Below are 257,819 nucleotides of genomic sequence, written 5' to 3'. Positions count from 1 at the left end.
TAACATAGCCCCTACATAGCCTCTCCATCGCCCCTTACCTTAATTTATATAACATAGCCCCTACATAGCCTCTCCATCGCCCCTTACCTTAATTTATATAACATAGCCCCTACATCGCCCCTCCATCGCTCCTACATCGCCCCTTCATCACTCCTTCTTCAAATTTATATTAAATTGTACTGTGATGGCCCCTACATCGCTCCTACATCGCTCCTTCATTGCTCCTACATCGCCCCTTCATCGCTCCTTCTCCAAATTTATATTACATTGCAACTTGATGGCCCCTACATCGCTCCTACATAGCTCCTCCATCGCTCCTCCATCGCTCCTTCATCGCTCCTACATCGCCCCTTCATCGCTCCTTCTCCAAATTTATATTACATTGCAACTTGATGGCCCCTACATCGCTCCTCCATCGCCCCTTAATAGCCCCTTACCTTAATTTATATAACAAAGCTCCTATATGGCCTCTCTATCGCCCCTTAATAGCCACTTAATTTAATTATATAACATTGCCCCTACATAGCCTCTCCATCGCCCCTTAATAGCCCCTTACCTAAATTTATATAACAAAGCTCCTATATAGCCTCTCCATCGCCCCTTAATAGCCCCTTACCTTAATTATGTAACATAGCCCCTACATAGCCTCTCAATCGCCCCTTAATAGCCTCTTACCTTAATTTATATAACATAGCCCCTATATAGCCTCTCCATCGCCCCTTAATAGCCCCTTACCCTAATCTATATAACATAGCCCCTACAAAGCCTCTCCATCGCCCCTTAATAGCCCCTTACCTTAATCTATATAACAAAGCTCCTACATAGCCTCTCCATCGCCCCATAATAGCCTCTTACCTTAATTATGTAACATAGCCCCTACATAGCCTCTCCATCGCCCCTAAATAGCCCCTTACCCTAATTTATATAACATAGCCCCTACATAGCCTCTCCATCGCCCCTTAATAGCTCCTTACCTTAATTTATATAACATAGCCCCTACATAGCCTCTCCATCGCCCCTTAATAGCCCCTTACCTTAATTTATATAACATAGCCCTACATAGCCTCTCCATCGCCCCTTAATAGCCCCTTACCTTAATTTATATAGCATAGCCCCTACATAGCCTCTCCATCGCCCCTTAATAGCCTCTTACCTTAATTTATATAATCCTTACCTTAATATATATAACATAGCCCCTACATAGCCTCTCCATCGCCCCTGAATAGCCCCTTACCCTAATTTATATAACATAGCCCCTACATAGCCTCTCCATCGCCCCTTACCTTAATTTATATAACATAGCCCCTACATCGCCCCTCCATCGCTCCTACATCGCCCCTTCATCGCTCCTTCTTCAAATTTATATTAAATTGTACTGTGATGGCCCCTACATCGCTCCTACATCGCTCCTTCATTGCTCCTACATCGCCCCTTCATCGCTCCTTCTCCAAATTTATATTACATTGCAACTTGATGGCCCCTACATCGCTCCTACATAGCTCCTCCATCGCTCCTCCATCGCTCCTTCATCGCTCCTTCTCCAAATTTATATTACATTGCAACTTGATGGCCCCTACATCGCTCCTCCATCGCCCCTTAATAGCCCCTTACCTTAATTTATATAACAAAGCTCCTATATGGCCTCTCTATCGCCCCTTAATAGCCACTTAATTTAATTATATAACATTGCCCCTACATAGCCTCTCCATCGCCCCTTAATAGCCCCTTACCTAAATTTATATAACAAAGCTCCTATATAGCCTCTCCATCGCCCCTTAATAGCCCCTTACCTTAATTATGTAACATCGCCCCTACATAGCCTCTCAATCGCCCCTTAATAGCCTCTTACCTTAATTTATATAACATAGCCCCTATATAGCCTCTCCATCGCCCCTTAATAGCCCCTTACCCTAATCTATATAACATAGCCCCTACAAAGCCTCTCCATCGCCCCTTAATAGCCCCTTACCTTAATCTATATAACAAAGCTCCTACATAGCCTCTCCATCGCCCCATAATAGCCTCTTACCTTAATTATGTAACATAGCCCCTACATAGCCTCTCCATCGCCCCTAAATAGCCCCTTACCCTAATTTATATAACATAGCCCCTACATAGCCTCTCCATCGCCCCTTAATAGCTCCTTACCTTAATTTATATAACATAGCCCCTACATAGCCTCTCCATCGCCCCTTAATAGCCCCTTACCTTAATTTATATAACATAGCCCTACATAGCCTCTCCATCGCCCCTTAATAGCAGCTTACCTTAATTTATATAGCATAGCCCCTACATAGCCTCTCCATCGCCCCTTAATAGCCTCTTACCTTAATTTATATAATCCTTACCTTAATATATATAACATAGCCCCTACATAGCCTCTCCATCGCCCCTAAATAGCCCCTTACCCTAATTTATATAACATAGCCCCTACATAGCCTCTCCATCGCCCCTTAATAGCCCCTTACCTTAATTTATATAACATAGCCTCTACATAGCCTCTCCATCGCCCCTTAATAGCCCCTTACCTTAATTTATATAACATAGCCCTACATAGCCTCTCCATCGCCCCTTAATAGCCCCTTACCTTAATTTATATAGCATAGCCCCTACATAGCCTCTCCATCGCCCCTTAATAGCCTCTTACCTTAATTTATATAATCCTTACCTTAATATATATAACATAGCCCCTACATAGCCTCTCCATCGCCCCTGAATAGCCCCTTACCCTAATTTATATAACAAAGCCCCTACATAGCCTCTCCATCGCCCCTTAATAGCTCCTTACCTTAATTTATATAACATAGCCCCTACATAGCCTCTCCATCGCCCCTTAATAGCCCCTTACCTTAATTTATATAACATAGCCTCTACATAGCCTCTCCATCGCCCCTTAATAGCCCCTTACCTTAATTATGTAACATAGCCCCTACATAGCCTCTCAATCGCCCCTTAATAGCCCCTTACCTTAATTTATATAGCATAGCCCCTACATAGCCTCTCCATCGCCCCTTAATAGCCTCTTACCTTAATTTATATAATCCTTACCTTAATATATATAACATAGCCCCTACATAGCCTCTCCATCGCCCCTAAATAGCCCCTTACCCTAATTTATATAACATAGCCCCTACATAGCCTCTCCATCGCCCCTTAATAGCCTCTTACCTTAATTTATATAACATAGGCCCTACAAAGCATCTCCATCGCCCCTTAATAGCCCCTTACCTTAATTATATAACATAGCCCCTACATAGCCTCTCCATCGCCCCTTAATAGCCTCTTACCTTAATTTATATAACATAGCCCCTTCATAGCCTCTTCATCGCCCCTTACCTTAATTTATATAACATAGGCCCTTTATGGCTCCTGTACAGCCTCTGTAATTGTATTGCCCCTTCATTATAGAAGGTAGGGCATTAAGGTAAGGAAGGAATGTGACCCTCTACAGTTTTAAATTTAAGTTTTAAAAGGATGACAAGGATGACAACATTTATAAAAGCAAAGCTCTGAAAAGGTAGAAAAAAGTTTAAAGGAAGCCTGCAAGAAATACCACGCTTTAACTGCTGAAAGACTGCCACAAGTAGACCAAATACCCCAAATTTGAAGCCTTCAGCTTCTATAACAAAAAAGTTCTAGGCATTTTAAAATGACATTTTATGTACAATGGAAATTTTGAAAGAATTGCAATGCTCATGTTGAAAACTTTAAAATTAAACTACGTGGCCTAGAAACAAAATTATAAGCTTATTTTTGTCATAAATTTAGGTTTCCAGTAACTAATTATATTTTTACAATAAAAATACCCATTTTTATAGTCAAAATCATTAAAAAAAAATAAGTTTTACTTGCGTTGTACCGAATGTACTGTAGCCAATCAGAAGGCTGAATCAGCTTAACAACCAATCACAGCTAAGCTTGTATTAGTTTACCCCTTTGTTTCCGCTATGATTTTCGTTTAAAAATGCAATTTAAATCGATTTTTTTTCATAGATTTTGACTATGAAATGTGGTGTTTTTATTGTAAAAATGTAATCAGTTACAGGCAATCTAAGTTTCTGACAAAGATAAGGTTATAATTTTATGTCTAGGCAACGTAATTTAATATTGTTTTTTCTTTTATGAGCATTGGAAATCTTTCAAAAATTCCATTGTACATAAAATGCTATTTTGAAATGCCTAGAACTTTTTTGTTATTGAAGCTGAAGGCTTATAATTTGGGGTATTGGGTCTTCTTGTGGCAGTCTTTTAGCAGTTAAAGCGTGTTATTTCTTGCAGGCGTCCTTTAATGAACATTAATAATGTAGAGTGTCAGAACTGAATAGTCAGAACATAAATTTAAAATTCGAAACAAAATTGTAAGTAAATTTATTGAGAAATTGCTAACATGCAGGAAAATGCTTAAGGACGTACTCACATTTTTTGGACTTGATTATAGATATGATTCGCTTATAACATTCTATTTTGTTGTCCTAGGAATCAGTATCCCAGAAATCAGATTAATCGGATAATTTTGATACATAAAAATTTGTTGTAAGTTAATAATTAGTATGCTTAAAATGGACGTATGGATATTCTGATAATGATTATAGACTTTCTAAATCGTACCTTTCTACTACAGGAATCACATGCCTAAATTAACGAAAATAGCTAACCGTTACGGACGTACGGACTGATCCTTAATATAGAAAAGCTTTGCTTTTAAAAAGTTAAAAAGATTTTTTGAGGGGATGGGGTAATATTTTTCTTGGGGTGAATTTTCTGGGAGGGTGGAGATACCCTCCCTCGAAATAATTATAAACCCTCTATGAACTTAAAAGAAGCTTCACTGTAAAGGAGAACCATATAGGTTCAGCGGTTAGCTTTTCTACAGACAAAAAAAAGATTACTACTTTATATAATAGGTTATGAAAAAGGAAAAAAAAGCAAGATAACAAGGATAACAACATTCACAAAAGCAAAGCTCTAAAATCAGGAGGTCAAACATAAATTTTGTTAAAATTAGCGTAAATCTATAATACAAAGTAGAATGATGTCTGTCCATCCGTCTGTCTGTCTGTCCGTCTGTCTGTCCGTCTGTCTGTCCGTCTGTCAGTCCCTTAAGATCTCGGTAACCACTGGACCGATTATATTCTACTATTCAGGGAATATACCTACTGGTCCTGTGGTGGTTTTAGGCTATTTTCTTGGGGGGTGGGATACCCCCAACCCCCCCAAAAACAAAAAAATCCCCCCCCATTTTTTTTTTTGCTGAAGATTTTCTTGGTCCTATTACGAATTTCGCCAAAAAAAAATTTTATCACCTCTTGGGGCAAAGCCCCTGAGGCTAGGGGCGAATCTGCTAGTATAGAATATAGTAAAAGGGCATAATTTTATTTTTAGTATTTGATTATAATACTAAACCTTGTTGTCCTAAGAAACATTACTCCAAAACCCAGATGAATGGGACAATGATATTATACAAAAAAATGGACGTACATACTTTCTAGTAATGAATATAGTATTGTACCCAACTGTTATAGAAATCATTCTGCAAAGTTTGAAATCGATAGGATATTTATAACATGTCTAAATTAAAGAAAATGTCGTCTAACCGTTTGGACGTACGGACAAACCAATCCTTACTATAGAAAAGTTTCGCATTTAAAAAGGAAAATTATAATGAAAATATAATGAATTAATAAAATAAATATAAATAATATAATAACATAATGAAATAAAGAAAAAAAATAAACTAAGAGAATGAAATTTTTTAGTTAAATAGAATATTGAATAAGGATCATATAATGGACAAACAGACAAAGTAAGTTATAGAGCAGACTTTAAGAGAATATGCTATTACTCAAAGATTATCATGAAACCTAAGTCTTTTGAAGCATAATTGAGAGACAGACAAAATAATTTATAGACTGGATATACATATGTCATGGGAATATTCACTAAAAATCTCAACAGTCTATCTTTAACAATAGCAGAGAAAACCACATGCTTAACTTAATGAGAAGAGCAATGACGAAAGGACTAGCCCTAATTGTAGAAAAGTCTCTCTTTTAACAAAAAAAGTATTTTTTTTGGTCTGAAGCTTAAAAATTTCATAAACTGACTAAATTCTCCATTTAAGGGAAGCTTCACATAGGTCATGGGATGGTTTTTTGCTTTTTCATTTTCAGATTTAAGCCCCTAATTGGTTTAGGCTATTTTTCTGCCTCCTTACATTAAAAAGAGCGCAGCTGCAAGTGAATAAGAAAAGAGAAATATAAAAGAAGAATACATATTATCCTATTATATAAAGTAGTAAAACATAAACAAACGTTGGAGTGGACAAACCTAGGAATGGGACAATCGTCGGAGTGGACATTGCTTATGTAAAACGCAGGAGTGTCTTTTATTTTATTTATAAGATAAAAATCTTTCAAAACAAAAAAAAATCTTGAATATCTTTTCTCACAGACTGAAATTTTAAAATCAGTCTAACAGTTTTCCAAAGTAGGTAAGTTCTATCGAAAGGCAAAGGTTTGAAACAGATAGAACATTTCATTAAACTAAAACATATTTTTTTCTCACATTGTTTACAACTGTCAAATAGGTTTTTTTATATGCCTAACCCCTGCAGGGGGCTTATTTGTATATTTATATCTTAACCTAACCTAACCTGTGTAGAAATAACTAAACAAATGTTGTTGAAACCTAATTTTTAAGATATTATAGACACTTCTGCGTTTTACTTATATAATGTCCACCATAGGCGTCCAAGGGGGGGGGTAATGGGCCATTTGGCACCCCCAAAATTTTGTGAACAATACCCCCCCAAAAAAAAATTACCCCTACCTTGGGGGTGCCGTAGGCACCCCCAACGATTTTGGGGGGGGTATTTACCCCCCCCAAACCATTTTGGGGGGGTAAATACTCCCCCCAAAATAGAAAATCTTTAACAAAAAAAATTTTTGCACGCTTCGCGCGCATTCTTAATACTAAATTGTTTATAAAATCTAAATTACCCCCCCAAAAATTTTACCCCAGGGGTAAATTTTGGGGGGGGTAAACAAATTTTACCCCTGCCAACAGATTTCAGGGGGGGTAATTACCCCCCCCAAGCAAATTTTACCCCCGGGGTAAAAATTTTGGGGGGGGTAAAAAAAATTTGCGGCGCGCTTCGCGCGCCATTTTACCCCCCCCCAAAACCAAATTACCCCCCCCTTAAAAAAATTTTACCCCCCCCAAAATAAAAAGCTTGGACGCCCCTGATGTCCACTCCGACATTTGTCCGAAATATCCTGTGTTTGTCCACGTTAGTAAGGCTTTCTGTTCTGAAACTTAAGATCTCAATAACTACTAAACAGATTGGGCTTTCTATTTCAGGTAAGCTTAATATTTGTCTTGTAATGGCTTTAGGCTATTTTATTTTAAGTCGAGGGATGGTTTTAGGCTATTCTATTTTAAGTCCTGGGAAGGCTTTAGGCTTTTATTCATTCCCCTTTGAATACAGAGCCAATAGATGCTGGGGGCGTAGCCGCTAGTCGATATACAAAGTTTTTTTTTGTCTGTAGCAAAGGATCTCGTTTGCTGCTAAACCGATATGATGTATGTCTGTCTGTCTATACCGTAGGATCTTGCTAACCGCTGAGTACTGAGATGATTTTAAGATAGTTTATTTTTTTTCCTTATAATAAAATAACAGGATATTTGTCCATAAAAAGCGAAGCAATATCTTAATTTTTGTTGTTGGAACTGTTATTCAGTTGATTATACCAAGGATCTAAAGGAATAAGACAATGGCCGATAAATTTTTATCCATCCCTAATAACGATACACAAAATTGCAACACTACAACCAAAATATGACAAAAGTCCCCAAAGTTTTGAGCCAACGAATAAGAAAACTTCATTATAAAACTTTGGAGACTATTGTAAAAATTGCCTAATGTTTCCTTTATCCCTGAGATTATACAGACTATCCTTAAACTAATATTTACATTAAAGTAACAGGATGTTTATCAGTATCAACTGAACCGATATGCTTCTCCTTTACATTGAAGCTTATTTTACTCGCAGGAAAAGTTTTCATTTTGGGGAGGGGACTAACACTTTCAGCCCCCGGAAGGTATCACTTCCCTTAAATTCTTAACCTTCCCCCTCCCCCCCCTCTCCACCACATCTATTCATTAAAGTACTCCTAGGGTCATCTATGGGATTAGCCGTTAGTGACTTAAAAATAATTCAAGTGCAATGATATATTTACCAAATTAATACGATAATTTTGTATACATTTTTTATGAAAAAAAATTATTTTGCCAAAGGCAGCCAAAAAATAAGCAGCAAATATTTCAAAAATGCTCTGATAATCAGAGATCTACAGGGATAAGACGATTGTCGATAAAATGATATATATACATATATACAGTGTGTTTTTTTATGAGAACTTTTTTGAAAGCAATTTTACCTTACTTATAGTTATTAGAATTTAATGATTAATGGCTTATTCTCTTCTTTTTTATAACCTTTAATAGAAAAGCAAAAAATATTTCAGTTTTTATTCAAAAAGTACAGTAAATTAAAAAATTTAAAACTTAGGTGTCAACATCTAAAAATGGTTTTAGTGCATTTTTCTTATAATCTACCTTTGCAAGAATGGCTGCAAAACGCTTCAAAGTTGAGATATTGAGCTAAAAATTTATATAGATACTACTTGTGACATGTACTAGAACATTTTGAAATTTGAAGGCCATATCTCAACCAGGGAGGGAATACTGGCCCCCCAATGTACTCCCTCCATTCTTGGAAAGGGTAGAAGATTTGAGCATAAGAAAAATGCGCTAAAACCATTTCTCGTATTCATTTGAATCCGGTGGATAGGAACCGGTTCTCATCCATACGAAAAAACTATGTCTAGCATCGTATTATATCCAGCTTTCTACGAATATAGATATGTACAATCATAAGATTAAACCCATTTTTTTAGCCGGTGCCTTCTGCACCTCGGGGCTAAAAAAACTAGTTTTAATCTCATAATTGTACTTTCTATATCCGCGGAAAGCCGTTTATAATACGATGCGAGAAATAACTATTTTAGATGTTGACACCCATGTTTTGAAATTTTGAATTTACTGTACTTTTTAAATAAAAACTGAAATATTTTTTTGCTTTTCTGTTAATGGTTATAAAAAACGAAGAGAATAAGCCATTAATCATTAAATTCTGATAACTATAAGTAGGGTAAAATTGCTTTCAAAAATGCTCTCATAAAAAAAAACACTGTATATATATGTATGTTTATATATTAATTATTCCCATTGATGATTCACAAAATTACCCCTTCTTTAGTTTAGAATTAGTGGTTGAAACATTTAGACACTCAACTTAATGAACTAAACAATCACAAAACAATAAAAAGTCCCCAAGGTTGTTAATCTAACGAATAAGAAAACGGTATTATAAAACTTTGGAGACTAGACAGCACTCTTGGATAAGCCAACTTATAACACTTTGGGAACTATCCTAATCCTCCCTGGCGAAATGACAATGAGATTTTTTGGTAAATTTGTGGCAAACTTTATTCTTAATAAATTAGCACTTGGCAAAATTATACTGGAGAGATATTTCATTGAAGAATAAATTTTTTTTTTGCCCAAACTTTTCGTCAGCCAATAATAACAGATAAGTTAAACATTGTAAAAATAATATAGTAACTTAACTCGAGTTGTCAACGGCAGAAATTAGGTCCTGAGATGGTTTTAGGCCTGGAAAGGTTTATAACAATTTTATCTGTATTTCTTAAAATAAATTAACAGAATCTTTGTCTGTATGTATGAATGTCTGTCTGTACCGAAGGATCTTGCTAACCGATGAACCAATATGGTTCTCCTTTACAGTGAAGATTCCTATAGGTCCTGAGATCGTTCACCTTAATAGGGTAGCTTCTCATAGGTCCTGGGGAGGTTAATAACTATTTTATTTTAATCCTTATAATAAAGTAACAGGATCTTTGTCTGTATGTATGTCTGTCTGTACCTTGCTAACCACTAAACCGACATGGTTCTCCTTTACAGTGAAGCTTCCTATGGGTAATGAGATGGCTTTAGGCCATTTTATTTTTAATCCTTATAAAAAGTAACAGGATCATTGTCTGTATGTATCAAAGAAGATCGCTAACTGCAGAACCAATATGGTTCTCCTTTATAGGGTAGCTTCCAATAGATCCTGGGAAGGTGTATAACTGTTTTGAAGGAGGATATAAGGGGCTATTAAGGGGCGATGGAGAGGCTATGTAGAGGCTATGTTATATAAATTAAGGTAAGGGGCTTTTAAGTGGCGATGGAGGGCTATTAAGGGGCGATGGAGAGGCTATGTTATATAAATTAAGGTAAGGAGCTATTAAGGGGCGATGGAGAGGCTATGTAGCGGCTATGTTATATAAATTGGCTATTAAGGGGCGATAGAGAGGCTATATAGGGGCTATTTTATATAAATTAAGGTAAAGGACTATTAAGGGGCGATGGAGAGGCTATGTAGGGGCTATGTTATATAAATTAAGGTAAGGGGCTATTAAGGGGCGATGAAGAGGCTATTTAGGGGCTATGTTATATAAAATCGGGTAAGGGGCTATTAAGGGGCGATGGGGAGGCTATGTAGGAGCTATGTTATATAATTAAGGTAAGGGGATATTAAGGGGCGATGGAGAGGCTATGTAGGGGCTATGTTACATAATTAAGGTAAGGGGCTATTAAGGGGCGATGGAGAGGCTATGTAGAGGCTATGTTATATAAATTAAGGTAAGGGGCTATTAAGGGGCGATGGAGAGGCTATGTAGGGGCTATGTTATATAAATTAAGGTAAGGAGCTATTAAGGGGCGATGGAGAGGCTATGTAGGGGCTATGTTACATAATTAAGGTAAGGGGCTATTAAGGGGCGATGGAGAGGCTATGTAGAGGCTATGTTATATAAATTAAGGTAAGGGGCTATTAAGGGGCGATGGAGAGGCTATGTAGGGGCTATGTTATATAAATTAAGGTAAGGAGCTATTAAGGGGCGATGGAGAGGCTATGTAGGGGCTATGTTATATAAATTAGGGTAAGGGGCTATTCAGGGGCGATGGAGAGGCTATGTAGGGGCTATGTTATATATATTAAGGTAAGGATTATATAAATTAAGGTAAGAGGCTATTAAGGGGCGATGGAGAGGCTATGTAGGGGCTATGCTATATAAATTAAGGTAAGGGGCTATTAAGGGGCGATGGAGAGGCTATGTAGGGCTATGTTATATAAATTAAGGTAAGGGGCTATTAAGGGGCGATGGAGAGGCTATGTAGAGGCTATGTTATATAAATTAAGGTAAGGGGCTATTAAGGGGCGATGGAGAGGCTATGTAGGGGCTATGTTATATAAATTAGGGTAAGGGGCTATTTAGGGGCGATGGAGAGGCTATGTAGGGGCTATGTTATATATATTAAGGTAAGGATTATATAAATTAAGGTAAGAGGCTATTAAGGGGCGATGGAGAGGCTATGTAGGGGCTATGCTATATAAATTAAGGTAAGGGGCTATAAAGGGGCGATGGAGAGGCTATGTAGGGCTATGTTATATAAATTAAGGTAAGGGGCTATTAAGGGGCGATGGAGAGGCTATGTAGGGGCTATGTTATATAAATTAAGGTAAGGAGCTATTAAGGGGCGATGGAGAGGCTATGTAGGGGCTATGTTATATAAATTAGGGTAAGGGGCTATTTAGGGGCGATGGAGAGGCTATGTAGGGGCTATGTTACATAATTAAGGTAAGAGGCTATTATGGGGCGATGGAGAGGCTATGTAGGAGCTTTGTTATATAGATTAAGGTAAGGGGCTATTAAGGGGCGATGGAGAGGCTTTGTAGGGGCTATGTTATATAGATTAGGGTAAGGGGCTATTAAGGGGCGATGGAGAGGCTATATAGGGGCTATGTTATATAAATTAAGGTAAGAGGCTATTAAGGGGCGATTGAGAGGCTATGTAGGGGCTATGTTACATAATTAAGGTAAGGGGCTATTAAGGGGCGATGGAGAGGCTATATAGGAGCTTTGTTATATAAATTTAGGTAAGGGGCTATTAAGGGGCGATGGAGAGGCTATGTAGGGGCAATGTTATATAATTAAGGTAAGGGGCGATGGAGAGGCTATGTAGGGGCTATGTTATATAAATTAGGGTAAGGGGCTATTCAGGGGCGATGGAGAGGCTATGTAGGGGCTATGTTATATATATTAAGGTAAGGATTATATAAATTAAGGTAAGAGGCTATTAAGGGGCGATGGAGAGGCTATGTAGGGGCTATGCTATATAAATTAAGGTAAGGGGCTATTAAGGGGCGATGGAGAGGCTATGTAGGGCTATGTTATATAAATTAAGGTAAGGGGCTATTAAGGGGCGATGGAGAGGCTATGTAGGGGCTATGTTATATAAATTAAGGTAAGGAGCTATTAAGGGGCGATGGAGAGGCTATGTAGGGGCTATGTTATATAAATTAGGGTAAGGGGCTATTTAGGGGCGATGGAGAGGCTATGTAGGGGCTATGTTACATAATTAAGGTAAGAGGCTATTATGGGGCGATGGAGAGGCTATGTAGGAGCTTTGTTATATAGATTAAGGTAAGGGGCTATTAAGGGGCGATGGAGAGGCTTTGTAGGGGCTATGTTATATAGATTAGGGTAAGGGGCTATTAAGGGGCGATGGAGAGGCTATATAGGGGCTATGTTATATAAATTAAGGTAAGAGGCTATTAAGGGGCGATTGAGAGGCTATGTAGGGGCTATGTTACATAATTAAGGTAAGGGGCTATTAAGGGGCGATGGAGAGGCTATATAGGAGCTTTGTTATATAAATTTAGGTAAGGGGCTATTAAGGGGCGATGGAGAGGCTATGTAGGGGCAATGTTATATAATTAAATTAAGTGGCTATTAAGGGGCGATAGAGAGGCCATATAGGAGCTTTGTTATATAAATTAAGGTAAGGGGCTATTAAGGGGCGATGGAGGAGCGATGTAGGGGCCATCAAGTTGCAATGTAATATAAATTTGGAGAAGGAGCGATGAAGGGGCGATGTAGGAGCGATGAAGGAGCGATGGAGGAGCGATGGAGGAGCTATGTAGGAGCGATGTAGGGGCCATCAAGTTGCAATGTAATATAAATTTGGAGAAGGAGCGATGAAGGGGCGATGTAGGAGCAATGAAGGAGCGATGTAGGAGCGATGTAGGGGCCATCACAGTACAATTTAATATAAATTTGGAGAAGGAGCGATGTAGGAGCGATGGAGGGGCGATGTAGGAGCGATGGAGGGGCGATGTAGGAGCCATCAAAGTACAATGTAATATAAATTTGGAGAAGGAGCGATGAAGGAGCAATGGAGGGGCGATGTAGGAGCGATGGAGGGGCAATGGAGGGGCGATGTAGGGGCCATCAAAGTACAATGTAATATAAATTTGGAGAAGGAGCGATGAAGGGGCGATGTAGGAGCGATGAAGGAGCGATGTAGGAGCGATGTAGGGGCCATCACAGTACAATTTAATATAAATTTGGAGAAGGAGCGATGTAGGAGCGATGGAGGGGCGATGTAGGAGCGATGAAGGAGCGATGTAGCAGCGATGTAGGGGCCATCAAGTTGCAATGTAATATAAATTTGGAGAAGGAGCGATGAAGGGGCGATGTAGGAGCGATGAAGGAGCGATGTAGGAGCGATGTAGGGGCCATCACAGTACAATTTAATATAAATTTGGAGAAGGAGCGATGTAGGAGCGATGTAGGGGCCATCACAGTACAATTTAATATAAATTTGGAGAAGGAGCGATGAAGGAGCGATGTAGGAGCGATGTAGGGGCGATGTAGGAGCGATGTAGGGGCCATCAAAGTACAATGTAATATAAATTTGGAGAAGGGGCGATGGAGGAGCGATGTAGGGGCCATCAAGTGGGTTGTTATATAAATTAAGGTAAGGGACTACGGAGGGGCGATGGAGAGGCTATGAAGGAGCCATCATGGGGCTATAGCATAGCCTCTTATCATAAGAGGCGATATTAACGCCCCTTCAAAGGAGCTATTAAGAGGCCATGAAGGAGCTATAGCATAGCCTCTTATCATAAGAGGCGATATGAACGCTCCTTAAAAGGGGCTATCACATCGCTCCATATGATAAGAGGCTATGCTATAGCTCCTTGAAGGAGCTATAGAAAATCATCGCCCCATATGGAGCGATGTCATGGAAAGGACTATACCCCACAAATTTAATGAAAACATTTTAGATTCATCAAAAACATTATTAAATTTTCAACAACTAGCGGCTTCGCCCCTAGCCTCTAGGGGCTATGTCCCAAGAGGTTTGATCAACCTAATTTTTTGTATTTTAGATTTAAAAAGAAAAAGTAAAAAAAATTTTTTTGGGGGGAGGGGGTATTTTTCATTTTTTGGGGGGGTTAAGGGTTTCCCACCCCCCAAGAAAATAGCTTAAAACCATCACAGGACCAGTAGGTATATTCCCTGAAGAGTAGAGCCCAATCGGTTCAGTGGTTACTGAGATCTTAAGCTTCAGACGGACAGACAGACGGACAGACGGACAGACAGACAGACAGACATCGTTCTACTTTGTATTATAGATAACATTTTCATATGTACACACGTAAATCTAATTCCATGAATTTTGTAATTTATATTTATCGTACGTTCAGAATTTTTTAATACATGACATTGGTTTCCAATGAAAGTGTCTGGAGTTAAACATGTTTGCTAGTATTCAAAATTAGGAGATTAGGAAATTAAATGTAGAATGTAGATTAAAATATCCTTAATTTTCATAATAAAACGTATATTTACTCTGGTCATGAGAAACAGCAAGAATATATTTGTAATATAATAAATTTGACATAATCACACTCCACACAAGAAATCATATTTATTACTCGATATTTACTTTGCTAACAATGAGAGCCTAACATAAAAACTTTTCATAAATGGTGCTATAAAAAATTATTGAATGGACATCCAAGCGAGGAGAGCGGGGAGGGGATAATAATAATACCAACCAATCCTTATACTAAAGTAACAGGATGTTTGTCTGTCTGTGTGTCTGTCTGTGTGTCGGTGTGTCTGTACCGAAGGATCTCGCTAACCGCTGAACCGATCGGGTTCTCATAAGTCCCGGGAAGGTTTATAACTATTTTGGGGGAGGGTACCACCACCCTCCCAAGAGAAATGACAAAAAAATCGAAATTTTTTAAAATTTAGGGGAGACTTCAACGTAAAATAAGGTGGTATCGTACATAAAAAATTAACTTTAACAAACAAAAACATTTAAAGTGCCACTAGAGGCCTCTAGGGGCGTAGCCGCTAGTAAAATATAAAACAACAATAAATTATTGCCAAAAGCCACAAAGCTAGCTTATAGGGTATTTAACAGGATTTATGTCTGTATGTAATGACGGAATTCGCTAAACTTTGAACCTATGTATATGTTTTCTTTTCCAGTGTAGCTTCTCATAGGTCCTGGAAAACTTTACAACTATTTTGGAGGAGGGTTCCACAAATATCTCAAGAGAAATTGCTCCCTGAAAAAATGCCACCCTCCCCCTCCCCAAAAAACCGCTAGCATTAAAATAATATAACATTGAAGGAACGGAAAAGCTGTGCCATAGAAATAATTTGTGTTTCTGATTTTTTGGTATTGTGTTACATTATATAACAGACAAAAGGCTATATGGAGGACGGGAGATATCAGGAAAATGGCCTAAAACAATCCCAAGACATTTAAAAGTCTTCCCTAAAGAATACAATCCAGAAATTTCCAAGATCATTAGATTCAGTCAAAAAAAAACCTTACTACTTTATATTATTGGATGTATTGTATACATAAATAGGAATTGATTTTTTTCCTTTTAAATACATAAAAAATCAAATTAAATCTTTTTTTCTGACTATCCCCTGATCTATAAGAAGCATCAATGAAAAGTTATGCAATACTTTTAGAGCTGTTAGCAAGGTCGGTCAGTACAAACACACATCCTGTTAGGATTTTTTTTATAAAACGTTCTGGACCTTATATGATTAAAAATCCTCTAACAGCAAAGACGACATTTACTTTTTAGATTGACGTTTGGAAAGGTGACGTGTACGTTTACTCGAGAAAAAACAGCAGACAAAAATTATATTGAACATAATCACCACTCTCCAAACAAACTCATACAATTTTGGTACATTTTAAAAACAAATGAATATTTTTTAGGACTTTTTAGTGTTTTTAAGATAATTATAATGTATATTAAATGTTGCGTGAACAAAGTTCATTAAATTAAGTATATAAATGTGACTTTATTATTGTTAATTTTTGTAACTTAAGTACGTGGCTAACACTAAAATTATGAAAGTACAATTTTGCTTATTTTATTAAAAATATGCTACTGTTGATTGAAATTTTAATTAAATCTTAATATATTTAGCAATTTATAATATTTTTGATGAAGATTTAAGAAATTGTCCTACTTTTAAATTATTATGCTGTTTTTTACGCGGCTAGAGCTATATATTTCCCCAAATTAAATATTTTATTCACATTTATATATGGTATCCTATATTCGAACACCTTTTACTAAAACTATTTCAAAGCTCCTAAAAATAAGATTCTATTTTTGTACTTCGAATATTTATGGCTTTCGCGATCTTGGTAACGGCCTTAAACTTGGAAATGATCATATATAATATCTGTGTATTTTTGCAAAATTAAATTTATCACATTACCCGCAATTTTTCATATCTAAAGTAACATGGCCATACCTAACTATTTGGTATGCAAAATAATTTTCATTTTTTTTCAGATTTAGATAAATCTTTATTTTGTTTAACTAACAAGAAAGAAAATCGTCATGACTGACGGGCCATCTAAGTCAGATATCCACGCAATCTTCAAACGCCTGAGGGCTGCTGCCCCAAATAAGGTACATAATTTTCATTAAAAGTGGAGATTTTCTTTTATTAAGGTCAGTCCGTATGCCTTTTTATAAAGCATGTTAAAATTTGTCCCAACTTGCCTGAAGATTACTGTAACAGTTTGGTACAATTAAGAAATCATATAGCAATATAAATTTTACGTGACTTAATCATTACTTCTAAATCTGTAATAAGATGAAAATATTTTTTGTTTACACTATAAGATTTCGAGAATTAATAAAAGGATTAAGTTTTCCATTTTAGGAAATCTTTAACGAGATCCAAGTCTTGAGATCGTATTAGGCTATTTTTCTGCTTATCCCTAGTAAAGTAATACAAATACAATTATACCCCAGTAACTTATGAATAAACCAGCCGCTACGCCTCTAGAGGCCTCTAGGGGTACTTCAGGAGAGGGGATAACCTAGTTTTTATTTTAGATTTAAATAATTGTTTTATGTGGGGGGGGGGGTTACAACTCTTTTTTTTAAAACTTAAATTAAAAAAGGGGGGTGGACTCTCCCCTCCCTTGATGTAGTTATAAACCTTCAGTCCCTATGAGAAGCTTCCCTGTAAAGGTCAGCGAGATCCTTCAGAACACACAGACAAACGTCCTTTTTTATAAGGATTTGGTAGGTAAGATTTAAAATAATAATTTTTTAAAAATTCTTACCAACCTAGGTCTGTTTTGATTGTGGTTCCAAGAACCCGACATGGGCGAGTATCACATATGGAATCTTTATTTGCATTGATTGCTCTGGAATTCATAGGTAACTTACAATAAAATCTAATCTAGTTCACGGTAGGTAACTATTCCTGGGATCGATTATCTATAAAAATTACACATCGGCTATACTAGCTACCAAACGGCTGAACGTACATTTTATTACCATATATCGATCGTTAAAAGTTGCTTATTAGATGGCTTATAAATAATCTAGAATTGCTAAGATCCAGTGATGCACAGGGAGAGCTCGAAAGCACGCGTGTAATTGGCCTTATTTCGCGCATTTATGTGCACTGGGAGATAACTGCATTATTAAGGATTGGCTATTCTAGATTATTTTAGTCTTTTTTTGTCAGTCTAAATGATGTGCAAACATAATTAATACAAGTTTCAGCCGTTTAGATTTAAAGTTCGTAATTTTGTTCGTCTAAAATCTGATGCCTTTAGGTATATAATCTATTAATACTTAAATAGGGCAATTTTGGCTTTTTATAAATTTACCTAAATTTTGTTTTTCTTAGATCCATGTGAATTTAACCACTTAATTTGATTATACTTGTTATACATATTATTGTTTATTAAAAAAATGCGGGTAGGTATAGTATGCATCAATAAAAATATGATTTATATTTACACAAAGTAAAGATAGGGTAAAGCGGGGCGAACTCGGTGTTTTTTTCGGTTTTTTGAACCTGCAAATCGTAAAAATTATTTTTTTTAAATGGGACCAAGACCAGCAGAAAGATCTCGGAAAAGTCGATCAGGTCCTAAAAGGACGTAAACCTAGGACTTTGGGAAGTTTGTCAAAATTGATCTCTAAAACGGCACCGACTTCGCCCCGCCTTGAGGCGAAGTCGGTAGGGCATTTTCAAGCTTCGAAAAATCGATGACGTATTGATTTTATTACAGCATGCCCGAAAGGTAAAAGTTGCTAAATGTAAAAAAGAGTATGCACAAAAATTTTTATTAAGATAGGTAAATTTTTTCTACAAAAAAAAAATAATTTTTCCGAAGTACGCGAAATTTGACTTTTTTTTCGAAATTTTTTTTGATAAAAAACATAAAAATACTACTAGAAAAAATAACTTTTTATGACTTTAAAGGCCTGATCCTTAAAATTCAGGCAATTTTGAATAGATTTGGCCAAAAAAAAATTAGTTCTATTAGCAAAATTTTCTAAAAAAATCAAGTTGAAAAAAAGAGAAAAGTTTGGCAAAATCTGTGGTCGATTTTCCAGCTTAAAAAAACCTATGACATAATGATTTAATTACAGCATGCCCTAAAGGTTAAAGTTGCTAAATGTAATAAAGAGCATTCACAAAAAAAATTATGAAGATCGGACAATTTTTTCTACAAAAAAAAATATATTTTTTCTAATTACGAGAAATTTGACTTTTTTCTCTCGAAAATTTAACTTTTTTATATAAAATTGAAAAAGTTAGTATAAAAAGTGAAAAAACCGAATTCGCCCCGCTTCACTTTTAGTCGATTTAAGAAAAAACTATACAAGCTTTTTTAAAGTTTTAAACGGAAATGGATAGCCTATTAGATTCTTAATAAGTCCCCTGAAGACGTCTAAGCTCTAGCTCTTACCAATTTTTGTCCAACTTACCGTTTTTCCGACCGAAGCAAAAAAATCGAAAAAAATTTTTTTTGTCGTCCGACTTTAAGACCCAATAAGTACCCTAAAAATTCATCTCACAAAAATTTCATTTTATACTTTTTTGTAGGCAATTTAATAAGGAACAAATTTGATATTATGTTTTTTTCTGTCAGTCGATTAGAACATGGAGAAAAATGTCATTTAATGAAGGTGGTCAAAAAAATACCGACTTCACCTCAAAACCGAGATCGCCCCGCTTTACCCTAGTCATTTTAAACAAAAAAAAATTAATGGCAGACATTAATTAAGTTTGGAAAAACAAGAAATTATTATTTTATCATTTCATATTTTAGGTCGCTAGGTGTCCACCTGACTTTCATAAGGTCTACCAACCTGGACACCAACTGGAGCTGGCAGCAGTTGAGACAGATGCAGCTGGGTGGAAACGCCAAGGCCCTCACATTCTTCCGCTCTCACAACTGTGCTACATCTGATACTCAGGTATTATCATGGACCTAAAGGGAAAAGACAATAGCCGATAAATTGAAGTCCTCCAATTTGTTATGGTGACGAATAAGAAAACGTTATAAATTAATAAAACTTTGGGGACTAGTGTAATAAACAGCCCATTGTTCCCTCTCTCAATGGATATTATACACATAAAGGAATCACACATGTAAGATAATGAGAGTGCAACAATATTTCTCATGGATTCTCCTTCGATTTTAAGTGATAATCTAGAGAACCCAAGGTCCCAAGTTCATCCGCTTGTAATGGGATTCAAAACTTGAAGTATTTCTCATAGTCTAGATTGTAAATATTGAAGTAAAGTAAGGATTGTTTATAAAGCTAACAGACATTGAATTCCCCACTTGATATTTACAGCAATACCTATAGAGTTAAAATATTCAGCATGAAATATGATTGCCATAAGTTTAAATAGTCCATCTAATGATTACATCTCTAAACCAGTTTTACCCCGACAAAAACTGCATCACGGCCCCTGTGTACCTAGGTAGGTATTTTATTTTCAATTTGTAAGGTACTTATTTTTTCTTAAATCCAGATAATAGGAGAGTTTTTATATTTCAGGTGAAATATAACAGCCGTGCCGCTCAGCTGTACAGAGAGAAGCTTCATCAGTCAGCTGCACAAGCTATGCGTCTTCATGGTACAAAGGTGAGACAATCTACTATTATTCAATGGAATAGTTGTATGAAATGAAAGATTGTTCCTTTTTGAGACAAAATGCTGCTCTGGATGCACGAGTTAGCAGTCAATAGCATAATGTCAAATTGGCTCATATCAGAAAGCAACCAATATCATAAGAAATAGTTGCTTCGGCTCTGACCTCTAGGGGCTTCATCATATGAGTGAAGTCGAGGGTACCCATCAATTTATTTTTCATGAGGAGGGGGTCGATATGATTATTTTTTTTAATGAAAGTTTAAGAACAGATAAATACCTAGGTATATATCTAAAGAACAGTTTAGTTTACTTATCTTGTCTTTTGCATATTTCTCTATTATTTTCAGTTTCAAAGTTACTGTTCTTTTTTTACAGAGGAATACTTTATGATTTTACCCTAAACCTCTAAAACACACAAAATACCAAGATTTTTTTTACTATGAATTGATTCATGATCTTAATTTAGCTATGGCCAGATGAAATAGAGAAAAGGATAGAACAAAGTGTAAGTTTGGTTTGGATAGAGTTGCTTTAATTTTAATTAGTTTTGAACCCTTACAACTTTTAAACTTTTTGTATTTATCTCTTACTTACTTACTTAACTAACTAAAAATTAATAAAATACCTATTTGATTTTAAGTAGGTAATTTATAGTTAGATAAGTATTAAAATTTAAGGTAAAATAAAACACTTTCTTTGTTTTGTTTGTTTTATTTTAAACAATTTCTTATACCTAATACAAAAAAATTATTATAGGTCTAATTGATATTTTATCTAAACACGGAATTTTATACTAGTACCTAATCTACTTCAAAAATAATATTTCTATCAATTTTTAAAGCAATATCAAAAGGGTAATTTATAATAGTTTGAGAAAAAACTCCCCCCCCCCCCCCCCCCCCCCAACACACACACATAAACAAAGCATATGTTGGAGTATATAAAGTACAAAAAGTTTATTTAGATATTCAATTTTGCAATACTAGTTTATTTCTTTTGTACTTGTATTTTGTTAATTGCTTATTGTTTCACTAAATCCTCCACATTTAGAGCAAGATTCCCAGAATTATTATTTTTTTTCTCTCTTATAGCCAGGGTTCCGGAGCCGGAGCCGGGAGCCGGGAGCAGCAACATTTTTTGTGGAGCCAGAGCCGTATTTTTCGTTAGAAACGGCTCCGGCTCCGGACTAGCTAAAAATGATTTTTTAAAGTAATATTATAATTTGGCAACGGTCTATTTCCATATAATAAACTGAAAAACTATTGTTACTTAACACATAGACACACATCCTTCTACTTTTATATAGCTTTAATCAAATAAAAGCAAAATATTTTATATTATTTATTTTATTTTATCAAATTCAATAATGAAAAAAAATTTATATATTAATTTTAAGGTAGGAGCCGGAGCCGGAGCCGCATCAAAATCATACGGCTACGACACCCTGCTTATAGCAGTCACTAATGAAATAAATAGGTATCTGAAAATAGCAATAAAAATGCACAATTAAAATATTTTTTTTTGTTTTGATTTGTTTTTGTCTGTTGTGTTTTATTTTTTAATTTTCTAGTGTTTTTTTTCTATCTTTTTACACTTAATGGCTACATTAAAAAATAAAACTGTGAAGAAATTTAAAAAAGGGAGGAGGCGGATGTGCCACTTTTTGAACCGAAAGGTAAAACGTGCATGATCTCAGCCCATAAAAGAGTTATAACTCTAAAATTCAGCACAGCAGTTGCTTTTGTGGAGAACAATATGGAACTGTGAATAAATGGCGGCGGAACCGCCGCTTCCGCCGAAAACCGCCTTTTCCGCCGAATTTTTTTACCTCTTTACGCCAAATTAGACAGTTCTCAATTATCCAGGGTTGGCAGGAAAAGTCTAGGGCAGTTAAAACCACATGGTTTTGACCGGTTTTAACCACCAATAAAAGTCAACAAAAATCCTTAACAAAAGTCCACCTTGAAAAAAATGCTGCTTTCGCCTCCAAAAAAACCCTAAATCACAACTATTTCTCATGAAACTTCTTATTTTTTTTTTTTAATGCCTGTACGTACACACAGCATTAAAATATTGGAATTTACAACAAAAAAGACTTATTTTCAGAAAGCAACATTTTTAATTCAAAAATGTATTTAGGTATGAGAGAGGCAATAGTGAGATGATTTCTTGGTAGTACAGATACTCTACAATTCTCTTGAATGAATGAACGATAGTACCTAAAAAATTTATGCTTGCCTCTTAAACTATATATAAACTATATAAACAGATATAATTTTTTTTACCTATTAAATGTGCTACAAAATTAAGCTATGAAACATAGAATAAGAATTCAGAAACTAACAAATACTTTTAGCTTAAAATAGGAACAGTGATCTTTTGACTTAATAATTTTACATTTTTGTCGATAAGTTAATTTTATAATTTAAGAGGCAATCATAAATTTTATACTAACGTTCATACAGAAATGTAGAGTATCTGTACTACCAAGAAGTCCTCTCAGCTCACTATTGCCTCTCTCATACCTAAATACAAAAGATTAGGTCAATAAGTTGACATTTACGGAGATTATTTTTTAAAAATTTACTTTTTGCTTGTGGATACCCAATTTAAAGAAAAAATTTGAAACAATAAAGAAAATGAGGCACTGTTTTCCAAAATTCCAAATTTTACTAGGTACTTGAATACAACTTGCTAACAGAATCTCAGTTTTTTTTAGAATTCCTTTTTGTTGATTTCAACTAGTGGAACTGACACAATCACCCTCCCCCGCTTTGTCCAGAACTGAACTAAACACTTTAATTTCAGAACAGGATCTGGAACGAGAATTCTCCTATGTTAACCCTTTTCTTTACTTTCAGTTGCACATAGACACTGGAGATTCCGCCGCGGACACTTCTGAAGAAAAGCCGAAGGAAGATGACTTCTTTAGCACTCACGAGCAGTCAGCTGCTCTCTCAGCTGTTCAGGATGACGTCATACCAACTGCAGCTGTGGCGGTTAAACCTGCACAGAACGGAAATAAGGTAGGTTGCGAATCTTTGTTTTATCCTTCCAAGTTAAAGGTATATAGATGTTGCAGGAAGGATGTTAGAGCATTTAATATTGGTATATTTTCAGTCCATATGCCTTTCTTCTCCTCTTTAATTAAAGGCAACGAAAACAAGTTTTTAACACTATAATTATGAATTTAACGTCCATTGTTCTTTCCCTGTTTCCCTGATGTTAACCTTTATACAAATTTAACACACACACCCGTACTTTACTTTTTCAATCATTTTAATAGTTGTTTCTCGCATCGTATTATAAACAGCTTTCCGCGGATATAGAATGAACAATTATTCGATTAAAACCAGTTTTTTTAGCCCCGAGGTGCCGAAGGCATGGGCTAAAAAAGCTGGTTTTAATCTTATGATTGTACATTTTTATATTCGTATAAAGCTGGATATAATACAATGCTAGACATAGTTTTTTCGTATGGATGAGAACCGGTTCCTATCCACCGGATTCGAATGAATACGAGAAAGCTTGTTACTTAATCATCATTTCTATAGGTACCTAGAATAAATAGATTAGCTATGATTATTAAAACTATGTAACTGTTGTGGTGCATTTTGGTTTTGTTGCGGCTCTGAAAATAACGGTTCAGGCTCCTACCTAAAATCAAATTTTTTTTTCCCTAAGTCTGTTACATAGGTATTGACTTTTGAAGGTTTTAAAAGTTAAGTTTTTGAGAAAAAAGACTTGAAACACTTAAAAGGGTTTTTGATGGAGAGGGCAGAAAATAGCTGTAAATCATTTAAAGGCATGAAATTTATAAAATAAAATAGCTTCAAACTATCCAAGGAACTAGATAAAAAAAATTCGTTAAAACGGAGAATTTAATCTGTTCAGAGGTTAGCGAGATCTTAAATCACCAACAATTTATTATATTTAGAATGTTGATTGTGACGGAGCCCCCAATGTCGAGTTGGCCCTATCAACCTCACCACCAGAGGATGCTAAACCTGCCCCTGCAGCTGTCAAAAAGTCAACTATTGGTATATATTTCTTTTTTATTGTATACATTTATATGTACATATGTAAGTCGCAGATATAAACCGGTTCTGACCCTAGAAGAAAAAACTCCTTGTTATGTACATTTAGAATTCAACAATTCTTAGGTAATTTTTTTTGGGACCTGAATCTAAATAGATTTAAGAATTTTACTTTTTACCATATGTTGGATTAGTTTATAGCCATTTGTTAACAGTTTACCATCTAAATGCTTTAAGTAATCAAAAAAAGGCGACGAAAATAAAGGACAAAAATACACGAATTTAGTGGGTACCTACGCATTAATCCTTTCTTACTGTACTATTCTTGAAATTACAATTACTTTTTTGTAGGAGGAAGGAAGCCAGCCCCCAAGAAGGGTGGTCTGGGTGCTAAGAAGGGCCTGGGAGCCACCAAGGCCACCAAGAACTTTGCAGAGATTGAGGCGGAGGCAGAAATGGCTGACAAGATTGCTAGCTCCAGAATGGAAGTTAAGGTAAATTAAGATATATTAATACTATATACGCTCCTCGAAGCCTTAAGGAAAACTTAAGGTGGGAGGTAGAAAAACGACCCTCCCCATTTTTAATTTGAGTTTGAAATGGAAAGTAAAAAAGAAATATTCTTTTTTTTTTGGGGGGGGGGGGGCATTTTTAATTGGGAGGGTGGAGATAAACTCCCAAAAAATAGTTAATAATCTTCCCTGGACCTGAGAAGCTTCACTGTAAAGGAGAACTATATCAGTTCAGCGGTTAGCGAGATCCTTTGCTACAGACCAAAAGCCTACTACTTTATATAAAGGGTAGGTATATGATATTTTATCTAAAACTAGCGGTTACTGCCCCCAGATACCTGAAGTCACACTTGATGATATTGGGGGAGGGAAATCGAAAGAAAAAAGTAAGAAAAAATGTGGGGGAATTACCTACCTACCTACTTAATTTTGTAGAATATTACTTCAAAAGGGATTGAAAATTGTTGCTTTATCAGCTAGTACTTTTGTGTAATGGTTGAGTTACAATGCTAGGATAAATTTTATGTCCAGCTTTAAGATAATTTTAAAATTACACATCAGACACAATATCTAACTTATGCTTATTCGATAAAAGTAAACCCTTGCTTGATTTTGACAGGTGTCTCATCTTTGACCTACCCTAAGAGGGAGATAGGTTGTGCTAAAGTTCCGTAAAGGTGTTAGTTTTAAGGCTTAATAATTGAATAGAACCATAGACAAATATTATCGTTCTACCACCTACTGTTTTTAAGCCTTAAAACTCACACCGGTACGGAATTTTAGCACAACCTACCTCCCCTTTTATCAAACCTTATGTATTGCCGGTTTTACCCTCTGTTTCTGTGAGTACATTCGAACTATCAATCATTTTAGCTACCTAACCTAATTTAAACAAGAAATGCTAATACTTGCAAATATTAAAGGTTGCGCAGCCAGCAACTAATCCAGAGGAAGAGGCTAAGACAGTTGCCAACATGAGACTTGCATACCAGGTACATCAATTATAAAAAACAATGGGGAGCATCCCTCTCCATTGTTATGATTCAGCTCATTCATTGATTACTTATGATGATGAAAATTATTCGTTTTTTATTATTTACTTAACCGAACCTATCACAAAATAATCTCCAAATAAAGGTATTTTTGAAAGTTAGTTTGGCTTGTTTTCCACTACTAAATATAAATAAATTGGCAATATTTTACACATATATTTATTTTTAATGAAGGATCTATCACTAAACCAGCAGAGAGAAGCAGAGAAGTTGAAGAAAACAGATCCTGTAAAAGCTGCCCAACTTGAACGCCTTGGCATGGGATTCGGAGGTAATCACAACTTTTCTTATGGTCTCTAATCAGTATTTATCTGAAAAAAACTACCTGGGCAGGCATTGCAAAAGTTCTATTTTATAGTTATGAACCCGTGTATTTAGCATGTTGTGTAGGATTTGAAGAGGAAGAAAAGTATAAAATAGCATAAAACTATCCCTAGACTCAAATTTGAAATATCTTGATCCATCTCGACACCTATATGAAGCTTCCGTAAAATAGAGAACACAATACGTTCTGGAGAACAAATAAACCTATTTCTCGTATATATTCGAATCCGGCGGATAGGAACCGGTTCTCATCCATACGAAAAAACTATATCTAGCATCGTATTATATCCAGCTTTCTACGAATATAAAAATGTACAATCATAAGATTAAAACCAGTTTTCTAGCCGGTGCCTTCGGCACCTCGGGGCTAAAAAAAATAGTTTTAATCTCATAATTGTACATTCTATATCCACGGAAAGCCGTTTATAATACGATGCGAGAAATAACTATTATTTTAATAACCGAGTTAAAACATAATTTAGAAAACAAAATTGATTTGACAAACTTTGAGTATTGTATCTAATCTTAATTGCGAAATGAGTTTTTAGATATTTGATTCCGTAGGTACCTACCTAACTATTTTTGTTTTTATAGGTTTTGGAGGTGGTTCTAATTCACACAGCTTGTTGTCCAATATGGGAGAAATAGTACAGGTGACTTTTTGACTAATAATTTTTGTTAAAAATTATCCATGAAAAAGCATTGAAATTTTAATGCATGATGTTTTTGAATTCAGATTCTTTCTGGTTCAATCTAATATGCAAATACAGTACACATTCAATTATGAAGATATCTTGCTCTCAAATTAATTCTAAAACTTCCCCTTTAGATTAGAAAAACTACTTGTGGCTTCGCCCCTTGCATCCAGGGACTCGGTATTCTAAATTTTTGAGGGAGAAGCTATAGCCTAAAACCAATCTAAGACTGTAATTACAGAATGAAATAGACAAAGGCCATTTTGGTAACTGACTCAAGTTTCCCTAAAATAAGATAAACTAAACCTTAATTTTTGAATAATAGGATTGCAGTTTTGATATTATTTGTATCTGCTCTATTTTATTCAACTTATCTATAAAGTTATAAACTTAAATTAAAATGTTTTATTCCTAAAAAATCGATAGAATCATAGGTAGGTATTATCTAAATTAATTTTTAACTTATAGACAAATGTGGCTTAAATTGACTGATTATATTCCAGGAGGAGCCGACCAACAGCATCAGCTCAAAGGCCAGCAGTGCAAAGGATGAATTCTTTGATGATTTCGAAATTGTTGATGCTGAAAAAGAGGTAAAAGATTATTCATGGTTGAAAGAGCATTTTGAGGGGTTGGGGAGTCGATCACCTAACCATTTATTGGAAGTTTTCCACCTCCTACCGCCCAATCTCCCTCCTCTGTCCTGCAGCAAAAGTCCTTGAACGCCTACTCCTCCCCTACCTTAAACAATCCCTCTCCACCCACCCCTCACAACACGGCTTTAAACCCCTCCACTCCACCACCTCCTCCCTCCTCAACCTTTCCACCACCATTGCCAATGGCTTCAATCAAAACCTCCCCCCCAGCCGCACAACTGTTGCCTCCATCGACCTTTCCAAAGCATTTGACTGCATTCCCATCCACCTCCTTCTCCAAAAAATCTCCTCCTCCAACCTTCATCCCAACATCATTAGATGGCTATCCTGCTACTTGCGTGGCAGGATGGCTTTCTGTTCCTATCAAAACACCAATGCCTCTCCTAAAATTGTCCACACTGGCGTCCCCCAAGGCTCTGTTATCTCCCCAGTCCTCTTCAACTTCTACATAGCAGATGCCCCCCACATTCCCCCTGCCCACACCTCCTCCTATGCCGACGACCTTAACTCCTTCCACTCCTCCCCTAACATCCCCCAGTCAGTTGAATCCATCAACTCCCACCTCTCCTCAATCGCTGACTGGGCCTCCACCAACGGCCTCTCCATAGCTCCCAACAAATCCACTGTCACCCTCTTCACTTCTGACCGCAAGCACCAATCCAACCTCCATCCTCAAGTCCAAATCAACGGCTCCACCCTTCCCCTTGAGAAAACCCCTAAAATCCTTGGAGTAACCTTTGACACCTTTTTCAATTTCAGTTCCCATGTCTCCACCATTTCCTCAAAAATTTCCTCCCGCCTTAGAATCCTCAAATGTCTAGCTGGCACCAAATGGGGCCACCAGAAGGAGACTCTCCTCACCACCTACAACACCCTCCTCCGCCCCATCACCACCTATGCCTGTCCTGTTTGGTTCCCTTACACCTCCTAAAACAACATTGACAAACTCCAAATCCTCCAAAACCAAGCCCTCCGCATCTGTACTGGTTCCACTAAAAAATCTCCCATCAGCCACCTCCACCAAGAAACCAAAATCCTACCAGTACGGAACCACCTTTCCCTTCTTTGTTCCCAATACCTGGCCTCCTCCCTCCGCCCCTCCCACCCATCCTTCCACAACGTCACAACCCCCCCTGGCCCTAGATCCAAAAAATCCACCCTTCAATCCATGTTCCTTCCTACTCTCCAACCTTTTCTTTCCCCCGACAACACCCTCCTTCCCACAAACTACAAATCCACAATCTCCAGACTCCACACCTCAGCTGTCACCCAAGCCATAAATTCTTACCCCCCTAATCCTGTCCTTAATCAAGCTCCCCCTGACATCAACCCCTCCGAAATCCAACTCCCCAGGCACTACAGAACCATCCTCTCCCAATTAAGATCCAACTATTGTCCTAAACTCCAAAGCTACCTCCATTCCATCAACGCTTCTCTTACCCCCAACTGCCCATCCTGTCCTGTTAATCCTACCCCAGAAACAGTCCAGCACCTCTTTTCATGCCCAAATAATCCTACAAATCTTACTCCTATGGACCTCTGGCAAAATCCCACCCATGTAGCTGCCTTCCTCTCCTCCCATCCAAGTTTCACCAGCCTTCCTCCCCTCCAACGCCCCCCTCCAGAGCCCCCACCATAAGCCCACGCCCCCCCCTCACCCCACTGATGACTACCCGGACCGGAAACTGACTATGAGCAGCCAAAACAACAACAACATAAGAAAATGAAGAGCGAAAAAAATTTTCTCTTGGGAGGGTGGTGATACTTTCCCCCAAAATAGTTTTTAAGCATTTGTGTATATCCTGCACAAGAATATTTTTTTCCCCGGCTGCAAAATATTGTATTACAATCCCCCCCCCCCTTCCCCACCCCGCCCCACCCCCAGTTTTTTCCCAAAGGAGGGGAAAATATTGAAATGTTTTCAGTGCTCTACATTTTATTCATTGTTTACCCCCCTCCCACATACATATTTTCTAGGTTTTCTACCTTCCACATCTTTATTCGAGATATACACCCCTGCATTTAAGATATGCTAATCATAATGTAATGAAACAATTTTCAGGATCTTGGATCATGGCGTACCTCCCGTGTAGACGAGGTGTGTCCACCAGCTTCCAGAAACCAGAACAAATCCTCCTGGGAACAGGGACCTTATCCATATTTAGTATTACCATTAATAAGTGATATGTACCTCTATATGAGTCCTACATCAAGAATGTTGACAAGCGCTCTTTCAAATTTTGTAACTGATTGAATTTCTAAATATGATATAAACCTAAGATGGAGGTGTTTTTCCTTTACCTGAAATAGCCTAAAACCGTCCATCCAAGCACATGAAATTCTCTAAGAAGCACAACTTTGCCACTTTAATTTTGATAGAACTAGTTGTTGATCCCCCCTATTATTACGTTTTAATAATATGGATATTGAGTGAACAGGATTTAAACGAGAACATAAGAAAATCTACCACAAGTAGCAATTCTAACTGGGGAAATGAAAACACGTAAGTTTTCTAGTATTTTTATACATAATAGCGCAGCTACTCTATAACTTGGTTGTGTCTGTACAGTACATTGCAGTCTAAATTTAAAGCAAGTTAGGTATCTACTAATCTAATGTATTTAAACTAGAAAATAATATAAAATTTCACCCTCTAGTGATAAAAAAAATAGAGGCGTAGAGACTAATTATTTTTTTGATTTTTTGCGAATATTACACTTCAAACATGTTTAAATCTTCTCTTCATCAATGAACTGAAATATAGACCGACTGTAAATTTTTGTATTTTATAATAACAAGTTGATATTTTCAGAAGGCGTGCTGCGCCTGTAACATCAAGTGTATCATCAAGTATGGAGGCGAGCAAAAAATTCGCAAATGCCAAAGCCATCTCTTCTGACATGTTCTTTGGAGACCAGGACGGAGTAAGTTTTCTTTTTTAGGAATAGATATATTACCCTAGATGGTCTTTGTAGATGAGGCACAATAAGACGTTCAATCTAAAATATAATTTCTAGCAAATGATTTTTTTTGTTTATCTATGATTGTTTTAAAAATAGTTATTTAAAAGTTTATTGCTGACCTATTTAATACCTAGGTAGATGAAATATAAATTCAACTGCCATTTCGTACAAAAATGTGTGTATTTTCTAACCAATAATGTGGTCAAATTGTTTCTCATTGGTTCCTATTGGTCCAATTAGGAAATTGTTTATCTAGACGTCATATTCTTATTTTGTGTCCTGTGCAGGACAAAGTAATTTGAGTTAGGGGAATGCCTTGGCGCATTTTATTTCTTTTATTTATTACCTAATTCAATTCAATTGTTTACTTCTTTTGTAGGATAGTAAAGATGCTAACCTGAGTAGATTCCAAGGTTCTACCGCCATCAGTTCAGATATGTACTTTAATAGGTAAGGTTAATTTCTGCAGTTTTATCTACAATTAGGATATGTTTGTCCTTGCATGTAAGATTCATAAAAATAGTATTGTTTATTGATTATTTGAAAAGAGTGATTACATAATCAATTTATAATCACAAGTAAAGTTGTTTGTGTTTATAACGGGAATAGAAATCTGAAATAGTAGTTACTTGAATGAGATACGATGTGGAACTCTAAGGAAACTCTAAACTTCTTTTTCTGCACTTGACAATTGATTATTTTTGTTCTTAAGAAAGTTAACAAAAAATCCGTAAAGTTTTACATTTGTAATGGAAAAAATGTTTTCAGTTTTCTTAATTTTTACATTTTTTCCCCTCCAACTACTTATTTTTTATTCCCCCCCCCCCCCCCCCTGAGCCGGGGATCCCATGTAGAATATACACCCCTGTACAAATAATTAAATAAAAGAGAAATATTATATCATTTTACCATTGAAAATTTTCATCTATTGTATCCGTGCCTAAATTTAGTTTAAAATGATATTCAGGGATACAGGGAGTGGTGGTATGTCAAGATCTTCTAGTACATATTCATACAACAGCATCCAGGCCCCGGATATGGAGGATGTCAGGGAGAGTGTCAAGCAGGTATTGTCAGTCATACAACCTACATAATTTTGTTCCAAAAGTAGCGCAGCAATCATTATATACCAATAAAAAAAGTACATGTATATTATAATTATAAAAACCTTGTCCTTGCTTACAATTCAACTCTGAAGCAATGATACCCCACCCTCTTCTACCCTTAATTTCAATTTTGTTCAAAATTAGGGAGGGAGTGGGGCATCAGTGCTTCAGAATTGAGTTGTTAGCTAGCACCGAAATCTTTCTAATGGAAGCTTGTTTTTCCTTGTTGTATTTATAAAGGTCTGTAAAGGCAGAATTAGCTGCTATTAGAAAAGTTATGCGGTGATTGTAGATCTCCTAGATACCCTAGACTGCGTAGAGCCTTTAGACCTTATGTATGCCCACTTATAGACGGAAGTACGGACATTCCCAAGTTATAGGATAGTTTCGCTACTTAAAAAAAAACTTTTTCTCGTTTATATACCTATCTATCATTTTTTACTTCTTTATCTTATTTTTTTTAACAAACTTGAAATTGTCGAAAATTTGACTATTTTGGTATGTAATCAAAGGGAAGTAGGTATTAGGAAATAAAGAAAGTGGGTTGAAAGAAAAGAATCCTAGTCCCTTTGTTCCCGATACCATAGCATATTTGATTATAGAATAGAAATATTGTAATTACACAAATACAAAGGTGATTGGATAAACAAATAGCAATATTTTATGTTCATATTATTTCTCCAGTTAAACATTGCTTGATATAAATTAAACTAATAAGACAAATTATTGGATAGAATAAGGTATGAACTAAAGCATGTATATATGTATGATGACAGAAGGGACGATGCAGGATCACGCAGTTATACGCAATACGAAAAGGGTGAAGCATTTTTCAGGTCTTAATTTTCGCCTTTTATAAGAAGGGAATTTTACAGGGTGGGGGGGGGGGGGGGTGTTGGACCCTTCCCTGAATTTTATATGAGGGTTGGACAAATGTCATAAAACGCTATAATTAATATATAAAAATTGCAGCACCCCTATCGTATCGTGTATGAACGCGAGATCCTGCATTTTATCTGAGGCCATCTATATGTGTAATATATCAATAACACTAATTTTAGGGCGTTAATAAAGTAGCAGGTCGCCTTTCTAACATGGCTTCGGGTGTTATGAATCAAATTCAGGTATAAAAACTTTTATTACTTTACAGGGAAGCATTGCATTAGGCAATCCATTAAAAAAATAGTAAGAGGGTAGGTCCATATATACTGAATAGCGTTTAATTAAAAAAGGAATTTCAATTTCTTTGGATGTTTGATATTATATTTCCCAAGTTTATCACACTAGGTTAGGTAGTATGAGTGAGCATATAATTAAGTTATTAACATAATATTGCATACTTATCATCTTTGTTTATTAGAGGATTTTTGATATAATGAATTTTTTGCATAACCTATACCTACCTATTTTTAAAACATGAACATTTTTTTAATCTCTTAAATGTGCTTTTTAATGCTTAAATTGCACAGATACATGGAAAGCTTTATTAAGGTAAAAAATATAAATATATTAAAAAGTAGCATGGAATATATTAATGTTTGGAGATAAATCAGCTACTTGTTTTATGTAAAAGTTTAATCTTCTTTATTTTAATAAATTTTTTTGCTTATGAAATTAGAAAGTAAAGGGAAAGTCAAGCTACCCACCTCCATAGTAAGTTTACAGAGTGTTATGGCTTAGGTTATTTTTAATATACAATTTTGAAACAGAAATAATAAGTAGAGGTATGTTTATTGTAGAGATCTCGACATTAAGGTATGAAGGACATTCACATCATATTTAGCTTCTCATAAAAAGATATCAAGTGGAAATTTATTTTATCAACTGTTTCTAGATAGCTATTACATAAAGTATATTTCATACCTCTAATACGAGATCTCTATAATAATGATACTTTTCTAATGAAAACCATATATTTTGTAAAGCCGATTTCTGCTTTAAAATTGTGATAAACTGTTAAAGTTTGACTTTTGAAGTTTGAAGTTGATGATTTTCAATGCTTTTTTTATTTAAAAGGGTACATTTACGGGGAGTTGATTGTTTTCATTTCTTTATTTAATACAAAGAAGGGCTATTATAAGATCATGAATATGCATAATTAAATTAACAGTTTTATGAAATAGGACCAAAATATTATTTTTTCCGGATTGTTTTAAATTGCTTCACTTTTTATGAGTTTTAATTGCACTGTATAGTTTGAAAAGTTATAAAAGCACTAAAGTTTGGTTATGGATTTAATTTAAAGTTTTCAGGATTTAATAAAGTGTTGGGCTTTATGGTGTGTGTTATTTCTTTTTGTTTATCTGTCTTTTTTTGCCTTGTATTCATTATGATAATTGGAGGAGCTTTATATAATATTTTGAAGGGGATGGGCATTTGTTCTGTTTCAGCAGGGGTGTTATTCAATCTCCTTGAGGGGGTTTGAAAAGATATTAATTAAGAATTAAGTCGGCCCCCAACATTTTTTTTTAAATTTCCACATGAAGGTTTTCTTCTAAGTTTCATTCTAATTGCCTTAAAAGAGTTGTTGAGTAACCTGCTCCCTGCAAAAGCTGGAAGACTGCGCGCCCGTCCCCATTTTTAAAGGCTAAATATTCAGAAAAACAATCAAGGATAACCACACTATAAAGTTTAATTAATTAAAAGTTTAAAAGTTTGAATTTTAAATATTTCAGGACCGCTATGGCTACTAGAACAGCAAAGCTTAAATCTATTATCTCTGCTCTACTGCTGCTGCGTTGGTTCATGCATAAACTTCATCCTTGTCACCTAGATACCCCCCAACATATAGTTTTTTTTATGATCAATTCCAGTGGTAAAAAAAATTTAAGTGATTTTAAAACATCAAAATTTAACAGCTTTTGCTGTAGTTTAGTAGTTTGGGCTTATGCAAAATTAAAATTTTCATTTTAAGCATATATTATTTTTTTTTATTTACTATTTATAAAATAAAAGTTAGAAATATTTGTTAATAAAATGCTACCTTATAAATTGTTGCCAACTAGTTTAGATTAAGATTAATATGTTTTATTTATCATGTACAGCAAGGTACAAAAATAATATTTTTTTTATTCTTATCAGGAAAAAAAGGGGGGGGGGTATTTTTTCCTTTTGTCCAAACATTTTCAAATAAGTTGGCTATTTTTGATTTTTGAAACAAAAATTAGCATATTACCGCTCCCACCCCCTCCTGTAATCTCATTCTAATCTTAAATCTAGGGGAAAAAATAGTTTAATGAAATTTAAATAAACACACTTTCTTAATAAAATACCTATAAAAATATTTTAGTGCTCTTTTTCTAAATACAACACTTGTTAATACATAAAATGATAAAATAATTACATAAGAAACATTATATATATCTATTTATCCTATGTATTGTTTATTTATTTTATGTTTTTTTTCTGTGGTAATATTATAGTTTATGTTTTATTTTTAAAATTTTATATTTTTTGTCTGCAGTTGTTTGATATTTATTATGTTATATATCGTATTATGCATTTTTAATTTACTGTAATTATTGTTTGAATTTAGGGTCTCTATGTATAAATTAGTTAAACACTGATAACTAAAAATATATAAGAAATACAAAAAGTCTTTAAAAAACTGAGACCCAATAATGAAAAGTGTGGCTAGAGTAAACGCGCTAAAAATCGTTCTTTTTGCACTTTTCTGTAATCTGTGTGCTTGAATGGGACTTGGTTATTCTAGATTATTTGTTTTTTTGTCTTTAACCAAAAGCCTTAAAAGTTATCAAGGACTTTCCCTTCTGACATAATTCCAATTTTAATTCTATAAAATCGATGAAATATTAAAGAATTTTGATGTAACTGTAAGAAAATTTATTTTATTTTTAATCTGTGGACCCTATGGTTTTAGTTCTATTTATTATGTAATCTAATCCTGCGTTTGAATAAAGATTTTACCTTTCATTATTCTTATGTTTTTATAAACATACCTTTTCTTTAATTAGGTTAGGTCCGTATGTAACCTGTAATAAGCAAATAAGCTCTTTGACAAAGTCTCTCTAGATTTGTTGAACATGTATAGGTAATGCTTTGTCACTTCACATTTAGCTACGCTTTTATGCATTTTGTCATTCTTTTACTATTTTGTTTCTAAGGAATTTAACGTGCGGAATAGCCTAGTTGAAGAGTAGCGCGCTGCGAAAAATATTGAATTACACAATCTTCCTTTTTTTGCATAAAATTCTCTTGTGCCAAATTCTAGAAGCGTGATTCTACATAAATAATAATACCATGGGTGGAATAATTGTCAATTAATTTTAATCGTACCTACACTTTTTATGCATAAACTTCTCCCTTATATAAAAGATAAAAAGGGTTGTAAGTAAACGGCATTATCCACTCCCTCCCTCCCTGCCAAATATCAAATTATCAAGTTATTAAATTATGCTTTAGCAAAGCTAATAATTTAACTTGCAGAAAAATTGGACCTAATTTTAAAACGAAAGCTTCCCTTACAGAAAAAAATACCGTGAAGTCATTTATAGTTTTAAGTAACTAAACGTGAACTTCAGCTGTCGATGGGGGGCAACACATAGTAAAATTGACGACCCTTTTATCTGCAATCATTATTTTAGATTTATTTCGCTTTTTGGCTATACCTTTTTCTTGTAAAATAGGGTAATCAGATAGAATTAATTTTCGATCTCTACGCAGTTTCTCTCCTCACACAGAATCCACAATACATTCAACAATAGAATTATATCTACTCATTCAACAGACCACATAAGTAAGTAGAATTCCTAAAAAGCATTTAACCGAATTAGGTCCAGCGGTTATTGAGATCTTGAGGGACAAAAATTGCTATACTTCGTATTTAGATAATATTAGTTTAAAAAGTAACAGGATGTTTGTCTGTACCGAAGGATCTCGTTAACCACTGACCCGACATGGTTCTCCTTTACAGGTTAGCTTCTCATAGGTCCCGGGAAGGTTTATAACTATTTTGGGTGAGAGTACCACATCCTCACAAGAGAAATCGCCCCTAGAAAAATATTCCCCCACAAAAAAAGTTATGTACATATATTGTATATAATACAGGTAAAAACTTAAGTCACTTTTCACGCAAATGTTGCATGCTTGTCTTAATTTTCTAGGTATAAGTCTAACAAGGATGACATCAATATAGGAAAAACTCAAATAATATAAAAAAGTGGATTAAAAATACATGAGTTCCGATGCTTTTATACAAACAAAATATTTTATGGTCATAACATTCTTTGAGGATTTTCCTAATTTCAAAAAGAAGACCTAAAGGGTAGTTCTGTCATGTACAGCATGAAAAAAAAACACCTTTAAGTTATATTTCCTACTCTTTAATACATATAACAAGAGGTGTATTTATTTGTTGTCCTGGGGTGGAAACACCCTCCTCAGTATCCAATATCTACATACTCAGAAGTCAAGCAAGCATCCTTTGAATGGTAAATTGACGCAGGCGCAATTTTTTACATTCCTCTTAATTTTAAGGGGGTGTTACTTTGTGACTTGACAACCTCATTGGCTGTTAGTCAGGTGTAGACTCTTCTCAAGGGGGTGTATCCACTCCCCTAAACATATATGGGGTGCATACACACCTCTTCTGCATGCCTCTAGAATAATTGTTTTCCGTTTAGGAGGATGACCGGCTACACTAATCTATAAAAAGTGTTGTTTTTTCAGATTGTCTATTTCATTTTCAAATTACATTATGTGTGAAGTTCACGTTTTAAAAACAGGCCAAAATGTGGGTTGACATTCAACTCTGATAAATACCTGATTTTTCAGGTTATGATAATAGAAAATAAGCCCCTCCCTCAACCCTTAAATAAATTGGGTGTTAAATCCTGCCTTTTGTCGATTATAACTGACAAGGAAAAGAAAACGGTGTAGAGTTTGTAAAGCATTAATGCTCTCCTCCTCAACGTAGAAGCTATAGGGACCGCTATGGGACCAGAAGCGTACAAAAGAGGGGGTATCCACCCCCTAGTCGAAATTAAGCAGGGTGGAAACACCCCCCCCCCCCTCCCCTTAGGTTTTTAGAGATATTAAGCAACATAAACAAACATTAAGCAACGTTCGAAAGTTAGAAAAAAGCAAAAATTTGCTATTGCCAAAATTTCTTGTAATGTGATAATACTTCCGTGAGTAATGTTCACTCAGTGGTGTCCGATCTCTTCCGATAAAATGTCAAAGTTTTTCATTTTTGTAATATATTAGAATTTGTAACTAAGGTTGTGGGGATATTAAATAAATTTGTTTCTGTTTTCTTTAAAACTTTGAATCTTGATTGAGTTGTAAATATGCACATAAAAGGGGTGTTTACCTCTTATTTTGAAACCACTTAAAATTTTGGAAATTACATTAGACTACTACTCTTAAACATTTAAAACCCCTTATTTTGCCCCTCTAAAAGAGCTTTGACGTCCTTGATCATTTGGGGTTCATTTATCACTCATTATGTCTGTCCATTACTATCCAATCTATTTTCTGTTCTCTAATTAAAAAAAAAACAGATTATAAACTTATAGCAGAAGCAAGGGCGCACCTTGTTCAGAATCAAGAGGGGGGGAGGAAGACAGGAAATTTGAGATTTCTCGTTACCTATGTGTTTCAACAATGTAATCATTTTTCAGAAAGCTTTCAAGCAACCTAAAATATAAACAAGTGAATCATAAATAATTAACAAATAACCTATAATTATAATGATCCTCAACATTTAAAAACCATACATGATTTCTAAATTCTTGGAAATTTTTCCTCTGACATTTAATCTATTTATAACTAGCGAGTGCGACTACGCCTTTAAAAGACTCAAGGGACACTGTGGTAGATGGGCTAGATAAAACGACTCTCCCCCCCCCCCCCAATTTCCATTTCAAGATTAAAAAGTTAATAAAGAAATAATATATTTTTGGGGAGCGGAGATACCCTCCATCAAATTATTAAAAAACCTTCCCTGGACCAATGAGAAGCTTCACTGGATAAGATAATCATAATTGTATAAGCTTTAAGTTAAAATCTAAAGTTTATCTTTATCAAAAACTGATGGAGCCTATGATTTAATTAAAAGCTTTCCTGAAAAGCACTTAAGACAAAAACATTATCTATTCAATGAAACAAAATAGCAACGGTCCTACTGCTAGATGCTTTTCAACTGAGATTTGTTTAATCGCCCACAAATAGCATGAAGATCCAAGTAAGAAGATGAAGCTTTTCTAAAAATAAAAAAACATAATCAAATTATATTACAAACTAGCGGTTGCGCCCCTACCATTAAGGTTGCTATGTTTTTTAAGGGTAAAAAGCGGTAGAAATTAGCCTAAAACCATCCTAAAAGTTTAATCTAAAATTAAAATAGCATAAAGTCATCCATGGACCTGTATAAAGCTTCCGTGAAAAGGAGAACTCATTAGTTTAAGTAGTTATTGAAATTTTAAGCTTAAGCTTTACTTTTATACATCAACAAAAATTCTTCAGAAATCTATTTCTTTTGATTTAGTAAATTTTGAAACTCATTAAATTAAAAATCAAAGGATTGATTCATTCTTTTATTTTCTTTTTTGATGTATATAAGTTTAAAAACGAAGCTTTTTACATTAAAGTGTCCGTGTGTCTTTTCTGGATTGTTATAATCATTCAATAAGGCATGTTAAAAGAGTCCTATTGTTTTCAAATCTTACATGATGATACCTGTAACAATAAGAAAGCGCAGCTACTCGGACTATTACCAAAAAGGAAGTAAGTTAATTTTAAGCATTTTTTTACTTTTGCTGATGATTTTTGCTATATTTAAAAAGATTCTTGATATGCCCAATGATTCCTAGAACAATTAGAGGTAGAATGTTTAGATTTTTTTAAATTCAAGCCTTAATAAAAATAATAATATATTATAATTTCATATTAGGCATCCTTTATTTTAAGTAATTTTGAGACAGATTTATATAAAATTTTTGTTATAGCTTCTTAACTATTACTGTTAACACTATTTTGTTATTTATGTTTGTCTGTCCTATTTATATTTTATGTATGTTGTCATCCTTGTTAAATCCTGACGTTTAGATATGTTTTTTAAAGTCTCGGCTAAATATTTTGTGTCTGAGTATTTCCTTTGCGCGACATACACAGAGAGATAGGGCCGGCTTACCGCGCCGGAAAGGAAGGAAGGAAAAAGGTGTAGTAAGAGGTGAGCGCGGCGCACTGTCATGCACAGTCACACACACACACACACACACACACAAATATTGACAATTCGAATATGTCAGTTAGTTTAGTTAGTGAAGAGATACTAACGCGCGCAGAATGCGCGAATTTTTTTTTCAATTTTGTGCTTTTAATTGACTTAATAAGTGATGTTTGTAATAATAAAAAGTGCTTTTATAAAATAATTATGATCTAGATTAAGGTGAGTTTTTATTGTTATTCTTGACTTTTTTAGTTTAGCAACTTTTAAAAATTCAATAATAAGTTAATTTTCTTACTTTTTCTCAAGAATTTCCCATGCTTTCAGTGGAAGTAAATATTGCTGTAAATGCTGTTATCATATCAACATAAGACTAAAGTCTTAATGTCATTATAAGAATATTGTTATATTGTTGATATAGAATTCTAGTAGTATTCCCAGGGTATTAATTACACTGGTATCCAATTTTTTATAACAAAGTTATCTTATTTGTTGGCAAAAAACTTTGGGTACTTTTATTGAAATTTGAATGGTTTTAATGAGTAGCTTTTCAATAAACAATTTAAATCTCCAGCAGGGGTAATTTGTTTATCATCACTGAGGATTCATATCTATTTATCATCCGAAAATTGGTTACAATGTCAATTTTAATATGGTGCAAAAAGACCCCTCAGTCTTTCCCAGTAGTCTCAGAGATCTTACTATACAAACACAAACACACAGACAACTTACTATTCTAGTTCGTATAGAAGGCTTCAAATTGAATATATGCATTAATGAAAATGCCTGAAATTGACCATATACAAGTTTTACATATATGTAACTCTATCTATAGTTATTATTAATTTCGTGGCTACACTATAAAAGTGTATGTCCAAACGTCCATCTGTGTAAAAACTACTTTAACTTCCTTGTTTATTGACAATTAAAGTCGTAAAATTAAGACAACGAACATAAAATGTATTGATTTATGATCAGTATGATATATATATTTACTCGTTCTCTCATTCATTAGCTTATAAAACTTTGAGAAGAAAATTAATTGAATATTTGGTTGTTTAAAATGTAAACTTTTCAGACATTAATCACAATTTTTTTTTAAATTTAGGTGTACATTAATCTCTTTTGGCATTTGGCCTATTGTTCTTATGATCCCTGCTTGTCAAAGCTGCGCTACTTTTGTTAGTAATGTCCTTGTTATTGATATTTATGCCCAGGGCGGACAGTTGCATTATGGGCCTAGTTCAAGTACAGCCATATCCTATAATTATTAAGAGCAAAGCAATTCTACATTTATTGACTGACCTTCCATCCGTTCGTAAATACGAACAAACCCTGTATAACGGAAAGCCTTCACGTGTGTTCCTAATAACATAATCTAGAAAATATTCAAGGCGATTTATATAATGATAAGGTACAATGTGATAAATATTTAATCTGAAAACCTTTCTGGACCCTGTATAAGCCGTATTGCAAAGGAGAGCCATATAAATCCTGCGGGTAGCGAGATCTTTCGGTTCAGACACAAATGCATCCTGTTTCTTTTATATAAATGTTACTGTTTGTATGTCCCTAAGTATCATCTATTGAGCTAGGCTATTAAGAATGTTGTTATCCTTGTTGCATTGCGGCTCAATAACATACCAAACAATTTAGACTCAGATTAGTTTTCAATACATATGGCTTTGCTTTTTATATACAATACTTTTCAATAATATGGGTTTTTACGTCAGAGTTAGGGCATGTAAATTTAGGTATAAAAATAAGAAATCAGGGAAAAAAATTACCTTATTAATTAAATTCTTTTTACACTGGTCTCTCAACTTGGATGTAAAATATCAATTGAAAAAAAGAATCGCTATTCTTGCAATGGGAATACTCTGTAGTTTCCTAATACCTGAATATTTCATAAGGTTAGATTTTTCATCACTTTATTATGGGTAGAAGATACGTAAAGTGTCATGTATGACGTCATAAAAATACGTCTAAAGAGGAAGGATGAGAAGAAAAGGAAACCCCCCAAAAAAGAGATAGATAATAGACGTATTTTTATGACGGAAAACATGACACTTTTCTCTTTCCCAAAATCGCTATTTTTCCATATTTTTCTCAATAACTAATAACAAAATTTAACAACTAATAATATAAACATAGTATATAAAATTTAAATTTGACACACCAACCCACAATACATGGCTAAACTGTGGATTATTAAATTAATTTTATGAGTTTCTTTGTAACATGAAGAAACCTAAAACCCAAGGACAATTGAATATAGGCTGCGACATATGTTCACTTTTGGTCTGTCACAATTACATAAACTACATACCAGGGACGGAGCGGACAATGGGCTGTTTATTACACTAGTCCCCAAAGTTTTATGATAACATTTTCTTATTAGTTGGCTTAACAACTTTGGGGACTTTTAGAAAATTTTGATTGGTTGTAAAATTAAGTTGAGTGTTTAAATGTTTCAACCAATAATTTTAATTTGCAGAAGGGGGTAATTTTGAGTAACATTATTTGGGATGTACATCAAATTAATCGGGCATTGTCTTATCCCCCTTGATCCCTCTATAATATTACATTTTTTTAGTAATGTAGCTACTCTTTATCTAAGTTTGATCTCTGACCCGAAATGACTATAGAAAACCACGTCACAAACATTATTGATAGCTTTTTATTGCTGAGCTTCTTAAACACATACAATTGTCCTTGTAGGCTATCATTTTGATAAGAATAGCCGGTCATAAACCAAGTGTGTAGGGGGTCCTATTTGTACAAACATTACAAGATTCCAATAGTTATTTTACTTCGTAATATCACTTTAATATATCACCAATAGATGACTTTTTTGTACTGTTTGGTTGGTTAAAAATATTGACTTTGAAAATGTCCACTTGTCGAAATACAAAACACTATAATAAGTACTTTTAGGATTCTTTTAAAAGCTATTCTACATTTAAAGTCTGTACGTCCGCTTCTCAAATTAAAATATTTTCATGCTGACATTGTTCTATTAATACAAAAATCTGTCATACATAAAAAAAAGCTTAGCAACTCTATTAATAATACATTTATTGGCGTGCACAGAAATTCACCAAGGGGATGTGAAGCCATTAGGGAATAAAAAGGGGGAAAGCAAAGGCAGGCATTCCTAATTTCAATGACGTTGTTGAGACCCCCCACCCCCATTTAACGAATTTAAGAGGGAAATCATTTTTGAGACAGCGCAAAATGGCATCAAAAAATGACGTCATAAATAAAGTTGTCTAATGTAATTGACCAATGGTAAAATTTGTACACGCCATTCATTCATTATTTATTTTATCGTATGACGTCATTTTTTGGTGCGATTTTGCGCTGTCTCATCATTTTTTATTCAACTTTGTTAATTCTTTTGTTTACACCTGTTGACTTAATGGATGTCGTTATCCTTGTTTATACTTTGTTATTGTCTTCATTATGATAAGGAAATAAACAGACATTGCAATCATGGAGGGAGGGGACATCATGATATTTATTACACTAGTCCCCAAAATTTTATAATAACGTTTTCTTAGTCGTACGCTTAACAACTTTGGGAACTTTCATTGAATTTCGGATTGGTTGGTTCACTAAGAAGAGTGTCCAAATGTTTCAACCACTAAGGGTAAATTTATGTATCGTCATGTGCCATTGTCTTATTCGGATTCCTGTAGATCCCTGCTTTGCAATGTCAATAGCAAATACCATTTATAACAATGTAGTTTTAAATGCTTTGATGTTTTGATGATAACATGTGTAAATGGAAGAATAAAAATCAAATAATGGTACCTTCCTTTTAAGAAATAAGACGGAAGCTAACGGCCAAACAGCTTGCCCCAAAGCTAGTTTCTCAATGGTGGATGATGATGGCACACAAAATTACTCCTTCTGTAGATTACAATAAGTGCTTGAAATGTATGGACACTCAACTTCATGAATCCACTAATAAAAATTCTAGAAAGTCCCCAAAGTTGTTCAGTCAACGAATAAGAAAACATTATTATAAAACTTTGAGGACTATTGTAATAAACAGCCCATTGTCCCCTCTCTCTCTGAGTTTTTTTCTGATTTTCATTCGTTTTACTATTTAGTCTAAAAAAAACTATAACCTCGTCATAGAAAGTATAAGTAATACCCAAAATTTTGCTTAAAATCTTTTAAAATTCCTGATTCTAATTTATTGATTCAGATGTATGTAATTTCAATGCAATATAAAACGCAGATTTCAAAAATATGCATCGTCATAAGTTTTAGTTTTTTTTATTTAGACCCGTTTAGGCAAAGTGACAAGTTAGGAACACATCCAGCCGTGTTTAAGATTTAATAAGTTCATTTAATTGCCTTCAGGTGACTGACGAGCTCCTGCTGAGCCCTAATTGTGGCCTACAGGCTTATAATTGTACATTCTATATCCGCGGAAAGCTGTTTATAATACGATACGAGAAATAACTATTATAATCTTCTTTCTATCTGTAAGGTACTTAATGTTCTTAATTTGATTTTTATAGCTGCGCTACTTAAGACCTAAATGGCTCTTTTTTTTTAAAATGTGTGTGTGTGAGTGTGTGTAGGCGGACAAATTAACTAATTGAAAGCCTAGTTCAATTAAACTTAAACCACGCGAATAAAGTTTCTTGTCAAATTGCACCAGGACATAAATTTATAGGCCATCAACTATGCGCAAAAAGATGCAATAGCATATAAATTTTGTTCAGTAATTGATAAAGATATTTTGAATGAAAAGGGAAAAGGCAGTTTTTACTGTTGTGATAATTTGCAGTTCTGATGACTTACCCAACTGTAAACATCAACTGAATTAAATCGAAATTTTTTTTTGGTAATTTAGCTTGCCAGGCAACGCTTCGCAAAAAAAGACGACATTTCAAATTAGATTTATTTCGCTTATTGGCTATACCTTAGTCCTGTGATTTACCAATTTGATACAATATGGAATTGATATGACACCTATATATATTATATTCTGTTTGTTATTGCTGCACTGCTTTTAGAAATATTTTCCATATTTAACAAAATATTGATTCAAATATTTGAATAAAATATTTATTTAATAACATGTCTACATAAAGGACAAGGTCACGTGCAGTAAATAATTAATTCATCAAATTAGGGATAAATCTAGTTTCAAATTTCGGTAGTAATTGATGTAATTCCTCAATGATGATAAACAAAATTACCCTTGCTTAGATTAAAATTATTGTTTGAAAGTTTAAAGACGCTACTATTCCCCCCCCCCCCTCCCTGAAATTCTTCCTTTTTAAAGAAAATTTAAATTTGTAATTGTAATTTAGAATATATTAAATTCCTATTTCTGTAAAACATTAAAATTGCAGTTAGAATGATTAATTTCTACGACAACATATATTTCACATGCATGTAAGTAAAAATTAAACAAGGATGACAAGAAACATATAAAACTAAAAAAAGAGGACAAAATAACATTAGCAATGAAAGCATAGCATCTCGTTTTATATCATAAAAGAATAAATTAGTCTATAAGTTCTATGTTCATTTGCCTAATCGGGTAGGAATCATTATTTAGAATTAAGTTAGTAAAATACTTTATTAGGATATCTTAATTGAAGCTTCTTAAAATTGAGATCTCAATAGCTAAAGTGGTTAGCCAGCAATAAAACTTTGAACTTTATATTATTGGATAAACTGCAGTTTTAAATCAATAGAAATATTTTAAATATTTTATCATTTCTTATTTCTATAGTAAACGAGTTTTAGAGAAGCTAGGAACGCTAAAAACAATGAAAAGTGTTGGATAAAATTGATTTTGATTGAATGTTTTTTGAGTGCAGGGGTGTACATTCTTGTATTTCATCAAAGAAAACACTTCCTCTCAGTATTTAGATTTTTATTCATCTTGTTTTTTAAAGTTTTCACAAACAAAATGCTAGATTGAACCAACCAACCAAGATTAGCAAAAGTACCCAAAGTCAACGAATGAGAGAAAGGGTTTATCAAACTTTGGGTACAATACATTAGGGATCTAAATGGATAAGACAATAGCTAATAAATTGATGTATATCCCTAATGATGATACTTAAAATTACCCCTTATGTAGATTACAATTAGTGGTTGAACGTTGGACATTTAACTAAATGAACCGTTCAAACACAATTCAATTAAGTCCCCAAAGTGGTTCAGCCAACGAATAAGAAATAAAGCTTTAGGGACTAGTGTAATAAACAGATCAATGTCCCCTCCCTCCCTGACAATATATAGCCAAATAAACGGACCACTGCTTATAGAGATATTTCAATTCTTATAGAATCTTGTTTTTTTCTTCAATTATTCTAAACCTGCAATGCACTTCCCCTTGAAGTGAGGGTCAATCTTTTGTTTTGAAGCTTATTTTTTTGCATTCTTATAAACAATAGATAATAACAATACTTATTTTCTTACACTTAAAATGTCGGTTCAATCATTTTGCCTTTGGACCACCATTTTCCCCATCACCTTTTGCATTATTTTAGACAGTTCTAACCCTGCGGGACACTTTATTCCGTTAGGTTTTTACTCACAGAAACCTCGGAGACATGGTAAGAGTCTAACCCCCACTCGACGTTATCCTAACTTAAATGTGAAAGATGTCATATAACCCAACCTAAATATAACCCAGCCTATCTTAATATTTTCATTTTGTAAGAAGCCCCATTTGAGTACGCTTTATTTGAACCCTAACTTGCAGAAATAAAGGAGAAATTTTTATGAGTAATGATGCCCATCAAAGTTTATTGACTCGTTCTGCTATTTGTTAGATTAGAAACTTTGAGAGGAAATATTGAATCTTGATTGGGTTGTGCAAAGTAACAGTATCCAGACTTTTCCACGAATAATTTCAAGTTTATCTATCTCATTTTATCATCCATTCCCCTATCCTTTTAGATCCCTAATAAATTTAGTAATCATTATTGTGTTGCTATAATAAGATAAAATTATAAATTTTTCTTGCTGGGCTTCTTGTGCACATTATTGTCCTTGATGTTGAATATTTGCAATATTTGATCCGCGAATAAAAAGCTTGCAAAGTTTATCTATCCTTGCAGTTTATTTATCTTATACGGAAGAGATTCGAAGAATATTTACAAGTTTAAAAGAGGTATATAACAAGGATGACAACATACATAAGTAAAAACTTATTTTAGTCAATTATCGAGAAATACTATAAAGTTATTTAAGTAGTGAGCGACCCTTTTGGAAAAAATTGGGAGGGAGGGTTCTAGGGGCGATTACCCTTGAGAGGGGGGCAGTACTCTCCCCCAAAATAGTTTTAAAAATTTACTGGACCTATAAGAAGCTTAACAGTTAAGGAGAACCATATCGCTTCGGTGCACACAGGCAGACACACACTGTTACTTTATTGGATGTAGAATATATTATGAATGGAGAAAAATTGTCGTCCCTTTATCCTAGAACATGAAAATCTGGTGTTAGATCCAAGTAATGATAAATCCATTGTTTTTTCTATATTAGAATAGATTAACTATCACATGGGTCTTCTTGAATGTAATCCCATATCAAAGACGGACAGACAAAGTTGGTCACAGTATAGCTGCGCTATATAAAAGAGGTATAAAAGTTGAACAAAAGTGCACCCTGAGCTTACCTTTTTAACCTTTTATATATTCAAGCAAGTGTTATTACAAAAATGCATATAAAAAAGCAGCCAAATGAGGATTGTATCAAGAAGTTTTTTAGGACTATATATGGATTCTATTTTGCCTACATTTACTTGGATCAATTTCATTGTCTAATCTAATTTTTTATAGCATTTTTACTTTTTACATTTTTGTGAAAACGTTTAAATTTTACGGCGCGATGCAAAAAATTTGTTTTGTCGGTTTGATGATCATAGATAATAATATTTGTTTTTGTATAGATCAGAAGTATGGAGATAGGTTTTATAATCAAAGATGTTAATATTTATATAGATCAAAAATATAGAGATAGGTTTTATAATTATATATATTAATATTTATACAGATCAGAAATATAGAGATAGGTTTTATGATTATAGATATTAATATTTTTATAGATCAGAAATATAGAGATAGTTCTTATAATCATAGATATTAATAATATATAGGTTTTATAATCATAGATATTAATATTTATATAGATCATAAATATAGATATAGGTTTTATAATCATAGATATTAATATTTAATAGATCATAAATATAGATATAGGTTTTATAATCATAGATATTAATATTTAATAGATCATAAATATAGATATAGGTTTGATATTCATAGATAATGATATTTATATAGATCAGAAATATAGAGATAGGTTTTATAATCATAGATATTAATATTTATATAGATCAAAAATGTAGAGATAGTTTTTATAATCATAGATATTAATATTTATATAGATCAGAAATAGAAGAAATAGGTTTGATAATCATAGAAATTAATATTTAAATAGATCATAAATATAGAGATATATAGGGGGTTGATTTCGACAACCAAATTTTTTAATTTTAGCTTTTTTTGGAGGGGGAGTATTATTCTTTTCGGAAGGGTGGTGGTGGGGGGGGGGGTGGGGAGTCCCATCACTGGACCAGTTTTTATATTCTCTGAAGAGTAGAGCCCAAGCGATTTAGTGGTTACTGAGATCTTAAGCTTCAGACAGAGAGACATACAGACACCGTTTTACTTGAAAATTATAGATGATTGACAACAAAACTGAAAAATCAAATATTTCGTGTTATAATTTTATTCTTCACAACCCCAAAATCATTAATAAAAATCTGTAAACATTTTTGTAAACTTCCTTAGCATAAATTGAGCATATCGTGATAAAAATAATAACGTTAGTATGTCTCAATGACTATGAACTTTTTTTCAGTGAATAAAGGAATAAATAAAACAAAAATTAGACATATGAAAAATATTTGAATATCTCAGCGGTTATCAAGATCTGAACTAACAAACGAAAAATCTGAATACTTCATCAAATAGCTTTACCAAATACATATATTTTAGAGATATTAAAGAACACTAAAATATAAACTTGATTGAAAAGTAAAACTCAAAATCCATATAACCATCCCTTCCTCTTTAAACTGTTCTGAGACGACAACTCTTTGGTTACCCCGCCCATTATTGAAATATCATCACAATGTATTTTTATTTGTCATTGGTCGCATAATCATCACTTTGAGGGTAAAGGGTTAGTTAAAAATTGAATCAGAAATAGAAGGCTGTTTTAAAAAGTTGTTTTGACCTTTTAAGTCCCTAAAATACTTTGATGATAACATTTAATTTTAAATGGTTAAAAGCAAAGTGACTCTATACTTTCAAATGTAAGTTAGTAGAGGCTGTATGAGAATTCTCTTAGCTGATGTTATTATCTGAATAATCTATAAACATATTTTGTTGCGATTCCCATTATACTCCACATTTCAACTTTTGATTTCAAATTTTGAGTGCGCTTCACGCACATTCCCTCAAAAAATTTACCGTGCACGCGCTTCAACTTGTCTCAACTTACATCTATTCAAGGATAAGACAATAGACGATAATTGTTTTGCATCCCCAATGGTTATAAACCTGGATGAATAGTTTAAACACAACCATCCAATCAAGATTTAATCAAAGTACCCAAGTTGTTTATAAAACTTTGGGTACCAGTATATTTAACAATTCAATGTCCCCGTCCTCCACAAGTTATTCACGCACACACACACAGACACATGAAATGACAAACAAACACCCCACAGATAATTATCGCATATTATTTGTACGCCAAAAACATGCAAGTATTTTGTTGGTTCGGCCAGGCTGCCAACATGACAATGACAGTGCCATATTATACCATAGCAGGGATGTAGGGGACATCGGGCTGTTAATTACACTAGTCCCCAAGGGGTTATAACATGTTCTTATTCTTATTCGTTGTCTCAACAACTTAATTTAAATTTGATTGGTTGGTTCATTGAGTTGAATGTCCAAATGTTTCAATCACTAATTATATTCTACAAAAGGGGTAATTTGTGTATCATCACAAAGGACATACATCAATTTATCGGCCATTGTATTATACCTTTAGATCCCTGATACCAAATCGTAGCGTTTACATGATTATATGAAAGTAATAGTATGTCTGTCTGTCTTTCTATGTGTAGCATAGGATATTAATATCTTCCATACAATTCTTTTTAGGGTTCTAATGTTTTGCTTTTTATGGTAATTTGCAAAGTTTTTTTAAAACCATTAAATGTCAAACGTACGTTTAAAATTTTGCAATAATTTTGCATATTTGTAAGTGTTGGATACACCGTTAAAGATTTTGATATTTGGGCATCATTTGCTCACTTCCCGTCTTTTTAAAGCGGGTTTTAGCGTAGTCTTTATATCAGTATTACAACAATATTAGATTGTAATTTATAGGTATCAACTTTACTGTTATGGAAGTAGAAGTTATTTACCTTAGCGACCGCTTTTAGATAATAAACATTATTCCTTAACACTTTTTTCTTAACACTATAAGATTTTGAATATATACTTAAGAGTAGATTTTTTTGGATTTTATTTTACCTTTTTTAGGTGGCATATTGAAGTTTTTGCTATATACGCCATACATCTATTTTATTCTAATATTTTTACAAATATTTTTTCAGTGTAACATATATTTTTCATATCGATATTTTCTCTCAAAGTATCTTGTTGAGCACAAAAGCCCCCTCCATCCCCTTATTTAAAAAGAAATAAAAAAGGGAGATGGAGGATGGAATTATTTGTTTATTACTTTATTTCAGGTTAGGTTAGGTTATATTGAGTACATGGTAGCAACTGAGGTATCAGCTCCGCAGGGGTCACGCATAGAAAAAATACCCATCTTAATTTTTAAATTTATTTTGAAAATGAGGGGCAGGGGCAAGGTACAGTGCACCACAAGCACTTTAAGAGAAAGCACCTTTTTTTCTTTCCCCTTCCATCAAAATTTTACATGCTAGTGCATAGATTTAAAAATGTTTGTATAATAATTCAGGGTAAATGGAAAGAACGATCGACGATATACTACTCTAGTGTTTCATTATTTTGCCTTTGGTAGCAATGGATATATTGACATTATTTTATCCAGCTGCGAGCAGCATTTTGTCATAGTACATGAAAATCCAAGTCATAATTTATAGATTTTCGTAGCTTGTCCATTATTTGTAGACGAAAGGGTAATAGTTTGTTTAATTTTGTCAAAAAATAACGAAAGAATTTCGAAAATTAAACAAAAACCACCATTTTCTCATCCTTTAAGTTTATTTAGTTGGTGCAGTAGCTGTAGATGTTTTAGAATATTTTTGTCTTCTATGCATCCAGACTTTAGAAAAATCCGCAGCCGGCCGCACTAAAATAGCTGTACTGTGGCTCCATGTCTAGATCTCAAAGAAAGGAAGTAAGAAGAAATGAAATAAGAGTTGCTCTTTAGGAAAAAATGTTGTTGCAAGTTTGCAACATTCATTACTGTCAATCAAACTATTTTTAGTTACGAAGCTTCTCTACAAAACATAATTTTATATGATTGATCTGTTAGTTACAGTGCTCTGTAATAAAGATACAAGAGTTTATAATATATTTTTATATTTTACAGCTGTTAAAAATTTGAAAATTATTAATGAAATATAAAAAAAAGTAGTACGGATATAAAATTGAAAACTAGTTTTGTTAGGCCCGAGGGACCGAAGGCCAGTGCTATAAAAACTGATAATAATCTTATGATTTTTATTTTAATATTTGTGGAAAATTGTCTGTAATATGTCAATTCTATACATGATTTCTAAGTATGACTAAGAACCGATCCTAAACCACCGGATATTAATAGGTTTCGAAGCCATACTGAAAAAAGTTATTGGGAGACCTATAAAGTATAGCCAACAACATGGGTGAACTTTAGTTTAGTATAGCGTCTCTATCAAAACAAAATATGATAGTTATCCTTGTTACATGTTTGACAAGAAAAAAAGTTTTAAATTCATGTTTATTATTCAATATTCATAACTAAACTTTTATAACATCTATAATAACATGAACTCATCTAAATATCAACGTTGATTGTTCATTTTTAAACAAGAACTTGTTTATTCATAAAAAGCATAGCGATAACATTCTGACAAGGAATGAATTTCATGTAACTACTTTGATATTAAACAACAAATTGACATAAAAGTTAGCATTACCTCGTGATTTTTGATTTTTTTTGTAAAACATGCCTAAAAATGCACAGTCTCTGACTTTATTAAACCTTGTAAAAAAAATATTGCTTTAAATAAATGAAGAACAAAGAAGTAAAAATGAATAAAGAATCATCGTAATGAGTATTAAAATAACTGTATGGCATTATCACACAAAAACTGTTTAAGAATATTTCTAAAAATGTTGTTGAAAGGGCAGGTTTTTATACTTCGTTACGGTGGGCGAGAAAGAGTAAAAAGAAAAAAGCTTTTTATGTTTTTTTCAAAGAGCAGCAACTCCTTAACTTGATATTTACATTTATTAGATTAGATATGTCTGGCAAGCTAGGAGAAAAAGTTTTGCGTAGCCCGTTCTCAACGTAGCGAAGCTACTCTAATAATCAATTTGTCTTGTGGTCAAAACATAAATAGGCAGGGAGCTAGGGATGGGACAATGGCTTCAATATTCATTATTTTAGTAGTTTTTGACTTTGGGGAATGACTCAAGGTGTTTGTGAATGATTCCGCAGGTTTTGCCAGATTTTGGGGACCAATTGTGAATGATCATGCGAAAATCATTAGAATATTAACAAACAGAATTAATTTGTATTTTGAAAATCTCGGTATCTACTATAAAATTAATTAGAAGTAGACCTCTTCCAGATATTTTCAAAAGGTCCCAAGGCAATTGCAACCCAATATTGCAGACAACACATCCTTTCCTTCACAACCTTTATCTGGGGTGTTCTGTGGATTGTGCCTGTTTTTGGGCCAAGACATTTCACCTACTCTTTCTATTAATTTTGTGCATTTGGCATAGAAGCAATTATGGCCAGATAGAAATGTCTTATTTGCTTGAAACTCTTTTAAATTTCTTGATATTACTAAGGCTTTCATTATAAATTTTTCAATTGCTTTTTAATCCCCAGCAATGTTAAGGATGGTACAATGGACGATAAATTATAATAAATTCAATTCCTCTTACAGATTAAATGTTTGTAGATTAAAGTTATGGTGAAAAGGGTTCGACACTATTTCTTTTTACAACCCAATCAAGATTTTAGCATAGTCACCCCAATTTTTAAAGCTAATGAATGCCAGAACAGGTTTATGAACTTCAGAGGGCAGTTGGAGTGGCAAAACCGTCCTTATTAATAGTTTTAATAGTTTGCTTAAGTTTTTGCTGGGCTTCTAATAAACTTAATTTTTCTTGCAAAGTAGATAAATATTTTAATACAGAAAATTTTGAAAGAAAAAATTAATGAAAAGAAAAATCTTCAAAGCACGTTTGAATGGTAGAACACAGGGAGAGAGGGAGGGGACAATCAAATATAAATTATACTTCACCCTAAATTGGATAAACTTATGTCATGTCATTCGATAGCTTTCAAATTTTGGGGAACCAATATTGAATTTTGATTGAGCTCTACAAAGATCCAGTGTTCAAAGTTTTCCACCAATAATTTTTAAATGTAATTGGGTAATTTCTATTACTAATAATTCAATTAATGTTAAATCATCGCCATTGCCCAATCCCTCAAGATTCCTGAGTAGCACTAGAGTCTTATTTAATTAATGTAACAAATTATATTAACGTTGCCCCAATGGACAATATTATTGCTCATTATAATTAAGTCCTTAAAAACATTGTATTTCTTCATTGACAAAAATATTATCTTATTAACTATGTAGTGGCTGCTAGATCCCAATGTTCGTTGCTTATTATAGGTTTGGTTAAAATAGGTTTAATTGAAAGCACCAAAACATTTCAATATTACTTATAAAAAACTCTTGAGAATTTTAGTGATACATTTAATTAAGAAAGTATCTGATTTTGTTCACACATTCATTGTCCGAGCTAAATTAAAAAGCAGCTATTATTAGTAGCGAAGCTACTCTATAATTCACTTTGTCCGTCAGTCAGTCCGTCAGTCAGTCAGTCCGTAACGCTATGGGGGAAATGGGATTTGCTCAGCTCCTATAAAAGATAGAATGCTGAAATTTTTTGACAACATTCCTATTATTAAGGAGCACAATTAACTATAAAACATCAATGGCGGTCGGACCGCTTTTTTAGCAGGTTTTAGGCTATTTTTGTATTTTTCACATTTTTCTCCATATCTTTGGTGTTTATGGTCCGATTTCCAAAACTTTTTCAGTTATAGAAATCAAAATTAAGTTTCCTGTCTTTTAAAGAAAACAACTATGACGGTCAGACTACCTTTAAACAGGTTTTAGGCTATTTTTGTATTTTCACATTTTTCTCCATATCTTTGGTGTTTATGGTCCGATGGTCATTTAAAGAAAACAACCATGACAGTCAGACTGCCTTTTTGCAGGTTTTTGACTATTTTTAATTTTTTCCTTATTTTTCCATTTCTCTTATGTATATAGTCCGATTTTCCAATTTTTTTATGTTAAGGATTTAAAAATTAAATTTTCTGTCGTTTTAAGAAAACAACCGTATTCCCATCCATGAATTTTTGGGCTTCGCTACTTATGGATGTTGTCATCCTTGTTACTTTACTAATGAACCGAACAAATTGTTACTGTAGTATATTCTATCCCACTAAAGTCAATAGCATAGGATAGTATGTAAAATTGTAGCAAAAAAGGATCTAACAGATAAGGAATTGTTTTGTTTTGAAGCTTGCGGATGGGGTTTAAAATTTAATTTGGAGATATCTGCCTTCCCTTTTTTCAGCCTCTCTAGAAATACAGGCAAAAACCCTGTACACGCCACTGTTTTAGATCAAGTTTTGAGTCTTTGTATTGGTCAAAGGCCTTTGCAATAATTAGATCCTATGTTTTTAGTAGCGAAGCTACTCTATAATTCACTTTGTCCGTCCGTCAGTCCGTCAGTCCGTCCGTCAGTCCGTAACGCTATGGGGGAAATGGGATTTACTCAGCTCTTTGGTGTTTATGGTCCGATTTTCAAAAATTTTTCAGTTAGATATATCAAAATTAAATTTTCCGTCGTTTGAAGAAAACAACAATGACGGTCAGACTGCCTTTTTGCAGGTTTTTGGCTATTTTTATAATTTTTATATTTTCCCCCATATCTTTGGTGTTTATGGTCCGATTTTCAATCTTTTTTCAGTTAAAGATATCAAAATTAAATTTCCCTTCGTTTGAAGAAAACAACAATGACGGTCAGACTGCCTTTTTGCAGGTTTTTGGCTATTTTTATATTTTTTTTACATTTTCCCCCATATCTTTGGTGTTTATGGACCGATTTTCCAAATTTTTTCAGTTGAAGATATCAAAATTAAATTTCCGCTCATTTGAAGAAATCAACAATGACAATCAGACTGGCTTTTTGCAGGTTTTTGGCTATTTTTATATTTTTTACATTTTCCCCCATATCTTTGGTGTTTATTAATCGATTTTCAACATTTTTTCAGTTAAAGATATCAAAAATAAATTTCCCGTCGTTTGAAGAAAACAACAATGACCGTCAGTCCCATCCACGAAATTTTGTGCTTCGCTACTTATGGATGTTGTCATCCTTGTTTGTAGAATATTTGATAAAGGGGCTTCAATTCTAAACTATAGCTTTGTAAATTATTCTCCTATTTATTTTTTTCTGCTCAATTTTAGGCAATAGTGAAAATTAAAGTCATTTAGAGATAGTTGTTTATTTTCTTATGTATTTATATGTATTGAGAAATATTGATGAAGGGACCGAAAAGTTATTTATTGACTTTGGCAAAGAGGGTATAATACTACTTTATACACTTTCTTATTCCTTTTTAAACAGCATATGCTATAGCGTAACAGACTTGTATACATACTTAGTTAGGACAGTAACAAACAAACCATATTTTGATTAATAGAAGAAAAAGAAATAATTGAAAATGAAAAATTGTTAGCTTATATTTTGCGCTATGATTGTAAACAATTGTACTTGTTTATTAATATAAACACAAATAAAATCATTGAAATTTGATCATAAATAAAAAAAAACTGTAAAATATTTTTGTGTCGCGATAGTAAAGTTAATCCTAGACTAATTTAGATAAAAAGTTAAGTATAAAATCGTATGGGGAATGTTTTAGCCCATACGAAGAGCTACCTCTCATTATTATCTCTTGAAATTTTTACCACATTTTAGTCATCTTGCTAGAGTGTTGTTCAGGATCACTCTAAATAGCCTAAAACATGCTGAGGGCTTACCTTAAAATAGCCTAATCGTTTTAGAGATCCTAATGGACGAACATACAAACGAATAGACACACAAACATCCAGCTACTTTAGAGTACATGATTATTGCATAATGTAGTTGGTAATATTCTATGGATAAAAGTATCAAATGAAAAGTTGCAAAGGAAAAAAGTATCAAATTTAAATCTAAATCCCTTCCAGCTTAAGAAGTTAAGATTTTATAATTCTACAGAGAGCAAGGGTAAAATAAAATATCTTTAGGGGGGTTTTAAAAATCGTAAAAATAGTAATAAAATAGGAATTATCCTCTTAGGATTTTTTTTCAATTTTGAAAATTTTAGCCGTGTATCTTGAACAGGAGCCTAAAAAATCCCTTTTCCCTTTCCGTGTCTTACGGACAGACGGCCGAATATTTGGAATTATAGAGTAGCCTCACTACTAAAAATAGATAAATAAATATAATATATATTCCAATCAATGTTAAACTATATTTTATAGATAAAAGAATTGGTTGAAAGGTTTAAACACAACCAATAAAACTTTAATAAAAAAGTACCCAAAATTTTTGAGCTAACGAATAAGATAATGTACTTTGGGTACCAATACTGTAATTTGCAATACAATATCCCCTCCCTCCCTGGTTTCTGCTTATTACCTAATAAGGAGACAAAACATTTTCTCTACTCATTCAATAAATATCCAGTCATCTCTCTCTGGGACTAATTACCTTATAAAGGCTAAATTTAGTTTTTTTTCTTTATTTTGATAACTGCGAGACCTATTTTAGGTTTTATGCTATTTTTTTGCTTTCCCTTCGAAAACAGAGCTCCTAAATGCTAAGGGCAAATCCGCTAGTATGTATAAAAAAGTTATTGAAACATTTTTTAAAAGCTTTTTCCTTTTTTCCTTTTTATCTCGATAATCTTAGAACAATTTGTTGAAGCAGTTAAAATGATAAGAAAATTACAAAATTTTAGATGTATTGCATCTCTATAACTGTTAGCCACCCTTATTGATTCAGTTCTAAGTTCTTAAGTTTCTTTAGGTTTACCCTTTAAATCAAGAATAAAGTTTAAGTATTATTACCTTTTTACTGAATTGTTTACAAGAAGGGAGTAGACATTTGACTGTAAAATACACTAGTAGCCAAAGGTTGTTTGAGTTAAATACTTTGGTACTTTTATTGAATTTTGATGGGTTTGAAACTAGTAGTATCAAAAATATCCACCATAAATTATAATCTACAGAAGGGGAAATTTATTTTATCTACATTAGGGACGTCAATATGAATATCAATTTCTCGTCCATTGTGTTATCCCTTAAGATCCAATAATTGTTTATACTGGTAAAAATGTTTGCATCTACACAACTACAACCGTGCACGCTCTTGTTTTTTAAATAAATTTTCAAATGAAATCTTTGTCATGACATCTTGAAACCACTTCTCTTTTATTTTGGGCTTGAGTACACTTCTCAAAATATTATTTTCAAACAAACTGAAAATTAAGCAATATCTGTATTTAATAGTCATGCCTTCTATTTCTAGCACTGAAGCTGCTCTTGTATGTTGGTCTGTAACTTTGCCAAAGTAATTTAAGTAAATATAAGGATTATATTTAAAAAGATTGTTTTATATGATGCATTCACCTAACAGCAATTCATATATTTAGTATTTTATAAAGAACTAGTAGCTGCGCTCCTAGTCTCTAGTGGGTTATGTTTTGGAAGAGGCAGGAATGGGACAGAAATAGGTTAAAACATTTCAAAATCTTTGTGAAGTTTCCTTGAAATAGAGGACTCGAAATGACAACTATCTTCTTTTTTTCGACGGCAAAGTATAAGTTAAAACTTCTCTGTTTTCTACTTGCTTTTTGTTTTAATTAATTACTTAATAAAATTATTATTAATTGTCTTATTTTATCAATTTAATGCTTAGAGTTGTTTTATTATTAATGGAACTTTTTCCCTTTCCCAAATAATTGAACACAATGTTATTATGTTATGTTACCCAAATGTCCAATTTTGGAAGCCTAAAAAAAATGACACCATACAATACAAATGCATACTGGTCTATCATTGGTCATTTGTATAGTATGCCGTCATTTTTATGCCGGCACTATAAGCAGCTTCCCAATTTTGATACAAACTCATATGACTTTGTTTCTAAAAGCATAACATTGATAATAACCAGAAACTTACTTATATTTTTTTCAGATTTCTGAGAAAAGCAGAATATTTGTTTATGTTAAGTTGTTGTAGCACATACATATACAATTTCCTCTGGTTGGACGCATGGATGCCTGCACCACAAACAGACACATTCCTCGGCTGCTAAACGAGTTATAAAGCCAAACATTGTCGGCTTACTGTTGCTTTATTGTCAAAAACATAATTTCCGCTGCACTGAGTTTTCATTGCAATAATATAATAATGCTAACAGAAATGACGCCAGTAAAACCAACCACACGTGACAATAAATAAACAGCATACAAATAGTTTGTTGTTTGTGTTGCGATTTTGCCGCGCATTTTTGTGTAATTTTTCGCGCCAATAATGTGTCAAAAAGCAATCAAATGCTGCAAAGTATGACATATGTTGCCATAAATGATTGATTATTAAAAAAGCATTGTTGTTTTAAAACTTATTAGTGTACAAATAAAATTTAAAAGACCATATTGAAAAAATGTAAATAATCTGAACTTGAAAAAATCTTTCTCGAAGCAAAGTTACCTCTTGGCTGCTCAAGCATGCAATAATTTAGAAGAAAAAATATCAAAATTCAATTTAAAACAACAACAGTGAGAAAATGAATGGTAAGACGTTTGACTATCCTTAATTTTCAAACCACAATTATTTACTATTAAAATCACATTATTGTCAGTGATTCTAAAGAATTTAATAACTTAAATATACAGTGACAAAATAAAATGTGAATAAAAAAATAAAAATGGCGCTGATAGGAACCTGTTTTTGCTGTTCCCTGTTGACAGCAGCGATCCTGGCGGGCATGATATCAACCTTCCTATACAGTGTTGCCTTCGCTCTGGAGATCTGGTCCATCATTGAGGTCAAAGGTAAGTCTTCTCTTAATGATAAACAATGCAATTTATGTAAAAAAAAAGAGTCGGCCTGTTAGTGATGGATAAACACACAGACATTCTGTAATTATAGAGTAGGTGCATTATTTGCCAAATGTACCACTTTTCTGCACTACCTCTCCGATTTTGTTAATACTCTATATTTTGGTCCGTTGGGTCATTCAAGGATGCTGGATGGCCAAAAAAAAGTTTCAGAGTCCCTGGATGTCTAGATATCTAGCTATCTATGAAGGTAGGTAACAAAAATGTAAAAAACACCCATTTTTTCACAATTTTAAAAATTAATTTTTTCATCAATCTTACATCCAATCTATACATTTTATACACCAAAATGATCGTTTATTCATGTAAAAAGCGCACATAATGCTATTTTGGCCCAAACTCTAATTTTACAGGGTGTCCAACAAAAAGTGTATTTTGGATATCTAGCGTAATACCCAAAATACCTGTCTGAAAAAAATCATTTTTTTTGGCTTAAATCCTGTGTTTTATCTGTGTGCATATGTGGTATATAACGGTACGGACCACCCGGGACTATAAGGTTGTCAAATTTCACTTTGGGACACCCTGTAAATGTGATTTTTGCGTCTGTAAAGCTAAAACTTGGTCCAAATTGGCTATTTTTTTCAAATTACTCTAATATGTGTCTTAGTATGTTTGGCCATAGTGTTTTCTGACCAGATCAATATTTTCATATTTTTTGGACACCCTGTATTTTCAAAAAAAGAGAAAAAAATTTTTTGTTTTTCTTAAATTTTTTTTTCTATTTTAAGTTACTTAAAACTGTCATATAGATACAGATTTTGACTAATAACAATAATATTTGCCTATTTTACAATTTTACACACTTTTGGGACACCCTGTGCATGTTTTTGAAAAATGATGGTTTTTGCCCATTTTTGGGGGGAAGGAGTCGTTTTAGGGCCATAGACTATTTCTTCATTTTTGTAGAACTTTCAAGACACATCATTTGTTATTTATGCAAAAACCGCAAAAACTGAACCGTTTTGCCGTTATTCACCGCCAAAGGCGGAATTTTTTACGATTTTGCCGTTCCGGAGGTTGTAATGGGCATTTGTGTTAAGACAACGTTGATTTATCAAGATCCCTCTTAAATACTTTTATTTAGGTAATTTAATTTACTAAATTTCATATTAAGTAAAATTTAATGTGCAGCTAACCGTTTTTTGTCGAGATGGATTTCAATTGTTAAAACAAGAAAATGAAGTGAATATAACATAAATAATTGCTATAACATAAGTGATAAAAGAAACATAAATCATGTGCATTTGAAATTACTTTTGACAAAAATCGGTTGGATATACAAAAAAATTTACTTCACATGAAATTTAGTAAATTAAAATGCCTAAATAAAAATATTTCACAGTTATCTTGATAAATCAACGTTTTCTTACCACAAATGCCCATTACAACCTCCGGAACGGCAAAATCGTAAAAAATTCCGCCTTTGGCGGTGAATAACGGCAAAACGGTTCGGTTTTTGCGGTTTTTGCATAAATAACAAATGATGTGTCTTGAAAAGTTCTACAAAAATGAAGAAATAGTCTATGGCCCTAAAACGACTCCTTCCCCCCAAAAATGGGCAAAAACCATCATTTTTCAAAAACATGCACAGGGTGTCCCAAAAGTGTGTAAAATTGTAAAATAGGCAAATATTATTGTTATTAGTCAAAATCTGTATCTATATGACAGTTTTAAGTAACTTAAAAATAGAAAAAAAATTTAAAAAAAAACAAAATTTTTTTTTCTCTTTTTTTGAAAATACAGGGTGTCCAAAAAATATGAAAATATTGATCTGGTCAGAAAACACTATGGCCAAACATACTAAGACACATATTAGAGTAATTTGAAAAAAAAAATAGCCAATTTGGACCAAGTTTTAGCTCTACAGGCGCAAAAATCACATTTACAGGGTGTCCCAAAGTGAAATTTGACAACCTTATAGTCCCGGGTGGTCCGAACCGTTATATACCACATATGCACACAGATAAAACACAGGATTTAAGCCAAAAAAAATGATTTTTTTCGGACAGGTATTTTGGGTATTACGCTAGATATCCAAAATACACTTTTTGTTGGACACCCTGTAAAATTAGAGTTTGGGCCAAAATAGCATTATGTGCGCTTTTTACATGAATAAACGATCATTTTGGTGTATAAAATGTATAGATTGGATGTAAGATTGATGAAAAAATTAATTTTTAAAATTGTGAAAAAATGGGTGTTTTTTACATTTTTGTTACCTACCTTCATAGATAGCTAGATATCTAGACATCCAGGGACTCTGAAACTTTTTTTTGGCCATCCAGCATCCTTGAATGACCCAACGGACCAAAATATAGAGTATTAACAAAATCGGAGAGGTAGTGCAGAAAAGTAGTACATTTGGCAAATACATTTGACAAGTGTATAAATGACAAAAATTGCTGAGCCCAGACATACTATTGCTTCTTAAGTGTAAAGGAATTTGGAATTAGAAGAATGACTTACTGAACCATTAGTACTATTCTTCCTAAAGGCAACAGGATTAATGTAAGGATCACCATAAAACCCCGTGTTTAGTACGTTTACAGCTAATAATTCACAGGGTTAGGACCGATAAATTGATGTACATCTCTAATGATTATACGCAAAATTACCCATTCTGTAGATTAATATTAGTAGTTAGAACATTTGCATACTCAACTCAAGTTCCAAAGTTATTAAGCCAACCAATAAGAAAACGTTATTATAAAACATTGGGAACTAGTGTAATAAACAGCCCATTGCCTTCTCTATCTCTGGATTATTCAAATAAAGCTTCCTAGGAAGCCCAAATAGAAAAGATAAAAAAAAATCTAATTTTAAACACTTTTTGTTAATATTTTTTCCCCGTATTAACAAATTTACACTTTTAACGTACGGAAATCCTTGTTTATAGGAAGCTATATTGAATTCTTAGCTTTCTGAGATATTTTTATATGTACTGAAACTCTATTCTCCCTCTTTGTATTAATGTTACATGAATTAACACTATAAGTTTTCATAACATAGTTAAAATATGTGGTATTTTTTATGCATCTCCAGTTGAGGAAAGGCAGTCATAGAGAGAACATGTCTCTCTGTGCAAACATTAAAATAATTAAAAATGTGATACTAGTGAGTGACTAAATCAAACACATTTCAAAATGAAACTAAATTTTTTTTTTTTTGCTAACAATTGTAGCAAGTTTTTTTTCAAAAGTACTCAGATCAACTCATATCTGGTCAACATATAAACACAATATGCCCAATCCGCTGCTAATCAGACTATACTCTTACTCTTACAAAATAAAACTTTTTAAAATTAGAACAATCCCAAAAAAGAATGTTAAAATTGTTAGGGATGCACATTACTTGTCTGCAGGACAAGCCTTGATTAGAAGCTCCAAGTAATCCTTACTTAAACATCGAGAGAAATGGATGCACACAGAAAATAAAGATATTTATGTTAAGTACCTTCCTTAATAAAAATGTTAAATATTTCTTTATTTTCATATATAATAATTCATTTTAAATAAAATAACAACTATTTCTTTTTTACGCAACAAGAATTTGCTTAATAAGCATATCAAATATAACATTCATAAATAAAACAAGAATTTGCTTAATAAGCATATCAAATATAACATTCATAAATAAAAGTTTAACACTTTAAATTTTTTAAAATCATCTAATTTATTTCAGGAAAAAAGACTTGTTATCATAAAATAAATTACTTTAAAAGACAAATTACTAAAAATACTAAAATTACTAAAATACACTAAAAAAAAAAAAACTAAACAAATACCTAAACTACAAAAAATGACAAACATAAAAATAAACACTAAAAAACAAAATACTTTACAAAAAAAAATTACACTTTGAAAATACACTATAAAATAATACACTTTTAAAGTAAAAAATATGCAAAAATATAGACCTACATCAAAAAAACTTGACTTAATTAAAAAATACTCTCAACACAATAAAAAAATGAAATTATCAGCAAAAGTAGGTTTATATCAGCCTTCCTTTTCTCATCTCATTGGAAGCCTGCTGGTTTTCTTAAGCTTGGTGTAGCTTTAAAGCACTTTAAACTGTAACCCTGTAAATTTAACCTGGTCAACTGTAAGACTCCACTGATTGAAGCATATCATAGGAGGGTGTTGACCATGGTCTGCATGTTATATAAATTATAAATTTTTTATAAAATTGTAATCTTATCAAATGTAGATTCGAAAATATATATTCATTCATGTCATCTTAATTTTGTGGTAGTGAAATTTAGAAGAAAACAAGGATGACAACACCCATAAAAGCGAATCTCTGAAACGGTAGGACAGACGAACATTAACCCTGGTAGAGAGTCAGAACTTAATATGCAAAATACAAATCTAAAAGTTTTGACAAAATTAAATGTAAATTTGTTGCAAAACTTCCTAAATACAGAATATTGTTTAAGGACATACTTACATTTTTAAGTAAGTATACAACTACTTGTAAAGTAGCTGCGCTACTTACAAAAAGACATATTGCACTTTTATCTTGCTTAACAAGCTTACTCATTTTGTGATGTGTTTTTTTTAGTTGCAAATCTACTCTTTATTGACTTTGCCCTTTTTAATTAAATTTCTGGGTTCCAACTCAGTGATATAATAACGTATTAAAATACTCTCTATAAAGTTTCATTTTCTTTATTACTCATGTATTTAGATAAACATTGGGTTGCTTAAAAGCACTTTAGATTCTCTTCTTGTGAATGTTATTATCTTTGTATTAAATGTAACTTTGCGATTACGACAAGAAACAAAAATTTGACAAACTTTTTTTAAATATTTTTTTTCATGATTGTCTTATTCGAATTGTTTTCCGTGTGTTTAGCTGTTTTTTTCTACCGCGTGATAAGTGTTTTACTGTATAACAAAAGGAAGACAAATATAATGCTCTCCTAAAAATTTATTTTATATGGAAAACATGCTGTTTGTTGATTATATGTTATATACAGCAAAAAGTTGTTTATTTTGATTCTAAAATGCTTTAAAAATGATGATGTCATGAGTTCTAAATATGTAAGCAGAATAATAAGCTACTACCCAACCCCATCCCACAACATTTTTTTCTTTTCTTTTGCTATTTGGAACCCTTCCCTCTTTTTCTCTACAATACTTTAACGACCAATTTGTTTAAATTTTCAAATGCTTTCTTTACCTATTCATTAACTTATATTTATTTTTATAAATTGTAGTTTTAAAAAAAAAATATTTTTGTGAGGGCCAAATTTTTCTAGAGACGATTTCTCTTGGGGTAGTGTTGGTGAACTCTTCCCCAAAATAGTTATAAACCTTCCTAGCACTAATGAGAAGATACCCTGAAAAGGAGAACTATATATGGGTTCAGTGGTTAGCTTAATCCTTCAGTACACACAGATACTGTTGCTTTTTTACAAGGATACTAAAAGCTCCATTACTATTGAATGTTATCATCCTTGTTTACTTTCTTAGTAATCAAAATACGAGTAAAAATAAACCTTTGCACAATTACCAAGAAATCATTTTTTAATAGAGATAAAATCATCATATTTAAACATTCAATTTTCTACATGCATTATTAAATCATAGACAAAAATGCAGGGATCTAAAGGGACAAGACAATGGCCGATAAATTGATGTACATCCTCAATGATAATACACAAAATTACCCCATCTGTAGATTAAAATTAGTGGTTGAAACGTTTAAACACTCAACTTAATGAACGAACCAATAAAAATTCACTGCAGTCCCTAAAGTTGTTAAGCAAACTGTAAGAAAACATTATTATAAACTTTGGGTACTAGTGTAATAAACAGCCCATTGTCTCCTCTCTCTGCTCTCTCTCTCTCTGACAATAATGACAATTTGATGATATTTTTTAATTTGGAAAAGAATATTAAGTTGTAATTCAGTAAAAGTAAATAAAGTATCATGGACAGCTTTACTAAAAATTAAATTTATATTTTTTAAATTAGTTTTGTTTAAATTTTTATTTGTTTGTATTAATTTTATGATTTTTTCTCTAATATTCGGAGAAAATTGTCTGTAATACGATGATAATCATTTTCTCAGTATGGCTGAGAACCGCTTCTAATCCAGCGGATATTATTCGGTTGCGGAGCCATACTAGAAAATCTTTTATCTGAAACCAGCGATTTGCCTCAGACCAAAGAAACTTTTCTTTTTTTGTGGGGGAGGGGGAGGCGAGTTGGATGATGAAGCCACGTTTGCTCTTTAACCTTAAGCCATAGGGACGAACAGATGGACGGATGGTCATCGGAATTATAGAGTAGCTTTGGTATGAAAAATGAATTAAATTGCAATTCATGATTTGTTTATTATTGTGTGTTGAAAATGTTTGCATTTTTCTAAAGGTTAGGAATTTGTAAACATGATTCATGTTTCAAAAGATTTTTAGTACCATAGCTACTTTATAACTAACTTTGTACGTCAGTCTGTATCTTCCTTTGGTTGAATAGAAATTACTCGGTTGCGTTTTGTGGTTTCTGAAATTATTTGTGAAGTTTCTTGTCCTAAACTCACTTTATTTTTTTATCCACCTATTAAGCTGTAACTATGGGAATTTGTGTGTGAAAAATAAGATTTATTTTGATGATTCTGTATCACTTTTGCCCATGGATTTAAAAGGATAAGTTAATGACCGATAAATTTGTGTTCAACCCCAATGATGATACTCAAAATTATCCCTTCTATATTAAACCAATCAATCAAAATTTAGTAAAGTCCCCAAAGTTGTTAAGCTAAAGAATAGGAAAATTTTTGGGACAATTTTAATAAACAGCCCATTGTCCCTTCCTACCTGCTCATGCCTGATATTTCTTGTAAAGATATACCAAACCCACCTCACCCATAAAGATCTCACAACTTTAATGTAGTTTGCTTCGCTACTTATGAATATTATATTGTCATTCTTGTTAAAATTGCATTTGCAATTTTTTTAAAAATAGAAAATTCTCTTATTAAATTGAATAAAACAGGCAAGCTATGTTTATTGAACATTTTTTCGTATTTTTCATTTGCCTGAATTGCGTCACGATTTTCATTTTGGTTTTACCGTTTAGTAAAATTGAAATTTCAATTGTTTTTATAAAGCTGATGTTTCCACTACTAACAACAAAAAAACATAATTAATTCAATTCATAAATTAAAACAAAAATATTTTCTTAAATTAGCGCAGCAATAACTTATGGTTAACAAATATCTTTTTTTAAAATTTTTTGTACCTGCCTATACTCTATCTGTTTATTATTATATGTTGGCTTTCTATTTTACTTATCTACTATTCTATTTTAGTTCCCTTAGCAGTACCTGCCTATATTCTATCTGTTTATAATCATTATATGATTAATTTCTATTTCACTTATCTATGATTCTTTTTTAGTTCCCTTAGCAGTACCAGCCAATATTCTATCTGTTTATCAATATTATATGTTTGCTTTCTATTTTACTTACCTAAGATTATATTTTAGTTCCCCTAGCTGTACCTGCCTATATTCTATCTGTTTATTATTATTACATGTTTTCTTTCTATTTTACTTAACTATGATTCTATTTTAGTTCCCCTAGCAGTACCTGCCTATATTCTATCCGCTGGTTATCTAATTATGGTGTTCCTTTCACTTCTACTTCTCCTTGGTCTTAGGTAAGGTTATTCTTTACTTTAGAAAATAATGATTACATATAGCCCACTATATTGCCTGTGAAAAAATGAGTCATCATATTACAATAGTCCATTATTCTAATATGACTTAATTGGGAGTTTTTCGGCCAAAAGGTTATATATTTTAAGCCTAAAAAAAGGAAATAAATTTAAAAACTTATGGACGTCATTTTTTATACGCACTATAATGAGCTTCATTACATATAATTCGATATTAATTCGGGAGAAAATCACGAAACCTATACTTGTTTTTCAGCTGTCGTTGGGGGGCAACACAACGTAAAATTGACGACCTCTTTATTTGCCAAATATTATTTTAGATTTATTTCGCTTGTTGGTTATACATTGTTAATGCATATAATTACTACTATTGTACATTGTAGATTGGCCGTTTTTAGTATACCTAAACATTATAAGATAAATTTGTATTTCCATGCATTTTTTTCAGGTTGCAAACTAATATGCAAAATAAATTTACTTCATGACTTGATTGCTTAATTTGGTATACGTACATCTCCGCATATTATTAAATAGCATATTTTTTTATTTTCGCAAAATAAGATACAAAAGCAAACAAATTAGAAATGGTGTTTTTTTTAAAGCAAAATTTAAGGGACTTTTTGGACTATTAAAATAAAGGAATCGTGCAAAGAAAAAAAGCTTTATCGTATTTCATATTGGCTTTTGATAGCCCCTAAATGTTGATGATTGCCCTGCAGATTTAGGAAATTGTCCCCGCAGGGTTAGAGACCCCCGCAGTGACTAGAAGTATAAGAAAAGCTACTGTGAAAATACGACGAAACATCCGCTACTTCTTTTTCTATCCATGATGCAAATAAAGTGCGGTTCTGTTAATTTGGTATTGTAACACATGTAGGGTATTGAAGGTACACCTTTAATTTCAATAAAAAAACACTAAGATTAGGTTTGGTTAAGTCAGGAATACAGAAATAGGAAAAATAACAAATTAGTTTTGTTTCCGTTGAGATAAAAGTTCTACAAGTCGTCAGTAAAAACTGTGTCTAGTTTTAAGGAAATGGTTAAATGACAGATCTTATTTTTATTCCTGTGTAGAACTCTCTACAAAACTACATACCTAAGAATCATATTAAATACGCAGCTTCTAACATGATCTAAAGTTTGCCCGTGCGTAAAGCTGCGTCTTAAGGATATTTTTGTCCTTGTTACGTACATTAAAAATACAACAAAACCTTTTCTATAATTTACCCAATCCTATATGACTGAATATCTTATATAGTGATTGTGACAAAGAAATCTGGCATATGTGCATTCATTTCAAGAATTTACAAGTGTTCAGGCAAAACTGAAAAATGAAATGTACGTAGAAATAGCAAACAATTGATAAACATGCTGTGTTTTTGTATGATCCTTACATTTTAAAGATCGTTTAAGATAATCACTGAAAAGTTGAATTCCCTAATAATCCGATTTACTTTTAACTTAAAACAATAAATATTTAAGTAGAGATGTAAAATACAGACAACTACCTGGCCCAAGTTGTGGTGACCCTTTTCACATGCTAGCAAATGGCTCTATGTTTTTATGTAGGGACTCGGATGTGCTTATTTTTTCGACGCTATTAGCTGATTTCAAAGATCCAATACTAATCGGGATAGGGTCCCCGCCCTGTGGGCAGAGTTACATATAGCTCTAATCTTTTACTTTAATCTTTAAAAAGTGATGATTAATCATCAATATTTAAATCTGTGATATGCAAATAGTGCTTAATAAAAAATGACACCATTCAATACAAATCACTAATGATTGGGCAGGATTTAATTAACATTGGTCAATTGTTTTGTATGACGTCATAATATTATGCACTTCTTGCTGCTTCGTTGATAAGTTTTAAATATATTGAACGAGAACCAAATATGATTTGTGTTTAATTATTTGATATGTCATTTGTTGTGTTGCATATTTTATCCTGTGTGTAACAAATATCAACTTTCCCCCACAGTTAAAAAATACCAGAGTCTTCAAATTTTACAAATCCCCACATTTCAGCTTAAAAATACAACATTAATGATTTTTTAAACACAAAATTCTTGAGGTTTATTTGCGGCTTGCTAAGAATTTCAAAATAAATCTGGTCGTATTATGGGATAAAATTCTATATTGATTGGTTGGTTCAACGTATCATTGTGTCCAATGTACATTAATTTATCATTAATTGTCTTATGAATAAAATTGCGTATTTTTTCCACAGTAAATCTTTTCTTCAGTTTCCCACTCTCCTTCCCTCCCGTTTTTTGTTGCACCTACGTCATATGAATTGCATTCATAATTTGTGTGCAATTTCAATATTAAAACAAGTAAAAAAAATCGTGTTTATATGAATATTTTAGTGTCTTTGAAGAAAATTTTAATAAAAAAATTAAATGTTTATGAACTGCCGTGGAATATTTTTATAAGCATCTTAAGACGTAATTTAGAAGGACACTAATATAACAATTTGTATAATTGTCCTAGGAATCAACATCATACAATAATATAATCACACTGACATTGTGTAGTTGCTACTCTTTTAAAATTTTGCTTTAGTGTAAAAGCATTATAATGCAAGGTTTAAACGCAATTTGGCGATTTTAACGTGCCTGAATATGATAAATGAATTTTCCATTGTAACAATAAGGACTATCGGACACACACTATACCTGAAAAATATTTGCTTAAAGAGTAATTTTGTTATATGAAAAATTACGATGCTTGTTCTCAGAGCGTTAAAGTCTCAATATTGTTAGATTGATTGATAAAAACAAATGTTTTTATTATAAGTATGGATAGGTCAATCCCTCATGATAATTCTCCTTTTTTATAAATTATGTATAATAGGTATTTTAATGAAAACACATAAATAAACATTTAAGATATGCGAAGAAAAAAAATCCATTGGAATTTTAATTTTGTATTGTCTAAAAGGCCTATCCCCCTATAGATATAAATATTAAATAGAGGTAACTTAGATAGTTTTAACCCTCATGTTGATATTAGAAGCTCAGCTACTCAATACCTAATTGACCGAGCTTTAGGAATCATAAGTGCTTTTCTTCAGAGTGCCTGTCGAGCACTGAACCCCCCTTCCCACCTCTTAACTTATAAATTAATTGAAATTTGGAAGACGCGGAAATCCCTAACCCACCGGTGCCTATACCTGCGGAGCCTAAACGCCGCGGGGCTATCCAGTACCCTGTTTACAATAGGATGTGTCACATTTTACGCCACTGACTATAGAATAAGTTACATGGTCTTATAGGTGAACTAAGTATCCTTTACAAAAGTTTATTTTGGAGAGAGAGTATCTTAGTTGTGTGTGTGTGGTTGGGGTTGTGTGTGTGTGTGTGTGTGTGTGTGTCAGAGATCAAAAGCATCAATAATTCAAATCGATCAGGCCTTATCCTTTTGACCTGGGTAGTTTATATATCCCAGGGAAACAGGGATAAAGTATATAATTGAACCCCCACTTTTAATTATGGTTTTAAATAGAAAAAAAATATAATGTTTTGATTGGGGTCGTTTTAAGCTATTTTTCTAGCCCCTTTGAATACAGTGTCCCTAGATGCTAGAGGTACAGCCAATAGTAAACATAGTTTTAAAAGCCTATCCTCACTATTAAACTTAATCAACAGTCATAAGTAAGCAGTTTCCGAGGGGGACATTTGAAAGTAAATTACGTCGTTATTCAACGTTTTATAAACACAATATGTCATTTGTTGGCTCAAAAACTTTGGGTACTTTTATTTAATTTTGACTGGTTGGTTTGGAACTAGTTGTGTCCAACCTTACCAACCAATAATTTTTATCTATTGAAGGTAGCTGTTCTTTATAAAACTTCTTTAAATTAATAATAAATTATGAAATGATTAGTTAGCAGACTGTAGCTCAGATAAGTTAAATATTAATTATAATCGATCAAAAAGATTATATTAACTTTTTCATCATACTGCCGTTTATCTGCCTATTGCAATAGAAGATTCAAAATGCAACCATTTTAGAAAGTTTTTCTAATTTAGGATGTGCAATTTCCATAGTTTGTAAATAAAAACGGTTGAATTAGACATGTTAAAATCGTCCTATGTATTTCAATTTACAATAAATATATGAATAATTTAATCTTTTAAGCCGTAGCAAGTCTACAATCAATGAATGGGCACCAGAGAGTTAATGCATTTGTTTGTAAACGGGAATTCCTAGGAAGAGTAGGAATTATGCCAGTGATGCAAGTCATAATAATTTTAGTTTGTATTACCAGAGGGACTAATGTTTTAATTTTGTATTTGACAGAATTTTTTTTAAAATCTATACTATACACATATTTTCAATATGTCTCTGAATTGTTTTTGATCCAGTATTTTTATCTCTTTTTTTTTAATGCATGTTAGTCATCTTATTTGATTTCAAAGCTTCGCTAAAAATCTGAAAAATGTTGTCATCCTTGTTTTAGTGTAAAAAGCATTAATTGTTGACCAGGGCCTTGGAACAAATTGATAAATTGTAGAGACAAAGAAAGTTGCTACAATTAGAATTTAATAATGCTAACTTTAGAATGATAAGTTAAACAGAAATAAAGAATTGTTTTGTTTATGAATTGTCTAGAAAGAAGTTTATTTAATAAGGTTAATTAAGGTTACGCAGAGCCTTGTTAGGTTTGAAAATGGGACTGAAAGAAGAAAAGAAGCAAATTTGATTGAGAAAAAAAGAAAAAAAGGGGTGTAAATTAATTTGCTTTTTTTGACCTCTCCTTTCATTAAACTCTACTCAGTTTGAACATTTTTTTAGACTCACAATTATTTACATGACCCTGCATTTATAGGAATGACAAACGGGCACAAATTAAAGTCCAAGTATGTCCACTGAAAAGAATATCAATCATTGTTTTTAATGTTTATTAAAGAAAGATAAATGCGGAAATTGAAAAATATGTTGAAAACATTTATTACAATGAATTATGACGTTTTCAGGGATTAAAGGAATGGCTATTGACTAATTCATATTGGTGGAGCAACTCTATAATTTGAGAATTTCTGTAGTATGTCTGCCTGACTGACGGATTCCCGTCATTCAATAATCGTTGGAAAATAGAATACTGAGACTTTCAGGATAAAATATAGACTATATATTCAATTGCTTCTTTAGAATTGCTCTTGTTTTGTAAAAAAAAATGTATTGAAAATCCATTGTCCCTGACGTGATAAAAACATAACCAATCAAAGTCAGGGATCTAAAGGGATGAGACAATAGCCGATAAATGAATGTACATACCCAAGGATGATACAGAAAATTACCCCTTCTGTAGATTAAAATTAGTGGTTGTAACGTTAGAACACTAAACTTAGTGACCCAACAAATCAAAATTCACTAAAGTTCCCAAAGTTGTTGGGCCAACGAATAAGAAAACGTTTTTACAAAACTTTGGGGACTAGTTTAATAAACAGTCCATTATCCCCTCTCGCTCTGCATCAAAGTACAATTCAATTTAATTTTCATCGTGGATAAAATGGACAATAATGCTGCCTCCCCCCTTATAATATAATAGTTCTCAAATAGTAAATTCACACATAAGGATCTGGGTTAGATTTAATTACTATCCCTTTATTCCTGACATTTTTCATTGTTCTTTAAGATGTATCTTGTCTAATTTATTTAAGATCTATTATCTATTATATTTTATAGCGCATATGCTCTAGAGTATAATGTACGTACTTTCGGAACACAGTAATAGTGTCTGACTGATTTTTAAATTAGCCAATGAGAGGCCGTTATTGACCAATGGTAAAATTTATAGTGGCCTCTCATTGGCTAATTTTTTTTGTTACGTCATAATCAGTCAGACACTATTACTGTGTTCGTACTTTCGTATTTCATTTTAACGTTGTCTGAATTTGGTATTTATGGACACAAAAAAACTACATCCATATGTAAAAGTAATAGGATGCTGTCTGTTATTCTGCTTGTCGGTCTGGCTATCTGTGTGTAACAAAGAATCTCACTAACCCCCAAACTGATATGTTTCTCCTCCAGATAATTTTGTCCAGGAAAAACTTCCCACCCCTCAATAGAACCTATGAAGAAAAGGGGCGCATTTACTACACTATACACACGGAAATAATTACAAAGATATATAAATAAACAGACAATAGGTGCTTTTTTATGTATTTAATACATTTTTCATCTATCTTAATAGATTGCAATTATAGCTCGTTATTTCAACAATAATAATTCAATCAATGCATTAGCCAGACAGATGGTTATGAGATAACTTTACCAAAAGGTTTTATTTCTTGAAACAAATAAGTTTCTCTTACACTGTCCTATAGTATAAAGTAGTAAGTTTTTTGTCTAAAGCTAAAAATCTCTGTAATTTCTAGTCCGAATTATTTATTGTACTTTTCATTGAAGTTTTGGTTGGTCTTTGGCAATTTTTCTGACATCTTTCGCGCTCCACTAGAGGCAAGGGGCAAAGCGACAAGTTAACAAATAACTTAATAGCCCCAATTCTTAAGATATTGTGAATAAATCACAAAATATGACACATATATTTATTTCTTATGTTCTGTTTTCTTAACTTATAAAATTGTTATTTAAGTTAAAGCGTACAAAAATGTAAATTCAATTGGAGTCCCCCCCCCCCCCCACCAACGGTAGTTTTAAATTGGTTATAAAAAGACTGTCTCAACCATGACACTTTGGTTGAGTGTGACTTCCGAATTAGCGGGAAGTTCTCGAGATCTGTTGGCGAACATACAAACCCCCAATACCAGGAACCATCAAGTTTCAACAGCAGGTTTGATTATAGATTTATTGATGAAATTATTTCAAAGTCCTGAAATTATAAAATCAATTAATACAAAATTCCAGTTTTTATAACCACGTAATCTTAATTGTTTTTTTTAAAATCATTTTTCTCTACGGTTAAGAATCTTTGGAAACTTTGGCTTTAAAGGAAAATTATTTGGTTTAATAAATCATTGTTAAATGCAAAAATAAAAGCACATAAAAAATTACTAAAACATAATATTAATCATAATTAAGTTTCATGCTTAGCTGGCTAAAGCCTTTTTAAAACTACATATAATCGTCCTATACACCATTCCTCTTAATAAAATTAACAAATTCTACCTGAAGTTCTTATGGTTTCAAATCCCTGGTATACTAGGGTTGTTCACGCACTATGAGACCAATGATAGGCCAATTTTTTTTTTCTCCGAAATCTTCACACACTCATATCTCATTCAAAAGTAACGAACGTGGCGCATCAAAATATAAACAATCCATACCGCGTCACTTTATGAAAGGAAAGTCAAAAAAGACGACATTTGCGCTTAATTTGGGATAATGATAAGGAATTAATTTCGATCTTGATAAACACAAAGCTTCCTCGAAAAGAGGTTAAGACACACCCACCGTTTGAAAGTCAAATTAACTTCCTTAACGAGATTCAAGGTTTTTTGCGCTGAGTACTAGCAACATTTCTCACTAAACTCAACTCACCATAATCACATGAGAATGGCCACATCCCGAAAAACATGACAATTTTTGCTCCTAACTAAATGAAACCCCGTGAAATGCATACACAATATTATACTCATCACTAGGACTCATAATACCTCACATTTTAGGATAGAAGGATGGGGATTGGTTTGTACCATACAATATTCCAGGCACATGACACTCACAAGATCACATACACAAATCCTAAAATGGATAATCCTATTAATCATGATGTTGTAAATATAACAACTTATACTAAATAATAATCATTTCATAATCAATAGGTAATAAATCATTATTAATAAATCAATAAGTACCTACGAAATCAGGTTGAAATGTTAAACAATAATGGTAAAATAAAACGAAATAAATCTTAGACAAGAAAATTAAGATTTATAGGTACTTAAAACTAAATTTGTTAAGCATCAAAAAGAGTAGTAAGAAAAAATATTTCAAAATCCTTGGGCAGAAAGTTTTTCAAACTTAATGAATAAGAACTGTACTATCTTAATCAACAATAAAACTTTTCAATACTTAAATAATAGCAAAATAATAATAATATCTTCGTTAGAATTTTCATCGAAATTATGAAAAAAAAATACTAATTTTTCTTTGTAAAAATATGAGACTTTAAATATGAATTTTCAATCATTCCTTGATCTGAATAAAAATGTTTTACTTGATTGAAATTCATATATAATTTTAAAAAATCTGCTAAAAAAATACTTGATTTTTTTTTTTTTAGAATAAATATCGAATCACGCAACCTCGACATATTTATTCCTTTTTGGTAAACTTTTCAGGTAAGTTTTATAATGAATTGTACTTTTGAAAAGAAGTTAAACTCAATAAAATTAAATTTGAGCATATGAAATAGAATAAAATTTAATCGCATTTCACTTGATTCTTATTTTAGGCATAAAAATAGGCATATGAAAAATGTGGCTTCTTTTTACTAAAAAAATCTCAATTTCCATAAAATAAGAATCAATTATTAATCATAATTTTTAATAACTGCCTGACTGATATAGCATGTTCTTCCAGGGGAGATTTATCTGTCAGCCTGAACAAGACTCTTGCAGTCTTTCTCCCATCCTCAATCCTCGTCACTCGGCCCATCCGCAAACATCTCATCAGCGGATTGGTACTCGTAACCAGAACTATATCTCCGTCGGCTAGCGGCTCCGCCATCTCATCTTTCCACTTGGACATCCGTAATATCTTCGGTAGAATCTCCTGGCGGTAGGCAGTCCAAAACTGGGCAGACAAATCTTCTAACAACTTCAACCTGGAGGAAATTTGGTCCTCCGGTTTCATCGCCACATTGCACAACGGCTGGCGGTCAACATTTCCCAGCAGCTGGCCAGGGGTAATCAGCCGCCAATTCTCCACGTCGTTCGCAGCTTCTATCCTCAATGGTCTGCTATTCATCAACTTGCTAACCTCTGCCAACAGCACCAGGAGCTCGTTAAAATTAACAGAACTATTCACCAACTTCTTGGACAGCAATCTCTTGGTTAATCCCACCATTTTCTCAGCTTGCCCAATAAAATGGTGGGCTCGGGCCGGGATCTGAGACCAAGAAAACTCTACCTGGCTGCCCAACTTCTGCTCTAAAACCTTGCGAGCAGCGGATAATTGTGTGCCCATGTCGCTTACTATAACCTTCGGCAGACAATGAACAGCCTCTAACTTGCGCAGGGACAACAGGATACTGCTGGTATCATACTTCTCCAAGGCATCTAACCATAGCGCCCCTGAGAACCTGCAGACTACCACGAACACCCACACCTTCTTCGTTTCTGTCTGACTCCTCGTTTTGGCGGCAGCTCTCCTCGTAACCAGCGGACCCATCAGGTCAACTTGCACAGCTTCAAATGGCCTGCTCGGGACCAACTTGTCAGGTAACACATCCTTCATGGTAGTACGACATTCCTTGGCCCTCTCAACACTGCAGGGCCAACACTTCTTCACCTCCATGATGGACAACCTCCTTGCCTTCACAATCCAGCACCAACGGCGGCTCTCAGCTAAGGTTCCACGGACACCAGAATGAAGCTCAACATGCGCTTCTCTCATAATGATAGAAGCTAACCAATTACCAGGTTCCAAAATTACTAAACCTGGCATGTCTTCAAATAGCATTTTACGGCCACCAGTAATGGCGTCAATGACGGGCTCGCCACGACCAACCATTTTAAGAATTTTCATCTCCCTGGTCACATATTTACCTCCGGGACCAACGACAGGCCAGGTCAATGATACTTCATGCACTAATGGATTCAATGACGAATAATTGCCTTTAGCGTCATTTATCCACTCATCCTGTTGGCTCCATGACACAATGAAAAGTTCCGCCGCCACCATAAAATTGTACAAAGACGGCTTGTACACAGAATCTGCGGCTGCTACATGACTACCAGCGGCTGTAGTCTTGCCTTCTTGTCTGCTCTTTAGCTTCTTCAACCAGGTGTTCGATACTTGCAGGACAGCTGCCATAATACGTTTGGCCTGTCCAAATGATCTCCTGTGCTTAAACCTAAAGACATCTTCAGCGGCTTCTCCGGTAACTTTCATTGAACATAACTTAACCATTTTGGTATTCAACTCCTCCGGTGGTAAATCCTGCTTGACTTGTTCGGCAGTTTTCACCGGCCACGCACTTTCATCCTGGCGCAACCATTCTGGGCAAAATCTGTACCTGGAACCTGGACCTAAATCTGATACCTTGCAGGTGCTTCTGGTGCCCAAATCTGCAACATTGTGTGTCCCTGGGACCCACCTCCAGTCATCCTTGTTGGTTGCAGATTGAATTTCTCCAATGCGATGAGAATTAAATGTGTTCAACATAGCACTGTTGGAAACTATTTGTGATAAAACACACGATGAATCAGTAAAGTACATCACTCTGATAACATCAAAGGGCAGGGCATCTCTGATGGACTTTGCCAACCTTGTGGACATCTGGCAACCCATCAATTCAAGGCGTGGAATTGATTCAGTCTTGACCGGCGCAACTCTTGACTTGGTGGCTAGCAGGAACGTTTCAAACCCTTGCCTAGTTGGCCACCTCAAATATGCCATACATGCATAGGCCTCTGATGACCCATCCGAAAACATCATCAAGGATGGAAGGCCAGTTGGTTCCTCCGGGACCACACAACGGTCAAACTCCAATTTAGCGACCTCAGCTCTGTCCTCCAGCGACTTAACAAGTTCATCCCGTAGACTTTTTGGAATGAAATCTTGCCAGCCCAAATTCAGCAAACATGTTTTCCGCAGGACAAGTTTAATTCTCAACAGAATAGGGCTGCAAAGCCCGATCGGGTCGAAGGTCTGGGCGGCGAACCTGTGGACCATCTTCTTTGTCAGATTCTCGTCCAAGGCGTCCTGGAGGTTGTACAAATCAGCATCCTCTTTCACCTTCTTTCCCTTGACTTTACCATCTTGGTTGACTCTCGTGGCGATGGATAACACATCAGTGGCTGGCTTCCATATCAGCCCAAGAACCTTGGTTGGCGGGCAATCATCACCAGAATAAATGACTTGTTTGAAGGAAAAACTACCTTTGCTGATAATTCTATCGGCTTCTTTCATCATCTCCTTGGCTTCTGGCACAGATCCTGCTCCCGAAATAACATCATCTATGAAGCTGTGCTTCTCAAGCTTGACTGCAACTGGAATCTGAGGTAACTTGAAATCTTCCTCGGGGTAGGTAGGTATTTGTGGCTCCTTCCATAATTCAGGTTTGGCAACAATTTCACTACCATTAATGTTACCCTCTCCATACATCTCCTTGACCTCTGCTTCACTCTTTCCGCCGAACAGGTGGGACGTCAACTTCAGGGCTGTAACCGCCAAATTTCCCGCAGCCAACTCGCCAAAATTCACAACTTTGGTCAGGTAAATTTCAAGTGGACCGTCTGGCGTCGGGGAAAATAAAACTCTCTTCATCTGGCTGTCGAACTCTGTGGCCAGGATGGAGTTATAAAACTTGGAAATATCCGCGGTTAAACCAACCTTGTAACCGCGGAAAAGCAACAAATGATAAAAAATCTTCTGCATTGGCGGCGGACCTCCTAGCATTATGTTATTAAAACTGGTGCCCTTGAACATCAGAGAACTATTTGCACACAATCTCATGGGTGTGGAACTTGAATCCTCCTTGAAAGCAACCACTATTGATGAACAAGACTTAGGCCCTTCATACTGCAATTCTTCAGGCGTTGCTTTTTGAAACACGCCTCTGGATATGGCGTCCTGGAATACCTGTACATACATATCATAGGTACCTTCCTTGACCATCTTGGCACGATCCTTTTCAGCAATTTTGCGGGCTAAACTCTCATTGTAGGGCAAAGTGTGAGGATCTTCAATGTAAGCATATTGACCTGTCCACTTGTTGGATTGCAAGTCTAGTGTTAAACCTGCCTCAATTATCCTCTGCCTCTCACGCTGGTCCCAGGTAGTGCCGTCGGCCATAGCCTTGCACTCTTGACAGGCAGTACATCCTGGACAAAGTGCCTGCGGCTGTACGCCAAACGATTCAGACGTCAGAAAGTCTGGCAAGGTGCCTCCACTGACACTGACAGCCTTATATGCCGACTTTTGATCTCCAGCTCCACCGTCAGCACTTGTACAGATAAAACCACTACCAAAAATGGTTCGCCACAACATAGACTGGCCCACTTTCTGGTAGGTTGATGGAAACACGTCAGGATGTGTATTTCCAATGATGATATCTAAGCCTCCACTAATATATGTAAATCTTTCTGGCGGCATTTTAAATATTTCGGCGGCGGTTTCTGGGTGGACCGAGCGCATCTCGTTGGCCCCGCCGAGGGTAGGCATGACAGCTGCCTCAAACTCCCTCAAATTACCGTCCCTATCCTTCAGATAAAACACAACATTGCGGCAGGAAGACTCACTGCCGTCAGCTACAGAAATAGTTGTATATCTGCCGGTAGATTTCAGCTTCAACTTGTTGGATAACTTCTCAGACACAAGTGGCAAATTTGCACCAGAGTCAAACATGACAGTGGCGTGGCAGGTGCCGCCGCCAGGTGCTACAACAGGAACTAACTGAAGTAAGAAGGTACAGGGGCTGGGTGCAGAACTTGACTTGTAGACTGTATTCACACCAGCACTAGCCTCATGGAGCAACCTACTATGATATCTGTCGCAATTATTGGTGCCACAAACACCAAGCTTATCCGATTTATTACACTTGTCAGCAGCGTGGCCGTCACACAGGCAGAGTTCACACAACTTTTTCTGCTGGACAACTTTCTTTCGGTCAACCACATCCATCTTCTTAAACGTGAGGCAACGGAAAATCGGGTGTTTCTCCTTGCAGCTTTCCACAGGACATGTACTGTTCCACTTGGAAGCCTTGTCCTTTCCAGCCTTTCCATTCTTATTGTCGCTGCGGCCAGATACTTGCGCGGCGGCAGCTCTGTCACGATTTCTCTTGCCGGCGCTAGTGTCATAGGACATATCACCAGCCAACATTGCTCTCCTGGTCCTCTCCAGCAGTTCTACAATCTTCTGGATGTTTGGTTGGTTCATGCTACCTAGCTCCATCATAATTTTCTCTCTCAGGCTATCGGGGCACTTGTCTTTGAAAATATGAATAAGAGTTAGGTGGTGGTAATCCTTAGCTGCAGAACCAACGATGGCTTCTACTTCCTGCATCGTGCTCTTGAAGGTAGCAATTGCACTAACCACGTCCACAGGTTTATCTACAGGTTTCATCTTGTTCAGCTTAGTTAAAATCTTCATGAACCGGCGGGTGTTTGATAAAAACATCTGATCGAGAAACAACCATTGTTCATTATGATCTCTAATCGCTGACACTTGCTTGCGTAGCTCCGGGTTGGTTATCACCTTCTCCATACACAACATCAGACTTAACATCTGGTCAGAAAATCCGTAACCAGCGCATAGATCCTTAAAGACCTGTTTAAAGTTGGAGTAATCTGTATCTGTACCGTCGAAGGACGGCAGCAAACTGTTGTCCCAGCGCCCATACTGCGGGTTGGAACTCCGAATATCCAAGGCAGACATACTTCTGGAGAGTATGGCAGGTGTCCCACTCTCATCCAAGTTAGATGACCGACGTTCCATCTCTCTAAGCCTTCGGTACATATCACGTACTTCTTGGCGCAACTCCATGGAAATTTTAAGCACTCCCATGTCCATCTTCACCTTCTCAATGACGTCGAGGTTCCTGGCGACAGTGCTTGACCTCGCGTCGTCTGAATCATTGTCAAGCCAGTATAGAATTTTCGTACACTGCTCCAACGACGCATAAACTTTATCTGCAACAGTTTTCTGTTCACTAGCTTCATCCAAATCACGCTTGAACTCGCGCAGCTCACTAGTCTCCACGGCAGGTTTTAGACTTTTTATTAGGTCAGATTGGTCCTTGACCTCACTAAAAATGTCACGAATTGATTTTAAATTCACATTTTCACATAAACTAAAACTTTGGCAGGCTTTTAGATTGTCATAAAACACTTTTAACTGTTCGTCAAACACCTCTAGCCTTTCACTGCCAATAGCGATAGCTCGCTCAATTTTCTGCTTTTTGGTTAGTGGCATATTGATTCACTAGGTACTTATTTCACAGAAAAAATTGTCACAGTTTATTGCATCAATAATCACTGGATGCTATTGATCACTTGAAGAATGCTAACGCCTATTCTTCAGATCCTTTGAAATTGTCTCAACCATGACACTTTGGTTGAGTGTGACTTCCAAATTAGCGGGAAGTTCTCGAGATCTGTTGGCGAACATACAAACCCCCAATACCAGGAACCATCAAGTTTCAACAGCAGGTTTGATTATAGATTTATTGATGAAATATTTTCAAAGTCCTGAAATTATAAAATCAATTAATACAAAATTCCAGTTTTTATAACCACGTAATCTTAATTGTTTTTTTTAAAATCATTTTTCTCTACGGTTAAGAATCTTTTGGAAACTTTGGCTTTAAAGGAAAATTATTTGGTTTAATAAATCATTGTTAAATGCAAAAATAAAAGCACATAAAAAATTACTAAAACATAATATTAATCATAATTAAGTTTCATGCTTAGCTGGCTAAAGCCTTTTTAAAACTACATATAATCGTCCTATACACCATTCCTCTTAATAAAATTAACAAATTCTACCTGAAGTTCTTATGGTTTCAAATCCCTGGTATACTAGGGTTGTTCACGCACTATGAGACCAATGATAGGCCAATTTTTTTTTCTCCGAAATCTTCACACACTCATATCTCATTCAAAAGTAACGAACGTGGCGCATCAAAATATAAACAATCCATACCGCGTCACTTTATGAAAGGAAAGTCAAAAAAGACGACATTTGCGCTTAATTTGGGATAATGATAAGGAATTAATTTCGATCTTGATAAACACAAAGCTTCCTCGAAAAGAGGTTAAGACAAAGACCATTTATACTTTAGTCAACAATAGGAGTAAATCAAACAATATGATAATGACAACAAAAGAGAGGGCCCGTGTGTTGTGTCTATGTATGTTATGTCTAGTATATGTATCTGTAACACAGCACAGTGACAACATCAATAAGTAGCATAGCCAAAAAAATCATGGATGAACACTCGGACAAAGTTAATTAAAGAGCAAATGTTCGCTGGTCATAAATATCTATAATGAATATATAGATAAATAAATCTTTGACAGCATTTGAGAAAATAACATTTTCTCCTCAGCGTTACGATAAAAAAAGTGAATTATAAAGTAGCTTTACTTCTAAAGATATATCACATTCATATTAGACAAAAATATCTTTTTCAAATAATGACCCCCCTCCCCCATCTTTAAGGATACTTTAAATGTCTTTAGGGGTAAAATAAAGCTAATAGTAATGGTATCTTATCATTTAATACAATTTCATAGAATCAAAGCCTTTAAAATTGTCGTATATAATTGAGTACTTAGAATTTTTTATAAAATAGCTGGTTTTGGAATTTCCGCTTTGAAAATAAACCATATAATTATCTTTTATATGAACTTGGTTTTAACTACAAAAAAAAACAAGAATAAAACTAGAATCTAATGCAAAAATTGTTTAAGATTATCTATCTAATAAAATTCTTTGTATAAAGATGAAATCTATTTTTTAAAAACCAAGCAGCATAAATATGTCAACAAATTACGGCGCTTGAAGTAATTGAAAATCTTTATAGAGTGTGTAAGACTCAGGGATCTAAAGGGATAAGACAATGCCTGATAAATTAATGTACATCCCCAATGATTGTACAAAAATTACAATCAACCAATCAAAATTTATTAAAAGTTCCCAAAGTTGTTGGTAAACGAATAAGAAAACATTATTAAAAACTTGGGACTAGTGTAATAAACAACCCATTGTCCCCTTCCTTTCTGTGATAATTCTGTCCAAATATCATTTTGCATATCATTGAATGTGTAAGACTGCAGTGTCACTTGTCAATCAATCACTCAACATCAACAAGTAGCAGTAACTGCAAAATAATATTTGGATACAGGTGTCAACAGGATAAAGGGGGGTCATATCACCTCCACAAAAATAATATATTTTGATTTTAAGAGATAAAAAATAAACATGTACAGTACACTGTACATTCCCATATGTAGAAATGATTATTAGTTGAAACGTTTGACAAAAATAGAAAAATAAAAACTATTAAGAGCAAACAATTCAAATCAATTAATATTTATAAATGAAAATAATTAATGATAGCCAAATATATAAATAAAATCTGTTTTATACTAATGGCAATGTTTTGCTTTTGATACCTTGATATTAAAAATAATATCTTCAATGACAACATAATCGTGTCCTGATATAAATTTACGGTGTTGATGGCACACCGACGAAGGATTATTTAAAAGTTGTAGAACTGTGGGGGGAAGGAAGAACAACACAATCTTGAAATATTTGTTTTTATATTGCATAGCGTGAGTGCCTACGGTGGGGGGCTAATTCAGAGTTTGATTTTGTACAGTACATATTGGTTTTTCTCAAGTTTTACAAATATATTTTTTAAAAACTATTTTCTTAAAAATTAAACAAAATGATTTACATAAAAAACTTTTGGTTGCAGTTTTTAGGATTTTTTTTGCATTTATATTTTTTTTAATTTCCGCACAGTTTTGGTCTACAAGTTCTTTGTAATCTTAAGTTCCTAGTGGTTCAGTGTCAAAATTATATAATACTCTAAATCTACAGTAAGGAGATATGAAGGCTTATTATATGCATAGCCTCTAGTATTTCACTCAAAAATAAATAATTTTATTGTCAAATTTTATTGAAACTTTTAACTGCTCATGAAAAACTAGCCTAAAACCTGCAATGTATTGCTTACCTGTAAAAAAAGGGCCCGAATAGTAGTTGAGGTACAAAATAGAACCTAAGGTCTCTCAAAATCCTGATTAATACATATTTTGTTTGCAGTATTTGTAAATACTTTAGCATGTAGTTGAGTATTGTTGAGTGTTGATTGAAAGTTGAAAATCATATTGTTTGTACACTAGCTTATCCAAATTTTAATAATGGAATTTCTCGTATTCATTCGAAACCGATTAACATCCGGTGGATTAGAACCGTTTTTAATCCATAAGAAAAAACTATGTCTAGCATTGTAATATATCCAGTTTTAAAATGTAGAATCCGCGGAAAGCTGTTTATAATACGAGAAATAACTTCTTTTAGTTTAAGGATTAAAGAACACCTAATTTATTACCATTATGTGACATAACCAAAATAATGAAATATCAAGATCATTGGATAGTAAATACTGATTAAATAGAACATTGCGTAATTTAGGTAGCATTAGCTAGCAAAAGTATAGGGTTAACATGATAATTTCAGGGATATTACAGGATTTTACCAAAAAAAAAAATTTTTAAATATCTTAAACATTTGTAAAGACTGTCACAAATATTTAAAATTAGGTTATCAAATGTTTTATAATGTTAAGACAACCTTTCAACAACCAACAAATCCATTATTCCTGATTTTATAAAATGTTATAAAGACATGATGGTTTGAAAGGTTTCCTGATATCCAGCTTCCTCAAAAAGTATACAAGAAGTTTTGATAGGGGTGAAATTACCCCGAACCACAAAAGATAAATATGACAATACTTCCACAAGATGTTAAATGTAGTACAATTTTAACGTTGTTACTTTAATTCAGTAAGAAAAGGGAATACCAAGGCCCATAAACTGGTGCAAGTACAATTTTTTATCATAATAGAAGACTATAACATGGACTTCCAATGTTTTTTTGAAGGGGTCTTAATCATCGATCAAAATCTAAGAACCAAGTGTAAACTGCCCGACCCCTCCAATTAAGATATATTATATCCCCTGATTTGAGCGGGGTGGTATGAAACCCCTAATAGTTTAAGGGGTGTATAAAAGATCTTGCTTTCCGGTGTAGGTACAAACTTAACAAGTGGTTCCTTAGTCATAATTTACAAGATATCACTTTGTCGTCATAAAACTTACGTCGACAATATAGCATTCAATAAATTGTAGTCATAGTTGACATTTCATTTATTCACTTGAAACTATAAATTTTATAGGATTGCATTGAATAGTAATTACAGTTTTTATCGATTTTTAGTCATTGAAGATGTTCTACTGTTAAAATATAGAAAGAAATATTTTTGAACCAGTTTTTCACATATTTTATTTACACTATAACATGGCACATAGCTTAGTTGCGGGACTCTGTAATATATGGCACAGAAGTTTTTATACGAAAATCACTTTTTTAGTCAGACAAATTCTTGTATAAAAGTAACAGGATGTTTGTGTGTGCTTGTTTGTTTAGCCAAGGATCCCGCTAACCCCTGAGCCGATATGGTTCTCCTTTAAAGTAGCTTCACGGAGGTCCTCTGAATATTATAAATATTTCTGGAGAGGATAACACCACCCCACAAACAAAAAATGACCCTCCCGTTTTTTAACGACATTTCCTTTAAATATAAAATCAGGTATAACTCATTAATAATTGTACAAAATAAAATACAATATAACTAAAGTACAAACTTATTTGAAATTATACATTTCTATTAGAATAAATACTTTAACCAAGATTTTCACATGTTAAGAAATAATTAAGAAAAAAAAGATATGTTCCGCTCTGTTTATAATGTTTAAAATTGCATGTTTTACATTTCTCTAAATTTTCTTTATTACTTTATTTTAATTAAAATTCTAATGGTCCCACTTCTAGCATGTAGGGCCTTTGCCATAAATAACATTGGATTGAAAATTATGCTTGTAACATACATAATAAAACATAGTGAATTTTGAAAACTTTTGTCAAATTTTAATTATTTGATATACATAAATTATCAGTTTTTAAAGTGTATTATCACCAAAAACATTAGTCTATCTTAGATATCAACGGAGAAAATCACATTTTTTCCAAAGAGTCCTAAAAAATGACCCTGCTTAATAAGATATCTCATAAAACGACCCTGCCTAATAAGATTCCTAATAAAACGAGTCTGCTTAATCAAATTCCTAATAAAACGAGCCTGCCTAATAAAATTCCTAATATAACGACCCTGCCTAATAAGATTTCTCATAAAACGGCCCCGCCCATTTAGATTTCTCATAAAACGGCCCTGCCTAATGAGATTTCCAATAAAACGAGCCTGCCTAATAAAATTCCTAATATAACGACCCTGCCCAATAAGATTTCTCATAAAAAGACCCTGCCTAATAAAATTCCTAATATAACGACCCTGCCTAATAAGATTTCTCATAAAACGACTCTGCCTAATAAGATTTCTCATAAAACGACTCTGCCTAATAAGATTTCTCATAAAACGGCCCTGCCCAATAAGATTTCTCATAAAACGGCCCTGCCTAATAATAAGATTCCTGATAAGACGACCCTGCCTTCTTTACTGTCATGTTAATCTTGTAGTACGGGGTAGAAAAAGTTACTATTACATATATTTCTAGCATGCATACATCCCTCAGCGGGGAGTTTGGATTTATTCAGGGATAGAGGATAGGATAATGGAGGATATTTTAGTGCCCCCCCCCCCCACCCCCCTAATGATATTGCCAATGATTTAATGTTTTTTCTTCCCCTTTCTTTGGATGTACACTCTGACATAAATTTTCAATATTTTAGGAGAAATAAAGGATAGTAGATTCATTCATTAAATTTGTCACTTCCTCCCTCTGGAAATAATTACAATACAAACATTTCAAATATACAAGGATGACAACAAACAAAGGTCAACAAAAAGGGTTTATTTTTCTAATTTTTCTATAACGTTGCTACGCTGATAAAAATGAAAGTATTTATAAGAGAAACTATATGCATTATGTATATGATAATTTATATTTAATGAAAATCCACCCTTTATTCTCTAGAAGAAAGGGAATATTAGTGATTAAAGAATATACATGAAATTATTAAAATTTGGTTTAAAATTAAGGCATCCATTTCATGTAAAATTTATTAATGTTCTTTTCAGAGGCGTGTAGAAGAGGGGGTTTTCCAACGCTTACCCACCCCCTACACCCCAGTAAAACCCGCTTTTCACCGCCCGCGTCAATTTGACAGTCAATGGACGTTTTTTCTTCGACTTATGAATATATTTATTACGTATGGGTTGACTTTATCTACCCCCTTACAATAAAATCACACCCCTCTTATCGTCTGTATGTATTGATTTATACCCCCATCAATTTTAGCTTAGTGGTGGTGTCAAAAATCATAAGAGGGGTGTCAAAATTTTTGGTTGCCACCAGGGATAAGGGATAGAAAACCTGGCCATAAATTAGGTCTCGGCCTGGTTTTGAAAGGGATCATGCAACTTTTACCATTTGCCTAATTTACTGACCTTACTGGCGGACGGCTCATATTGGCTACCGCTCTAAACCAATAGTGTTCTGTGATTTGGGCTTGTTTTGTATCAACCAATCACCAATTGGCGGAAATTTTAGAAGCAGACAATTCTAGAAAAAATTATGATTTGTCTGCTACGAAAAAATAAATATAAATGGTGTTAGATCACATTAGTTTAATTATTAAATCTGCTTAGAGTTAAACATTAAAAAAGGGCCATATAGAAAAAACAAAAATAACGGGATTATTTTTTTTGGAAAGAAGGTAGCTACGAATTTTCATTTGGTAGTTTATAAATTAGATGTTGTATTTTGAATTTTAAAAATTTAATACTGAATTGATACAACACCTTAACCCTAATTTTTGTACAATACAACACAGTACAGATATATCATTACATTATAGTATCCAAAGAACTTGATAGAATGTTACCCAAGTGCATATTTATTTATTTATTTTGAATTTTAATTAGCAATGAAATTTTCAAATAAAATTTTTACTCATTAATAAAAATGCAAATAATACAAACTAAAATCTGTCTGAGGGAAACCCAACAATAGCTTTCTGACAGTTCAAATTACCAAAGTAAAAGATAAAAAAATTTTGGGAGAGAAAAAACTTCATTTTAACAAAAGCCATTAATATATAGGTTTATAAAAAGTTGTGTTTTTTACTTTAAACTAGCTACCTGAATTTGATTCTATACTTTATCTACACACACACACACAGCTTTTTCATTAGCGTTTAGGACGAACCACTGCGCCATCCCAAAACTGGTTTATTAGGCCTAGGCTTGAAATAGGCCTGAAATAATATTTTCCTACGTTTCCCATCCCTTATCCCTGGTTGCCACTGGTTCAATTCTTATTGACAATTCTTAAATGATAAAGTCTGTGCTTCAATAGCAGTTCTGTTATTGCTGCTCTACTTTATGGACATAATTGTCTATTTCCTTTTAAAATGAAAAAATTATGAAACTTTACTAGTAATGTATTCTATTCTTTAGTGTAAAAGCACTCCAATTTAATTTATTTCTTGACTTCTTAAACGAGTCCACCTTTTTTAGTAGCGGAGCTACTCAATAATTCGAAATGTTTGTCCGTCTGTATAATAAATAACAAATAGGGGAAATCATAATTTTTAGGAGCATTCAAAAATAGGGGGACAAAGTGTCTCAAGAAATCAGCCGTGTGACGTCATGAAAATAAGGGATTATCCATCTCTTTTTTTAGGGGTTTTCTTTCCCACTTCTCATCTCATCTCCCTCATTTTATGACGTCAGATATACATTCAAATATAATTTACTTGGTTTATCAGTATGTTGGACATGCTACAAAAGACCAATACATATTTTGTGATTTTTTACTCTGTATTTGATGAACATCTGCTTACTACATCAGTCTTTGTGTTTCCATAATTTTGTAATGCTTTACTACTATAAATCCTTGTCATCCTTGTTACAATGTTTATGCACTTTTAGGTTTAATGATCAAATATTTTCCTCAATTTTCAATCAATTTTCATCAGATTTAGGCAAATTTTCAAGGATCATTATGTACAATTGTAAAACAGCTATTTAAAAAATCAGTAAATATCAAAATACAATAAAGCTATTTAAAAAAATGCCTGTATGTAGGGGAGCAAAAAGATTTAAAAAATAAGAAAGAAACAACGTATGACACATTTAAAAAAAAAAGAATATTAAACCCAGGATACGTTTAAAAATGAGTATCATACGACAAATCATCAATGAAAATGTTTGAAATAAATGTACAAGTCTAAACAGATGTGGGTAAGTGTTGCACATGATAATACAAAGTAAATAAGAAAGAAATGGTTAATTTGCTTAGCTTGATTTGACAGCCATTAGTTCTAACAGAAGCATTAATGACAAGTAAAACTTATATTGTAGCTGTGCTACTTAATATATAAAATTCAAATTCATAATTGTAATGTAAGCATAAAATATGAAAGTGTTGTATTTTATGCGGTTTTTACAAATTTTAAGTATGTGTAACTAGATGAACTGAAATTAGTTTCCGAATGTGAACACATTTTCTTAGGTGTTTCCCAATCCTATCTCAATATTTGCTACTAGCTAAAAAACCTTCAAACTTCAAAAAAAAATCAAAATTTGAATGTATTAACGATTTATACATTATACATTCAAAGTTTTAATTTTTCAAATTTAGATTTTTTTTTGGAAGTTTGAAGGTTTTTTAGCTAGTAGCAAATATTGAGATAGGATTGGGAAACACCTAGGAAAATGTGTTCACATTCGGAAACTAATTTCAGTTCACCTGTAACTAAGGGTGGTTTTCAAAGAAATGAAAATGGTTAAATCACAGTAAAAATTTTCGTTAGTACAAGAGAGACATAAATATCGTTGGCTTTTTTTAGACATATTTATTTGTTTAATTTGGTTAATTTGCCTATTTTTGCTGTTGTTGCTATAAATTGCTGAATCTAAAAGAGTCTCATGCTAAATTTATTGTCAAACCTCACTAAATAGCTTCATTACGATAATGCCTCAAAAGTACGACCATTAAAAATTGATAAATAAATTTAGCATATAATATGTTGTAATTATACTTTGGCCAAAAGACTTTGAACACTGCCTTAAAGGTGTTTCAAATGTTCCATATGTGGATGAATGAACATAGATCAAGTATAAAGCTATATATAAGAAATTGTTTAAAGTTCTCCTACTCTATAGTTTGTCTGAGGTCTATGATGTGCAAAATGAAGATGTGCCGACTCGATGATTAAATTTTTTTTCCAAAAGGGGTAGTTGCACGAAATGCATTCAAACTTTGAATTCAGTGAACTGGATATTTTTTCCTGTTAAATAGTTTTAAATTCATTTAAATAGGGCATATATTTAAATTTCAATTTTCTACTATGTAGTTTTAAAAATATCAAAGACTTGATAATCATATTCTCGTGATATATGCAACTTATATAGCTGACTTATTTTCATAAAAAAAGCATGCCGACTAATTTAGTGATGTCTAATTGTTTGTTATTTATTGTAATACAAAATTATAAATGTTTGATGGTATACTTATGACTTATACAAGATTTTATATATACTTATTATTAATAAATTGTAAATATTATAAGTTTGTAGTCTCTGGTTTATTCATGAAGCCAGAGAGAAAGCTAATGTTGATTTCATATTAAGAAGTAAAAAGTTCATAATCAAGACAAGGATGATTATGTAAATATTAGAACAGCAAAGAAAATGTTAATTTAACAGGAGTGTGGTCATTAATGTTAAACTGTTGACTTAAAGCTTTTTAAAAAATAACATTAACTAGCGACTAGCACCTAGGGGCTCTGCATTCAAACGTTTAAGAAGGGGGCAGATAAAAGGTCCAAAACCATGGGTTGAATCTAAAATTGAAATAGACTAGAACCATATATGGACCTATGTGACGCTTCCCTAAAAAGGCTAACGCAATCAGTTTAGTAGTCATTAAAATCTTAAGATTCAAACAAAAATCCTACTAATTTATAGAATAGGATAGTAAAAATCTATGACAAAAAGACCAAGTTTGTATCGACATAATATTAACAGTAAAGTTTAACATGATAAGAACAATGCAAAAAAATATAAAAAGCTGATGAATATTTACCATATGGACAAATCATTAAGTTTTTTTTACAATCCTCAATTTAGGAAGGAAAATTATATCAAGTCTAAAATAACAAGTATGACAACATACATATGTAAAAGCGAAGATTTAAAAGTAAAAGTTATGATGACAAACAAACATAAATACTTAATTAGTTTCAGAACTTAATAAGCAGAAGATTGATCTTGAAGTCTAAACAAATTTTTGTACATAAATGTGATGAAAAATTAATTAAAATTGAGGACTTTATAATGTAGATGCTTCGCTTGTTACTCTTATAATCATACTCTAACAAGGATGACAACATCCATAAAAGCGAAGCACTGAAACGGTAGGACAAACGGACATTAACACTTGTATAGTATATGAACTGAAAAATCGGAACATAAATGTATAAATGTCAAATCAAAATTGTAGGTAAATTTGTCGAAAAACTGCTTAAAAACAGGATAATGTTTATGGACATACTGACATTTTTGACTTGATTATAGAGTTGCTTCGCTTATAATATTGTTCTTTGTTGTCCCAGGAATCAATAAACCAAAAATCAGATCAAACGGATAATTAAAACACTTGAAAATTTGTTGTAAAAAATCAAAAAATCAACATGTTTAAAATGGACGTACGGACATTCTGGTAATGATTATAGAGTTGCTACGCTTTCTAAATCGTACCCAACTACTACAGAAATCATCATGCAAAGTTTGAAATCGATAGGACAATTCTAACATGCCTAAATTAACGAATAAAAGCTATCTATCTCGGACGGACGGACGGACGGACGGACGGACCGTCCCTAATTATAGAAAAGCTTCGCTTTTAAAAATCAGATGAATAGGATAAATGCATCATACAATAACATGCTGTAAAAAAAAGTTTATATCAGGACGTTTAAAATGGACTTTTTGGTAACGATTAGAGAGTTGCTGAGCTTTCTAAATCGTACTTTTCTTTTACAGGAATCATAACGCAAAGTTTGAAGTCTATAGGACAATTTTAACTAGCTTGAATTAACTCTATTAGGTAACCGTTACGTAAGATCAGACGAACTGATGTACGGATGGACGTAGCTGTCTAATTCTATAGTGCTCTAGCAGAATGGGGATAGATGTTCTCGCGTTTGGCTTACGTGTTCTACTGTCGTCATGGTAGAGGAAAAGAGAAAAGAAACCCCCTTAGAGAAGAGATGAGGTATAGGGTATTTTATGACGTCAAACGTGTTGATATCTATCTATCCCTATTTTGCTAGGGCACTATAGACAGCTACAAGCAAAACTCATACATACTTAATGATACTTTACAACTATCCCCAACAAAAATATTGTTGGCCTTTTTTGCAGCGGTACTTATGAACATTAAATTCCTTGTTTTTATTATTTTGAACAAATTTAATTTTTATTACACCAGCCTTAATGATTTATTATTTAATTATATAACATATTACATTACAAATGATAATGACTTTTTAAGTTTTTAAAAATTCCATATGGTTTTAATTATCATTTTATACCGCAAAACAATTGTAATAAAAAATACAGTTAAATTTATATTAAGCTCATGTCATAATTAAAACCCAATTAAATTGCTAAATTGGAAGCAGCTTATAGTGCCTAATTAAAAATGATGCCATACAATAAAATGACCAATGATAGGCCTTTCATTGTAATAGACAAATGGTAAAATATACTGGTCTATCATTGATCATTTGTTTTGTTTGACGTCACTTTTCTATAAGGCACTAAAGAAATTGCCTAATATTTAATGATATGGTTTAGATGTGCTACCTAATAAAACTTTGAACTATACCCAATGTCATTAATATATCATTATAGCATACAAGAAAGTAGTAAAGGGCACAAAATAGATGGCTGAGGAATTTGGAGTTTAGAGTAATGAGATAAATCTGTGAATAAACCAAGGCATTACGCAAACTGTTATTAGTATTAATATAAATATTCTTTAAAAGTAGTAAGTTGTACAATTTTTGATGTCTTAATTTATAGTAGTTTATCTTGATTTTCCTTAAAATGCAAAGATTCCAAATTACCACGCTTCTTGAATGTGATAAGAATAGATTTATTCAACAGATGGTCAATCAGACACAATATTACTTCTCAGTTTTTCACAAAAAAAACTCATATATTTAAAGCGCCCAAATAAATAACTGCCTTTTCATTCCAAAATGTGCTCTCTTTCTGACAAATAATGTGGTCGGGTTGTTCCTACGTTATGTTCATGTTGGTCCAATAAAGGGATTAGGGATCTAGTCTTTTTATATTTATTATGATATGTCAGTAATTAACCTCATTAGAGTATTTGTAAAATCAAATGTTTTCTACGTTAATGGTATGTTCGTGCGTACGACTATTAAGAATGTTATAATAAAGAAAACGCGTATGCCTATAATCATTACTAGTAGCTGCGCCCCTAGCATCTAAGGAGTCTGTAGACGAAGGGATAGAAAAAAGCCTAAAAACACCCATAGTCCAAATTTAAAAGTAAAATAGCCTAAGAACCTATGTGAAGTTTTCGTAAAAAGGAGAACTCAATTGGTTTAGTAGTTATCGAAATCTTAAGCTAAGTAAAAAATATAATAGAATAATAATTAGATTTTTTAGATAAAAAGATTTCAAACTTATTTGAGTTCAAAGTTTGACTTATTAGACACGTTGTTAGTATAAGCAATTCAATTCTAAAGAGTATTGTAAACTCTTTTAACTTTGACATTAAAAGCTCAGCATATTTGTAATTAATATTATTGATCTTCGCTGTTGTTGATGTTGTTATTCTTGTTCAGTTTATAATACCCTTAACTTTTCTAAGACGATAATTACAAATAACTTAATTAATCAAACTTTCTTTACTTAAATTTGTCTTTTTCTTTGCTTTTGGTAATTGATGTATTTTAAATTCAAAGCTTTTATATACATTGGGTCAAATATAGCAATTAAGTATATTTTAAGCATGATAGAATTGTCTGATTGTTATGAAACTTATTCAAGAGTTAATGTCATGATATTTAGAAGAGTTTCATTTCTATAAATTTTGTCATATTTATTTATTTTTGTTATGACTTCATCTTTATTTAATTTTTAAAAAGGTTCAGAAAATGTTATCTTTGAACAACAACTAAAGTTAAGGGATGAAAAGAGAACAGTAACTTTGCGGTAAGCTAAAATACGAACAAAAAAGCTATAGAGTATCTACGCTACAGGTAATGGTGTAATATCTATAAAAAAAAATATAGCGGAAGAGGCAATAAGAAAAAAAGGAGTAAAAAGCAAATTATATACGGAAAGTTTTGTTTTTATGCTCAACCTTTTATTATCTATGCCAACCAAGCTTGACCAACAGGTACTATTGGTATTGCGAATCAAAATATTTGAAAATTTCATATTTAAAATAGTCATTTATCGCATGTATTATAGACAACTTTCCGTGGATATCAAAATGAAAATAATTAATTTTATGTTTTTTTATCTTAATATTCGTTAGAAATTGTCTTTAATACGATGTCATACATGATTTTTCCGTATGGATGAGGACCGGTTCTAAATCAACTGATATAAATTGGTGTCGAAGGCATTCTGGAAATGTTTTTAGCATATTTTTAGGTTTATGTCATAACAAGTACAATCTCCTGACAAAATGTCTATAATACAAAGCAGAACGATGTCTGTCTGTCTGAACTCTTCAGGGAATATACCTACTGGTCCTTTGGTGGTTTTAAGCTATTTTCTTGAGGGATGGGACACCCCCAACGCCCCAAAAATTAACCCCCCCCCCCACAAAAAAAAATGTTTTTAGGCAGTTACTTCAAATAAAATGGCAGCACCAGAAATACTTAATTTTTTTTTAAATTTTTATTTACCTTTTGTTGCAAAGCCCATAGAGGCTAGGGGCGAAACCGCTAGTTGATTAATAAATTGGCTTAGATTTAGTCAAAGACCTGTATAGCTGTTTGAAAATAAATAAAATCTTTCTTGGGCTTAAAGGAAGCTTTACTGCAAAGAAGAACCATATCGGTTCAGCGATTAGCAAGATGATAAGATTCAGACCAAAAGACTTACATCCTGTTACTTTAATATAAGGATACAGTAAATTAAATCAAAATATCACAACTAGACGTAATAACTTTAGATTTCAAAATTTTATAAAAAATAATTTGTGAACATATATTAAAATTTTAACATGCAAAAGATTTTGAAATAATAATATTTGAAATTAAGAAATAAGACATGATCTGTTTTTAAATAGCTTTAAAGTACGCTGTAATTGTTAGGACCTTAGTAGTGTTGTCTATTTCTAAATTTAGATTTGTGAATGTTGTCATTCTTTTTTTTTAAAATGAAAATACTAATTTAAATTCTCTAAAGGCCAAATTACAGTTAGTAAAAGTAATAATATTATAGAAGTACTTTGAATTTAACATTTTTGCTTACTTTTTCTCTTGTCAATATTTTCAGTAGGTGTTAATGTTATGTTTTGAAAGTCTATCATAAATTAGACAAAGTCTTTTACCACTTAAAAGATAAAGTTTTTATAAATTTTATTTTGCTAATTATTTTTCAGAGCTGGATCATTAAATGTGTAGCAATTGCCGTAGCCGTAGTCGTGGCCGTAGTTGTAGCCGTAGCCGTCGCCACTGCTTGCCAATAAAACATGGATTTTGAAAGATTTTGACTTAAAATATTTTAATTAAAAATTAAATTAATTTATAATTGTAATATTATAATTATTAATTTAAATTATTTCTAAAATATTTAAAATTTGATTTAAAGATTGCTTTTAGGTTAGTGGCTGTGCCTCTGGTTACGGCTACAGCAACGGCTACACATTTAAAGATCCAGCTCTGTTTAAAATTTATATAGAAATAGTAGAAAAGGAATAATTTTTTAATATAGATAATATAATGAATACCTATAAAGAATAACTTTTTCACATTTGGCAGGTATTGTAATAAAACTTGTAGAAAATAACATATTCTTAGGATTTTGAGATTTTGTTAAAAAGATCAAACATTTTCTTGGACGGTGGAGTTATTTCTCGGCCGGGCTCTAGTTATAGAGTAGCTACGATTTTAATTTCTAAAATCTACGATATTTGATGATTTGATGAAAAAGAAAATTGTTAAAAGATTTTGATAAAACATGATATTTTTTAAAATGCGTATAGAATGAATAGATGGAAGTATATCCTGTTTCATAACCATATTGTTAGTTTTTCTTCATATCCGATACAAATATTTTCTTAATTTTTAATGTTTAATTTTTTGTGTACATTACACGTTTATTTTATGGAGGGAGGGAGGGGACATTACACTAGTCCCCAAAGTTTTTATGATAATGTTTTCTTATTTGTTGGCTTTACAACTTTGGGTTTGATTGGTTGGTTCATTTAGTTCAGTGTCCAAATGTTTCAACCACTAATTATTATTTACAAATGGAATAATTTTTTTTATCATCATTGGGGATTAACAGCAATCTATCGGCTATTGTCTTATCCCTTTATATCCCTGCGTTTATATATTGAACGAAACATACAGTTAAATCGCAGTACAACTTATTGAGTGGTTGCGCGCCTAAAATTATTCTTTAGTACTTTCCGCCTTATTCAAAAGCTATTGTTAAGCTTCTCAAAGCTCAATAGAGAAAATTTAAATACACATTCTATACACCGCGCACGCCTTGTAATCAGTATTTTTTTAAAAATACCATTCTACCATATAAAGTGGTAAGGTTTTTTTCGTCTGAAGCTAAAGATCTCGAAATTGCTGGGCCGAGTTGGTTGTACTTTTCAGGAAAGCTTAAAAAATATCTGTGAGTGGTTTTAGGCTTTTTTTTCTGACATTCTCCTTCCTCCCCTAGAAATAGGACGAAGCAACTTGTTTAAGGATAAACTAGGTTATTCTTTTTCAAGGGCTTTTTTAGATTTTGTCTAACTTAACGAGCTTCGCTAATATGGATGTTATTGTCTTAAGAGGGAGGTACATATCCTGTGTAAACAAGGATGAAAACATCCATAAACGCAAAGCTTTGAAACGGTAGGACAAACGAACATTAACACATGTAGAGTGTCAGAACTGAATATTCAGAAATAAGATGTATAAAAGTCGAAACAAAATTGTAAGTAAATTTGATGACAAACTGCACAAATACAGGATAATGGTAACGATCATAGAGTTGCTACGCTTTCTAAATCGTATTAAACTACTACAGGAATCACCATCCAAAGTTTGAAATCGATAGGACAATTTCAACATGTCAAATTAACGAAAAAAGCTATCCGTTCCGGACCAACCCTATTTATAGAAATGCTTTGAAAGGGATCTAGCGACCTAACAATTAGTATATTGGAGAAATATTGGAAAAGATGGAAAAATAGATATTGTCAAATAGAGAGACTTAAAACATAATAATTTAATATTAAGGATTATATATTTCTCTTGTAGTTTTAATGTCGCAGCTGTTCTTAGAATGTAAATTATACTGGTACCCATAGTTTTATAATTACATTTTCTTATCCAATATGGCTGAAACATTTTGGATACTTTCAGAGAATTTTGTTGGTTGGCTTAGTAATGATCAAACCGTTAAACCAATAATTAAATTAAAGGTTTAATTTTGTTTTTCATCTTCATTAGGAGTGTATATTGATTTATAGTCTATTGTCTTATCCCTTAAGATCCCTGAACTAAGGGTTATCTGTACTTAATGCATGGAGAAAAAAAACATCAATTGACAGTTTTGTTATGATAAATTCACTGAGTGAAAAAGTCTGATACTTCTTTAGTTATTTATTTAAATATATTTCGATGAACATGGCACCCTCTAAATGGCATAAATCATATTAATTTTACATATTAAAAGATAAATAAAAAAAAAGAAATTTGTAAAACTATAATGGCAGAAAAGGAAAAAAATTAATAATATGATGAACCTTGCAGTTTAGTTTCTTCCTGCTGTTCTTCATATGAAATATTCTAAAGCTCTATAACTATTAACTTTATTTAGGTATGAAAGAGTATAATTTATAATTATCATTGGTAAGACACAAAATTAGGTTCTACCTTTACTTCCACATAGAAATAATATTTCTAAAATATGAAAATAGCAAATAAATAAGATGTAAATAAATAAAAATAGAGTTGCAGTTTTGATATGATTACATGCAAGAATAAGGTATAACCAAGAAGCGAAATAAATCTAAAATATTATTTTGGGGGCAGATAAAAAGGTCGTCAATTCTACTTTGGTTTTCATGATAAATGTGCGAAAGTGTATGCACACCAAAGTCAGCAAATGAGACACCAGGATAAAAAACCACGGTGTTTAAACAATTCAGTAAAATTCAATTACGCATTTAATTTACTTTAAAGCACCATTAAGGAACGACTTCATAAAATTATGATTTTTGGTTTAGGGATAAGTTAAGAAGTCTATCTTATATAACAGCTAAGTAATTAATTATCTTACTACTATTATGATTAGATAGCAGTGTTTAATATGAGAGCAAACTTAATTTTTTTTTTATTCTAAAAATAATTTGAGCTAATGAAATATTTTGCGAAAGTGATTGAACACCAAATGTGACGATGGGATGTGCTAAAAATGGATTTCCTAATTCTTCAATCGTTTTTAAAGTTGTACAGAAGATAACCCAATTATTGCAAACGCTATTTTCAGCTACTCCGGTCAAAGGTTAAACGATTTATACATTATACATTCAAATTTTTTATTTTTCAAATTCAGATTTTTATTTTTGAAGTTTGTAGCTTTTTTTGCTAGTAGTAAATATTGAGATAGGACGCGGATGCTAAGTACACTTTCGTAAACTAAAATTCAGTACATCGACGACGGGGCGTGAACTGTGTCCTATTTCCCCTATTTGAATGAGCATGCAAAACAGTAAATTTCTAAAATTAGCCAGCTTCATTAAATATGAAATACAGGAGATTAAATCTTCTAACTAATGTCCCTAATCCCCTGCAGGGGGTCTAAATAATACTTAAATTCTAATAAGCCCCAAATTAACCAAACCTTACTGACTCAAAAATGGTATGATTCCTTTTTGATGTAATTTAGTTCATTATAATAGTAATTTTTTTTTAACTATGATAGGGATTTCATGAATAGTTTAATATTCTAAATTTAGTTTCTATTACGAACGAAAGTAATTCGAGATTTGCTCAGGCTAACTTACACATAATTATCAATTTCACTTTTATGATATTAATTCAAATTTTTCTTTTTGGTAATTATGTCTTATAATATAAAGCAAACAACTATTTCTGAGAAATCTCCATATTTGTCCTGTGCATGTTTAAGGCTATTTTCAAAAGTATTATTATTTGTTTTAAAGACACACACACTCTTTAACTTTGAAGAGGGCCCTCGTTGAATCACGATCCGACAATAAATCTCCAATTTTGTCCCAGTTTAAGACGAATTTCCCAACATTTTTCAACAATTTTTGTGTCATGACTTCAGGGATAAGACATGATAAGATAAGATAAGGATAGTTTGATGTACATCTCCTATGATAATAAACAAAATAATTACTCTATTTACCGGTGAAAATTTCTGATGAAAAAGTTTGGACACCTTCAATTTGATTAATATTCAATTAAAGTACCCAAAGTTATTAAGCCAACAAATGTTTAAAACCTTTGGTTACCAGTGTTATTTACAGTTCGATGTCCCCTCCCTACCTCCCTGCATGACATACTTGTTGAGCTTAGTGTATCATCAATTCATCTAAGTTGATTGCATTGATAGATCAAATTATTATTACAGCACTCTTTCCATTGTTCCAATGCTTCACTTAATCAATAAACACCTCGCTTATTTATTTGCTACTAGAGGCTGCACAACTAGCGTCTTGGAGCTCTGTATTTAAATGGGTAGGAAAGGACAGAAAGTAGCCTAACACCATCCCAAGACTTACATTTGAAAATAAAATAGCCTAAAGCCATAAAAGGACCAATGTGAAGCTTTCTTAAATGAAGAACTCAATCGGTTCAGTAGTTATCAAATTATTAAGCTACAGACAAAAAAAAAACCTTATATATAATAGGATATCGCCTTTTTATCGCAATTAGAACCAGAACCATCATGAAAAACCATGAATTATAGAAAAATAAGAATATTTACACCCTTGAGGCTAATAAAAAATGAAACTATCTTATAATTTGTATTTGACTATCCGCGAAAAGCTGTCTCTAATATGATGCGATATATAGCTATTCTCATATTTTTATTAATCCGAACAATAACTATTAATTTTTCAGGACAAAGCAGACAAGATTACTGTTGAGTTGGATCATAGCAAATATGATGTACATTTTCCCAGAAGCAGGGCTTGTGCTTTTTATGGCCATCAAACATTGGGTAAGTGTACTGAAGCAGCTAATAGTGCCTAATAAAATCGGTGTCATACAATACCAGTATACATTTATATTGACCAATGATAAAATGTATACTGGCCTATCATAAGTCATTTGTATTGTATGACGTCATTTTTATTAGACACTATAAGCTGCTTCGGTTTTTTTTATAAGCGAAGCTATACTAAAATTTGAAAATTTGTCCGTCAAAATATTTTCGAAGCTAATTTTCTAATCAAGATAAACATGACAAAGTTTTTTGTTAATATTCCCTATGCCTACCGATGATCATTCAGTATATAATTTACTTGGTACGTCAGTCTGTCGGTCATGCGACAAAAAAAAACATAAATATTTGTTTATATTAAAAGGATTCTTGATTTGATACTAACATTTGCTTAATAACTGACTTTACCCTTTTGTCCATTTTTGATTTTTTTGAGCTTGGTAATTTGAGTTTTTCTTATTATTTGGATGAACAATTTTGGGTAATTTTATTGATTTTGATTGGTTGGATCATTAGGTTGAGTGTCCAAACGTTTCAACCACTATAATTGTTATAAAAAAAAGTAATTTTGTGATACATCATTGGGGATTGGCTTAACCTTTATATCCATGATTCATTAGATTTTTAAATAAGAATCTTTTTAAAATATTTTTTTTGCTTTATTATTGAAAAGTCAATATTTTTATGATCCTTAAAAACGCATTAAATAAGTGAAATTTTGGGAGTGGGGACAAAACACCTAATTTAAAAATACCCAATTTAAAAATGCCTAATTTTATAAATGTCTAAAGTGACAAAACACCTAATTTAAAAATACCTAATTTAAAAAAGCCTTATTTAAAAATACCTAATTTTAAAAATGCCTAGGTTGTTAAAATAAATATATTCAAAGAATTATTTTTCTATCATGGACAGAAAAAGAATTAGCTAGTATAGTCATATTTTCACAGAAGCTTTTAATTGGTTATTTTAGGTTAGGTTTGGTAAATGTTAATAATTGCCCCCCTGCACTGTGCAGGGTCTTGAAATAGGAGAAAGGCTACTTTGAAAATTCGACGAAACTCGCTTCTTCGTTTTCTTTCCATGATCTGTATTTTTATAATTATTGTTATAGAAAATAGTATTAAACTGCTATACTGTGAAAGTTTAGGGAAGCTTGTTCCATATTTAGTAAATGTAATGTTTAAATTATTTCACGACTATAAAAAGGATGATAGCAAATTACTGATTATGCTACTTATATTAATCAACAATGAATAGTTATTTTCTTCTAGTGTAGTATCCTTGCTAAAAATTTACACGGTGGTAGTGTGTAATGCACTTCATTAAGTCCCAAATCACTTTACAAGAAATAAGTCTAATCAGCCCCCCCCCCTTCCCCTCCAAAAAGTCAGAATTTTTTATGAGATTAGATTGGGTTAGGTTAGCCTGGGTAAAGCACCGTAGGGTTAGTTCTAAAGAAAATATGGTAAAATCTACTACCTCTAGACTTTTTCTTCTCTTTTCCAACATTTTAGCTCCTTGATAGTATGAAAACATTTTACCAATCGACAGGGAGATTTTCAAAAGCGAAGCTTTTCTATAATTAGGGTCGGTCCGTCCGTCCGTCCGTCCGTCCGTACGTCCGTCACGGATAGCTTTTTTCGTTAATTTTAGCAACTCTATAATCATTACCAAAATGTCCGTACGTCCATTTTAAACATGTTGATTTTTTTACTTTTTTAAATAGCTTTTTTCGTTAATTTAGGCATGTTAGAATTGTCCTATCGATTTCAAATTTTGCATGGTGATTCCTGTAATAGTTAGGTACGAGTTAGAAAGCGTAGCAACTCTATAATCATTACCAGAATGTCCGTACGTCCATTTTAAACATGTTGATTTTTTTTACATTTTTAACAACAAATTTGTATGTGACCTAATTATCCGATTGGTCTGATTTTTGGTATACTGATTTCTAGGACAACAAGGTACAATATTGTAAGCGAAGCAACTCTATAATCAAGTCCTTAAAATGTAAGTATGTCCATAATCATTATCCTGTATCAAGCAGTTTTTTGACAAATTTACTTATAAATTTGCTTTGACTCTTATACATTCGCATTCTGATTATTCAGTTCTGACATTATACAAGTGTTAATGTCCGTTTGTCCTACCGTTTCAGAGCTTCGCTTTTATGGATGTTGTCATCCTTGTTGTAGTGTATAGACAGATCTTCTTATCCACAAAGACTTACTTTTTAAGGAGAAGGAATTTTCCTCTCACAGAAAAGGGGATTTTATCCACTAATAGTTGATTAATGTGGGATTAAAAATTCATTTGCTAAGCTTACAATTTCTCTCACGAATAAATCCGTCAAAATAGGAATCAGGAATAAAGGATACACAATAATAATATCCTACCAAATCCTCTGTCAAAAGAGTAATCAGGGGTAAAAGGATGCACAGGAACAATTTTTTTTACAAATTCTTCTGGGAAAGTAGTAATCAGGGATAAAGGATACATTATAACAATATCCTACCAAATCCTCTGTCTAAAGAGTAATCAGGGGTAAAAGGATGTATAGAAACAATTTTTTACAAATACTTCTGGCAAAATAGTTATCATGGATAAAGGATACACAATAATAATATCCTACCAAATCCTCTGTCAAAAGAGTAATCAGGGGTAAAAGGATGCACAGGAACAATTTTTTTTACAAATTCTTCTGGGAAAGTAGTAATCAGGGATAAAGGATACATTATAACAATATCCTACCAAATCCTCTGTCTAAAGAGTAATCAGGGGTAAAAGGATGTACAGAAACAATTTTTTACAAATACTTCTGGCAAAATAGTTATCAGGGATAAAGGATGTGCAGTAACAATTTTTCCTACAAATGCCTCTGTCAAAATATGAATCAGGAATAAAGGATACACAATAACAATATCCAACTAAATCTTCTATCAAAAGAGTAAACAGGGATTGTGGATGCACAATAACAATATCCTACCAAATCCTCTGGCAAAATAGTTATCAGTGATTAAGGATGTACAGTAACAAGTTTTCTTTACCTCCAGCAAAGTAGTGATCAGGGATAAGGGATACACAATAACAAAACCTACCAAATCCTCTGTCAAAAGAGTAACCAGGGGTAAAATGATGTACAGAAACAAGTTTTCCTACAAATGCCACTGGAAATAGATATCAGGGATTAAAGATGTACAGTAACAAGTTTTCTTTATCTCTGGCAAAGTGGTGATCAGGGATAAGGGATACACAATAACAATATCATACCAAATCCTCTGTCAAAAGAATAATCAGGGGTGAAGGATGCATAATAACAATCAACTGAGTACTCCATTTTAGGGAAGCTCCACCACTGGGGAAGGTTTTAGGCTATTTTATGTTAAAATTGAGTATTATGTGTATCATCCTTGGGGATGTATATCAATTTTATTTTATTTTATTAAGGCCATTGTCGCATCCCTTTAGATCCCCGAGAAAATATAGTAGATGTGTAAGAGATAATTTGCAAGCACTCTGCAAAACAGCAGGATATAAAATTAAGGACTAAGTACAAGTATCCTCGAGTAGAATTATGTTTGTTAGTAAGTTTATTTGTCTCATTAAAGGAAAATTTTCGATTTTTAAATCTTTATAAATAAATAATGTAAATCTACCTTTCTTTAGGACATTGTTATAATTAAGTAACAAGATCTTTTTCTGTATGTATGTCTGTCTGTCAGTCGGTTTCAAGGATCTCGCTAACCGCTGAACCGATATGGTTCTCCTTTACAGGGTAGCTATAAAAATCATCTATTTTTTGCTTTCTTTGAATTGTTTTAAAGAAGGTATATTCCTTTCCTTGAAGACTAGAAAATTTGAAATCAATTTAAAGCATATACAACATTAATATATTATCCATCCATTAAGTTTTATCGCAAAATCATATAAAACAAGAACATGTATGATAAAAAGTGCAGAAACTTTTTGAAACGTAGATATAGAAACACTATTGTTTCAGAGAGAGAGGGGACAATGGGCTGTTTATTACGTTTATTACACTAGTCTCCAAAGTTCTACAATAACAATTTTTTATTCGATGACTTAACAATTTTGGGGATTAGTGAATGTTCATTGGTTAGTTCATTAAGTTTAGTGTTCAAACGTTTCAACCACTTATTTTAATCTACAGAAGAGGTAACTTTGGTTATTATCATTAGGGATGTATTTCAAATTAGCGGCCATTATCTTGTCCCTTTAGAACCCTGCAATTCTTCCTATTTCTACAAGTGAGTATTAGAACTTGTATACTAATTTAAAAGCGCCTCATATTTTTGAAAATATTTTTTTTGCTTGGGTTATTATTATAATATTTTTATCTATTTTTAGTCCGAAGAAACGTATGGAATCATAGAGCTGTCCCTGTGGTCTTTAAGAGTTACTGTAAATGTAAGTATAGTTTTTAATCTTAACTTATCCTAGACAAGAGAGTAGGATGTATGTAAGTATGTCTGTTTGCTACTAAGAATTCTAGAAATCTACTTCATTATTTCATATTAGATCCCAAGACGCTAACCTATCAACTATTGCAGACAACCAACCCTTTGATTTCAGGTCCTTAAAAGGAGGTACTTACTGTGCAGTGTGCATGGTCATGAGATTCAACTGTATGTGGGAAATGCAGTCCCCCATTTGATTCTTCTTTACAGAGAAGCAGTATATGGAGGGGTAAAAGTAATCCATATAAAGAGTAATAGTTATTTCTTTCATCGTATTATAAACGGCTTTACGCGGATATAGAATGTACAATTATAAGATTAAAACTAGTTTTTTTAGCCCCGAGATGCCGAAGGTTTTAATCTTATGATTGTACATTTCTATATTCGTAAAAAACTTGATATGATACGATGCTAGACATAGTTTTTTCGTATGGATGAGAACCGGTTCCTATCCACCGGATTCGAATAAATACGAGAAAAGAATTTCCCACTTTCAACCCTCTTTTTAAAAACTTTTCAAATCTGAAGTATATATTCTCATCTAGATCCAAATTTTACATTAAATCTGCTTAATGTTCTCTGCCAAGCAATTTACATTCTTGTAATATTCTTTCTCGTATTCATTCAATCCAGTGGATAGGAACCGGTTCTCATGAATACGAAAAAACTATGTCTAGCATCGTATTATATCCAGTTTTCTACGAATATAGAAATGTACAATCATAAGATTAAAACTAGTTTTTTTAGCCGGTGCCTTCGTCACCACGGGGCTAAAAAACTAGTTTTAATCTTATAATTGTACATTTCTATATTCGTAGAAAACTGGATATAATACGATGCTAGACTTCGGCACCACGGGGCTAAAAAAACTAGTTTTAATCTTATAATTGTACATTCTATAACCGCGGAAAGCCGTTTATAATACGATACGAGAAATAACTATTACACAATTGAAAGTGGCTCCGTCCCCAGCCTCAGGGCTTTAATTTAGAGAAGTGAGTTATAGAAACCCATGTCCCTATACTTAAATTGTTTATCGAATATTATGAAAAAAAGGGGGGGGGGGATTAATAATATTACTGACCTAGAAAAATTTTATTAGAAAAGAATAAAAAAAACTGAAAATTTAATGTTTCAATTAGTTTATCCTTTAGTATACAAAATAAAAACAGCTAGATTGGATAAATGAATCTTACGAATTTACTTGTTATAGAGTAGATTCGCTACTAAAGTGTAGATTATCATAACTTAAATATGTTTTGTGCTGGCTGAATAATGACCCCTAGCTATCTAATTATTACTGAATATTACATAACATGAAAGTACTAAGTTATTATTATAAACTTGTTAAGTTGAAATTTTCATACATTATCTAGGCATTAATTTCAAATCAGTGTGCTCGGTCTTCCGCTCAGTACTACTTAACATACGCTAAAAGCAAAGTGAGAGTGGACACTGGGCTGTTTATAACACTAGTCGCCAAAGTTTAATAATAACATTTTCTTATTCGTTGACTTAACAACTTTAGGGACTTTGGTAAAGTTTGATTAGTTTGTTATTTTAGTTGAGTGTTCAAACTTTTATGTATAGAACTTTTTAAAATCAATGTTATGTATGTTAAGCAAAAATAATTTCTTGAATATCCTTGCAGTTTGCTGCAGCTTTGGTTAATTGATGTCCTTGTAGTGTCTTGTTTAGCACTGAACTTTGGCAAGCCATTGGACATGTGACATAAGACAGGAATTTAAAGGGATAAGACAATGGCCGAAAACTTGATGCACATTCCCAATGATGATGCACAAAATTACCCCTTCTGTAGATCGAAAAAAAAGTCGTTAAAACGTTTGGACACTCAGTTAAAGGAACCAACCTAGATTATTTCTATTCCTATAAGCTTTGATGTCTTACATCTAATTATTAAAACTTTACTATACAATGGAAATGTAGGAAATAAATGTTGACAATCTTGTTTATAGAATAATTAATGGCCACGTCGTGTAGAATCATACAACAAGGTGTCAGAGTGAGAGGGAACAATGGGCTGGTTATTACACTAGTCCCTAAAGTTGGTTTATTAAGTTGAGTGTTCCATAGGTCCATCCACTAATTTTGATCTACAGAATGGTTAATTTTGTGTGTCATAATTAGGGATGTACATAAATTTATTGGCCATTGTCTTATCCCTTTAGATCCCTGACAAGGTGTGCTATAGTTACCGCTAACGTTTCATAAATACATTGGTCTTCGCGCCCCTAAAAAAAATTATAGCGAATTATACAGACGGCTACGAAAAGCTACCCTGTAAAGGAGAACCATTTCGGTACAAACAAATTGACAAACTATCTGTTACTTTATTATAAGGATGCTACATATAATAAAAATCGACAACGCTTTCTTTTTATGCTACGAACATATCGCCGATACAAAATTCTTTTAAACATCTCTTTAATATTTTTCTTATACAAAAATGATAAAACAACAAAATAATACAAAATTGAAAATATCATCTGAACGATTTTTATCCCAAATCGTTATCAAAAACCTTCTTTTGACCTATAAGAAGCTTCACTGTAAAGGAGGATGATATCGGTCAAGCGGTTAGCGGTACACACAGACAGGCATCTTCTTACTTTAGCATTTCACGAAAAAAATATTTGCAGCTATTTTGTTACTAATGTAGATACTTGTCCTTGTTGGATTAGATATTAGGGTCAGTCTGAAAACATTAACCTCACATATAATTCAACTTGCTTTAAAAGGGAGCTTTGAAGTTTTGTCTGCCTTTTACAGGGTGATTCAAAATTAGTTTAACATTTTCAGATAGTTTCTTCTAAAAATTAAGTTCGAAGACCATTACTACTGTCATGTAATATATGATCCCTTCATTTTTTTTTAGCGGGGGGGGTGCAGGAAATGTAACAATTAAAGGCTTAAAACTATTTTTGAATTTTAAGGATTAATAGGGTGCTTGTAAATTTGTCATGGGCGGGTGGAGGTTTTTTTTGTGGGGGGGGGGGGAGTATAGACATCCTTTGAGATTTTTCCTTAAGAAAAAGTGCGCAAAATAATTGGCGCGCCCTGTAAACCAATGAGAAATCAGATGAACTTTGCCATCCTTGTGTGCGTTGGGAATGTTTGCAATATACTTCTAGTTACATAGCTACTCTACAGTTTGTGTCGGTCGGTCCCAGAAATGAAGTGAACGTTGGACTTTAAACTTATTTGATTCTAATCTACAGAAAAGGGTAATGTTGTTTATTATAATTAAAGATTAATATCATTTTTTCCCAATGTCTTATCTCTCAAGGTTTCGAACTCTCAATCATCAAATATTGAGAAATCCTTAAATAATACATATTTCTGTTCTATTCAAACTGTATTCAAATTAATTGTTCTTTTTCTTTCCATTTTTTTGCCATGCTAATTAATGAAATAATTGTTCTTGTTGTATCTATCTATTTAACGACTCTTTTATATTTTGCTTGTTATTCAAGAAATGCCAAAATAATTCTTGCAAAAACAAGCACTTTTTTCCAGAGAGAGAGAGAGAGGGGACAATGAGCAGTTTATTACACTAGTCCCCAAAGTTTTTAAATAACGCTTTCTTATTTGTTGGCTTTACAACTTTGGGGACTTTGTTTATAAGTTGAGCGTCTATAAGTTCCAACCACTAATTTTACGCTAGAGAAGGGGTAATTTAGTGTATTCTCATTGGGAATGTACACCAATTTATTGGTCATTGTCTTATCCCTTTTAGATACCTAACTTTTTTCTCTTTTTATTATCCTTCTTTTCTCCTTTGCTCTTTCTTTTTAAAAGCTCAGCTTTTCTATAATTATGGTCGGTCCGGGAAAGCAAACCCCTAAAAAAGAGATGAATAATCCCTCATTTTATGACATCACATTGCTGATTTTTGAGACACTTTGTAAAGTTACCTATCGATTTCAAACTTTGCATGGTGATTCCTGTATCTATTTCCTGTTATAAGCTAAGCATCTCTATAATCAAGTACTAAAACTTTAAGTATGTCCTTAAATATTCAAGCAATTTTTTAACAAATTTACTTACAATTTTGTTTCAAGTTTTATACATTTATATTTTGATTATTCAGTTCTGACACTCTACAAGTGTTAATGTTCGTTTGTCCCACTGTTTCAGAGTTTCTCTCTTGTGGATGTTGTCATCCTTGTTTTGTATCTGTCTTATCTCTTTATCTTTCTCACTTATTACCATGCATATAATATATCTTATTTCACTGCGTCATTTCTTCATTTATTTTTTCTCCGTTTTTAAAAGCGAAGCTTTTCTATAATTAGGGTCGGTCCGTCCGTCCGTCCGTCCGTCCGTCCGTACGTCCGTCCGTACGTCCGTCCGAGATAGATAGCTTTTATTCGTTGATTTAGGCATGTTAGAATTGTCCTATCGATTTCAAACTTTGCATGATGATTCCTGTAGTAGTTGGGTACGATTTAGAAAGCGCAGCAACTCTATAATCATTATCAGAATGTCCGTACGTCCATTTTAAACATGTTGATTTTTCTACTTTTTTAACAACAAATTTTCAAGTGTTCAAGCAGTTTTTCAACAAATTTACTTACAATTTTGCTTTGGCTCTTATACTTTTAAATTCTGATTATTCAGTTCAGATACTATACAAGTGTTAATGTCCGTTTGATCTGATTTTTGGTATATTGATTCCTGGGACAACAAAGAACAATATTAAAAGCGAAGCAACTCTATAATCAAGTCCAAAAATGTAAGTATGTCCATAAATATTATCCTGCTTCAAGCAGTTTTTCAACAAATTTACTTACAATTTTGCTTTGGCTCTTATACTTTTAAATTCTGATTATTCAGTTCAGATACTATACAAGTGTTAATGTCCGTTTGTCCTACCGTTTCAGTGCTTCGCTTTTATGGATGTTGTCATCCTTGTTTATTTATGATTTATTTTAATTTCTCAAAATATTTTTTTTCGTAGCGAAGCTACTTTATTTCAGATGCCCATCCGTTTGCCCGTCAGTTTCCCCCCCCCCCCGCCCCCATGGCTAATATAAGCTACGGGTATATTATATTGCTTTGTTTAACCGTCTGTCCATTACGGCAGTATTTAAATGGAATTTCTAAGGAGAAATAGTTATTTATAGCATCATATCATAAAAAGCTATCCGCGGATATAAAAATGTACAATTATAAGATTAAAACCAGTTTTGTTATTCCCGAGATGCCAAAGCAAAACTGGGTTTAATATATGATTGTACATTTTTAAATATACAGGGTGCGCCACATAAAACCTGACTTTTTTAAAACGACCATAGCGTCAAAACTACTTGACCACCCATACTATAAGACCTCCATTATTGCCACTATCAAGGAGAACTTCGCCAGCTTGGACAGGTACATTTTGACCCGGGCCTGCCGTTGGTTGAGGAAGCGGGTGGAGGTAGTGATTGATCCTGGCGGCGATTTTATTGAATGATCTAATAGTCATATACCTAGTTAGCTTCCCAGTTTTTTAAATTTAATAAAATCTTTAAAATTAACGATTTTATGTTCATTTGTTTACAAATTAGAAAAAGTCCGGTTTTATGTGGCGCACCCTGTATTTGTGGAAAACTGTATATAATATGATACGATACATGATTTTTCCGTATGGCTTAGAACAGGTACTAATCCAGCGGTTTCGAATCCATACTGGAAATGTGATTATTTTTTGTTAGTCCCGAGATGCCAAAGCACGGTCTAACAAAACTGGTTTTAATATATGATTGTATATATTTATATTTGTGGAAAACTGTATATAATATGAAACAATACACGATTTTTCAGTATGGCTTAAAACAGGTACTAATCCAACGGATATTAATCGGTATCTCAGCCATAATGGAAATGTGATTATCTCTTGTATCTACTTTACAACTCAATATGTGCGTGCGTCTGTTTGAAAATTGAATATATTGTTTTTTGCTTTCACCTCTTATGAATATTCATACCCTTGTTTTTGTCTCTCAAATGCTGCACATTGCATTGTACTCTGAAAATAAGACATTAAGTTAAGCTCATGTTCATGAACTAAACATTCATTAAATAATCCACATTCTTTATATTCTTACATTTACCATTCTCTAAAGTTTTATATATTTTATTTAACACCTTTTATAATAAATATGCTATCTATAATACAAAGCTTGATGTCTGTCCGTCTTTCCGTCTTTCTGTCCGTCCGTCTGTCAGAAGCTAAAGTTCTTATCTATTTGCTTAACAACTTTGGGGACTTTAATTTGAATTTTGGTTGGTTGTTTTGTTTATTAAGTTGGGTGTCCAAATGTTTCAACCAATAAATGTAATCTACAGAAGGGTTATTTTTTTTTTATTTTCAACGGGGATGAACATCACTATATCGTCCTTTGTCTTATCCCTTTAGATCCCTGAGTTGGCTGTCTAAGTGTGTTCGAGACCATTTTAAACAATGTACAAAAAGTTAATGCTTGTTGTTATTCATCTTTCTGTAATTCCATGTGAGTTTTTATGTTAAAAATGAAGCTTGAGAAAAAAAATTATTTTGTTTTGCATAATATTTTCTCCAACTTTTTGTAATGTAGCTCGGGGATCCATTGATAGGTCGATGCATGATAAATCTATATTCTACATTATTTTTAAAATATCTTATACCCAAAAAGGTATAGATTAAAATTATTTTGTAATATTTATTTTTCGCATCGTATCATAAACAGCTTTCCACGAATAAAAACTGGATATGATACGATGCTATACATGATTTTTCAGTGTGGCTGAGAACCGGTTCTAATCCAGAGGATTCGAAGCCATACTGGAAATCTACTTTTCTATTACAAGTAAATATAATAATGTATCAAAAAGACCTAACAACTTAAATTTATTTTCAGGTATTTGGAATAGTTTGTGTCCAGTCCTTGTGGAGCTTCTGGAGGGATGAGAAGTCAATATTCAGATCTCTTCAAGAGTTAGGAAACGTAAGATGTTTAAAATCGAAGCTTTTCTATAATTAGGGTAGGTCCTTACGTCCGTCCGTAACAAATAGCTTTTTTCGTTAATTTATGCATGTTAGTATTGTCCTATCGATTTCAAACTATGCATGGTGATTCCTGCAGAAGTAAGGTACGATTTAGAAAAAAACGTAGCAAGTCTATAATTGATCTGATTTTTGGAATACAGATTCCTAGTACAACAAATTACAATTTTATAAGCATAGCATCTCTATAACCAAGTCTTAAAAATCTAAGTATATCCTTTTACATTGTCATGTATTTAAGCATATTATTCAGTCATGACACTCTAAATGTGTTAATGTTCGGTTGTCCTACCGTTTTAAGGCTTCGCTTTTATGGATATAATCATCAAATCTTGATAAAATCAATGATCTTATGTGATAAGAATAGTTATTTATCGCATCGTATTATAGACAGCTTTCCAAGGATATTAAAATGAAAAACTTAAAGATAAATTTATTTATTTTATTATTTTCACTTTAGTAATCGTGGAAAATTTTCTCTAATTCTATGCTAAACATGGTTTTTCAGTATGGCTGAGAACCGGTTCTAATCCATCGGATATCTATTGGTTTCGAAGCCATACTGGAATGGGCTTTATGAATTTATAACATCCCCAATGATGATAAGACTAAGTATTGTCTTTCATGTTTAGGCAGTTATAAAGAATTATTATTTTTAATTTGTATTATCCTTAAAGTTGAAAATATGCACTCTAAAATTCCAAGTTGTTGTTCCGACATAATTAAAGTTACCATATTGAGCACGGAAAAAATACATTGCTCTGAAATGGCCATGATAACCTTTTAGTGAAACTCCTTTTTAGTGTTGCCCTATCACTGCAAAAGTTTATATTTTAATGTATAAGGAGAATCTTTCTAATTTCAGTGTATCATTGAATTAACATGATAAAAGATATATGCAGTCCAGGGATCTTAAGGGATAAGACAATGGCCGACACAAAATTACCCTTTCTTTAAATTACAAGTAGTGGTTTAAAACGTTTGAACACTCAACTTAATGAACCATCTAGTAAAATTTCAGTTGAAGTCCCCAAAATTATTAAGTCATCGAATTAGAAAGATTATGATAAACTATGGGGACATGTGCAATAAACAGCCTAATATCCCCCCCCCCCCCCCCCCTCCTATATGCACTCACTGAAAATTTCTTGAGCCTCATTTATCAACTAAATTTTTTTTAAAAAGATATCCCATTATCTAACATTATTAAAAGAACTGAAAGTAAATGTTGTCACAGAGTATATTCGCTATTGTAAACAAGTTAAAGATGCATTTTTTTGTAGAAACACCAACATAAATTAAAGGTTTGCAAAACTATTGCCAAATATGGTTCACCAACAAATGGGTTTATTCAGACTCATACAAAATCAAGGGAACAACACCAGGCAATAATTATCTGTACAAATTTTAAATGTGTTTCACAAACAAATAGGTTAATTTTATAGAAACTTATATTAAATCAGGGGAACAACACTAGGTAATAACTATTTGTATAACTTTACAATAAATGAAACTAATGGTCAAAACTGTGTCAGCCTGAAAAATTGATACACTGACATATTCCTGGCCGTGGGTCAACTCGTCGCCGGGGAGGTGATAGGTTCGAATCTCAGCTAAACTCCGCGTTATAATTAAAGACGTTAAAAATGTTTATTACTGCTGCTATATCAGATGCGTGACATTATTAATGTGAGTTTCATTGATAGCAGCCTCACCTGTATGTGGTAATTGATGACGTATCCTAGAGTAACAACGAAACTTTATGTACAAAACATTAGAGCTAAGTATTGGGGATGAAACAAATATCATCAACTTAACCTTGCAATGTATATGGCACTAAACACCGTCCCTTAAGAAAATGTTACACAAAAAAAACTAATCACACCCTCCAAAAATTTACATGGGTGGGGTAATTACCATCGATCCCTTCCCATTATTTTAGGGGGGGGGGGAACAGATATTTTGATAATGAAATGCTAAAATTTTTTCGTATTCTAAAGGAATAAGGTAATTATTTATACAGGGGGGCGGGGGGGGGGGCTGTACCCCTGTACCCACCTTTTCCATTATTGGCTTGAATTTTAAAAAAAACAGAGGAAAAAATGAACAGATTAAATCTTTGATATAATTTTATCTGGAAATTAAATGTAGACTTACCAGCCAAAAAAGGAGAGAAAATTTTAACTTTTGTTTTTATAATTTGAAATTAATTATAACCATATCAGTTAGTGTGGGTGTTAGATATACATTTTATAAACTTAAAAATACTCAGGGAGGGAGGAGATATTGGACTGTATCTATCTATCTATCTATCTATCTATCTATCTATCTATCTATCTATCTATCTATCTATCTATCTATCTATCTATCTATCTATCTATCTATCTATCTATCTATCTATCTATCTATCTATCTATCTATCTATCTATCTATCTATCTATCTATCTATCTATCTATCTATCTATCTATCTATCTATCTATCTATCTATCTATCTATCTATCTATCTATCTATCTATCTATCTATCTATCTATCTATCTATCTATCTATCTATCTATCTATCTATCTATCTATCTATCTATCTATCTATCTATCTATCTATCTATCTATCTATCTAACTAGACTCACGGAGGTATAGTAAGCAACGGAGTGGGAGACTCTGGCCTTGGCATCCCCGGGAGTGTCAAACTTAGAGGAAGCCTAAGGTAAATTTATTTTTAGTAGCGAAGCTGCTTAATATACGGAGCATGGTTGTAGAATGTAGGTTGTTAGAGGAGATACGGAAAGTGTCATGTGTGACGTCAAAAAATTAAGTCTAAAAAGTAAGGGTGAGAGTAGAAGTGGGAAAGGAAACCCCTAAAAAAAGACATGTATTTAGATGTATTTCTATGACGTCACAACTGACGCTCTCCGTATCTCCGTGGTTTGAAGATGAAATTGTTGTCCCAGAAAACTGGAAGACGTATTTTATGGGACACCTTTTTTATCTCATCTAAATGTGTAAGGAGAACATGGCGGCCAAAATGAATCTTCTTAAAGTAAAGACGTGACGTATTGATTCACCTATATACCTTTCTTATAGGGTAGCTACGCTTCTAAACCTTCCTTTTATAATATACTTAAAATATTAAGATTTAAAATAGTAATTAGAAGCTTAAATTTTGAAGATAATTATATAAGATTCTTAGACTTGTAATTAATACTCTTAAATGAAGGTGAACTATGTATTAGACAAGGGTTATATGCAGGGAGGGAGGGGACATTGGGCTGTTTATTATACTAGACCCCAATGCTTTGTAATAGCGTTTTCTTATTCTTTGGCTCTGCAACTTTGGGGACTTTTAATGAATTTTACATGATTGGTTCATTAGATTTAGTGTCCAAACGTTTCAACCACCAATTATAATCTATGGAATGGGTAATTTTGTCCTTACTTTTTTTTGTACTTTTAATCCCTGGTTATACATTTAAATAAGGACAATTAGATCCATAACTAGTAATGTTGCAGTATTAAGTTAATTATTAAACAATAATGACAAATAAAAAAAAGCTTTTTAAGTGCAACAATAAAAGTCAATGGTTGATTTATTTAAGAAAAGTAAAATATTTTAAAATAGAAAATTCCTACTTTATAAATAATGCGCAGGGGTGTAAAGAAAATTTATAAAAAAAATGTTTTAACGGCTTAATTTCATGTTAAAGTCTAATATCAATCCTATTTTTTTTACGTATTGCACTTTTTAAAATGCTTGTCTTCTATGTCATTTACTTTCATTTAACAAGGATATATTTGTTTCTAAGTAGCGCAGCAGTTACACGCGTATCCTTAGAGACAAGTAACCCAGGACTGAATTAATACCAGAAAAAAACCTAGTTTTTACCACTTTTACGGTAAAATTTTACCAGCCTTTACGTTTTAAAAGGTGGTAAAATTTTACCGTAACCGTGGTAAAAACACTTTTTGTGGTATTTTCTCACGGTTTTTACCAGCTTTTTTTACCACAATTTTCGGTCAAATTTTACCAGATTTCCGGTAAAATATTACCATTTTAGGACGCAAATTTATACCAGATTTTGACCAATTTTTACCACTTTTTTGGTAAAATCTTACCGCAAATTTCTGTAAGATTTTACCGAAAAAGTGGTAAAACTGTTCAACACCTGGTAATATTTTTGTCCTAAATTGGTAAAATTTTACCGGAAATCGGGTAAAAATTGACCAAAAATTGTGGTAAAATCGGGTGGTAAAAATCGTGAGAAAGTGGTAAAAAACGACTGACCCTAATTATAGAGAAGCTTCGCTTTTAAAAATAGAAAAAATTATAAAATTTTTTGTTGTATTTTTATATTTATTTAACTTGAACATAAAATAATAATTCTAATAATCAGCAGCCGTTCTCAATGTCGCGCAGCTGAGGACCCTTGGGTGCGCCGCCAAACACACAAGTGTTCTTGATTCTACTGCTCTGGCCGAAAACTGTTGCGCAACCTCCTGGAATTGCTGGGCACCGGCCCCATTCACTCGTATAACTGATATTCAACCTGGAATAAAATTGCTCATTAGTTAATTAGATAATTACAGGGATATAAAGGGATAAGACAATGGCTGATAAATTGATGTTCATCTCTAATGATGATACACATCGTTACCCCTTCTGTAGATTACAATAAGTGATTGAAATGTTAGGACACTCAACTTAATGAACCAACCAATAAAAAATCAATAAAAGTACCCAAGGTTGTTAGGCCAAAGAATAAGAAAATGTTATTTGAAAACTTTGGGGGCTAGTGTAATTTACAGCCCAATGTCCCATCCCTCCCTACTAAATATCTAATCTATAATACAAAGTAGAACGATGTCTGTCTGTCTGTCCGTCCGTCCCAAAGATAAAGCCTATACTCGCTGTTTACGCAAATGTGTCAGAACTTCCCCCCCCCCCTTACTCTCACACCTAAAATTTTCTTTTGAAAGCAAAAATAAAAGTGTGTAGGTTCGACTCCCCCTCTCCCCCCTCATTCATTTCCTACAGGCATCTTGACACGTGGCAAAAAAATCAGCAAACTTATCTAACTAAACATCTTTGAAAACGCAGAACGAGAAAAAATAAAGGGAAAGCTTACCTGGAAAACATAAGCAGTAACAACATCCGTGGCTAACAAGAACAGGCTGGGGCCATAGTACTCGGCATTACTGATTATATGCTTCAAACTGTTGGGCAAACTTCCCTCCATCACGTGGCATATGGAGTCGCTGAACGCGGGGTCCTAAGTTATGGAGGATTAAATGAAGGAAGGAAGTGGACTGTTTATTACACTAGTCCCCAAAGCTTTATTTTCTTCTTCGTTGCTTTAACAACTCTAGGGACTTTTATTGAATTTTGAATGGTTGATTAATCAAGTTAAGTGTCTAAAGCTTTCAACAACTAATTATACTCCACAGAAGGGGTAATTTTGTGTATCATCATTGCTGATGTACATCAATTTATCCGCCATTGTCTTGTCCCTTTAGATCCCTGTCCCAAACAAGTACTAATATTAGATAAATTTAGACCTAAACCCCAGGCAGGGAGGGTAAAATGGTGTAAATATCATAATGGTATCCAAAGTTTCAGAAACAAGTTTACTTATTCGTCAACTCAAAAACTTTGAGTACCTAATTTTTATTAGGTAAATCTTGATTTAATTTCAATACTTCGTCTTTTGTCCTATCCCATAAGAACCATGTTTCCCGTTGTGTCTACAGAAACGTAAATTATTTTAGTACAATCTTTTTTTAAACTTAAACAATATTTTACTTCGTCTTAAATCATTTAATAACCCATTCCTGAATAGCCTTCTTTAAGAAGTTGAGCATAGATTTTAGCAAGGCAGCCCGCTGGGGTAGGCAGGTCAAACCAGGCTTGGGTACATCCTAAATAGAGATAGGTTGTTAGAAGATTTTAGCAAGGCAGCCCGCGTGGGTAGGCAGGTCAAACCAGGCTTGGGTACGTCCTAAATAATCAGATAGATTGATATTAATAATATGTTTTGTTATATTTAACTATTTTCAATAGTATAGGGCTACGTTATAGGATTTTATTTTTATTTAAGCAAAGTTTGTGTTATACAATATAACCTATCTCTTTTTTACATTTTCGCATATCTTTATAATATTTTATCATTTCTTATTCAACTTCTATAAATGCCAGGAAAGGAAGTTACACTGGACTGTAAGTTTTACTGGTCTTGAAGGTTTAATCAACACATCTCTCATTCGTTGGCTTGCAACTTAAAAAACTTATCGTCCATTGTCTTATCCCTTAAGATCCCTGTATAAATAAACAATGCATACCTGTTGAATAAGATGAGAAGCTAGCCTAGAGCTAGAACCTGAGCCACTAGGACCAGCAATGGGATCAACAGCATCCGCATCCTGAGCCGCCGCCAGCTCCTCCTGAGCGGCTATGGCCGCTACGTCATGAATAGTTTCTGCCTCCTCAATAACTTTGGTTAGTTGTTCCTCTTTAGTTCCAACCTACAAGATTGTTGTTTATGTACTAAAACCATCTATTTCAAAATTGAAAATATAAGGGCACAACTATTATGCCGCTTAGGGGTATTGTACCAAACATATAAATCTTTAAATTTTTGATGACATGAAGCATACCCATGAAAAGTCTAAATTAATTGTTTTATTCCTGATCATACCGTCCCCCCACTAAGATTTTTTCTCAATTACTGAAAAGTCTTATACTGAAAACCAGTTCTAATCCTCCAGATATTACGGTTTCGAAGCCATACTGGAATAAGTTATACCTGGATCTGGAAGGGTTGATGCTTCCTACAGTGGTCCACCTCTAACTCCCGCCTGTTGATGAAGGTTGTTAGTCACGCGTGGGTCTGAAAAACTTGCCATGTCCAGGTTTGTGATTAGATCTATCACTCTTACAGCCCTAAATAATATTTTTTATTCCATCGTATTATAGATAGCTTTCTGTGGATATTCAAATAAAAATCATATAATTAAAGCCAGTTTTGTTAGCCCTGAGAGGCTTAAGGCTTAGGCTACCAAAACTGGTACTTGTATTATGATTTTTATTTGGAAAATGGTCAGTATACATGTTTTATCATTATGGCTGAGAACCGTTTCTAATCGATTTTAATTTGTTTCGAAGCCACGCTGGAAAAAGAATGAAAAACAAATTTTTCTAAACTTTTGAATATATTTCTTATTATAAAGAATCTACTTTATTATAATACGCTTTGTTTGTCCGCTTTATACGTCTGTGATGCAATCTTTAACATGCGATCCTTTTCAAGACAGACGGCGAGAAACCAGTATATAATTTACTACGTCCGTCGGTCATGCTTTAAAAGACAAAGAAACTTATTTTTATAAATTGTGCGTATTTTTCTTTATTTCTATGATATACATTATGGATGATGTCAACCTTGTTTTTTTACCTAGCTTTCAGTGTAATACTTGTATATCAAAACATGAAAAACATACCTAGTAACAAAAGTAATGTGTTCCAATTCACTGCTAAGCCACTGTATGACCTTAAGGAGTGACTCCAACATGCCGCAGGACACCAGCGCCTCGCCGCCGCTCTCATACGACGCCAGGTGGTACAGGAACAGCCCGGAATACAGCAGACCCTGAATATTTTGGTTAGGTTAAAAAGTTATCATTCCTAAGTAAAGAACAGAATAAAAATATGGAAATAAATACTATATATTTAAAGTAATAAAGAAAGATGGATAAATAAAGATCGGTCTTATATGTATTTGATTTGTTTGGTTTTATTTTCTTCCATTCTAGTTTGTAAAGAGAGTTTAAAAATGCATATTTTAAAAATTAACAATGCTGAGCTTACAAACCGCTGGATCGATCTGTATGGTTCTCCTATTCAATTAGCTTCTCATAAGATCAGGGAATGTTTATAACTATATATATATATATTCTCACTCCTAGGAAAAGTAACCCTAATATTGTTTTTTTTTTTAATTCTTATTAAAACTAAACAGTAAAGAAAGGGCACCCCAGTACATTTTACGAATGCTCTATGCAAGGTGAAATTCCGAGATCTTAAGCTTCAGACAAAAAAAGCCTTCCTACTTTATAAAATAAGACATGTGAAAAGCCATTAAAGGGAGTGTGAACGTAAAAATTTCTCATCTGATTATCAAATCTTAACATTTACTAAGCACATTTCACTACACTGATCAACCAAAAACGTCCTATTAACAAAAATATCCAGGAATAATGCCTTGATTTTATGGTATTTTGAGAGGGAAAAAGGAAAAAACAGGGAAAATCTGAACGTTTTTGATTCTTATAATGTTTGTAGGGATATTTAACTTGTCATATATAGTTGAAACAATTCACTTACTGTTAAAGGGCGAATATAGGTTGGATATAATATGAGCTTATATCAAAGGTGCAATTATATACATTATGAATAACTCAAGCAAATAAAGATATTCCATTGGATAAGGCCGTTATGGCTAAAAACCTAGACAAGTTGGGCCAATTCATGACGTCAAAGGAGTGGTTCCCTACAATATTCAAATACCCATATTCACAACAGGATGCGTGTAGAGTTTGCATAAATAGTGTTGTTATTTTGCAGTACAAATAAATGAGAAAAAGGTTTCTGGAAAAAAACTTCCTAGACAGTACTGAAAATCTGATTATTTAGGAAAATATTAATATTAAATACTAGGAAAATATTTACGGAGAAAATTTGTCCCCCCTCGTACGCAAATGAAAGTCATGTTGAAATTAAAATAGCAGACGGGACGACATACATGTAACATAACATAAACAATCAAAGTTTATATGTGTGTGTCAGGCCAAGTTGGCTGTACTTATCATTAGGTAATAATTTATTTTTTTAAATGTAGCGTATACAGGTAGTTCCAATTATGACTAAATTCCACTGGAATGAAACCAGTTCAAAGTCAAACCCATGACTAAAAATCATGTATTGTATTTTATTTTATTGTGGACAATTGAAAAAAAATAAAATTAATCGATTTATTGGCCCCAACTAAACTGCAGAATAGATTTTGTTTCCTAAGTGAAATTAACATCAAAACCTAACTTTTATTACCTACTTTTCATCTGTTATCCTTTTGAATTTAGTGGAATGGGATTGATATAATCTAAACGAATAAGCTGACAACTAAACTAATTTATTTATAGGAATTTGTATATATGAGAGGTTTTAGCCAGAAAAGAGAACATTCAAGCCCTTTTTTCAGTTAATGGACCCTCCATGGTGTCTCAGACCTTGACCTGTAGAAGAATTTACCACTAGTTCCAGGTAAAATTGTTTTTAAACTTATATCAACAGTTTGTTTATTAAACCGAAATAGCACGAGAAAAAAGCCTTTAAGTTATCTTCTACTAGCAACTTGTATTCAAAGCAAAAATGTATAAAAATAGAGGGAGGGAGGAGCTGTCGACGACCACTCATGTTTAATTTATGAATCGGGAGTGAAAGTTGAACATCTATAGTAGTTAAATATTGTTGTGCTTTGCTAGGTATTTAATATTCGGGAATAGTCCCTTTTGTGGCAACGCCTCTTAAGGGGCGATTCATGTTTTTTTAAATAGCTTTTTATAGGTCATTTTAGGTTAGGTTATATTGGGTTAGCGGTGATTGCCCCACAGGGTTAGGCAATTAACTCCGCAAGGTTAGAGCCCACCGCAGGGGCTAGAAATAGGAGAAAAACAACTGTGAAAAATACGAAGAATCGCCCCTTAAGGTGCGTTAACACGAAAGGGACTATACCCCTAGATTCTCAGCCACATTTGTATTACAAAATTTTCCACGAATATTAAAACAAAATCATCGGCCCCTCTGGACTAACAAAACTTGTTTTAATCTAATTTTTCATTTGTATATCCACGTAAAGCTGTCTATAATAAGATGCTATAATAGTTATTTATTTCATCGTATTATAAATAGCTTTCCACGGATGAAAAAGGTACAATTATAAGATTAAAAACTTTTTTTTAGCCCCCTAGTCTATAACCTAACCTAATTATAAAAAAAATATTGTTCTCGGGTGTTGGGGGGGGGGGGGGGGGGGGGGGAAGGAATAATGGGTACCAAAATTTTCAAAGTGTCTTAATTTTTCTAGGACTACTGAAAATCTGCTATATAACGAATTTTTGTCCATCCATGATTGTATTATAGTACCTAAAGAGTTTTTTTTTGTAAAAAAAAACGTTCATCCTTATTATTGCTGCGCTTCTTATGGACCTAATCACTCTTATTATCAGCAAGATAGAGTTGGAGGTGCATGAGAAAGTCAAGCTGCCCATAAAGAAGGTGCTGGAAACAGAGAAGAATGGTTTAACCATGGATCTTGCCACCCTTGCCAAGGTATGTACAGGGGACAAGACAATGGACAATGAATTGACAACAGGGGTATGGGGGTCCGACTTTTCAGCTTTCCGTGCACAGTAATATGAAGAAGAAAAAACATATAATATATTGCATTTACATTGTCATTCAAAGGTACATAGTTTTAAGTTATTTAAGGCCATTATGAATCAGCTAGTAGCCTTAAAAGTATAAATATTTTTTTTGGTGATATAATCGATGCCAGGAGCATTCTACGACAGGGGTGTATATTCTGCACAAGATTTGTTTTTTCCCCTGCCACAAATTTTAAAAATCCCTCCCCACATATTTTTTTACCAAGGAGGGAGGGGGGGATGGAAAAATATTTAAAGAACTCTAGGTATATATTATTCATTTATCCCCACACATTTTTTTTCACCAAGGAGGGAAGGGGGGGGGGAGAATGGAAATTTTTTTTTCTCAGTTCTCTTAATTTTTATTTTTTTTTCCAAACCACATATTTTTTATCCCCCCACCCCCTCTTTTAGTAGGGTCAATTTTGCAGAATATTCACCCCTGTTATACTGTGAGCTGCACAAAATCCATAATATTTTTATATTTAGATTGAGATGATCCAAAGCCAATATCTTGAAGATAGCTGTGACGTTAGCAATAGCCAATCCTTGCTACCTCTATACTTCATACATCATTATACTCGATTTCCAGAATAATATATTTAATTTCAATAAAATAATAATATAATACTAATCTAGCTCTATTTATATGTAAACTTGTAGCTGCTCTATTACTATACTAATGGTATCAAAGTCCACCATTTCTTTTAGTTTCACTTATATTAGACAGAAACCAGTATGACAGCCATAAGAGCGACAAAGAATATGCGAGCAAAAATAACATTTAACATAAGAATGAAAACATCTATAAAATCTAAGCTTGATTATACAATACAGATAACCTAGATAAACTCTTGAGGATGGGATACACCATTAGGTGTTTTTTTTGGTGTATCTCTGAACCAAATCTTGCTACTGACAACCAACCCTTTGATTGCACTACCTTTGAGAAGTATTAAGTGCATGGTAATGAGTTGCGCCTGTTTTGGGCCAAGACATTCCCGAGACTTTAACTATTTATGTCGCGTGCCTGACATAGCAGCAGTAGAAACCATTTTCTCATATTCATTCGAATCCGGTGGATAGGAACCGGTTCTCATCCATACGAAAAAACTATGTCTAGCATCGTATTATATACAGTTTTCTACGAATATAGAAATGTACAATCATAAGATTAAAACTAGTTTTTTTAGCCGGTGCCATCGGCACCACGGGGCTAAAAAAACTAGTTTTAATCTTATAATTGTACATTCTATATCCGCGGAAAGCCGTTTATAATACGATACGAGAAATAACTATTAACGTATTTAGTTATGACATGATGTCGGGCCGAGATTCTAATGAAAGATGTCATAAATGTTTCCTCCTGCTGCTATGTCAAAAGCGCATCTTTAATAGTTAGAGTTGGGGGAATGCCATGCCTTAAAATAGGCTAACCTTTATAATGCATAGTTAAGACTTGCAGACAAAGGTTCTGCAATCAAAGAGTACGTTGTCTGTTACTTGCATCATAATCAGGGTGTATGGATAGCAAAGGAGAGTTAGCTTAGGCTCCAGGGATCTACAGGTATAAGACAATGGTCAATAAAGAAATGTACAATGAGTAATAAAACGTTATCATAAAACTCAGGGGACTAGTGTAATAAACAGCCTATTGTCCAATCCCTCTCTGGATAGACTCTCCTTGGTTGTTGGACCCGACCTAAAGTTTCATGGACAGAAGCTCATCTATTTTAAGCTGTAACAAAAGGGGACTGTACACAAATGAGAGCCACATTCCAAAAGTGAAAAACTTTATTATTGAAAATCTTTGACAGACATATGGACAAAGCAAATGAAAATCAGTAAAAGAAATATGGAGTAGCTTCGCATTTAATTAGTGTGAATGATGCACCTAAGTAATCTTATATCAAATACTTTGAGCATTGATTTTCACAATGTTTCACATTTGAATTGCGCTTCATGGAAATACCCCTTTATTAAAAGCTTTATTCATTATTTTTTTAACAGTTTCAGATATTAAAATTGAGAGGCTTTATTATTGTGTGGGTGTAATTTCATGTATAGGGATGAGAAACAAACATATGTAAAGAAAAAGTGGTGCTTTATTTAAAACTAGGGGCAGTTAAGGTAGGAGGAGGAAAAGTCGACCTCATCCCATTTAAAATTTGATTTTCAAAAGAGTAAAAAAATATTTTTTTGGGGGTAGGGGGGAGAAGACACAATCCCCAAAAATAGTTTAAAACCTTCACAGTACCTAGAAGAAGCTACACTGTGAAGAAAAACCATATCGGGTCAGCGGTTAGCGAGATCCTTCGGGACAGACAAAAAAACGCTTATTACTTTATATAATAGGACTAGCGGCTACGCCCCTAGAAGCCTCTAGGGGCACTTAATTTAGGAGGGGGAAAAGTCGGCCTCATCCCATATTAAATTTGAGTTCCAAAAGAATAAAAAAAATATTTTTTGGGGGGAGGGGGGTGAAGACACCCTCTCAAAAAATAGTTTTAAACCTTCCCAGAACCTATAAGAAGCTTCCCTGTAAAGGAGAACAATATTGGTTCAGCGGTTAGTGAGATCCTTCGGGACAGACAAAAAACGCTTACTACTTTATATAATAAGAAGAAGATTAAGTTTTACCTCTGAGACTCACCCTTTCCTTATATTCGAAGAAAGAGGGAGTGCTTTCTTCTTCGTTTTTAAGTAGGTTACAACAATCTTTTGGAAACCAAGCATAACAAACACCCATGGCCGATTAAGGGAAAAAAAGTAAATTTTTCGGTTGATTGATATGAACAAGCGTGTTCGATTATTTAAGATATTAAGAATAATAAACTTTTGGGGGCCCGGTGATGCTTCGGGTACAAGTCCGCTACACGCCACCATGAACGTACACTGAATTTGTGTTGTAATGTAACGTCCTCAAATGCCAAGGATATCAAGTAAGGGATCATCCATTAGACAATCAACTCTTTGATAGCTTGACCTTTGTCTAGAAAAGCACGGTAATGAGTTGCGGCTATGTTGTGCCAAGGCATTCCCCCTACTCTCTATTTTTTTTGTCGCTCACTAGACATAGCAGCAGTAACATCTCAGTTCATGATGTGGTTTAGGGCCGAGATTCAAACCTAGCACTTCCCGACAACAAGCGGATGCACTACGTGTTACGCCACAGTTAAGTGTTAGATATACAAATAGTCTAACAATTATGCGGACAGATACGTTAAAGATTAGATGCTACATAATTAAAAAAAAAATTTTTAAATAATAAGTGTTCACTTCTTCTCCTTTTATAATTGTTCATCTAAGCATTCTATTTGTTTTTTTTTTCTTCACATTTTTTGATAAAAAGTAGTTAGGTATTAACTTCTTTTATATTTCTTAATTCAAAATCTAACTTATCAGCGACACACATAGTTGAAGTAGGGGGAAAAGCAGTCCGACTGTTATGGATGTTTTAGTTAATTATGCTTCCTAATGATGGGAATGTTGACAGGAGTTTTCAGCAGTTTATCTTTAAACAAGCGCCAAAAAAATCATGTTTCATAAAAAAACTTTCATATGGACAGACTGACATTTCAAATAATAGAGTAGCTTCGCTATTACGAAGAACACCTTCCCCTTTCAGTAAAATAAAAAATACAAAAGTTTTGAAATGTTTTGCATTTATTAGTTTATTTCATAACATAACAATAACATAATAGAATGTGTACTAAAGTTTTAATTTAACAATAATATTATTAAAGTATAACAATGTAAAAAGCAAAGTAATCCTTGGTAGGTCTAATTTCCCTAAATCGAACAAAAAATTGGAAAAGTAATGGCTAACGGCTGCCGGCTCAGTCGTTTTAAGGTTTTTTTTAGGGCAAAATTTTTGAAAATAACACCAATAAACTTTTTAAAATTTTCTAGTACCATCTGTTTAACTGCTAGAATCGACTAAAAAGGGCTGGTAGAAGCTATAAAATGCCAAGAGTACCATTTTTAGACCGAAGAATGTAAAACTATCATTCAAAAAGTTGATTCCTCCGTATTTAATGATGGATTTGCCCTGAAAAAAGCCAAAAACCGGCTTAACGGCTGAGCCGCCAGTCAATACTTTTTCCAATTTTATATTCGATTTAGGGAAAATAGACCTACCAAGGATTACTCATGCAAAATTTCAGATCGAAATTCGAATTCTAAGTGCCATTTATACATTGACTTTGAGATGGTTGCATTAACCCCCCCTCCCCTTGCTTCACCGCTAGATGCATATTCATCACACTTGAGGAAGGAGAGGGTCAGGTTTGTCAACCACCATAAAGGGTGGGGGGCGTAAAGAAATTTAAACTTAAACCGTGAGCAAAATGGTCTAAATATTGAGCTAGACACTTGAAACTTGGTACATAAGCCTAGTCCTATAGGTACTACATCTAAATGGCGAAAAAATTCAAATTTTTTTATTTTAGGTTAGGTCAGGTAAGAAAAACCCTGCGGAAATGGGCGAAAATGGGGTTATTAGGCCATTTTTGGTCTATTTTGATGTAGAAACTTACCTTTAATTGTTTTTTATTACGTTTTTTCCTTGAATACACTATGTCTATTAAACAAGGACATTATTTAAAATGATTCAGCAAGTCGGGGACCGACCCCAGTAGGCTAGGTGAGTGGCTCGAAGGAGTAAAGTGCATTTTTTCTAAAGTTTGTGTGTCATATATCAAATCTGGGTTTTTTGAGTTTTGGTACCAAACTTGCTGAATCATCTTAAATAATGTCCTTATGAATAGACAAAAAGTTTCTAAGGAAAAAACTTAAGAAAAAAAATTAAAAGTGAGTTTTTACATCAAATTACACCTAACCTTAAAATAAAAAAAAATGATTTTTTTTATTTAGATGTAGTATCTATGGGACTATGCTTATGTACCATTTTCAAGTGTCTAGCTCAATATTTAGACCATTATGCTCACAGTTTAAGTTTAAATGTCATTAACCCCCCCCCCCCCCCCCGCCTTATTTTTAAAGAAAATAAAAATTTTACGGATAATATTTATTCTATTACCTAGCGACATCAAAATAGAAAGAACAACATCCATAAAAGCGAAGCTCTGAAACTGTAGGACAAAAGGGCATTAACACTTGTAGAGTGTCAGAACTGAATAATCAGAATATAAATGTATAAGAATCGAAGCAAAATTGTAAAGGGGGGAGGCGGATGAGCCACTTTTTGAAACCAAAAGTAAAACGCACATGATCTTAGCCCATAAAAGAGTTACATCTCTAAAATTCGGCACAGCAGTTGCTTTTGTGAGAACAATATGGAACTGTGAAGAAACGGCGGCAGAACAGCCGCTCCCGCTGAAAACCCCCGTTTCCCGCCGAAATATTTTTTTACTTTTTTCGCCAAATTATACAGTTCTAGATCATCAGAGATAAACTTTTTTCTCATAAAAATTTCCCTTACATTTTTACGTGACACTGGTAATATTTCAAACATGTCAATATTAAAACAAGGATGACAACATCCATAAAAGCGAAGCACTGAAACGGTAGGACAAACGGACGTTAACACTTGTATAGTTTCAGAACAGAATAATCCTAATATAAATGTATAAAAGTCAAAGCAAAATTGTGAGTAAATTTGTTAAAAACTTCTTGAACAGGATAATGTTTATGGACATACTTACATTTTAAGGACTTGATTATAGAGTTGCTTCGTTTATTACATTATACTTTGTTGTCCCAGGAATCAATATACCAAAAATCAGATCAATCGGATAATTAGATCACATAAAAATTTGATGTTAAAAAAGTAAAAAAATCATCATGTTTAAAATATACTTACGGACATTTTGGTAATGATTATAGAGTTCCTACGCTTTCTAACTCGTACCTTACAATTAAAGGAATCACCGTACAAAATTTGAAATCGATAGGACAATTCTAACATGCCTAAATTAACGAAAAAAGCTTTTTAAAAAAGTAAAAAAAATCAACTTGTTTAAAATGGACGTACGTACATTTTGGTAGTGATTATAGAGTTGCTATGCTTTTTAAATCGTACCTAACTACTACAGGAATCACCATGCAAAATTTGAAATCGATAGGACAATTCTAACATGCCTAAATTAACGAAAAAAGCTATCCGTTACGGACGGACGGACGGACCGACACTAATTATAGAAAAGCTTCGCTTTTAAAAATTGCAATTGTAAAATCTTACAAGTGTCAAGTGAAAAAATAAGGGAAATTTTTATGAAAAAAAAGTTTATCACAGATGTTTGAAAATTGTCTATTATGGCAAGAACAGGGGGAAAAAATTTCGGCGGGAAAAGGCAGCTCCATACTGCTCTCCACAAAAGCAACTAATGTTTAAGGACATACTTACATTTTAAGGACTTCATTAATATTATAAACTTATATATAATATTGTACTTGTCCCAGGAATCAGTATACCAAAAATCAGATCAATCGGATAATTAGATCATATAAAAATTTGTTGTTAAAAAAGTGAAAAGAAGAACATGTTGAAAATGGACGTACGGACATTCTGGTAATGATTATAGAGTTGCCACGCTTTCTGATAGTATCTGACTACTACAGGGATCACCATGCCAAATTTGAAATCGATAGGAGAATTCTAACGTGCCTAAATTAACGAAAAAAGCTATACGTCACGGACGGACAGACCTACCCTAATTATAGGAAAGCTTTGCTTTTAAAAAAAACTGTGGATTGAGAATTTCTACCCTTATTTTACTATTTTTATCATTATACAAAAGTAACAGGATCTGTGTATGTATGTTTGTCTTCCTAAATTTCTTCAGTGACACTTCATGGTATAACTTTCCTGAAAAATATGAAATTTCTTCAAAATAAAAAAATTAGTGACATGCACAGATACCCCCTTAAACCCAAATTGAGTGAAGTATAATACAGGCAACAATGGTGGTGTTAGTTTATTGTCAGAGGGGTGGATTCACCTTCCTATATGTCAACCGTCTAGCATACATACTTAAGAGTCAAATTATCTTTAATTCTTGAAATTACGAGCGAAATTATGCCATAGCAAGGGAAAAAAGGGACAGAAAGAGAATATATTAAAATTAAAAGAATATCATGAAACCTTTAAAAAATAAGGTTTATGTCTGTGTAAAGACTAGAATTGCATGTCATATGAATCTTCACTGAAAATTTCAGCTGTCTATCTTTTAAAAAGTTTTATGTCTTCTAATTCATGACCGACAGACAGACAGGCAAAAAAATTAAGACTAGATGTGCCTTTGTCATACATAGGAATTAGGGTTGGGCCGGATATCCGGCCATTTTCGATATCCGGCCAGTTACCTGATATTGAAACTATCCGGATAACGGATATCCAGCCGAATGTCTTGTAATTAGCCGGATATCAAGCATTGGCCAGATATCCGGCTGGATACCGGATCTTGAAACAATCCGGATACCGGTTTTCCGGTATCCGGTATCCAGCAAAAAAGTATTCAGCCCAACCCTAATAGGAATAGCTTAAATAGCAGCCGAAAAAATCAAATTTTCCTCATTGCGTCTCGGACTGACGCATGGACAAAGTGAATCATAGAGTAGCTTCGCTACTCAAAAAAAAACTCCCTTATTTTTACCTGTATTTATCTGTAAATTGTTGAACTTTATTTATCTGGTTTTTTAGACTTCATCCACTTTAAACATTTTCACCTGAAATTAAAAAAAAATATTCTTTAATTAAGTCTTTTAAACTTTTGAGGTCTCAGCCAACTTCACAAGAATGAGAATATCCATGAAAGCAAAGATCAAATAAGATGGACAAACATATTGAGTAATATTTAAAGGAAACATTTTTTCAGTTGCGTGCACAGCATTTGTCATTCCCCTTAAACCAAAATCGAGCAGGGTGTAGACGGGTGTCAGATTCAGATCCCAGGTTCTACGAAATACCAGAAAAAAACAGTCGTTTTACCAGAAAAGTGGTAAAGCTGGTCAACCTGGTAAAATATACCAGTTTCGTGGTAAATTTTACCAGCAAAAATTTTAGCCAAAAAATTAGTCAAATTTTACCATTTTTTTTGTAAAATTTGACGAAACAAAAAAACCCGTTTTTTGTGTTTTAAATAAAAAACAGCTCTTCATAATCAGTTGTAGTACTTTAAAATAATGACTTCTATACAATGAAGCCTAAATTTAAATTTTTTTTTTTTTTTTAGTTTTACCACTTTTGGAAGTTTTACCAAAAATGTGGTCAATTTTACAACTCTATTTTTCAGGTTAAGTCCGAATTTTCGGACTTAGACAAAAAAACGCAATTTGGTCAATTTTTACCAAAAAGTTAGTAAAATTTGACAAGGTATTTTTTTAGGCTAAGTCCAGATTTTTGGACTCTGACAAAAAAAATGAACTTGGTAAAATTTGACCAACTTTTTGGTAAAAATTGACAAGGTAAATTTTTAGGCCAAGTCCAGATTTTTGGACTTTGCCAAAAAAAAAAACATGGTAAAATTTGACCAACTTTTTGGTAAAAATTGACAAGGTAAATTTTTAGGCTAAGTCCAGATTTTTGGACTTTGCCAAAAAAAAAAACTTGGTAAAATTTGACCAACTTTTTGGTAAAAATTGACAAGGTAAATTTTTAGGCTAAGTCCAGATTTTTGGACTTTAACAAAAAAAAAAACTTGGTAAAATTTGACCAACTTTTTGGTAAAAATTTTTACTTTTTATTGAATTTTTTCGCATAAAAGAAGCTAACTTTTTTTTAAAACCTTGAAAATTATTTCATCATTTCTTTTAATACATCCTCCCGCATCGTCAAAAATATATCAAATTTAATATTTACTTATTTGAGCTAGCTTCATACGAATTAAAATTAAAAGAAAAAAAATCCAGGTCTGTGTGTTTACGCAGATGTGCCGTGTGCATTTGAATTTATCGATTTTTCATCTTTAATATAAATATAAGCTTTCGTATATTCCCCTGAATGTTTCTAAAAGAAAGACAGAGATTTCGAATTATAGAGTAATTTCGCTACAAAACTTATATTTTTAAGTTTTGAAATTTATGGCACCTCTGTGCACGCATGCGCACTATTGATAAGCTTATGATTATTTGAATATAGAGTGCCAAAAATAATTATTAGTTTTGATTCAATTTAATCAAATATTTTGAATCAAGAAGTAAATTACTACTCAATTTTCTCTAAATATTTAAATTTGTAGAATTTACAATTTGTTTGGAAGATTTTTTTTAAGCAAGATGTTTAAAAATGTGGCAAAATTGTGGAACAACAATGTTTCATGATTTCTATATTTATGTTGTCTTTGCCAACCGGAAATACCACCGAGATGGGTTTTTAAAAGATGAATGCCACATTTTTTCGGCGTTTTTTAGACATTAATTGATTGAACGTTGACGATAGAATTTCAAACAGAGTATATAACATAAAAATACTGAATTTTAAATTATTTTTTTAGCAATTTTTCTAATGTCTAACACAGCTCTAAAAAGATGCATTAATTAATATGCAGCAAAAATGGATTGAAGATAATCTTTTTTTTTCTATGAAGGCCGTACCATCAAAAGCGAAATAATTAAATAAATCATTGTATACTCTTTTAGATTTCGCGAATGTCGCGCTTGTTATTCATAGCGTAAAAAATGTCGAAAAAACGCGGCAATATCTTTTAAGAACCCGGCCGGAAATAGATTCTATATGGTTAACAACTATATATATATTTAAATATTTTTTTTTAATATTGAATGCACTATATTTTTTTATATTCTATCGAATATATATTTTATATGTCATTACAAAACTATATTACATTTAATATTAACATTAAAAAAAAAAACATCAATTTAAACTTTCGTAACCCTGTAATTAGGTATTGGCGGTAGAAGTACAGTTCACCACGGTTCACGCTTGGGCTAGCATCACTCACCAGCATGGCTCTGCCTAGGCTTATAATGAGAAAGGCCAGGGTATTATTATTACAGGTATTGTGTCTTTAAAGGGACTGTGAACGTAAATTTTTCTCATCTTAATATCAAATCTTAACATTATCTTATTCATAATATCTCACAGATAGAGCAAAACGCGCTTTTGTTTGCTTAAAAAACGGCTTTTTCCGACGATTTTTATTTGTTTCCTAAAGTGGCACCTCCGCCCCAACCCTTCCTTTGTTACCTACATTTTATTGTGTTTTAGTCAAAATCTATTATAGGTATTAAAACTGTGGCAGTTTACAGTGACAGCGACAGAAACTCTATGCATGTAGCCATGGCGGACGAAGCTGTTAGAATTGGTCCAGCTGCCTCACAACAGAGCTATCTCAGGGGAGATACTATTTTAAAGGTATATTATACCAGAGAGAGGAGATACTGTTTATTAAACTAGTGCCAAAAGTTTTATAATTACGTTTACATTTTCGTTGGTTTACAACTTTCGACATCAGGACTTTAGTGAATTTTGATTGGTTAGCTCAATAGGTTGAGTGTTCGAACGTTTCAACCACTAATATTAATCCAAGGGGTAATTTTGTTAATCATCATTGAGGATTTACATCAATTTATCGACCATTGTTTTGTCTTATCCCTTTATATCTCTGACATTATACTGTTAGGTATTAGTTTTAGATGGACATTACAAGAATTGATTGATTAAAATAATCCTTAAATAAAAGTAACAGGATGTTTGTTTGTCTTCGTTTGTAGCGAAATATCTAGCGTACGTACACGTCTCTCCTCTACATTGAAGCTTATTGTATGTCTCGGAAAGGTTTTAATTTATACATGGATTTTTTTATAGGCCTAAGAAAAATTACCCCAAAAATTTTATTTTTTAAAAACTTTGAAAAATTAAAATTCAAGGTAGTGGGTCGGCTCTTTCCCAGCCCCCCCCCCCCCTCCCCACACCTTTCACATTGCAAAAAAATGGGTGTTGTTTTTTGCTTAATGGTGTGATTGATAATTTAAATTGAAACTTGGAAGAATCTACCTATTAAGATTTAGAATAACTCTTATATGCATCATCCTATTATATAAAGCAGTAAGACTTTTTTTCTAAATAACTACTGATCCGATTGGGTTCTCTATTTTAGGTAGGCATCACATAGGTCCTGAGTTGGTTTTATTCTATTTTCTGATCATATTTAAGCCTTAAGATGGATTTTTTACTTTTTCTATTGAAACTAAAATAAAAAAATGTTGGGATCTATTTCAACTCACCACTAACTCAAGTGCCCCTAGAGGCCTCTAGGGGCTTAGTTACTATTGACCATACACTGTATTATCTTAGGTTGCGGCGGAAACCGGCTCCGATGCTGTACATCCTGGCTATGGATTTCTCTCCGAGAATGTCGAGTTTGCTAATCTTTGCCAGGTAAATGCAGGGAGGGAGGGGACAATGGGCTGTTAACTACACGTGTCCCCAAACTTTTATAATAACGTATTCTTATTCGTTGGCTTAACAACTTTGGGGATTAAGTGATCTCTGATTGGTTGGTACATTAAGTTGAGTGTCCAAACGTATCAACCACAAAAGGTAATCTATGTAAGGGGTAATTTTGTGTATCATCAATGGGGTTGTACATGTACAGTACATCAATTTGTCGACCATTGTCTTATCCCTTAAGATTCTTGGGTAAATGGATATATTATTACCTGGATGTTACACCAGTTTTTCATGTACTCTAATAAAGCGGTACTCACAGCGGGCTAAAATAAAGATACACCCTTATTCCTCCCTTACAACACCCCCTTACCTCCTTCTGGGTAAACGAACTGACCAATATATGAAGTCCATGTTAGGAACCTAAATTCATGACAACAAATTTCCATGATATGTCATTAATAATATCCACGTGTATTTTATATCCCTGGACAGGTAATATTTTCCATTTGACTGCAGGGAGGGAGTGGATATTAGACTGGAAGTTATACTGGTACCCAAAGTTTTATAAGCACGTTAGCTCACAACTTTAAATCTTGATTGGTTCATTCAAACTAGCAGTGTCTGAACTAATCTAAGGTGTTGTTTTGTTCAATATATTTGGGGATTTATATATGTATATTTCGTTCATTATCTTGTCCACGGTCATTAATGTGAGGAATGGGGTTGACAACACACCCCTTAAAATTAAAATTATGTAGATTCCCCCCCCCCCCGTTTTTTAAAAACCTCTAAGATTACATCCCTTCCCGTAAAAACCCTGTGCACGCCACTGTACTGCTTACGTTTTTTTCTGGTTAATTTCAAGAATGTAATATTATATTAATAAGAATGATACCTACCTTTTAATTTAAATTTTTTTTTTATCAGGAGAAAGGAGTTATATTTGTTGGTCCACCGTCCACTGCCATTAGAGATATGGGTATCAAGTCTACATCTAAGGTAAATGATAGAGTAGCTACTCAGGAACTTATTTTGGTTGATTTCAAGTAGAAAGAAATAACACTCTATACTATACCGGAGTAACAGGATGTCTGTTCATTTGTCCTCTACGATCTCAATCTTCTGGTCTTCCATAATTTTCAGGGAATGTTTATGCTGTTTTTTTGGCGGGGGGGGGGGGGTATGACACCGCTTCTTGGAAAAATGACCTCGAATATTTTCATTGGTAAAAACCCTCCAACCATCCTCTTTTAAGACGAAACACAAGTAGGCTCTAGGAAAAGCAACTGTGTATTTAAAAGAAGTCTGTCGTTACAATTTTTCTAATATTTAACCTGTTTTTTAGATGATCATGGAAGCCGCTAACGTACCTGTAATCCACGGTTACCACGGAGAGGACCAGAGCCTGGACACCTTGAAGGCGGAGGCAGACAAGATCGGGTTCCCTGTTATGATCAAGGTGGGAACAAGGACAAGTATGTCCACATGTACCGCAATAAAATAGTAAATAATATAAATATAAAACAGGATGTTTAATATGGACAATGACATAATATATTTCAACTTCAAGGCTCGATTATAACATTATACCTTAGGTATAATTCTGGGAATCAATGTTAAAAAAAAAAGGAATATGTAAGTTATATAAATTATATATATGTATGTAAAGAAATGTAGTGTTATATTTTTCTACCATTGTGTAATGATATATAGTACAGTCAGACGGAGTGACGGCATACCTTATTGTAGAGTAGCTGCTAAATTTTATATTGTTTTTATTTTTCTACCTGTGGAAAACTGTTATTTGATATTGTCATAGGCTGTCCGCGGAGGGGGTGGCAAGGGTATGAGGATTGCCATGACCGCTGGCGAGTTCGAGGCCCAGCTGGAGTCTGCCAAGCGCGAGGCGATGAAGTCCTTCGGTGACGAAGTGATGCTCCTGGAGAAGTTTGTTGTTGACCCCAGACACGTAGAAGTTCAGGTCAGTTTTGTTCCAGGGGAAATTATCAGGAACGCATGGGCTTTTTATTTCACTAGTCCCCAAAGTGTTATAATAACGTTTCCTTATTCGTTTGCTTAACAACCTTTGAGACTTTTATTTAATTTTAATTGGTTGCTTCATTATGTTGATTGCTAAAACGTTTCTACCACTAATTGTAATCTTCAGAAGGGGCAATTTTGTGTATCATCATTGGGGATGTATATCAATTTATCGGCCATTGTCTTATTTATCCCTTTATATCCCTGGGAAATTATACTTGATTAATGCCTATGGAGAGAGATGGTTGATTTAAACGTAGTTAGACATTTGTATAAAGTTCCAAACATTCTTACTGCCTTGCTAAAATCTTCTAACAACCTATCTCTATTTAGGATGTACCCAAGCCTGGTTTTCACTGCCTACCCCAGCGGGCTGCCTTGCTAAAATCTGTGCTCAACTTCTTAAAGAAGGCTATTCAGGAATGGGTTATTAAATGATTTAAGACGAAGTAAAATATTGTTTAAGTTAAAAAAAACATTGTACTAAAATAATTTACGTTTCTGTAGACTTGATTAATCAACCATTCAAAATTCAATAAAAGTCCCTAGAGTTGTTAAAGCAACGAAGAAGAAAATAAAGCTTTGGGGACTAGTGTAATAAACAGTCCACTTCCTTCCTTCATTTAATCCTCCATAACTTAGGACCCCGCGTTCCACGACTCCATACGCCACGTGAAGCATATAATCAGAAATGCCGAGTACTATCCTGTTCTTGTTAGCCACGGATGTTGTTACTGATTATGTTTTCCAGGTAAGCTTTCCCTTTATTTTTTCTCGTTCTGCGTTTTCAAAGATGTTTAGTTAGATAAGTTTGCTGATTTTTTTGCCACGTGTCAAGATGCCTGTAGGAAATGAATGAGGGGGGAGAGGGGGAGTCGAACCTACACACTTTTATTTTTGCTTTCAAAAGAAAAAATTTAGGTGTGAGAGTAAGGGGGGGGGGGGGAAGTTCTGACACATTTGCGTAAACAGCGAGTATAGGCTTTATCTTTGGGACGGACGGACGGACGGACGGACGGACAGACATCGTTCTACTTTGTATTATAGATTAGATATTTAGTAGGGAGGGATGGGACATTGGGCTGTAAATTACACTAGCCCCCAAAGTTTTCAAATAACATTTTCTTATTCTTTGGCCTAACAACCTTGGGTACTTTTATTGATTTTTTATTGGTTGGTTCATTAAGTTGAGTGTCCTAACATTTCAATCACTTATTGTAATCTACAGAAGGGGTAACGATGTGTATCATCATTAGAGATGAACATCAATTTATCAGCCATTGTCTTATCCCTTTATATCCCTGTACTTATCTAATTAACTAATGAGCAATTTTATTCCAGGTTGAATATCAGTGATACGAGGTCGAATGGGGCCGGTGCCCAGCAAATCCAGGAGGTTGCGCAACAGTTTTCTTCGGCCAGAGCAGTAGAATCAAGAAAAATATGTTTAAGTGTTTCAATCAATAAAGATAAAAATGAAAACAATTTTTTTTTTATTTTTGCGATTTGTGTACAAGCGATGTTTTTCTATAATTAAGGTCGTTTTTTACCACTTTCTCGTGATTTTTACCACCCGTTTTTACCACAATTTTTGGTAAATTTTTACCATATTTACCCTATTTCTGGTAAAATTTTACCAATTTAGGGCAAAAATATTACCAGGTGTTGAACAGTTTTACCACTTTTTCGGTAAAATCTTACAGAAATTTGCGGTAAATTTTACCAAAAAAGTGGTAAAAATTGGTCAAAATCTGGTATAAATTTGCGTCCTAAAATGGTAATATTTTACCGGAAATCTGGTAAAATTTTACCGATAATTGTGGTAAAAATCGCTGGTAAAAAGCGTCACAGAGTACCACAAAAAGTGTTTTTACCACGGTTACGGTAAAATTTTACCACCTTTTAAATCGTATAGGCTGGTAAAATTTTACCATAAAAGTGGTAAAAACTAGGTTTTTTTATGGTATTAATTCCGTCCTGGGGAGTGTGTTTTACTGACAAGAACATGAAATTGCTGGAAAAAATATTTAGTTGGTAAAAAATAATAAAAAAGTATACTACGATTAGAACAAAATTATCAAAAAGAGAGTAGCAAAAATTAGATGTATCCCAGACAGCTAATCCACAATAGAGTGAGACAGGGAGAAGGTTAATCAAAAAAGAGAAAGGGGAGGTTGAAGTGGTAAAGCTCCTTACACAACAATTCCCGTAAAAATAAAAACTTAGGTAGATTCAAAATAAGGTAGGTAAATAGAAATATGAGGTTAATAAAAACAATGCTTTTCTATAATTATGGTTATTCTACAGTCTACACATCTATAAAGTATAGCCTACTGGTCCAAACGTAATCATGAAAGCATAATAGTTCAATAATAAAGAGTAAATAATTTTCAAAATAATTGTTCAATATCCTGCCGAAACCAGTTGTTATGAAATACTACGTACTTTAGAAAGGGTGTTTGTTATTGAAATCAGCTGACATATACGCACAGGGGTAGATAATTGCATTAAAAATACGTTTAGTAATGAATATTTATCAAAGTGGAATGTGTGACGTGTCAATGACGTCACACCTACGTACGCTTATTTGTAATTAAAATAATTACATTTAAAATTACGAAAATTAATGATTTTATGATCTTAAAAGATGCATGCAAATGTATTAATTAAATGAACATAAGTAAAGTAGTCAAAAAAAAGTCTTGTAAAGGGCTAAAATAAACGGTTTGTCGGCAATCTCATTTATCATATGTTCAATTGAAACAGAAAATTGCAAAATCTACTTAAGGATTTTTTTGAATTTTTAAATTTGGCATAGATATTCTAAAAGTATGAAATGGCACCTTTCATATAAGCTCATATCATATCGAACCTATATTCGCCCTTTAAGGATTTATTTTATGCTATAAAATTGCCAATTAGTTTTTTTATAACGTAGTAGTTAGGTAATAAAGACATATTTTAAATTCGTATTATTGACAAAAAAAATACCTCACTGTCTACAAAGGGTTGAATCTCATAGGTTATTTAAAATAATAATATCCTTTTTTATTGTGTTGGACAATAAATAACCCACTTTGGAGAATTAGTTTACACTTTTATCAGACTGTTTATAAAAAAATATTGCGTCTTTATTATTTACAAATTTGTAATTAAAGGTGGGCAAGAGATGGGCCATCTAAAGTTAATTGGATAATAATAAAAAACCTGTTTCTGGCTTTGTTATTGTATTTGGTTTTCAATAAAAAATATTGCTTATTTTATCAATTTCTAAGTAACTATACATTGGTTTAAAGCAAGGATTATGTTAAAAGTCAGCTTAACTGTTAGGAAAAATCTAGAACTATGTGAAAAAGTTTAATTTTAGCTATAATGGGAGAAAAAAATCAATTTATTGGACATTTTATATAATACGGAAAATTTCTTCCTTTCCCTGTACCTTATAAAAATCGTCGGAAAAAGCCGTTTTTTAAGCAAACAAAAGCGCGTTTTGCTCTATCTGTGAGATATTATGAATGAGATAATGTTAAGATTTGATATTAAGATGAGAAAAATTTACGTTCACAGTCCCTTTAAAGACACAATACCTGTAATAATAATGTACAAACTTTTCAACCAATAATAATACCCTGGCCTTTCTAATGATAAGCCTAGGCAGAGCCATGCTGGTGATGCTAGCTCAAGCGTGGTTTACCGTTTAAATAGAACTGAACTACTGAAGCCAATAACCAATTACAGGGTTACGAAAGTTTAAATTGATGTTATTTTTTTTTAATGTTAATATTGAATGTAATATAGTTTTGTAATGACATATAAAATATATTCGATAGAATATAAAAAAATATAGTGCATTCAATATTAAAAAAAATATTTAAATATATATAGTTGTTAACCATATATACAGCATGACCCTCAAAAAAGTATTTTTAGGCATCTGCAGCCCTTATTTCTCAATGAATTATAAAAAAATGCATATGTCCTTGTTCTCCATAGTATTCCACATAAGTAGATATAAAAATATTTTTTTTACCTCCATTAACACCGGAGATTTTTATAGCTAAAGTTTTGAAAAAGTGACTGAGGAAAAAGTAACTTTTAACATGAAACGACTTTTTTAGCAAAATTAAGGTAGAAATCCTTTTATTTTTGTTACTAGCAGAAACTTTATACAAAAATGAAATAAAAAATTTAGTTTTTGAGTAAAAAGCATTTTTTTACACATATTTTTTGAGGCTTTTTAGTTTAATGATATTTTGAAAAACTTACTTATTAGGCAAAATTGTTTAAGATTAAAAAACCAAATAAATCTTTATGAATATAGCAGGAAAATTGTTTTTGTTTCACAATCCTAACTTTAATAACAAAAAAGTTATAAAGAAAATAAAATTAAAACATAATGATTTTTTGTCTAAAAAGCTTAATTAACCCCCTATTAAATCATTGAGATGTCAGAAAAGTAGGCGGAGCAACTGTCATAATTAATCCTTTTCTCAAATAAGGGTTAATAAATAACCTAAAATTTGCAAATAATCAATTCATTCAGTAGTATTTTTTGCCATTAAAAATTTTTATTTTTTGGTGGAATAAAAAAGAAATAATTAGTTAACTTGTTTTTCTTTGTGTATCATTATTCAGTTGCCAGAAAAACATAATATAACCATCCAAAAAATAAGAGAAACAAAAAAAAATTCTTTTTCTCAGTCACTTTTTCAAAACTTTAGCTCTAAAAATCTCCGGTATTAATGGAGGTAAAAAAAATATTTTTATAACTACTTATGTGGAATACTATGGAGAACAAGGACATATGCATTTTTTTATAATTCATTGAGAAATAAGGGCTGCAGATGCTTAAAAATACTTTTTTGAGGGTCATGCTGTATATGAATCTATTTCCGGCCGGGTTCTTAAAAGATAATGCCGCGTTTTTTCGACATTTTTTACGCTATGAATAACAAGCGCGACATTCGCGAAATCTAAAAGAGTATACAATGATTTATTTAATTATTTCGCTTTTGATGGTACGGCCTTCATAGAAAAAAAAAGATTATCTTCAATCCATTTTTGCTGCATATTAATTAATGCATCTTTTTAGAGCTGTGTTAGACATTAGAAAAATTGCTAAAAAAATAATTTAAAATTCAGTATTTTTATGTTATATACTCTGTTTGAAATTCTATCGTCAACGTTCAATCAATCAATGTCTAAAAAACGCCGAAAAAAATGTGGCATTCATCTTTTAAAAACCCATCTCGGTGGTATTTCCGGTTGGCAAAGACAACATAAATATAGAAATCATGAGACATTGTTGTTCCACAATTTTGCCACATTTTTAAACATCTTGCTTAAAAAAATCTTCCAAACAAATTGTAAATTCTACAAATTTAAATATTTAGAGAAAATTGAGTAGTAATTTACTTCTTGATTCAAAATATTTGATTAAATTGAATCAAAACTAATAATTATTTTTGGCACTCTATATTCAAATAATCATAAGCTTATCAATAGTGCGCATGCGCGCACAGAGGTGCCATAAATTTCAAAACTTAAAAATATAAGTTTTGTAGCGAAATTACTCTATAATTCGAAATCTCTGTCTTTCTTTTAGAAACATTCAGGGGAATATACGAAAGCTTATATTTATATTAAAGATGAAAAATCGATGAATTCAAATGCACACGGCACATCTGCGTACACACCTGGATTTTTTTTCTTTTAATTTTAATTCGTATGAAGCTAGCTCTAATAAGTAAATATTAAATTTGATATATTTTTGACGATGCGGGAGGATGTTTTAAAAGAAATGATGAAATAATTTTCAAGGTTTTAAAAAAAAAGTTAGCTTCTTTTATGCGAAAAAATTCAATAAAAAGTAAAAATTTTTACCAAAAAGTTGGTCAAATTTTACCAAGTTTTTTTTTTGTCAAAGTCCAAAAATCTGGACTTAGCCTAAAAATTTACCTTGTCAATTTTTACCAAAAAGTTGGTCAAATTTTACCAAGTTCATTTTTTTTGTCAGAGTCCAAAAATCTGGACTTAGCCTAAAAAAATACCTTGTCAAATTTGACCAACTTTTTGGTAAAAATTAACCAAATTGCGTTTTTTTGTCTAAGTCCGAAAATTCGGACTTAACCTGAAAAATAAAGTTGTAAAATTGACCACATTTTTGGTAAAACTTCCAAATGTGGTAAAATTTAAAAATAAAAAAAAAATTTAAATTTAGGCTTCATTGTATAGAAATCATTATTTTAAAGTACTACAATTGATTATGAAGAGCTGTAATTAATTTAAAACACAAAAAACGGGGTTTTTTGTTTCGTCAAATTTTACAAAAAAAATGGTAAAATTTACTAATTTCTTGGCTAAAATTTTTGCTGGTAAAATTTACCACGAAACTGGTAAATTTTACCAGCTTGACCAGCTTTACCACTTTTCCGGTAAAAAGGGTGAAATTTTGTGGTACTTCGTAGAACCTGGGAACATAAGAGAAGCTACGTAGAAACCACTTTCTTGATGATCATTGTATAGCCGTCGTTTTAATATAGAATTTTTAACGAGTTATGTATGAAACTGATGATAGTGCCTAAAAATGATGTCATACAATACAAATGACCAATGATAGACAATATACATTGTGATTTGGTGATATTTTAAACATTCTTTATATCAGGGATTTTAAGGGATATGATAATTTACAAAAAGTAATATAAATAGTTTGGACATTGGCAGGGACGTCTGAGGTAGGGGGGGGGGGTAAAGGGGTAATAACCCCATCTAAATAAAAGGAAGCTTTGACGCCCTTGCCCAGTGGCGTGCGAACCGAAGGGGGCATTTGGGGCAATCGCCCCCCCCTAGCGACCAAAACGCCCCCCCCTCCCCACCCCTAGCCACCGCCCCCCCCCTAAATGTTGAAAAATGCCCCATTTTGCCCCCCCCTGGTCAATAAAAATGCCCCTTTTTGCCCCCTACCCTACAAAAAGCAAAACTATCCCAGTTTCAAAAAAAAAAGATCAAGAAATACTCCAAAAAAAAATTTTTGGCGCTTCGCGCCAAACAGACAGTTACTATTCATTTAACCTTACCAAATTTTTTAATTAGTGTAGAAATTAGGTTATAATCTTTTTTCACTGAACATAACAAACCAGGTAATAGGAAGTATTTTATTTTGTATAATATAAACTTTTTACCAAAGAAATTTTGTACATCCCAAATGATGATACACAAAATCACAAACCCTTATTTAGATTACAATTAGTGGATGAAATGTATGGAAACTCTACTTAATCAACCAACCAATCAAAATTTCATTAAAGTCCCTAAAGTTGTTGAGCCAACGGATAAGAAAATTTTATATGAAATATTGGGGACTAGTGTAATAAATAGCCCAAAAACCCCTCCCTCCCTGCATTTTTGAAGAAAAAAATTAGCGCTTTGCGCCCTTCCAAACGGTTTCTGCTTTTTATCACTTTGCATTGTATATTGTGTTTTTATTTCCTTAAAAACATGTGTAAACAACAAATATTTAATCAAAAAGTTATTTTATATAAAAAAGAAACAGCGTTGATATTTATCTAAGCCTTTTTCTCAACACTGTATGTCTGTCTAAATGAATAACTATATATGATGTCATTTTATTTTCAGGATAAGTTTATTATTTTTTTTGTGTACATACCCTTACAAAAAGACATGTTTTTTTTATGGCAATTTTCATTAAAAACCATTAAAACTAACTACACTCTATATTCCTAACCTGATCAAATACGCCACTCCTGTTGTCTTTAATTGATTTTAGTTCAAAGGGGGAGTAAATATTTTAGGTGCGCTTCACGCACCGCCCTTATAAATCCTTGGAAACACCACTTAATCAAAAATTAACAGAGTTTTAAAGTGCCATTTAAAGAGGGTACGATATGTTGATATAACTTTTTAGCTTCTCTATAATTCACTATGGCTGTCAGTACGTAATGCTAAGGGGGAAATGTGATTTTTTCAACTGCAATTAAAGATAGAAGGCTAAAACTTAATGTTAACATTCCCATCATTATGGAGTATAATTAACTATTAAAAATTCATGGAGGTTGGACTGCTTTTCAGGACGTTTTTGGCTATTTTTGTATCTTTTAAATTTCAGGTATAGTCCCTTTTGTAACATTGCCTCTTAAGGTGCATTTCGTCGTATTTTCACAGTAGCTTTTCACCTATTTATAGCTCCTGCGGGGCCAATTGCCTAACCCTGCAGGGAAATCACCTGACCTAACTTAACCTAGAATAACCTTTTAAAAGCTACTATAAAAATACGACGAAATGCCCCTTAAGAGGCGTTGCCACAAAAGAGACTATTTACTAAGTATATTTGCGATAACTTTTATTTAATGAAATCTTCCAATTTTTAACTTGTACAAAACGGCCTGCTTAATTGCTTCAAGATCCATGTCAGATCTATATAGGAAATAAATGTCTAAAACGAGCTCAAGTTTTCCAAGGACTATTCGTTGAAAACTCATAGTGCTCCAATAATCCATAATAAACTCTCATTGCCCAGAACGATAAGACCCATTATTTTACTTTATTAAAAACAAATTCATTGTGGCGACACTTTGTGTGTTCAAATATTGAACTAAAATTGTAATCATATAATAAACCCTTTGGTGATGGTAATGTAAAGAAAAAAATATAATTTAAAAGATCTTTTTAAGATCATTTAAATTAATAAATATTTACTTCTGTTTAAATAGTAATGCCGGGTGAGGAAAATAGATTTATTGAGAAATATATATGCATATAGAAAACTAGCCAATAGGGAGATAGTTATATCGAGCCAACTCTAGTACCCTATATTTCTAAGAGATTTTTATATCTGTAGATGAAAGGACAAGTAATTTTTTTGTGGATTATAATATTTAAAAAAATAAAATTTCTCTCTGATTCGAGCATCCAGTATGTAATTTACTTTGACTGTCATCACACAACATACAGGAAAAAGGATTTGTGACTTTTTCTACCTAAAATATATATTTATTTCAACAGATGCTCTTTAAATTTACTTGTCTGTATTCTTATTCATGATTTTTTGTGCTTTTCTACTTAAAGATGTTGTCATCCTTGTTGTCATACAATAAATAAATATTTAAAATCAGTTTTACATATTAGGTTAATTTTTGGTAAATTATTTCCAAAATGAGTGTTTTTATCTCCCCCCCCCCCAAATTTTTTTAATGAGGTTATTAATCCTTCCTGCTGAGATTTTATAACATCCTCTTCCACCCATAAAAAATGTTTTGTGGTGGGGGGGGGGGAGGTTAAATTATCTTCTGTACTTTTTTTTCAAAGATGCTTTCTAGCTCCCTTCCCTTCGGTCATTGCAGGGTGGAAAGAAGGGATGGGGGAGAAGAGATGGGGGGGGGGGAAATGTGGGATATAAATGGGAAAAAGGGATGGGGGAAGGGATGGGGAAGAAGGGATAAGAACTAGAAGGCCCATAATCAAATAATCCCACCCCTTAAAACGCCCATATTTAAAATTAGTATATATAATCAAAATGCCCCCCCCTAAAGCAAAGTGCCCCCCCGGGGCACTTTGATTTAGGGGGGGGCAAAATTTTACAAAATCTTCAAAATGCCCCCCCCCCCCCTAGACAAAGTGCTTCGCACGCCACTGCCTTGCCTATATGCTATAAAGATTACCCCCCCCCCTCCCCCAATCAAAAGCTTGAACGTTCTTGGACATTGCAAGATTTCATAAAAGAGTTTTAAATGAGATAACTTATTCATAAAGCTTTATAGATAAGTATAATTTACAGACCAATGCCCTTCTTTACAAGATAATAATAGTTATTTCTCGTATCGTATTATAAACGGCTTTCCGCGGATATAGAATGTACAATTATAAGATTAAAACTAGTTTTAATCTTATGATTGTACATTTCTATATTCGTAGAAAACTGGATATAATACGATGCTAGACATAGTTTTTTCGTATTCATGAGAACCGGTTCAGTGGCGTGCGAAGCACTTTGTCTAGGGGGGGGCATTTTGAAGATTTTGTAAAATTTTGCCCCCCCCTAAATCAAAGTGCCCCGGGGGGGCACTTTGCTTTAGGGGGGGGCATTTTGATTATATATACTAATTTTAAATAAGGGCGTTTTAAGGGGTGGGATTATTTGATTATGGGCCTCCTAGTCCTTATCCCTTCTTCCCCATCCCTTCTCCCATCCCTATTTCCCATTTATATCCCCCACCTCTTCCTCCCCCATCTCTTCCCCCCCATCTCTTCCCCCCATCTCTTCTCCCCCATCCCTTCTCCCCACCCTGCAATGACCGAAGGGAAGGGAGCTAGAAAGCATCTTCGAAAAAATAGTACAGAAGATAATTTAACCTTTCCCCCCCCCCCCTCCACCACAAAACATTTTTAATGGGTGGAAGGGGATGTTATAAAATCTCAGCAGGAAGGAAGAATAACCCCATTAAAAAAAATTGGGGGGGGGGAAATAAAAACACTATTTTGGAAATAATTTACCAAAAATTAACCTAATATGAAAAAATGATATTAAATATTTCATTATTGTTTGACAACAAGGATGACAACATCTTTAAGTAGCAAAGCACAAAAAATCATTAATAAGAATACAGACAAGTAGATTTAAAGAGCATCTGTTGAAATAAATATATATTTTAGGTAGAAAAAGTCACAAATCCTTTTTCCTGTATGTTGTGTGATGACAGTCAAAGTAAATTACATACTGGATGCTCGAAACAGCGATAAATTTTATTTTTTTTAATATTATAATCCACAAAAAAAATTTATCATACCATAAAAACTAAAGATATAATGAACTGTGTAAAAAATATAAAAAATTACTTGTCCTTTCATTGTGATAAAAAGCAGAAACCATTTGGAAGGGCGCGAAGCGCAAATTTTTTTCTTCAAATATGCAGGGAGGGAGGGGTTTTTGGGCTATTTATTACACTAGTCCCGAATATTTCATAGCAGAAACCATTTGGAAGGGCGCGAAGCGCAAATTTTTTTCTTCAAATATGCAGGAAGGGAGGGGTTTTAGGGCTATTTATTACACTAGTCCCCAATATTTCATAGCAGAAACCATTTGGAAGGGCGCGAAGCGCAAATTATTTTCTTCAAATATGCAGGGAGGGAGGGGTTTTTGGGCTATTTATTACACTAATCCCCAATATTTCATAGCAGAAACCATTTGGAAGGGCGCGAAGCATAAATTTTTTTCTTCAAATATGCAGGGAGGGAGAGGTTTTTGGGCTATTTATTACACTAGTTAGTCCCCAATATTTCATAGCAGAAACCATTTGGAAGGGCGCAAAACGCAAATTTTGCTCTTCAAATATGCAGGGAGGGAGGGGTTTTTGGCTATTTATTACACTAGTCCCCAATATTTCATATAAAATTTTCTTATTCGTTGGCTTAACAACTTTGGGGATTTTAATGGAATTTTGATTGGTTGGTTAATTAAGTCGAGTTTCCATACATTTCATCCACTAATTGTAATCTATATAAGGGGTAATTGTGTGTATCATCATTGGGGATGTACAAAATTTCTTTGGTAAAAAGTTTATATTATACAAAATAAAATACTTCCTATAACCTGGTTTGTTATGTTCAGTGAAAAAAGATTATAACCTAATTTCTACACTTATTTAAAAATTTGGTAAGGTTAAATAAATAGTAACTGTTTGTTTGGCGCGAAGCGCCAAAAATTTTTTTTGAGTATTTCTTGATCTTTTTTTTTGGAAACTGGGATAGTTTTGCTTTTTGTAGGGTAGGGGGCAAAAAGGGGCATTTTTGTTGACCAGGGGGGGGCAAAATGGGGCATTTTTTAACATTTAGGGGGGGGCAGGGGGGGCGGTTGCTAGGGGGGGGCAGGGGGGGGCGTTTTAGTCGCTAGAGGGGGGCGATTGCCCCAAATGCCCCCTTCGGTTCGCACGCCACTGAACCGGTTCCTCTCCACCGGATTCAAATGACTACGAGAATATATTTTAAAGTTTTTGTAAAGTTCTGCTGTATTGACTAATATTTCCTTGTTTTGCTAGTACAATATTGAAAACAGAAATTATCATCAATTTTCTTTATTTACACTCTTTGCACTTTGTGGTTTAAACCATTAATTATGTTGTAATTCTTATTTGTAGCACAGCTTCTCTTTAACTAGATAGAATCGGTTTGTGCGTCCAGTTTTTAACGGTTTTATAGATTTCAATTGACTTCATTTAACTTTTCAATATTGAAACAGATTCATTCTTAAAGTTAAAATAATTGTTTTTCTCGTATTCATTCGAATCCGGTGGATAGGAACCGGTTCTTATCCATAAGAAAAAAATATGTCTAGCATCGTATTATATCCAGCTTTCTACAAATATAAAAATGTACAATCAAAAGATTAAAACCTGTTTTTTTAGCCGGTGCCTTCGGCACCTCGGGGCTAAAAAACTAGTTTTAAGCTGAAAATTGTACATTCTATATCCGCGGAAAGCCGTTTATAATACGATGCGAGAAATAACTATTATGCTGTTTTGTTTAAAAAAAATATTTTCCTAGCTTTAAATAGACATAATTGTTCTTGCTAACTTTTACTTTAAAAAATATTTACAGCATATTTCAACTGTTTGGTTTTCGGTAAAACGGTTATCATTAAATATACCACCTTTTAGGAAGCGCAGCATTTCTAGGCTTCCTCCCATAACGGATAGTTTTTATTGTAAATTTAGGCATGTTAGTATTGTCCTATCGATTTCAAACTTGACATGGCGATTCCTGTAATAGAATGGTACGAGTTAGAATTTAGCAATTAAGCCTTTTTCATTATTACTTTTTTAGTTCTTTGTGCCATTTATCTTCTATTTTGTTGGCCGGTTAGCCTTACTATTCTCAAATTTAAACACATATTTCTTAGCAGAAATCTACAGAAATATTGTGACGTAATTTTAGGATTTTTCACAAAAAAAATTTCATGGATTTTCTATTTTTCACTTTTTAGTGGTTAAGTATTTGCTGATTTCAGGGATAAAGAAGTAATATTATGGATGAAAATTTAATTTTACTCTCATTTAAGATGTGTTTAATAATCAAGCGTTTGGTTATAATTGGAAAACTATTTCTCCAAGTCTAAATAACATATTTAAATAAATTCAATACCCCCCCCCCCTAACTCCCTGATTTAAACGGTTGACAGGGACAGAGTTCTATGACTTATGCTTCTTAACAATTACAAAACATCAGGAAACCTGCAAAGGAAATCTTAACCCTTTATGGACGAGGAGAAAATAATGCATTCACGTAAAACATTATGCAATAAATTTGGCAATTTGGGATAGCACTTATTTCATTAGATAGATTAAATTGGGTTAAGTTTGGTTTTCAAGTCTAACTAAAGTTAGTTTAGGTTATCTCCAAGGAGTAATTACTGTAAGATCCACCCCCTTCCAGGCAGTGGTTAGGAGGGGGACTTCTGTGTAATTAGGGAGTGCAATTCTGTGTGAATTTCCGATGGAAAATATAAAAGTAAGAGAAGTGTATATTCAATGAATCATCTGAAAAGTTTTTAAAAGGAAAAATATGAATTTTTTCATTACAATCGTTTCATCCACAAAGGGGGGAGTGTGGTTAGAAAAATGTGAAACGGATGTTCGTTTTCCTCATTCCAATAATCTTAAACCTATTGGTTGCCAACTCTAAACACATAAATTATAGTAATGCATATTCAATATCATGGTCACCATACCAAAAATTTATCATAATGACAACCCCCCTCCCCCTTCCCCCTCCTGATAGTAACTAATAATATAATTAGATTAGAATAATAAAACTTGATTAGTTTCTGATAAATTGATACTATTATTGATTGTATAGGGTCAATATTTTGCGTTTATTTACCTATTTTTAATTTCTGTCATATTGAAATAACCACCTAAAAGAACAGTTTACCTAATACGAGGCTTGCTTGAATAATTTTTGCATGTCAGTCCAGCTGTTTTAGAGATATTAGTGGAATGAAAAATTAATTTGTATGGGAAACATAAACCTTTATAATTCATAAAATTTTTATATTTGGGAACCATTATTTACATATGTGTGTAAGTGCGACATAACATGGATGTAATGTTATGCAGGGAACGGAAGGGATAAGACAATGGCCGATAAATTGATGTAATTCCCAATGATAATACAAAAAAACTCCGTCTGTAGATTAAACTTAGTGGTCGAAACGTTTGAACATTTAACTTAATAAACAAACCAATTAAAAAAACAATGAAGTCCCGAAGGTTTTTAAGCCAACGAATAAGATTATAAAACTTTGGATACTAGTGAAATAAACAGCCCATTGTCCCCTCCCTCTTTGAACGCTATGTCACTTTAAATCAACATTTGAATCTTTTTATAGTGTCTATGAAAAAATGACGTTATACTGGCCTACCATTGGTTAATTAGAATGTTTACTGGCCTGTCATTGGTAATTTGTATTGTATGACGTCATTTTTTATTAGGCATTATTAAACGCTTCTATGACCTTTCCCTGTTTTCATTTAATTTGCATTTTTTTCATAATTTTCAGTCCACATGAGCGTGTTATTACCGTACAAAGTCTTGTTTACATAAATGAACTCTCATGCACAACATGGCGCCTTTCTACCTCAATGTTTACGTCTTGCATGTAATTAGGCGCCAAGGAAACAAGATAAAGTATGTCCATAATTAGTACAGCAATAACAGCTTATTAATTTGAAATGTGTAATGTAATAAAATAACAATTTTAGTTGTTTAAAAAATTCAAACAATAAAAAGCCTAAAAATACCTAAAACATAAAATTTTGCAGGTATGGCCAATAAATCATTAGAGTAAAACACTAAGGGGGGAGGGGTGAAATAACTGTATGTCCCCATCCCAAGGTCCTTTTGCCAAATTTCAATTGGGTCTTCAAAATTAACCAATAGTTTCAAAACAGAAAACAATTTGCTAGCAGACGAAAAAGATCCTTGGAAAAGGGTAGGATGTAGTTATCTGGATATTCATATATACTACAAGTCTGTTAATAAGTTAATGAATATGAGATTTATGTACTGTTAAAAACAATTCAGACATTTTAAAACTTACGGGTATAACCTAGTTAAAGAGTAGCTGCGCTACTAAGAGTACTACATGATACATTGATAAGAAATTCTGTTAAACTTAAAAGATGAATTAATTATCGTTTTTGTAAGTAAAAATTTATTTTCAGTGCGACGCGACTCTATCCCTTCAATTTGTCAGTTTTATTTAGTTCTCCTTCCCGTTAAAATACACAGTCAAATTATTTTGCTTCATTATCTTAACTAAGCAATCAATCTTTCCATATTTTTTTCTCTTTTATTTCTCTATATCTTTTGCTCTCTTTCTTTCTCTTTCTCATTCTCTCTCTTTCTTTTTCTTTCTCCCTCTACAGTGTGTTTTTTTTATGAGAACTATTTGAAAGCAATTTTACCCCACGTATAGTTATCAGAATTTATTGATTTATGGCTTATTTTCTTCGTTTTTTAATGCATTTAATAGAACATTAAAAAAAAATTTAAGTTTTTAAATTTAAAAGTACAGTAAAATCTAAAATTCAAAACTTAGGTGACAACATCTAAAAATGGTTTTAGCACATTTTTCTTATGCTCAAATCTTCTACCTTTTGCTATAAAAAAATTGGATTTTCAGTAGTCGACTTTGGGGGGCCAGTACTCACTCCTTGATTGAGGTATGGCCTTCAAACTTTGATATATTCTAGTACATGTCCCCAATAGTATCTGTATCAATTTTTAGCTCTATATCTCAACTTTGAAGCGTTTTGCAGTCATTCTTGCAAAAGGTTGAAGATTTGAACATAAGAAAAATGCGCTAAAACCATTTTTAGATGTTGACACCTAAGTTTTAAATTTTTCATTTTACTGTACTTTTTAAGCAAAAACTGTAATATTTTTTTGTTGTTTTATTAATTGTATTAAAAAACGAAGAAAATGAGCCACCAATCATTAAATTCTGATAACTATAAGTGGGGTAAAATTGCTTTCAAAAAAGTTCTCATAAAAAAAACACACTGTATATCTCTCTCCCCCTACTTCTCTTTTATTCTCTTTCTCCAACTCTCCCTTTTCTATGTCTAGCTTTCTTTCTTTTCTCTATATTTTGTCAATCACTCTTTCTTTTCCATTTTCTATTGGACGTGACTGAACTTTTTTTCCTAATTTTTTTTATTTCAGGTACACTAACAACAACCAAGGCTTGGGATCCTACCATCAAGACCTGCGGGGACTTGGCGGATTTTCAGCACCCCTGGGTTACTCCAATCCTGGATTTCATGGCAGTTCTGCCCAGGTAATCTATTTTTGAATCCCTTATATTTCATATGTCCTTTGAACACTTCTTCTTGAGATAAAAAAAATCATCTTTACTACATATCTAATACAAAGGCTAAAAATTTGTTGTTCAAGCACTGTATAAATTCTTCCAGTTCATGCCAATGTAATGGTAAAATCATTAAAACTTTTAATAATAAATAAATAATTATATAAAAAAACACAATTTTTTTTATATGAATTTTTCCATTTTTGTAACAAAAATGTTGTAGTTTGTCGATACTATCATAATTGTCCTTTTTTTGTTTTAGATAAATGGAAGTTTAGCTGTTACTAACTACCTCGGTTCTAGTAGTCTGAAAAGGTAAGAAAAATTTATATTTCAATCTGATGAATAACTTTTTATCTAGTAAACCTTCTATAATAATTATTATTTTCAAATAAATTCTTATTTTTAATCTTTTTACATATTCTGGAGCGTTTGACACTTTTTACTTGTTTTTTTGACGTAAAAATGCTTTAAATTTATCATTTTTCTAGGAAAAGTTCATCTGGATTTGTATCAGCATCCAGATTAAGTTTACCAACAGTACACTCCTATACAAACCAGTTAGTACAAAATCAGGTATAAAGTATATTAAGTTTACCAACAGTAGTACACTCCTATACAAACCAGTTAGTACAAAATCAGGTATAAAGTATATTAAGTTTACCAACAGTAGTACACTCCTATACAAACCAGTTAGTACAAAATCAGGTATAAAGTATATTAAGTTTACCAACAGTAGTACACTCCTATACAAACCAGTTAGTACAAAATCAGGTATAAAGTATATTAAGTTTACCAACAGTAGTACACTCCTATACAAACCAGTTAGTACAAAATCAGGTATAAAGTATATTAAGTTTACCAACAGTAGTACACTCCTATACAAACCAGTTAGTACAAAATCAGGTATAAAGTATATTAAGTTTACCAACAGTAGTACACTCCTATACAAACCAGTTAGTACAAAATCAGGTATAAAGTATATTAAGTTTACCAACAGTAGTACACTCCTATACAAACCAGTTAGTACAAAATCAGGTATAAAGTATATTAAGTTTACCTACAGTAGTACACTCCTATACAAACCAGTTAGTACAAAATCAGGTATAAAGTATATTAAGTTTACCTACAGTAGTACACTCCTATACAAACCAGTTAGTACAAAATCAGGTATAAAGTATATTAAGTTTACCTACAGTACACTCCTATACAAACCAGTTAGTACAAAATCAGGTATAAAGTATATTAAGTTTACCTACAGTACACTCCTATACAAACCAGTTAGTACAAAATCAGGTATAAAGTATATTAAGTTTACCAACAGTACACTCCTATACAAACCAGTTAGTACAAAATCAGGTATGTAAAATCTGATATATTTCCAAAACTTTTAGGAGTGTCTACAGGGTCAACAAAACAGGAACTAATCTTAAGTTTGATTTACTTGAAATAATGTTAGCTCCTATACAAAACAAATATTTTTGTTTAATTGAACATAATAACTTCACAATTTTTTCACTAATTTTATTTCTTTTTAGTTATATGGTAAAGGAGATTATGGCAGCGGGCTAGATTATATTGGGAGGTCACAAGGAGATTATATTGGGCGGTCACAAGGACTGGGCCTGGATTTCCCCAGGTCCAAACAGGACAGGCTCGACTATAGTCTAGGTAAGTGAAGATAATACTATCTTGTAATTGTATGTAGAATTTGATTGGGAACAAACTTTTGTATGCTTATTATTCTATTCCAAAGCAAGATAGCTTTAGTTTGATTATTTATAGGTATGCCTTGTTTATAACTTATCTATTTATCTGAGTATTAATCTATGTAATCATACTATCTATACTTTCTAGAAGACAGCAGGTCTAGTCCTAGGCTGACCTACCCAGCTTTGGTCTGGTCCTATGTAATCATATACTATCTATGCTATCTAGGAGCTAGCAGGTCTCAGTCCCAGGCTGACCTACCCAGCTTTGGTCTTGACCCAGATCAACCAATCTTCATTCAGGGTAGCTATGGACCAGGTAATGATAATTTTGATAGCTAAATTATTTTTCTTGTTATTTCAACTAAAATGTGTCAATCGCATGTACGAATATACAAGGGCTAATATTTCTATAAATAATGCCCTATTTTTTGTCTGTAAAAATAAAAAATAAAAAATTTTACTTTATTCATATCTTATTAATGATATTTATTGTATTTTTTTTATTCTTTTAAGGTGGGCTACCCGTCAATATTTATAGAGGCAATTCTAGAAGAGAAAAAATTCTGAGGTACATATCTTTTTCTTGTATTCATTCGAATCCGGTGGATAGGAACCGGTTCTCATCTATACGAAAAAACTATGTCTAGCATCGTATTATATCCAGTTTTCTACGAATATAGAAATGTACAATCATAAGATTAAAACCAGTTTTTTTAGCCGGTGACTTCGGCACCTCGGGGCTAAAAAAAACTAGTTTTAATCTCATAATTGTACATTCTATATCCGCGGAAAGCCGTTTATAATACTATACGAGAAATAACTATTAGCAATTTCAAGAGGTTTCGTGATTTTTAAATTTAAAGGTTTATATCTTTAACTTTTTTCACATACGCTAGAAAGTCGTACGTATCTGGCAACAATCCGGATAGAAGTCGTCCTTATTCGGGAACAATCCTCTGCAAAGCCACCAACAGTTTGCAGGTGTTCTGAAAATATATGCGGCTAGCCAACCCTACTCCAAGTTCGTAATAACTTCCAAGAATAATGATGAAAATTATTTAAATTTGAGCATAATTTCCTCCATGTAAAATTGTCACTATTTATCAAATTTTGAGCTATGTAATACAGGGAAGGAGGAGACATTGGGCTGTTTATTGCATTAGTCCCCAAAGTATTATAATAACGTTTTCTTATTTGCTTGCTTAACAACTTTGAGGACTTTTAATTAATTTTAATTGTTTGGCCATTTAGTTGAGTGTCAAAACGTTTCAACAAATAATTTTGATCCACATAGGAAGGAATAATTTTGTGTATCATGATTGGGGATGTACAGTACATCAATTATCAGCCGTTGTCTTATCCCTTTAGATCCCTGGTTTGGTATATTTGCAATAAGAACCAGAAACACAGTAACCATAACTATCAGACTGACAAACGAACATTACGACCGATATATAAAGATAAAACCAATTCAATATTTTTCTTTATTTAGAAGTTCAAAAATCTTTCCCCATATTTTAAAATAAGAAAGGAATATACGGACAAACTAATTTAGACTTGATTTTAAAGAAATTCACTTATAACGTAATAAGTAATGTACAGATTTGAATTAACATCAAAATCAATTGCTATACCTATTATAACTGAAAAGCAACGCCAACACATTATAATTAAATTAAAATGACAATGAAAATATATTCTTTGAAATGTTTTTAACTTGCAAGGTGGCTTCCTTTTTTGGTTGTGCTACAAATTTTAAAATTTTAAAGATATCACAAATGAATTATTTGGTTTAGTTGTAAATTAGAATAGATTTGTAATTATTCTTTTTAAAATCCCTATAATAAGGTAACAAAATCTGTTTGTCTGTCTGTCTGCTTGTGTGTCTGATATCGCTAACCGCTGAACCAATATGGTTTTCCTTTTACTTTAAGATATACTAGCGGCTACGCCCCTAAATGTCTCTAGTGGCACTTTAAATGTTTTTGTTTGTTAAAGTCTATGTTAATTCTTTATGTTACGGTTACCTCTTAATGTTACGTTGAAGTCTCCCAGATTTTAAGAAAATTTTCAATTTTTTTGTCATTTCTTTTGGGAGGAAGGTAGTACCCTCCCCCAAAATAGTTAAAAACCTTCCCAGGACATATGAGAATATACCCTGTTAAGGAGAACTCGATCGGTTCAGCGGTTAGCGAGATCCTTCTGTACAGACACACAGACAGACAAACATCCTGTTACTTTAGTATAAGGATAATTAAACCAATCTAGCGGCCGAAAAAAAATACTTTTTGGTAAACAGCTGATCCTAAAATAGATTGAAAAAAAAAATTATGTGCCTCTAGGGGCGTAGCCGCTGGTATTTATAAGTAAAATGTCATATGGCTTGTTTTAAAATAATTTAATAGTCTTTTTGAGCACTTCCAAAGTGTATAATGTAAAGAAATAACTATGAGGAAATGACAGCAAATTTTCTAATTTTTATACCTCTATATGAAAAGGATTTTAACTTTGGAAGATGCTATTCAAGAAATCACTAAAAACGGAAAACTTGCTTGTTATTTGACAGATTTAAATTAATCTGAATCTTTGGATATGCGGAAAGTGTCATGTGTGACGTCATAAAAATACGTCTAAAAAGGAAGAGGAGAGGAGAAGTGGGAATGGAAACCCCTATAAAAGAGATGGATAATTGACGTATTTTCATGACGTCAAACATGACACTTTCCGCATATCCTGAATCTTTTTACTTTGCTACTTATGGATGTTGTCATCATTGTTACTTCCCATATTACTTTGAATTCATAACACCAATATAATTAACAAGGGTTGAAATATTCTATTAAGCAAAGAGTATGAAGTGCTGTCTTTACTGTTTATTACACAAGGTGTAGTGATTTAACAAGTCACATTTTTCATAAGAATTATCTGTCTCTGCAACTAAATTTTTCTCAGAATTGTAAAAAGGTAAATTAATTAACATTTCTTTTAATTTTCAGTGAGAGAGGTATGGAGTGGTACAAGCCCCGCAGTTTGGGAAATCTTACCGTTGATCTGGACTCCCTGTCCATTTGGTCGGGTGGCCATAAATATCATGACAGGTACTTTATAGTTGGAAAGCCTGAATATTTTCTCTGATCGCTGTAAATATAATGACAGGTACATTAAAGGTGGACATCGTGAATTTTTGGTCTGGTGGCTATTATTATCATGAACGGTACTTTATTGTTGGACACCCTAAATATTCATCTGGTGGCCATAATTATAATGAAAGTTATCTTATAGTTGGACACCCTGTAGGTTTGGTCTGGTGGCCATAAATATCATTACAGGTAAATTATAGTCAGACATTTTGCATATTTAGTCTTGTGATTATAAATATCATGTCAGTTACTTTTTAGTTAGAAATCCTGAATATTTAGTACTGTTGTTTGCCATGAATATCATAACAGGTACTTTATAGCTGGACACCCTTGACATTTGATTGGTGGCAATAAATAGAATTAGAGGTTTTTTTTAGCTGGACACCCTGAATATTTTGTCTGATGGCTGTAAATATAATGACAGGTATTTTATTGTTGGACACCCTGAATGTTCTTGATATATAATTCTAAATTGTTATTTTGTATGTACAGGTCGTACAGTGGGCATATAAGCTCCGGTGGAGAGAGGAAATATAGAGCTTCTAGTCTTGGCAATATTAACTTAGGTAAGGGAAGCCTGCTATAGTGAATCTACTCTATATCCCAATTTGTCTGGACGTCATTCTGTCTTTAACGAAATATGACAGACGGATGATTTTTTTCTGACGGATGAGCCTAAATTCTATTTCCTACATAGTCAGTTGCTATTGACTTTAACTACAAAGTTTTTCCTTTTATAAGTAGGATTTTTGTAAAAGTAGTTTATACAGGACAATTTGTTATCTAAATTAATCCTATTACTTTCCATGTAAATAGATGTTTATAAAAATAAATAATCAATCATAATAATATCACTGAAAGCAAAGCATTGTTAAATATTTTGGCTTTCTATAAAAGTTTAGAAGCTTAATTTATTTAACTGGACAAAGTGTCTCAAAAATCAGCCATTCATTATAAAAATGAGTGATTATCCAACTCTTTATTAGGGGGCTTTTTTCTCACTTTAACCTCTCATCTTCCTGATTTCTATGACGTCACATGTCTGGTTTTTAAGACACTTTGTCCAGTTACTTATTTCACCATGCATTATCGTCCCAGGAATTATTAAGATGGGTTCACTATAGACTATTTGGTAAATGGATAAGAATGAAAAGAAAAGCAATCAATTTTTTTTATTAATCTTCATGGGAGGCTTAAAAATAATGGGACGGTTCTTACATAACTAAAATTTCTCATCAAAACTACCAAATACAAACAAACGGATGGTAAGAAACTATTAAAGTAGAAAAGCTTCTCTTTTTACAAGAATGGTATTATCATAAGTTTATACGTGGGAGTAGGATTTTAGATTACTTCATTTTCCATAAATATAATTTTCCTTGTTGGTAGTGCAGCAACTCTAGACTGGACGCTGTCCGTACGTAAGTAACAGCAGTTTGACAACAGATAAAGATCTCGCTATTTTTGGAGAAGGGTACCTCAACCCTACGTAGAGAAATTGGCCCTACAAAAATTTACTTTAAAAAATCTAAAAAATGGGAGGCCGATTCCCTGCTCTTACCCCATCTCAATGTGCCCGCAGAGGCCTCTAGGGGCGTAAACGCTCTATTATTATATAGATAATATATACAATATATATATTTCAGCTAATGGTCGTGTTCCATTGGACATATGGGAAGAGTATCGTAATGGTGACCTACGACACAGCCACAGCAATCACAACAATCACAACAACCACAGCAATCACAACAGCCATAATCATCATCACAGGTGCAACATCAGATTATAAAATAAAATTTACATAGCTCTGCCCCTAGGGAGTTAAATATCCTAAAACTATTTTAAGTCTTGAAGATAATTTAGCTTTAAATCATACCTTGACCTCTGTAAAGCTTTGAAATGTAGAGCTCAATTTGTTTAGTGGTTGGCTAGATCTTATTGTAAAAACATTTAAACATTACTACTTTATATAATAGGAGTTGAACTAACCCTAACACTTTTATTAGGAAATTCAATTAGACTTTTTAAATTTTACTATACGCGGGAAGCTGTTAATAATACAATGCGATAAATAATAAGCAATGATCTGATATAATATTTTGTTGCAGTCACCACCATAGCCATCATGAACTGAATGGTGGTGGGGGCCACCACCACCACAGCTCTAATGGTGGGCACAGTCATGGGGGTGGTGGACACCATGAGTTCAGGAGCTCCACGGGGAGTAAACAGTCCTTGGGGCAGGTGTCGGCGGTCAGTGATAACCCAGAACGATACAGAGACATTGCTTTGTGAGCTGAGGAAATTAATGTAAAAAATACAGCCTATAACAGTATCCTGTTATTGAGTAGATTTGCTACTGAAATTAGTGACAATCTTTAGAATCTTTTATTTCAAAAAATTCTTTGCATATTCACTTAGATTAGGTTAGGTTAGATTTTTAAAAAATGTGCAAGGTTAAGAATCAATAAAAGGCCCACCATATTGCCCAAAAAGGGTTTTTTAAACTATGGTGACTAGCTATATTATGTTAAAATGGGCTTGAGTGTTTTCAACAAGGATATTTATTATCTTCCTCCCCCACCTCCAATATATTTTTTCAGGTGAATGATAAAACAATTCTGGGTGCCCTTCCCAGCTAAAATCATGTACATGCCCTGGTAAAAATAAAATAATAAAATATTTTCAATGTGCCAAAAAGTGCTAAATAATTGTTAGGCCGACACAGGACAATTTAGAATGTCGGCTTTATATTACAGAAAGGTGCTAGTCTAGTAATTTATTAATAAAACATAGTTTTATAGCTTAAATTATCTTATCAATATTTGTTCTTAAATTGTATAATATATATTTTTGTATGGTTTTATAGAGACAGTTGGCCGCATACAAGACATGGTTTTTAATCACCACTGCTTATAATCAGTTTGATTATATATGTTTTTGGGCCATAAAATATTTTTAAAATTTATCAATCAATAAAATAGTTTTTCTATTTTTCAAAATTTTGAAACTGTTATCTAATTTGCATTTGTGTTTGATAGAAATAAATTTAAATTAATTAGCTTATTTATATTTTCGCCTTTGTTTTTTTACATGTTCTACCAATTTGAATTATTTTGTATTTGCATACAGTTTAAGAGCAAAATAAATGGTTAAAATTTCATGAAAACATTTTTTTATTTTGCGTTGGCAGTCACAAAGCAAGATTAAAAGTAAAATTACCTGTAATACAGTATTAGGACATGTTAATCATGTTTTGGCTGTTTTCCTTTACAAATAAAGGGACGCTACGGATTTCTTTATATTGATCAAGACTTTCTAATTAAATAGTTTGGGTCATGGGAAAGAAAGCGAAGTAGAGGGTTTCGTCGTATTTTCACAGTAGCCTTTATTTAGCCACTCTGCGGGGGGGCTCTAACTATGCAGTGCCGATTTCCTAACACTGCGGGGCAATCATTAACATTTAATTAGCCTAGCCTAACCTAAAATAACATATCATAAGCTACTATGAAAATATGACGAAAACCCGCTTTTTTTGTTTTCTTTCCATGATCTTACATCCATGAGAAGCGAAGGAGAATAGCAAAAGCATAAAAATTGACAACAGCAAATCAGAAAAGAAGTATTAAAAAGAAGAATGAGATGGCAATGGGTATAAAATATTCACAAAAAAAATACCAGATGCCAATTTCATCAAGAAGGCCAATAAATATAACTTCCTACATGACGTTAAGGACGCCGTGCTGACGGACAAAGTAAGTTACATTATAGATGCTCTTGCTCATTGGCCAGGGAAATCTTATAAGCCATAAACGTATAGCAGTCGTTGTATTAATAACATTTCCCCAATATACATAGTACCAACTGAAGGACTTGCAAAGAAACTATGTAAGTAGAGATGCTTAACAATATAAAAACAAGGATGACAACATCCATAAAAGCGAAGCACTGAAACGGTAGGACAAACGGACATTAACACTTGTATAGTATCTGAACTGAAAAATCGGAACATAAATGTATAAATGTCGAATCAAAATTGTAAGTAAATTTGTTGAAAAACTGCTTAAAAACAGGATAATGTTTATGAACATACTTACATTTTGGACTTGATTATAGAGTTGCTTCGCTTATAATATTGTTCTTTGTTGTCCCAGGAATCAATATACCAAAAATCAGATCAAACGGATAAATAGAACACTTGAAAATTTGGTGTTAAAAAAGTAAAAAATCAACATGTTTAAAATGGACGTACGGACATTTTGGTAATGATTATAGAGTTGCTACGCTTTCTAAATCGTACCCAACTACTACAGGAATCATCATGCAAAGTTTGAAATCGATAGGACAATTCTAACATGCCTAAATTAACGAATAAAAGCTATCTATCTCGGACGGACGGACGTACGGACGGACGTACGGAAGGACGGACGGACGTACGGACCGACCCTAATTATAGAAAAGCTTCGCTTTTAAAAACTGGGAACCTAAGATTGTTTTCATGCCATTTTTTAAAAGCGAAGCTTTTCTATAATTAGGGTCGGTCCGTCCGTACGTCCATAACGGATAGCTTTTTATAAAAATTTAGGCATGTTAGAATTGTTCTATCGATTTCAAATTTTACATGGTGATTTCTTTAGTAGTTAGGTACAATTTAGGAAGCGTAGTAATTTTATAATCATTACCAAAATGTCCATACGTCCATTTTTAAAGTTTAAACATGTTGATTTTTTAACAACAAATTTTAATGTGATCTAATCATCGGATTGATCTGATTTTTGGTATATTGATTCCTGGGACAACAAAGTATAATGTAAAAGCGAAACAACTCTATAATCAAGTCCTAAAAATGTCCATAAACATTATCCTGTATCAAACAAATTTACTTACAATTTTGCTTTGACTCTTATACATTTATATTATGATTATTCAGTTCTGACATTATACAAGTGTTAATGTCCGTTTGTCCTACCGTTTCAGTGCTTCGCTTTTATGTATGTTGTCATCCTTGTTTTTAAATTAAAACATTAGAGTAGGAAGGGTAATATAACTGTTTGTCCCCAACCCGAGGACCCTGTGTTGACTTTTAATTGGGCCTTTGAAAATCAACCAATAGCGTCGGGAACCTTAACACAGCCAAGTGGCTAAAAATAAGAGAAAGCAATCTGCTAGCAGAATTAATTGTCGCCAGGTAGTTGTCTGGTTATACATCTTTATTTATAGATTTATTATGAAAACTATAACAAATGAGTCTATCTTGATCTCTGTGACGCTGTATATATTTTTAGTAGCGAAGCTACTCTATAATTCGAAATGTCCGTCCGTCCGTCTGTCTGAGACAAAGTGGGGGAAACATGATTTTCTCGGCTCCTATTAAAGATAGACAGCTGCAAATTTTAGTGAAGATTCCCATGACATATGCGCATCTAATCTATACATTGTTTTGTCCATCTGTTTGTTAATTGGGGTGCTAGATCGATTCCTAGATTTTTTGTTTTCGTAATTTTCTCGACTTATTTTCAAGACAGACGACTGAAATTTTCAGGGATTAAGTAAATTTGCATCCTGCATATTTTTACTAAGTTTCATTAAGATTTGTATATTGATTGGGGTGCTAGATCGATTCCTAGTTTTTTCAAGTTTTCATGATTATCTCAACTCCTGTTCAAGATAAACGGCTGGATTTTTTAGGGATTAATTAAGTCAACATTCTACACATTTCTATAAAGTTTATTTAAGATATGATCATTGGATGGGGTGCTAGATTGATTCCTAGTTTTTCAAGTTTTCATGATTTTTTCGACTCCTGTTCAAGATAAACAGCTGTAATTTTTAGGGATAATAATTCAACATTATACATATTTTCACCAAGTTTATTAAGGACTTGCTATTGGTTGGGGTGCTAGATGGATTCCTAGATTTTACGTGTTTCTTCTTAGCTTAATGCTTCAAAAGATATTATACATTTTTAAAAGGTTTCGTGATTTATTTCATTTATGTCTTTTTAGCATACTCAAAAGATTATTTTTTCCTGATGTCTATCAATAAATTTTGAGCTTCGCTACTTATGGATGTTGTCATCCTTGTTTAATATACTTATATTAAGATATGGTTACTGTTTAGCAAACATATTTTCATGTGAAATAAGAAGATATTCTCCTTCTTGTGTGACAAATAACAATTGTTAGTAGCGATGCATCTCTTTAATTTGCAATAGCAGTCCGACTAATTTCTTGAACCAATCAGTATCTTTTCTATTACTATTGTTGTCTGTTCGTTCATTGGTCCATCTAAAGGGTGTGCAAAAAAAATGCGGACATTTTTAAAATTGAAATTGCGCGGCTTGTGTTAATAGCAGAAAAATGTTACGCATATCGTTAGAACCGTTAGGAAGTCTATTTTTAGGAAATATAAAAACGATTCCTCTGCTACGTATAGTTACGGAGCTACTTGTTAAAATGTCCCAACTGATGTAAAACTTGACTTGCGAGTAAATTTTAAAATATAACTAAAAATTAGACAAGATATTTTGCAAAAAATGTCCCAAAATTTACTCGCAAGTCAAGTTTTAAGTCAGTTGGGACATTTTAACACGTAGCTACTAAACTATGCGTAGCAGAGGAATCGTTTTATATTTCCTAAAAATAGACTTCCTAACGGCTCTAACGATATGCGTAACATTTTTCTACTATCATCACAAGCCGCGCAATTTTAATTTTAAAAATGTCCGCATTTTTTTTGCACACCCTTTATAATAGAACATGTTTGACAAACAGTATTTACTAGGATGCTATCATTAAGGCAGACTTATTTATATCAATACTCCTTTTACTAGCCAAGTCTGAACTTCCTAAATTCTAAATTTCATGCTTCGCTATTTCTGTATGTTTTCATGTTTGTTTCAATACAAGTATAAAAACACTTTCCTTCTGTCAAAAACACACACAAACTTACAGATTATTGTACAATAAACATCTACAAAAAAGGCATTTTTGATTTACATGACACAAGATTCGAACCCGATGCCAATGGGAGAATTATCCTTAAAGGAGAGAGCCTTACTTCTTATTGCGGATGAAAATGAATTCAAAGGAAATAAACTCTATCACAGAGAGAGAAATGACAATGGGCTGTTATCACACTAGTCCCAAAAGCTTTTTTATTCGTTGGTTTAACAACATTGGGGACTATAGTTAATTTTGATTGGTTTGTTTATTAAATTAAGTGTTCAAACGTTTCAACCAACTGTATTTTATGATTATTTCGTAATGTACGTACAATCTAACGGACGTACTTATTGAGTATTTACACTTTTTAAATGATTTTATGTAAAGGAAAATTATAGAGTTTTGTTATGGTTTAGAAAATTTTACCAGTTTGGACAGTATACTACCAGCTCCAACTAAATCAGTAGAAACAGGTTATTATCATTATAAAATTAATGTTCATAAACTGTTTTTATCACCCAACCTCTTAATTTTAAAGTTACTGTAGTCCATCTGTTTGTAAATCCTAATAAATATGTGATTTTCTTAGCTGCAATAAAGGGTGTGCCAAAAATATGCGAAACTTTTTAAATTAAAATTGCGTGGCTTGTGTTAATATCATACAAATTTTATGCATACCGTCAGAGCCATTATGAACTCTAGTTTTGAAATATCAAAACAAATCCTGTGCCACGTATAGTTAGTAGTTAAGTGGTAAAAGGTCCCAACTAACTTAAAACTTGACTTGCGAGTAAATCATCCAAGATTAAAGTATAGATTGTGCAAAAGAAATGCGTACATTTTAAAAATTCAATCTTAATTTTTTTTAATATTGTTGCTCTTATATTTTATTGTGTTTTATCTTATGATTATGGTATTTATAATTGAAATAAATTTATCATTTAAAGGAGTTATTGATTCTAAATATAATTTTAGAATTAGAGGATATCTCATCAAATGGAACAAAACTAAGAAATAAATTAACAAAGAAACAGGTATCTTTACATTTCCATTTTATAGATCTGTTGGAGCTAAAAGTAAATATATCCTTGCACCATTCATAAATGTCAGACTGGCTATGCAATTAAACAAATTATTTATTAATCAAAACTTCTGGTATGAAAAGATTGGTTTTCGAGTGTAAACAATAGATATAAAGTGGATGGAAAACATTGGTTTAAAGAAATTGTATAAATATATAACCCCCAAACAACTGAAAGTTAAAACCCTGTAAAGCAGAAGTTACCCGTAATGGGTTTTGCTTTTTAGTAGCGAAGCTACTCTATAATTCCAAATATCCGTCCGTCTGTCCGTCCTTAATAGACAAGGTGGGGGAAATATGATAAGACAGACACCTAAAACTTTTAGAGATTATTTATGTTAACATTTTCTTAACTCCTCTTCAAGATAGACGGCTGAAATTTTCAGAGTTTGAATATTTATTCTGCATACTTTTATCAAGTTTTGTTAAGATTTGCCTATTGGTTGGGGTGCTAGTTCGATTACTAGATTTTTAAGTTTTCATGATTTTCTTTACTTTTTCTCAAGATATATGGCTGATATTTTTAGAAATTGAATAAGTTCTCAATTTACATATACCTACAAAGTTTCTTTAAGATTTGCTTATTAGTTGAGGTGCTAGATCGATTCCCAGATATTCACGTTATAAATCTTTCAAGGTTTCATGATTTAAAAAAAAATGTTTTATGAAACTGCTCTATAGTTAATTTTTTCCATAATTTTTTAGCTTTGCTAATTATGGATGTTGTCATCCTTGTTAGAAAATATTGCAGAAAACTACCTACTAAACTTAAATTTGATTTTACTAGAAAGAAGAGATACCAATGTGTGTAGTTGAGACATTATCCCCACATAAACATGAACAAACAATAACAGGTAAAAAAATTAGGAAGCATCTTATAATGTCTCATACAAAATGACGTCATACAATACAAATTACCAATGATAGACCAGTATACATTATAATTGACCAATGGTAAAATGTATACTGGTCTATTGTATGACGTCATTCCTTATTAGGCACTATAAGATGTTTCAAACAATAGTACAAACCAAATCAATTGAATAATATTTGACAGGGAGACAAGGACGTCTATGAAGGCAGAAGTGGGGGTAAGGGGGATAGTACCCTCCTAAATTAATATGGGAGTGCTTTTTATTAGAAATATATCATAATTTTACCCCCATCCCTTTTAGGCGTGCCTATCATGTATCAGTAATTTTTTAAAAAGAAGCTCGTTTTCCTTTCAGATTAAGCATATCAAATTAATCCTCACAAAACATTATAAAATAAATCATAATTATCTTTATTTTTTTAATCTCAAAATTCTCCTATGTTTTATTTCTTTCTTTCAATAAAGTTAACTTTTCTTGTATGAAATAAATTTTTATATTAGGTAGTTCGTCACCAGAAGAGAGAGAATTATCCACGCTCCAGTTTTTAGATGCTGCAGGTATAACTAATGTCAGCTTCGCTATTCGATAATGGTTGTTCTTGTTAATAAAAAAGTAAAACTTAGAGTAGCGCAGATACTCTACATGTACCCAAAGATTGTCTGTACCTGTTTGACTGTTATTGCTTAGCTTCTTTAGTCATACGTTTATCGATATATTATTACATTGATATTGTACCATATTTTCATGTACTCTAATAAATTGATAATTGCAGCTGGCTAAAATAACGCTACCCTCTCATCCACCCCTTTACCCCTTCGCCTCCTAATGGATAGACGAACTGATCATTAAATGAGTTCAACCTAAATTGACGATAAATTTACACCTGTCAATTTATCCGCGTATTTATTTATATCCACTCATACGTTTTATTGTTTGCAGGTACAACAAACCGCAGATCAAGCTGCAGCCCCAATGCTGAATGTACACTAAACAGTATTTCCTCATATTTACAAGGAAATCATAATTTTAAAACAAGATTAATGTTCCTCAAAACTAATGCCTTTTTAGAATGAAAAAACATTTACTGACCTTTTGTGTAAAGACATACAAACCCTAGACGTTATTTTCTGAAACTAAAAACCTATTCAAGTTTGATATTTACAAGTAGCCATCAAAATTGACATAAAAATATCAATAAACTGACGGACTTCCTAGATTGGTTAGAATTGTTTAGATTGATCTCCCTAGCCCTCTAAAATAACATCAAAATCAATAAATACTGAAAGACTTCCTCGGTCGGTTAGATTCTAAAACTGTAAGAACAATTCTTTTAGCTCTTCTAAAGGCTAAATTAAAGTATTTTTAATTATCTCCTAGATATCCGTTTTGTTAACTTACTTGTACGGACTAACGGACGGACTGACACTAAAAATAGAGTAAAAATTCAGTTTTATCATACACTATAAAATGACTTTAAAATTTAATTAGCGTTTTTTGGACTTTGTCGTAGCAGTTGACAATAATATGTGAAAATAAAATGAAATACCTTCCAGGGATGGAAGGGGACATAGGACTGTTTATTTCACTAGTCCCCAGAGTTTTATAATAACGTTTTCTCATTCATTCTCTCGAAAACTTTAAATTCTTTGATTGGTTGGATCATGAAGAAGTGTATAAACGTTTCAACCACCTATTGTGATCTACAAAAGGGTTAACTTTGTGTATTAACATTTGGGATACTAGTGGCTTCGCCCCTAGCCTCCAGGGGCTTTGCCCCAAGAGGTAATTTAGAAAAAAATTATGTACGTGCCTATCGTGGGAATCATTACATCTTCTATTACCTACCCAGCTTAAAAAATCGCAAATGAGTCGCCAATTCTCAATTGGGAGGGGGATTTTTTGTTTTTGGGGGTTTGGGGGTGTCCCCCCCCCCCCAAAAAAAAATAGCCTATAACCACCACCTGACCAGTAGGTATATTCCCTGAAGAGTAGAATCCATTTGGTTCAGTGGTTACCGAGATCTTAGTGGACGGACAGACAAACAGACAGACAGACATCATTCTACTTTGTATTATAGATGTACATCAATATATCAGTCATTGTCTTATCCCTTTAAATCCCTGAGTAGCTTCTTCGATAAATTATTTAAATGTTTTTTTTTTTGATTCACCGGTTTGTTTAATTAAATAGTAAAAAGTCTAGTTTTTAGTGTGAAAATTATGATATTTGTACTTAAAAAGGTGGTAGGCGAGGGGATCAACTACGAAGGATGGAGGATATTGAAGTTATCAGCAATCTATTATACAGGTATATCCGATTAATTTACAAGGGATAAAAACCTATTCTGGGCCGGATGAAAAAAACATTTATCGTGTCATATTGTTTTAACTTCTAAATTAGTATTATAGTTTAATCATATAGTATAGTTTAATCATGTAGTATAGTTTAATCATGTAGTATAGTTTAATTATGTAGTATAGTTTAATCATGTAGTATAGTTTAATCATGTAGTATAGTTTAATCATGTAGTATAGTTTAATCATGTAGTATAGTTTAATCATGTAGTATAGTTTAATCATGTAGTATAGTTTAATCATGTAGTATAGTTTAATCGGTCCCAGGACAAATGCAGCAGTGACAAACTTCGGAGTAGACAAACTTCGGAGTGAACACTTAACCTAACCTAACCTATTTTGAACCATCTTATAGGTTTTCAAATGCATAACCCCTGCGGGGGGCTTATTTGTATATTCATCTTAACCTAACCTGTTTAGAAATACTTTAATAACTTAATTTTTTAGACACTCCTTCGTTTGACACTCCTGCGTTTGTCCACTCCGACGTTTGTCACTCCTGCGTTTGTCCTAGAACCGTTTAATCTTTTACATATTATTTTGATATTGAATATTGTATACTTATAGATCAGAAGATGAATATTCCAAGAATGATGAGTCACACAACAAAAGTCTGCCTGTGCCATATTTCAAAGAATAAACAAATTAAACAACAGTTGCGGATTTTTTTGTGTATCAAACTTATCTTAAATTGTATGATTAGATTAGTATCAAAGTTAAGATGAATGTCAGAAATATTGGTCATTCTGTCAGTATATTGCTTATGATTGGGAACAACAAGGATGATAAAATCCATAAATAGCGAACTACTTGAAAAACTTGGATTAAAAACACGGACAAAGCAATTAAAGTAGCAGATATTTAGTGGCCAATCAAGAATATTTCTTTATACATAATATAGAAGCCTTTCATATGAGTTTTTTTATATGCGTAGATATTAATTTTTGTAGTATAACTGACCGACAAACCAATTGATTCATACTGAATAGTCATTGGTATAGGGAATATTCACAAAAAATTTCATCCATCTATCTTCAATAGCAGCCGAAAAAATCACATTTATACCCTACCGTTACGGACAGACATACAAAGTGAATTATAGAGTAACTTCGCCACATATTTTGTCCATAAGTTGATGTACATAAAAAAATTTATATTTATGAAGAAGAAAATCATCTTTATTTTAGTCATTAAAAATAGAAACTCGTCATTTTTGGTAGGTTCTGGTGTTTTGCGTAAATTTGTTAAGGGAAGGGGGATTGCATTTTTTTGGTGGAGCTTACCAAACTCCCTAATATGCCCTTGGTTCTTACTCAGTACCATCTTACTTAATACAGTATCAAATAAAGGTATTTGCATAAGTTTTGCTACTTCTTTATGTAATCCCCTTGTGTTATTTTTGTCAATTATTGTAAACTAAATGAGTTTTCATCTTAACCATAAACCATAATTTTATATATACCTATACATGTATATTGTATCATAAATGGAATTCATAATAATGTTTATTGTCTAATTTATAATATTTATGAAATCACTATGTACTTATTATGCATCATAAAATGTTTCAACAATATTTATAATATAAATTGAAATAAATAAAATTTGTTTTATTTAATTTTGTACATATGCGGCTACACCTTTGCAGTCTTCTAAAGGGACCATAGTGAGAAGTTTGTATGTTTGTGTGTGGGGTGAGGGGGAGTTAAACCTCCTAATAAATCTAAGTTCAGAAATATTTTAGCAAGATTTTCTTGAGGCGATATTTTTATAGTACCCTAACCCAAAATACATAAAATACAAAAAAAAACTTGAAACCCTTCTAGGCGCCCTATATTCATTCATGTTTTTTACAGGCACACAGAAAGACATTCTGTCTCTTTTATATGAGGATTTAATGTCGCTTCTTAAATGTAAGTATGTCCTTAAAAAGCATCCTGTTGAAGAAAATTTACTATACATTTACGATGTAAGAGCTTCGTTTTTATGGATGCTATCATCCTTGTTTTTTTTGTTATAAAAAAAATACTTTTTTATTTTACAAGACAAAAAATAGATTTTTATTTATTGATATACCAATTATAAAATTTAAACATTATTACATGCATTATATATTTACATTTTACATACAATATAACCATGATTTTTTATAATTTAGTAAAGAAAAGGTGAAGTTATCAGTGTCTACACCTTTACACCAATAATTAATTTTCAAAGGGAATATTAACTTAACGTCCATTACCTCATTCCTGATTTGTATTTCCTTTATTATCACTCCTTTAAGTAACCTAAGATATAGATTTATTAAGAACTAGTGAATGCCCCCCTAACATATAGGTGCTCTACATTTGAAGGGTTAGGGTGAACGGAAAATAGCCTTAAACCATATCAAGACTTAATTCAAACCTTCTGTGGACGTATGCGAAGCTTCCCTACCTCAGTTCAGTTCAGTACTATGGAAATTTTAAGCTACAGAAAAAAAACATTACTACTTTCTATAATATTATTATGTATATAAAAACAGGTTATTTCTTTAACTTTTTATTGATGGAAGACAATTGTTTCACTATTAAATAGATCATCAGTTCCAATTAAGATGTATAAAATAAGAGTTAAAAAAATATATGTCCTTGCATTTTCAATCCTTGTAATAGGATATCCCTAGAAATTTGGATTTGATGAAATGGTCAAATATACATAATGGTTAGAAGATCTACAACACACACAGCAATTAAGACTTATATCTTTTATAACAACAGATAAAGTCTGAAATTTGTTAATTGTCTCTAATGGACAGACGATTAAACAGTCAAATACCTAGTCAGTAGAGTAGCTGCGCTCATTTATTAAAGATACTGAGCAAGCCATCTGAATCCTTCTCCATATCCTTGTCTCCTCTTGATACTGCACATAAACACCTCCATAGGCCTCTTGCCTTGTAGCTCCGCTCTTGGGACCATATCCTTCCCTGTTGTATATCCATACAAGCCAAAGTACTCCTTCAGCTGAAACTCCGAGGCTGCCCCAGGTAGGTCAATCTTGTTGCCCAGTATTAGAACAGGACAGGTGGATAGCTCTTCATCAGCCAAAAGTAAATCCAGTTCTTTCTTTGCTACCTCAAATCTATCCTGTTGAAAAGTGTCTACTATAAACACAATAGCATCAACAGCTAGAAAATAATCCTTCCAAACTCTTCTGACCTCCAGATGACCGCCTAGGTCAAAGGCTGTAAACGTGATTTTATCCATGGTAAGCTGTTCTGAGGTTGGATGCAAGGTTTGGGCATGCGCTGCAATTTTGTTGTATTTTAACATGTGGAGCAAAGTTGTTTTGCCTGCATTGTCCAGACCCAAGAACAACAAACGGCCAGATTTTCTGTGTAGTCCCAGGTATGACAAGACACTTGTCAGCCAATCATACAAAAACCACATTTTTTATAAAATATATCAATTCAGCTTTACCAGCAAACTAAATTTAGTTTGAATTTGCTTCTTTTATAATGAAAAAATGATGAAATTAACTCAAAACTGCCATGTCATTTATAGTATTTCATTATTTAAATATCGTAATTTTCGTTGTGTCATCACTGTTGAAGTGATGAAATTATTAAAATTTTGTGAAATATTCACCTTTAAAATATTTATAAACTTATTTACAAACATCTCAGAGCATAATACTTTTAATGCTTAACTTTTAAATAAAAAAGGGCATTATTAAAGAAGCTAGCTCTAACAATCATTTGATTTATTTCCTTATCAAGAGTTCATTCCCCTTTGATTAGTCACCTCCAAAAATCAAATCGGATAGAAGATACAGAATCTACCAACCTAATTTTTGTCAAATTATACCATTTTTTGTTAGTTATTTGAAAAAATTTTAATAAAATTTTATACTTTTAAAACAATATTTGTTTTTTTTATTTAGATTTGGTCTTAAAATGTATATTGTGTTGGTAAATTAAGGGTGTATAAGTGCAGCAGCTTCTATAACCCCACCCCAATGCAGCTGGCGAGAAATTCACAAACACAAAGAGTAATGTGTCTATGATTTAAACTTTATATTATTTTCTAAAAATTTTCTTTTTTGATTGAATTTTAATGTTTCTTTTTATGAATTTTAAATTTTGAAAAAATATAAATTTCTAGTATTTTTGCTTATATCTCTTATTTGTGAAAAATGCCAAGCCCTTACTTTCCCGTAGGAGGAATGGTACAAAAAGGGAAGGTTGTGGGGCAAAAGGGAAACGGGGTTGGTGTGTTATTACTACCACAATAAAGTAGTCGTAGCCGCAAAAAAACACAAAACTTTAAAAAGTAAAAATTTTTAATTTAAAGTATAAGAAGAGAAGCAAATTAGATTGCAGGCAAGTTCCCAGTTGAGGAGTGAGATTCTACCCCATCTGAAAAAATAAACCCCCCCCCCCCGCCATCTATCAAATTAAACCCCCCCCCCCCGGCATCATGAAATTTTTACCCCATATTATGATTTTGTCCCCATCATGTTATTTTATCCCCATCTTCATATTTTGTACCTCTCCAAGAGAAACAAAATAATGTCAGAGAAGGGATAAATTATTGAACAGGGGACAAAAATGAAGGATGGGGTCTAAATAGGAACATGGGGCCAGGATTGGAAGGTGGGGTCTGATTTGACAGATGGGGGAATGATTGGCAGAAGGGGAAATAAAATCTGGGTAGGGGGGAGGGGAGAGTCTGGAGGGGTTTGCGAGGTGAGCCTCGCGCGAAAGAATTTATATTAGGGTAGCATAAGCTACCATACTCCACTGTAGTGAAGCTATGCCTTTCACTCTTCTATATTTTCCTATATTTTGAATAAAATTTGAAAATGCCTCTGTTTATTTTTTTTATTTCTCTTTTAAGACTTTTTTTATACTAAATCACCAACATATTCTAATACTTTACTTTACATAATATTTTAAGATAAAAATTTGGCTCCATTGAAGAAAAAATACAATAGTTTGTTTTAAATAGGAACATCTAGTGGCAGATTATTGAACTACATAATATACATTTTTCTGGATGTCAACAAACATGATGATTGGTTGAAAAACACAGATGGGGTAGCAAACAATGTTATGATATTAAAATTGAAGCAAGGGGTTAAAACTCACACATGGTGGTCAAAAAATTAATATGGGGTCATTTTTTCATGATGGGGGTAGTTTCAAGTGCTTATATCTGGAGAACCGTAAGAGATAGAGGCCTAGTTGCTTGACTGTGGTAACTCAGATTTACATAAGGAAGCCATTTATGCACATGGGGGACCAAAACATGATATGGGGTATTTTTTTCATGATGGGGGTAGTTTCAAGTGCTTATATCTGGAGAACCGTAAGAGATAGAGGCCTAGTTGCTTGACTGTGATAACTCAGATTTACATAAGGAAGCCATTTATGCACATGGGGGACCAAAATATGATATGGGGTATTTTTTTCATGATGGGGGTAGTTTCAAGTGCTTATATCTGGAGAACCGTAAGAGATAGAGGCCTAGTTGCTTGACTGTGGTAACTCAGATTTACATAAGGAAGCCATTTATGCACATGGGGGACCAAAACATGATATGGGGTATTTTTTTCATGATGGGGGTAATTTCAAGTGCTTATATCTGGAGAACCGTAAGAGATAGAGGCCTAGTTGCTTGACTGTGGTAACTCAGATTTACATAAGGAAGCCATTTATGTACATGGGGGACCAAAATTTGATATGGGTTATTTTTTCATGATGGGTGTAGTTTCAAGTGCTTATATCTGGAGAAGGGTAAGAGATAGAGGCCTAGTTGCTTGACTGTGGTAACTCAGATTTACATAAGGAAGCCATTAATGAACATAGGGTACTAAAATTTGTTGGGGGTTTCTTTTTTCATGATGGTGGGTAAAAATTGAAAATAGGGGCCATTTGTTATGGTGGAGAGGGAATTAGGTAAGGTAATATTGAGGAGCCCTGCAAGGTTAGGGCCCCCCAGGGGCCCTAACCTTGCAGGGCTCCTCAATATTACCTAACCTGTGCAGGAGACCCTAACTCTGCAAGGCTACTCAATATTTCCTAATCCCTTCATGAACATAGGGTACCAAAATTTGATGGGGTTTTTTTTTTCATGATTGTGGGTAAAAATTAAATATAGGGGCCATTTTTATGGTGGAGAGGGAATTAGGTTAAGTTAGGTTAGGTAATATTGAGGAGCCCTGCAAGGTTAGGCCCCCCCGGGGGCCCTAACCTTGCAGGGCTCCTCAATATTACCTAACCTGTGCAGGAGACCCTAACTCTTCAGGGTTCAATCTTAAACTAACCTGACTTAACCTAACCTAACCTAACCTAACTTAAACTAACATGAACCAACTAAACCTAATCTTACCCATTTTAATCTAACACAGGTTAGGCCCCCCCGGGGGCCTTAACCTTGCAGGGCTCCTCAATATTACCTAACCTGTGCAGGAGACCCTAACTCTGCAGGGTTCAATCTTAAACTAACCTGACTTAACCTAACCTAACCTAACCAATTTTAAACTAACATGAACCAACTAAACCTAATCAAACCCATTTTAATCTAACCTAACCCATCTTAACCTAACCTAACAAACTTAACCTAACCCATTTTAACCTAACCTAACCCATCTTAACCTAACCTAACCCATATTAACCTAACCTAACCCATTTTAACCTAACCTAACCTAACTTCACCTAACCTAACCTAATTTCAACCCCCAACCCCATCATAAAAAATTGGCCCCTATATTCAATTTTTACCCACCATCATAGAAAAATGACCCCCATATTAATTTATGTACCCCCATGTGCATAAATGGCTTCCTTACTTTAATCTGAGTTACCACAGTCAAGCAACTAGGCCTCTATCTCTTACGGTTCTCCAGATATAAGCACTTGTAAGTACCCCCATCATGAAAAAAATACCCCATATCAAATTTTGGTCACCCATGTGCATAAATGGCTTCCTTATGTAAATCTGAGTTACCACAGTCAAGCAACTAGGCCTCTATCTCTTACGGTTCTCCAGATATAAGCACTTGAAACTACCCCCATCATGAAAAAAATACCCCATATCATATTTTGGTCCCCCATGTTCATAAATGGCTTCCTTATGTAAATCTGAGTTACCACAGTCAAGCAACTAGGCCTCTATCTCTTACAGTTCTCCAGATATAAGCACTTGAAACTACCCCCATCATAAAAAAATACCCCATATTATATTTTGGTCCCCCATGTACATAAATGGCTACCTTATGTAAATCTGAGTTACCACAGTCAAGCAACTAGGCCTCTATCTCTTACGGTTCTCCAGATATAAGCACTTGAAACTACCCCCATCATGAAAAATATACCCCATATCATGTTTTGGTCCCCCATGTGCACAAATGGCTTCCTTATGTAAATTGGAGTTACCACAGTCAAGCAACTAGGCCTCTATCTCTTACGGTTCTCCAGATATAAGCACTTGAAACTACCCCCATCATGAAAAAAATACCCCATATCATATTTTGGTCCCCCATGTGCATATATGGCTTCCTTATTTAAAGGGCGAATATAGGTTCCATATGATATGAGCTTATATGAAAGGTGCCATTTCATACTTTTAGAATATCTATGCCAAATTTAAAAATTCAAAAAAATCCTTAAGTAGATTTTGCAATTTTCTGTTTCAATTGAACATATGATAAATGAGATTGACGACAAACGGTTTATTTTAGCCCTTTACAAGACTTTTTTTTGACTATTTTGCTTAAGTTTGATTGACTATTACAATGGCACGCATCTTAAAAGATAATTTAAATGTTTATTAATTTAGATTATATACTCTTTAATTCAATTTTTAAAAAGCATAGAAATAATTTGCGTAGAAGTGCACCAATAGTTTTGACGAGGGTAGATAATACGTCTTAAAGTTTATTTTCTGTACAAAGATCATTGGTTAATTCTGGAAAATATAAAAACCCTAATGTACGCAATTTTAACACACACACACACGAACCTTAAAAAAACAGGGATTTGAAATCATTCTTCCTCCAAGAAAATTTTATCAATTATTTTTTTTTTTTACTTTTTACATTATTTGATGGTTTTTTAAACTTTTAAATATTTTACTTTATATAATTTGTATTAAGGTAGAAGATGGGTATATTTACCCCTGATTAATTGGTTTCCACGTTATTACGACTATCCTTTAACGAAAGCTTTTTATTTCAACCTTGCTACAAAGCCTTGTGTGATGCTAGGGTAATTAAGTTCTTAGGGAACCACACTTATTACATAATATTATCTTGAGTTAGAAAGGTTTTAAGCTATAAACAGACTTATACAATTAGATATGTCAATATCCTTAAGTTATTTATAATCTATATAATGGCACCTTTGAAATAAGCTCATATTATATCAAACCTATATTCGCCCTTTAAATCTGAGTTACCACAGTCAAGCAACTAGGCCTCTATCTCTTACGGTTCACCAGATATAAGCACTCAAACCTACCCCATCATGAAAAAAATACCCCATATGAAATTTTGACACCCCATCATGAAAAAAATACCCCATATCAAATTTTGACACCCCATGTGCATAAATGGCTTCCTTGTGTAAATCTGAGTTACCACAGTCAAGCAACTAGGCCTCTATCTCTTACGGTTCTCCAGATATAAGCACTTGAAGCTACCCCATCATGAAAAAATGACCCCATATTAATTTTTGGACCTCCATGTGTGATTTTTGTTCCCCATATTTTATATACTTACCCCATATGTAATATTTTACCCCTATAACTCATAGTTTATTACCACCAAGCTTTGTTTTATACATTGAAAATTACAGGGACCAAAATTTAAGATGGGGTACAAATCACATGATGCCGGGGGGGGGGGGTTTATTTTGACAGATGGCGGGGGGGGGGGGTTTATTTTTTCACATGGGGTAGAATCTCACTCCTCAACTGGGATGGTGCCAGATTGCAATATTGAAAGTAGAGCAGCAATAATTCGCGGATATGATAAAATCAACATTTTGCGAAAATTGTAGCTTACCAGTGGGCGATATGAGCTCGATTTCTTGAACAAACAGCTTGGTACATAGGGTTTACTAGGGGGAAATTCCTTATGTGTTACCTATGTGGACTTAGGGAAAGTGATTCCCTCTGACGCACTTACTGAAAGTGTCTCATGAATAATACTTATGTTAGCTGTGCGTATTTTTCACATGTGTAATTAGCTGAGGGAAGTAAACTGTCATAAGTATTTAAAAGCAATGTTGCCACATTTTTAATTATTATGTTGTCCAATTTTTTTAACAGTTTGATTTACACAAAGCCCATTTTGAAGATCTTATTAAATGTCTTCTTCTCTAAATTCCGGAAATAGAATCATAAAATGATAATAGTAAACATAACTATTATTTTTAAGTATTAATATAATTTTATAGAAACAATAATTTAATCAATATAATAACTTTTCTTAATTATTTAGGTAATACAAATATGTCCTTAAATTTTTTTCACTTATCAACAAATTAAGTTTACAAAGAGTGTAGATAAATTAAGAAAAACACAAAGAGTAAATCTTTATACAAAGGTAACAGGATGTTTATCTGTATGTTCGTCTGTACCAAAGGATAATTGAACAAAATCTTTTTTGCAGGGACAGTGTTTGTCTCTGTAATATTTATCTTTTAGAGAAACTGCAGCTGCTAAAATCGCTGCCACTGGGAAAATTTTTTTTTTTCACCATTTCTTGCCATATCAGACAATATTGTATCATTTAAGACCATGTTATTTTTTTCCAAAAATTTTCCACTGCGAGAGCACTTAGTAATTTTTTGTGAATTTTTTAATAATAAATTCTAATGTTAGGCTTTTATTTTTATAGTTTGTTAATGGTCTACATAAAAAAAGCAGTTACATCCCCCTTGAAGAAATTTATTAAAACCGTGGAGGGATTAGAATTAATTAAAGAGTTTTATTTTCTATATTTTCTTCCATATAAAACAATTTTTATCATTGTTTATTTTAGTTTTCTGGAGCTTTTTCATTTGTGTTTAAATTCTACCTAATCTACAAAAGTACCTTGAAAAACATATCTACTAAATTCTACCCTTCCGAAATTATTGTTATTATGCACAAATGCCCCGTAAAAATCGATTTTTTACTTATGTATTTGACAGCTAAGCTTAGGTAAAACAGCTTATTCACATAAGGAATAGCCTGTTCCCCATGTAACATAAGGATTAAATTCACATATGTAAATGACGTCCACTTAGGGAATTTACTTCGGGAATTCACTTCGGTTTTACATCGGGATTGTTCATGATACACTTTTTCTATGAGTTCACTCAGTGAAAGCTGTCATAGGGGAAATCAAATTCTTCAAGAAATCGAGCTATGGAGGTTGTTAATTCGCTGGGAGGAGGAGAGGAAATAAGAGGAAGGAAGTAGAAAAGGGGGAGAGAGGAAGTAAAACGGTCCCCGTCAAAGAAGAGAAGAGAGAAGCTGAAGTTTTCAGTTAATTTGGAAGGAAGCTAGCTTCAACAAGCAGACGGACAATTTACAAATTTGGATCAAGATTCTACCGGTTTTAAAGGGTTTATTTTGGATTTGTAGCTTTTAAATTTATTTTAGTCGTTTTCAACTTATCATGTTATTCATTGCGAGAATATATTAGCTATTAAAATTATATATTTTAATATTTTTTTGTATGGTTTTAATTAATTCTCTTTGTTATTCATTTTATTTTCATAAATTGTATCATTAAGTCATTTTCTATAGTATTTTTTGTTGTTGTCATCTTAAAATTTCTTAGAAATTCAATTAATTTTGCCTTTTTCTATATAAATTATCATGATTTATGTTCTAAATATCCTTATTTATTAGGTTTTTCATCAATTTATTTTATTTTATTTGCCGGTAGAAAGCTCAATGGGGCGTTCAATTTGTACTTTGAAATACGCGCACATAGCGCGCATACCATTTTTAGTTGCGAAAATATCCTTTAATTTTGACTGTCTGTTTGTCTATATTAAACGGGATTAAGAAAATGTTAATTTCTGAGCTCCTATTCAAGATAGGATGTTGAATTTTATAAAAATATTCCTATTATACTAATGAGTAACCTATCCAGTATATGATTTACTTCGTCCGTTAGTTTGTCTATCTCTACTTATTAGTTCTTCAGTACTTATGGATATTGTCCTCCTTTATTTAATTTTCTGTTTTATTAAATACTTAATTTTCTAGCTTTTTAATTGTTTTAAGAATTTGTAATTATTAGGGTGTGGCACTTTTAATTGTTTTGATAAGTTTCGTATTGATACACACTTCATTGTTAAATACGGTTGGGGTTTTCTATGCCTAATCCCTTAGGGGTACCCTTAACCCTGTTGGTAATTGGGGAAAATTGCTAAAATCTAAGCGAATCTTATCATTTCCCTCGGCCATGCTCCATGCCATGTGGCTTAATGTGGAACACCTGCTAAATCTTAAGGCCATGCTGAAAATTGCGGGTCAGCTTGCAAATGTAAAATAAAATACTCAGCTGTCCGCGAAACTTACCAATCTATCATTCGCCAAAGGATTCTCACCTTCAATCTCCGTGTGCATCTGAGTCTTAACTTCAGAGAATCAGGGCTTCATACATGCATACTACATTATATAATCATATGACTTAATGTTTCAGATTATCTCGCCTCTATCTGTGTACTACTAAAATGGCTCCCTTCCCAGAGATCAAGTCCACCCACTCCCTGGTGGCCAAGCACGTGACCGAGGAGAAGTGGAACAAGCTGGGGGATCATAAGACCGCCACCTCTGGCTTTACCCTTGGCCAGGTAGGAGGAATTATAGTAGTTGTTAGTATTATTAGTCAGAAAGAGAGATGGACTATGGGCTGTTTGTTACTATAGTCCCCAAAGTTTTATGATAATTCTTTGGATTTACATTTTTGGGAAATTTTACTGAATTTTGATTGGTTGATTTCTTGAGTTGAGTGGCCAAACGCTTCAACCACTAATTTTACTCTACAGTAGGGGTAATTTAGTGTATCATCATTGGGTATGTACATATTGTCTTATCCCTTTAGCTCCCTGAGTGGCTTCTGTGTAAGCATCTAAAAATCAGAATAATAGCTTAAAACAATCCAAATCTTTGAATTTTCGTTAAAAAAATATATTAAATCATTTCGGGATCTTTAAAACTTCCATAAAATACTCAATTGGTTGAGTTGTTAGAAAGACCTTAACGAACAAAAAGCCTTGCTACTAAGTATATCAGGATATGGAATATTTATGTATCAAAAACAAATATAGTACCTATGTATTTGTTTACCTAACATTTTCATCTCTTGATAATTTACAAAAATTAATGAATATAACATGAAGATGGGAAGAAAATTTGCATTAAAAATTAATCTTAATAGAAAAATGTCATGACTAAAATGATATTCTATAGATTTTTAATAAAAATCACGTGCAGTGCATAATGTCATGACTTCAGATTAAGAGATTGCTATCCATCCATTGCGCTGCATATATTACAGTATAAAATTGGCAAAACTGCAAAATATTGGCCAGAGATCTAAAGGGATTATAAATTCTAAAGGCCGATAAATTTATGTACATCCCCAATGAAGTTCCTAAAGTTGTTAAGTCAACAAATAAGAAGTCGTTATTATAAATCTTTGGGGACTAGTGTAATTAACAACCCAATGTCCCCTTTCTCCTCTCTCTCTGAATATTACCACATGTACATCCCCAATGTTGATAAACATTTAATTATCTCTGTAGTAGATGAATTATTGTTTAAAAGTTTGGACACTGCAATGCTGGTTTGAATCTATTGATCAATATTAAATTAAGTACCCATAGTTTTAGAGCATTTTATGCAATATTTTGGTACCAGTTAAATTTATTGGTGTATGATTGCTTTTGTTTTTACCTACTTATGGATATTATCATCCTTGATTGCGACTTATTTCAGTTTTATTTGTGGAAGGGATTGCATACCAGAATATTATATCTATATTATGGATCTTTTAATCGATTGTCAGAGGAAAAATATAGAAATAGATTTTGTTTTGGTAGGAAATAAATACTGAAGGGTAAATATTATAAATGATATCGATCACTAAAGTAAGATAGCATAATTTTCTATGACCGATTGACTTAGAACTACCCTTTTTTTTAAAAGCGAAGCTTTTCTATAATTAGGGTCGGTCCGTCCGTCCGTCCGTACGTCCGTACGTCCGTACGTCCGTAACGGATAGCTTTTTTCGTTAATTTAGACATGTTAGAATTGTCCTATCGATTTCAAATTTTGCATGGTGATTCCTTTAGTAGTTAGGTACGATTTAGAAAGCGTAGCAACTCTATAATCATTACCAAAATGTCCGTACGTCCATTTTAAACATGTTGATTTTTTAACTTTTTTAAATAGCTTTTTTCGTTAATTTAGGCATGTTATAATTGTCCTATCGATTTAAAATTTTGCATGGTGATTCCTGTAATAGTTAGGTACGATTTAGAAAGCGTAGCAACTCTATAATCATTACCAAAATGTCCGTACGTCCATTTTAAACATGTTGATTTTTTTACTTTTTTAAATAGCTTTTTTCGTTAATTTAGGCATGTTATAATTGTCCTATCGATTTCAAATTTTGCATGGTGATTCCTGTAATAGTTAGGTACGAGTTAGAAAGCGTAGCAACTCTATAATCATTACCAGAATGTCCGTACGTCCATTTTAAACATGTTGATTTTTTTTACATTTTTAACAACAAATTTGTATGTGACCTAATTATCTGATTGGTCTGATTTTTGGTATACTGATTCCTAGGATAACAAAGTACAATATTAAAAGCAAAGCAACTCTATAATCAAGTCCTAAAAATGTAAGTATGTCCATAATCATTGTCCTGTATCAAGCAGTTTTTCAACAAATTTACTTACAATTTTGCTTTGATTCTTATACATTCGCATACTGATTATTCAGTTCTGACATTATACAAGTCTTAATGTCCGTTTGTCCTTCCATTTCAGAGCTTCGCTTTTATGGATGTTGTCATCCTTGTTATAATAGCAGCCTTGTAAAAGCAATATAGTCGAATCTAATGCAATCATTCAATGATCTTTAAGTATAAATGATTACTCTTGCCCCCCCCCCCGCTCCAAAAAAAGATAATTTTTATCTTACTTATTTTCAATAAAAAAAAATATATTTAATAATACCTATGTGATAATAAAGATTTATTGTTGAAAATGTTATAAAAAGCGTTAAGTAAATAATATTTGATGGGGAAAGCTCAGTGCTTACGCTAAATCTTAACCTCCCCCCTCTTAACTCTCTATCTTCATTTTTATATTGAAGAAAAGTGTATAAGACCACTATTTTGTTGTAACGAAGTCTGGTTCTTAAGATTAATCTAGTCTATGTTATATTACATTGATAGAATATATCCAAGGTATAATCTCAATTGTGACCAATAGTAAGAAATTGATCAAAGAAATGTTCTAAAAATAGTCTGGTGCTAAGCCAGCACAGCTGATCTCTCTCTCCCCCGAGACTTGTATACATAGTTATAATTCAAGGTCATGCCAGTTGATGTAGTGCTTATAGACTAATATTATTCTCGTACCTTCAACTTAACACTAGCGACTGCGTCTCTAGTATGTATGGATATGAAAGGACAAAAAAATAGCTAAAAACCATACAACTACTTTTTTTATAAAATAAAAATAGCCTGAAACCATCCCAGGACCTAAGAAGTGCTCGCTCTAAAGGAGAACCATATTGGTTCTGCGGTTAGCGAGTTCCTGCGCTACAGTCAAAAAAGGCTTACTACTTTATAAGATGGGATTTTCTTGTGTTTACCTGTTTACATTAAGAAGTTCTTGTTAAAGGTTGTGTAATTCAATGTGTGTTTTTTTAAAAAAGAGGGATGTGTATTTTTTTCTCTTCGGGATGGTTTAAATACCTAAAAAATTTAGTGACCATTAACAGCTTCCATGAACAGGCGAATAAACAAATCCTACTACCTACTACTTTATAAAGTAGTAAAGTTTTTTTTTGTCAGTAGCCCAAGACTAATGATTTCTCCTTTTAAGGGAAGCTTTCCATAAATCCTGGGATGGTTTTAGGCTAATTTTCTTATTATAGTTAAGGTTATGTAACGAAGTCGTAAATACCAGGTTAACTTAATTGTCTTAGAGGAGGTATAAAGTACAAAAGCGCTATGTGTCTCTACACCACACTACCATGTAATTTACAATATTAAAACTAACTATGTCCAGTTACATTATACTATACTAGTGGTTGCCCCCAAAGAATCTAGGGACTCTGTTATCGAAGGGAAAGAGATAGGTAGAAAATAGCCATAAACCCTAACAATACTTAAATCTTAAACCTGTTCAATTCTGTTTTATTATTTGCCCATTAAGACCTTATTCACCACTTGGATCAATCGCCAGCTTCACACTAGCTATCGATAGATTCACGTTTTTTAAACAACATAAGAAAATCTATTACTAAATCAAACTTCGAACCTGTTTCATATAATACAATTTTATTAGGGGAATCTACCCAAATATCTCGTAACTTTAGAGAAGCTGTGCTTCAACAAATTGTCCTTACCAAAAAATTCTCTACATGCCTTGTGTGTGTAAAAAAGAGAATTGAAAATATATTTTGGAATAATCCAGATTATAGCAGTTTTAACCAACTTAAAGCCTTTTCCCTTTCCTCAAATTTGCCTCATTTATTATTAAATTAAATGGTTCATAATTATAAACCATGTTATTTACCTATTTGTCAAAGGATTGAAAAGACAATGATGCCTAGATTGATGTACAAACCCAATTATAACAAACAAAACTACCAACTAACTATTTACTATTTAAGTTTTGAGAGGGAAATTTATACACTGCTAGTTTGTACTAACGAATCGAAACAAATTTTCCCCTAATTTTATTATAATTGTGTTATCCTAATGCCTATTCCTGTTACTTTATAATACCTAATTGTTCTATTGGGAGTTGCCTAGTAATAAGACTTTTATTGATGACTCAATTTTAAGCAAAAAAATTGCATAAAAATGATTTCCTCAAATTGAATTTGCATAGTTGCTAAGTGCGTAAATAATGATTTTAATAGCAAAATTTGTCCAAGTACCTATGTTTTTAAGATTTAATTCCAAAAATCTGGGAGGGAGAGGACATTGGACAATTTATTTCTTTGGTACCTATTTTTATAACCACGTTATCTTATTAGTTGATGTAAAACTGGGTACTTTTATTGGTTGATTAGTTTCAAACTTAGTGTCCATGTAGCCGGGCACGGCTACATTCGAGTTCGGACGAAGGACTAGATTTATTTTAGAGAAGCGATGCACAAATAGAACAAACTCTCATTTAGAGAAAGTGTAGTTGTAATTCCAAAGAAGAGTGGCAGAGAACCAATTTAAAAATAGAATCATTATAATAACATGGTTAGAATATTAAAACAGGTTTGGGTGGTTCTTATATTGTCTCTTAGGATGAAGGCCCCTAAAAGGAGTTGTTTTGTCTTGGTAGGTAGGGGGTGGTGAAGACAGGTTAATTCACAATGGTGTTGTCACTATTAGGAAAAGGCTGCGCCCCAAGTTCATCCACAATTATAAACCTATAATATAGTCTAAAGACTGACAAATTTATCATTTGGGATGTATGTATATCAGATAATCATTTCAATGTCTCACCTGCGAAACCTGAAGTGAATATCTAATGAAATGTCCCATGCAATGCATTGTTTGCCTTTATTTTATCCTATTGTGTAGGTAAGGGTTATATATATTGTAAACATGGCTTTTTTTAGAACTTCAGAATGTTTGATCAATGTCTTTTATTTTTAGGCTATTGCCTGTGCTGTCGAGTTCGATGACCAGCACTGTGGTATCTATGCTGGCGATGCAGACTCATACAAGGACTTTGCTGAGGTTTTTGATCCCATCATCCAGGTAAAGTTGCAGTTTTTTTTTACCCGCGACAATGGCATAACGCGTAGCGCATCCGCTCGTTATCTGGAAGGTGATGATGAATCTCGGCCCGACACCTCGTCATAACTAAAGACATAAAAAATGGTTCCTACTGCTGCAGAGTGTCAGGTACGCGACATAAATAGTTAGAGTAGGGGGATTGCCTTGGCCCAAAACAGGCGCAGCTCATTACCATGATATACCACCAGTGATATGGATACTATCTATCTATATATCTAACTAGGAGTACCATGGTATCTCAGCTGACTATCCATACCAGTGATATGGATAGTGATACTATCTATCTATATATCTATCTATATGTCTATCTATCTAGGAGTACCATGGTATCTCAGCTGACTCTACCCACACCAGTGATATGGATGCTGGTAAGATTGTTGGAAACATTGACGAAGATGTCCCAGTCAAATCAACCAGGTATTAAATCATGCTTTCTTGGTATTTTCCAGTGGTATTGACAATTTAAATCTCGTAATCATTAACGCCGCTATGACTGTACTAAAAGGCTAGTTTTGAAAACACTACTTACGCGGTGGAGTTTTTCTGTCCTGGATTGTATCATTAAAAACAAGAGGGGGGGGGGGGGGCCGGGGGGGGGGGGGTAGTAGGGGTTTTAAACTTTAAGGAAATGAAAATTTGCTTGGGTAATCAGGCTTAACTTTATAGATAACTATTCAATTCTTATTGCATAAACTCGCATTTAAACGTATCTGCTCACAAGATTAAGATATAGATAAAATTTAAAATCTAAACCCTATATTTAAGTCCTTGTATTTATGAAGAATAGTGCAAAATAAATACCATAGTCTTCCCCCTTTCCTGGGATATTTTTATGTATGAATTTCTATTTATGCGGTATTATGCAGGGTATAAAAAGTTTACAAGTGTATTTTGAAACTGCATTATGACAAATACAATAATTTCATTGAAAAGTATTAATTAGAAGAATCCCTTTAATCGAACTGGGGACACCCTTCTCACAATTTCTTTGGATAGCTGAATGGGGACATACGTGTGCGGTAGAGGGGTGTCCACATTCTCTTATCGAAATTTGATAGGCCTGATATTCACTCTTCACTCCAACACCCCCCCCCCCCCCCCCATAGATTTACAAACCCTGTGCACGCTACTTAATTAAGATATCACTAGATCTAACAAAATCTATTAGATGCATCTCAAATATGGTAGGGGGAATGAATGATATACTGTGGCAATTTAATTGATATTGCTTAATATTTTATCTAACATATTGCTTTATAAAGAGGGCAGGGAAACTAGTTTTAGCAGAGTAGATTTTCTAAACAATTTCCATAAATCTGGCCGTTACTATGTCACAAATGATAATGTGTAAATGATCAAGTTTTGACACATTTGCTGAAGAGTTAGAGGTCAGCTTATGAAACAAAAAATGCATGTTTTTTCTTCAAATATGTGAATAACATTCAAAAATATGCAAAAAGGTGCTATAGGCCAGGGGCACAGCAACTAGTTATCATAATGGTTGATAAATTTGACTCCTGTTTTACTAACGTTACATATAACTTAAATAGTAGATTTGCTAGTAATAAATGCAGGGAGAGAGGGGACATGGAGCTGTTTATTACACTAGTCTTTCAAAGTTTTAAAATAACTCTTTCTTATTCAATGGCTTAAGAACTATGGGGACTTGTATTGCATTTAATTGGTTGGTTTATTAAGTTGAGTGTTCAAACGTTTCAACCACTAATTGTAATCTACAGAAAGGGTAATATGAGTATCATTATTGGGAATGTACAAAAAGTTATTGACCATTTTCTTATCCCTTTAGAATCTTTAGAATCTTTTAGATCCCTGATTAAATGGCACTTGAAGGAGGTTGAAGGCTGAGATCTATAAAACTTGCTCTAAATGATGTGATGCAATGTGTTATTTAAAAAAATGATTTTTGAATTATATCACGCAATTTCAGACACTTTTTAATCAAGGCAGGGCAGACGCAAATTTATCTATTCGACTGATGATGAAAAATAGATTGGTTGTGGTTTCAACTAAGTCGCCACCTTGCGACTTTGGCAATCAATATTTGCAGTGCGGTTTCTCCGCAGATTTTAACCTATTGTCTTTTTCGGAATTGTCTAAAAAATGTTAATTATGTGTAGCTGAATGCATTTGCGGCTGACGATCCCTGCGGTTTTATGACATCAATATAATAGGTTAAAGTGCAAAAATTATCTTAAATATTTATAGTATTTTAAGCGTATTTCTTATCACTGTTAATTAGTGGAAACGTGTTAAGAATCATGAATAAAAATTACCAAGTATTAGGTCCATGATTTATTTTAAAAAGGCATATATAGTATATACTATAACTTTTCTTCCCTTATTTTTAAGTATTCTATTTCTCGAACCAAAAAGAGGTTACAAAAAAGTGTGTTTCTGACCCATAGTTCGTGAAAAAGTAATTTCACATTTAAGGCAATGTAAGAAAGGCTTAAAGAAATTTTAAAATTAATTTTGTTTTTATTTAAACTTTATCATTTTAATTCATTTATCATGTTTAAGATTTCATTAAATACAATATTTAAAGCATAGGTGTTAAGTATTATTGATGAATTAATCTTGTTCAAGAATTATTTACTAAAGATATGGATAATAAAGAAGCGCAGTAAAAACAAGAAAAACATTGCATAAAACGAACTAGTTTAATTTATCTCCTGTCCACTCTCCTGAATGTTTATGTGAAACTTTTTATCAACTAAAACTTTAGATAACAATTTTAAATGCTGCGCCCCTTGCATCTAGGAGCTCTGTAATCGTTAGTAGCGGGATGTGTGAGGATAATAAAATACAGTTCTACTTTCGAACCTTTCAGCTTTTTAGAATGAAATGCCTTTACAACCTAATATCCTTAAATTAATAAACAGATAACATGTTAACAAAATAGAAAGGGGGGGGGGGCGAAAGTGACACTTTTTGAAACCAAAACTAAAAGTCAAAGGAACTCAACTAAAAAAAGTGTTACAGGTCTGACATTTTGCATGGCAGTTGCTTTATAGGGGTACAATATGGAACTGTGAAAAAACGGCGGCGCAACCGCCGAAAACCGCCGAGAAAAGGCAACAAAAATTACGGTGGGAAACGGCGGTTTTCGGCGGTTGCGCGGCCGTTTCTTCAAAGTTCCATATTGTACCCCTATAAAGCAACTGCCATGCAAAATCTCAGACCTGTAACCCTTTTTTTAGTTCAGTTCCTTTGTTGACTCTTAGTTTTGGTTTCAAAAAGTGTCACTTTCGCCCCCCCCCCTTTTATCAAAAAAATTGGGAAATGTAAGAAAATACATTGATATGCATTCATTGTAAAAACCAGATTCAAATTGTGTTGCGTGTCCCTTACTATTTTGCATCGCAAAAGTGTGGCTAAAAAAATGAAATTGATGTATTTTTGCTATTTAAATCTTTTTTATCTTGCATTTGATCTTATTGTAATACTTTTTTTCAATGTGCTTGTTGCGTTAGGAAAATAAAACTGATCAAAATTTTGATGTTATTTTTCATTTAAATAAAATAACCTCAAATGTTTTCACTAAAAGCGGAGTAATAACAAGCCTACAATTTATGACAAAGATGAATGCATATTAATTTTTTAGGTTACGATTTATAATGACTGTTTTCAATATTTAAGACTGTCCCGCGGGGTTTCGGGCAGATTTTAACTAATAACATTCCAGACAACTAGCGACGTTTAAATATTGAAACCTACTTATTACTCATTTTATTCTAGAATCCGTGTTGGTCGCAGCATTGAGGGATTCGGTCTGTCCCCCGGTATCACCCAGGAACAGAGACTTGAGGTGAGATAGATAGATAGGACAGGTTGATATTTAGATAGGTAGATGGATATAAGATATGCCTCTGGTATCACCCAGGAACAGAGACTTGAGGTGAGATAGATAGATAGATAGATAGATGGACAGATAAACATATAAGGTTGATATTTAAATAGGTAGATAAGATGTAAGATTTGCCCCCGGTATCACCAGATACTTGACTTGTATATAGATGGACGACAGATTTATTGTCAAATTGAATGCAGGCTTGTCCTAATGCATTCTAACATTAAAGGCTTTTTTAATGTCTAATAACCCTTTAAAGGTTCATTAAATAAGGGTGTACTATTTTATTTATTCATTTATATGTCTATACTCCACCCATACCGTTGCATTGGAAAACGTATAAGCTAGATATTTAACTGCCTATTTATTAATGTCCAGTCCATTGTCCTATCTCCTTAACTCAAATTAATGAAAATCTTAAAATGCCTACATTTTCTACCACAGGGTTTTCCTAGCTATATTTATCTTTCTTTGTCCTTTTACTAGTCAATTTTTAACTTCCAGGTTGAGAAGCTCATGAAGACTGCTTTCTCTAAGCTGGAGGGTGATCTGTCCGGCGAGTACTATCCTCTCCTTGGCATGGAGGAGGAGGTCAGACAGAAGCTGGTCGATGACCATTTCCTGTTCATGTCTGGAGATAAGGTAAACTTTATTCCAGTATGACTTCAAAACCGATTAATATCCGCTGAAATAGAACCGGTTCTCGGCCATACTGGAAAATCATGAATACCATCGTATTACAAACAAATTTCCACGAATACTAAACTAAATATCATAAAATTAATATCAGTTTTGTCAGCTTGGGCCTTCGGCCCCTCGGTCTAACAAAACTCGTTTTAATCTTATTTTTTTATTTAATATCTGCGGAAAGCGGAAGTGAAACTATGCGATAATTACTATTCCAGCTGTAAATTGTACTGGTTCCCAAAGATTTATTATCACGTCATCTTATTCGTTGTCTCTGGTACATTTGTTGCATTTTGGTTGGTTGGTTCCAAACTAGTAGTCAAAATATTTCCAACGATTGTATTAATCTTTAGAAGAGTTTTTTGTTCTTCATCACTGAAGATTTACAGCAATCCTTCATTAAGATCCCTGGTTTTCATATCCTAAAAGAATATTAAAAATGCGATTTACTTTGCTGGATAAATTAAGGGGGGGGGGGGGAAGTTCTGACACATTTGCGTAAACGGTGAGTATAGGCTTTATCTTTGGACTGAGAGGATAGGTTATTAGGGATAAAATCATTCTTATATGATAAATTTCCCCCAGATTTAAGATTTTTTGGGTAGGCCTCCAGGTTCCGGAGCTCCAGGCCTCCAGGTGGTCTCTGTACAGGTAAAAATAAAAAAAAAAAAATTTTTTTAAAAGTTACAGGTCAACTTATAAAACAAAATATGCATCTTTTTTAATATTATTCACATATTTGAAGAAAAAATATGCATATTTTGTTTTATAAGTTGATTTTTAACTTAAAAAAATTTTTTTTTTTCATTTTTACCTGTACAGAGACCACCTGGAGGCCTGGAGCTCCGGAACCTGGAGGCCTATCTAAAAAATCTTAAATCTTGGGGAAATTCATCATATAAGAATGATTATATCCCTAATAACCTATCCTCTCAGTCCAAAGATAAAGCCTATACTCACCGTTTACGCAAATGTGTCAGAACTTCCCCCCCTCTTATTGTGTAGATCATGGTAGCATAAGTTAGCGTAAGTTTGATTTTTTGTTTCCAGAATTAAAATTTATTTTAAATGCTTGTTTATTATTGGATTTGCAAAATCATTGTTTGTAAATGCTGCGCAATTTAAGGCAAATTTAAGTTTTTACTTATCCTAAGTCCATTATTTACATCCTATTATATAAAGTAGTAATAATAAATGAAATAATATGTAATTAGAATGCAAATTGATTTATGAAATCTAATGCTGAAAAGTACAAGCTGATGAATATATAAAGAAACCTTTCATATTCCCTCTAACTTTATTATGTTATATAAAAAAGTTTGGATCGGGACAAAAAGCGCAGATGTTTTAAGAACTTTTAAGACTGTGAAATGGCTTACTGTTCGCTCACTAGTGCAGTAGTCAAAAAAAGGACTTTAAAAAATCTAAAATAGTAATAGGTACTTAATTAGGTACAAGGAATTTGCCACCTTTTTCTAAGGGATAAGACAATGGAGATAAATAGATGTACTGTACACCGTCAACAAAATACCCCTTCTATAGAAAGATTTAATTAATGGGCGCTGCTAGTTTGAACCAACCAATTAAGATTTAGATAAAGTACCCAAAGTCAGATGGATAATGTTTGAAAAAACTGAGGTGTATTCTTAAAACACTTTTGCCCCACTAAAATCAGTTTGGCTCACTAAAATTTTAGTGATGGAAAATTATCCCCTCTAATTTTTAGCAAGCCTCACTGATTTTAGTGGGGCAACCTGATTTTAGTGAGGCAAATTTTTTTAAGAATTGACCTCTTGTTTATAGAACTATGGATATTGGTTTACATTTCAGTATGATTTCTCATTTTTCCCGGATTATAACTGTTAGAGTTTTCATTGTTATAATTATAATAATTGAGCATGGACTGCCGTAAGAAAACATTTATTCGCAATTTTGACCTGATCCAAAAGTTTAATGTTTGAAAGTTTGGCTAGATCCGGTTGTTGAAAAGTTGCAAACTAATATGCGATATAGTTTCTTAATGTATGATCAATAATTTAATACTTATTTTCCAATATAGTTACAATAAAGGTTAGTAAGTATAATATAAAATTAGATAAAAAAATGCATTTAAGAACTGTTAGACTTAAAAAGGACTTGGGATCATTGAAAGAAAACAAAGTTGCGAGTTTCGTCGTATTTTCACAGTAGCTTTTCTCCTCTTTCTAGCCCCTGCGGGGGGCTCTAGCACTGCGGGGCATATTTTCTAACCCTGCGGTGCAATCATTAACATTTACTTAACCTAACCTAACCTAACCTAAAATAACCTTTCAAAAGCTACTGTGAAAATACGATGAATCCCACACTTTGTTTTCTTTCCATAACCCAAGACTTCAATTAAGTTGAAGTACTATAGCTCCTTATGAATGTCCGTCTGTTTGTTGCTTAAGATTCGCTAACAGATGATACGGAAATAGTTTTCAGTGTAGCATTTTAAGCATTTTATAGGTTCAGGAATGATTAATAGATATTTATAAAGAGAAATTTACCTAGAAAAAGATTTCTTTTTCCCTAGTTTGAGAAACTAAGAAAATGAGATTAGTACTTCATTAAGAGTACTGTTTTATCTAGAATCTGATCGCCGCTGGTATGGAGCGTGACTGGCCCGAGGGTCGTGGCATCTTCCACAACGCTGAGAAGACCTTCTTGGTGTGGGTAAACGAGGAGGACCAGCTGAGAATCATCTCTATGCAGAGCGGCGGTGATGTCAAGGGTGTCTTTGAGAGGCTCGCCCGCGGCATCAAGGCTGTACAGGTTGGATTTTTTAATAAAATAAAATCCTTTATTATTGACAAAGTAGAAGTTAAAGAAAGTAGAAGCTATAAATAGAGGGATAGGGGGAAGTGTTTTAGTACACTTTGTATAATAATTACAAGTATATAAAACTTCAACTTAATCTTTTACTTTAAATCTATGAATTATGTCTAAAATAGTCCTTATTTGGTTCTGTAGTTAAGAAAACTTCCATATTTTTCTTAAATAATTTACTATATTTAAAATATCTAGGTAAAACTTTTCTTTGCTCCAAAAAGTAAACTAAGTTGATATAAAGAATATTTAAACATTAAATTATAAAAACTATTTTCTAAAGTTTTATTGATAATTTTACCTTAAACCATTAATGAATCCTAGATGGTTATATTGCATGTTAAATAATCCAAACTTAACTATCGCCATGGACGTGCACGCTATGGGGGTTGTATATCGCTATTAAGAGAAATTGTAGTAGATTTTTAAAAAATAATCTGGAGAAACCTTTCATTTTTTGTAAGATTATTTTATTAGTTCATTATCATTGCACTAGCGAAAAATTAACGAATTTTTTTATTGATTAATTTTTTCCTTTCAAATAAGCAGTGCTTTTTTCCCTTAAAATCTCCCAAGCTTCTTCAAATAGACCACCCCCTTATAATTTAATTTTTGTGCACGCCGCTGATTGTGTCACATAAAATCCTCCAGTTACAAAGGAATTATTTTCAAGGATTTCAATTTCTTATTTAACTTTCAACAATTTTTACGGCTTCCTTTTATTTGCAAACTTTACTTTATTTTACGATATACTCTACTAGCAGCTTCGCCCCTAACATCTAGGTGCTGTGTTCGGAAGGGTAGGAAAATTGAAGAAAATAGCTTCTATCCATTCTATACCAGAAAGTTAAGCAGTTATGAAATCTTAAGCTTTAGACAAAAAACTTTATATAATAGGATTATATAAAGCATTAAGTTTTTGGATAACTCCAATTGAGTTCCTTATTTTAGGGAAGAGGGCAAATTGTGTCTGCTTTTAAAAAGGGTCAGTTTAGTTGAATGTTTTTTTTTCGCCTTATTGCCAATCCATAAAAGGAAGATTTCCAAGTTTGTTTTAAGACAAAAAGAAAGTAGATCTTGTCAAGTAAACATTCTTGGTGAGTAGCCTCGCTGTATAAATTATCAAGTACTTAAGTTTATTTTAGTTATATAAGATTGAATAAATGTGTATTCGAATGCAGGGATCTAAAGGGATAAGACTATGGTAGATACATTGATATATACAAAATTCCCTCTCGTATAGATTACAATTATTGGTTGAAACGTTTGGACACAAATAAGAAAACGCTATTAAAAACTTTAGGGATTAGTGTAATAAACGGCCCATTGTCCCCTTCCTTCCGGATTTGAATGATCAAGTTGATTTATTTACATTACATAAATCCCACATATGGGGGATGTTTATGCATTCTAACCTAGATTTCATTTACTAAAGAATGTGTCTTCGGTTCATATTAGATCTGTTTACATTTTTCTAAGGTTATATTAGCATTATTTATGTACTAGGGGCTCTATATTCTTAGGGGTAAGCAAGAGCAGGAAAATAGCTTCCTTGTAATGGAGAACTCAATCGGTTCAGAATTTATAGTTATCTAAAGCTGTAAACAATAATCATCTTTACTTTATATATTAAGATTATGTTTATTATGTTTATAATGTGTTAAATACTAAAAGATTAATGATCTGCTTATTTCATACACTATACATGAGTTATTGTATGTTTGTTCTTCCTTCTAATCATTAATCATAGGTTTTATGGATGTTGTTATCCTTGTCATGGCAAAAACTTTAAAAATGCAATATTCTACATAAACTTTATTTAACATGTGTTGACGAATTGCGGGTATTTTCTAGTTTTATTTATAATAAAGTTGACATCATCCTAACTAAATAAAGCGAACTCCTAATAAAGCATGCGGATTATTTTTGAATGATTTTTGACCCTAGCTTCTTCGTACATAATTACATGTTTTAGGGAATAGAATCCTTTTTTGGTCCATTTTTAAAACCGAAGCTTTAATATAATTAGGGTCCGTCCGTACGTCCGAGATGGTTAGCTTTTATTCGTTAATTTAGGCAGGTTAGAATTGTCCTATCGATTTCATACTTTGCATGGTGATTCCTGTAGTAGTTAGGTAAGATTTAGAAAGCGTAGCAACTCTATAATCTTTACCAGAATGTCCGTACGTCTATTTTAAACATGTTGATTTTTTTACTTTTTTAATAACAATTTTTATTGTGATAAAATCATCCGATTGATCTGTTTTTTTTTTATTACTAATTCCTATTAGAATAAGGTACAATATTATGAGCGAAGCATCTCTATAAAAATGTCAGTATGTCCTTAAACAGAATTCTATACCTATTTAAGAAGTTTTGCATCAAATTTACTTATAATTTTGTCAAACCTTAAATTTTCATATTTTGTATATTCAGTTCTGACACTCAACAAAAGTTAATGTTCGTCTGTCATATCGTTTTAGAGCTTCGCTTTTATGGATGTTGTCATCCTTGTTCTAGAATATAATGAAAGTCCCTTAAATTTTAAGCTAACAACATGTTGATAAAACTTTGGGTACCAGTATGATTTTCAGTCAAAAATTTTGCTTCTCTAAATAATACTAACTTTTTTAGGAGATTCGCTGTATATTTTTTAATTAGAGGGGATTACATTAATTACAATTTTCAAACTTTATTCTAAACTTTCAAACATAAATGATTATGGAATTGGGATATTTGTTTTATGAACTTTGATTGAATTTTAGAAAAAAAATTGACAGATCATTGTAAGGTTTATATACCTGGAATTATTAAAATCAATAGACTTCGCCCCTAGCCATAAGCACAAAACCTTATAATAATACTTAGCCCTTACACTACAATTTTACAGCAAAATTAGGCCATCCAAGAGGTATCAGATTTTTAGAGGATTTTTAATTTAAATTTTGATATTTTAAAACTACAAGTAATAGGAAACTTGATATTACAACTTTCAGCAAAGAAATTTTAATTGTAATTTTAGTTGTTAGGCCACGTAATCTTTATTTCTAGAAATATAATGATGTAACTTAAGGAGAAGGATTTTAGGACTAAAGTATTTTGATAAGAAAATCTGGTAATTTTAAAAAGGGAAAATAATCCATGAAGTCTGGAAAGAGATGACAAAGGCAAATATATTATACAGACTTATTTGGGGGATCTAAAGTAGTCTCGAAAAAGTAGGGTATTTCTGTTCGTTTGACCTTCCTTCCATGGTAGACACCTCAGTATTCATATTCATCAATTGTCAGTAATACTTAATATTTCTTGTCATTCTTAATTAAATAATTTTGTAGGATTCCGTAAAGGGAGAATCTGGCAAAGACTTTATGCTTGATGAGAAGTATGGTTTCCTCCACTCCTGCCCAACTAATCTTGGAACAGGTAATCTACACAGGGAGGGAGGGAGGGGACATTTGGCTGTTATTTAAAATAGTCCCTAAAGTCTTAAAGTCCTAGTTTAGTGTCCAAACGTTTCAACTATTAATTGTAATGTACAGAAGTGATAATTTTGTTTATAATCATTAAGGAGGTGCCAAGGACGACCAAGCTTTTTTTTATAAGTTATAGCTAACAAGCGAAATAAATCTAGAATGATATTTGGGGGCAGATAAAAAGGTCGTCAATTCTACGAAGTGTTGCCCCCCAATGACAGCTGAAAATCATATTAGGTTGTGTCTTTTTTTCGAATTAATTTCGTTGTTCGTAAGAGCTAGCTGTAAAAATTGTGTTTGTTCCAGGTATGAGAGCCAGCGTCCATGTTGATCTCCCTGGATGGACCAAGGAGGGTCTCCCTGCATTGAAGGTGACAATAAAATCAGATCAATATGAACAAAATTAGAAGATTGTTGATAAATTCATCTTCGCCTTTTTTATTCCCACCTCCTCATCCTGGTATAATCCTCTTAGGAATTTTTCTTTCATTTTTTAAATACCTTCTCTTTTAAATAAACTACCATTTAAGGCAAAAAACTTGTTATACTTGTATTATTTTATCGAACATTATTCTAATAGATTTGATATCCAAGATGGCCCATGATTCTATCCCATAATCAATACGATGAAATTTTTGAAGGATATAATTTCCCTAAGAAAAGCTTTCTCCAAAATAAATTCAAGTTTTGATTTCCAACTTATTTTAAGGTTTACTTACAATAATAAAAAAATACCCTTGCATACCAAAATAATGTCTGATTGCTCCTACACTGCACTGGTCTAATTAAGGAAATGTCCGTCTAGACTTTGACATATATTTATTTTTTTTTAAGCGAAGCTTTTCCATATTTAGGGTCGGTCCGTTAGAATTGTCTCGTCTATTTTAAACTTTCTAGGATGATTTATGTAACAGTAAAGTACGATTTAGAAAGCGTCACAACTCTATAATCGTTACCACTACCAGAAAATTCGTATGTTTATTTTTATAATTTTGCAATGTTATAAGCGAGGCATCTATATGTGTAAGTCCTAAAAATATAAGTATGTCATTAAACATAAACAGTATCAGGTATTTTAGCAGTTTGACAACAAATTTACTTACAATTTTGTCTATTATACATATACTAGAGTTGGCTCGATATAATTATCTCCCTATTGGCTAGTTTTCTATATGCATATCTATTTCTCAATAAATCTATTTTCCTCACCCGGCATTACTATCTAAAAGAAAGTAAATATTTGATAATTTAAATGATTTTTAAAAGATTTTTTTAAATTATATTTTTTTCTTAACATTACCATCACCAAAGGGTTAATGATGATGATTACAATTTTAGTTTAATATTTGAACACACAAAATGTCGCCACAATCGAATTCTTTTAAAACATAGTTTTCTTAAATTTATCATATTATAAATTAAAATTTTCTTTTTTATGATTAGAAATTAAATTAAATCTTATCGTTCTGGGCAATGAGAGTTTATTATGGATTATTGGAGCACTATGAGTTTTAATCATATATTCCTTGGAAAACTTGAGCTCGTTTATAGACATTTATTTCCTATATAGATCTGACATGGATCTTATTCTTGAAGCAATTAAGCAGGCCGTTTTGTACATGTGAAAAATTGGAAGATTTCATTAAATAAAAGTAATCGCAAATATACTTAGTAAATAATCTGCATTTCCGTTCTGACACTAAGTTTTAATGTTCGTATATCCATCAGTTTTAGAGCTTCGCTTTCATGGATGTTGCTATCCTTGTTTTCTACAAATAGATATGTATTTAGAAAAGCTTTAATACGTAACCAAATATTTTTATTTAGAAACGGTGTGAAGAACTACAGCTGCAGCCCCGTGGCACCAGAGGCGAGTCTGGCGGTCAGACAGGTACGTACGTCATACAGCCCAGCTACTCTTAATGTCTGTAGTTTCGGTTGGTATTTTGTCGGTTATGTACTAGTTACGTATTAGACTTAAATCAAAGTTGGTGTAAAGGATAATGGCAACAAAAGTCTACAGCCCTGTTTTTCTCCAATTTATTGATCCTACTTTAAAATTAATGAAGGTTAGATAAATACCTATAATCCCTGAAAGTAAACCTTATTTAACGTTATCGTTTTCATTGGGAGGTTTTGTGTTTTTTCTTTAATATTATTCTGATCTTTTGATCAATAAATCTAAATTTTGGCTTTTGGTCTCTTATTCTTTTAATAAAAACTGTGGATCATGTTACTTGTCGATGCAGCGCTTATCACATGTTACTTGTAGATGCAGCAAACTCATACATGTTACTTGTAGATGCAGCAATATCCCCGCTCCATTCCCTATAGAGATGCTAATATAATTATAAATAGAAACAATTAAGATTAATTCGTTAGCTAAACATTTATTAGTAATGGTTTTGAATATATGCAAAAATATTATTAAATAATTACACATGATATTGAATAGCAATCTGGTTGCACAAATTGTAAAATACATTATCATTATAGCGATCCCTCCACATGTAATCATCCAAATAACTTTGTAAGAAGGTTCAAGATGAAGGATGAAGGAAGTTGTTTGGGGTTTTGAAGTTCTTTAGAAATGACTAAAAAGCTTATTTTCAATAAAAAATATAACTAACATTGTCTGCCTATCTCCTTTTTTAATCTCCCTTTAACATGTTACTTGTAAGTGCAGCAAAGTTTAACATGTTACTTGTAAGTGCAGCGCTGCATCGACAAGTAACATGATCCAAAACTGTGGATAAACCTTAATTTATTTTTTTTCAAACAATTTTTATAATACTTTAAATTATTATGTCCTTATTTTGGAAGCTGCCCTTGTAAGAATTCATTACTACGTGTTCTTTATAAAAGAGGAGAGGGGAAGAGTGAAAGGGAAAGTAGTCTAATACGGAGGGGGGAAAAAGAGGAAGAGAGCAGGTAGCTAGTAAAGGGAGGGGATTTCATAGACAAATAATTCATAAAAAATTCTAGACACAATTTTTATAAATTGATTCTAAAATAATTTGCAATTTTGAAGTCACATATTTAAATCTAGCTAATTATAAATATTTTTTAAAAAATCTAGGAAATTAATAATTATTTGTCTATGGTTGGGAACAGGTTTCTGCTACTTGACACATCACAATCAGCTGTTCACCGCTATGTGTGTGTGTGTTTATGTAGTGTTATTCATTCCAAAGATATATCCTTTTAATTTTATTGTGAAAATAAAATTTAATTTAATTGTTTTAAAAGTGATTTTAAGTAAAATTTAATGAATTAAATTTATTTGTATTAAGTAGTGCATTTATTTTATTAAGATTAGCAAAATATTACAATTTTTTATGAAAAGGACAGACAATGTGTGTAATCAAAGAATTATTTATAAAAAAAAGAATAAGAGACCGAAGGCTAAGTCCCTGTTGAATTTAGTAACAAGCTGTAGAACATCGTAGCTACGATTTTTCAATATATTTTTTTATAATTTTCATTGAACCGGCTTATGAAATAATAAATGTTCTTAGGCATCACCTACGATATCTCCAACAAGCATCGCCTTGGCTACTCCGAGGTTGAGCTCGTCCAGAAGATGATTGACGGTGTCAACACTCTCTGGAAGGAGGACAAGGAGCTGGTGGCCAAGCAGGAAGCTGCCTAAATGCCAGTCAATCATTCAACACCAAGCTTGAATATATCCTTGTTTTGAAAATCCTATAATCTCTCTTTATCCAGTTATGGTGGTTCAAAAAAAGATTTATTATTAAGGATTGTCTCTTTATTTATGTTTTAAATGGCCTAGATTTAGTCCAAAAATATACAGGTTGAAATCAACCTTTATATGTAACATAATAACAAAAGAACCTTCCTAAAATTTTCATGCAAATCTTTTTAATGTTCCATAACTGGAATATTTGTTTTGAAAAACTATAGTCGACACGTAGTTTGAATAAATGAGTCATTTTAATCATTTTATTTTAATCTTTCATTTATTTTTACGCGCTTTTATTTGATGAAAATAGCTTTAGTGTATACATGCATTTACAAAAAGCCAGTCCTAATTTGTCAGATTGAGCTAGTTTGCTTTTATCTTAGATTTTCCCCCCGGATTTTGCCAAAGAATATTTTGCTTTACAAATAAAATATCAATTGTAAAATATAAAAATTTAATATTTGTGATTAATTTTTGCATTTAGGAACCTATGTGTTGTTTTTGAATGAATGAAATATACCTTTTATCCTTTATATGTTGGATTTATTTAGTATTATTAAATATAAATTGATTGTTGGTGAAAAGGGATTCGCCGATTTAAATCTAATGTATACCTAAACTATTGGTTGGAAAACAATTTTTGGGAGTTTCATTTTATATCGTTATTTACGTCTATACAAAAGAATGTTTAAGAGAACAAAATCTTTTCTTAACTTTGCTCGGGCAAATAAGGTTTTTTGAAACAGGATTAAAGTTAGATTAAATAAATATGTACGATTTGAAAGGGAAAAAATAGATTTCGATCAGTTCAATAACCTATGCGATTTAAGCATTGATTGAAACGTTTGAACTGTTCAAGACAGTTGATTTTTTTTTGTTAGGTATGTATTTGATTTTTTCATGTATTGGAAACTTTTTAACGTTTGCTTTGAAAATGTTTGTCATCCTTTCAGACTGTGATATGAAATGTGGTGGGGCGGGGGAACAGACACGTCCCCGACAGACCCGGGTATCCATGGGGGGGACCCGGAGTTAGATGATACTTCCAGCCCCATTCCTATAAGGTAAGTACCTACCCAGCTAGGTAGGATACCTACTGTATTTTGGATCAACCGCCATAATTTCGTGCATCTCTTTTTTTTTAATTTGTTTTGAAATATTTTTTTAACCAATTTTGAAAAGGCTAAGTTTCAGTTTTCTTGTGGGGTTTACACAAATAATCAAAAAAGTACAGTTGACTTTCAGATCGATATAGGTCATTTTCGGCATTTTATACTTTAAAAACTTTAAAATTATTTATTAAAATTCTCGGTAATCGTTTAAACCGATAGCCGACGCTCTCTCTTGGATTATTTTTAAACTTACCTGAAAAGTGTAAAACAAACAGCTTAGGTACTAGATATTCTGGGACATGCACTGCACACAACTTAAGGCCAAGGTTTTTTTGTGCAACCATTTCGTACCTAAGCAATGCGCAAATGGCAATTAGAATCCGATTTTCGATATGAAACTTGGCATGAGTAATCCTTGATAGGTCTATTTTCCCAAAATCGAACAAAAGTTGGAAAAGTAACGGCTGGCGGTTCGATTTTGGGGAAATTGACCTACTATATTACTCATGCCAAGTTTCATAACGAAATTAGAATTCTAAGTGCCATTTGCGCATTGATTACGAGATGGTTGCATTACCCCCCCCCCCTTATTGAATAGGAGTTCATATTGCTCTATTATGCTAAGAAAGTATTAAGAAGTTATTTGCTAAATTCATTTAAACTTTCACCATTACAAAAAAAAGCAAAGAATACCCAAAAAAAGATATGTAATAGTTTTCAACCCTACTAAAAAAATAACAGGGTTTTTAAACTTCAAATGCCAGTGTAATTTACAGTCCAATGCCCCCCTCCCAAATCACCACTTCTTCTTTTTAAGCTATCTAATTTTACAAAGTCTTCATGTGTATTTCTTTTGCAGAGGTGGAGGTCGCTTGGACGACAGTTCTTCTCCCCTGTCTAGTTCCATGGCCTCCAGTGTGGGCAGTCCTTCCACTGACCTCCAGGAACTGAGGAACCTGAGGTCGCAGTTCCACGACCAGGAGGAACTACTTGGTCAAATCAGGGAAGCTTTGCAAGGCACTGCACAGAGACAGGAAACGCAGGTTTGTCTTTTGCAAAACAAAACTTGCAGTTCTTCAGGGATTTATTGGAAATCAAAAATTGATATTGAAATAAAAGATTTCTCGATAGGTATTGTTATACTAACCGTCTATCCGTTTTAAGATTTTACCAGACATATATATATATATTTTGATGCTCTATAGATTGTAAAAAAAACCTTTTACTAGGTAGGTATTTTAAGTTTGGTCTATTTCTTATGATATCAAACGTATTGTATTATTAAGGATAATAATATGCAAAAGTAATGCAGCTCTAAATTTTGAGAAATCTCTGAAGAAATTGAGAAGTTTATTTCTACAGAAAATAAAAGTTACCTATTCTTAGAGCATTCATGCCTTAAAGTTATCAGAATATACTTTTAAAACTATACTATATCTGTATCCAAAGTACAGCCTGTAAAATCACATTTTATCAGAAATTTTAAAGGATATGACAATTGAAGATAAATTGATTTACATCCCAAATAATGATTTGCAACATTAAACTTTCTGTATATTTAAGGGGGGGGGGGGGGGGGTTAATGCAACCATCTCGTAATCAGTGAGCAAATGACACTTAGAATTCGAATTTCGATCTGAACTTTTGCATGAGTAATCCTTGATAGGTCTATTTTCCCTAAATCGAACAAAAAGTTGGAAAAGTATCGGCTAGCGGCTCAGCCGTTCAGCCGTTTTTTGCCTATTTTCAGGGTAAATCCATCATCAACTTTTTAAAACATATTTTTGGTTTAATTCATGTTAAATGATAGCAATAACCAATTTTAAAACTTCTAGTACCAACAGCTACCGTCTAGAACCGTTTGATAGCGTTTTGGAGTAGAAAAGAGTATTATGTTGAGAGAGGTTTCGTGACTAATTTGCAATATAGATATCAAAAAAATGGCAAAATAGCTGAGCCGTTAGCCGTTACTTTTTCAACTTTTTGTTTGATTTAGGGAAAATAGACCTACCGAGGATTACTCATGCAAAATTATAGATGGAAATTCAAATTCTAAGTGCCATTTGCTCACTGATTACGAGATGGTTGCATTAACCCCCCCCCCCCCCTTATTGGTTTAAATGTTTAAAATAAAACTAGTTGGAAGGAACTAACCAATCAAAAATAAATTCAATACCTATAGTTTTACGAATAAGTAATGTTACTATATGCTTACAAAACTGTTGGTACCAATTTAATTTACACCACAATCTCAATTCTTTTCCATTTTATCACAGTCCTTGCTGGAAAAAACTAGGAGGGGAAAAAATAAAAAAATTGCAGCAGGGGGAAAAAAAATGAATCTTGTGCAGAATATACATCCCTGTTATCAAGTTACGTACCTAGCTGCTTCGATACTAAAAAATGTTTTATTTTAGGACTATGCTAGCCGGCTGGCGCAAATGCGGCAGAAAGGTCGGACGGGCGGACCTGACAAGAAAGTTTCATCCACACCAATTAAACAAGATATCAATACAGATTTCTCAGGTTTTTAATTGTTTCTTTTAATTTACAAGCTGTCAAATGCATAAATTTAATTTCTCCTGAAAAGAGGGAGGATGAGTTTTTTATTATTACCCTGTATCTTTTAACTCTTATTGATAAATAAGGATTCAATTAATTCTAATTATATTTGATTTATTTCATTTTAACTTTTTATGATACAACCTAGGGGTATTTTTTGCATAATAATCGAAACAAATTCTAGATATAGGTATTCACAATCACCCATTTTTAATATAGGTGTAAATTGGGGAAAGAATACGAGAAATAGATTTGGATGGTTGTTTTATTTATCGCACGGATCTAAAAGAATAAGACAATGGCCAATAAATGGATGTTCCACCCCAAAGATAATACACAAAATTACGCCTTCTGTAGATGTTATTTATAGTTGAAACGTTTGGACATCTAACTTATTGAACCATCAAATTAAAATTCCCCAAGGTTGTCAAGCCAACGAATAAGTAAACGTTATTATAAATATCATCTCCCTCGCTTTTTTTACCTAAAATGTTAAACATTTATTTTGCAGAAGCCGGAAGCGGAGGAAAAAAGACGCGTGGAGCCAAAATGCAAATGCTTAGAAAACAACTAGAAGAATCCAAAGCAAGACAGGTAGGGTCAGGGACAGGACAATAGACGATAAGTTGATTTATATCCCCAATAAAGGTTACAAATAGACACACATCCTTCTACTTTTATATAGCTTTAATGAAATAAAAGCAAAATATTTTATATTATTTATTTTATTATATCAAATTCAATAATGAACAAAAATTGATATATTCATTTTAAGGTAGGAGCCGGAGCCGTATTTCCAGATACGGCGCCGACACCCTGATCTTAATTTTTTTTTTCCTAGGTACTTATTTAAAAGTATTCAATATATTTAGAATGCAGAGGCCGAGAGTCGTAAAGACTTGGAAAGCATGGTCCACAATTTACAACAGGAGATAGCTAAGGTATTTTCTTCCAGCTTATACCAAAAAAGAAATGAATTCGAAAAAAAATCATGAAAAATTTACGTGTTTTCTGCTGTAGTAGAATTCACGACCTTTACATCTGTCCCCCAAATATTATTTTAGATTTATTTTGCATAATGGTTTACCTTATTCAGGATTTACTAAGTCTAATATATTCTTTTCCTTTGTAATTCTAGTTTATCTTTTTATTTTACATTCAATTTTTAGAGATTTTACCTAGTAAGTTCATAGAAAATATATTTATTATTAACTTTCAGAGAGACACAGTTATCGCATCCCTACAGTTATCCAGCGTCAACTCCAGTGTGATATCCTCCCCATTTGTGATGTCTCCAGAGAGTGGTCAGTCACCAGCCAGCTACAGTCCTGGCAGTATCACTCCTCCCTACAAGTCTCTGGGAGGTGTATCACACTCAGATATGATGGAACAGATCAGTGCTAAGGTAAAGGTTGTTTTGTAAACTTTTTGTCAGGGGTGTATATTCTGAATAAGATTTATTTTTCCCTGGCTACAAAATATTTGATTTATTTTTCACCCTAGTTTTTTCCCCCTAGTTTTTTCCCCCAAGGAGTGCAGTGGTAAAAATGGAAAAATGTTTTCAGTATGTACTCTTTATTTTATTCATTTCTCCCCTATCACATATTTTTCTTGTTTTCAGGACTTTTTATTTCTTTATTTCAATCCCTCCTCCCACATATTTTTTTATTATCCCGGCCCCAGACTGACTTAAACAGGTTTTTTTTTGGTTTTCATCTATAGAGATGAGAAACCTAACAGTTTGTCTGCTGAGGAAAACTTTCTTAACACTTCCGGGAAAAAATGTTATTTTGTACTTCTTTTAGTTAAAACTTTAACAGAAGTAGTGGAATAAATTAATCAAACACCCAACAGAAATATATCAAATAAGTAAAATAATAATATTTTACTTTAGGATAACAAGATTATAGAGCTGTCCGAACAAGTAGCCGATCTTGGTCGTAAAGTATTTGATCTTGAAGAAAATCTAAAAGAAAAGGATCAAATTATCACTGCCAGAACTCAAGCTGTCGGTCTTGCGGCTGCCAGTGTGTCCGCTCGTGGCAGAGAACATCTGGAACAGCTTGATACTGCCAGAGAACAGCTGCGCAGCCTGCAGCAGCAATGGAGCAGCCGGGAGGCTGAATGGCGGTCAGAAAAGGAAGAAAAAGATCTGGCGCTTGAAGCTAGCCGGGTCAGAGTTGAGGCCATTAATCTGGAAAGAAATCAGCTGATTCAGACTCAATCTGAATTGGAACAGAAGGGCAAAGAGCTAAGAGACGAGGTTGGACAAATGGGAGAACAGGTGGCAGAGGCCAAAAATAAAGCCAGGGAGGAAAGAATCCTTCTAGAGGCCAGAGTTGAAGAATTGGAAGAGGACAAGACCAAACTAGAACACACGCTTGTAGAGAAGGAACATATCTTCAAAGCTCGGATCAATGAGCTGGAAAAGCAGCTGCGGGAATCACGCCTGGACGCCAACGAGGACAAGGAACTTGCTGAGAGAGTAGCGGAGCTGGAAATATCGTCTGCTCTCAAGGAAGAAGAGAAAGGAAATCTACAGCTGAAGATCATGGAATTAGAAGAAGCTATCAATACCGAGGTAAAAACATATTTTATTACTGCCCACCCCTTTCCCCCTCCTAGTGGCAATATTCATGTAGATACTGTTTTAGTAGCAAAGCTATACTATAATTCGGAGTATACATCCGCCCGTTTGTAAGAAACGGTTTTTGGGAAAGGAAGTTTCTTGACCGTTATATAATATACATAAATGAGGGAAATATTAAGATTCCCTATACTAATTAGCAAAGCATCCAAAATTTAATTTACTTGGTACGTTGGTATAGCTAGTAAAAGAATTGTCTAACCGAGCACAATAATCAATGTAGGACTTTATTGGCGTCCGCATTTGTTTGTCTGTATGTCCGTCTGTCTCAGGTAAGATAGTACAAAACTCTAATTTATGTTTGTTTTTCATGACAAGGATTACCTGCTCTAACTATTTTTGTCCAAAATAATATAAGTAAGTATTTGTTATTTCTATAAAAATCAAATCTTTTTTTAATGCAGAGCCGTCTAAAGACCGACCTTGCTGAAGTGAAAGAGGAGCTGCGGCACCGAGAGGATGATATCGAGGCCCAGACTAGATCCATCGCCATGCTGGAGTCGGAGAAGTTTGACCTTATGGAGGCCATTGCCTCCAGAGACGATATGCTTACATCCAGGTAAAGTCCCCTGTCTATTAACCACACAGTAGTTTTTAAACCAACACATGCAATTGTAATACTTTATTTTGATTACAGGCCATTTTATAAGCTAGGTCATGGCCTACACATTTTCGACATTTTCGCTATTTACTCAATACCGTAAAGTATAGACAAAATGTTGATAGATTTTAATGTAAAGAAAGTACAGGAGTAACGTAGCAATCATCAGCAAAGATACTTGGCGTTATCCTGTTTTTTTTTTCAATTTTGTACCCCCCCCCCCCCCCCCCGGGCCCCCCCCCCCCCTGACTACCGACAAACAACTATTTTAGGTTAGGTTAGGTTTTAGGCTAGGGAGCCGAGCGCTGCGGCTAGGCAGGCAAGGGGGCCGAGCGCTGCGGCGGCTAGGCAGGCTAGGGAGCCGAGCGCTGCGGCCAGAGTTCATAGTTCGCTGTCGGGGGGGGGGGGGGGGGGCCGGGGGGGGGGTACTCAAATTTTCAATATTGAAGAAAAAATTCTAAGAGGATAATACAAGATACTTTTAATTATTATAGAACAGTAAAGTTTAACAGGTGTTGACATTGAACCACTGAATGTACCTATTAGGCTTTTGATTCCAGCTGATTTTAAAGAATGATTATACCTCTAGTTTATTTTGATATCCTATGATAGATTGGAGGAAATCGGACGGATTTCTCAAGAATTGGAAGAGGCTAGCTGCCAGCGAGTGAGGCTAGAAATGAGATGTGTAGAGCTGGAGGAGGCTAAGGACAGGTGGGAGGGAGAGAGGCTGGAGGCTGAACAGAGGCTACAGGTATAATTATTACTCTAGAAATTATATAAGAAAATGGAAGGCAAATATAATGACAGATTCTCGCCCAGATAAATATAAAAAAATATACAGATACAAATTAAGAGGCAAACGGATAAAAAAATTTTAAAAGGAAGTCACATGACCACCCATTGCCTATTTACAGATACAATATGATATTTTCTTTGAGTACAACGATTTAATTTTAACTAAAAAGTTATCATATGTTGACCTATCCCTTGTCCATTATTATTCAAATTGTTATATTTTTAATAGGCAGAGAAAGAGATGAGTGCAGAGGCTTTGAAACCTTTAGAAGAGCTTCAAACCAAGTACGATGAACTGAAGAAGGAGCATGAAAATTTTAAGTCTATCCACCAGGAGGCACTGAACAAGAGCAAGCTTTATGATACGGATATTCTTGATAAATATACTAAGATTAAGGTAGACTTTGAATCATCTTTTTAAGTAGGATTATATCCGTATGTCTAATAGTCTATCTGATTATTCTATTATAAACTTATTTTATTGGATTTTTAAACATTATACACTTTCCTTTATTTTACTTTCATTATACTGTCAGAGACAATTTATTATGATAAAAAAGATCAACTTTTTAAGTATTATTCATCGATTATAATTTATTAAAAATGTTATTACTTGTTGCTGGTCAACTTATGAATGGACATTTTAGTCCTTGTTTGCTATATTTACAAAATGTCAGTGGCGTGCATTGCAGAAGGGGGGGGGGATGCGCGTAGCCAACTCGAAAATTTTGACAATAATTTTTTTTTGATTTGGGGGAATGTGCCTTTTTAAAAGCTTGAAAGTCCCCCCTCCCCCAACTTTAGGGGTATATATTTCTGTATCCTTACCTTTTAATTTAATGCATGCACCCCCTTTTAAACGCTTCTGTTGTTTGTCCCATTTTACAATGTGTTCAATGTTTCTCTTTCACTTTTCAATTTTGAAAGTTATTTCCCTGTTTATTGTTGAATTGAATGGAACACAAAGCTTTTCAATGCAATATTTGTTTCCATTAAAGTGTTCTTTATTAAACGGAGACAGGGACGGATTATTTAAAAAAAAGGATATCTACTTAATCTTTTGATCCGGATCCTTGGACTCAAAAATATGCGGATCCTTGCGGATCCGGATCGAAACCCTGATTTTAGGGGAGGTTTAACCATGCGAGCCTACCGGTCCATTACCCAAAATTACCTCACCTAACCTATCCTTAAGTAATAAACAAACAAACAATATCAACACTACAACAAATCTGTGGCATACAATGGGGAATTTGCTTTTTGTCATGCCAACAAGATATAGAAAATGTTATGCTTAAAAAGAGAGTAGTACTAGTTGATTGAGATTAACATATCTCAACCCATTTCTATTATTAGGAGGGACACTGATAGTATCTTTGAATGTTAAAATCTCCGCCCTTTATTAATAACATGTTACTTTTTAGGAGTTAAAGATAGAGAGGGATAGTTTGCACAGTATGCTGGCAGATAAGAATCAACTACTCTCCGCCCACTTCTCGGATATGGAGGCTAAAGATGCTGAAATTACTAAACTCAGGTAGAAATATATTATTCCATTGAAACTTTACTGGCTGCCGAAAGCAATTGTACCTGTTATCTTATAGGAAAACTATAAGATCAATTCTTATTTTGTTTGCCCCGGGCCAGCTAAATAGTAATTTTATCATATGATTTGTATTCATTTGTCGTTGACAATTACATATGATATTAAACTAAAGATGGTTAGGAACCGTTTATAATCCAGCGGAAATGGACCGGATTCGAAGCCATACCAAAATATATTTTCTCGTATTCATTCGAAACCGATTTTAATCTGGTGGATTAGAACCGGTTCTCATCCATAAGAAAAACTGTCTAGCATCGTATTATATCCAGTTTTCTACGAATATAAAAATGTACGATCATTAGATTAAAACCAGTTCGACACCTCAGGGCTAAAAATAACTGGTTTTAATCTTAAAATTGTACATTTTTATATCCGCGAAAAGCTGTTTATAATACGATGCGAGAAATAGATATTCTATAACTTTTATTGTTGTATTAAATTAAATCAAAGTTATTTCTGTTTTCAATTTTTTTTTATAATTCAGCAATGACAAAAACAATCTTGAAATCGCATTAAAAGCCAAAGAGGAAGAGTTGGCCAACCTCCAGACAATAGTATCCAACAGTGATAATGTTCAAGTACTTACTGATCTTCATGAAACTGTCAAACAACTGAATTCAAATCTTGATTCTACACAGAAAGATCTTGCTGACAAAGTACTACTAATTGAGCAAATAGAAGCTGCTAAAAATACACTTGAAGATCAGTTATCTGCCACAGAAAAGGTGTCTGAAGAAAGATTAAAGATGAATGAAGAACTATCAGCTGCTATGAATGATTTAGAGGAGAAGCTTGGAAAATCAGATAGTGAATGTCTAACCTTTAAAGAGAAGCTAAATAATCTTCTTGAACAAACTGAGATTGAGAAAAAGAAACAAGCTGAGGATATTGAAAAATTAAAAGTCAAATTACAAGAAACTGAACAAAAGTTATCTGAAGAAATGAAAGTAAATAAAGATATGAAAGAGGAATCCCTTGAATTAAATAAGAAGATGGAATCTTTAACTGTTGATTTTGAGGGTAAGATAGAATCTTTGAACGCTGATAATTCTGCTAAAAATGGTAAGATCGACAAACTTCTAAAAGATTTGGATGACATTAATTCAGAAATGGATTCAAAATTCAAAGCCCTGGAGGAAGAAAAAGCAAAAATGCAACAATCACATGACAGTCTCAAAGAAACGTTAGAAGAAAAATTATCAGAACTAAGAGACATGGAACAAGTATTAAATCTAAAGAATGATGAAGTCAAGACACTTGAAACAGATCTTAATCTTAAGATAGATGATCTCAAGATATTAAACGAAGATATGACATCCAAATATAAGATTATTGAAGACCTTCAAAGTCAAGTAATGACTGCTGAAGATAGCTTGGAGATTGAAAAAGAGGCAAAGGGCAAAGTATCAGCTTTATTGAAGGAGAAAGAAGCTGCACTTGATACTCTACAAACTGTTATTGATGCACTAAAGGTAATATTTCATTTTTAAAACAAATACTTCATCTCAAATATTAAAATTATTCCCTAGGTAACCTTTTGTAATTTTCAATTTCGTTGAAAAAAGGTTATAAGATTGGAGTGGTTCCATTTCTACGACTAGCAAAAGTACGGTCACTGTGTTTTTGTCAATTTGATTGGTAGGTATATAATTGGCAATATTGTTTTACCCATTGTCAAAATTACACTTTCAACCTATCAAATACAGTTTCATGTCTTTTTCACACCCATGAAATTCAATGAGGCTGTCAAATTTACAGTTATCTTGATAAAATTGAACTACTTTCTTTATACCCTTTACTGCTGATAATCTTCAAGTGAACATTTCTGGATTTCTTTTTTTTCAATTGAAATTATTTTTAATTTTAGGCTGAAAATGGTGAAAAATCTTCCAACGAACTTGCCTCCCTTCAAGAGAAACTACTTGAGTGTCAGAGATCTTTAACAGAGAAAAATGTGCTCCTAGAGCAACACAAAGTTGACGAGGAGAGCGAAAAAATGCACAACACTGAACTCACCGACAGAATTGTTCAGCTCGAAAAAGAAATGTCTGATTATTCCGGCTTTACTGAATATATGAATATTCTTAAGGCTGAAAATAAGAATCTTATTGAAGCTTCACAACAAAAGGATGCTGAAATGAAGTCTCTTAAAGATGACTTAGAAAGGTTGAATCAAGTTAAGTCTGATGGTGACAAATCTACTGGAGATAGTGATGAAATGGTTAGATTGCAAGAGGAGCAGATTCAAATGCTGAGATATCAACTTAAGGTAAGTTATTACTCAGTAGCATAATAAATCTCACTTTTATGAGATTTTCTCAGTACAATTTAAGGTATTTAAGTGTATTTATATAATCTAAAAATTATTTTCTTTGTTACGTACACATGGGATAGGATTCAATCATTGATGCAGCATTGCATTTTCATAAGAGTAAACGCGGTAACATTCTTAAAAGGAAATGATAAAAGTGGTATAATAGAAAGTATACTGTGATATCATTGGCTCTTTTTTAAGGAAAAGGCCGAACTAATTGACAGACTAACCGACCAGCCAGGTCTTGATGCTGTGCAACAACTGAATGAAGAATTAGAAAGCAAATCACAAGAGGTAACATATAATTTTATTTTTGGTGTGCGGCGAAAGTCATTTGACCCCCGTCTGCTATAAAAGTACTTCAAGCTAAGATTGTACACCAAGTATGTACATTGTACATGAGCTAAGTAGAACCATAAATGAATTACAAATTAGACAATTGGAATTATGTAAGACTATCTTATTAAGAATTTTTTTTATCCCCCCCGGCCCCCCCCTTTAGTAGGTTCAATTTTGCAGAATATACACCCCTGTTTCATGCAAAACAAACTTTTGAAAACTATTATTTTAGTTGCTAAAAGACGCTTTCGTAGACAAAAATAAAATTTAAGAATCAATAATTCTTATCAAATAAGCTTATTTCCGATCGATTTACAATTTATTATAAATTACATAAAAACACATGTTATATAGTAATATTATCTAAGACAGTAACAGTTATTCTGCAATCTTTAGAAGCGAAGCTTGCATTTGACAATTGTCTTTCCGTACAACATAACGACACACCGTCACTTTGTGGTAGTAAGCTAAACAAATTAGATAATCCTCGTTTACAACGTACATCGCTCTTACAACACAAACACCCTTTTATCTAACCTTGATATGCTGTAACACTTGGACGCCACTTTGTCATATTGGGTATGGCTTTAAAAAAATAAGGAATGCTTTGTTTGTTTACTAGCAATTGTAAGAATTCGCCTTCATACTGACCTAAATAATTTTTTTAAGAACTTCCCTACTAGAAGACACAGAATTCAATCTATATAATTTCAGTTGATTAAAATTGCTGAATATAAGAATTTGTCCTAACTTGTTTTACATATTTGTAAGTCTGTGTAGTATAGTAATAAGATTAATTGGGTTAATGTCAGGGAGGGAGAAGACAATAACAAATAAATTAATCTACAAACCTTTTATATACCATTTTTAATTTACTTTTAACTTTGAGCAGAATTTTTTTTACCTAAGAGCAGTGTTTCGGAGCCGGAGCCGGGAGCAGTAACATTTTTGGTGGAACCGGAGCCGTATTTTTCGTTAAAAACGGCTCCGGCTCCAGATTAGCTAAAATGATTTTTTCAAGTAATATTATAATTTGGCAACGGTCTATTTCCATATAATAAACTGAAAAACTATTGTTACTTAACAAATAGACACACATCCTTCTACTTTTATATAGCTTTAATCAAATAAAAGCAAAATATTTTATATTATTTATTTTATTTTATCAAATTCAATAATGAACAAAAATTGATATATTAATTTTAAGGTAGGAGCCGGAGCCGTATTTCCAGATACGGCTCCGCGGAGCCGGAGCCGCATAAAAATTAAACGGCTCTGACACCCTGCCTAAGAGTGAGGATGGAAATTATTTTATGTTCTATCGTCCTGTCCCTGAATAATTTATGCAATACATTCTTAGTCACAGTTTAACCTTAGTACAAGTTATAAACAATGAGGAAATTAGTTTTAAAGTGAATTGAGAATCCGGGAAAACAAGGGTGACAGCTTCAATAAAAGCATAGCTCAACAAACTTAACAGGCACACAAACAAGTACATTGTTACAACGATATTAACAGGCATTGAAAAAAAAATATTTATAAGGTTGAAAAAAATGTAGAATAAACGTACTTACATATAAGGCTTAATTTTAGTGTTGCTTTAATTTTAACATAATTCTTTAATGATTCTAAATTCTAGTTGATTAGGTCTGTTTAAAGATTTCCATTCATACAGCTCTAACAATAATTTTTATTTATAGATTGATGACCTAAAGAACCTGCTTCGGAAAGCAGAAGTTGATAAAAATGGAATAGAAGAAGCCAGAGCTAAATTAGAAAATAAACTATCAGAATTAGAACAGTTTAATCTTGAGATGGTTAAGGAGTCAAATCATGTTGAGGTAGGCTTAAACTTCCGAGATCTAAAGTGATAAGACAATGGTCGATAAATTGATGTATATCCCCAATGATGATAAACAAAATTACCCAGTCCGTAGATTTTCACAATTGAGAGTTCGTTCTAACATCATTATTATCATGTTATAGGCATCTAACATCTAACACAATGGTTTTATTTTTCACTCGACTTTTCTGTGGAATAAGTGTATAAGAATTATATTTTTCTTAGTAATAAGGTATTCTTATGTCTGTATGTTAAGCGACACTTTATTTTATAATAGTGAAGCCACTCTATAATATAAGTAATATATGTGTTAACATGGATATGACGGGCATAATATGGTTACAGGGAAAGGTATCACTTGTTCCTGGAGGGCCCTAGCGACAACTTTTTTTCATTTCTTATATATTTCTTTTCTGAAATTATGTATAGGTTCTAAAGTATAGAGTTTAATATTCCTTATCCTCTATTTTCGTTTGTTTTGTCTCCTTTCTCTGACTCTCTTAATGGTTGACCATATATTTTGCTTATAATTCAACAATTTTGCTGCTATTGGACGAAATTGTCTTTTTTTTAAATCACTAGTTTCCTAAAACTTTTTCCAGCATCGCTTCGACACCGATGAACATCCGGTGAATTAGAAACGGCTATAAGTCATACTGAAAAATTATGTCTAGCATCGTATTATATTTAGTTTTCTAGGAATATAAAAATGTACTATCATAAGATCAACACCAATTTTTTCAAGCCCGCGCCTTCGGCATCTCGGGGCTAACAAATCTGGTTTAATCCTATATTTGTACATTTTCATATCAACGGAAAGCTGTTCATAATGCGATACAATAAATAACCATTTTCTCTCTTCAGGAAACTGGTGAAAAGTTGAGAGAATTGAGGAACCAGATTGAGCAGAAGAATGATGAGCTCTCCTCCCTGGAGGCTGAAAATAAACAGCTCAAACAAAATATTAACAATCAATCCCAGGTTACCTTTAAATTCTTGACAAGTGAAAATAATTAATGTTTTTTTACTGAGCAGACATATGATGCTTATTGCTCCAAATAAATCTTACTTGGCTCTCATGTTTTAAATTGAACAAACCTAATTTTTGATTGCCCTTCAACATCTAAATGCCAGAACTTGGATATTAGAGTTTTTGTTTTACTTAAGATCTCTAGTATGTCATAGTTTTTCTTCAATTGACTTCTATTTTAAGTACCTATGATAGCAAAGATATACATATATAAATCAGTAAAGTTATCTCTATAACTCTAGCTATCCGTCCGTATTGGCACATCTTTGGCACAATTTTTGATTCATTCATTATTTTTTTTTGTATTCGACTGATTTATGTCTTCAATTGGTTTATCCTGTTATATGACTGAAAATTAAGATTTCAATAACTTCTAAACTGATTAAGTTCGCCTTTATAGGGAAGCTTCGCATATGTCACCGGATGGTTTTAGGCTATTATAATTTTAGATTTAATCCCTGTGATATTTTTAGGATTTTTTACCTATATATTATCTACTTAACCCTTTGAATATAGAGCCCCCACAAAGATGCTGGGGCACAGCCGCTAGTTTGCCTATAAATGAAGGGACCAAAAACTGTTTTCAATACAAAAACTTTAAAATCATTGTTTAGGTTGGCAGTGCATCAGAAGTAGAGTCTAATCTGGTAGCAGAAAGAGACGCATTGAAGGAGAAGAATGAGAAACTTAAAGACATGTGCAAGAAATATCTTGCCAAGGTTAAACTGCTGGAAGGAAAATCCAGGTAGGATTATTTCCTCATTTGATCATTATTGTTTCAGCTACTATGTACTGAAGTCCAAATATTAAGTTTTATTCGCAGGGATCTAAAGAAATAAGAGAATTGCCAAAAAATTTATGTACATTCCAAATGATGATACACAAATATTACCCCTTTAGTAGATTAAAATTAATGGTTGAAACGTTTGAACACTCAACTTAGTGATCCAACCAATTAAAATTCACTAAAGTCTCCAAAGCTGTTAAGCCAACGAATAAGAAAATAAGAAAACGTCATTATAAAACTTTGGGGAAAGTGAAATAAACAGCCCATTAATTCCCCCCCCCCCCCCTCTCTCTCTCTCTCTCTGTATATTCTATTGATTTGTTGTGTAGTTTAAAAAAACATAGGTAAATCATAAAGTATTTAATTTGAGTAGGTAATTTAGATTTTTATATCAAAATAAATTTTAGGGCAAGTGTGGCGAGTGTGTCAAGCATTGGTAATACTAGCGTCATGGACAATCAACGTGAAGAGGAATTAAGCAATAAGATCCTTCAGCTAGAAACACAAGTTAAACAACTGACAAAAGATTTTACAGTTGCTGAAGAGAAAAATAAGGTAAAAATAATTTATGATTTTTAATTGGGTAGATAGTAATTTTATATTGTTTCAATGTTTTTTAAAAACCTAGGTAATCATATTGAAATTTTTTTAGAGTTCTGAAATCAAATTGCAAGAGATTCACGCTGAATTGGAAAACTCAATCAGCACAATCAACTCTCTAACACAAGAACTTACAGAAAAAGAATCTGCCATCAGCAGTAAAGACGATATTCTTCAAAACAAAGACGACATAATCCGTGATTTGAAGGCTAAACTGGAGGCTGCTCCAGAAAATGTTCCAGTTGATCCTGAAGATGAACAGAGTGTCCTAGCAGCCCATAATCAAACTAAAGCTGAACTTAATGCTTTGAAGGTGAATAATATTTGTAAACATAACGAAACTTGGGACAGTAGATATAATATAATATAGATTATCCGCCTTTCCAAAAAAAGTTAACTCCTCCAACAGACAAAACACCTTAAAGGGGGGGGGGGCGAAAGTGACACTTTTTAAAACCAACACTAAAAGTCAAAGGAACTCAACTAAAAAAAGAGTTACAGGATTGACATTTTGCATGGCAGTTGCTTTATAGGGGTACAATATGGAACTGTGAAGAAACGGCGTCGCAACCGCCGAAAACCGCCGAGAAAAGGCAAAAAAAAATTCGGCGGGAAACGGCGGTTGCGCCGCCGTTTCTTCACAGTTCCATATTTTACCCCAATAAAGCAACTGCCATGCAAAATCTCAGACCTGTAACTCTTTTGAGTTCCTTTGTTGACTTTTAGTTTGGGTTTCAAAAAGTGTCACTTTCGCCCCCCCCCCCCCCCTCCTTTTTTTTGAATATATTGTTTCTAGAAAGCTAACCTTATATTGAGGAATTCAACTATTCATAGCTAACTTGTTAAAGGATTAGAAATGTTCTTTACACAATACTAGGAAATAAATTTTTACACGATCTATTTTACCTGAGAAAAGCTATTATAAGAAATGCGACTATTTATAGCTGACGCGTTATGTGGCCGAAATGAAAAAAATATGCCCTATTTTACGCTAATGTGTACAACATTAGACCCTGTTGAAAACGTAACGAATGTACTTATGAAAAAGATTGCCATTTGTTATCTTTAACCATGAAGGACAGGTGCACATTTTGTAATATATGTAATTGAAACATTAAGTAATAAGTATACAACATATTTATTATTAATGCACAGATAAAACATGAATGTTAAACAACAACATAAAGACAGTACTTCATGTGATCTACTTGATCTGAGTACGAATTTTAAGTAAGAAATATCAGTTTAACACAACCAATGACAAGTTTTGAATGTTCCTTTACCCTCCTGCTATTGGACATTTTGTCTCTTGAGTAACTCTATTCCTGCTACTTTTAGTTTTTTAGTAAAGGATCTTGAAAATGACTGGGAAGCTTAATAAACGTCTTCATGTTGTTTTAGGCTATTTCGTATCCTTGCTCTCTTTTAGAGGCTTGTCGCTAAGCAGCTAGATTATATGTATCACGAACAAAGTCAAAAAATATTTATGTTAGACATGTTACCTATCTATCTTTTTTGAAAGACTCATATGTCAATGTTTCTAGGAAAAATGTAAGAAGTTGATAGTTAAAGTAAAACAACAAGATGCTTTGCTGAAGAAGGTAATATTTGTATTATAACCTTTCATATTTTTTTTTTATCAACAAGTATATCTAATCTATATTCAAAAGAAAGGGGACTATCCACGAACCAGAGCAAGTGATTCTAAGCATCTTCCAGCATTGACCCATAGCATTTTTTTAGTGAATATACTAGGTTTATGTTTAATATTTGCTTTATCGACTAAAAAGTTAGGTTTCACCATGGTTTTATATGAAAAAAACTTTGAAATGTAAAGCAATTTTTAAAGCAATATCATTAAATGCTTTGTTGAGTTCAAAGGACAAAATAACACTGCAGAAAAGCGTCAAATGTTGTAAATTGCAAAAGTACATTAGTTAAACTGTTTACAAGTTACCAACTCCTTTTCTAAATATACATTTTTAAACACAATAATATACTTTTGTGTCAAAGCTTTTAAACAACAGTTTGAACTCATCAAAACATTCGATGATATTGCACCAAACAATGCTTAACATTTCAAAGTTTTTTTTTATATAAAACCATGGTGAAACCTTACTTTTTAGTCGATAAACCAAATATTAAACCTAAACCTAGTATATTTACTACAAAAATACTTGACCCAATGCTGGAAGACACTTAGAATCACTTGCTCTTGTTCGTGGATAGTCCTCTTTTAAATTTTGGAATTCGTTAATTGTTAAGTTTTAATCCGAGGTATCGCGATTTTTTTTCCTGAATAAATTCAATTAGAAAGTATATCTAAATATTTTAAAAGGGGGGGGGGTTTTAATGCAACCATCTCGTAATCAATGTATAAATGGCACTTAGAATTCGAATTTCGACCTCAAATTTTGCATGAGTAATCCTTGGTAGGTCTATTTTCCCTAAATCGAACAAAAAGTTGGAAAAGTAACTGCTGGCAGCTGGCGGCTCAGCCGTTAAGCCGTTTTTTGCCTAATTTCAGGGCAAATTCATCATTAATTACGTAGGAATCAACTTTTTAAAACATATTTTTGGTTTAATTCATGTTAAATGATAGCAATAACCATTTTTAAAATTTCTTGTACCAGCTGCTAAACGGCTAGAACCGGCTGAAAACGGCTGGGAGCTGCCAAGAGTATGAACAGCTGCAGCTCACCTTGGAGCGGCCAAGAGTAGAATGAGTACATAGGGCTTGTGACATGTCTAGGGGTAGGTTTTTAGGGGTGCTAAACTCAAAAATGCTACCAAAAGTAGTGGCAGCCCATCCATATGGCAGCTGGGTAACAGCTGCAGCTCAGCTGGGAGCGGACAAGATTAGAATGAGTAGATAGGGCATGTGACATGTCTAGGGGTAGGTTTTTATGGTTGCTGAGCTCAAAAATACTACCAAAAATAGTGGCAGCTCAATCATATGGCAGCTGGGTAACGGCCGCTGCTGAGCTGGGAGCTGCCAAGAGTTGAATGTGTAGATAGGGCTTGTGACATGTCTAGGGGTAGGTTTTTATGGTTGCTGAGCTCAAAAATGCTACCAAAAATAGTGGCAGCCCATCAATATGGCAGCTGGGTAACAGCTGCAGCTCAGCTGGGAGCTGCCAAGAGTTGAATGTGTAGATAGGGCTTGTGACATGTCTAGGGGTAGGTTTTTATGGGTGCTGAGCTCAAAAATGCTATCAAAAATAGTGGCAGCTCATCCATATGGCAGCTGGATAACGGCCGCTGCTCAGCTGGGAGCAGCCAAGAGTAAAATGAGTAGATAGGGCTTTTGACGTGTCTAGGGGTAGGTTTTTATGGGTGCTGAGCTCAAAAATGCCATCAAAAATAGTGGCGGCCCATTCACATGGCAGCTGGGTAAAAGCTACAGCTCAGCTGGGAGCGGCTAAGAGTAGAATGAGTTCATAGGGCTTGTGACGTGTTTAGGGGTAGGTTTTCATGGGTGCTGAGCTCAAAAATACTACTAAAAAAAGTGGCCGCCCATCCATATTGCAGCTGGGTAACAGCTAAGCTTAGCAGTAAGCCGTTATTTAAGACTCATTGACTATTGGGACTATTGAAGGATAACCAAATATTGAATCTTTCAGTATAAATACACTATTGTCATTTTATATTATTAATAACAACACCTTATCAATGTATTGATTTAGTTGTAAAACGGCTGAAATTGGCTGAGAACAGTTACCAACAGATAAAAGTAAACTAGTAAAGTCATAGCTTGTGATGTGTCAAAGAGGTGTAAGTTTTTATAGGTGCCAAGCTCATTAATACTCCCAAAAATAGAAAAGCCCATCCAAATGGCAGCATGGTAAGGGCTGCTGCTCAGCTGTAGCTGTTACCCAGCTGCCATATAGACAGGCCCGAACTTTTATTGGTAGTATTTTAGAGCTCAACACCCATAAAAACCTACCCCTAGACACGTCACATGCTATGTACTTTTGGCTATTGTTAGCTTTTCTCAGCCGTTTTTGGTAGTTTTCAGCTCTTGAAATAGTAAAATCTAGTAATTAAAAAGAGTTATTAGTAATATATCCATGAAAAAAAGGTAAAATGTTAATAGGGAGAAGTTTAATTCCACTGAAATAATCAATTTTTTAAGCCTCAAAAAACAGCTGAGCTGTGGCCATTACCCAGCTGCCATATAGAAGGGACGGCACTAATTTTTGTGCTCAGCGTCCATTAAAACCTACCCCTAGACACATCAGAAGCCCTATCTACTCATCTACTTTTGGCCGCTCCCAGCTGAGCTGCAGCTGTTACCCAGCTGCCAAATGGATGGGAGGCCACTATTTTTGGTTGTATTTTTGAGCTAAGCAACCATAAAAGCCTACCCCTAGACACGTCACAAGTCCCATCTACTCATTCTACTATTGGCCCCTCCTAGCTGAGCTGTAGCTGTTACCCAGCTGCCATGTGGATAGGCCGCCACTATTTTTGGTAGTATTTTTGAGCTCAGCACTCCGAAAACCTACCCCTAGACACGTCACAAGTCCTATCTACTTATTCTACTCTTGGCCGCTCCAAGGTGAGCTGCGGCCGTTACCCAGCTGCCATATGGATGGGCGGCCACTATTTTTGGTAGTAGTATTGAGCTAAGCACCCATAAAAACCTAGGTACCCCTTGACACGTCACAAGCCCTATCTACTTATTCTAATCTTGTCCGCTCCCAGCTGAGCTGCAGCTGTTACCCAGCTGCCATATGGATGGGCTGCCACTACTTTTGGTAGCATTTTTGAGTTTAGCACCCCTAAAAACCTACCCCTAGACATGTCACAAGCCCTATGTACTCATTCTACTCTTGGCCGCTCCAAGGTGAGCTGCAGCTGTTACCCAGCTGCCATATGGATGGGCGGCCACTATTTTGGTAGTATTTTTGAGCTTAGCACCCCTAAAAACCTACCCCTAGACACGTCACAAGCCCTATCTACACATTCAACTCTTGGCAGCTCCCCGCTCAGCAGCGGCCGTTACCCAGCTGCCATATGATTGAGCTGCCACTATTTTTGGTAGTATTTTTGAGCTCAGCACCCATAAAAACCTACCATTAGACACGTTACAAGCCCTATCTACTCATTCTACTCTTGGCCGCTACCAGCTGAGCTGCAGCTGTTACCCAGCTGCCATATGGATGGGCTGCCACTATTTTTGGTAGCATTTTTGAGCTCAGCAACCATAAAAACCTACCCCTAGACATGTCACATGCCCTATCAACTCTTCATACTCTTGGCGGCTCCCAGCCGGTTCTAGCCGTTTAGCAGCTGGTACTAGAAATTTAAAAAATGGTTATTGCTATTATTAACATGAATTAAACCAAAAATCTGTTTTTAAAAGTTGATTCCTACGTAATTAATGATGAATTTGCCCTGAAAATAGGCAAAAAACGGCTAAACGGCTGAGCCGCCAGCTGCCAGCCGTTACTTTTCCAACTTTTTGTTCGATTTACGGAAAATAGACCTACCAAGGATTACTCATGCAAAATTTGAGATCGAAATTCGAATTCTAAGTGCCATTTATACATTGATTACGAGATGGTTGCATTAAAAACCCCCCCCTTAATTTTTTTAACTTAACAAAAGACTTTATAAATTTTTGAAAATCCACGAGTAAAGAATGCACCAAAAGTCAGTCTTGATTGAACCCATTATGTATACTAGGAATACGCCAAAGTTAAAACAGAATCAACAAGTAGTATGGATGACAACCATCAAAAATTGGCAGAAAAAGAAAAAGAATTGAAGAAAGAAAGGGAAAAGATTACAAAAATAGAGCAAGAATTTGAACAAGTAAAGCTGAAAATGGAGACAGTGGCTACAGAAAATGAAGATCTTAAGAAACGTCTGGTTGAATCAGAATCTGCTGCTAGTGAGGCTCAGGCTAATTCTGAGGAAATAGAGGAACTAAATAATCAAGTTGATGAGTTGGAAGATAAGGTGGATAATCTTACGGAAGAAAATAAGACATTGACATCAGCTAAGGTAATTACAACAAAATATACAATATTATAGCATTATCTAGCTCGACTGTTTTTTCCTTTAAAAAGAAGCTTTTTTTCGCACATAAAAAAATTTTGCCTTTTTTTCTTCTTATTCAATATCTAGAAATTGCCTAGATCTCATCTAATATTACCTACATGTTAAAAAAAAACTTAGAGTGGTCAGAGAGACTCCTCCCTTCTTTCGAATTCCTTAGTAAAGTTGCGCTTCTACCACTTGAAAGCCAAAAAAGTGGTTTTATACCGAGATAATTTGTTTTAGTAAAAATAAAGCTCTGTCAAAAAATTGATTTGTTTTTGTCTTAGGCTCAAATGGAGGCAGAGTTGCTAAAACTGCGCATGGAAAAGAATCAAGCTACTGCATTTGCAGAAAAATTACAGAAGGAAAAGAAAACAAATCTAGAGCAGAAGATTATTTCTGGCCTGTACAACAGCCCGCTGCTGGAGGCTGCCAGGCTGGCGGAGCCGCAGGATGATAGTGATGATGATGACGGCCGAGCGGATACGCCTGAAATAAGGGTTCAGCAAGAAACAGGTACAAAGAGCTTTAAAAATCTTACATAATCCAGTTAATATTTTTATATTGCAATAAGACTTTTTATATTGGTATTGGATGCACTGAACAACAAGCAGTGAGTGAATCATTTATCTCTCAGTATCCCATGAATAAATTTGGCCTTTGGTAGCTTGAATATATTAGGTTGTAGAATTAGATTATTTTTCATTGTTATTTCCCTCCCTGGATAAAAGCCGAAAAATGACAATTTGTATTGTAAACTTAATATTCAGGATTCAAAGGTTTTGAAGATGATGGCTGGGGTGCTTCTGAAACGGCTGCTAACATTGTCGGAACATCTGCTGCTTCTGTTGAGCCTGAAGGAGCATCTAATGCGGCTGTGGAGCCTGTAGCACTTGAGAAAGATGGTTGGGGAGAGGCTATTATAGAAGATGATGGTCTTGTCACTCCTGATCCTGGATCAAGGCACATACTTGCGAGTTAAGAGAATACAACGGCTTAATAATTTTTTTTTTGTTTTAGGGCCCAATAAGTTCTCTAGTTCTCTTTTACTCTTTGTACAGTACAATTATATTCACTTAGAACTATTTTGCACTAATATTTTTTATCTACCTTACCATTTCAAAGTATGTTATAAAATCATAAATTAAATTTGATAAAATATGTAGTATGAACCTAATGTAGGTCCTTATTTTTTACAATAACGTTTTCTCATTCGTTGGCTTAACAACTTTGGGAAATTTTAGGTACTGAATTTTGATTGGTTGTTTTATTAAGTCGAAAGCTCAAACTTTTCAACCACTAACTTAATTTTTATCTGCAGAAGCCAGAAAGGGTATTTTGTGCGTCATAATTGGGGCTTGCATGGGCATCAATTTATCGGCCATTAACTTATCCCTTTAGATCACTGAATGATTAATGGGGGGGAGGGGTTTTCAATCTAGAGATTTTAATTATGATAATGTCTTAGAATTGGGCCTTCAGTCTAAACAGAATTTAAACATTATCATAATTCATACCTGCTTTTCAAATTCTTGACTCGAGCATTGTATAATTTGGCAGACAACAGCAACTGGTACCTGACCAAGCAGCCGAGGCACAAGCTACAGCTGATGAGGATGGCTGGGGTGTCGAAAATCAAGGCAAGGATAATGTTATTTAGATCAATAGATAAATTTAAAACTACAAACTAAACTTAGGAGTAGCTGCGTTTTTCACATTAATTATATATTATTTAGAAGTTATTTAAACATACATTAAATATCTGTTGTAAAATTGCTATAATGCAAGATGCTGCGCTTATAAATCTTATTTTCATAGCTAGTTTTACAGACGTAAATATCTAAAATGTAGTAGAGCTTCGCTTTTAAAATTTCAAATCTAATTTTTATAAATTTGACTTATTACTTTATTCTTGAAAAAAGGAGATGGTTGGGAGGATGATTGGGGCAGCGGTGCTGGTGAACCTGAAATTCCATCTGTTAATGTCAGCGAACAACCTCTTAGCTTAACAAGCAATGCTAGTAATGTGACAACTGAACGAGAGGCCGACATTGAGGATGGTTGGGGTGATGACACCTGGGGAGAACCTGAAATTGGTGGTGGCCTTGGTGTTGGGGCCAATGATGACTTAGCTGCTAATCTTAGACTGTCTGTTGACAGAGACATGGCTGATGTAGGAGCTGGTGCTGCCAGTAGTGTTCATAGCTCTGTCCATGGCACCCCAACAAGACAGATTGTCAAGTCTCCTTCACATGAAGCCATGGAGTATAAAATGGCGGAAAAAGAGTCGGAATTAGAAAACTTGCAATCTCGTTTTGACAGGCTTGTTGAGGCTAAATGTGAACTTGAAAGTCATGTTAAGAATGCCTCAGCTGAAAACAATGAATTGCTTGCTAAGCTGAATAAATTATCAAACAGTGAAGCAAACATGAAAGCAACCATTGAATCTCTTGAGGAGAAGATCAACATTCTTGAAACAGAAAGAAAAGTGCATGCTCAAGAGATTGAAGGCGAAAATGATGAGCTAAGAAAACTTAGGGAACAAATTGAAGCAATGAAAGAGATTCAGATAGAGCTGAATAACATGAGGACAAGTAAGACAGAACTAGAAACGAGATTAGAATCTGCTACCTCAAACCATACAGATTTAGAGGAAAAGGTTTCAGCTCTAGAAAGTGAAAAATCTGCATTTGAGTTAGAACAAGCTAAACTTAATGCTGAACTCACAGAAATGCGGGAATCTAAATCTAAACTGTCAACAGATCTTGCCCAATTACAAGAAGACCTAGAAAGCAGTGAGAACACAAGATCAGACCTTCAAGAGACAATTAAACAATTGCAACAACGACGCAACAGCCAAGATTCTAAGGTTGAAGAACTTGAAGCTATGCTGGCAAACATGAGGTCTGAAAACGAGGAACAGGATGATAAGTTATCAGCCACGCAGATGGCTGAAGCACAGGTCAATGAATTGAAGGCAGAAATAAAACAGATCCAGGAGGAGATGGATCAAAAATCTTCTAAATTACAGTCTCAATCTAACAGGTACATTTTATTATACAGTTTTTATAAATTACCTATGGAAGCTACCACTTATTCAATACTACCAAGTAGTAAAAGACTTGAATTTTATTTTTATGATTATATCAGCATTCTCTTAACATCAGGCGCTTATCTGATTCAGTACTTGTGTCTGTTTCTTAAGACCTAACAAATTACCAGAACAGTTTTGTTTTGTTTTGGTTCCCAAGTGAAAATTTGCGGGTGGACTGGAGAAATGTTTGTCTTAATGAGGCACCTTCGAAAGAATTATAATATACTGAAAAACGCTGTTTTAGGGTTACTGAACTAGAGGCCGAAGTAAGCAGTCTTAAATCTGACGTTGAAGCCGCCAGAATATCGGAGGATGAAATGGGTCAAGAGCTTGCAGGCAAGCATTTAAGGATTGGAAATTGATTGAAAAAAAATATTTTTTTTATTTTGCTTGTATTTAATTTTTATCTTGTCTCAAGACAAAATTTTGTATAGAGTTTAATGTTTATTGAATTATGTAGTTTCATCAGGAAGGTAGGTGACATTAAACTGTAAATTACTCTGGTACCCAAAGTTTTATAATCTCGTTATCTTATTCGTTGGCTCTAAAACTGGACACTTTTATGGAATTTTGATTGGTTAGTTGCAAACTAGTAGTGTCCCAACTATAGAACCAACAATTTTGTTCTACAGAAGTGATAGTTTTGTTTATCATAGGGGCTGTCAGCCTGTATATAAATTTATTGTCCATTGTCTTATCCCTACACTAGTCCATTATCCCTTCTTTGTAGGCAAGAGTGCTCATTTGCAACAATATCAACACCAATACACTTCTTTGGATACAGAAAGAAATAGGCTTCTAGAGGTGAGGATTTGTATTCATTATTTTACTTCAAGTGTGTCAGTACAGATACAAACCGATTAATATTCGGTGAAAAGAACCGGTCCTCAGCCTTACTGAAAATTATGTATAGCACCGTATCATATCCAGTTTTTACGAATGTAAAAATGTAAAATGCCCAGAATGCATCTTTTAAGAAATAAGGTTTTATGTAAATCTACACAATAAGCTTATTATAAACCAACAGATTTTTCAGTGTGTATCATACCCATAACAAAGATGAACTCCATTAAGAAAAAGTTACAAACAGCACTGGGAAATTTGTCTTGAGTATTTTTTTTTCGGGTACAATGTAGAAATTCTGAAGAAACTGTGGAAACTAACATACAAAATTCTTTAAAATCATAATTCTTTTGTGCTTTTTGTAGGGGGGGGGGTTGATTTCAATTTTTTTTTATCAAAATGATAATACAATTTTTTAGGAGGTGACAACCTTACGTAACTTGGTATCAGAGATGAGTGTAGAGAAAGAGAGTGTAGAACAAGGGTTACAGGTAACTTAATTATTAGAAGGTTATAACTCTGTGTATCAGCCTTTTTTTTTACAATATTAAGAAATGATTTAACCCTGTTGTTTTCAAAATATAACATATATTAATAAAGGGGGCAGGGGGCGCGATAACTTCTGAACTGAAACATGAAGCAACATGGTCTAAATATTGAGCTAGATTAATTTAAACATTTAGAGGATTTAATTTACCGACATCTTTAAAAATTCTACCTAAAACTACCACTTGATTGCTAGTTATTATCTTAAAATTTAGGTGCAGCTTGAGGCCATCCAGGTAGAGCTGGCAACTGTACAGACAGCCAGGGAACAGGACCAACACAGAATACAACAATTACAGGTAGTTATGTTCAGATATATGTAAATACAAAGTTATTTTAACTTATGAATCAAAGCTGAATCTGAATCTTACGCGGATTTTGGTTGACTGCTAGTATATAAAAAAAATCATTTGAAATTCTGAAATATTTTTTTCCAATTAGTTTAGTTAGTTTTACCAATACCTATACCAGCGCGACGATATATGGAAAAGAAACGAGATTTAACGTGTTTTAGCAGTTTTAACTATTTCAGAACCTAATATAGACAAATACAATTTTTTTCAGGAGGAAATAAATAACTTGCGTGAACCTGGAGACGGACAAGTGCAGCCAATGCACCATCCTGCCCCGCCACCTGACGTAACGAACCGCGGCGGCGGTTCCCAGCCAGATGTAGCACGTCGTGGCGGACCTAACCCACCGGATATTATGCCGCCAGGCGGCCGCCAACCCCGTGGTCAGCTGGATCTTGTGAATGCACCGCCGCTTGTCGGCGCTGCCGCTAATCAACAGGAACGGATGTTATGATTCAGTGATTACAGTTGGACAAATGAAATTTTACTTATTAAGATTAATTTAGATTGTCTCATAATATTTAGAAACTTCACCTTCTTATAGAAGTTAGTTTTTTTTGTTTTCTATTACAGTACACATGCGATTGATAATAAAGATTTTTTATTTCAATTTAATTTCGTTATGATGCAGCAGTAGTTACTAATTTAGATATTATAGTTAGGATAGATCTATAACTATTAAAAGTAAGATAATACTTAAAGTTTATTATAATATATCAAACAATTTTCTACAAAATCATAATAACTGTGATACCAGGCTGATAATGCTGCTAGCTGGTTCGACAATTTCGATGCTGGTGGTCAAGACGGCTGGGGAGACGATGATGGATGGGGCATACAGGATAATTTAGTTCTAGGTGATCAATTCACTGAAATTTATCTTGTTTTGCTTTTTCATGAAAATTTGCAGAATTAAACAAAGCATTCACATTTGATGTTTTCATTGGAAGATTTTTTCCAATGTTGCCATTGTAAATGATAACTTTGAAACCCTATTTTCATTGGAATCTCTAAAACCCTCGGGCTTTTTAATGGATTTTTTTTACAGTAGTAGAAACATTACCTCCTGTCAATTAAAAAAAATCTAAATCAAATTATATTTAGGGGAGCAACAACCTAACCAGGATGTTGGTATAATTGGCCAGCACCCACCTGTCCATGACAACCCTGTCCAAGCTGGCAATCAGGATCTGGAATCACTGCTCCAGGAATCCAGAGCAGAGACTGGCCGCTTGCAGGCTACCATTAGGTAATCTGTCTGTTATAATTTCTTGCTAATAATAATGTTGAAAAAATCTTTTATTACAATGTTGTTATAGCTCAGCTAAAGTTAAATTTCGTATCCTTTTAAAATTCTTAATTTCACTGAAAACACAAGTAAGATAGGTAGTTAGTCATTTACCTTAACTATTTTACATAAGTGTGTAGAATGTGTAGATATCTCCTGTTTGTTTAGCTTTGCAATGATCAATCCAATGTTTTGACACTTTCCATTTTCAATAAAACCAATCAAAGTTCCCTATAATTCAGAGGAGTATATCCTACATTGGATCCCCTACTAAGGGGGGGGGGGGGATAAAAATATGTGGGAGGGAGAAAAAATTAAGAATAAACTGTGAATTAACTCGGAAGTGAATTATAGAGAACACCAAGAACATTAATTTTTAGGACATATGTAGCACTTAACTTTTTTAATTTAAAAAAAAGCCTTTTAAAATATTGCTAGAATCCGGAATCCGAATCCAGAATCCGCCAAAAATAAGAATCCGGAATCCGCCATTTTTTGGACGGATTCTTGTAGGAATCCGAATCCGGTCAAAAAATTTGACGGATTGCCATCCCTAGCAGAATGTATACACCTCTGTTACTATTTTAGTGAACTGGAGGGAAGGTACAGTATCCTAGAGAGAGAAAAGGTTGTTCTGGAACAATCTCAAACACAGCTACTTGCAGATTACAAGACGTTATATGAACAAAGTTCCAGCTATCAGGTAATTTAAATTCTTATTATTAAGATTATAGTAGCGTAGCTACTTATGCAGTGGTGTACTTCCGTCCGTCTGTTGTGCACTGAGTATCTCGCCAAAAAGTTTTTCTCTATTGCTTAATTGTAAGATTAGTGTTTTATTTCGTGAGGGAGGGAGGGGACATTGGGCTGTTTATTACACTAGTCCCTTAATTTTTATAATAACGTTGGCTTAACAACTTTTGGGTCTTTTATTGAATTTTGATTGGCAGACTGTTAATGTTACAAAAACTGATAGGTACTTTGAACTTTTATTCTCTATTGTTGTTATTTCATTTATGATTTATATTGTTCATCATAAAAGTAAAACAGTCTCATTTTCATAAGGATCAGCTGAATGCACAGTCAGAGCAGGGTGATCAGTCAGCTGTGATAGAACAGCTACAACAACAGCTGACACAGCAAGGTAGCAGCCACCAGGCTGTGGTAGAAGAATTGCAGCAACAGCTGACTATGTCCAGACAACAGGAAGAGTATCATGCTCTAGAGATGCAGACATATCAAGGACAGATTTCAGATCTGACAAACCAAATGTATCAACTGCGTACAGCTTCTGTCCAGGTATAACTTTGACCATATGTCTTTGATTGACTGTTAAAGATGTTGGGAAAGAGAGGATTCCAACAGGGATCTAAAGGGATATGACAAGGGCCTATAAATTCATGTATATCCTCAATGATGGCATACAAAAATTTTCCTTTTCTAGATTTCAATTAGTGGTTAAAAACTTTGGGTACTTAACTTAATGAACCAACCTATCAAAATACAATAGAAGTTGTTAAGCCAGCAAATAATAAAACGTTATAAATATAATGAAACTTTAGGGACTAATGTAATAAACATCCCAATGTCTCCTCTCTCCCTGGAATCCCAAACACTTAAAAATATAGATTTAGAATTTTAAACTGAAAGTGAATAATACTATTTGAATTGCTTCATACTCTCCAAATAAAAACCCTCAAACAGACAATCATCCTCTTTCTAGAATACTATGAATTGAATAAAATTGGACCAAATATATTTATAAAATTCACTAGATATTTTTCATTTTAATTTAATATTTAGGTAACTGCGTTAGAAGAAAGGATTGTAATATTAACCAAACAGATAGAAGATTTAACGTTTGAAAACAACAATCTAAACAAGCAAATTGAAGCAAGGCCATGCCAACCCCAGATAAATCAAATACAAACATCTGCTTCGCCATTTGATGCCATTGTGCCGTCTGCTGTGCCAATTGCAAACGCTTCCCCCTCGCCGTTTGATGAAATTCAACCAGTTGCACCACCCACTGCAAATCCTTTGGCTTCATTCTTTGATAGTCCAAGTGTTGGTCAACCTTTTGATATTGCTGCTCCTGTCAGTCAACCATTTGATGTTGGAGCTCCTATAGCTGCTCAAAGTGTTGACCAGGCATTCGGAGGAACTTCTGCTGCGGATAACATTCCAGCTCCATCTGAATTTTTTAACGAACCTGTTGCAAGCGCTCCTACTATTGAAGCTTCTACTGTTGCAACTTCAACTGAAGTTGACAGTAATAAGGAGGAGTTAGAAGCTAAGATACAAGAAAATGAAGCAAGGATTCAAGAGCTTGAGGTTGAACTTGCAGACAAGGCATCTCAGCTTACCCAAACTAAATCTACTCTAGATGTATACAAGTCTAATCTTGTTGGCATGGAGACCAAGATTGGTAAGCTTGAGACTGCTCTTGCTGAGAAGAAGGAAGAACTTAGCAAATCAAATCACATGCTAGAAGCCTATAAAGAAAAGGTTTCAGCTCTTGAGAATTGTGCTACTAACATGAGTGGTGAAATTTCTAACATTAATGAGCAGAATAAATCTGAGCTAGAGAGTGAGAAATTAAGACTACAAGGACAAATTGATGCTTTATCTGCGTCACTTGATGAAAAGAATGAATTTATTGAAGAGCTCAAGTCAACTATTGAACAAAAAGAAAGTGAAAATGATCAACTGAACAAAGATCTTGAATTATTATCAAATCAAGTCGGAGTTCTTGAGAATAAGATTCCTCAAATTAAAGTCAGTGAAGATAACAAGAATGAAGAAGCACCTGATGCCGATAAAACAAAGGAAACAGAATATGAAGTTGCCACAGAAAGTGTTATGATAGAAAAATCACAAGATGCTTCCCAACTATTTTCTGGGAATGTAATGACTCCAAATCAACCAATCGACGGTGCTTCACAATTCTTCACATCAACAGCAGTGAAGCCTGATAATGCTAGCCATCCAGAACCTGGTCCATTTGACCAAGGTTTTGTTATTGAATCAAATATGGGACAAACACATACACTTCAAACTGCTGATCAATTCTTTGCCAATCCTCCAACACCAACACAGCAGCAGCCAGCTGCTAATTTGTTTCAACCAACAGCTGTTTCAGATGCCTCGAGCTTTTTTAACCCTGACACTTCAAATGCTGATAATGCCAATATATATGATCCATTTAGCAGTTATCAACAAGAACAAAAATTACAAGAAGAAATACTTCAAGATCAGGCAGCTGCTATTCAAGAAGATACTGCTGCCAGTTTCTTTGCCCCCACACAGCAGCAGCCAGAAGCTGCAGCAGGTCAAACAGCTGCAAGTTTCTTTAGCAGTACACAACAAGATCAAGTAGCTGTTAGTCAAGCAAACACTGCTGCTGACTTCTTCACACAGCCAACTGCTGATGCTAGTCAAACAGCTGAAACTATCACAGCTGCTGCTTTGTTTGATAACAATGCTGTTGCAGCTGCCACAAATGAAGTTGCTGCCTCATTTTTCAGCAGTGAAACGGTAGAAACAGCAAGCTATTTTGCTACTGAAGCTGTAACAGCCCAAGCTCCTATTGAAGAAGCAGTAGTCCAACAAGCTGCCAATGAACAAGGAAATGTTGATCCAAGTGTGTCACAGATTGTTGATACATCAGCTGTTCAAGTTGAGCTTGCCAATTATCAGGTAATATTTTTACTTTTTCAATCGTATTATTGTTAATTTGCAATTTACGTATCTATTTGATAGAAGTTATTCATTTGAAAAGTTTGATTTATACCTTTTTCAACACAGTAAGGGTACGTACAAGATTATTCATGTGAAATGTTATTTGTGAAAAAGATGCAAGATCTTGTAATCAGTGAGCAAATGGCACTTAAAATTCGAATTTTGATCTGAACTTTTGCATGAGTAATCCTTGGTAGGTCTATTTTCCCTAAATCGAACAAAAAGTTGGAAAACTAACAGGTGGGGGCTCAGCCGTTTAGCCGTATTTTGCCTATTTTTTAGGGGAATCAACTTTTTAAAACATATTTTTGATTTAATTCATGTTAAATGATATCAATAACCATTTTTAAAACTTCTAGTACCAACAGCTACCGTCTAGAACCGTTTGATAGCGTTTTGGAGTGAAAAAAGTATTATGTGGAGATAGGTTTCGTGACTAATTTGCAATATAGATATCAAAAAAAATGGCATAACGGCTGAACCGCCAGCCGTTAGCCGTTACTTATTCATCATCATAAAGGCTAGTCAATAAGGGTACAATTTAGAAAAGCTACACATGTGTTAAGGGGTGGTTTAAGGCTATTTTATTTTTAGATTCAAATATTAGAATGGTTTTGGGCTATTTTTTGCCCTTCTCTAACCTTTGAAATACAAAACCCATTGCTCTAGTAAAATTTAAAACACTGTAAATCTGCTTTCGTGCAAATGCTCGTAGCAATTGCTGACAAAGCCTCCTTAGTAAATGACTCTGAATTATATATGATATTTTAATTAGGCTGCCATTGCTGACTGGCAGGTATGGGGTCAGGCAAAGACTGAGGAAATTACTGGCCTTCAGGAAACAGTGGCCACCCTCCAGCAGACAATTGCCAACATTACGGATGCGTTTAACACGTCAAGTGATGCGCTTAACACAACTTCAGCTGCCTACACACAGGCTCAGGATGAATTGAAAAGTAAGTGAATCATTTTATGTTATCAAAACTATTGTACAAATTGTATCTCTCTTATTTGATAAAAAAAAAACATTGGATGTTGTCAATTCATAATAGTGTACACTTTTTTTTAAAGTAATTCTCAAGTCGGAAAAATCGGACATTTCTGACATTAATGATCATAAATTATAGGTTTGAAAGATGAACTGGAAAGAATTGGAGATGCTGGTAAACCAGATGATAAAGTTAACGAGGCACTCAAGCTCATCAAAATAAAGGTATGCATTTGGTTTTTTACTAAGGCTAATCAGTGCGGAGTTGGTTGCTTTAATGCAATTTTTTGTAAACTAGTTAGGAATTATATTATTTACTAGTGGCTGCGCCTTTAGCATACATATGCTCTTTGTAACAATGAAAAAGGATCTAGGAGGAGGTGGCAGAAAAACAGCTAAAAACCATCCTTGAACTTGAATTCAAAACTAAAATTAAATTAAGAGTTTTATTAGTTTATGGGATCTGACAGACAAACATTAAACCTGATAATTTTCAAAAACTCAACTGTGGATCAACACGTAGCGCATCCGCTCGTCGTCGGGTATTTGATGGGTTCGAATCTCGGCCCTACACCGCGTCATAACTTAAAGACTTTTAAAATTGTTCCTATTGCTGCGCCACATAAATAGTTTGATTAGGATGAGTAGTTAACATGTAGAATTAGGACTTCTTAGGCAAAAGTCGTGCAATCAAAGAGTTGGTTGTCTGGTGGGTGTTACTTAACCTAGTACCCCAATTGTTTGGCTCCCTTTAGTTATCCTGGGTTATTGGACCTGACGTTAAAGTTGCAATGAGGTAATTGATAGGTACATTATCTTGTTGATTAGGACATGGAGCTGGAGGAAATGAAGGTTACAATTGATCGTCTTGAAACTGAAAAACAGGATTTATATGAAGAAATCAGGGAAACCAAGGTAAACATTTTCCATTAGGTCTTCGAAACCGATTAATATCCGCTAAATAACTGGTTCTAAGCCATACTGAAAATCATGTTTTGAATCGTATTTTATAAAGTTTTCAATTACTCTGGTGTCCAAAGTTTTATAATCACATTAGGTATCTTATTCGTCATCTGCAGAAAGGCTAATTTTGTTAATCATCATTGGGAATGTATATCAATATATCGTTCCATGTTTTATCCTTAAAATCCCTAATATATCTGTAACAAAAAGAAATAATAATATTTTTTGAATATTTAATTACCTAGGAAAAAATGTTTTCGGCTTTTGAAATCCCCACCCCGCCCAATATTTATATTCTATTGTTCATTATTCATACGATTAGAATGAAATGCAAAAGCTGGAGGGTGCCAACGACCAACTAGAAGCCTTCCAAACTACCTTAGATCAGCTAGAGGATAGTAAGGTTAGTTTAACTTTAAAAAGAAAAATCATTGATGTAAAATGAACAGTAAACTGAAATCCAGTAGAAGATGGGAATATATTAGCACAATCGAAAATATAATGTTAAAAAGTTAGTCAAGTTACTTAAAATAATTTTTTAAGGACAATATTTAGATTATTTCTGCTGCAAGCGTTTTCATGTTTGTGGGATCGGTCAATGTGTTAGTCAGGAAATTTGAGAACTAAGTCGTTTGGACGGCAGCTGTGTGTACATTTTCTAATTGTACTTTTTCTGCGCTGCCATACATTCCTATAGAGGCATATAGTTTTCACCTTTTCCACCAATTCAAAAATTGTAATATTTTTCCATTATTTGTTTAGTTCTAGGGCCACTAAAACAATAATCTCAATAAAGTCTTCAGTGTTTCTGTAAATTACATTCCAGCAGACATCATAGGAAATAGTTTTGTTAATTTATTAAAGGCATATGTTTTCATGAAAACTAATTTAGGTTTGTTATGACAAGCTGAAGGAGGATGAGAGTATGTTACGCAACGAACTGGCGGCTAAAGATCAAGAATTAAATATGCTCAAGTCTGGACTAGAGAAAGAAAGAAACAATCTTCAACAGCAGCTACAAGAGAAGTCATCCAGTTTAGCAGGTTTGTTGCTGTTCCATTGCAGGAATTTTTACACTTATACCTGCATAAAACGTGGAGTATCTGCTTGTTGTCGGGGAGGTGATAGGTTCGAATCTCAGCCCAACAACGTTTTATAACTAAAGATGTTTAAAATGGTTCTTACTGCTGCAACATAAATAGTTAAAGTAGAGGAAGTGTCTTGGCCCAAAACAGGCGTAACTCATTATAATGCACAGTTATGACTTCCAGACAAAGTTGGGTAACCATAAGATTGGTTGTCTGTAGGGCGTTTGAACATCAAGATTTGGTGAGGAGATATATCAAAATAAAATCTTGTAATGTATCACGTCCTTAATTATATAGATATATAGTTTCCTTGAAGAGATAGCACATTTGTTAATAGAATAATCTACACTCCCCTAAATGGTAGAATGCTATAAATACCCGAGAAATGTGAATTTTATAATATAATAAGATTTCATACAGTAATATCTATTTTATTTGGTTTAACAATGTTAACATGAACGACTAATTTCAGAACTGCAGGATGAGATGTCCTCCAGGTTACAAGAGCTGGACTGCTGCCAGAGGAAGCTGGCAGAGGCCGAGGAAATGAGAACCAGAGATATCCAGGAACAGGAAGAGATTGCTGCAGAGTTTGAACAAATGCAACAACAGGTAGTTTTACAATTTACCTGAACTGAAAGTAAACCATTTACAAGTTGTTTTAAAACTATAATTTTAGGTAAGGGTTGGATAGCCCTTTAGATAGGGTTAGAGGGCTATAAACAAAAAAAAATAAGTAAGGTTGGGGAGTTTAAAGCCAATTTACCTTGTTTTCACATTTCATTTGGAAGGTAAGCTCCCATTCTCGCATTTGTAATATTCCCCAAGAAGTGAAATTTTTTTTAGCTGTTCTATTGGTTTTAGAAGAAATAAATGATAAAATGCTGTCTATTTAGGTACTTGAGTCAGAAAACAAAATTTCGAGCCTGACAAAAGAATTAGAAAATTTACGGGAACAAGCCAGTAAAGCTGAAGACCTTACTAAACAACTTGAACAAGCTAAACAAGCTTCTGTTGCTCCTACTAATGAAATCAATGTTGTACCAAGTGAGACAGTTACCAATAGTGAAGCTGAGGTAAAAATAACCCAATTAGAAGCTGAAATAGAGTCATATAAGCAAGCACTTGTCGATTGGAATGTGTGGTCTGAAAATAAAACAGCTGAATATAACCAACTTCTAGATGCCTACAACCAATATGTTGATGCTTATAATACTATGTCTACTGAATATAATTCTTTGAAGAGTGAACATGGCCCTACAACAGATAGCACTACAACCGAAATAGACTCGAATAAAATTGTTGATAACAAAGAAGATGAAATAGCTAGACTTAACAAAGAATTAGAGGACAAGATTAGTGAATTGAAAACTAAAGATGATATTATTGAAAGCAAAGAACGTGAAATCACAGTAAAAGAACAAATAATAGCAGAAAAGGAAAGTGAGCTGGTGACCAAAACTGGTGAAAATGCTAAGCTGAGCATTAAATCTTATCTCAGTGGATTTTTATCACCAACCAAAGGTCCTACTGACCCTGCTGCCAATGAGCTTAGTGTTGCAAAACAAGATTCTATCAACATTGAACCAAATGTTCCAGCCGTTGAAAATGCGCCACCTATGCTAGGCACACCACCGCCAATGGCCCAAGAAGGTGTTAGTGGTGTCTGGGGTGCTATACAACAAGTTGGAGCTGGCACAACCCCAGTTGTTCCACAACTTGTTGAGGAAGGTTGGGGAGCTGATGCTCAGGAGGATCCGTTTGCTGGAATTGGTGGGGAGTCGGTTCCTATTCCAGAACAGGTAACAGATAAATATTTTTATCCAATTTTTTAGTATTTTCCTGTACCATTATATAAACTACATTTATGATTGGGGGTGGGGGGGGGGGGTAAATTTACAATCCTTCTTGTTTTTAAAAAATATTTTTACTGAATGACTCAATGAATTTAGGTTAACGCACTTGAAACAGAAATCAGCCAGCTACGTCAAGAAATGACAGCTTTGAATGTTGCAAAAACCGACGCTGAAACAGCTGCTGGACAGCTGAGACAAGAATTGGATCAGCTGTCAGCTGCCAAGACAGAGGCTGAGACAGAATTAAACACAGCCAAGCTGAAGAATGGCAAATTATTGGTGAAAGTCAAAACGCTTACTAAACAGGTACTGAACCAGTGACCATGTTATGTACTTTATTTCAATTGTATGCTCAATGAATAAAAAGAAGTCTTTAGCTTTAATAGGACCAAAACTCAAAAGTGATTAGATTCCGTTCATTTGGATAAATTGGTTTCGATCATTTGACAGCTAAGGGTTTAAAAGACTCTCCCTAACCCTCTCCTTAATGTTCAAGTACCTAACATTATTTATTATTGAGAGTTATTACCCTAGATAGTCAATCAAACAAGGATTTTTGGTTTATCTGTAGTTCCATCAAATACACAATAAGAGTGACGGCTTCTTACTGTATTCCCGTTGGTCAAACTAAGTGATTGACATTCTTGTATTGGTCCGTTCAGTTATTACCAGAGAGAGTGGAGGCAATGTGCTTTTTATTACACTAGTCCCCAAAGTTTTATAATGATGTTTTCTTATTTGTTAGCTTGACAACTTTGGCGACCTTATATAAATTTTGACTGGTTAGTTCAATAAGTTGAGGGTTTTTCCGTTCCAACCCCTAATTTCAATCTACAGTAGGGGTAATTTTGTTTATCATCATTGGGGATGTTATTGTTCATCAATTTATCGGCCATTTTCTTATGACTTTAGATCCCTGGTTATTACACGTTAACAAATCCGAGCAACACATATTACATTTAGGTTGAAACCCTGAAGTCAGGGAAGGGAGGTGGAAATACATCTAGTATGGATGACTTGGATAAAACTCTGGAGGCTGAAATGAAAGCCCAAGTTCTCAAAGCTCAGGTATTCAAATATTTTTATCCTTATATAAAAGTAACAGGATCTTTGTCTGAAAAATCATCCTCTCTCCTACCGCTGAACCTATTTTATTTCTTTTATAATGTAACTTTTTATAAACCCTAGGAATGGTAAGAATAAGACAACCATCCCAAAAGAAATTTCCTTTGAAAATCACCCCCTCTCCCCCGAGCGCAGCTAAAAGATAAATATTTTGTACAATATCGAGGAGGAGGGGAATTGACTGCCTTCCCCCATTACAAGTGTCTCTAAAGGCCTCTAGTAGCGTAGCCGCTAGTAAGTGATAAAGAACTATTGATATATGTAAATGTGACCCAATTAAATTTTGATCATTTATCTGACAATAATTTAAAGGAACAGTTTTCATAAAGTTAGGTAAATAAATTGAGCTAAGGGGAAGGTCGTTTTTTCGTTTGTTTATTACTTTATGTCAGGTTAGTTCAGATTATATTGGGTATTGGTTAGCTTTTCAGGATTAGGGCTATGGGTTAGGAAAAATTAACCACTCACCTAATTTTTAATGTACCTTTAAAATAGGGGGAGTTTTCCATGGGCACTTGGAGGGGAAGCACTAATTATGTATATTACCAGGGTCAATTGGACGAAGTTCGTCGAGACCTGGTGACGGTCAGGACAGAGAAGACAAGACTGGAGGAAAAGGTGGACACATTAGAAGCTGCGCATGATAGACTTGTTCAAATGAAGGTATGTTATGAAAATGGATTTATTATTACTTGGATCTTAAACCAGATTATCATGTTTTCTAATGAGTTGAAACTCAAAGCGGGCTAAAATAAGTATCCCCTCTTGAGTCTTATCCCATCCCCTTCATTAGAACTGACAGAAGAATGACAGGGGAAATAGCAAACTAATTGATGATAATTTTTCCCGTGTTCTAATATCCACGTATATTTTACATCCATTAATGAACACAAAATTCTAGATGGAAATCAGTTTATAGCCGGTAGGGGAGTGTAAAGAGATGTTAACCCACCCTTAAGGCTCAAAGTATAACTTTTTTACCACTTCTGGGGGTTTCACACTCCCTCGGTGTGCACGCCACTGATGGAAATCAGATCATGTTATTCAGGAATAGGTCAATAAATAGTTTTTTCTCCCTAATTTATTTGGAAGGATACCTAGCAAAATTCACATCTAGCATAGAATGTATTGTACAAGTTTAGCAACTACAATAGCTTTTATGTGTTAAGGAGTCTCAAGACAATGAGGTATCCTATCTGACCAGCAGAACCAAGGAGCTGAAAGAGGAGACGGAGGGGCTCAGGTGGCAGCTGGAGGAGGTTGAGGAGAGATCCAGAATGGAGGTAAAAATATTAGTTTGGGGTTGGGAAGAATTCCGAACTATTAATAAAACATGTGAACGCCAAAATCCGGCGTAATAGCTACTTTAGAACAAAACGACTCCAAAGCAAAAACGATACGTCTATTTTAGATATATCCAATTTAAATTTCGACTTTTATTCCACAACAAAAGAGTTAATGTTCAATAAATGTTATCATCATTGTTAAATGTTTTGTCTTCTTTAATGATATTGTAACCATGCCAAATTAAGGTTGCTCAGTTGACCGTCGCGCTATCAGCCTATCAGTCAGCTGAATCTAGCAGCAGTCAAGATATTCTAAATGAGAATGCCAGGCTTAAGGTTGGTTGTATATTTAGGAAGGGAGGGGACATTGGGCTGTAAATATTTTTAGTGCTTTTGGTACTTTATTATAATATTGATTTATTAGTCTAATCTAGCAGTGTCCAGCTTTTCTTAAACCATACTAGATATGCTTTTTTCTTATCCGCTCTGTATCCAGAGCTTGATCTCTACTTGTACAGCCGTTGCCGCTGCCAGAGGTACAGCCACTAACCTAATAGCGATCTTTAAATAAAATTAGCTACGCGTGGCCACGACTATAAGCGATCTTTAAATCACGCCACTTTTTAAATTTAAAGTAAAAATATGAAATAAAATAATAAAAATAATAATACGTAAACACTTCAAACATTTATAAATCCATGTTTATTGGCCGCACTGGCAGAAGTGCAGAAGTGACGGCTATAGAAACGACTACGACTACGGCCACGACCACGGCTACGGCAACGGTTACACATTTAATGATACAGCGCAGCGGAAATTAATCTAGAAAAAAAATTTTATAAACATAAACTTCATACCTATTAATATTTTTTTCTGTTTTTAGCAAGATATGAGTGTAACTTCATCAGAGTTAGAAAGAGTTCAACAATCAGCTGATAAGCTTAGAGAAGATCTTTCAGTTCTAGGTATACATATATTAATAAATAGATATACAATATACATACGATACATGTATTATAGAAAGTTTTCTATAGTATGCTGATAAGCTTAGAGAAGATATCTTAGGTATAACTATACATATATTAATAGCATTTGATTAATAAAAAAGTAGATAGATAGATATATAAAGATCAGATGGGTAGCTAGATAGCTTATGTTCTTAGGATCTTTTTTCCCTAGACAAAATCTAGAATTTAAACTATTGCAGGAGCTCAGTTAAGAACAGCTCTGGAGGAGGTTGAGGTTTGGAAAAGTAAAGCTGAAGAAGCAAGAGAGGTACAGACATCCATTGAACAACAAGGGTTGCAAGTAGAATAGTCAGGGAGGGGGGGGGGGACTTTGTACTATAAATCATACTGATACCCAATGATTTATAAGTAAAACTTTGGGTACCTGTATTAAATTTTGATTGGTTTGTTTTAAAAATTTCAACTAATTAAATTATAGTAATCTACAGAAAGGGTAGTTTTATTTATCTTCATTGGGGATGTACACAGAGAGAGAGGGGACACTTGGCTGTTTATTACACTAGTCCCCAAAGTTTTATAATAACACCTCAAAAGTTAAAAATGACGAAACTAAATAAAAAACAAATGAAACCTTTTCAGGAAATGGAGTCAATGAAACTTCACATTGAAAGCCTTGAATCTGAGAAAGGTGTCCCATCTGTATTTGGTGGCGGGGTTGAACATATTGGAGCTGGTGGGGTTGCAGGTGAAGTGGCTCAACTCAAGGAGAAAATACGAAGGGAACAGCAGTTGGTACTGCAACTTGAAATGGATTTACAGGTTAATATCTTATCCTCCTATTATGTAAATTAAGTAGTAAACTTTTTGTTGTCTTTAGCGAAGGATCTCGCTAACCGCTGAACCGATATGGTTCTCCTTTATAGTGGGCCTTCTTATATGTTAATGGAAGGTTTTTTAAAATCTATTTTTGGGGCGAGTATTTCCACCCTCCTAATAAAAATGACCTCCCCCCCCAAAAAAAAAAAAATATTTTTTTATACTTTTTCTTTTTAAAACTCAAAATGAAAGTGGTGGGGGGTGGGTAGACTTTCCAATCTTACCTTAGTGACAAATATTTTAACAACAAGGGATATTATGTTTATAAGCAGCGAAGCAACTACACAGTAATGAAATAAATGATCTTTTAGTCTGTAATGTAAGTATATAATCCATGCAATTCAAATGTTATATTTTAAGCAATGCTTCTTTTTTTACGACTTTTTGGAAAAAAAAGCATCCAGTTTTCACTTCTCATTTCAATACTTTCTCGTCATTTGTATGACCCTGGCCTTGGGAGATCTAAAAAGCGGTCCAATAGTAGTTTTTCTTGTACGTTTGTTACGCGTTCGTTATACCCTAATTCACACTAAAGGGGTAGTTTTTCCTGGTTAATTGGTTAAACTGCATTTATATGGCATATAATTGAAAGAATTTCAATTTTCTACCACGTAGTTTTTAAAATATCAAGACTTGAAAATCGTCTTTTTAAATTGCATATATCACAAAAAGACGATTTTCAAGTCTTGATATTTTCAAAACTATGTGGCAGAAAATTGAATTTCTTTCAAATATATGCCATATAAATATAGTTTAACCCATTAACTAGCAAAAACTTAGCGGTTCACTAAATTAAGTTCAAATGCATTTTGTGAAACTACCCATTTAATTTGGATTTAGTATAGCTAGAAGAAAAGTTCATTTCAAAAAGGCCTCAGATTTCATGAAAACTGTTCTTGTTTTTCTGAACTATGCAAAGACAAAAAATATTAATTTCTAGATGAAAGACGCAGCGTTAGAAGAGGCGCGGGAAGAACTGGATGGATTGCGGGCACGCGGAGAATCTCTGGGACCTGCACCGATTTCAGGTATAATCTTAGTTATACTTACAGTTAAAATTAAAATAATTAGCAGCATTTTCGGTTCGTTCTTTTTTTTCTAGGGCTTTTTTCTTCCGAGGTTGGTGGAGTTAAATCCCTTTCCAGAAAAAAGCCTAAAACCTGACCAGAACCTAAATTAATATTTTTCTTAAATTATGATTTATGTAAATCAGGAACTCCAGCAGACTGCGTAGAGACAGTACAGATAGTAGGATGTCAGAATATTATATTTATGTTATATTTAGGAACTCCAGGTAGACTGCGTAGAGACAGTACAGATAGTAGGATGTCGGATACATTTATAGATCAAGAGGTCTTCCTTCATGAAAATAATAAACTCAAGGTAAACAATTAAAAGGGGTAGTTTCACGAAATGCATTTGAACTTAATTTAATGAACCGCATATTTTTTGCTAGTTAATGGGTTTAACTATATTTATATAGCATATATTTGAAAGAATTTCAATTTTCTATCACGTAGTTTTTGAAATATCAAGACTTGAAATATGCAATTTAAAAAGACGATTTTCAAGTATTGATATTTTAAAAACTATGTGGTAGAAAATTAAAAATTTTTCAATTATATGCCATATAAATATAGTTTAACCAATTAACCAGGAAAAAATATGCGGTTCACTAAATTAAGTTTAAATGCATTTTGTGAAACTACCCCTTTAGCAGTTTCTTATAAAGTTCTCACTGTCATGACATGAAAATCAAATATTATTTATTTTAAATTTTGAACAACTTTGCTTTTATGAAGTCCTTCTTAAAACCTCTCTATATATGATTTATTTTAGGCTGAATTTTCGTGACCTTTGCAAAGCAAGTGATAAAAATGGCCATTTATTAACTCCCTTCAGGAGTGGTTTTATGAAGAACTTTATAAAAGCAAAGTTGTTCAAAATTTAAAATAAATAATATTTGCTTTTCTTGTCATGATTATGCGGCATCTCCTAGGGAGTGAAAATTGAACTTGAAATTTTCAAATCTAATTTACTCAAAAAGCCCCCGCTGAAATATTTTGGTTTTACCTGGAATCATCATAGTTTTATGTCTTTTTTCACCATACATAGGTCCCAGGGCTCGGCACTTACTTTTGTCTTGATTCAATTCTAGCCCACAGTGTTCTCAGTCAAACCCCCCCCCCCCATCCCGATTATTTGGAAATAAATTTGAAAAAGGGGTTAGAGGTTAGTTTTTCCTTTGTGTGTTTATTAGGTAATTTAGTCTTTTTTTTGCATATAAGAATGTTATTATATGCTTTGAAGATTGTTTATATACATTTCTGTAGATCAAAATTATTGGTTGAAAGGGGGGAGGCGGATGTGCCACTTTTTGAAACCAAAACTAAAAGTCAAAGGAACTAAACTAAAAACTGCCGAGAAATTGCAAAAAAAAATTCGGCGGTTTTCGGCGGTTGCGCTGCCGTTTCTTCACAGTTCCATATTGTACCTCTATCAAGCAACTGCCATGCAAAATCTCAGACCTGTAACTCTTTTTTTAGTTGAGTTCCTTTGTTGACTTTTAGTTTTGGTTTCAAAAAGTGGCACATCCGCCTCCTCCCTTTGAACACTAGACTTGTTATTGTAAATTTGGAGACTAGTGAAATAAAAAGTCTATTGTCCCCTCTCTCTCTCTCTCTCTCTTTGAAACTTAATGTAATTGTTTTAGGGTGACCTTGATCACGCCCTGAGAGAGAACAGACGACTGTCTAGCAGGATCAGGTCTTGGGAGACGGAACTTGAACGTGGCATGGACTCGAACCTTGATCAAGAGGGGCTTAGAGCAGAGTTAACTAGAGCTATTAAGACCCTCCAGGTAAAGTTTTTTTTGCTCTAAAATTAACGCTAAAATTGCCAGTGTAAAAACTTTACAACATTGCAATAAGATGTAACAGTTTATAGGCCAATGCGTCACCCCTACTCTTCTTTAATTATAGAAACCATGATTATTCCTCAAATTTTATTAAAAATGTTTTCTTATTCCTTTTGCTTAACAACTTTGGGGACTATAGTAAATTTTGATTGGTTGGTTTGGTTGATGTTTGTTCAAACGGTTCAACCACTAATATTAATCTACAGAAGGGTTAACTTTGTGTATCATCATTTAGGATGTACATCATTTTATTGGCCATTGTCTTATCCCTTTAGATCCCTGACATAAATCTTGCTTTGTAGATGAAGGAGCACAAGTTGGAAGAGATCCAGGACCTAAACCTGACCCTACTGGAGGAGCGGGACTCCCTCCAGCTTCGCCTCTCCAGCCTCATGAGACAAATGGAGAGCGCCGCCAACAGCCGGGCTATGACGCCAGTGCCTGGTGGTGGCAATAATACCCTCAGTTCACCGGGTTACGGCGTACTTGACCCTCAAACACAAATTTTAGAATTAAATTCAAAGTAAGTAAACATTCTTCCTCCATTACTTTGAAAAGCGTCCAAAGGCAGAATTTATCAAAATTCTAGAACAAAAAGTGGTTTAAGAACATTTAGTTCGTATAACCTTAATATTAGTTTGGTATCATGTAAAGAAAAAGAAGTAGCGGGTCTCGTATTTTAACAATAGCTTTTGATAGGTTATTTTAGGTTTTCTTTCCATGGTCCTTAGTTAGTCTACATTTATGCGCCCTGTTATTTATGGGACGGGTTGTATCATCGTTTTTAATGAAACATTTTTTAGATTGAGTGAGTTAAGAAAACTAAATTACGCCCTGGATGTTGAACTTCAGAAGGAGAGAGGACAAAGGGCTCAACAGCATGTAAGTTAAAAACAAAAGCGTATAGGGTGTCAACATCTCCTTAAAACTGCTTTTTCATTACTTGAAGTCTTCACACCATGTGGTTGTTACATTAGATTGATATTCTTAGTTCTATAACTTTTTTAAATGGAAAAGAGATGGTCAGAAATGGCGTCTTGATATTGTTGAGAACAAAAGTACTAAAAATATTACACTGATCTATCTTTGTATCCCTGGTTATGAAAAAAAATGGTACTGCAAAATATTTTTCAATTTTTCCCCTCATTGAGTAAAAAAATAGAAAAATATTTGGGAAGTTTTAAGAAATGAATAAAATAAAGAGAACTTTAAATATTTTTTCTTATTAGGGTAAAAAACTAGGGGGGGTTGGGAGCGTGAATAAATATTTTTGCTGTAGGGGAAAAAAATGAATCTTGTGCAGAATATACCGTACACCCCCCATGGCTAGTTATGAACAAATCTTGACCAAGTATTAATTTTAGATCCGAGTAATGGAACCTAGGTCGAGAGAGGCTGAACGGATGCTGGGCAGTTCAAGTAGTCAACCATCAGACAGCCCGGTCAAACATCTGTAGCCTGGTCGTGTGGTCAGCGAACAAGCGGTCATATCGGTCACACTGCAACAGGCTTAATAGGTCATGCCGTCGATAGTTTAATTAATATAAAATTAGTTGAGATTGGTTCAGGGTTAGTTTAGTCGCAGTCAAAATACTGTAAAATTTTCAATCCCCGAAGTTTGGGAAGAATAGGAAGAAATATAAAAATTACAGCCCTATAATAATCATAGAATTATATATATCTTTTAATTTCTTTGCATAACATCTTGACTAGAAATTCTATGAAAGGACAGATACATAATTTTGTCTTAAAGGATTTTCTACCTGGTACTTTATAGTCCTCATTTTTAAGAGGACGTTACTAACACCCTCCTCTCTTGGTTGCTTTAGTGGGGTGTATCAAGGGGGTTTAGGGATGTGGACACACCCCCAATCTGCAATCTTCTGGTCCTCGGTAGGACATAGCATATCCTTCCTAGGACAATAATCGTTACCTCTCGAAATTAGGGAAATAATCTTTTCGTGACAGAACTTATCCATAACCACTCTATCTTACCTACATATTTTTATTTTAAATTTTCACAAAATTAGGGTTTTAGGGAAATTTTGATACTATATGTTTTTAATACCAGTTTAAATAAATTTGTTGATATAAATAAAATGTGATATGAAATTTTAGTAATGTAAAGTGCTTGAATAAAAAATTGTGGTGTGTAATTTAAAAAAAAAATTCCGAAATTTGAATTGAAAATTACTCCAAGGAAAATGTAAATTATTTTAGTTAATTGATATACCTAGGTTTGTAATATGTATTTTAATTTATTTTATAATTTCACTTTTGTTTTATTTGCATTTGTAATTTATAATAAATATTTATATAATAATTTAAAGTTTTTTTAAGCAACATGTGATATATAAGAACCATTCATATGCTAAGTATAGTATAGGAGCTACGTGTTAAAATGTTCCAACTTTTCAACCTTTTTCTCACATTTTACAACGTAGCTCCCAAACTACAGATAGAAAAAAATGGTACTTATATTTTTGAAAAATAGAGTTTATGACGATTCTAACGGTATGCATAACATTTTTCTACTATTAACACAAGCCGCAGAATTTGAATTTAAAAATTAAAAAAATGTGGACATATTTGCACAACCTTTAAAAACATGCATCTCCAAAATTAAGACCTTTGGAAAATCAATTTTTGAGGCATAATTTGTTGAAATAATCATTTTTAAATATTTGAAACAGGTTTTCCAAATATATAACGCATTTTGTGTAATTGTTTCATTTTCTATGCATAATTAAGATTAAAAAAGACATTAATCATGAAGCACCCTGTAAATATCTATCCATCCATATTGTACTGCCGGAAGCTTGACACAATACAAAGTATTCTATCGCATCTACAGAACTACCAGAGATGTAAGAATAGAACAATTTATGTTTTTTCTTCTCCAATAATAATTTGTTTTGTGTTCTATCTTTGATATAGCTTTAAATAGTTCGGAATAAAAAGGATTTTGCATAATTTTACCTCTAATATTCCCTTACACCTTGAGAAACATCAAATAATATTTTTTATTTCTTTCTCTTTCTTCCTTTCACTCTCTCTTCCTCTTGAGGTCTTGTGTGACGTCACACAATTACACACTGCTACACACATAAATTTACTATGGTTGAGGAGCTGATAAAAAATGATACATTAACGATTTTAAAATTTTTGTTTGCTCTGTCTGGTCCGTGATAATAAAAGGTTAATTTAATACCATAATCAACATTTCAGTTATGGATTTGCAATATATAAGGCATTCCTACTACACTTCCAATTAGAGACACACACACCTGATATTGAAGCAGTTATAACCGTTTAAAACAGCTTAGGTCACGAAATATCGTATAGTGTCAAATAAGAAATGATTCGACGTCATACAATACAAATAACCAATGATGGGCCAGAATAATTGTAATTGACCAATGGTAAATTGTATAATGGCCTGTCATTGGTAATTTTGTTTTGTATGACATCATTTTTTATTGACACTACGCTCTGTTTCTTAGGCCATGACTCCTTCTAGGCCGAGACGATCAAGGTAGCAAGTTTGTATAGCCTCTAACTGGTAAATTGTATAATGGCCCACCATTGGTAATTTGTTTTGTATGACGTCATTTTTTAATGACACTACGCACTGTTTCTTAGGCCATGACACCATGAGAATACGGGACACCAAATCCCAACTTTGCCTACTACTTATGTGTGTGTGCTTGGGTGTTTCGAGGTGTGTGTGTGTGCATGATTGGGCGTGTGTGTGTGTGTGTATAATTTTGCAATAATTGATAACGAGTTCAGACAGCTTATGTTGATCATGTCAATACCATTTTAGTTATTTTAGCATTAGGTTGCCTTACAATTCATTGCTTATACTATAATACAAAGTAGAACGATGTCCGTCTGAAGCTTAAGATCTCAGTAACCGCTGAACCGATTGGGCTCTATTTTTTAGGGATTATACCTACTGGTCCTGTGATGGTTTTAAGCTATTTTCCTGAGGGGTGGGACACCCCCAACCCCCCCAAAAACTAAAAAAAACACATTTTTTTTTTTGTAGGAGATATCCTTGGTCCTTTTTTGCAGGAGATTTCCTTGGTCCTTATTTTTTTTTACGAATTTCACCTTAACTTTTTTATTATCTCTTGGGGCAAAGCCCCTAGAGGCTAGGGGGAAGCCGCTAGTACTATATAAAGTAGTAAGAGTTTTTTTTCTGTATCGAACAATCCCGTTAACCTCTGAACCGTTATGTTTCTCCTTTACAATGTAACTTCTCCTAGGTCCTGGGAAGGCTACTATTTTATAACTAAAATTGAAAATGGTCAAGGGTCTACTAGCATAATTAAATAAACGAACCCAAAGTTTTTATGCCGACGAATAAGATAACGTGATTATAAAACTTTGGATACCAGTGTAATTTACAGTCCAAAATCCTTTCCCTTACTGCACTGCTAAATGGTACATGTCCTAACAGCAGTAACTGTTCTAAATGGCACTGCTCCAATATTACACTTTTTATTATTTTAGTGGTGTATTAGTTTTAATGGATTTCTTCTGTTTTGCCAGGGCATGCAGGAAAGAAATACAAGGGCTTGGCAGCTGCAATATTTAGCCGTAATTTCTAGCAAGCTGCAAACACCTGTCATATTTTTGGAAATCTGCAATATTTATCTCGCTAATTATTCCAACAACATATAAATATTCTACAGCCAAAACCCAAGTCATAAAACTTCAAGGATGGAGGGGACATTAGACTTTAAATTACACTGGTACCAAATGTGTATTATTCTTGTTTTCTTATACGTTGGCCAAAAACTTTGGTAACTTTTATTACATTGTTATTGAATGGTTCCAAGCTAATAGTGTTAAAACTTTTCAACCAATAATAATAATGTACATTTGTAGCCGCATGAAAAGAAAGCAGTTACCGCGGCCTGAGAATTATTCAATAAAGTAAACAAATTATACTCCACAAGATTAAAAGTATTGGCTAAAGTTCTTTTACTGTAAATAGTTGTTAGCATCTATTTTTCTAGGGCTCGGCAGTCGTGACTCAGCCGCGCATAAGCCTCAAATTAAAACTAGTGTGAAACAAAAACTTTTTATTTTTCGTAAGATGGATTGTCTGTTTAGGAACAGGTTTAGACATCTAGCTGAATTAAAAATTATAATATGACATTTCACTGGAGCTTACACGCAGCTGCCAAGCTTTTTATTCTTTGTTTTGGTGATTACACAAGGTTTAGGTTCCCCTACATTTTCTTGTGCTATGGATTTAATTGTATGCAACTCATCTAAGGGCAGATTACTTGAAAGGAAGCAAAGCTGTAAAAAAAAGTTTATGTTCATAAAAATAATATATAAGGTTGCAATTTTAATAATTATGGTCTTTTGACCTGAGGAGATTTCTTTTTTAAAAATAATGATCGCTGCCTCACTAAAATTGTTTTTGTGAAAAATTCTCCAAAACCATATAAAAAATCTACAAAACAAATAAAATCATAGTAGGGTTATCAAAATATGATTTTATCTCATTTTTGTAGATTTTTCTATGTGATTTTGAAGGATTTAAAAAAAATTGACGATGCAGCGACCCTAATTTTTTTTAAAGAATCCACTTCTGTAAAAATTATGTGGATAAGGCTATGCAATATTCTTATCAAATATAATTATAACAAGCTATTCAATATATTTAAAGGTTTTTTTTTTTTAAAAGGACAATTATGTTCAAAAGTTAACATCCTTGGCAGAAAATTTACAAGACTATATAAAATTTAAAACAGCTTGTTTTTGTTACGTTATATAAAGTATAAGATATAACGAAGAAAAGAGAGCAATTGCTGCTACGCAACTTGCTGAAACTTACTCTGCGTTATTGAAAGACAGAAGGACATGCGGGCAGACAGACAGACGGAGTATATACAGACAGAACCTTAATAGTAAATATAGAGTAGCTGTGCTAAGCTTTAATGTATTATATGACATTATTTGGCAAAGTGAAAGGTATAATGTAATTATTTGAAATATACTGCAGTATTATGCGTCACTTACCTAAATATTTATTTTAAAACTCAAATGGTGCTTTCCTTCGTGGTGCCCATCAAACAATTAACCCCCCTCCCCATCACATATTGTTTTTGATTTTAAATAAAACAGGGATCCATGCGGGTAGCACTAACGTTATCAGCATATTCCAGCTGCGGTCCCCCAACCCTGCCGGGATACCTTCTTGTATCCAATTTAACCTAACCAGACCCAAATTTACAAACATACAAAAAATCCCCTCCTATTTTCATTTTGTTTGAAAATTAAGTAAGAGGGGGGGGGGCGGGGGGGGGGTGGGGTGTGGTGGCTACTCATTGCTCAACCTTTATAGCTGCTGAATATTCAACCTTATTGTGTAAGTTTCAGCCGTCTTCAAATTTTGACAAATCGGCTAATCTGCCATTTTAGGTAACAAACATTATCCCAGAATCAATATACGAAAATATAGCAGTTCTCAGTCGAACTATAACATAATAAGACCATATCCTTATGAGGTAACGTTAACTTGACTTGAAGAAAGCGTTTGATTCAGTAATAATAGTAATGTCATTACCGAAGTAATTGTAATGATTGTACAAAAGTAAATGATTGATCATTGTTTTATTAGAAATGCAGCTGCTCTATAATCATGTTTCGCACTTACGTGCGTCTTAAAATACATAACACCACAGTTATATTGAAAACAAGATTATCATCAAATTACAAACACTGACGATTTACTGTTTTTATTTTATCTTTAAATAAACCTAGTAAAAGTGTCTCCAAGTGGACAAATGTTACAACGTTTGGCCAAACTATTCCGATTGACGCCATATTCTTAGGAAATGTATCGGCCAAAAGTTTTAAATTTGGAGACAGCTTCATATAATGTTGTTAATCAAAGAGAGAGACAGGACAATGGGCTGTTTATTTCACTAGTCCCAAAAGATTTAAAATAACGTTTCTTATTCGTTAACGTAACATCTTTGGGGACTTTAGTGAATTTTGATTGGTTGTCTCAATAAGTTGAGTGTTCAAACGTTTCAACAACTAATTTTTATCTAGAGAAGGGGTAATTGTGTGTATCATCATTGGGAATGTACTTGAATTTATCGGCCATTTTCTTATCCCTTTAGATCCCAGGTTGTTAATTTGTTGCTACACTACTTATGGATATAATTATCCTGGTTACCAGTTATGTAACCTTGAAAAAGCAAATATTTCCAGTTTAATATTTCCGTATTAAGAATCCCTTTCATTAACTTTAGCTACAGGGATAAGACAATTAAAAATTATTTAATGTTTCCCAAAACCTTTGTAAAATACTATACCTGATAGCTTTTTATTAATTAATGTATTTGTTAAAATTCTATCGTTCTAACCCTTTCTCCCTGATATTAGTAACCATTTTTTTATTATTCCTTATTGCTTGTCAATACTTTTGTACTTTACGAATGGATTTATTATTGAATGGATCTTACACCAGATTTTCATGTACTCTAATATAAAGTGAAACTTGTAGCCGGCTAAAATAACGACACCCCTTCATTCCCCCCATTTACCCCATCCCCTTCCCTCCTACTGGATGTTAACAACCTAAATTGACGACAATTTTTTCCCTGTTAATTTCTGAATTAGTTAGGTCGTTTCAATTTAGAGAGCAAAGCAACTTTATAATACTTAAAAGTTCGAATGTCTATTTCAAACATGTTGATTCTTAAACGTTGTTTAAGTATATCTATAATACATAGTAGAACGATGTCTGTCTGTCTTAATATCTTAATAACCACTGAACTGATTGGGCTATACTCTACTGCTCCTGTAATGGTTTTAAGTAATTTTCTTGTGGGATTTGAAATCCCAACCCCCAAACAAAGAAAATACCCTCCCCACCCAAAAAAAATATTTTCTTTTTTAAATTAAACAAGGATGACAACATCCATAAGTAGCGAAGCACAAAAAAATTGTGGATGGGAATACGTAGCAGTAGATTTAAAGTGTATTTATTAAAATCAAGAATAGATTTATTGATGAAAATGAAGACGGTTACAGTAAATTGCATACTAGATGCACATAACAATGGGAAAAAATATTTTGAAACTGTTAATGCAAAAAAGTTTTCAAATTGGACCAAAAATACCAAAGATATGGGGAAATATGTCAAACATAGCCAAAAACCTGCTAAAAGGCAGTTTGGCCACCATTGTTTCTTTTCTTAAAACGCCAGAAATTTAATTTTGATATCTTTAATTGAAAATTTTTAAAAATTGGACCATAAACACCAAAGATATGGGTAAAAAAGTGAAAAATAAAAAAAAATAGCCAAAAACCTGCAAAAAGGCAGTCTGACTGTCATTGTTGTTTTCTTCAAACGACAGGAAATTTAATTTTGATATCTTTAACTGAAAAAATTTTGAAAATCGGACCATAAACACCAAAGATATGGGGGAAAATGTGAAAAATATAAAAATAGCCAAAAACCTGCAAAAAGGCAGTCTGACCGTAATTGTTGTTTTCTTAAAATGACGGGAAATTTAATTTTAATATCTTTAACTGAAAAAATTTTTGAAAATCAGCACAGCTAGAAACGTCGTAAGGAAACTCGCATCCGATATGTAGTATATTATCGCCAAAATCTTATTTAAGATTTTATAGCAAAAATCGAAAAAAATCGCTAGGGATTAATTCGATTTTGTAGTAAAAATCGCGGCAACCACGATTTCCCTAAGAAATCGTAAACAATAGCATTTTATGTGTGTCAACACACACTTACAAACAGACACACAACCAACATATAATCAACATCATTCTGTGAGAAATATAGTTTATAAATTGGCCGCTAGAAGTTCACATTATTTTTAAAAATATATTGCATTTTTTCTGTTGTCAAACAAAATAAATATATAACTGATAACTAAAATTGTCATAATGTGTTTATGTTTAATATTACAAATAAAAGTATTTTTAAAAAGTTTTTTTTCTAAACGACAACATTTTTAAATGTGTGTCTAAATATTCCTTAAATCATTGCTTTCAGTTACCAGTATGATTAACACAAAAATACTCTATCAAATTTCATTGAAAACTATTGAGAGTATACATTAAGTAGAAGGGCACAGAGAAAGGTTTCTCTTTACATCATGTCTCTCTCTGTCTCTCACTCTCTCTTTCTCTGTCTGCATGCACAGTATGAAATGGATTTTTTATGCAACCTCTTGCTTACATATTATATTTACAAACAAAACTACATGATGTCAAATATTTTTTAAATGTACTATTTATTCACGATTTTGGCACAATATCGCTTACGAGCCTTACGATATCGCTTACGATTTCGTGGGTGTATCGCGCAGCTCTAAGTACCTTTTCGACCATTTATCGTAACATATCGTCGATGTGCATTGGACGACTATTTAGCGATATCGTAAGAACTCGTGCTCGATTGCTACAAGATATCGTGCGCTATAGTAGCGCGATAGTGACGCTACTTTCTGGCTGGGAGACCATAAACACCAAAGATATGGGGAAAATTTGGAAAATAAAAAAAATAGCCTAAAACCTGCTAAAAAGCAGTCCGACCGCCATTGATGTTTTATAGTTAATTGTGCTCCTTAAGGATGGAAATGTTGTCAAAAAATTTCAGCCTTCTATCTTTTATAGGAGCCGAGAAAATCACGTTTCCCCAATTCATTAATCACGGATGGACGGACATTGTGAATTATAGAGTAGCTTCGCTACTAAAAATGGGGACTGGTCAACTAGCCCCCCCCCCCCCAATTTTTTTTTACTTTTTACATCTAAAATAGAAAAAAATGGGTTGATTAAAACCATTACATTACCTCTTGGGGCAAAACCGCTAGTTTTATTTATATTTCATATCTATAAGCTTTCTTTATTTTTATCAGTGAACTTAAGGTATAAGACAATGAACAATGACATAACCAAAGATAGCAAACAAAATTGCCGCTGCTGTGAATAAATTTATTAATTGAAAAGTTTGGGCTTTTCTAGTTTGAACCAACCAACCAATCATTAATACAAGTACCCTAATTTAAGTCAATGAATAACAGAACGAGAAAACTTTGGGAACTAGTACAATATCCCGTCCCTACCTTGATACAATATATAAATGTATACTTAAGGAAAAATCTCATTATAGAGTAGCTACATTACAACTAACCAACATGTTATGATTTATTGAGATAAGCGAGAGAAAAATCTTTTTACTGAAAGAAAGAACATCATTAAAGTAATGATATTTTTTACACATTCATCTTTAAGAAATAATGCATCATAATGAATAGATCTATCTACCAAATAACTCCATTCTAATTATCATGTTTAGACCACAGTCTTAACATGATGCGATTATAACATAAAAGTTAGACAGAATTTAGTTGTCAGAATAATCATAGATTTGATAGTCGGCCAAACTCCAGCGATCTACAAGGATTTGACAGTGGCCGATAAATTGATATACATCCTCAATGATGATACACGAAATTACCCCTTCTGTAGGTTAACAATAATGGTTAAAGCGTTAGGACGCTCAACTTTTTTCTTTGCTGTGAATTTAAAAAAGAACTAAAGGTAGTCTACCCCCTTTGGCCCTTCCCTTTCCACAATTGCCCCTAGAGGCCTTTTAAGGTATGTAACGTTTCTATTTGACATTTTTTTAGAGCCTGGCTTAATCAATACCGCCATATCTAATAAGATTCAAGTCATCCCGTAAGTTACAGTCGGAATAATTATGAAAACGTTTTAAAATTATTATAAATTTAACTTTAAGTTTATATATTATTTAAATATTAAAAGTTTTAGCTTTCCCTTTCTAGACCATGATTAAATTTAATTTTTAATGTATGCATACCTCAAACTTTTAACTACATATTTACTTAAATTTTTGTAGGACTTTTCAATAAATTCATAAGTAATCATCTTGTATTGATTTACTTTTATTAAAAATACACAAAAATCAATTTGACTAAAGTCCAGTAAATTTAGATAGAAAATAAGTTCTCAAAAAAAAAATTAAAAAAAAACATAAAAAGAATTGTAGTTATAAAATAAATAAAAAAAAACCAAGTATTAGTATATTTTGAGTTTCCCACAGAAAGTGCAGTTTTTGCTACAATTTTACAAGAGCAAAAACTATGATTGCACAACAGTTCACAGTTATATAATTGTGTTTTATATCTAGAATATTCTAGACTTTTTGTAGGAAACAAAAACTATAGTTATTTATTGTGATTCAATAATTTCATCATTATTTTGTATTATATCATTGTATATAGATACTAGAATGTTCTTAGAAACACTTTAATTATACAAGCAAAAACCAATGAATAAGTTTTTGTCATACTTTTAATACATAAAAAGCTAATATTGCATCATGTGTAAGTTTCCAGAAACTTCTTTATTATATGACAAAAAACTGATGTAGAAGTTTTTATTATGCTTTTTAATACATAAACAGCTAGTATTGCATCATATGTAAATTTCTAGAAACTTCTTTATTATATGACAGAAACTAATGTAGAAGTTTTTGTTATACTTTTTAATGCACAAAAAAGCTAGGATTGCATCATATTATGCCATTAACCAAATTCTAGAACATTCTAAGATCTTAGTATAAATAGAGCAGCAAAGTATCTGGTTTTCAATGAGCCTTGCACACTCATTCACTCGTAACCTTTTATTTAACCTCTGTATCTCTTAAATGTTTAACCTATCTAATGTGTTTATCTGTATACTATCTCTTTTCTTAACCATTCTGTTAGTTTTTATAAGAATGGTGTTTATTTTTATGTGTATCAATTTTTCATTTATCTTAATTTCTGTTTTACTCTTATTGAGATTTATAGAAATTTTACAAGTTCCCTGTTGGGACTTGTAAAAATCAAATGAAGCTCAAAACTAGAGAAATAGTCTAAGTTCTGAAAAATCATATACTTATGCTGCTTAAAAAAAATCTATCTTTAGCAAAATTATCTAAGTTTAACTATTATATCTTTGGACTTGTAAATTAACAAAACATAATGAAGTTTGATGATTATTATTCAAAGTATTTGGATAACAAACAATTACATGTCAAGTGTAAAGAAAATCTTAAAGAATCAAATATTATAAGTTTAAAGTTTACTTTCTTATTAAGAACTTATGGTTTACACTTTGCAAATCCAAAGATATGTTTTAACTGTCATAAAACATATTAAACCTTATATAAAGTAATTGAAAATAACTTAAAAAACATTATTATACTTATGTTAGAATACAATACTAAACTATGATACTCACATTTAATCAACAATAAAGTATAAACAATAAACACTTAGTACATTTTTCACTTTGGTATATATTGAATAATTTGAACTTGAAGTTGTGAGACAACAGTTCTTTATTGCACTAAAGTTAATAAATAATAGGAGATCCTCGCGTGGAAGTGTTTACAACACTTAGGTCTTTGTATTAATTTTGCCATTACATAAGCAGTTTAAGAGTAAAAGTAAAAACTAATTTAAAAACTTAACTTATAAGCATATCATAACTTACTAAAGGACCTTTGCCTCTATATTATCTTGGTAAATGTTTATTATTTAAATATTCTTTATCTAATAGACTTTTTCGTAGAAAGCAAAATAATTACTAATTTAAAGCTTGTTAGAAAGTCCTAGTACCTTTGGAAGCGATTAGTAAAGAGCGGAGTTATTCCTGCGGAGGGAATAGCGTGATTAGTGGTTATGTATATAGTTGATATTCATTAAGTTATGATAGTCTACATGTACAACTTATTAAAGGACCTTTGCTACTATATTGTCTAAGTATAAAGTAACTTCAAAATACTTTGATGATTCCTTTTATTTAGAAATTCAAAGTAGTTGCTAATATCAAAGCTTGTTAGAAAGCCCTAGTACCTTTGGAAAACGTTAGTAAAGAGTGGAGTTCTTTCCTCCAACTTGATTAGGAATTATTCAAGTGCAAAAATAGAATCATTCTTAGTTGAGGGTTAGGAATCAACGTGGTTAGCAATTACATATATAGTAGATACAAATATTTTAAGTTTTGCAAAATTACTAGAGATTAAAGGACAGCTATCTGTAGGCGTTTGGAGCTTTAGGGACTGAAACGCACGACACAAATGCAATTGAGAGCCTTGTGTACAAGCAATTGCAGCTAGATGACACTCTAGAGGCCCTAGAGAATGCTAGTATATTTGTGGCCATTGGTCGCGGCCCTAGGGTGACACTCGCACCGGTTGACACTCTAGAGGCCCTAGAGCACACCGGAACATGGGAACCTCTATAGTTGTACCTCTCTTTAAGGATGCTTGATAAGAAATATTAAGTTGTATAATACATGCTGAATTAGATTTTGGGACACTGATTAGTACAGCTCTGTAGCTTAATAGCTTGGATTCTA

The 257,819-nt window shown here is 33.3% G+C and overlaps 6 protein-coding genes, 3 long non-coding RNA genes and 1 pseudogene across 24 annotated transcripts; 6 read left to right on the top strand and 4 right to left on the bottom strand.

Moving 5' to 3' along the window:
* The first annotated feature begins 16,816 nt into the window (after positions 1 to 16,816).
* On the top strand, positions 16,817 to 35,728 carry ArfGAP3 (ADP-ribosylation factor GTPase activating protein 3). 7 transcript variants are annotated; one of them, XR_013879796.1, is made up of 21 exons: positions 16,817 to 16,940; positions 17,614 to 17,702; positions 19,616 to 19,763; positions 20,355 to 20,441; positions 20,917 to 20,955; positions 23,312 to 23,476; positions 24,388 to 24,490; positions 24,839 to 24,981; positions 25,923 to 25,991; positions 26,226 to 26,322; positions 26,970 to 27,028; positions 27,574 to 27,663; positions 29,789 to 29,873; positions 30,166 to 30,229; positions 30,539 to 30,650; positions 31,069 to 31,139; positions 31,657 to 31,756; positions 32,857 to 32,919; positions 33,414 to 33,448; positions 34,471 to 34,843; positions 35,085 to 35,728. XR_013879796.1 is itself a non-coding variant. In XM_080161262.1 (20 exons), coding segments are annotated over exons 1-20 (1,689 nt in total). In that variant the 5' UTR covers positions 16,817 to 16,868; the 3' UTR covers positions 34,472 to 35,728. The 7 variants fall into 7 exon arrangements, 5 of the variants coding, with proteins under 5 accessions (XP_080017388.1, XP_080017387.1, XP_080017390.1 ...); XR_013879797.1 differs by lacking the exon at positions 33,414 to 33,448; XM_080161262.1 differs by having other exon boundaries at positions 30,542 to 30,650; positions 34,471 to 35,728.
* A 4,335-nt stretch (positions 35,729 to 40,063) lies between these two features.
* On the top strand, positions 40,064 to 160,358 carry LOC145319248 (uncharacterized). Its single transcript, XM_080161255.1, has 17 exons — positions 40,064 to 40,205; positions 58,594 to 59,453; positions 67,107 to 67,191; positions 100,543 to 100,642; positions 105,017 to 105,076; positions 112,032 to 112,118; positions 114,799 to 114,881; positions 152,301 to 152,415; positions 152,708 to 152,760; positions 152,937 to 153,021; positions 153,984 to 154,116; positions 154,384 to 154,473; positions 154,671 to 154,725; positions 157,154 to 157,255; positions 157,790 to 157,863; positions 158,944 to 159,067; positions 159,406 to 160,358. The coding sequence occupies exons 2-17, from the start codon at positions 59,327 to 59,329 to the stop codon at positions 159,590 to 159,592; spliced, it is 1,560 nt and encodes a 519-aa protein (XP_080017381.1). The 5' UTR covers positions 40,064 to 40,205; positions 58,594 to 59,326; the 3' UTR covers positions 159,593 to 160,358.
* LOC145319250 (uncharacterized) lies at positions 116,505 to 119,864 on the bottom strand. Of its 4 annotated transcripts, XR_013879790.1 has the most exons (5): positions 119,666 to 119,864; positions 118,972 to 119,108; positions 118,508 to 118,690; positions 117,298 to 118,087; positions 116,505 to 116,718 (listed from the first exon to the last, which is right to left on the bottom strand). XR_013879790.1 is itself a non-coding variant. In XM_080161259.1 (2 exons), exons 1-2 carry the CDS (start codon positions 117,321 to 117,323, stop codon positions 116,562 to 116,564), a joined length of 183 nt encoding a protein of 60 aa, XP_080017385.1. In that variant the 5' UTR covers positions 117,324 to 117,401; the 3' UTR covers positions 116,505 to 116,561. The 4 variants fall into 4 exon arrangements, 1 of the variants encoding a protein (XP_080017385.1); XR_013879789.1 differs by lacking the exon at positions 119,666 to 119,864 and having other exon boundaries at positions 118,972 to 119,646; XR_013879791.1 differs by lacking the exons at positions 116,505 to 116,718; positions 117,298 to 118,087; positions 119,666 to 119,864 and adding an exon at positions 118,135 to 118,167 and having other exon boundaries at positions 118,972 to 119,646.
* LOC145319252 (uncharacterized) lies at positions 120,956 to 123,281 on the top strand. Of its 2 annotated transcripts, XR_013879794.1 has the most exons (4): positions 120,956 to 121,036; positions 121,364 to 121,484; positions 122,450 to 122,552; positions 123,137 to 123,281. It is a non-coding gene; the product is annotated as an uncharacterized LOC145319252 (long non-coding RNA). The 2 variants fall into 2 exon arrangements; XR_013879793.1 differs by lacking the exon at positions 120,956 to 121,036 and having other exon boundaries at positions 121,043 to 121,484.
* Positions 126,296 to 127,623, bottom strand: LOC145319253 (uncharacterized). The gene is made up of 2 exons (XR_013879795.1): positions 126,788 to 127,623; positions 126,296 to 126,420 (listed from the first exon to the last, which is right to left on the bottom strand). It is a non-coding gene; the product is annotated as an uncharacterized LOC145319253 (long non-coding RNA).
* LOC145319251 (uncharacterized) lies at positions 127,668 to 130,895 on the bottom strand. Its single transcript, XR_013879792.1, has 2 exons — positions 130,264 to 130,895; positions 127,668 to 129,476 (listed from the first exon to the last, which is right to left on the bottom strand). It is a non-coding gene; the product is annotated as an uncharacterized LOC145319251 (long non-coding RNA).
* On the top strand, positions 132,523 to 137,543 carry LOC145319249 (methylcrotonoyl-CoA carboxylase subunit alpha, mitochondrial-like). 2 transcript variants are annotated; one of them, XM_080161256.1, is made up of 9 exons: positions 132,523 to 132,625; positions 132,853 to 132,983; positions 133,926 to 134,009; positions 134,949 to 135,020; positions 135,367 to 135,480; positions 135,841 to 136,002; positions 136,395 to 136,483; positions 136,706 to 136,812; positions 137,403 to 137,543. In XM_080161256.1, the coding sequence occupies exons 2-8, from the start codon at positions 132,897 to 132,899 to the stop codon at positions 136,797 to 136,799; spliced, it is 702 nt and encodes a 233-aa protein (XP_080017382.1). In that variant the 5' UTR covers positions 132,523 to 132,625; positions 132,853 to 132,896; the 3' UTR covers positions 136,800 to 136,812; positions 137,403 to 137,543. The 2 variants fall into 2 exon arrangements, with proteins under 2 accessions (XP_080017382.1, XP_080017383.1); XM_080161257.1 differs by lacking the exon at positions 137,403 to 137,543 and having other exon boundaries at positions 136,395 to 136,461; positions 136,693 to 136,768.
* A 10,222-nt stretch (positions 160,359 to 170,580) lies between the features above and the next one.
* LOC145319238 (small COPII coat GTPase SAR1B pseudogene) lies at positions 170,581 to 172,043 on the bottom strand (annotated as a pseudogene). The gene has a single exon (XR_013879783.1). The product of XR_013879783.1 is annotated as a small COPII coat GTPase SAR1B pseudogene (transcript).
* A 7,033-nt stretch (positions 172,044 to 179,076) lies between these two features.
* On the top strand, positions 179,077 to 200,699 carry LOC145319247 (arginine kinase-like). Of its 2 annotated transcripts, XR_013879788.1 has the most exons (11): positions 179,077 to 180,390; positions 185,442 to 185,546; positions 185,902 to 186,002; positions 189,345 to 189,414; positions 189,961 to 190,098; positions 192,754 to 192,936; positions 196,326 to 196,413; positions 196,770 to 196,834; positions 198,291 to 198,354; positions 199,982 to 200,194; positions 200,388 to 200,699. XR_013879788.1 is itself a non-coding variant. In XM_080161253.1 (10 exons), the coding sequence occupies exons 1-10, from the start codon at positions 180,271 to 180,273 to the stop codon at positions 200,113 to 200,115; spliced, it is 1,068 nt and encodes a 355-aa protein (XP_080017379.1). In that variant the 5' UTR covers positions 179,077 to 180,270; the 3' UTR covers positions 200,116 to 200,699. The 2 variants fall into 2 exon arrangements, 1 of the variants encoding a protein (XP_080017379.1); XM_080161253.1 differs by having other exon boundaries at positions 199,982 to 200,699.
* Positions 200,700 to 201,097: 398 nt separating this feature from the next.
* LOC145319246 (uncharacterized) lies at positions 201,098 to 246,708 on the top strand. Of its 3 annotated transcripts, none has more exons than XR_013879787.1 (57): positions 201,098 to 201,230; positions 202,138 to 202,321; positions 203,696 to 203,804; positions 204,352 to 204,434; positions 204,713 to 204,781; positions 205,060 to 205,245; positions 205,735 to 206,421; positions 206,892 to 207,046; positions 207,701 to 207,842; positions 208,116 to 208,283; positions 209,311 to 209,423; positions 209,977 to 210,964; positions 211,360 to 211,761; positions 212,008 to 212,100; positions 213,846 to 213,986; positions 214,853 to 214,969; positions 215,633 to 215,763; positions 216,213 to 216,360; positions 216,458 to 216,718; positions 217,950 to 218,006; positions 222,097 to 222,417; positions 222,741 to 222,969; positions 223,224 to 223,416; positions 224,014 to 224,093; positions 224,376 to 225,498; positions 225,792 to 225,883; positions 226,278 to 226,351; positions 226,810 to 226,881; positions 227,152 to 227,235; positions 227,501 to 227,724; positions 228,046 to 228,146; positions 228,394 to 228,538; positions 229,166 to 229,280; positions 229,643 to 229,876; positions 230,381 to 232,276; positions 233,094 to 233,274; positions 233,446 to 233,531; positions 234,135 to 234,221; positions 234,592 to 234,672; positions 235,162 to 235,312; positions 235,830 to 235,969; positions 236,254 to 237,159; positions 237,310 to 237,519; positions 238,177 to 238,281; positions 238,888 to 239,001; positions 239,508 to 239,621; positions 239,871 to 239,960; positions 240,508 to 240,589; positions 240,832 to 240,899; positions 241,232 to 241,411; positions 242,409 to 242,496; positions 242,754 to 242,851; positions 244,182 to 244,328; positions 244,688 to 244,908; positions 245,189 to 245,267; positions 245,750 to 245,954; positions 246,424 to 246,708. XR_013879787.1 is itself a non-coding variant. In XM_080161252.1 (56 exons), the coding sequence occupies exons 1-56, from the start codon at positions 201,133 to 201,135 to the stop codon at positions 245,840 to 245,842; spliced, it is 12,636 nt and encodes a 4,211-aa protein (XP_080017378.1). In that variant the 5' UTR covers positions 201,098 to 201,132; the 3' UTR covers positions 245,843 to 246,708. The 3 variants fall into 3 exon arrangements, 1 of the variants encoding a protein (XP_080017378.1); XR_013879786.1 differs by having other exon boundaries at positions 246,416 to 246,708; XM_080161252.1 differs by having other exon boundaries at positions 245,750 to 246,708.
* The last annotated feature ends 11,111 nt before the right edge of the window (positions 246,709 to 257,819 follow it).

This window comes from Acartia tonsa, chromosome 5 (genome assembly GCF_053477335.1).
Source record: "Acartia tonsa isolate MP-2025a chromosome 5, ASM5347733v1, whole genome shotgun sequence".
Classification (NCBI taxonomy): domain Eukaryota; kingdom Metazoa; phylum Arthropoda; class Copepoda; order Calanoida; family Acartiidae; genus Acartia; species Acartia tonsa.
This window is presented reverse-complemented; position numbering and strand designations above follow the sequence as displayed.

Excerpts from the sequence above, each read along its gene's own strand:
- ArfGAP3 (XM_080161261.1), top strand. The coding sequence starts at position 16,869 with ATGACTGACGGGCCATCTAAGTCAGATATCCACGCAATCTTCAAACGC. Across the intron at positions 24,982-25,922 it reads GCTCCAGAATGGAAGTTAAG|GTTGCGCAGCCAGCAACTAA; the intron begins GTAAATTAAGAT and ends CAAATATTAAAG. Across the intron at positions 30,230-30,538 it reads AACTGGGGAAATGAAAACAC|AAGGCGTGCTGCGCCTGTAA; the intron begins GTAAGTTTTCTA and ends TGATATTTTCAG.
- LOC145319248 (XM_080161255.1), top strand. The coding sequence starts at position 59,327 with ATGGCGCTGATAGGAACCTGTTTTTGCTGTTCCCTGTTGACAGCAGCG. Across the intron at positions 114,882-152,300 it reads AAACTTAGAGGAAGCCTAAG|GTACACTAACAACAACCAAG; the intron begins GTAAATTTATTT and ends TTTTTATTTCAG. Across the intron at positions 154,117-154,383 it reads CAGGCTCGACTATAGTCTAG|GAGCTAGCAGGTCTCAGTCC; the intron begins GTAAGTGAAGAT and ends TATGCTATCTAG.
- LOC145319250 (XM_080161259.1), bottom strand. The coding sequence starts at position 117,323 with ATGTTGTTACTGCTTATGTTTTCCAG. Across the intron at positions 116,719-117,297 it reads TTACTGCTTATGTTTTCCAG|GTTGAATATCAGTTATACGA; the intron begins GTAAGCTTTCCC and ends ATTTTATTCCAG.
- LOC145319249 (XM_080161256.1), top strand. The coding sequence starts at position 132,897 with ATGCATGTAGCCATGGCGGACGAAGCTGTTAGAATTGGTCCAGCTGCC. Across the intron at positions 135,021-135,366 it reads GTATCAAGTCTACATCTAAG|ATGATCATGGAAGCCGCTAA; the intron begins GTAAATGATAGA and ends CCTGTTTTTTAG. Across the intron at positions 135,481-135,840 it reads GGTTCCCTGTTATGATCAAG|GCTGTCCGCGGAGGGGGTGG; the intron begins GTGGGAACAAGG and ends ATATTGTCATAG.
- LOC145319247 (XM_080161253.1), top strand. The coding sequence starts at position 180,271 with ATGGCTCCCTTCCCAGAGATCAAGTCCACCCACTCCCTGGTGGCCAAG. Across the intron at positions 186,003-189,344 it reads GTCCCAGTCAAATCAACCAG|AATCCGTGTTGGTCGCAGCA; the intron begins GTATTAAATCAT and ends ATTTTATTCTAG. Across the intron at positions 192,937-196,325 it reads GCGGCATCAAGGCTGTACAG|GATTCCGTAAAGGGAGAATC; the intron begins GTTGGATTTTTT and ends ATAATTTTGTAG.
- LOC145319246 (XM_080161252.1), top strand. The coding sequence starts at position 201,133 with ATGTGGTGGGGCGGGGGAACAGACACGTCCCCGACAGACCCGGGTATC. Across the intron at positions 239,002-239,507 it reads ATAGACTTGTTCAAATGAAG|GAGTCTCAAGACAATGAGGT; the intron begins GTATGTTATGAA and ends TTATGTGTTAAG. Across the intron at positions 242,497-242,753 it reads GGGACCTGCACCGATTTCAG|GAACTCCAGGTAGACTGCGT; the intron begins GTATAATCTTAG and ends TGTTATATTTAG.